At 39.6% G+C, this 288,358-nt stretch overlaps 1 protein-coding gene and 1 long non-coding RNA gene across 2 annotated transcripts; both read left to right on the plus strand.

The window, feature by feature from the left end:
• The first annotated feature begins 39,720 nt into the window (after window positions 1-39,720).
• On the plus strand, window positions 39,721-227,779 carry LOC115384152 (neural cell adhesion molecule 2). Its single transcript, XM_030086491.1, has 17 exons — window positions 39,721-39,769; window positions 160,302-160,376; window positions 173,332-173,538; window positions 175,324-175,467; window positions 177,489-177,626; window positions 182,681-182,798; window positions 191,777-191,946; window positions 197,091-197,236; window positions 202,770-202,920; window positions 204,689-204,876; window positions 205,651-205,747; window positions 210,141-210,314; window positions 213,340-213,459; window positions 213,532-213,653; window positions 215,053-215,227; window positions 225,823-226,030; window positions 227,650-227,779. The coding sequence occupies exons 1-17, from the start codon at window positions 39,721-39,723 to the stop codon at window positions 227,762-227,764; spliced, it is 2,397 nt and encodes a 798-aa protein (XP_029942351.1). The 3' UTR covers window positions 227,765-227,779.
• Window positions 187,987-188,472, plus strand: LOC115384186 (uncharacterized). The gene is made up of 3 exons (XR_003930851.1): window positions 187,987-188,032; window positions 188,176-188,181; window positions 188,416-188,472. It is a non-coding gene; the product is annotated as an uncharacterized LOC115384186 (long non-coding RNA).
• Window positions 227,780-288,358: the final 60,579 nt, after the last annotated feature.

Here is a 288,358-nt window from a genome sequence, read left to right on the forward strand (position 1 = left end):
GATCCAACAGTCCTGAATCTGATAACTGTGGCCTTCATGGATTTAACTTCTCTTAAATCTAGACACTTTTTATTTGTTCTATTGGTAGATTTTTTTTTTATTAAATTGAGATACTTTTACTTTGAAATAACTAAAAACATTGACACTTTTTTTTCCTCGAATTAAGATGCTTATACTTTGAAACAAGTAAAAACATTGACATAAACTTTTTTTTTTCTTGAAAATTAGGATAATTTTACTTTGAAATATGTAAGAACATTAACAGAAACTTTATTCTCAAATTAAGATACTTTCATTTTGGAATAATTAAAAAAAAAATCAGCAAATTGAAGCCGTGAAAATTGTCTTGATTTCAGAGAACTTTTCTTAAAGGAGCTATATCATGCAAAATCCACTTTTTTTTTTAAGGTTTTAAGCATGCTACAAAGTAGTTTTCCCGTTAAAACCACCCCCAAAATGTTATTTGCCTTCATCCACACATGTCTGAGTAATCTCTTTCAGTCTGCTGCTCTCTACAACAGCTCGTTTGAAACTCTTCAAACCAAAGTACGTCACAAAAGTTGAACTCCTCCCCACCACTCTTCTCCCACCCCACCCCCGCGCAGACAACACGCCCACTCTGCTCTGACCAGCACGCAGCTGATTCGCATTTTCCACTGAGGAGACCCCCCCCCCCCCTCCCACAGGCCCTCGGCAATCAGCGCTGCCGCTTTTTGTATCTTAGTTTGTTGGTTTATTTCGGTCTTCTTTTTACAGGAAAACACAAGTAGCATAATTCTTACACTTAAAACAATACATTTTACTGGAAGGGTATAGGCAGAAGTTTATCACTTGTATGGCCTACCCCAAGACAGCAACAAAATATATTTTCACAAAGAAAAGAACTCAAGAACTGCAACCGATCTAGTTCATCCAGGTGTTGCTTCCTCTTCTCCTTATTTATTTATTTTTTCTATTTTTTTTTAATTTCACCTCTTAGCGTTTCTTACTCTGATACATCTCGCACCTACACACTATTCTACGTTCAAGACACACCCAATTTTTCACACCCACACACAAACACACACGCTCAGCCATAATTTGATTACAGTCGTTTTTGTACTTTATAAGTTTTCCAGAGTAGCTTAGTTTAAACAGTAACTTTAGATTTATTGATAATACTGACCTTATACATTTTTTTTTTAAAAAGTATGAATATTTTTGGATCCCTTTAATGTATCATCCAGATCATTCCATAAATTGACACCTCTAAACGAAACACATTGACTTTTCTCTTCAAGCTGGTCCTCACTGAAGCCGTTTTGAAATTCATGTCTCCTCTCAAATCGTACTGTCTCTCTCTCTGGGTTTGAACAAGACTTGGATGTAGTGAGGGAGCATGTTATTATGAGCCCTATATATGAATATATCTCCGATTACGGACGTAAACTTTAACCATCGTCTGAAAGCAACAGTCAAGCAAGAGCAAGAGTCTGAAGGGTCTGAAGGGTCTGCGCTTGGTGAGTTTCTAACAGGAAAAGACGTTTTTTGCGTGTCTTTGTGTGTAGAGAAGCTAAAGCTAAAGAGCTAAAGCTAATCCTGAGAGAAGCTAACACATGACGTATTTGTTTTGAAGCGCTGATTGGCTGAAGTAGCTGTCAGTCAAAGTCCACAGGGGGGAGAGGCGGGATTTTCAGTGAAACAGAGCGTTTTCTCTTCCGGGTTTCAGAATTAGCCCCAGAAAATCTTTTATTTCACACAACATGACTTTTCCTTAGCGCCAAAAATAAACTATTACCATGTTAATGCCAATAATAGGGTTTGGACTAGCTTACAAAGCATGATACAGCCCCTTTAAATCAAGTCTTTTATGTTGCTAATTCATCTTAAATCAAGTAAAATAACAAATTTTCACCCAAAATAAGTAAAAAAAAATTTTTATATTTTAATTTTTTACAGTGTTCTCATTTTAACCTCATTTTCTGCTAATTCAAGCTTCAAACTGACGTAAATATGAGTCATATTGATGATTTCCTCCCTCAAAGTCTCCTTTTCGCCTCCTGTCAGTGAGAAAAATCCATAAAGAGATGCTTTATGAGCCTCTACATGTTTTATTCCATTATCATTTTTTATCAGACAGGAAACAAATCAAGTTTCTTTCTCGCAGGAGAAAAAGCGATTTTCACATTGAAGGTTATAAAAAAAAAAAAAAAAACTGCAGCGACGTAAAGGAGAGAGAGAAAAAAAGAAGGATTATATTGTCGTCCTTCGGAGAGACGCCAATGTCACACATGAGGAGACAAAGGATTCCATCACGACAGCGGTGGGTTTTCAAGGCAATCAGACACGTTTTATTCCCTTTTTTTGAGTTTGCTATAAAATGTTGAGGATTGACTCTGAGGTCTTAACAATAAATAAATAAATAAATACTAATACCAACCGACAGAAGAAAAAAGTACAGTTATTTTAACAAACAGCAAAGAGACAGAAATACATTATATGATAATGTTAAATGAAATAATAGTTAAACAAATTAAATTGATTGAATGAATTGAAATGTAAAAAAATATATAAATTAAATAATAATAATAATAATAATAATAATAATAATTTCAGTAGATTAAAAAAAGAAAAATAAGGAAAACAAGGGACAGAAATGCATTATTTACTACTAATAAAAAAGAATTAAAAAATTAAATTTCACTAATAAAATTAACAAAAAATATATGCAATTCAATGAGTCAAACTTTATTTATAAGGAAGTTTTTATGCTAAAAAAAAAATAACTCAAAGTCCATTTCGTAATAATAATAATACAGCAACAAAATCAGTATATGAAAAAACACAAATAACCACACAATCACCTTAATCATGCTTGTAAACACACACACACACACGCACGCACGCACGCACGCACGCACGCACGCACGCACGCACGCACGCACGCACGCACACACACACACACACACACACACACACACACACACACACCGACACAAACACACAACTATATTCACATACACTTACATTCCCAAATTTGTCGCATACAGTAAGGAGACATCAATTATGAAAATAAATTAAATGTTATAGTATATCAACAGAGATCCCTGAATGCAGAGGAAATGATAGCCTAAATTTAAAAAATAAATAAAAGAAAATGTAAATGCTGATGTTCGCCGGTTTTCCCGGTAGAAAACAATCAACTTCGCCGTTAAAAAAGCGATTCACTCTGGAATCGACTTCACGCAGAGTCAATTACCCGATTACCAAGAAAAATTGGGGTTTGGAAAGGCAGGATCGATCAATAACAAGCCATTAACGGAAAGAAAAAAAAACTCCCTGTGCAACAAAAAGGAACGGGACTCGGCCGCTGCAATTATAGATAAGCTGGGGAAGCTTAAAGCTGTTACACCCAGTTCATGAGCAGGTTTTATTTATTTATTTATTTATTTATTTTCTAATAGGGAGTCATATATTGTTGCTCAGAGACACTTCAACCAGCTCAGGGTGAAAACTGTGGAGTTAAGCTGATTTAGCAGAAAACAATACTCGTATTCTTGATTTGAATTGGGGTAAATACGAGGTTTGTGTCATTAAAGCAGGTTCGGTGGATGTAATTAGCTTCTTTGTTAAAATTAGAGTAATAACATTATTTCAAGATAGATGCACACATTCTAGATTTTGTCATATGTTATTGTTTCAGATTTACAGGTAAAAGACCAACCGAGAGTGTTAAACTTGCTCACTACCTACCTTCCTGCTCATCTGCTTACCTACCGACCTTCTACCTACTGACTGACCAACTACCCACTTACCGTCCTACCCTGAGTAAAGACCGACCACACTGCAAAAACTCCACATCTGAGGAAGTTTTTTAGACTTGTTTTGAGTGAAAATGTCTCATTTTACTTGATTTATGATAAATTTACTTAAATATTATATTTCATCCAGACAGAAAGGCTGGATTTAAGAGAAAAGTCTCTGAAATCAAGAAAATTTCTTATTCATTCTACTGGCAGGGTTTTTTTTTTTTTTTTTTTACTAATTTCAAAGTAAAAGTGTCTTAATTTAAGAAAAAAAAATCTGCCAACAGAACAAGTGAAAATTTTCTTAATTTCAGAGAATTTTCTCTTAAATCAAGCCTTTTTATCTTGATGAAATATAATATTTAAATTAATTTGTCTTAAATCAAGTAAAATGAGACATTTTCACTCAAAACAAGTTTAAAAAACATCCTCAGATTTGGAGTTTTTGCAGTGCAACCCACCTATCAACCTATTGTCCTACACTGCAAAAAAGGATAACAAGGTATCAACACTAAATTAAAGAAAAGTACTCTTTAAAGTACTGAAATTATCTGTCCATGCAGCAAGTGAATTCTACTTAAAAACAGATCTTGATATAAGAATATTAAACCAAGAAATAAGTCTCTGTATCTTACAGCTATAGTGCGTAACTTTAAATGTCTTTGAATGTCCGTTTTAGCCAAGCCACTACTAGTGGAGATGACAAAATGCAGATTAAGCCGATCGGCTCCTCTAACATGTCGCGGGATCTTTCAATATATCTAATTCTTGCTTTGCGTGTCGACCGGCGACATTCCCGCGCTGGCGCACAGGAAATAACGCAGCGTTAGCCGTTCGCAGCATTAGCAGCGACCCCCCCCCCCCCCCCCCCCCCCCCCCCCCCCCCTTCCCGGCCAAACTTTTTTCCTGCAGGAAACACTGTACTTTGTGTGTCACACTTCGTTTTTCATCAAGAAGCAGCTACTGGAGACCAACGGACAACAAATGATTTTTGCTGACGACCACTGGGTCTTTTCATCCACTAACCTGTCAGTTACAAATTAGCAGGCACCTTGTCTCCCATTTGTAATAAGCTATTTGCATTTGTGTGGCAAAAAAATAAGAAAACAATTATTACCTCTTCGGAAGAGTCCGTCTTTTTTTCACCAGCTGTCCTCATTCACACAGAATAAAAACCGTTTCCAGCGCTGATTCGTGCTGTGGAAAAGCGAATCACCGTGGCAGCGGTGGCATCTACATTTTGACCACCCTACCTACCTACTGATTTACTTACCTACCTACCTTCTACCTACTGACCGACCAACCAAACACCGGCCTACTTACTGACTTACTATCTACTTACCTATCCAGATACCTACTTACATTTGGCCCTGCTAATCTACCTACTTATCTAGCTATCTTCCTGCATTTTACTGACTTACCCACTGACCTGACTACGTATTACCTACTTACCTACTAACCTACCCAACAATCACTACCGTCTTACCTACCTATTACTTAACTCCCTACTGACTGTCTACCTACTTACTATTAACTATTGACGTGGGGAAGCTTAAAGCTGTTACACCCAGTTCATGTGCAGGTTTTTTTTTTTTTTTGTGCGTGTGTGTGTTTTCTTGTAAGAGTCATGGACACTTCAACCAGTTTGGTGTGGAAAAAAAAAAAAACTTTTGTTCACTCTTCACAATAAAAAAAACAAACAAAAAGAAACAAGATAAAAGAGAAGAGAGAGAAGTACTTGAAAAAATATTAGAGAATTGCAATATAAATAAATATAGACATTCTGAAAAGAAGTACAATTATAACAAAAAAAAAAGTCTGGCTAATTTTGATTCTGTCATTGCTGTTTTTTTTGTTTTTGTTGTTGTTGTTTTTTTGTTCTGTTTTCTGCATTTATGTCTTCAGCTTATAGTCTGGTACCATTTTTTAATATTGTTCATGTTAAAAAATTAATGTTAATAAAAAATAATGAAAGAAAATAAATGGACTCTCATTCTTTACTTGAACTGGAGTGAATTTACAATTTGTGTCATTAAAACAGGTTCGGTGAAACTAATCAGCTTCTTTGTTGAACTTATAGTACCATGACAGGATTTAAAGAGAAATGCAAACAGTATAGATTTTGTAATATGATGCTTCCCAGCAGGCTGCCTAAAACTTACCTACCTACCTACATTCTAACTACTTACTTACTACATACTTACTACCTTCTAAACTGCCTACCTGCCTACTATCTACCTACCTACAAACTACGTACCACATACTCACTACCTCCCGACCTTACTACCTACCGACTACCTCCCTACCTGCTTAACCATCTAATCTGACATTTGAAGGAACAACCTCTATAAACTTTAATCCTATTTATATATTTTGAGGTGTTTTTGTCGATTCACTACCTTGACCCTTTAGCTACAAACACACATGTAACCCACATTTGAAAAATACTGCAAATCCCAGAAAAAAATGATAAAAAAAAACTGTCATTTAAAGCAATTAATTGTTTAATTAATAATTTGATTTTACCCAGTGAATAAATGGTTAACTGTGAGTGGATGACATGTGTAATGCTCTAGACCAATGAGCTGCCTTAAAACTGCGCATTCTTTTTTTCTCTTCCGGTTGTGCCAAACTCCACTTATCGTCTGCATGGGTTGCAGATCGGTAAGGAAAGAGTTTATTTGTGATCATTCTCATCCTAATCTCAATTGTAAATAAGTTTTCTTAAGGTTTTCATTCATAAAAAGTTACTCTGAGCCTGAGAAATTCTAATTAGTTTGTGTTATCTGTGTTTTTTGCTAAAGAAAAGCGAAAGTGAAACTACACGATGCAGCACAATTTTATGCCCCTGCCGTCGAGATTGGTGGGAGAAATGAAAAACTTTTGCTCATTGTTTAAAGCTTTGATTTGCACTGTAAATAGCAATTGAGAAGAGTATTTTAAGGTGTGCTTTTTGTGTATCTATGTTAGATGATCCTGTATTTATTTTTCACAAGCTGAATGTGAGCTCTTTTTGAGATATTGAAAAAAGTGATGTATTTCACTACAACAGCAGTGGAAATAATTCAATTTTCACTATTTGCTTTCATTACACGCAGGATTTGTGCTGCAGTTTATACTTTAATGATTGAAAGACTGAATTAATTGAGATATATTGTAATTTGTGATACTTTCGTTCCTTGGTTTTGTTATTACACTGGATGGAATCAACCTCAGATGGACAATTCAACAGTCCAATCAACTGGACACTTCTTCACACACACACAGAAGTGGAATTTGAGCAACTGAGTGAAAATGACTAAACAAGGGAAACAATTTGTCAAGTTGGTTGATGAACTTTTGGTTAATGAAATGCTGAACTTGACTATAGTGATTAACTTGATTTGTAACTGATTGTATTTGATATTAATTGAAAGAAGGGTGCACCCAGGTAAGAACGAGTGATCTAAACTGAATCTTACTAAAAGAAAGTGTGGTACCACAGGGAATTTCTGTTAAACAATATTTTATTTTGTTTCATTGTATTGTGTTTATAATACTGTTTGACAATATATGCCGGCAATTCATCTTTTCAAACCGTGGTCCGAGTCTCATTCATTTTCTATCTCCTGTTAGGAGCCGAACCTACTGGTCCAGTCATTTTAAATAATGTCATTTCATATATTTGTGTGAGCATAATTTAAATTGAGAGCAAAGAGTGTTACACACATCTTACTGCTACAGATGTTCTAGATGTTAATATAGTTTCAAGCCTTTGTTCTCTTTCTGACAGGGAACCCAAGCAAAATGTTCCTTTCAAACTGATTTGAAGCAGTTTCTTCCACATCTCACCTGCTTAATTCTCCAATAAATAGCAGGAAAAACTCAAACATTTGTAGAATAAAGCACCAGCGGCAGTCGCTTCAGCCACTGTGAAGAAAATAAACGTTTCCTTCATTTCACTCTGCCTCTTTAGAATTCTGTTGTGACACTGAAGTATCTGCATGAGGCACACTCAACCCCTCTGCTTCTCTTCAAAAATACATTATTTATAATACCTAGCTACTGCCTACGACCGACCTAACGCTTACCTACATATGCCATACTTATACCTATCTATCTACTTACCTACCTACTAACTTCTTACCTTGCCTACCTGCCACCATCCTACTAGTAGCTACTTACCTACCAACCTACCTACTGACCTATCTACATACTACCTACGTACCTACTTACTACCTAAGTACTACCTAAGTACTGAGCTACCACCTACCTACCTACTAGCTACGAACTACCTACTTACCTACCTGCTATCAACCAACCTATTTACTACTTACCTACCTACCTACTTATGTACTATCTACTACCTCCCTCTCTACATACCTCCCTACCTTCCTACCTATGTATCTACCTCTCTCCCTCCCTCTTGACCTCCCTACCTCCCTCCCTCCCTAACTCCCTTCCTCCCCTACCTCCCTACCTTCTGATCTACCTACCTTCCTACCTACAACCTCCCTACCAGCCGACCTATTATCCTACTAACTCCCTCCCTAGCTACTTATTAATCTCCTCAGATATTTGAAAGAACAGCCTCTATAAACTTGATTCTTCTCCCATATCTCTCATATTCTGATCAACTCCACATTCAGTAACTTGACCCTTTAGCTATAAACCTACGTCTCACTGCTACAGCTGTTCTATCTGTTAATATCGTTTCAAGCTAAAAGCCTTTGTTCCCTTTCTGACTGGGAATCCAAACAAAATGTTCCTTTCAAGCTGATTTGAAGTAGTATCTAGTTTTTCACTACAACATCTCACCTGCTAAATTCTCTATTAAACTCATACCTTTGTGTGGAATAAAGCACCAGCGGCAGTCGCTCTTTCAGCCACTGTGAAGAAAATCAGCATTTCCTTCATTTCACTCTGCCTCTTTAGAATTCTGTTGTGATCCTGAAGTACCTGCATGAAACACACTCAACCCCTCTGCTTCTCTTCAAAAAGAAATGCATATTAGTTAAATATTAATACCTATTGACTACCTGCTTACCAACTTACTTTCTATCTACTGCATGCTTAACCTACCTATCAACCAACCAACCAACCTGCCTACCGACTGACCTATCTATCTCGGGCCTCTTTACCTACACACTAAGTACCTACTTGGTACCTACCCACCTACTGACCTGCCTACACACACCTACTGACTGATCTACCAAATTACTAGGAACTCCCTTCCTCCCTATTTGCCTTCTTCCCTCCCTACCTACCTATGTACCCACTTACCTTCCTTCTGTCCTACCTGCATACCTATCTACCTACCTACCTACTTCCTACCTCCCTATCTACCTACCTACTACCTCCCTTCCTTCATACCTACCTACTATCTCCCTACATTACTACCTACTATGTACCTACTTACCTACTACCTCCCTCCCTAACTCCCTTCCCCCATCTCCCTACCTACCTACCTACCTACCTATCTACCTGCCTACTACCTCCCTACCTGCCTACATACTACTACCTCCCTACCCTCCTACCCACCTCCCTACCTTCTACCACCATCCCTCTCTTCCTACCTACTGCCTACCTACCTACCTCCCTACCCCCCTCCCTCCCTCCCTCTCTCCCTTCCTACCAGCCTACCTACCTACCTATTCCTACTTACTTCCTCCCTGCACCGGATGGTAGAGGAACTCAGGAACTCCTTCAGTGGCCAACTGAGACACACTCAGTGCAGGAAAGAGCGCTACCGCAGGTCCTTCATCCCCACTGCTGTCAGACTGTACAATTCTACTGTGAAGAATATGTGTAATAACACTGGACATTATAAAATCCTGCAACCATGGTCACTTTAACCCCCTTAAGAAACTCAACAACACTTTAAAATTCTTTCACTGTGCTGTATCCATTCACTCTGCAATTAACATATTGTATATATTATATACTGTACTTTATAATTATATGTTGTATTATTGCATATTGTATTGTATATACTGAATATAGTATTAAGTTCCTGTTACATTTTAAGATTTATGTTGTACTTGCAGTTAGTTAGGTCTTTCTTGTTTTTAGCTTCCTATCCTGACTACGATTTGCACTATTACTTATTCGTATTGCACCTTTCGTTACTTTTTGCCCCCCTGTGTGTTCTATGAGCTTTTTGTTTCAGTAAATTTCTCCACTGTGAGATTAATAAAGTCTTCTATCTATTTTACCTACTTATTCATCTCCTCAGTTATTTGCAAGAACAGCCTCTATAAACCTGCTTCTGCTTTTTTATCTCTCTGATGTTCTGAACGGCTCCACATTCGGTAACTTGACCCTTTAGCTATAGAACCACATCTCACTGCTACAGATGTTCTCTGTGTTAATATAGTTTCAAGCTAAAACCCTTTGTTCCCTTTCTGACAGGGAACATTTGTATAGAGTAAAGCACCACCGGCAGTCGCTCTTTCAGCCTCTGTGAAGAAAAACAGCATTTCCTTCATTTCACTCTGCCTGTTTAGAATTCTGTTGTGATCCTGAAGTATCTACATGAGACACGCTCAACCCCTCTACTTCTCTTGAAGAAGAAACTCAGAATCACCTGCAAATACCTACCTACCACTGACCTACCTTTTGTCCTGTCTACATACTACCTAATGACTTTGCTATTAACTACCTAACTATCTATTGATCTACCTGCTACCAACCTTTCTACTGGATAACGACTTAAAGGAATACTCCAAAGATTTTGTTAAAATAACATTTTGATACACACAGATCTGCACAAACATAGTGCTCTACGGAAGGATATGCCGGAGCACAGCGGCTGAGTCATATGGCTTCTACTGCTGTGCTCTGGTATATCCTTCCACGGAGCACTGCGCATGCGCAGGTCTGTTTGTATCAAAACGTTATTTTAACGGATTGAAAAGAAAACACGTCTTTTAAAATCTTTTATAACCATTCGGATTTACTTCACGTGCTAATACGCCATCCACTGGACCACTGGAAGGAGTATTTTGTTCAGTTTCGTCAGTCCGGATCTGTTTCCTGTTGACTTCCAGCAATTGAGCTAAGCTAACTACGATGCTAACAGCTGGGAATCAGCCACTGGAACACAGACACAAAAAAGGTATTTATGAGCGTGTCTAACTTTGTCAGTGATAGGGAAAGGGCGTGGGTCAAAAATCTTCAGAGTATTCCTTTAACTACCTCCCTCCCTCCCTCCTGAAATACCTGCCAACCTACCACCCTACCTACCTACTGACCTGTCTACATACTACGTGCCTACCTGCTGACCGACTTGAATAAACATACCTGCTGACCTGCCTCCATACTACCTTCTTACCTATCTACCAACTATTTACCTTCCGACTATCTACCTCCATATTACCGATTAACTGCCCACTCACCTACCTTCTTGCTGACCTGCCTACTTACTACCTACTTACTTAGCTATCTGATCTACATACTTACTCATGGACTAGTACTTTCCTGCATGCCTACCCAGATACTGGCCTGCTTATTTATCACAAAATAATTAACTGCTACCTCCCTACCAACCCACTACCTACTTACTTTCCTATGTATTTACCTCCCTACCTTTCTACCTACCCACCTAACTAGCTACCTTCTTTCCTCCCTCCCTACCTCCTTACCTTACTACCGACATCCCTACCTTGCTACCTACTTTCTGATCTACCTACTTTCCTATCTCCCTACCTACCTACCTACCTACCTACCTACCAACCAACCTGCCTACCTACACTGCTTCTTACCTCCCTACCTCCCTACCTGCCTTTCTACCTACCTACCTTCCTACCTACTACCTACCTACTTACCTACCTACTACCTACCTACCAAGCAACGAGCCCACTGACCTAATTTCCTACTTACCTACCTTCCTACCTCTCTACCTACCTACCTACCTACCTACTTACCTACCTACCTACCTACCTACCTTCATACCTTCCTACCAACCTACCTACTTACCTACCTACCTACCTACCTTCATACCTACCTACCTACCTACCTACCTTCCGACCTTCATACCTTCCTACTTACCTTCCTACCTACCTACCAACCAATCAACGAACCTACCGACCTAATTTCCTATCTGCCTACCTCTCTACCTTTTTACCTTCATACCTCCCTCCCTACCTTCCTACCTACCTTCCTATCTACCTCTCTAGCTACTGATTTATCTCCTCAGATATTTGAAAGAACACCCGCTATAAACCTGCTTCTCCTGTATCTCTGTAATATTCTGATCGACTCCACATTCACTAACTTGACCCTTTAGCTACAAGCCCACATCTCACTGCTACATCTGTTCTATCTGTTAATATAGTTTCAAGCTAAAAGCCTTTGTTCCCTTTGTGACTGGGAATCCAAACAAAATGTTCCTTTCAAGCTGATTTGAAGTAGTTTCTAGTATTTCACTAACACATGTCACCTGCTAAATTCTCCATTAAACTCATACCTTTGTGTAGAATAAAGCACCAGCAGCAGTCGGTCTTTCAACCACTGTGAAGAAAATCAGCATTTCCTTCATTTCACTCTGCCTCTTTAGAATTCTGTTGTGATCCTGGAGTATCTGCATGAGACACACTCAACTCCTTTGCTTCTCTTCCAAACGCTTTATTATTTCTGGCGTTTGCCTTCAAACAGTCATCAGGAAAATAACTGCTCTCCTGCGGTTATTGCTCCTTATTTAAACCGTCCGGTCACGCTCTTATTTTGACACACTCCTATTTTCCCTAAATGCAAACATATGTTTTCTACTTTTGCTTTGATTCTACATCTACTGTTCTCTCTTTCTCTCTCTCTCTCTCTTTTTTTTTTTTTTTTTTTTTTTTTTGAGATTTCACAGCTTGTGGTCTTATCTTGTTTTGTGGAACGGGGTGCGAACAAAATAAAGAACAAAGCAACAAAGCCCTATACCATCTACATTTACTATTAGTACATTGGGGTTATGTAGGTGGCATTAAAACAAAGGAAGACACAAAAGAAAGCAAAAAAGATAAAAAAAAAAAAAAAAAACAGGGGTCCCAACTGACCCCTATATCCCTATCCCAAGGGAAAAAAAATTATAAAAAAAATTTACTTATTTATTTATTTATTTATTTATTCATTTAGTTTTGTAGGTCAAGTCCCAAGAGGATTCGATTCTCTGTGGAAGGTTCCTTGAAAACCTTCAATAAAACTTGACGACCTTTCACACTGATTACATCTTTTCACTCAGCATGACTGAAGAATGACAACTTCATAATGTCACATTTTTTTATTTAGTGTGATTTAATTTAATTTGACTTTATTTTAATTAATTTTGTTTAATCTCATGTAGTTTATTTTTTATTTCTTCTTTGATTGATTTTTTTTTGCCTTACTTCTGCAGAATCCCAATAAAATATGACCAAGAAAAAAAATATCAAAGATTTTTTAATGTATTTATTTTGATTTTTTTTTCAAGGGAAAGGGGTGGGTAGGGACCAAATTTTTTTGTGTGTTTTACTTTTGTTTTCTCTTTTCTTTCTGTAAAGACTGATACAATAGAGAGAACTGATTTGATTTCCTCTTGAGGCAAATTAAAAGTTAACAAGCATTTTGGGATTAAAAAAAGTGCAATGCTTCTTGTAGTTTAAAAAAAAAAAAAAAGTCCTCTTGCCATACTCTTATTTTGACACACCCCTATCATCCCTAAATATAAACATATGTTCTCTACTTCAGCTTTGATTCTACATCTGCTGGTTTTTATGTTGATTTGAAGCAAATTAAAAGTTAACAAGCATTTTGGGATTTAAAAATAAAATGTATGGTGCTTTGTACTTAAAAACAAAAATAAAACGTTTCCCGCCGTGTCGCCCCGAGCAGCCAATCCCCCTGCGAACACACACACACACACACACACACACACACACACACACAGTGTGTGTAATTAAACCGGAGCTTGTGCATCATTGTTCAAACTACCAATCAATTAACCGGGAGTCTTTTCATCACCAGAGACTCTTGAGAATCAAACAAGCGCCGTTGGTAAGTAAACACTTGATAAAGCTGGAAAATAAAATAATAAAAATGTTTGTTTTTCAGTGATTAATAAGAATCCGCTGCAGTAAATTAGTTCTCTGCAGTGCGTTTCTCTATTTATTTATATCTGAAGATTAGATGTACTTAAGGGGACTGTTTATAATATTAAATAGCAGTGGGGTGTGTGTGTGTGTGTGTGTGTGTGGGGGGGGGGGGGGGGGGGGGGGGGGGGGGGGCACTGCTGCTTGTTGTGTCTCACACTGTGTTTGAATTGAAAGTTTTCATTTAGCCAGAAGACCACAAGGGGGCACAGGACAGTGGAAGGAATAGTAGCAATAATGGGGACGGGAATGTGGCATCTCTCAGTATGAGGTGCAAATTGTGAGTGAACACAGCCGGCTCTGTTAAGACTTAGCTAACCAACTAACAAATCACCAAAGTAACCCTTAGTAATGTAACTAACCAACAAATGAACCCACCAACCAACCAACCAACCAACCAACCAACCAACCAATCAGCCAACAAACCAGCCAACCAACCAAACAAGCAACCAACCAACCAAGTGACCAACCAACCAAGCGACTAACCTACCCCCGGATTGTGTTGCCCGGCCCCGCCGGCGAAGAAACTCGCTCCCGGATCGTTTGGCGACCGTTTCCCCGCTTCTCCACTCCTGGATGGCCTCTGGGGAGGGAGGAGTCCTTTCCCCATCACTGTTATTGCTTTAGTGTGCAGTCCTGTTCCCGTTCCTGTTCTGTTTTACTTCAGTCCTGCTCCCGTCCCCGTCTGAATCTGGTTTCTGTCCCCTCCTGTCTGCGCCCCTCCTCTGCCCGGGATTGTTGCCTCGTTGTGTGCCAGGAGGCGCACATTAGGAGGGGGTACTGTCATGCCCTGTGCCCCTGCAGCCATGTGGGGGTGCTGGGGCCCTGTTTTGTGTTTGTTTGCCCTCATGTTCTCCTGCCTCGTTACCTCTTAATGTGCCACACCTGTGTCTGCCCCTATTTAAGTCTGATTCTCCTGGTGAGTCTTGTCGGCTCTTTTTGGGTCTGTCTGTGTTGCTCTGCTTGTGTGTCCTGGCCTGCCTCAGCTCTGCCCAGCTCTGCTCATCCCTGTATCCTGCGTTCCCGTTACCTGCAAATAAATGAGTTTTGAACCCCGCCTAGCTGCCTGTGTGTGGGTCCTCCCACCTCGCACCGTGACACAACCAGATGTAACCGATGAATCAACCAACCAACGAACCAGCCAGATATAACGGACCAGCCAACCGAAAAATTGACCACCCAACCAACAAAACATTCAGCCAAATTTACAGCCAGATGTAAGAAACCAACTGTCCGACAAACTAACCAACTAACAAACTAAAATAGTAGCCAACCCAACCAACAGAAAAAGTAACTAACTGACAAACCAACCATGAAGGCTCAAGACTACTTCCTGGTTCCTGTTTTCCATCATTACTTCCTGTTTCCTGTTTTCCATCATTACTTCCTTTTTCCTCTATCCCATCACTACCATAGACATAATAAAGAGTAGACCCCGCTTGGGGCGCTGCGCAACGAGAAATATGGCCGCCAGCAACGAGAAATACGGCCACCATCTTTGTCCGGTCGAGAGGCGCAGACGCTCCAGTCGTTCGTATGGGGATTCAGCCGGAGCAGTGTGTGTGACACCTGTGTGTGGGACGGTAGCGAGCAGGGCTCAAGGAATAACTTTTCACAAATAGGATTAAATGTTTTTTCAACATCACACCTGACTGTAGAGTCATTTGCAAACAGCTTGCTCATTAACAAGTATAGGAACTTTTAGGAACAAATTTGCATTAACTTGAAAAAAGAGAATGAGAGGTTCTAAGAAACTTTAAGGAATAAAATAGAATGAAAGAAGTAGAAAGTGAGCTCTTTTTAAGATTATTTTGTGTTGATCTCCTGTTTCATTTTGCATATTTCCAAAAGACAGAAATGTGCACACAAGAGCAGCTGGGTGCCTCTCGAAATGTGAGGAAGAAGTTGGAGATCGCTCTAAGGAGGGAGAATTTCCCAGCAAGAGACTCATCTGTGCTGTATAGTGAGACTTCAGAGAGCAGGACGTCCACAGGACAGGACAAGGTTGTCTGCCTTAAAGATGGCGTTATTCCATCCAATCTTTTTTTTTTTGCACATATAGTCAAAACAATATGAGTATGTGCATGGGAACGAAAAATAAAACATAAAAGCTTGTACAAATGTCGCTCCTGCACAAACTCAAAGTGAAAAAACAAAAAGAAATGACCATGTAAAAGGCGTACATACGAAGATGACATAAAATCCAGCACAAAAATAGAAAAAGAAAAATAAAGAGAAAAGAAAAGAAAAGAAAGAGAAATCTTACAAAAATATAAACAAACAAACAAAACACAATCAAAAGCAATTCCCATGTATCTCATGTATCTCTCATTGTGTTTGGATTAGGTCAGATATTGCAATATTAAATTGTTCTTTAAGTTGCTTTTGTAGTTGAACATAGACGAAGCAGGGACAGGCACAATAATATCTAGATTGTCCCCCATTGACGAAGAGAAATAACTGTTTCCAGCATTCACAGTGATCATGATAGAGAGAATCCGTCCAAACAGGTGACCCCCCTACCCCCAAAAAACAAAAACAAAAAGACACACAATGAGTAGAAAAAAGCAAAAACAACAACGAAACAAAAGAAAAGGGAAAAACAAGCAAAATGACAACACGGAAAACATGCTTTAAGTGTATTCTAAGTCTTTAAGTTTCCAGATCTCCCCCAAAGAGTAGGAGCATCACAATAAGGCTGTTAGCATTGTTGAAGGGAAATATTATATTGGTTACAGGGAATAAATTACTTATCATTGTGATTGTCTCTCCCTCTCTCTCTCTCTCCCTCTATCTATCTATCTATCTATCTATCTATCTATCTATCTATCTATCTATCTATCTTGTCTTCATTTGAAAACAGACAGTCTGCTTCTATATGACATTATATTATATTTTTGTTATGTGTATATAAATAGATAAATAGATATATAAAATTAAACTAAACAAAATAATTAAAAATATTAAATTAGCCTATTAAAACTGCCAGTTATTAATAATTTTTGAGACATAGTAGGAACCGAGCTCTAAACCTGGATATATCCATGATTAATTATTATACTATGGCATGCAGCTGTGCCAGCATCTTCTAAAATATTATTTTATTCATTATAAACATTTGAAAACGCCCAAAATTGTGTCCTCTATCATGCCTCTTTGAATGACGTTTGCAGATAAAAAAAAATACGTACTATTGAGCGAACTACGATTCATTTAATGCGCTGAGACTTCACTGCTCCGGTCAAACAGCGGTGCAGAGTGAGGCGGACAACCGGACCAAGATGGCGGCCGCATTTCTCGACAGCGCCCATTCTTGGTAGCGGCCGATGCAGGGTCTACTCTTTAATATGTCTATGATCACTACACCCTGGTTCCATCACTACTTCCTGGTTCCATCACTACTTCCTGGTTCCTGTCATGTTAATCTATTTCCTCCAGTCTGAGGCATGTAGAAAACTTTTCTACATGGATCTCATGGGATCATCCATCCTTGAAGGTCGTCTTGTACGCCTCGGCTCGACTCGCCTGTTTTCCCAAGACAGAAACAGAGAGAGAAAAAAAAAGAAGGAAAAACTGTGCAGATCAGAAAATGACATCTCCCTACTGGGGATTGACTGATTCCTGTCAGGAGGACGGCGAGCGGCGAGCGGCGCCTCCGCCACGCCGAGATAAGCTCCCGGTGACACGGGGGGTGGGGGGTGTTGTGAATCTATTCATAACACCGGCCGCCGTCGGTTCAGTACCTGCCGCCGCTGCGGAGCTTTTGAATAAAATCTCCATATGATTACTGCAGAACACCGGTTCAACAGCCGCTCTGGACAAACGTAGACATAAATAAATAGAGCGGAGAGGTGACGGGAGGCTAATGGAACGACCTCGAAGCAAGTGCAGGTTTTTAGAAGTGTTTTCAACAATGGGACGAGGCGGAAAATAGAGTCGTCAATCAAGCAGTTATTGTTATTTTCTTAATAGAAAAAAAACACAGCAAGTATACAAGTACATTATTGTTTCCTTTTAATTTGGAGCATTTTAAAAAGTTGCATTTTCTTGTTACCAGAGATGAAGCAGAGCTTTTTCAAAAAGTTGCTTGTCCCCCATGTTCATGGAGTGGGAGCGTTTTCAAAAAAAAATGCCTTTCCCACCATTTTCATAGAACTGGAATTGGATCATTTTTAAAAACATGTATTATCACCAAATTTCACAGAGGCACATTCTGAGCATTTTCAAATAAGTAGCTTTTTCCCCATTTTCATTTGATATCCCATTTTTCTTCCCCCCATTATTGTGGAGTCAGAGAGTTTTAAAAAGTTGCATTTTCTTGCTACCACAGAGACGGAATGAAAACGTTTTCAAGAAGTCGATTTTCCCAATTTTTTTTAAGAAACATAGAGGATTTTAAAAAGTTGCTTTTCACCCATTTTCATGGAAACAAAGTCGGACAGTTTTAAAAATGTTTCCCCCATTTTCACACGAACTCAGTCTGAAAATGTTCTTGAAAAAGTAGCTTTCTCTCCATTTTCATAGATTAGGATCATTGTTAAAAAGTTGTTTTCTCCTCCCATTTTATTAGAGATGGAGTTAGTCTGTTTTAAAAAAACATGTTTTTATCTTCCATTTTCATTTAGTCAAAGCATTTTTTTTTAAAGTTGCATTTCCTAATTTTCACTGAAATGCGAGTCTCAAAAAATTTGTGTACCCATTGTTTTTACTGAAACACATTTGGATCATTTTCAAAAAAGTTACATTTTCAAAAAAAAAAAAAAAAAAAAACAGGATTGAAATACTTCAGAAAAGTGGCATTTTCCCCATTTTCATGGCGATGGAATATTTTCAAAAAGTTTCACATTTTCGAGCCACTATCAAAAAGCTTTTTTTAAAATACTTGTAAGTTGACACCGCTGCCGTGGAAACGGGGGTGAAAACATAATTTGAAAAGGCAGACTTAAATGTTTTTCAAAAATAAACTTTCAACCAAAAGCTTTTCAAAATAAAATAAAAATAAAACAAACACCTCTCAGCTATTTCAACTGAAGTCTGTAAAATGACATAATGTGCTGTTGCTAGGCAAAAGGATGAAAGAAGTTTCCATTATAGAAAAACAGCAGTGAATCACTCGGACATAGATGTAGTAATGTAGAACACATTCAAGAAGCACTTAAAGGAAATTTCACATTAAAAGTTTCTCAAGACTTTTGTGGAACAGAAAATTAAAAAGGTTTGTCAGTTTGATGAATACTTTTAATTTGTAGTCAAACTTTCAAAGTCAATAAATAAAAAACAATGTCATTGTTCCTGCCCAATTTAAATACACATGATAGAGGTTAATGCTAGTAGCTATATAGAGGTATATGGACATCTGGCTATGTATGATGTAATGCTTAGCAGTAGATTGTTTATCTTTGAACCCTGTTTGGTGTTTAAACGATGGTTAGATGGTTCAGTTCCAGAGTCACTCAGAGTTTGAGACCTCTGAGCAAGTTTATCCAAAGAGCGGCTAGACTAGAAATCTAACCATGAACCCAACCCAAACCTGACATCAAGAACCCAATAATGACCCCAAATCCAACCCAAGACCAAAAAAAAACCACAATCCCAATGCCCAACCATGACCCTAAACTGAACCAAGGCCCCAACCCAAAATCCTGGATCGTCGCCCAATCATAACCTCAATCCATGACCTCAACCCTAAAGCCAACCCCCAACCATGACCCTAAACCAACCTAAGACCTAAACCCAACCATGACCCCAATCCATGACCCCAACCATAAACACTAAACCCAGCCATGACCCCAAATCCAAGCCAAGATGGAAACCAAACCATGTCCCCATCCCTAAAGCCTAAACCAAACATGACCTCAAACCCAACCTTGGACCTAAATCCAACCTGAGACCTAAACCCAACCGTGACCCCAACCATAAATCTTACTGTGACCCCCAAACCCAACCATACACCTAAACTAAGACCGAACCCCAACCACAACCTCAAAACCCAACAATGACCCCCAACCCAACCCACAGTCCTAAACCCAACTATGACCCCAATCCATTACCTGAACCCTAAAGCCAACCCCCAGCCATGACCCCCAACCCCAACCTTAGATTTAAACACAACCACAAACCCAGTCTGAAACCTAAAGCCAACCCCAACCATAGCTCTGTAGCTCCTCTTTCCTCCACTCTGATTGGTTGATACAGGAAACCCCTCTCACTGGTCCCACTGAAGGTTCCTCCAGTCTGGTTCTCAAATGGTTCCTCCAATCAATCAATCAATCAATCAATCAATCAATCAATCAATCAATCAATCAATCAATCAAACTTTATTGCGCACTTTTCATATTCATAAAAACAGCATAAAGTGTGCTGAACAGTAAAATCGGTCATATACAAAAAAGAACAAAATTCTGATCCCTCTAATCAAACACACACACACACACACACACACACACACACACACACACACACACACACACACACACCCTCAGTTTTCCCATCATGACATCATCAATTCTGGAGGAGAACTTAGAGAACTTAGAGATCAAAGATGTTCAATCAAATGAAGCAAGATGGAAGATTTTTAGGTTCTCGAGTCAAATTAAGAAATGAGAACAAGGAACAAGATGGTCCATCTGAAAACAAGATGCAAGAACCCGGAACAAAACGTCAGGTTTTTTTCTGTTCCACCTTCAATCAAGACAAAAGAACACAGAAGAAGATGTCAGTGTTTTGGGTTCTGTTGTGAAACAAGAAGTAAGAACCAGGAACAAGACGTTCTGCCGTGGAACAGGCAACAAAATAGGGTTTTTTTGTTATGTTATCAAACAAGACATTAGAACACGATGTGGAACGTTCCGTCTTCAAAATAAATCATAAGAACACAGAAGAAGACCTTGGTATTTTAGGTTCCATCTTCAAACAAGAAGTAAGAACAGGGAAGAACACCGTGTTTTGGTTCCGCTTTCAAACAAGATATAAGAACCTGGAAGAAGAAGTTCCATCTTCAAAGAAAACAGGAGAACACTGAACAAGACGTTCGATTTAAGTTCTAATAACATCAAACCCAGTTTTTGACTCCATTATTCTGTTTCTCCCGTTTCCTTGGAAACAGATGTTATTTTCAGTGTTTCTTCCATTTCCATGGAAACAGATGTTATTCTCAGTGTTTCTCCCGTTTCCTTGGAAACAGACTTTATTTTCAGTGTTTCTTCCATTTCCATGGAAACAGATGTTATTCTCAGTGTTTCTCCCGTTTCCTTGGAAACAGACGTTATTTTCAGTGTTTCTTCCATTTCCATGGAAACAGATGTTATTCTCAGTGTTTCTCCCGTTTCCTTGGAAACAGACGTTATTTTCAGTGTTTCTTCCATTTCCATGGAAACAGATGTTATTCTCAGTGTTTCTCCCGTTTCCTTAGAAACAGATGTTATTCTCAGTGTTTGTCCCGTTTCCATGGAAACAGATGTTATTCTTTGTTTCTCCCGTTTCTTTTGAAACAGATGTTATTTTCAGTGTTTCTCCCGTTTCCATGGAAACAGATGTTATTCTCAGTGTTTCTCCCGTTTCTTTTGAAACAGATGTTATTTTCAGTGTTTCTTCCATTTTCATGGAAACAGACGTCATTTACACAGCTTTGCCTTGTGAATACAAGACTTTACTGAAAGTAGTAAGTTATTCTTTTTTGGGGTTTTTTTTACACGTAGCTACAGTATATTCCAGACAGATGGAACATGGATCTACAACTGTTCTAGATAAGCCCTCATGAGGTTCTGCTCAGTCGCCCCGGTAACCGCAGTACAGTCACAGTGGCTGTTCCTCTGTTTCCAACCTGCAGCTTTTCCTCCAGGCTGGGAAGAAGAAGCTGCAGTTACAGCAGACATCAATCAACCGCCCTCCTGGAGTGTGAGTGTGTGTGTGTGTGTGTGTGTGTGTGTGTGTGTGTGTGTGTGTGTGTGTGTGTGTGTGTGTGTGTATGTGTGTGTGTGTGTGTGTGGAGGGGGGCTTTCACTCATGTCTGACACAAAGTGATATTATTGTGGCTGGACTGAACTCTGGAGACCTGGAGCAGTAACAGGACATGGATGGAACTGGACCCCCCCCCCCCCCCCCCAACCACCCCACCCCGCCCCTCACCACCCATTTCTCCGGCCATCAATCTCACTCAGTGTCCTAACAACCACCCCCCCCCCGACCCCCCCGCACCCCCCACGACCCTCACCCCCCTCATCCTCGCCCTCCTCCCTCCCAAGGCTGACTGAATTCCTCCTGCAGGACACATTATTGTGATGCTCCAGGGCTGTTAGAGTTAGTCATATTAATTGTGATCAATTCATGTTGCAAAATATATTCTTTTAAATTGTGATAAATTACATAACTGAGGAAAGTCAGCTTTATTTTGACAGTTTGAAAGTCAACACAGATGCGATCAGTGGTAGTTTATTTTGAAAGAAAATTCGGTCTGTCCGTTTTGACAGCGCTTAATTAATGAAGAGCTGTAGAAATATTGACTTTATTATTGGCAATTAATCATAAAGTTGGGGAATTTAGAAACACGACCAAAAGAACAAATAAATTAAATAAATCAAAGTAAAAAAAAAGGAAATTTTTGAAAATATCAAAAATGTTTTTGCAAAATAACAATGGGTATTTGGAAAAATGTAATAAAAAAAATAATTGGTCAACTAAATAAAAAAATAATATTTGGATATGTTTAAATGATAATATGAAATTAAATTAAACAATAGTTAATTAAAAAAATAAGTGTTCCCAAATAGTTCTTTAGTTTTCTTAAAAAACCAAACCAAAAAAACCCAGCAAAAAACACCTACAAATAAATAAATAAATAAATAAATAAATAAATAAATAAATAAATAAATCATTAAAAAAATAGATATAATTAAGTGACCTATAGTATTTTTCGATTTCTTCAAAATCACAAATTAAAAAAAGAAGGAAAATTTGGGACCATTGCAAAAAATGAAAACAGTGTATAGTTCATCTAGCCATAGTCGAAGCCTCCATCTTGTTCATGCCCCCCCCCCCCACCCCCCCGTCTCCTGGCTCGCAGTGTACTTGTCAGTGTGACGGCCGCCGTCCGCCCCCCTGATTTATCCCGCAGTAAAACACTTGTTATGCAGAGCGCTTATTAAAACCTCCACTGTGGAGGATCGATAAACCGCTCTCTACGGCGGCGGATCCAGAAAAAAAAAACCCCGGTCACGGCGTGATGTACAGCAGCGGCGGGTCAGAATTAATTTACTGGAGTGAGGAACGGCGGGGGGTGGGGGGGTTATGAACCAAGCTGTCTGGAAGTATAAATACTGAAAACATCATCAGACTCGGGGGAGGGGGACGTCGATTATAGCGGTTATTAGCGGCGGCAGTGGCGAGGAGAACGGACTCACGGGACGCTGATGTCCGCCAGAGGGGGAGTGGGGGTGATGGGTGTGTGTGTGACAGGTGTGTGTGTGTGTGTGTGTGTGTGTGTGTGTGTGTATTTGAGGCCGTGCTGTAAGCTGTGTGTGTTTACAGGACAATATGTTGATACAACTACAAGACATTGCATTAGGTTACATTGACCAATGTAATCTGATTACATGAAAGCATATAGACACTTCAATCTGATTAAATGTAAACTATATAAACAATTTAATTTGATTAAGGTAAATCATATAAACACTTTAGCTAGATTACACATAAATATATGAACACTTTGATCTGATTACATTTAACCACATAAATGCTTCAATTAGATAACACATAATCTAACGCTTCAGTCTGATTAAATACAACTATATAAACACTTCAATCTGGTTTAATTAAACTAAATAAACACTTCACTCTGATTAAATGTAAACTATATAAACAATTTAAAATGATTAATGTAAACCATACAACCACTTTGATCTGTTTGCATGTAACCAAATAAACACTTTAATTAGATAACACATAACCCTAAAAAACACTTCAAGCTGATTAAATGAAACTATTTATACACTTCAATATGGTTTAATTAAATTGTATAAACACTTCAATCTGATTTAATTAAACCATATAAACATTTCATTATGATTTTATTAAACTATACAAACATTCCAATCTGATTAAATTAAACTATTTCCACACTTCAATATGGTTAAATCAACCCATATAAACACTTCAATCTGATTGAATCTATTAAACGATAGAAACACTTCAAACTGATCTAGCTAAGTTATTTGAACACTTTAATCTGATTCAATTTAACAGTGTTCACAGTTATGAGTTGCAGTCAGAATGTTGGCTGGTTTTAATAAAAAGTTGCATCTGTTCCATGGTGAAGCAGTTAAAGTCTTTTCAAAAAGTGGTGTTTTTTGCATCTCCATTGCCAAGGAGATGATGGAGCTGTTTTCGAATAGTTGGGAAGTAGTGATGGACTACAGGAACTAGGAAGTCATGATGGTTACAGGAACCAGGAAATAGTGTTGGACTACAGAAGCCAGGAAGCATTGATGGACAACAGGAACCGGGAAGTCATGATGGTTACAGGAACCAGGAAGTAGTGATGGACTACAGGACAATATTGATTCAAACAGGTGAAAAATTAGAATGCTCTTAAGTACTATTAGTGTAGTTATTTTAGAAAATAAAATAAATATATCAATATTTAAATTATTAATAATTTATAAAACAATTAGATTTTTTTTTTTCATAGTTGCTTCTTGAAAGAACATACAGGTGTTTAGAGTTCTAACTTTCTGGGTTGTGCTGGTTTTTAAAATATTTAAAAAAAAAATTCAAAAACATATCAATTATCTTTTAATATATTTTTTTAATTATTCAAAAAATCCCCCCAAACAATTAACATTAAATTGTGATCTTTATGGTCTTTTTTCCCCTTTTTTGTGTTTTATTTATTTCAATTCAATTCAATTCAATTGAGCTTTATTTATGACGTGCCAATTACAACATGGTCGTTTCTAGACACTTTTACAGAGAAACCCAACAGATCCACATGAGCAGCATAAGCGACTGTGGAAAGGAAAAACTCTCTTTAAACAGGAAGAAACCTTTGCAGAACCAGGCTCAGAGGTGGGGCCTTTCTGCTGTTCCGGTTGGGGGGAGGGGACAGAAACAGAAGGAGATAGGACAGACAGTTTCTTGTATCTACATACAATTCATATACAAAACACAGGGTTTATAGGTTACAAGAGGAACAATCATCGATATGTAGTAATACAATGAAATTACATTGAAACGAGAGAAGGATCAGAACTGGGAGCCGGTTCCACATGGTAGGAACCCAAGGTTCAGTAAAACCTTACACCCACTGGGTCCAGGTTACCTCGATTAATCAGTGGAGCAGCGGTTTTGATTGATGCCCAATTAGAATTGCACCTATTGGATCCAGGCTGTCTCAATGGATCAGCTGATTGATGTTCTGTCTGCGATCCCTCAAGCATGACTCTAGTCCACCTAAGAGACAGCCTCTTGGTCCAGGGTTTTGGTGTTCTGACCTTTTGGTCTCCCACAGTGGAAAGAGAGAGAGAGGGGGAGAGATCATTTTATTTCCATTGAAGTGGACACAGGTTCACAGATTTATACAATAAATCCACGACTCATTTTCCCAACATCACCTTACAGAACAGTTACATAATAGTTGAGAGAGAGAGAGAGGACGTGACCACTAACTGTAAGCTGTACTGAATAGAAAGGTCTTAAGCCTAGTCTTAAAAGCAGAGACTGAGTCAGCCTCCCTTACAGACACTGGGAGCTGGTTCCACATAACAAGAGCCTGATAGCTAAAGGCTCTACTTCCTGTTCTACTTTTTGAGAACCTAGGAACCTCCAGCAGACCAGCACTCTGAGAACGAAGTGTTCTCCTGGGACAGTATGGGACTAATAGCTCTTTAAGATATGATGGGGCCTGGTTGTTCAGGGCTTTATAGGTTAAGAGGAGGATTTTAAATTCTGTTCTAGATTTATCAGGAAGCCAGTGAAGGTAAGCTAACGGTGTTTTTCCACCGGAAACGACGCAAATTTTTCGTGCGATGAGATTATATACAAAGTCAATGTAATGACGCGATTGTCGCTCAATCTTGAGCGGCGGACGGCGAGCGATGACATCGCAGGCGGCTGGTGGCGAGCGTTTCCAGTGAAAAATCCGCGCGCCCTTCGACTTGCACTGCCAGTCGGCCCCACCCACCGCTCGCCGCTCACCACCCGAAGCCCACCGCTTCATCACTCGTCGCTCATCGCTCGAGTTGAAATAATTGAACTTTTCTTTTTTTTTTTTTTTCCCTTGTCCTGTTCAGCAGCTGGGGCGTGCAATATTGTATGATTGTAGCCTTTTACTATCTGAACAGATTTTAATGTTAGCAGCAGGACGAGACTGAATCTCCTCCTGCTGCTGCCTTTATTTAAAGCTGGCGTCCGGCATGGCTGCCGGACAGGACCGGGACGGAAACGCTCAGAGAGCAAGAGAAAGAAAAGAGAGAAAAATAAAGAGAGGGAGAACGGGGGGGGGGGGGGGGGGGGGGGGGGCACAACCTATGTACAAATTCACAACAAATGCAAAACAGTGTTGTCAACGTATCACGCGCAACCAAAAACCATCCCAAACCCCAATCTAGACAACACCAAAACAGCCGACAACCAACACAAAAACTGACAGAACCATACATTTGTATAATTTTTTTTTCTTTTTCTTTTTCCCCCCCTGATGAACCATAGTAGTGAACAGACTAGTAACTAGTAGTAACTAGAAGTAACTAGTAGTAACTAGTAGTAAACTCGGGGCGTGCATCAAGAGAGGTCAGCTACAGATCACAATTATTCTAACCACCACAAGAAGACAAGGTAACCCAGTATGTGAAGAGTGATTAAAGATCAACGTGATCATGTGAATATGATGGTGACAGTGATGGTGATGGTGATAGTGATCATGCATATATGACCTCTGACCCCTGAGAAGGCCAGAAGCAGGCCAGAGAGGCCCTCAGAGCCCAGACAGCCGGTGGTCATCACAGAGCCCGGATCCAAGCCGCCCCCCCCAGGCAGACGTCCCCGCTCCGGTTCAGAAACGGGGCAGAGGAAAGCCCCGGCCGGGGACCCCGGCGGTCCCGGGGCCCGGGCCCCGCGGAGCCACGACCGGCAGGAGCCGGTCCACCCTGGGCGCCGGACGCCCGGGGCGGGCAGGGCCGAGAGCCCAAGGCCCAAGAGCCCAGGAGCCAACCCCCCACCCAGGCGGAGGGCCATTACCCACCCGGGAGAACTGGCCCACACGGGCGGCGACCCACCCCAGGCCAGTACCCCCCCCCCCCAGCGCTCCGGCCACTCACCACGAGATCCAGGGCCTCACCCCCCACCCCCCCACCCTCCGCGTCCACCCCCCAACCCACCCCTCCCACCCTGTCCTCTCCCACCTCACTCCCCCCCACCCCAACCCAACACTTACACCCACTCACTCACGCTGACACACACACCCGCATGCGCACACACACACACACACACACACACACACACACACACACACACACACACACACACACACACACACACACACACACACACTCTCACACACAACCACTCATCCCTAAACCAAACACAATAATTGAACTTTTCAAGCGAATTCGCGCCAGGACAGCCTATCAGCGTGGAGGTTTTCACGGAGGCGCTGACGTAGGGCAGCAGGGCAATCACCATGTAGAACCGTTGGCATGATGCCATGGCGAGTGGCTTGCGGCGAGCGGCTTGCGGTGAGCGGCGTGCTCATTTGTTCACTACTTCTGGTGGAAACACAGCGTCAGCCTGAAGTAGCAGTGGAAATGGCCATGGTCCAGGCGCAGCTCCTGCAGAAGACGGTGGAACTCACCGAGCTCAGACCGCCTCCGGAGGGCAGCAGGCAGCCAGAAGCGATGCCGGCGCCTCGGCCGCAGCCGTAGCTAACTTCCGCATGCCAAATACAGAGCAACGATGGCGCTGGGTGGATCTCAATCTCAATCTTTATTTGTAAAAGTACTTCTCACATTCACAAAAACAACGCAAAGTGCTGAACAGTAAAAACAGTCATAAAAACTAAAAAAAAGAACAAAAACCACACCATCGATCAGTATGCGTGCGTGCACGCACGCATGCATACACGCACGCGCACACACACACACACACACACACACACACACACACACACACACACACACACACACACACACACACAGCCGGGTGCACACAGGACTATGGGACAAACAGAAGAATCCTGTCCACTGCTGCTGTGCAGGAGACGGTGATGAGGAGGCTGTGATGTTTCTGCAGGATGTTTTGTGTTGTATATTTGTACCAGCGTGACGCGTCGCATGACTGAATTCACATACCAGCAACAAAACTCGGGCGTCTAGCGTGGCACGGTGTCATTTGTCGTGCGAATGCAGTCACGTTAAACGCGTTAAACGCGTTAAACGCGTCTGGTGGAAACACACCGTAATATTGTGATCTCTCCTACTGGTTCTTGTGAGAACTCTTGCTGCAGCATTTTGAATGAGCTGGAGACTTTTAGGCAAGTATTGGGGCCTTCTGATAACAAGGAATTACAGTAGTCTACTCTGGAGGTAACAAATGCATGGATTAATTTCTCAGCATCGCTTTGAGTCAGCATGTTCCTGATTTTAGAAATATTACGCAGGTGAAAGAAGGAGGTCCTGCAGACCTGTTTAATGTGGGAGTTCAAGGATCAGTCCAGGTCAAAGATCACTCCCAGGTTCCTCACAGTGTTACTGGGAGTTAAAGCAACACCATCTAGGGTCAGTATTATTATTTATTTATTGGACAGAAAGCAAAGCAGAACTCAGACCAATCAGTTAACAAGCTTGACAAAAATTAATCGTAGAAAATGAGATTCTCTGGCACTAAAATCATTTATTTTCCAGCCTGTGAGTTTGAACCACTTCAAATGCACCACTTAAAAATGATCAATCTATTTTTAATAAGCTTAGATGGAGACAGGTGAACAATGAAAATGATTTTGATTTTTTTTTTAATAAGTTTCTGGCTTATTTCTCTTTCAAATATAGAGAGTTCCAATTCTTTAGGTTTGGTCTTTTAAATATTTAAACATTAAAAAAAGCTATAAAATAACTTTTCATTAGGAAAACATGTAAAAACATTTAAAAATATTTAATTATTTATTAACAAATATATAATAAGTAATGATAAAAACAACACAGGAATTTGTGCATTTTTTAATTAATAAAAGAAATGAAGTAAATTCATAATTATCAATTAAATAAAGTAAAATAAACAAATAAAATAAAGACAGTATAAACACAGACATATAGAAATCAAACGAGAACTCAAAACAAGCATTTTGAAAAGATTCTTTTTTCACTAACTTCATATTTCTTCTCCAGCCTGTCAGCCTGAACCACTTATTAAAAATGAAGAATCCAGTTTAAACAAGCTCAGATCTCTAATTAAAACAAGTCCTGACTCCAGAAACATCTGGGCTCCCCATCTCGTCATTACATTTCTTTAATATTTTCTCCAAACACGAAGCGAAGCTGCAAACGGAGTGCGGTGATGATTGAGAAACACTTCAGAAGCAGAGAAGAAGAGGCGCTGATTGATCGATCAATACAGAAAGCTTCGAGGGAGAGAACGAGAAATCAAAGGGTGTGATTAGAGGAAAGAAGTGTGTGTGTGTGTGTGTGTGTGTGTGTGTGTGTGTGTGTGTGGGAGGTAGGAGTGTTTTGATCAGTGAGCTGGAGACACATTAAAGGAAGGCTGAGCGGTGAAACACTGGAGACCAGCAGAGGAGGGAGAGCAGTGCTAGTAATACTAGTAATACTAGTAATACTAGTATTAATGGTAGTGATAGTAGTGGTGGTGGAAGTGCAGAGTGTGGTGGAAGTACAAGTAGTAGTATTACTAGTGGTAGTAGTAATGGTAGCTTAGATCATGCTGGTAATGGTAATGATAATATTAGTATGGTAATAGTGGTGGTAACAGTAGTAGCAGTAGTACTAGCAGCAGTAGTAGGAGTAGTAGTAAAATTAGTAGTGGTAGTAGTGATGCTAGTAGTAGTAACAGTAGCAATAGTAATGGTAGTTATAGTGGTGGGAGCAGTAATTGAAGTAGTAGTAGTAGCAGTAGTAGTAGTAGTAGTAAAATTAGTGGTGGTAGTAGTAATGTAATAGTGACTGCAGGGCTTTTTGTCATTTCTTTCAAGTTATTTATTTATTTATTTATTCATTATTTATTTTCCCTTATCCTGTTGGGCCGCTGGGGCGTGCAATTTTGTATGATTGTAGCCTTTTACTGTCCGAACAGGTTTTAATGTTATCAGCAGGAAGAGACTGAATCTCCTCCTGCTGCTGCCTTTACTTGAAACTGGCATCCGACATGGCTGCCGGACAGGACCGGGACGGAAACGCTCAGAGAGCGAGAGACAGAGAAAGAGAGAGAGAGATAAAGAGAGGGGGAACGGGGTAAGGAGGGTGGTGGGGGGGTGGGGGTTGGGGGACAGCAAAACATATATCCAAATTCACAAAACACACCACATGCAACAGAAAACAATCACAAACCACGATGTAAACAGCACCAAAACAGAGCCGACAACCAACACAGAGGCCGACACCAAACCAAACCAGAACCAATTTTTTGTTTTATTATTTTTTTTCCCCCCCACAAAAAAGTGGAAGAAACAAAAAGTCGATGAAACAAGCAAGTGGACAGACAGGGCCTTAACAAGAAAAGGAGGTGTAGAGAAGGGCAACGACACCACAAGCTTTTTTTTTCTCTCGATAATATAGCTAGTAGTAAACTGGGGGCGTGCAAACTGAAAGATCGAGTACGAAATGTCACCGGGAATTACACATTTCTTTCAAGTTAAAGTAGAACCATGCAACTTCTGCTTTAGCGCTCCCCCTACTGGTCTCCTGTGAAAGCTCACTGTCGTAAACGTTTTCCGCGAAGTTTTTTTTTCCAATTTTAGTGAAAAAAACTAGTTTCTGGTATAATCTGAGTAACTTTTGCTGCAATCTGAATATATCCTGATATAATCTGAATATATCCTGATATAATATGAATATACCCTAATAAAATATGAATATATCCTGATATATTCTGAATATATCTTGACATAATCTGAATATATCCTGATATAATCTGAATATATCCCAATAAAATCTGAATATGTCCTGATATAATCGGACTGTTTTCTAATATATTCTGAATACAATCTGATATACTCTGACTGTATCCTGATACAATCTGATCTTAAAAAACAAACTCTATGTTTTTCAAACTATTTGTTTTCATTCTGTCTGCAAAAAGAAAAAAACAACAAGAAAAAAAAAAAAACACTCAGGAGGTCAAACCTAACAATAAAGGTGGATAATCTCACCAGTTTCTTAAACCAAGGATCAGATTTCTTCCTCAATCCGGAGACAAACGGCGCGAGACGCGAGCCGTCAGTGATCAGAGGGATTCAAACCGTCAATCTCTGTGACCTTCAGTGTCTTCTCACCTGTCAGTCCGGCTCCCATGACCTTTCAGGGCTTTTATTTTATAATTTTTGTTCTTACAGAAGACTGCCAGCGTCGCTCTTATCTTCCTCCAGAGCTGATAATACCCCAACAGACACACACACACACACACACACACACACACACACACACACACACACACACACACACACACACACACACACACATCTCGCTCATCTTGATGTGGAAAAGTCAGCTTTGCTCCACAGATTAGGGCTTGATGTGTGTGACAGCTGATGTGTGTGTGTGTGTGTGTGTGTGTGTGTGTGTGTGTGTGTTTGCGTTTGTGTGTAAACTGTGAAAGATCGATGGGAACAATATGAAATAAATTTGATTGATTTGATTCAAACTATTTTTTTTCAGTTTGAGCAACAAGTCAAAGATAGAATAGATGCAGATTTTTATGCTTTTATTTTGAGATACATTTAATAGTGTTGTGTAATTAGGATACAAATATAGTAACTGTAATCTGTTATAGTACATATAAAGTATATATAAATAAAATGTGCCATGTGTTTCCAGGTATATCTGATATAAGCATGCTTTACTGAGCGCTTTTGAAACACTTTTGAAAATTGGATGAAATATTCCAGACACACAACTCTATGCTAGACATATAAAGAGCAGACAACATAGACATATAAGGAGTAGATGACAAACACATCATTTACATATATACAGGGTGTTTTGCTGGATGGTTGCTTCTTTAGTTGGTTTGTTAGAGGGTTATTTCTATGGTTGGTTGGTTTGTTGTTGTTTCGATTAGTTACGGCTTTGGTTGGTTTTAGGTTGGTTGTTGCTTTGTTGTTTGTGTACTTTGTTGGTTGGTTGGTTTGTTGGTTGGTTGGTTGATTGGTTGGTTGGTTGGCGGGTTGGTTGGTTGGTTGGTTGGTTGGTTGGATGGTTGGTTGGTTGGTTGGTTGGTTGGTTGGTTGGTTGGGGGCTTGTTTGGTTGGTTGGTTGGTTGGTTGGTTAAGTTTTTGGTTGGTCCATTGTTGTGTTATGGTTTGTGTACATCGTTGGTTGGTTGTTTACTTCCTATCTTTCTTGCTTGACTGACTGAATGACAGGATGTTCTCTTCTGTTCACATCTTGGTTTCCAGCTGCTCTTCATCCTCACTCCTCCTCACATTGACACAATTTCACCACATAATTAACAAGAAAACATCTCTGAGTCACAAGTTTTTCAAAATAAAAGTTTTCCCAACATTAAAACAAAACATGCTGTACATTTTAAAAGCATTGAGAAAATCAGCTGCAGAGTCTCGTAAGTGAGGAGCGCAGGTCTTTAGTTCCTGATCATTTCCGTTAACCTTTGACCTCCAGCTGGAGCCATCAGGGATGAAATGATCTCTAGAGCCTGAACCCCCCCTGATCCCCCTCCCCCTCTTGATCCCCTAACCCCATAATCCGACAGGGAGCTAATTGACGCCCCAATTAGCATCATGTCTTCTCCATTAGGGACGGTTAATCTTTGACCCCAACACAGTGATATGACGGGCGGAGACCCCCCCCCCCCCCACACACACACACACACACACACACACACACACACACACACTTCACACTTCACCCCCCCCCCCCCCCCCCCCCCCCCCCCGTTCTAATTGAGGCGCCACAAGTATAATTACGGTGAGAATCATCCCCGGACCGACTGACGGATTAGGGAGATAATCTGTTGACCCTATGACTGCCTGTCATTGACCCCGCCCCCTCTAGCCCCTCCCCCACCCTCCCAGAGAAAAAGAGATATATGAGGGGGAATAACGAGCGAGTAGAGCGAGTAGAGGGAAGAGCCAAGAGGATCCATTTCTGAGGGATTAATATCCAGAAGATTCTTCAGTCTCTCGTCACCTTGACAACAAATAATCAACAAACAAACAAACAGCAATGACTTCATCTTTTTAGTTTTGACAACAGTTGATGTGATCTGTTTATTTGACAGTCAGGAATTGATTTCAGTCAAATTTAAAGAGGATTTCCAGGCAGATGGAATGATGATTACCCATAATTCCCTACTAGAACGAGGGGTGTGGTACAGTCTTTCCCTACAGTTCCACCTGGACCCAAACCAGGATCCAGAGTAGGGTCATTGATCCTAAACTGAAGATTCTGGTAAAGGCAAGTTGCATTGGCCAGGAATCGAACCCAGGCCTCAAACTTGGGAGGCGATAACTCTGCCACTGAACCACCAATGCTCAGTTGAAGCTCTACCTCGTTCCTTTCCCACAATTCCAATCTGGACCCAAACCCGGGCCTAGATCCTTTTCCTCTATATCTGACCCGGGCTTGATCCAGGGTCTGGATCTTTCCCTCCAGATCCACCCAGGACCCAAATCAGGATCTATATCCTTGTCTACCAATTCCAGACCAGACCAAAACCAGGGTCTAGATACTTCCCTATAATTCCTGCCCCTACCTGAACCAGGATCTGGATACTTCTCTTCAATTCCAAACCAAACCCAAACCAGGATCTGGATCTTTCCTTCCAGTTCCAACCCGGACATGATCCAGGATCTTGGTTCTTTCCTACAATCCGAAACCGGACCCAAATCAGGATCCGGATTTCTTCCCGAAGATTGCAAAATGGACCAGATCAAGGGTCTGGATCCTTCCGTACACATCTGAACTAGGGCTGTCGCGGTATACCGGTATTGACGATAATCGTGGTATTAAAAAAATTAATTTCAATATCGTGTTCAAAATGCCCATATGATAATATCGCAAAGAGGATCTAGTGCCACTTGAAAAATGTTGAATTGTATTTTCAAAATCCGCTCCTGTTCTTCCATCATGCTTCGTCTCCCTCCTGCAGCACCCCTCCCCCTCCCCCTCACATATAAACACAGCCGGAGCAGCGGTAGCCGCACAGCTCCTAGCTAGCACGGCTCCTAGGTCGGGTGGCTCCCAGTTAGCAAGCGTCACGAGTGAACTAAACATGTCGGCGGTGGCTGACAATGACAGCTAGACGCTCTATCCTAACCCAAAAAATGTGATGTCGGTGGTATGGGAGTTTTTGGGTTCCTAAAAGTGGAAGCGGACAAGTTTGACGACACGCCAATTTGCAAGAAATGCCGAGCTTCATAAAAATCTGCCATAAGCAGAGAATGGAAACAGAAAAAGAAAAATATCCCAGGGATTGTTCAGTAGACATATCACTTGTCATTCTTCAGTTACACACAAATGCTTTGTCCCTGCTATCCACAAATGATTTTCTTGTAGTTACAGCAGATTTTGCACCCATCCAGGTAGTAGTGGGGCCCCATTACGTAGGTTCCAGGCGTGTCACTGTAATGTATCCGGGGGTTTCAAGTTGTGTCGCTGATATCTGCCGTCTGTCAGGGCCCCCTTCTAGCAACTAACCGGTAAGTAATCAGAAAGGGCCCCATGCGGGGGATTTTCGACACACTGTCGTTGGGTTTTCATAACCCACCGACTCTACGTAAATTACGTAAGACTGGCTTATATGACAAACTATTCCCAAAAACCCGATTTATTTTCTGGATTTAAAGTTCTTTATGCCCAGACATTCTCTGAAGGCAGCTTAATATCCTGATACCGGTGTAAAATTACAGCCTCATAAACCCTTTAAACAAGTCACTTTTACATCCCTCAGAGTAAACAAAACTTTTCAACCTTTCAGATTAAAAGCATGGAATAATTCCTGCCTTTTAAAACATCCTCTTGACATTAGCCGAGTTAAAAAAAAAAAAAAAAATCAGTTATCTTTCATCTCCATGGAAACGGGGACAATTAAAACTGAACGGGGTAAACTGCATTTCATAAAGTTCCGTCCCCATGGAAATGGGGAAAAATACATTTACCAAAAAAGTTTAGTCTCCTTGGAATCAGGGGGAAACTACATTTCTTTAAAGTTCCATCTTGTTCTCCTTAGAAATGGAAAGAGAAGTAATTTCCTGGGGTCTATGTTGCATCCTTTTGAGGTTGATTTGAACTTTTTTTTTTTTATTTTGGTGTATTTTATTTTACATCTTTTGGAGGTTGATTTGAATGTGTGTATTTTGCATTATTTTCTTTTGCATCGCTTTGAGGTTTTGATTGTTGTCTTTGCATTAGTTTATTTGGCATCTTTTAGAGGTGGTTTAATTTTTTTTTAAATTTTTCATCTTTTTTAACATTTTGAATTTATTTTTAGCTTAATTTAATTTTGCACCTTTTTTGTAAGGTTCATTAGATTTTTTTTTTATTCTGCTTTATTTTCTTTTCCATCTTTTTGAGGTTGATTTGACGAACAGAAAACCACATGAAACACCAGTGGAATGGAAACTGTCCTGTGAGCTGCTTCTCCTCTCCTCCCCCATCAGTGAGGAGAAACACCAGTTGGAACCACGCTCCTGGTTGATGTTCCCAGTAGGATGGGTTTGGAGGAGACACCTGTATCACTCTCTGTTCTAAACTCTTCAAACTGTGGATGAACAGCTGGTAAGTTCTACTAAATACATTGTTGTTTATCGAAACATCTCCATCCATTTGCACTGAGAAATGTTTGGTGCATTCAAGAGCGCCAGGGAAATTCCAGCTTCATAGACAAACTTTAAAATTTTTTTTTTTTTTTTTCATAGAGGTGCAAAGTTTGTGTTGATTATTAGTCTGTCTCCATGAAAATGGGAAAAACTACATTTCTTAAATGTTCCAAGTCCATCTCCGTGGAAACGGAGAAAACTAAATTGTCAAAAAAGTTCTGTCTCTACGGAAATGGTGGAAAACTACATTTTTTAATCAGTCTGTGTTGATTATTAGATTTATATAATTGCTAATTATTTAAAATATTGATGAAGTTTAAGTCAAACATTTATTAAACATAAACTATGAAAAGTGCATTTCATTTCTTAAACATTCTGTTTCCGTGGAAATGGGGGAAAACTACATGTCCAAAAAGTTCCGTCTCCTTGGAAACGGGGAAAAATAAAAGTTCTAAAATGTTCCATCTGTGTGGAAACGTGGTGAAAACACTTTTATTTTCTTAAATATTGCGTCTCAACAAAATTAGGGGAAAATTAATTTCTTAAAGGTTCCAAATCCGTCTCCATGGAAACAGAGAGAACCACAGGTTAATGACCAGAAAACCATTGAAGAACCACTAGGTTAACCACTGGTGATTAACCACTGGTTAACCACATCAGTACAGTGAACATGAATCAAACCATGTCTCTGTTTATTTTATCTCTGCTTTCATTTCATTTGTAAAACAAACAAACAACCCTTGACTCCACTTCCTGTTTATTTTCTCATCACTCAACATTTTAAAACAGCTGTCAAAACATCAGCAGTGAGACCGACGCCTACTTTCTAAACAAGCATCAGCTGCGGGGGGATGCGTCTCTTTGATTTATCTTCTTTTATTTTGAAAAGCCATATGAGGACAGAGGGGAATGAGCGTATATCGAAATCAGAAGAAGGTGTCACTTCTTGTCAGGTCCGGATCCCAGAGGAAATAATGTGGCGGCAGGTTTGTAAACAAGAGGCGCCGCTTAATTTTCTCCTTCTCCCGCTCAAATGTGTCGTGTTGAGTGGATAATAGAAGAAGAAAAACACGACCTGAGTGTTTTATTTTTTCATTCGGATGCATTTTCGGGAATAACACTGCAGTTTTTTTGAGTGTGATTGAAAGTTCTTCTCAAAAGTAGAGAGATTGCATACCACACTGCTCAAGTTCTCATTGAAATTCATGATATGTACGAAATCTATATCTATGAAACGAGTTTGATAGAGCTATATCCAAACACAGAACCGTGAACAGGGTGGTGTAATCTGACACTACTTCCTGGTTCCTGTAGCCCATCACTACTTCCTGGTTCTGCAGCCCATCACTACTTCCTGGTTCCTGTATCTCATAACTACTTCCTGGTTCCTGTAGTCCACCAGTACTTTCTGGTTGCTGTCATCCATCACTACTTCCTGGTTCCTGTAGCCCATCACTACTTCCTGGTTTCTTTCATCCACCAATATGACTTCCTGTTGTTGCCAAACAAACATTATATCCTCAATGTTTGTGCTGCCACCGGGATTTGTAAAGAACAACAGCAACACATCTGGCTCAATGACAAATTGTTTGGTGCACTGAGGTGAAAAATAAACATAAATAAACATAAATAAACACCAACCCTTGTATTTTTTTCCTTTTTGACACGTTCTCCGTTCTCCGGCTGTGAATCCTCTCATGACTCCATGTTTACTGAACACCCTGAGCGGGAGGCTCGGCAGTTGTTTACACTCTGGTGATCCGCTGTGAATATGTAAACATTTCCTTATATGTGGTAAACACATCTACACAGGAAACAGATCCGATTGCTACATTTCTCTCTGAACTGATTCAAATGCTTCTTTCAGCATGCACCATGATTGGAAAAGATCAATGGATTTGTTCAGATATTCTGAATGACTATGTTTACCCATGTTAATTTTGTTTTGTTTTGATGGTCCAATGACAACAGTGGTCAGAGTTACTGACAATACAACTTTTTGAAAATGGTTCCAAAGGCGGAACTTTTTGAAAATGCTTCAACTCTGTGAGGAAAATACAAATTTTTAGAATTTCCTGACTGTTGAAACAGTTGGAAACGCTCAGAATCTGTGGAAAGCGAATATATGCAGCTTTTTGAAAATGATAGGACGCTGTCTTCATGGAAATGGGAATACTACAACTATTGGAAAAGCTCAGACTCTGTGAAGACGGGAGATATGCACCTTTTTTTAAACTGCTAAAACTCCGTCTTCATGGTAACGGGGAAAATGCAAGGTTTTCCCTGAAATGCTTTAGCATGTAGCATTTGGCAGCTAGCATCTGGCATGGAGCATGGCGCATGTAGCATCTGGCATGTAGTATCTAGCCTGTAGCATCTAGCATCTAGCATGTAGCAGAGGTGGGAGATTGGAGCCTGATCAAGTCATCTCCATGCCATGTTTTTGTCCTCACCTTATACCACAGACAAGCTGAGGAGCAGGGTGATTAGATTCACCTGGTGTGAGGCATGGTCAGAGCAAAAACATGGCATGAAGATGACTTGATCAGGCTCCACTCTCCCACCTCTAGCATGTAGCATCTAGCATGTAGCATGTAGTATATAGCATCTGGCATGTAGCATCTAGCATTTAGTATCTAGCATGTAGCATGTGACACGTGGCATGTATCATGCTCGATGCTGCATGTAGCATGTAGCATCTGCGTTTTCATGTGAATTTTGACTTTTGACATGTTTTTCTATGAAATGATACACAAGGCTTCTGTTTTGAAGTCTTCAGTGATGATTGGTCGATTTGTGAGAGATTAAAAGGACATTTCAGCTTTTTGGTTTGTAATTTTGACAGATTCCTTAACCATAAACAAAACAGAGAGAGAGAGAGAGAGAGAGAGAGAGAGAGAGAGAGAGAGAGAGAGAGAGAGAGAGAGAGAGAGACACGGAGACAAAGACATAGAAACATAGAGAGAGCGTGATAGAGACATAGAGACATGGACTTAGAGACATAGAGTCATTAAGAGACAGACACAAAGAGAGATGTAGAGACATAGAGAGAGAGACATAGACAAACACACAGAGACATACAGAGATAGATATATAGATACATAGACATGGAGACATAGCGAGAGAGACATAGAGCCATGGACATAGAGACATAGAGGGACGTGGACATAGAGGCATAAAGATAGAGACATGGGAATAGAGAGAGAGACATAGAGAAAGAGAGACACTGAGACTTAGAAAGCGATACATCGAGATATAGACGTGGAGACATAGAGCGATAGAGACATGGATACATAGACATGTAGACATATAGATAGAGAGACATAGAGATGTAGACATATAGAGACAGGGACATTGAGACCCAGAGAGAGAGAGAGAGAGAGAGAGAGAGAGAGACATGGAGACATGGACATAGAAACATAGACAGAGAGACATAGAGACACAGAAAGAGAGACAGAGACATAGACATGGGGACATAAAGAGAGAATGAGGTAGAGGAGAGAGAGAGAGAGGGATAGAGGGAGGGAGAGGTGTTGAGAGAGAGACATAGAGCAGCAGCAGCAGCGTTCTTGGGGTGTTGTGGGTAGCTCTCCTCTCTCTCTCTCTCTCTCTCTCTCTCTCTCTCTCTCTCTCTCGCTCTCTCTCTCTCTCTCCTCCAGCGGACGAGTCGTTGCTGATCATTCTCCGTTGGAGCTCCGACTCGGCGGCGGCGGCGGTTCTCGCTCGCGCTCCTGGATCTTTACAATACCGCTCTCTATATGTGTGTGTGACGTGCACACGCGCGTGCGTCTGGGTTCGCCCGTCTCGCTGTGAGATTATTACCCTTCCAAAATAAAAGCCCAGGAGGATGCTGGGACTCGTGCAGCTCCTCGCAGCGCTCGTCTGCGGCAGCCAAGGTAAGGGGGGGTGGGGGCGGGGGCGTGCATGTGACGTGCACGCCGGTGACTTTGTGGACAAGTTGATGTTGCAGCAGAGGAGGGGGGGCAGCAGGGGGGGCAGTTGTTTAACCGGACGTTGTTTTGCAGTTGAGGCACGTCGCTCAGGGTCCGGACTGAGGGGGGGTATGATGCTGCCCCCCCTTTTCTTTTCCTCCACCTCCTCCTGAATCTTTCCCCATCTTTAATTTTTTGTTTGTAGATTTTTGTTTTTTAAATATTTGAATTTTTCACACAATGTTTAGAAAAGTCCATATTTTCTTTTTTTTTTTTGTTTTTATTTTTTAAATGTATATTTAGCTCATAGGAGAAGTTCATCATCTCTAGTCTGAAAGACTTTTAAAATTTTTTTTTTTTGGATTTTTTTTTAGGACATTTCATGAAAAAAAAATCCCTCCTCTGCATTTTCTATTTATTTTATTTTATTTTTTTTGTTACATTTTTTTGTAGGTGAGGTTCATCATTTCTATCCAGAAATTATTTTTTTAATTCATTTAATTTTTCATTTTTTTTAAGGTTTGAACTTTATATTTTTAAACATATTATTTTTTTATTTTTAATTACTTTATTTAATCAATTTTTAAAATTACTTTTAATTCACTTATCTTTAGCAGAATTTTATTTGGATTTTTATTTCTTGGAAAGGTTAATCCCCTGTTTTATTTTTTAATCTTCCTTTTTTATTTTTTTTTAAATACGATATAATTTATTACATATTTTTCATTGTTTTTTTTTCTTTTTTTTTTTTAGAAATGCACCGTGTTTTCTAAAATGTCTTCCTTTTTAATTTTTTTTTTAAATTTTTTTCTGAGCTTTTCATGTCATATATTCCTTAACATCTTTTTTTCTTTTTTAGTTTTACCTCATTTATTTTTCCCGAGAGGTCCGTCCTCTCCCGTCTACAACATCATTTTTTCCAGTCTGAGATGAAAGTTTTTGCTGCTTTAATTAGCTTTCACAGGTGTGTGTGTCTCTACTCTGTGTGTGTGTATGTGTGTGTGTGTGTGTGTGTGTGTGTGTGTGTGTGTGTGTGTGTGTGTTGCTCACACACCACCTCGGCGGATGTTTGACTACAAGCCCGCTGCTCAGACACACTCGGGTCTGTGTTAGCACGCGTCAGCGCGTGCGTTCGTGTATGTGTGTGTGTGTGTGTGTGTGTGTGTGTGTTTGCACCTCGTCACGCCTGCTCGACGCGTTAAAAACAAAATCTCCCATGATCCTTCACTGTCAGCTTGATGGTGGAAGTGAGGATCCCAGAATCACAGCGGAGATGTTGGAGATGTGTGTGTGTGTGTGTGTGTGTGTGCGCGCGCGCATGGCAGCAGGTGGGGGGGAGAGCGCTGCTCTCTGCTGCAGGAGGAGTTTTCAGGCACCCCTAAAAGTAACACTCCTAACAGGAAGTGGAACAAAACGAAAATGTGACCAAATTTTTGTTTATGTTTGACTTTTTTATAATAAATAACAACAAAGTTGATCATTTTTTTTGCGATTTTTTTTATGAAAACAAATAATATTGAGGTAGTTTAATTTTGAAATAGTGTCTATTTTGGATAATATGGATCTCCTGTGGTTTAGAGTTGATGTGGATCAGGAGGCTGCGGAGTCTGGAGGTAGAGGAAGGTAAATGGAGTGTTGTGCAGTGGAGGAGTGAGGAGGGAATCAAACCTGTAGTGCAGTGGATTCACACCAGAAATGTGTCAGAAATGCATCACAAACCGTGCTGCAATCAGGCCACAATCGCACCAGAATCACACCACAACTGTCTTGCATTCGCACCAGATTTGCACCGGAATCGTACTACAAGTTCAACAAATGATTCCGGAGCTGCAAGAAAAACTGCACCACAATCGTGCCGCGAATGCTCCACTGCTGTCCCGTATTTGCACCACAACCATCGAAAAACAATACCACAATTGCACCACAACTTCCCACAATCTCACCACAATCGCACCACAATCGCACTACAATTGTGCTGCAATCGCACCGTAACCACACCAAAATTGCACCACAATCACACCGCAATTGCACCACAATCACACCACAATCGCACCATAACCGCACCACAATCGCACCACCCCCACACTACAACTGTGCTGCAATCGCACCACAATCGCACCACAATTGCACAACAATCACACCATAATCGCACCGCAATCGCACCAGAACCGCACCACGACCACACGTCAACTGTGCTGCAATCACACCATAACCACACCACAATCGCACAACAACCATAAAACAACTGTGCTGCAATCGCACCGTAACCACTCCACAATTGCACCACAATCACACCATAACCGCACCACAATCGCACCACAACTGCACCATAATCGCACCACAATTGCACTACAATTGCACCACAATCACACCCCAACCGCACCACAATCGCACCCCAATCACACCACAAACACAACACAATTGCACCACAATTGCACCACAGTCGCACCACAATTGCACCACAATAACAGCACAACTGTGTTGCGATTGCACCGTAACCACACCACAATCGCAACACAAGCACAACAAAATCGCACCACAAACACACCACAATCACACCACAATTACACAACAGTCACAGCACAACTGTGCTGCAATTGCACCGTAACCACACCACAATCGCACCATAACCGCACCACAATTGCGCCACAACTCTGCTGCAATTGCACCACAACCACACCACAATCGCACCACAACCGTGCTGCAATCGCACCGTAGCCACGCCACACCACAACCGCACCGTAATCGCACCACAACTGTGCTGCATTCGCACTATCCTCATAAGCCAGCCCCGCCCACTCCTCATCCACCCCTGGGTTGTGGAGCCGAGGAGGGTCTGGGGACGAGGCAATACAAAGAGAATGTGACTGATGAGCCAATCAGCATTGCCGCTTTCCGTTTTCAGATTTTTTTGGTGAATTCCGGTGGCAAAACAGGAGTAGCTTCTTCCAGAACAGACATGATGAACACTAACCATCGTCTGAAAGATACAATAAGTAAAGTTATCGCCAAATTACCAAGAATTACAAGCATCAAGCACGAGCAGGAGTCTAACAGAAAAGGGCATTTTCGCATGTCTTTACATGTTGAGAAGCTAATGCATTTTGATGACGTATTTGTTTTGAATTGCGGTGGCCGACGGGTGGAAACAGGAACGATAAAAAACCAAAAACTCACAAACACATAAAACACATGCAAGAACGAAATGCTGCAAGAGAAAAACGCTGCACTTCTGTTGTGGATTGAATTTGCAGCATTTTTCTCTTGCAGATGTTTAGGGGTTTTGTGTGTGTTTTTTATATATTTTCAGCATTTTTCGTTTGCATTTGTTTTAAAATTGAAATTGTCATTTGAAAGTGTTATAAATGCATTAAAAAAGCTGAAACTGTAGAATATGCCTTTTTTAAAGGTTTCTATTTTTTAAAAAAAGTTAAAAAGGCTAAAATTTTAATTCTAAATTGCTACAAATGGCTAAAATAGTTCAAAACACAAATGATTAAAACAGTATTTAAATCAAAGCTTCATCTGTAGTGAAGAACTGGTGATGTCATCGCTCTACTTCCATATATGGTCATGAGAGTCACATGACTCCACAGTGACTCAGCAGTAAAAAAGAACAAAAAAAAGTTTCTAATTTGGAGAAAACTGCTCTCAAATCTCACAATTTTTGGCAAATGTTTGAAAAAAATGATCAATTCTGACAGTAAAATTAGTTCTCCTTCAGTCTGTGAGGTTTTTATTTTTTACTTTTATTTTAGACTCTAGAGGGCTCAGTTTTTGAAAAACGCAGACATTTTTCCTTTCTCGCACTATTACAAGTGACAGCAGAAATCGGCAGAGGCCACACCATTTCTCCGTCATGAAAATGGACATTTATTTTGAAATTTCCCCCACATATGTTACATCATCTTGTTCAGAAGGATCTTGTGATTCTTCACATGTGCTCTGTTTGTCGATAGGAGTCACGATTTAGCTACACTTGCCACTTGTTTGAGGCGGTTTTTCAATTTGTGAACAGTTTTTTCCCAATATAGCGGATGGGGACAGGAGCAAGGCAGAATTTGGGAATCAAACTTTGACGGCTAATGAAATCCACACCGTGTGACTTATTACAAAGTTGTTGGTAGCTTTTGTAAGAGAAAATTCTCCTCTATCTTTTAGTGGTAATTTAATCTCTATGACAAACACTCTTGGATAAAAACATGTTTTCTTGAGGACCAAATTAGAGCAAAAATCTTATTTTGAAAGTCAATTGCAGACTTCCTGTTGGATTTAGATCAGGGGTGTCAATGAGTGATTTTTAGATTGTGATGAGACAAACAAACGGGCGAGCATTGGTTTGATCGCTCTATGAAATTCCTACGGGCCGTGGCGGCCATTTTAGTGCATCTAGGTGGCGTTTGAGAGCAGATTTTGACAGTGTTGGAATTATTTTTTTTAATAGTTTATGAAATTTACCATCAGTGATGATGTTTGTGCCAAATTTGGTGAGTTTTAGAGCATTTTTAAATGCTGAAATTCGGAATTGTTAGTGTTTATGTGAAATTCTGCAAATTGTCAAAACAGCTGAATTAAAGCTGAAAAACTACCACAGGTGGCAACAGCAACATTTCAATTCATGAATATACATTTAAAGAAACCAAAATAAGTGTTTTATTGTTGAATGAGTTTAGAATTTTATTTTGAAAGTGATAGAAGTGTCTGTTTTGATTTAAACGGTCACAGAATCCAGGTACCGTCCTTCCTGTTGACCTTTGACCTCTGATATATGACACCTGAAGACAGACTGAGACTTTTCCGAGACATTTCATTCGAGAGAAGATTGTAAAGGACTGAAGTTGATCAACAGCCTGTGTTTTAAATGGACCGATCAATAAACTGTTAGAGAACCAGAGTCAGGAAGCAGCTTCATGAGGGAAGAATACCAGGAGTAACAGTTAGCGAAGTACTGATACTGAATACCGATACCAGGAGTAGCAGGTATGTACCGATACGGGTACTGATACCAGTACTAACCTTTAGCTACTTACTGATGCCAAGTACCGATAGAAGTACAAACCCTTACCTATGTACCAATACTGAGTACCGATACCAGTGCTAACCATTAGCGATGTACAGATACCAAGTGCTGATACCAAGAGTAACAATTTACTACTTACCAATACCGAGTACTAATACCAAAATGAGAAGTTGGTACTCCAGAACGGTATATGACTGATACCAGTTCTGATACCAATACAAACCTTTAGCTACTTGACAAAACAGTACCAATACCAGTACTGATACAAGTATGAGCCTTTAGCTACTTGAAAAAAACAAGTTCCAACACCATTACTGATACCAGTACCGATACCAGTACTAACATTCAGCTGCTTGATTATACCAAGTACCGATACCAAGTACCGATATTGAGTACTGACACTTGTGCGATACTGAGTCCGAAATTAGTACCGATTTGAGTACCGATACCAAGGATTGAGACCAGTACTGACAATACTGATACAGAGTACCAATACCAAGTACCAGTACCAATATCGATATCAATTGCTGATACCATTACCAATAGTAACCTTTAGCTTTGTACAGATACTGTGTACTGATTCCAACAGTAACAATTTACTCCACACAATACCGAGTTCTGATACCAAGGTGAGAAGTTAGCCATTCACCGATACCGAGAACCAATACCAGTTCTGATACCAATACGAAGGTTTTAGCTACTTGAAAAAAACTAAGTACCAACACCAGTACCGATACCAGTACTAACATTTAGCTGCTTGATTATACCAAGTACCGATATTGAGTACTGACACCTGTGCGATACTGATTCTGAAATTAGCACCGATACCAAGTATTGAGACGAGTGTGATACAGAGTACCAATACCATGTACCGATACCAGTATCAATATCAATTGTTGGCACTATTACCTACCAGTACTAACCTACTCTCCATTGTCTTTAATAACCTCCATTCTGTCCATCTCTGCCTCTCTACCGTCTCCGACCCGACACTGGTACCGATATTAGTCTAATCCTTCCCCAGCCTTTGAGCCAGGGGTTTTGGGGTTTGGGTTTCTCACCCTCCAGGCAGTACAGGCCTGTATTCTCCAGCAGCTGCTGTTTCCAGAGGATTAATCACTGGGCTCTTGGAGTGTCTTCATTCATTACTGCAGTTAATCCCGGCCGGTCGCCGTGGTGACGCCTCGGCCTTTGTTGCAGGGGGATTACATCATCAGCGGTCGCCGGGCGGATTTCATTCTTATCGCCGCCGAGAGGAGTCAACTCAAATTGACCCATTAGAGAGAGAACCGAGCGGCGGAGTGTGTGTGTGTGTGTGTGTGTGTGTGTCTGTGTGTGTGTGTGTGTGTGTCGGGGGGACGGGGTGGCCTTGAAACAGACACTAATCCAACAGAATAAAAAAAAGTTTTAGCAGCTTTTTAATTCCCATCAGTCACCAAATGCAGGGATGAATCATATATTAGCATCTATATCAGTATTGATCTGGTATTGGTGTTGGTATCGGTCCAGTATCGGTCATTTCTTAATATGTTAGTATTGACTAATATACTGTTCTATTGGCAGATTTTTTTCTTAAATCAAGATAATTTTACTTTGAAATTAGTAAAAAAAAAAAAAAAATCTGCCCATAGAACAAGTGAAAATGTTCTTGATTTCAGAGAATTTCTCTTAAATCAAGCTTTTCTGTCTTGATCAAATAAAATATTTAATCAAGTAAAATGAGACATTTTCACTCAAAACAAGTAAAAAAAACTTGCTCAGATTTGGAGTTTTTGCAGTGCAATGTAAACGTGGTTTAAACATGACCTAAATTTTACGTAAACACGGCGTAAACACAACAAAACATTATGACAATGCGAAAACATGCCATAAACATTGTGTCAACGTTACTTAAACAAAACTTAAATATGCTGTAAAAGGCATAAATATGTAAAAATGGTGTTAAAATACTGTAAACAAAGCAGAAACATGATGTAACCATGGCGTAAATATTGTGTAAACAGTCGAATATCTACATTTTGCTTCAGTCTGTTATATATCTATATCTATATGTTATATATCTAAATCTATGACACATCTATATATAGTGTATATCTATTGTATATCTGTATTTTTTCAGTCTGTTATGTATAGCTCTATCTATTTTCTATCAAAATATTCTCCAGTGTATTATACATCTGCATCTATTATACATTTATTACATATATATATATATATATATATATATATATATATATATATATATATATATATATATATATATATATATATATATATATATATATATATGTTTCCTCACAGTGTCCAAGAACTTTTTATTTATATTTTATCAATATTTTTATGAATGTTCTCATTCATAAAAAGGTTCTTCATTGTGGGAATCAAAGAACCGGTTCTCTTGTAGAACTGATAGTTGGTTCCCACATCAAGTGTGATAAATCTTTTTAGACTGAATAAGCTTTTTATGAATAAAAACTTTGTAAAATCTGAATAAGAAGTCATCTGAGACTGTGAGGAAATATAGATATATCATAGATAGAGGTGGATGTATAATAGATAGATGTTCCAGAGTTTCGGGATTCCTGCTGGTGTGAAGTGAAGGTCACAAGGGACGACCTTGAAAAGCGATCATTTCTCACATTTCTCCACCCGCCGGCTGAGAGGAGAGAGAAGAGGAAGAGGAGGAGGAGGAAGGGGGAATCATCTCCCTTCTCCTCCTCCCCTCCCCCGCTCCAGGATATATTTAGATCATTTAAACACACTGTAGATTCTCACGACGTCAATGTCAGTGTTTTTGTCGTTTCCATGGAAACAGACATCATTTCAGAATGCAGAAGTTTCCTGAAAGTTTTTTTCTGGTTTTTCACCTGAGTGGTCGTCATGGAAATGCGATCAAAGTCGTCAAACCTGGCGGACAACGTTAGCTGTTTGTTTGACTTGTGCGTCAGGCTAGCTACATTTTTTTTTTCTGTAGTTCTGCCGTTTCCATGGGAACAGATGTCATTTCCACACCATAAACCCAAATCCTTTCTATCTTTTCAAAGGAAGTGTGTTTTATTCGGGGGGTAACAATAAGAAACAAACTCCACAGAGCCTCCCTTGTCCCCCCCCCCACCCCCCCCCCCCCACCACCACCACCACTTCCATATAAGGACATGTGTAACTGTGACGTTGATTGACAGCTGGGACGACTGACCTCCCTCTGAGGGTCAGCGTTCACTCTGGAGTCCATCAATCACCGTTCTCACTCATTAAGTCGGAAAAAGACAAGAGGAGTGGAGAGGGGGGAGGAGGAAATAAAAAAAGAACAAATAAAACAAAAAAAACCTAACAATATAACCTAATAGAACCTAAAGAAAATAAAAAAAATATTACTACTAATAATAATGATAATAATAATAATAACAAGACAGAGTTTAAATATATCATAATATAACAATAAAAAATTAAAAATAATAAGCAAATACAGCAGAAGATAATTTGACACCATGAGCATTAAATTAAAAAAAAAAAAAAAAAAAAAAAAAAAAAAAACTTGACTCCACAGCTGCAGCCTTTAAAGTGTGTTTTCAAAGTTTGAATCATCAACAATTAAAAAAATAAGGTAATTTGGCCTGAGGATAAATGCAAGAATAATCACCAGACTGGAAAAGTTTAAGAGATTCACTCGTGAACTGGAAAAGTCTGACTTATGAGAGGAAAAAGTAAAAACATCTTAAAATTAGACAAATTTCACTTGCTGTATCTGCAATTTTTGTGTACTTATTTCAAAAAGTATCTGAAATTAAGACAAATTTCAATTGTATCTTTAAATTTTTTTATTTCAAAATAAAAGTATCTTGAATTATGATACTTTTCATTTGTTCTATAGGTGAGTTTTTTGTTATTTCAACTTAAAAGTATCTCTATTTATCTTGATGAAATATGTTTAAGTGAATTTAATCCTTCTTTAAAAACTTCAGGTCAGAGTGGTTTTTTTTAAACAGTGTAGATATTTTTGGTTTTTACTGTCAGCTTGTTGGTGACGCTACGCTCTGATGGTGAAAACATTCATTCTCTAGAGATGTGTTGGTCCCGTTACCATGATGACAGATGATGTCATCCTGTTGTCATCCTTCCTGGTGAAATATGAAGCCTTGGTTTTGCCGCCATGTTTCCTGGTGAATGATGTCATCACTCAGGGGCACAATGACAACTTTATAAAAAGTTGTGTGTGTGGTTTTTTTTATAACGGGAACAGAGTTGGTGTGTTTTCAAAAAGTTGTGATTTCATTCTAACAAGACTGGAGATTTCCTCCTTGGAAAAGCAGGAAAATGCAACTTTTTGGAAACAGTGCCGGTCCATGTCTGTTGAAAAAAAAGAAATATGCAACTTTTTCTAAATACCACCAATCCATCTCCATTGAAATGAGGAGGAAACACAAATGTTGCAACTTCACTGAAATGGGAGAAAAGGTAACTTTTTGAAAATGCTGCATCTACATTAAAAAATGGCGGAAAACACAACTTTTTAAAAACATTAAAACTCTGTCAAAGTTGAAATGGGGGGGGGGCAACTTTTTGAAATTGTTGCCACTCCATCTCCTTGGAAAAGGTCAACAATTCAGCTTTTTGAAAATTCTCATTTGAAATTCTGAACAGGCAACTTTTCCAAAACAGCCACTCTGTCTCCATGGAAACAAGAGAAAACACAACTTTTAGAAAATGCTGCAAAACCTTATTCTTGTTTTTCCTCATATCCTCTGAATTTCAAAAGCACCTCGACATTTCCAACATCCGGCGCCGGCGTGAAATCCTCCTGACAGTCTGAAACGTCCCACATTAGCCACGGCACCCGAACGCCTCACAAAGCGCTGCAGCTCCGGGCGCGGATTTCAACAGTGATTCAGTCAGCGTACAAAAACATCCGCCGTCCATTCAACAAAGTCGCCTTAATTAAAAAGCAGCGCTGTGTAGGAATGACAGGCTGGGAGGAACCTGCCTTTAACACTCGGCACAGCAGAGGTTTGAGGAAGTGCTCAGATCGGTGACGCTTTTAAATGGTGGCAGTTTTTACGGTTTATTACACGGTGGTGTTATTGATTGGGAATCGACTGACTTGAAGAGATCGTGTTGTCTTTAAAGGAATATTTAGGGGAATTGTTTCATATTCAAGGGAATATTTAAGGGAATGTTTCCATAGTTAAGGTGATATTTCAGAGAATTGTTTCATCCTTAAGGGAATAGTTAAGTGAATTGTTTCATCCTAAATAGAATATTTAAGGGGTTGTTTAATCTGTAAGGGAATATTTAAGGGAATTATTTCATCCTTAATGGTGCATTCACACAGGATGCGTCGCGGGCGTCGTCGACGCTTGGGACGCCTCGAAGCTGACGCTTGTGACGCTTTAAACACGACGCTTGACACCGGGTGGTCACAAAGCTCGCGACGCTCTTGACGTGCGTCAGCTTATTGGCGTCCTGGAGGCTGATTTCTGTTTCCAGCTATGGCGGATCGCATCAGGAGAGCGGCTTGGCTTTATTTGTTAAATAAAGCTAGACCGCGTCGTCGTCGGAAAAGTGGCTATTGGCTGCTCTGCTCCTCTCTGTTCTGACTGCAGCAGGGAGCGCTGCTGAGACTGACCGCTTGTGAGCGCTTTGGGACGGGGGAGGGGCTCACGCAGCACCCGCTGCTCATTGACGACAGCAACGAGACGTCCTGTCACGTCTCCAGAGCACCAGAGAAGGTTGCTAGATTTGTCGCTAGTTGCTTTTGACAAAAAAAAAAGTCACCAAGAGGCTTTGGAAAGTCGCCAGATTTAGCGAGAAAGTCGTCAAGTTAGGAACACTGGCCGGCCCGCATCGGTGCTCGGATCACTCGTAGTGACATAGCACTCGTCTCTGATTGGTTGACGCTCAGCGGCAGCGCGTCGAAAGTTCAGTTTTCCCAACTCTCAAAAAGCGACGCTCCTGACGCCGGGGACGAGCGTCGTGGGCGTCGACGCTCGCAACGCTCGAAAAGCGACGCTCATGATGCTCCTGATGCACCGCCCCGCCGTCCGCCGCTCCACGACGCTCGTCCACCATAGACTTTGCATAGAAAAGCGCCGCTCACGACGCTTGCGACGCGTCCGGTGTGAATGCACCATAAGAGAATATTTAAGGGAATTGCTTTATCTTAATATTTAAGGAAACCATTTTTCACACCTTTAAGGGAATCATTTCTAGACTTTAAGGGAATCGTTTGTCTTTAAGGGAATTTTTTTCTAGACTTCAATTGCTTGTCTCGTATTTAAGGGAATTTTGTCAATTTTAAGGGAATTGTCTGTCTTTAAGGGAATCATCTCTAGACTTTAAGGGAATCGCTTTTCTCATTTTTAGAGGAATCATTTCATCTTCAAAGTAATCGATTCTTCGCTTTATGGGAATCATTTTGTTTCATGTTTAAGGGAATCATTTTGGGAATAGTTAATCTCATATTTAAGGGAATTGTGTCATTTTTAAGGAAACGGTTAAGATCAAGGAATCGTGAATAAACATCAATAAATCAATCAATCAATGAAGGAATCGTTGCATTAAATCAATATTGGTCAACATTTGCAGCAACTTTAGCAAGATCAGGCATTCCAATGATCCATATTGTAAATGTTTGCTCTGAAACATCATTCCTGAAAAATCTGGTGCTTTATTTTGGCGGGGCTCAGACCCGTCACTTTATTTTGGCGGGAACTCCGAGGAGACTATCTAGCTAAAAATGACTATTAATGTTAGCGCTGATATTGGTACTGGTATCAGAAGGAAATATCGGTAGTCGGTATCGGTACATTTATCATACCAGTAGTGGTATTGGTATTTTTTTGTTTGTTATCAGTACTGTGTATAGGGACATTTATCGTACCAGTAGTGGTATTGGTATTTCGTATTTCATATTGGTACTCTGTATCGGTTTTGGTATCAGCAATGGTATAGGCACTGCTATTTTGTGTTTGGTATCAGTACTTATCGGTATTGGTGTCTGTACTTGTTATTGGTACTAATATTGCTACTCAGTATTGGCACCAGTATCAGTACCCTATCGTTATTGGTACTGACATCATTAGAAAGTATAGGTACAGGTATCTGTACTCTGTATCGGTACAGGTATCAGTACTTTGTATCAGTACTCTGTATTGGTACAGGTATCGTACTGGTACTAGTATTGGTATTTTTTTGGTATCAGTACTCTTCTGGTGCTCGCCCTTTCCATCCATGGTATTTTTTTTCACTCCAGTACCTTTTCATATTCTTTTTCTATCTGAAGGTGTAGAACTCAAACTCCCGTTGCGACGAGGATAAAAACAAACCCAGTGATCCTTTTTAAAATTGACGTTCCGTCGCGGCGACGCGGTCACCGTCTCATCTCTCCCGTTGCCGTGGCGACCCCAGCCTCTCCGCCACCTCTTCAACTCCTTGAGAAATAGATTTTTCTCGCCTCCTTGAAGTTCGGTTCACGACCCGGCGGAGAACCACAGAGTCCCGATGAACTCTCTGTGGGTGGCTCTCCGGCCACACACACACACACACACACACACACACACACACACACACACACACACACACACACACACACACACACACACACACAGAATCCCAGTGAAAACATCATGAAATATTCAGGGAGCCTCGCTGTGGTTCAGCTTCCACCTGCCTCAGCTGTTTCTCCTCTCCTGCCTCCTGCATGAAGATGAGCGCACGTACATGCACGTGGGCTCAGTGCCCCCCTGAATCCCCCCGAGGAGCCGCGGATCAGAGTGTTGCCTCCTGCTTTCATCAACCGCCGCGCCTGTAAATAACCGGAGTGAGCAAGGAAAAGCAGACTCTGCAGGAAGGAAGATTCTTTATGGAAATTAGAGGAACAGAGTTTATATATAGAGGCGGACAGATACTGAGTACCGATACCAGGACTGACCTTTAACTATGTATTGATACTGAATATGGTCTTACTTATGTACTGATACTTAGTACCAGTACCAGTAATAAGCTTTAATTATGTACTAATGCCAGTGCTTTAAGGTCATGTACCAATACCAAGTACCGATACCACCACTGAACTTTAGCTATATACCAATATGAATAATGATACTAGTACTCATCCTCAATTCTGTACCGATATCGATTACCGATGCTTAGTACCAATACCAGTACTGAACTTTACCAGTATACTGGTACCGATACTGACACTGATCTTCAGTTATGTATCGATATTGGTATAAGTACTGATACCAATACTAACATTTAGTTATGTACCGATACAATACTGACTTTTAATGATGTGACGATACTGAGTTACTCAATACTGAACTTTACCTATATACTGATACCAAGTAACAATACTAGTATTGATCTTTAGTTATGTGCTGTTATGACCAGCTCGCTTAGGAGAGGGGTGAAGGAAGTAACATAAGTCGGGGCTCGTCCGGGAACCATTTCCGTTAAAGGAGACCCAGACATTAAGTTGTTTATCTATTAAAAGTCAGACTTCTTGTGTTTTGTAAAATTGCATCATTTGATTTGAAAAGTTTCTTGGCGGTTTTCTCATTTGATTTAATTATTAAGTGCAAAAAGGATGATTTAAAGGAAATAGCTGTCCACTTAAATGTCTCTTTTGATAAAAAAAAGTTTTGAAGAGAGATTTAACGGCTCTCGTCATTGGCCGCCCCTGCACAGTGCACAGGCAACTCCGATACTAAAGAAATGCTTCACAACTGTAGTGAGAACAGAGGCTGCCTTGTTAGCTGGCGCGTGTGTGCCGATAGTGGCAGACTCTGAGTGTCGTCTAGAGGACTTAGCTATGCGCCATTCTGCTTTTCAGGGCGCTCGTCCCCCAAATTCTGAAAAACTGCAGGAGTTTCCCTTGGCACTGAGCCACCTGTCATCTGACCAGCAGTGTGACGTCAGCGGCCCAATAGACAGTTTCACGTGGTTGTCCGGCGTCAGGCCCACTCGAACACATGCGGTTAAACTTGAGGTTAACCACCCACTCCTGCTTTACCAGTGTACTCCAGCATTTTTGAGAACCACAACTATTCCAAAGGTGATCCCTACTGATAATCAAACAGAACCAACACTAACCAACCGGCCACACAGAATGCGCAGGCAATTCAGCAAAACTCAGTCTAAACACATAGATCAGTTTTCTACTGCTGAGCCAGACAAGCGAGGAGCGACAGGTCACTGATTAGACCATAGATTGTATATAAATGGATAGACCTTTCGTGACGTCACCCATAGAGTTCACAACCGCCGTTCTGAAGACTTTACCGAGTCCTGCAGGACGTCTCCACATTGAATATTTGAAACCGGAGGTAAATGTGATTGGTCCAGCCCATCACGTGACCGCATCACGTGGACAGAGGAGGCGCTGTGATAGGGCGATTTATGCAAAACTTTAACTTGTAATATAAAATCAACAGATGATTTCTTTGAAAATCATAGTCTGGTGAAGCCAACACGGTTATAGAAACTAGTGATAGAGACCAAAATATGTCCTGAAACCCGGCGCTTTATATGTTTATTTGCAATCTGAAAATCGGCATTTTTGAATGTGTTCCTATGGGACCGGGGCTCTTTTTTAAACCAGCATCATCGCCCCCTGCTGGAATCTCTCCGGAATTACAGCTTTTTTGCACTTCCGCATTATCTTCATGTTTTATGAGTGGAGGTTGGCGCCTGGATTAGACACAGCTGCTCCAGAATGATCCTCCCGCCAGGCTTTTGAAGAGTGAGGCCCTCCCATGGCCACTTCTGATTGGAGGCTGCCGTATCCTCCCTGATGGTCTGGTGCCTCAGCCAATTATTCAGTTATCACCTCCAGGCCCGGAGAACCTGAAGGTGAGGCAGAGGGAGAGAAACAGCCACACAAGCACGTACACACGCACAGTAACACAACACACAACACACACCACAAGCAATACAGCAGCAGCAGCCATAACATGTACCGATACCGAGAACCAACACCAGTATTGACTTTTATTGATGTATTGATACCGAGTACCAATACCAGTACTGATTTTTTGTCATGTACCAATACCAAGTACCAATGCCGGTATTGACCTTCAGTTATGTACAGATACTGAGTAACGATACCACTAGATACCGAGTAACGATACCACTACTGAACTTTAGCTGTACACCGATACCAAATAACGATACTACTACTGATCTTCCATTATGTACTGATCCCGAGTACTGACACCAGTACAAATATATAGTTTTGTACAGATACTGAGTACTGATAGCAGAACTAAGCTTAATTATGCACCAATATCGCCACTGACTTTTAGTTGCGTATCGATACAGAGTACCGATACTGATACAAACTTTAATTTAATTGAATGCCTTGCTTGTTGAGGCTCCACTCACCTGCATCCACTGAACTTTCACAGCATGTTTTCAAAACCTCCGCCCATCATCTCACATCCTGTCTTGGAGAAAAATGCAACTTTTTAAACATGCTCTGACTCTACAGAACAAGGGAGTTGTTGAAAATGCCCTGTGTCAGTGGAAGTGCGAAAGTGCAACTTTTTGAAAATTCATTGTGTCAGTGGAAATAGAAATTAACCAAATGTTCTTTAAAAGCTCTGCCTTTGGGAGGTGTTTCCAAAAACTTGCACTTTCACTTTTTCTAGTAATGTTGTCATGGAAACAACCTCCAAAAAACAAGCTTTATCCCCTGTTCATGATGTTTAGAAAGAAAGCAAACATTTTCAGATCTTTTTCGGTCTGAATGGGAAAAGAAAAACAAACAAATCGTGATCATCTTATCTTTCTCCCCGCCAAAATAAAACACAGCTGAGCCAATCGTCCTAATCTGACAAGATGTTTCATCAGGATCCAGCAGCAGGAGGATCAGAGCTTCTCCTTCACAATAAGAGCTGAGATTAGATGAGATTATTTAAAGCTTTGAGACGGATTTATAAACGTTACTTAGTGTTTAGTCGTGTAAACAAACTGACAAAAAAGATTTTTTTTCCTCTTCATCTCCGTCGCTCAACATAAAGCTGGAGATTTCAGAGAAACCAGAGAAGAAGAAACATAGACGTTTTCAGTTGCAGATGTTAAAGTAGGAAAATAGACTGATGTTGAAGAACAAAGAGTTAGAAATGAAACTTTGTTAAAAGGAGAAGAATTATGATGGTGAATCTTATCCTTCTGGAAGTACCAACACTATTACAGATACAAGTAGGGATATCCAGTACTGATACCTGTACAGACACTAATACGGATACCAGTGATGACACTGGTATGGACACGAAGTACCGATACCAATAACAGTACTAGTGCCGATACTAAGTACCGATTCCAGTGCCGATTCCAAGTACCGATACCAGTACAGATGCCGAGTATTGATACCAGTACCAATACCAGTATTAATAACAGAACGGATACCAGAACAGATATCAAGTACAGATATCAAGTACCAATACCAGTACCGATACAACTACCGATGCTAGTACAGATACCAGGTATCAATTCCAGTGCCGATACCAGTACCAAGTACTGATACCAGTACTAATAGCAGTATGGATACCAGAAGAGATGTCAAGTACGGAGACCAGTACCAAGACCAGTACAGATACCAATATCAATACTGGTACTGATACCAGTAAAGACACCAGTATGGATACCAGTGCTGAAACCGCTACAGATACAATGTACTGACACTAGCAATCATACCAGTACCAATACCAGTGCCGATACCAGTACAGATACCAAGTAGCAACACTAGTGCCGATGCACAATTGATGCAGTACCAATAGCAGTACCGATACAGTGCTGATACCAAGTACCAAGACCAGCACCAAGAGCAGTACAGATACCAGTAGGGATACTGGTAGTACCACTAATACTGATATTGGTACTGATACCAGTACCAATACCAGTGCTAATGACAGTACGGATACCAGAACAGATGCCAAGTACGGAGACCAGTACCAACACCAGTACAGATGCCAATATAAATGCTAGTATTGATACCAGTATAGACACCAGTGCAGACACGAAGTACCGTACCCAGTAATGATACTACTACCAATAGTTAAGACATCAGATACATCACCAATAGTAAAGACACCAGTGTGGATACCAGTGCTGATACCGGTACAGATACGATGTACTGACACTAATAATGATACCAGTACCAATACCAGTGCCGAAACCTTTACAGATACCATGTAGTGATTCTAGTACTGATGCCAGAACTGACACCAAGTACCAATAGCAGTACCAATACCGTGCCGATATCAAGTACCGAGACCAGCACCAAGAGCAGTACAGATGCCAGTAGGGTAACCAATACCGATCCTGGTACTGATACCAGTACAGACACCAGTACGGATACCAGTGCGGATACTGCTAAACACACAAAGTACTGATACCAGTAACAATACCAGTACCAATACCTTTAAAGATACAAAGTACCGATTCCAGTACCGATACTATCACGATACCAGTGATACTCTCACCTTTAGAAACCCCAGATGTTTGTATTAGCATATATAGTCTACTCCCCTTTAATAAAACCCTCATTTCTTGCCCTTTAACCGATTCAGCCGAGGCCCCATTTCCATGACAACCCAGGAACAACAGCACTTCATCTGCATGTAAACAAAGAGAGATGTTACTGGAAATGAGACAAAGATCATTACACGTTCTCTCTCTCTCTCTCTCTCTCTCTCTCTCTCTCTCTCTCTCTCTCTCACACACACACACACACACACACACACACACACACACAGTGTGATTCATCAGATCCAGACTGATCAACAATCTGGAGCCAATAAACAAAAGCATCCATTAAAAACACAGCAGTTATAATGAGGAGTAGCAGGCGGGGGGTCAAAGGTCAGATCGGCCACCGCTAATTAACACTGAGTCTGAAGACAAGAACAGCCGGAGAACAGGAGGAGAAGGTAGGAGGACAGGAGGAGGACAGGAGGACAGCAGAATCACAACACAGAACAGGAGGAGGAATAATTAGAGAATCATGTTCTGAGTTTTTACTGCTGTTGATGAAAATGAGAGAAAAAAGGAGATTGAAGAAACACTGGAACTGGTATCATTACTTGGTATTGGTGCCAGTATCAGTACTGATATCAGTGCTTGGTATCAGTGCTTGGTATCTTTACTTGGTATTGGTGCTGCTATCAATACCTTGTATTGGTGCTGGTATCGATACTAGTATCAGTATTTGGAATTGGTGCTGGTATCAGTACTGGTATCAGTACCTTATGTTGTTGCTGGGATCAGTACTGGTATGAGTACCTTATGTTGTTGCTGGGATCAGTACTGGTATCAGTACTTGACATTGGTGCTGGTATCGGTACTTGGAATTGGTGCTGTATCGGTACTGGTATCATTGCTTGGTATTGTACTAGTATCGGTACTGGTATCAGTACTTGGTATTGGTACTGGTATAGGTTCTGGTATCAGTAGTTGGCCTGGGAATTAGTATCGGTACCGGTATCAGTACTAGTATCGGTATTTGCTATTGGCACGAGTATCGGTACAAGTATGGGTACTGATATCAGTGCTAGTATCGGTACTGGCATCAGTACTCAGTATCTAGTAGCTTAAGTTTAGTGCTGGTATCGGTACTCGGTATTGGTAATCTGTATGATCAAGTAGCTGAAGATTATTAGTGATATTGTTACTGATGTCTGTACTGGTATCAGTTCTTTCATCCTCATCCAGGCTCCAGTATATTGACGATTCAAAATTATTTCTAAACATTAACCTGATCTAAATGAATCGGTTCCTTAAATCTGAGTCATCAGGTGAATCGTTTCAATCTCTCAGTTGCAGCTTCGACTGTTTTCCTGATGATGCGAATAAAGAGAACAGTGGTTTAATATCTGTCACAGTCAGACTGACATTAATGGTTCAGTGAAAACTCATCTCTAAAAATAACCCAGTCTTCAGATCAAAGCAGATGGAGGAGTCTATGCATATAGCTCTACATCTTCAAAACCGTCGGACTGTGTCTCCATGGAAACAGTTTGAAAACACAACATTTTAGAACACGTTCCACGATACAACATTTTAGAAAATGTTGTTAAATGTATCATTTTAGAGGATGCTCCCACTGTGTCTCCATGGAAACGATTATAAAATGCAACATATTTTGAAAACATTCTGACTGTATCTCCATGGATACAAAGGAAAACGCAACATTTTGGAAAACATTTCAATTGTGTCTCTATGGAAACGGTTGGAAAACACAACCTTTCTGCTGTGTCTCATGGAAACAGGATAAAAATATTTAAGTTTGTCTCAGTAGACATTGTTAAAAAAATGCAAAATAATATTTTGACAGTGTGTCCATGGAAACATTTTATAAACATAAATTTGTCCAAAACCTTTCAACTGTTACTCCACAGAAACAGAGAAGAAACAAGTTGTTGAAAATGATCCCTCCTCCAGCTTCCTCCGTCCAGATGATTTTTTACCGTCGCCGCGGTAACACCGTGTCATAAACTTCCTCTCTGGACATCTGGGAGATAAACTTAACAACTGGCTTCATGACGACGGCTGTTAGAATCCAGCTGCTGTTCCTCCAGCTTCCCTCATGTTTCCTGATGACGGTTGCCGCGGCAACCATGCAGAACCCGAAGATGGTTTGCTCTGTTGCCACGGCGATCCTGATCCTGATGCCGGTTGGATTTGACAACTGAGCATTAAGGGAAGTGACAGGAATAGACTCCACCCCCTTTACCCCCAAACAACAACAAGCAAAATGAAGTTCTGACAACATTTTAGAAATTATATCTGTTTCCCTGGAAACGGGCTAAATTTTGAACATGATGAGTTGGACAACAAAGAGTGCTTTCAAGAAGTTGCATAGTGCTAATTTTTCTGTGGAGACTGTTTTTCTCAAAGTTTTCACGGATTGTTGTCACTTTAGAACTCACTAGAACTCGAGCGGTAGAGCTAGAGCTAGAAAGATAGAACGAGAGCTCGAGCTAGAAAGGTAGAGCTAAAAAGGTAGAACTGGAGCTGGAGAGGTGGAGAGGTAGAACTAGAGCTTGAACAGTAGAACTACAGCTAGAGAGGTAGAGCTAGAATGGTAGACAGGTAGAGCTGGAGAGCTACAACAGCAGAACTTGAAAGGTAGAAAGTTTGAATTGGCAAAGTAGAACTAGAAAGGTAGAACTTTAAAGGTAGGTAGACCTAGAATGGGAGAAGTAGAGCTAGAAAAGGAGAGCTAGAAAAGTAGAACTAGAGCTAGGCAGGAAGAACAAACGAGGTAGAGATAGGATGGTAGAGAGGTAGGTGTAAAGTTACACAGGTAGAAGTAGAGGTAAATATGGAAAGATAGACGGCAGAGGTAGAGCTAGATGGGTTGAGATAGATGTTTCCTCCAGAATAAGAGAGACTGGTGTCTATTCTTATTTATACAGGTCTCAGTGAGACCCAGGGTCTGCTGTTTTATATTTATATACCATATATCTATGCTCTGGTTTCTTCAACGTTCCTCCACCCAGTTCAAAACCGATCGCTGGTTCACAGGTCAGATTAAAAGTTCTGTTTTTTTGTAGGACTGGTCAGAGACTCATAGAGTGTAGTCCTGGTTCTGATCCAAATCCTAGAACTGGCCATTAACCTGATCCTGACCCCTAAACTTGACCCCTAAACTTGACCCCTAAACCTGACCCAATCAACTTGAGAGTAATCTCTTGACCTTAGCCCGTGAACCTGACCCTAACACCAAAAGTCTATGGTTCTATATCTGTAGTTCTATATTTGTGGCTCTATTTTTGTGTGTCTGTGTATTTTGTTCTATATTTGTTCTTCTATATGTATAGTTCTATAGCTATATCTCACAGTTTGTCATCCCATGATGCTTTGCTCAGCCTTGCACAGTTAATTTGTCACTGTGATGGAAAACAGATGATGACATCACAGCCAAGGCCAAATATCTCAATATGGCCAATGAGGGACCAGTGGGTGGGGCTTATTTTCAAAACTCACTTCTTCAGTGGGGGAAGACGGATGGTGGCCATCATGGTGGATGATCTTCGGGCGGAGGCTGTCTCAAGGCCTGCTGGGGGAAAAAAAATGACAGGAGCGGGTGGCAAGTGAAGATGTCAGTTGTTGATACAAATGACCTGCTGCCTGGAGGCTTCCTGCTCTCTGTTTTTAAGTCTGAATCGCCAGTTTGGTACAATTTATGAAAATTTAACAATGTTTGACAACGGTCCGTCCAACAGTTATCATAAATATTGAGCGTGTTTCTATGACAATTGATCTTCGGTTAACCCTTAGATATTGATGAAAACTAAGACTGGTTCATTGATTAGTCCATCACTACGTCCTGTTTCCTCTATTTCATCACTACTTCCTGGTTCCTGTAGTCCATCACTGTTTCCTGGTTCCTGTAGTCCGTGGCTGTGTTCGAAACCGCATACTTACCTACTACTCATACTAACTTATTGAGTATGCACTGTGTTTACACTGCCAGTATGCGATTTTGAATATGCGAGAAGTTCCCGGATGCATACTGCATTCGCCAGAAATGTTGAGTAGACACTGTGTGTTCACTACTCACACTGAAATTACCCAAGATGTAACGCGCCAGACAGAGCTTGCGCCAGACAGAGCTTGCACTGCCTGGCGGCCGGCGGGTGTGGTGGGGGTGGGGGGGTGGGGGGGGGGCGGCTCGGGTAGGGGGGCGGGTCCCTGGACCCGCGATCTGGGTCCGGCCCCGGAGGGTGTGAGAAACTCTGCGCTCGCCGGTGGGCCTGCTCCTCACCGGGGTGCCCAGGGGTCCGTCGCCAGACCTCTGGAACTGACTCGGTGTGACGCCCGGGGCGGGCCCACCCAGTAGGACCGCTGGGTGAGACCGCGCGTCTCGGTCCCGCTGCCGAGCGGGTCGGCGGGGAGCCGCTCGGAGTGGTGGGGGCGGCCGGCGGTGTGATCCGCGGTCGCCCGCCGCCAAAGCCCAACAGGGCCTGGAGGCTGGGCTGCTGGGTCGGGGGAACTGACTGGTACAGCCACGGCGCTGGGCGCCGAGCCAGGCGGGGGGCCCCCCGTGGCGGGTCCGGGGTTTGTGTGTGCTCTGCTTCTCTCCTGCTTCTCTGCTTCTCTGACTCCTCCTGCTGGAGCCGCTCACCGCGGCTGGCTCACATTTCGCCGAATTCGTCCGAACAAAATCATAAACGGCTGGTATTCGGACAAATAAACGACACACTCGGGCTCTAAACCACCACTTTGTCACCTAATTTAAAAAAAAAATCTTGATGAAGTTGTACATTTGAAGAGTTTAGAGCTAAAGTGAAATCAGCTTTAGCAGGTCGATTTCGGCTCGAGGAGGAGTACAATGCATTGTGGGTTATTATGTAGTATGCTGTAGTGTAAACACTTTGCGTACTGTCTGATGGACTGAATATGCAGGATGCAGTATCGGTAGTATGAGTATGGAAGAATGTCGTAGGCAGTATGAGGTTTTGAACACAGCTCTTCACTACTTCCTGGTTCCTGTAATGATCATTACTTCCTGGTTCCTGTAGTCCATCACTGCTTCCTGGTTCCCTGTAGTCCATCACTACTTCCTGGTTCCTCTATTCCATCAGTACTTCCTGGTTGAAAAACAGCTGAACTCAACGACTTCAACAGCTCCTTCCTTTATTTTCCTCTCTCTCCTCTCATCCCTCTGGATCCCCCCTCCCCCCTCCCCCCACCACCACATCCTGTTCTCTTTCCAAACAAGCAAACAACGAGGACATCAAAAGCATATCGACAGGCGTTCCGCCGCCGCGCCTTGCTCTATTTTACAACTCCACTAATTACCTCCACCCCCCCTCCCCCCTCCATCACCTCCCTCTCCCTCCCCCCTCCCCCCTCCTCCATCGATTGCAACTCCACAAAAGAAAACTTTCCGTCTGTTCATCCCTCCTTTCTTCCCCCCAAACGACTCCCAGCAGAGTGCTGTACAGCAAGGATGCTAATTTGTTCTCCGCTAGCAGAGTAAAAATCATTACTGAGTTCAGGGAAACGGCGAGGAAGGAGGTGGGGACACAAATTAATATCAGGAAAGAGTCTCCTGCTGTTTTCTAAAGTATTGATTGGATATAGAGTTTATAGATCTAATTGTTTTCTCTCTTTGTTTTTCATGCTCGGTTCCGGTTGCTGATTCTCCGTGAAGGTAAGAAAACTTTTCTCTTTTTGCCACCATCTGTTTTTCCGTCTTGCTAATGGATTCCGGCGCGGCCGGCTGCACGCCTCAGACGGTGGCGGTTTGTCCCGCGGCGGCGGTTGCCGTGGGGACGGCGCCGGATCTGTTGCCGACAGCTGGTTGTTGACTGGGAGGGATGTTTGATTGATGCTCCTGCATGATGTGCTTTGATTATAGTAGAAAAACCACAACAAATAAAATTAAATAACAGATCGGTGGATTGGATGAAAGTAGAAAGTGGCTCGTCGGTTGTCTAGATGATCTTTGAGGTTCCTCAGATTGGATCATCTGGTGTATAGATGATCTTTGAGGTTCTTCAGAGTGGTTTTTCTGTTCTCTAGATGATCTTTGAGGTTCTTCGAAGTGGATCCTCTGTTTTATAGATAATCTCAGAGGGGATCATCTGTTGTCTCTATGAGTTTTGTGGTTCTTTGAGTGGATCCTCTGTTGTCTAAATGATCTTAGAGGTTCTTGGAGTTTATTATCTGGTGCATAGATGATATCAGAGTGGATCATCTGTAATGTAGATGATCTCAGAGGTTCCTCGGAGTGGATTCTCTGTTGTACGGATGATCTTTGAGGTTCCTCCCTCCTGAAGTCCAGTTTTGTTCCTCGTTTGCTATATCTTCAATGTCTATCGTTCTAGATCTGTTAGTCTATTCTCTCGCTCTTCATGTTAATCAGTTCATATCTGGCTCTAGAATTTCAGCTTTATGTGGTCGTAACGTTCGCTCATCCTTCAGTTCTTAACGGTCCATTTCCCAGAAGCCCCCGCCCCACCCGATCCTACTCACAACCGGTCACTCACAGCAATGTTAATCACTGGGTAACACAGCTGGCCGATGTTCTGGAGACGACTGTAGCATCGGGACTTTAAAGAAACAAGATCTTTTCTAAAAAGAGCCGCTTTAGTAACATCTACTAAATAATTATCAGTCTGCGGTTTGATCCCTGCAGCTGCTTCCTTTCAGATGACTCTTATTTTGAAGGAGGCATTTGTAAATTGACACCACTGGTCAAATTTCTCTCCGTAGATTTACATTTTTCTAAAAAATCTCGGTTAAACATGATTTTTCATTTCCTTCTCTGGGAACCTCTGATCCTCACAGATCTCTCGTTAAAGCACTAAGTGCTTTTTTTTTTTCTTAATAGGCACATGCTGAGGTCCAAGTTTGAACTAGCAGCAGATTTACTAAAAGCTTTTTTCCCTTTTTTTTTAACAATAGATGTTGGGGGAAAGAGAGGAGACGGATGGTTGGATTTATGTATTTATGTTTTACTTCTTGGGATTTGTGCTGATCCATGATCATATGGTCGCCCAGAGGATCGCAGAAAAAAAAAATCTAAACTATTGAAAAAAATGAATAAATTAATTAATAAATACGCAAAAATAAAATAAATTAATTGACAAATAAATAAATAAATAAATACATAAATAAATAAATAAATAAATAAATAAATAAATAAATAAATAAATAAACCCTTGTTCTCAAGCACAGTTGGCAAAAAAAGGAGTTTGATGCCCAGGGAGAGGTTAATATTCAATGAGCCTCTGGAACAAGGTGAACATTGTAGGTGATTTGAAGAGGTTTTCCCCCGTTTCCATGGAGACAGTATTTTAGAAAATTGCAAAAAATTGCATTTACATTATTTTCATGCTTTTGAAACGTTTTCTGAAAGTTGTATTTCTTGCTGTTTCCGTGAAGACAGAGTCAGACTGTTTTCAAAAGTTGCACTTTCAAGCGTTTCCAGCGCTTCATAAAATTTCCCTGTTTCTATGGAGATAATGTTAAATCGTTTTTTAAAACATTGCATTGTCTCCCGTTTCCATGGAGACCAGTATCAACTTATTTTCACCCGTTCCCATGGAAACAAGGTCCAATTTTTCAAAAGGTTGCTTTTTACACCATTTCAATGGAGACAAGCATTGTAGCATTTTCACTTGTTCCCATGGAAACAGAGTCAGATTGTTTTCACATATTGCAATTTCACCCATTTCCATGGAGACGAGAATCAGAACATTTTCCCTCGTTCCTATGGAGACAGACTCAGATTGTTTTTCAAAACATTTTTTTAGCCGTTTCCATGGACACAAAATCAGATTGTTTTCAAATCGTTCCGTGTTCCGTCGTTTCCATGGAGACAAGCATCAGAGTCAGATCGTTTTTCAAAACGTTGAATTTTCTGTTGCTCCAAACACAGTCGTCATGGAAACCGAGACCCAAAACACTCAGAAAATGTTTGTTTGTATTCAGTCGTCATGGAAACAGAGCTTAAAGTCAGTCTATTTTAAAATACAGTTCAAACAATTTTCCTGAAACGCTGAACCTTCACCAGGTGAAATTCACGCTGTAGCGTCAGTGTCAGTGCATTGACCTCTAAGGGCGGGGGAGGGGCCGCCGGCATAGGAGGATGATGGGAAATCTCAAGTCCTTTCACTACCAGGAGGGAAATAAAGACCAAAGATCAACCTCCGCCATGTTTGCCGGACACCGCTCACCATTGGACGGGTGTAGAATTGATGGAGTGTAGCCCCGCCTCCCCCTCCCCCCACAGGGAAGGTCAATGGTGGCGGGGGTTGCCCTGCACGCTGTGGGACCTTGATGCTTGTTTAAAGTAGATTCCTATGGTATTCAGACAGACAGTGGCAGTTTTAGAAAATGTAATGTGTCTAGGAACCTTTATTTCAAAGTAAAAGCAACTTAATTTAAGAGAAAAAAAATCAGTCAATAGAACAAGTGAAAATTGTCTTGATCTCAAAGTAAAAGTATATTAAATTAAGGAAATGAAATCTACCAAATCTACTAATAGAAGAAGTGAAAACTGTCTTGATTTCAGGGAACTCAAAGCATTTCATATTGATGGAAAATCATTTTTAGGAGAATTTATCTTAAATCTAGTCAAATGAGACAATTTTACTCAAAACTCATTTAGAAAGCTTGCTCATATTTTGACTTTTTAAAACAAGTTTCACTTCTTCTATTGGTAGATTTTTTTAAATTAAGATGCTTTTACTTTGAAATACTTAAAAAAAAACGAAAAAAATCATAGAAGTAAAGAAATCACTTAAAATGTAGATTTAAGGACATATTATAACAAAACTTAAATGACTCTCTTGAATCAAGAGAATTTTTACTTTTTGAATTGACAGATGTTAAGGAACTTTTCCCCTAAAATTAAGTAAATCAAATTTTGACAATGAAACAAATTAAAACTGTCTTTGAGATGAATTCAACACAGACTTCAGGGCTTATTTTCAGACAATCTAACTGTAATACCAACAATTGTCATTGATTTCATTGGTAGATTCTTCCTTTATATTAAAATACTATACTTTTCTTTGAAATCAGTAAAACAAAAAAACAAAAAAAAAACCACACACACACACATATATATATATATATATATATATATATATATATATATATATATATATATATATATAAACTATTACAATTACAGTGTATTTTTTGTGCACCAACACTACACTGTAAAAACTGCAAAAAATCCAATCCTTACCAAGTTCATTAGTCTTGTTTTCAGTCAAAATGTCTCGTCCCACTTGATTTTAGATCAATTTAAGATATAGACTAATTTCTTTATTTAAAATTCTTATATCAAGATCTCTTTTCAATTAAAATTCACTTGCTGCATGGACAGATAATTTCACTAGTACTAGAGTATTTTTCTTTATTTTGTTGTTGATATCTTGAATTTGGGCTACCATTTTTTGCAGTATAGATATAAAACTTCATTTAACCTCATTTTAAAAGTTGAATAACAACTCGATTTGAAGGAAAGTCACAAAATAATGGCTGCTTTGGTCAAAGAAGGTTGTAGAGGGTTGACGTGGACAGACATCCAGGGGGACGGGGGATGAAGGGGGGACGGGAGGATGGGGGTTTGACCTGAATAAACCATCCGTCCCCCCAGAGGACAGGACGTCTCACTTTAAAACTGCTTCATCAGCAGTTTTTAAATGGTGAGTCATGTTGTTGGCAACAGTGGACTGGAGGAAGCCAGCTGAGCCACCACTTTGCTGGAAACACAGCTATGCTTTTTATTTTTTTATTTTCGAAAAGTTTTATGAATCAATATCTGTTTCTATGTAAACGGCGGGATCACTGTAAACAGTGTAGCTGGTAGGTCAGTAGTAGTAATGAAACAACAGTACTTACTGTGTATCGATATATAAGTATTTAATTAGTAAATATTTAATTATTATACATTCTATATTTTATATTTATTATGATTAAGAACAATATTAATTAAACAAAAATAAGCAATAAAACTCAAATATAAATTATTGAATGAACAATCAATTAATACATTCGAATTAATTTATAAGTATTGGATGGGAACATTTGCAAAAAGTTGCTTTTCCTGGTTTGCGCAGAACTTTTTCAAAAGTTGTTCTTCTTTACAATGAGATGGAGTCACAGTAATTTCACAAAGTTGTATTTTATACTAAGAGTAAGAGTAGTTACAAGAAGCTGAGTTATTTTTAATGTCTTTCTTTCACTCCTAAGTCATTCACTGGATCAATGAATTGATGTATTTGAACTTCTTTCATTAATTACTGGATTTCTTTTCATTTTTAATTAATTGATCTGTATGTATTCATGTATGAAAAAAGGGATTTCATTTTTAGTTGGCTCATATTTATTTATTTATTGGAAAAAAATACAAAAAAACCTCTGAGAGAATCGTAGGACACTTGAAATAAAAAAAAAAAAGAATGAATAAAAAAGAAATAAATGAAAAAAAGAATAAATTATTTTGAAATTCAGTTATTTCTAGAAGCTCTAGAAAACTGAGGGAATTCTGGGACACATGCAAATAAAAAAAACATTTTTTCTTTTTTTTCTTTTTTAAATTAAAGTTTTCTGAGACAAAAAAAATCTTACCTTGAGCCCTCCTCCTTCCTCCAGTCCTGTCTGAAAGGCTCCGCCCCCCTCTTGGCGCCGTCATCTCTCCAGGACTCTCCTCTCTCTGAATCAATCACTCGCTGTATTGACGACTTGCTGAAGTCGTCTGATCGATTCCCAGATAAGCAGCAGACGGCCAGGAGATAAGAGACACCACAAAGGACGGAGCAAAGTCACCGCCGTTGAGCAAGGCGGACTCTCTCCGCCCTGATGGCGGTGGATCAATCAGGTTAAACTACAGGGCTGTCGCGCTCTTAATGTGAAAAACGGGACGGCAGGAAATCCATTCCAGAGAAAGGCAAACTGATGGGAGCGCTTGGAATTCGAACCGACGACGTCGGGTATCGATCAGCCATGGAGTCGAAGTGTCGGGGTGGAGTAATTCAACACACCTTCACAGTTTTCACTTTCATTGCATTTCACTTCATTGAAAGGACCTCTATGTTGAAGTCCCTTCAGAATAAAAGCCTGGAGTCTTGGAGGTGATGATCTTGTTATGAAAGTCTCTCATTACAATGAGGTAGTTTTCAAAAGAGTGTTGCTGTGATGACATTTTTTTCTAATGACATCAACATCTCATAACAATGTTTTCTAATGACATCATCATCTCATAACAATGTTTTCTAATGACATCATCATGTCATTATGACATTGTTTTCTAATGACATCATCATCATCATCTCGTTACAACATTGTCTTCTAATGACATCATGACCTCGTTATGACATTTTCTGATAACACCTTGTCATGACATTATTTTGTAATGACATCATCACCTCGTTATTACTTTGTTTTCTAATGACATATTCATCTCTTTATAACAGCAGTCTCCTAAGGAAGTCATCATATCAATATAATGAGGTAGTTTTCAAAAAAGGCAGCTCGATTGTTATAACATTGTTTTCTGATGACATCATTAGCTCATTATGATGTCAGTCTTCTAACTAGGGTTATGACGATGCCATTTTTTAATGATGTAGCTGTGTTATGACGACAGTTTTACAACAAGAGAATGACGTCATTATAAAACTGCCTCATTATAACAACATTGTTTTCTAATGACATAATCATCTCTTTACAACTGAAGTTTTCTAAAAAGACAACTAACTTGTTATAAAAACATCAACATCTATATGGAAAATGGAACGTTTTGAAAATTCTGACACTGTCATTTCAAAACGTCAAAATGGAGGAAGGTGCAACTTTTTGAAAATGCCCAATTTCTGTGAATACACAATAAAAATGGGACTTAGTGACAGTTTGCTTTCTCTATGGAAATGTAGGGCAGTGAAACTTTTTGAAGATGCACTCTGTCTGGGGAAATGTAAAAATGCAACTTTATGAAAATGCTCTGTCTCTGTAAAAACTCAGAATATGCAACTTTTTGAAAATGCTCCATATATCTGTGAATAGGGAAATATGCTAATTTTTGACAATGAGCTTTATCTGTGGACACAGGGCAGTGCAACTTTTATAAAAAATGCATTCCGTAGAAACAGAAAAATGTAGCTTTTTGAAAAATATGTTCTTTTTGTAGGGCCATGGAAAAACAAGCTTTTTGAAAACACTCCATGTCTGAAAAACAGGGGAAAATGCAACTTTTTGACAACGCACTTTCTCTGTGGAAACACAAGAAAGTAACTTCTTGAAAATCTACTCTGTCTGGGGAAATGGGAAAATGAAACTTTATAAAAATGCTCTATTTCAATAAATAACAGTTGGAAATGCAACTTTATGAAAGTGCACATTTTTGAAAATAAGTTTCATAATACACTTTCTCTGTGGAACCATAGTTCAGTGCAACTTTTTGAAAATGTGTCGTCGACTCCTTGTCCTTGCACACGTCAGTTTTCTTTGTCGGCAGTTGTTGATCGCGAGTCTTTTTAAATCCATCATAACTACAGATGGTGAAATCAAAGTCTGCCAAACACACACACACACACACACACACACACACACACACACCTGGGCCGGTTGCTAGGAAATGAGGGGCCGGTTGTTGACGCGGCAGTTGCCGATTTCCCAGCAGCCTCAGCAGGTTCTTGATGACTCCCGGCGGCGACACACACACACACACACACACACACACACACACACACACACACACACACACACACACACACACACACAGATTTCTGATTAGCATTCATACAAGTCGCTCCCTCTTGCTCTTTCCTTTTCAACAAGCGCACTCCTCGCTCCACTCCAAAGGCAAATACGAACACAGATGTGGAGCTGTAGCATTTTCAACCAATTGATTGCCCCATTTTTCAAGAAGATGAGGCCATTTCAGTTTCAAAAAGTTGCATTTCTACATTTTCACAAAGACAGTCTAATAGCCTTGTCAAAAGTTGCATTTCTCCATTTTCACTGAGATGGCGTGGTAGTGATTTGAAAAAGTTCCGTTTTCCTGTTTCTCAGAAACAAGTCTTCAACAAGTCTTCCCCTCCGTCCCGATGTAAATGGAATCTTTGCATTTTCAAAAAGTTGCATTGTTTTCTCTTAGAGTTGCAGTGTTTTCATAATGTCACATTTCTACATTTTCATAGAGACAATTTCACGACATTTTTAAAAAGTTGCATTTTTCTATTTTCAATATGACAAATTTAGAGTGTTTTCAAAAAGTTGGCTTTTCCCATTTCAAGGAAGATGGAGTTGGCACATTTTCAAAAAGTTACTTCCACCGTTTCTATGTAAATGATGTTGTTGCAATTTCAAAAAGCTGCATTGTTACATTTTCAAGTATTTGGAGTTGTAGGGTTTTCAAAGATGTGTGCTTTTCTTTTTCAAGGAAAATGGAGTTGGGACATTTTCAAAAGCTGCTTCCCACCATTTTCAACTGAATGGAATTGCTGCAATTTCAAAAACTTGCATTGTTACATTTTCACTTGGACTGAGCCAAAGTGTTTTCAAAAAGATTTGCTTTCCTGTTTCTAGCAAGATAAGAGTTGAGTTGTTTTCAAAAGTTGCATTTTTCTCAGTCTCCACAGATATGGAGTTGTAGCATTTTCAAAAAATTACGTGCCTTATTTTCTAAGGAGATGGAGTGATTACGGTTTCAAAAAGCTGCATTCTTATGTTTTCACAGTGATGGAGTTGTAGTGTTTTGAAAAAGTAGTGTTTTCCTATTTCCTGGAAGATGGAGTTGGGGCATTTTCAAAAAGTTGTTGGCCGGGTTCTGTGCAAACGGAATCTTTACAATTTGAAAATTGTTACATTTGAACTGTTTTTTTTTTCTTTCAAAAAGTTGCATGTTTTTCAGTCTCCACATGTATGGAGTCATAGCATTTTCACCAATTTGATTGCTCCATTTTCAAAGATATGGACTCACTGAAGTTTCAAAAAGTTGCATGGTTATGTTTTCACAGTGATGGAGTTGTAGTGTTTTCAAAAATTTGTGCTTTCCTGTTTCTAGGACAATGAAGTTTGGCATTTTCAAAAGGTTGCATTTATCCATTTTCACTTAGACGGAGTTGTAGTGTTTTAAAAAAGTTCCGTTTCCCCAGTTTCATAGAGACAGTCACAGTGTTTTCAAAAAGTAGCATTTTGTAGTTTTGAGGAAGATGGAGTTGGGACATTTTCAAAAAGTTGAATTTTTTTTCATTTTCAATAGGAAAGAGGCCTAGTGTTTTAAAAAAAAAGTTGTTTTCCTGTTTCTAGGAAGATGGGAGTTGGGTTGTTTTCAAAAAGTTGCCTTTTTCTCAGACTCTGTAGATATGAAGTTGTAGCATTTTCATCAATTGGCTCGGCCCTTTAGCCTAAGACTACCAGCTTCTACCCCCGCCCCCTTTGTCCTATGATTGACAGCTCCTTTTCCCGCCCCGTTGTCTTGTGACTGACAACTTACAGCCCCACTCCTTCGGACTCTGATTACCAGCTTCTTGCCCCGCCCCTTCTTCATGTGACTGACAGTTTCTAGCCCCCCCCCCCCCCTTTGTCATGTGATTGACAGTTTCTAGCCCCCCCCCCCGCCCCTTCTTCATGTGACTGACAGTTTCTAGCCCCCCCGCCCCTTCGTCATGTGACTGACAGTTTCTGGCCCCCCCTTTGTTATGTGACTGACAGTTTGTAGCTCCAAACAACGCCCCCCCCCCCCCCCCCCCCCCCCAACCTTCGTCATATGATCGACAGCATCTGGCCCTTTATCCTGTAATCGACAGCATCTGGCCCTGCCCCTTTGTCCTGTGATTGACAGTGTCTAGCCCCGCCCCCTTACCTTGTGATCAACAACTTCATGTCCCGCCCCTATTAGCTTGTGATTTACAGTTCCTGGCCCCGCCTCTTTTTCCTGTGATTACCAGCTTCTAGATCCACCCCTTTGGTCTGTGACTGACAGCTTCTTGTCCCTCCAAACTTTGTCCTGTGATTGGAAGCATCTAGCCCCGCCCCCTTACCCTGTGATTGACAGCTCCTGGACCCTCCCCCTCTGTGATCTGTGGTGTCAGTGTCGGTACCTCCCCCTCTCCTCTGCTCCTCAGTGTTCGAATAAAGTCTCAGTCGCTGTTGTTTAAGTTTAATAACGTTGTAGCTTCACCCCCCGTCTGCTCATTTCTCCAGTAATTACACCGCTCCCTCCTCTATTATCTTCTATTATTGATGAGGAGCTCTGACATGTCGGTTGACAAAACAGTCGACTCGAGTCAGTTGTTGAAAAGTGGGGGTTGATCAGTGAGGTAGTGAAGTGGGTGGGGCCTCTTTCATCAGTTGTTTTATTGATTAACAGTGTAGATCAATTCACGGGGAAGTCCACATTCAGCTCAGAACAGACAGGATCAACAACAGGACAAAGCTACAGTGTTGTGTCTTCTGCTGTTGTCTTCTGACTTTTGCTTGTGTTGCAGCTTGTTGCTGTTGTTGGCTTTTCCTGTTTCACTGACAGTTTTCCTGTTGTACTGTAGGTTTATTCTGTTGCATTGTCGCATTTTACATTATAGCTTTTTCCTGTAGCTCTTTCCTCTTGTGGTGTAGGTTTCTCCTGTTGTATTTTAGTATTTTGGTGTCTCTATGTTGTATCTTTCTGTTGCATTCTAGCTTTGTCCTGTTGTAGTATTTTCCTGTTGTGTTGTAGCTTTTTCCTGTTACATTGTAGTATTTACCTGTTGTGTTGTAGCTTTCTCCTGTTACATTGTAGTATTTTCCTGTTTTGTTGTAGCTTTATCCTGTTATATTGTAGTATTTTACTGTTGTGTGTAGCTTTTTCCTGTTACTTTGCAGTATTTTCCTGTTTTGTTGTAGCTTTATCCTGTTATATTGTAGTATTTTCCTGTTGTGTTGTAGCTTTTTCCTGTTACATTGTAGTATTTTCCTGTTTTGTTGTAGCTTTTTACATTGTAGCTTCTCCCTGTAGCATTTTTCTTTTTGTGTTGTAGGTTCCTCTTGTTGTGTTGTAGCTTTTTCATGTTACGTTGCATTTTTTTTCCTGTTAGTTTGCAGAATTTTGTTGTTGTTGAATTTCACTGTTGCATTGCAGTATTTCCTTTTGCACCAGAGCTTTTTTTTTGTTTCTTTCCTGTTGCATTGTGGGGGGGTTTCCTGTTGCATTGTGGGGGGTTTTCCTGTTGCACTGTACGATTTCTACCTGTTTCAGTGTAGCTTTTTCCTATTGCATTGTGGGGTTATTTTTCCTGTTGCATTGTGGGGCTTTTTCCTGTTGCATTGTGGGTCTTTTTCCAGGTGCATTGTGGGTTTTTTCCTGTTGCATTGTGGGTTTTTTTACTGTTGGTCTGTGAGAGTTTTCCTGTTGCATTTTCGGTGTTTTTTTCCTGTTGTATTGTGGGCTTTTTCCTATTGCATTGTGGGTTTTTTCCTGTTGCCTTGTGTGTGTGTGTGTGTGTGTGGTGGTGGTGGTGGGGGGGGGGGGGGGGGTTAAAAACAAACAACTCAGGTATTAAAACAATCTTAAAAGACACTAACAGCCAACTGATTTAGCATTAACTTTAGCATTAGCATTAGCATCCAGTGAGTTTTTGCTGGGTTCCTCATTAGCATCACGGTTGCCATTGACGACGGAGTCTCTGACGGTCTTCTTCTTCTACTGAAACAAAACACAGGAGGAATATTGGAGCAGTTTCACGGCTCGGCGCTTTTTAAAAAGTCGATTTTCCCCCAAACGCTGCATCATTCACACACACACACACACACACACACACACACACACACACACACACACACACACACACACACACACACACACACACACACCACATAATCTACATAATCACTACCAGGTCAGGTTGAGTTTATGAGTGTGTGTGTGTGTGTGTGTGTGTGTGTGTGTGTGTGTGTGTGTGTGTGTGTGTTTCTCTAATTGCCTAGAAGTGGAGATAACACTGTAATTACAGGCGGACAGCTTTTTAATTTCAAATCCTCCAACATCATTCGGTTTTTAATTCCTCCAGTCGGAGCAATGACATCATCCCTGAGCAACTTTGAGCAAAAATGAGTTTTAGTTGAAGAAAAAAATGACGTTCTTTGTGCAAGTTTTTAAAAATGATGTCTGTTTCCATGGAAACGGCAGAAAGAGTATTAACCATGCCAGGACCTCCTCTTCCTCTTCACTCCGCTGCACTTCCTGGTCCAAACCATATATGCTGGCTCAGCAGGATTCCTGGGAACCAATTTCCCAGCATGCATTGCAATCAAGAAGAAGAAGAAGAGGAGGAAGAAGACAAAGAAAAAGAGGAAGAGGAAGCAAAAGAAGAAGAAGAAGAAGAAGAAGAAGAAGAAGAAGAAGAAGAAGAAGAAGAAGAAGAAGAAGAAGAAGAAGAAGAAGAAAAAGAAGAAGAGGAAGAAGAGGAAACAGAAGGAGAGGAAGAAGAAGAAAAGGAAGAGGAAGAGGAAAAAGAAAAGGATGAGGAAGAAGAAGAAGAAGACAAAGAAAAAGAGGAAGAGGAAGAAGAGGAAATAGAAGGAGAGGAAGAAGAAGAAGAGGAAGAAGAAGAGGATGAGGAAGAAGAGGAAGAAGAAGAAGACAAAGAAAAAGAGGAAGAGGAAGCTGAAGAAGAAGCAGAAGACAAAGACGACGAAAAAGAGTAAGAGGAAGAAGAGGAAATAGAAGGAGAGGAAGAAGAGGAAGAGGAAGAAGAAGACGACATAGCAGAGGAAGAGGAAGAAGAGGAAGTAGAAGAAGAAGAGGAAGAAGAAGAAGAAGAAGAAGAAGAAGAAGAAGAAGAAGAAGAAGAAGAAGAAGACATAGAAGAGGAAGAGGAAGAAGAGGATGTAGAACAGGGGTGGGGAATCCTGGTCCTGGAGGGCCGCAAACCTGCATGTTTTCCATGTCTCCCTGCTTCAACACACCTGAATCGAATCAAGATTCATGGCCAAGTCCAGCAGAAAGCCAGATAACGAGCCTCATTGCAATCAGCTGTGTTGAAGCAGGGAGACATGGAAAACATGCAGGTTTGCGGCCCTCCAGGACCAGGGTTCCCCACCCCTGATGTAGAATAAGAAGAGGAGTAAGAGGAAAAAGAACAAGAGGAAGAGGAAGAATAAGAAAAGGAAGTATAAGAAAAAGATGAAGATGAAGAAGTAGAAGAAAGCAAAGAACAAGAAGAAGAGGAAGTAGAACAAGAAGAAGAAGAAGACGTAGAGGAAGTAAGCCACATCTCAGGCCTCATGAATATTCAAATCATCGTCATGAATATTTAATTAGCTCCACTTCCTGGTCCAAGCCATGCACGTTGGCTCATCTGCACTTCTGGGAGCCAACTTCCCAGCATGCATTGCAATCAATTACCAGGGCGCTGTTTTATTTAATTGGTAACGACACTGTAATTATAACCCCAGCTCAAATGACAGCTCTGGAATGACATAAACAGAGCTATCGTCTCACTCAGCATCACAGACAGACGCTAAACGCTGTGATTGTTTCCACAACCGCCACCGTCACCATAGAGCTGTGTCATTATTTACTATGGAGCCTCCAGTAATGAGATGCTAATTAAATGCGAAGCGCCGTGGTGTTTACAGCCCGAGGTCAGCAGACGGTTTACACATCTGACTGCGAGGACGGAGGGAGAGACGATAGAAATATGATGAATAGAAGAAGAGGAAGAAGAAGAAGATGAAGAATAGAAAGTAGAAGAAGGACATCAGGAAGAAGTAGGAGAAGAACAGGAAGTAGGAGAACATCAGAAAGTAGTAGGAGAACAACAGGAAGTAGCAGAAGAACATCAGGAAGCATTGGGAGAAGAATGGGAAGCAGAAGAAGAACATCAGGAAGTAGAAGGAGAAGAATAGGAAGTAGAAGAACATGAGGAAGTAGTAAGAGGATAATAGGAAGTAGACAAAGGACATCGGGAAGTATAAGAAGAAGTTGAAGTAGAAGAATAACATCAGGAAGTAGAAAGACAAGAATATGAAGTAGAACAAGAACATCAGGAAGCATTAGGAGAACAGGAAGTAGAGGAAGAACATCGGGAAGTAGAAGGAGAAGAATAGGAAGTAGAAGAAAAACATGAGGAAGTAGTGGAAGGAGAAGAATAAGAAGTAGAAGAACATCAGGAAGCATTAGGAGAAGAATAGGAACAAGAAGAAGAACATCAGGAAGTAGGAGGAGAACAATAGGAAGTAGAAGAAGAAAAAGAGGAAGCAGAAGAGAAAGAACACAAGGATGAAGAAGAAGATGATCAAGAAGATAAAGAAGAAGAGGAAATAGAAGAACACGAGGAAGTAGAAAAAGGAATAAGAAGAAGGTGGGGAAGCAGGAGAAGAAAACAGGTTGCTGGTTCTATTTTTAGCTCCTTCCCTCACGAGGCGAGTTTAAACTCAGGTGAGCAGCAGCGCTGCAGGGGAGGGGAGTGTGTGTGTGTGTGTGTGTGTGTGTGTGTGTGTGTGTGTGTGTGTGTGTGTGTGTGTGTGCGTGTGTGTGAGCGTGCGTGCGTGTGTGCGTGTGTGTGTGCGGGCGGGTAAGAGTGTATGAGTGTGTCAGGTTGTAACCGGTTCAGTGTCTTTCTATTAGATTTAATCGCACCCCCCCCCCCCCACCCCCACCCCCACCCCACCACCACCTTGTTTGTACTCCGTTTGTCCTAATAGAGCAGAAAAGAGCAAAGCCTTGCTGAAAAATAATCAGGAAAACCTTCAGTCTGCTTCTAAAAATCACATCTATTCATGAACCTTGACAGGAGGCTTTTATTTTGAAGGAGGTATTATTTCTTCCCTCGTGGTGCTTCCAACACTCAGCTCCTTTAGAAAATCCTGACTTGGTCCAGGAAGACATAAAGACAACTTATGGAAAATACCGATTCCTTCCCATGGAAATGACATACATGCTATTTTTTTGTGAAAATTTTCAGATCTTTGTCTCCATGGAAACAGGGAAAAAACAACTTTTTTAAAAATCTATGATTTCCATTTCACTGGAATTGCAACTTTTGGAAAATGGTCAGATGAATACAACAGTAAGCTAGCAGTGTTAGCAATGGGAGGAAAAAAATGGCTGAAAATCCTTTATTATTCCAACAGTGGTAAATTTATGACACAACAAGAAAACAAGAGGAAACAACTGTAAATAAACAAAAATAAACAAACACCTCTACAAAATGAAAGCAGCCAGCTTGAAGCTGTCAGTTTGACACTCATGTGATGATCACTTCAAGTATTGGCATCAGTATTAGTATTGGTATCAGTATCGGTAACATTGTTGGCAACACTGTCATTGGTCAGTATTGGAATCAGTGTCAGTTTCTATTGATTTTGGTATCAGTATCAGTGTCAGTATCATCAGTATAAATATCAGTATCTGTATCAGTTTTGGTGTCAGTATCAGCATCAGTATCGGTATCTGCATCATTTTTGGAATCGGTTTCATTATCATCTGTATCAGCTTTGGTATTGGCATAAGTATCGATATTAGTATCAGTATTGGCATCAGAATCATTATCGACATGAGTATCAATATCAGCTTCATTATAGATATCGGTATCACTATCGTTATTGGCATCAGTGTTGATATTAGTATCAGTATTAGCATCAATATCACTATCAGTATTGGCATCAGTATCATTATGGATATCAAAATCATTCTCATTATTGACATCAATATTGATATCGGTACCAATATTGTTATCAGCATTAGTATAATTATCGGTATCGGTGTCAGTACCTGTATTGTATCAGAATCAGTATTGGTTTCAGCATTAGTATCGGTATTGGTATTAGTATTGGCATCTGTATCAATATCAGTATCAATATCTGTGTCTGTGTCAGTATCAGCATCGGTATTGGTATCAGTATCAGCATCAGCATAAGTATCTGTATCAGTATCAGCATCTTTATCACTATCAGCATCGGCACCAGTATTGGGCATCACTATCAGTATCGGCATCTGTATCAGCATCTGTGTCAGTATCAGTATCTGTATCTGCATCAACATCAATATCGGTATCACTATCCGTATCATCATCCATATCGGATTCAGTATCAGTATCAACGTCAGTAACGGTATCAATATCAGTATCAGTCCATTCTTACTTTCCTGCCAAGTCTTTTCCCTTTAATGACCTGAATTGTTGTTTATTCAGAATCTGTTTCAAACACAAAACCAAAACTCCGACTGCTTTATAAACTTCTCACTTCTCTCCACTCCACAATCCATAACCCCCCTCATCCCAGGTCAACAACAACAACAGCAACCACAACAACAAGCAGAACATTCATTCCTAATTCTGTCAAATTGAGCTGAAAATCTCCCCGGAGGCCTCGAACAGCAATGTTATGATTGGATTTTAGCAAGGCATTGCTTCCCTGGAGAGAGTGTGTATCACACACACACACACACACACACACACACACACACACACACACACACACACACACACACGCTTCCTCTCTCCCAGGGATTTGTGGCGAGCCATGAAAACATAAATCAATACGGCGTCTCGGGAACACTTTTAACCACAAAGCTTGTCTTTTTTTTCATTTTTTTTTCGAAAAGCGCCTCCAGGATTTTCGCCAAGCGCCGCAGTGGTTTCCCTAACCTCCTACTGGAAGGATTTTCTAGAAAACGCGATTGAAATGAGGAGATGGTTAATCCTGGAGGCCTCGCCAATTTAAAGAAGGAGCTGCTGGTCTATTTATAGATCAGGTTGAAGCCACAGGTTGCCATGGAAACAGTGATGTCATCCATTGTTTGTTTATTTAAAGAGAGGTCAGAGAGGTGACTTGATCTGTTTGTTAAGAGGAAATAAAACTGTGAAGGTGGAGAAGCTGAGATTTTACCAAGAAGACCGGCGTTTGAGGACCATTGGTCCTAGTCCTGGATCAGGTCCTTAACTTGGTCCTGCTCCTGGTCTTGATCATAACCCTGGTCCTCGATCAGGTTCTGGTCCTGATTCATATTCTCCTAGTCGTAGTTCTGGTCTTTGTCCTGGTTTTTAATCATAATTCTGGTCTTGATCCTGGTCTTAGTCCTGATCTTCGTCTTGATCCTCATCCTTATCATGATCCTGGTCCTGGTACTGGTCCTTGTCTTGGTTGATGTACTGATCCTGGTCCTAATTATGATACTGGTCCTGATCATGATCCAAGTCCTGGTCTTGGGCCTGATCTTGATCTTTGAACACATCCTAGTTTTGATTCTGGTCCTGATCCATATTCTCCTGGTCCTGATCATGAATCTGATCTTTGTCTTGGTCCTGGTTCTGGTCCTGTCCTGATCCTTGTCCTGGTCCTGGTCCTGACCATGAATCTGGTTCTGATCCTGGTCCTGATCCATGTTAAGCTCCTGGCCCTGGTCCTCTCTTACTATTCACCTCTAATCCTCCGCCATTATTGCCAAAACACTCCTAAACCACCACAATAAAAGCTTTTCTTCTCCGTTGTCACAGCTACAGTAACATCCACACTCTGATTACATCCATCTTCAAAATAAAAGACTGCGTTGCCGCGGTGACACGATTCAGCTTCAGCCTTGGAGGGAAGAATAGAAAAGCGGCGCTGAAAGGCGGTTTTGTAAAAAAAAAAAAAAAAAAAAAAAGACACTATGAAAGAGCGATTATCTAAACAGCGAGCCGCTATTCTTCTGCTGAGCTTTTATTCTGGCGGGAAGACAGAAAGAATTCCTACAATCATGGATAATAAGAGACATGTGTCTTATTTATTAAATGAATTAACTGTATTTTTATTGAATGAGTTTTTTTATGAAGCACGTTTGGCATCTTGTATATATTATGAATGTTTCTCAATGAATTGTTAAAAAGAGTCACGCTTATGGAAGAGGTTGTGGAATGTAATGTCGTCAATGGTGTTGTTCATTGAAGAGGGAAAAGCTGCAGTATATTATTTTATTTGTTGGAACAGGTCAGTTGATTGGATTTTCATAAAATAAAAGGAATATATAGGATTGACGAGGAGTTATCTTTTTGAAAAAAATGTGGATTCATGTTGAATAAAAATAATTATGAAGCCATATAAGCATGTTTCATTCCAAGAGATGACTACTTCCTGGGTCCTCTACTTCCTGGTTCCTGTAGCCCATCACTACTTCCTGGTTCCTCTACTTCCTGGTTCCTGTATTTTGTCACTACTTCCTGGTTCCTGTAGTCCATCGGTATTTTCTGGTTCGTGTAGTCCATCACTACTTCCTGGTTCCTCTACTTCTTGATTCCTGTAGTCCATCACTACTTCCTGATTCCTGTAGTCCATCACTACTTCCTGGTTCCTTTAGTCCATCACTACTTCCTGCTTTCTCTACTTCCTGGTTCCTATATTCTGTCAGTACCTCCTGGAGATAAGGAATTTAAGTAGATTTTTCCCCTTAAATTCACAAACTTTTACCTTAAAATTAAGTTAAAAAAAAAAACTGGCAACAGAACAAGTGAAAACTGTCCTGATTCACTATAAATTGTGTTAAAAAAGTCTTTAAGTCTACTTTTTCAGTGATTATATCTTATATCAAGACATTTTTTAATTAACTTCATTCACTGTAATAGTCCCTTAATATGAGGGAAAATATTCTACCAATGTTGCAGTTTCATCCCTAAAACGTGAGAAATCCTCTGATTTCAGGCCACAAGCTTCATTTTTCCCATAAGTCAAGATAACAATCTGCAGCAGGACTCAAGATACGACAAGCGGAAAAAAATAAATAAATAAATAATAAAAAGCTGTCCTGAGATTAATGAGACTGTAAAAGCGCCTGACCTTCTCCCAGAGTCTCCCTGCCAGCGACTGGAACATTTCAACAAGCGGCGCCGGCAGCAGTTCAGCGAACTACGCAAATGATTCATCAGGAGGCAACCGGCGGTCAAGGCTTGCCGCTTCTTAGAAACTGTGGCAAAGTGACATTTTTTTTTAAAAAAACAACCACAAGTCTTGGGAAATAATTAATGTTGTTTGAAAGGGGCAGAAACCCTGCCTTGTTCAGCAGTTCGTCAAGCAGAGGAGCAGCAGGCGGGTTGGGATTTATGGGTTTATTTTAAGATATGGAGACCAAAGGATCCAGAGGAATTGATGGTTTTCTTTTTGGAATGTTCATTTTTCTATAGACCTTGAAAAGACGTTGGGCTTTTTGATTGGGATTTTTTCCCGATGCTGCTTTAATAAGGCCAAATCTGTTGAATACGAACAAATATTGAGGAATATTAGGATTTTAGCCAGTCATTTTTCAGATATTCACCATAAAATTTTGATCATGATCAACACTATGCTCATTTTTCAACAGATCTTGAAAAGACGTTTGTCTTTTTGATCGGTAAATTTGTTTCAATTTGATGTTTTTACTCTAGAGATTGGCTTAATCAGGCTTAATCTGATTATTATTAACAAATATTGATTAAACAAAAAACTCAGATTTTTACCTATTTTAAGTTGTACTTTTTCAGATATTTGCCATCAAATTTGAGCTAATTTGCTTGTTTTCGTCTTTTGTGATGGACAGACTCAACAAAAATATTGTTTTCCCTTCTTAATTCAGTTACTAAACTGCTTTGATGTTTTTGTTGGTTAGAAGGCTACTCCAGTAGCAGTAAAAGACAGATTTCCTTGAGGGGAAGTTGCTCTTTCATCTTTCATCATGTTCGGTAATTTGGTTCTATTAGATGTTTTTGCTACAGAATTTGTTTTAACCAGGACAAATCTGAAAAATATGAACAAATATTGAAAAAAATATCATGAAGCCAAATTCGCTTGTTCTCGTCTTTACAGTATAGCCTTTTCTGATGGACAAAACCCAACAACAATGCTGTTTTCCCTTTTTAATGAAGTTATTCCACTAGTTTGATGTTTTTATTTGCTGGGACTTGACTCCAGTAGCAGGAAAACACAGATTTCCTTGAAGAAGTTTCCCTCTGTTCTTTTTTTCAATAGACCACGAAAAGACATTCATCTCTTGATTTGGTTCAATTAGGTGTTTTTGCTGTGGATTTCTATTTATTCCAGCCAAATCTGACAAATATATAAAAATAATCTGATTTTAGCCTTTTAAAGTTGTAATGTTGCAGGTGTTCACCATCAACTTTTGGCGAAATTGCTTGCTTTCATCTTTGCAGTATAGTCTTTTCTGATGGAGAGAACCCAACAACCAAGACGTTTGGTTCTTAAACAGCTAATATGTTTCTATTGGGTGTTTTTGTTAAAGAGGTTAATCAGGCAAAATCTGACAAAAATTAACATGAGAATATTCTTATGTGAGTCTTTTCAGGTATAATTTTTTTTTTAGCAATTTACCATCAAATATTGCCGGATTCACTTGTTTTCATCTTTACAGTATAGTTTTTTTTCTGATGAACAGAACCAAACAGAAACCTCATTTCCCTTCTAAATTCAGTTATTGAAGTAGTTTGATGTCTTTATTTTCTGGGAACTGACTCCAGCAGCAGGAAAAGACAGTTTTCCTTGAGAATGTTGCTCTTTGATCAACACTATGTTCATTTTTCAACAGACCTTGAAAAGACGTTTCTATCTTGTTTCTGTAATTTGGTTCCATTGGGTGTTTTTGCTGTGGATTTTGGTTTAATCAGGCCAAATCTGATGAATATTGGCACATTTTGATATAAACTCTTATTTTACACTTTTTAAGTTGTAATCTTTCCAGAATTCACCATCAACTTTTGCCAAATTTGCTTGAAATCTTATTACAGGGTAGTCTTTTCTGATGGGCAAAACCCAACAACAATGCTGTTTCCCCTTCTAGATTCAGTTATTCCACTAATGTTATGTTTTTATATTTGTAGGAAGATGACTCTAAAAGTCAGAAAACACAGATTTACTAAAAGAAGTTGCTGTTTGATCAGCACTATATTCATTTTTCTATAGACCTTGAAAAGACGTTTGTCTTGTGATTCGGTAATTTAATTCTATTAGGTGCTTTTGCTCAAGAGGTTGTTAAAATCAGGTCAAATCTGATGAATATTAACAAATATTGATAAAAGACTCTGATTTTACACTTTGCAAGTTGTAATTTTTTAAGTTATTCACCGTTGAATTTTGCTGAATTTGCTTGTTTTTGTCTTTATAGCGTAGTCTTTTCTGAGTAGAACCCAACAGAAATGTTGTTTTCCTTTGTTAATTTAGTTATTAAACTAGTTTGATGTTTTTATTTGCTGGGAACTGAGTCCAGCAGCAGGAAAGGACAAATTTCCTTGAAGACGTTGCTGTTTCATCAACAATATATATATTTTTCAATAGACCTTGAAAAGACATTCGTCTCTTGATTCAGTAATTTGGATTTCTGTTTAATCAGGACAAATCTGACAAATATTAACAAATATATAAGAATATTCTGATTTTAGCCTTTTCAAGTATTGATTTTTTCAGGAATTCACCATAAAACCTTGCCCAAATTGCTTGTTTTCCTCTTTACAGGGTAGTCTTTTCTGTAGAACCAAACCAACAAAAATGCTGTGTTCCCTTCTAAATTCTGTTATTCTACTAGTTTGATGTTTGTATTTGCTGGGAACTGACTCCAGCAGCAGGAAATTACAACTTTCCTCTAAGAAGTTGGTCTTTGGTCAACACTATGTTCATTTTTCTCTGGACCTTGAAAAGATGTTCATCTCTTGATTCGGGAAATTTGCTTCTATTAGGTGCTTTTCTTCAATCTGATCAAATTGAACACAAAAATCTCAGAGAAAACCCTCCTGGTCCCAGCCTTTCCTCCCCCCGTCCTTCCTGAGGGTGTTTGACTCCGACCTTGCCTTGCTCGGGGGGCGTGGCAGATAGGAAGACACTTTGACATTCAGAGAGGAGGAGGGAATGGAGGACAGGAGACAACTCTGCTCACTAAAACCTGCCTCTATGATTGTCTTCTCCTTCTTTTTTCTCCATTCTTTTGTTTTTTATGATTATTTTTGTGTATTTCTTTATCTCTGCACCACTCCTCTCCCCTCCTGGGTTTGTTGTCTCCGGCTCGGCCTGATTCTGTTTTTACTGCCTTCCTCCTCGCTGTTATTTTCTCCGTCTGCTGCTCCGGGCTGGGATTATTATGGCAGAACTGTGTGTGTGTGTGTGTCTTTATCAACACTCGACCGCCGCAACCTGACTGTAACCTTCATAGTGGAAATTTCAGGAAACAGGGAGACTTTAAAAGTTCCATGTGGAAAGTCAAAAAATTGAATCTTTAGGGTTTGTTTACACTGCAAAAAATTAAAGGTGCAAATTTTTTTTACAACTTGAAGTCTCTTTATTCAAGATAAATTCACTTGAAAATGATTTTCAGCAAGATTAAAGTAATAGCTCTCTTAAAACAAGAATGATTTCACTTGTTATATTTGGCAGATTTTTTTTATATTCAGATGCTTTTACTTTGAAATAAATCAAAAAATCCACTAAAAGAACAAATGAACATTGTTTTGATTTCAGAGGACTTCTCTTAAATCAAGTCTTTCTATTTTGATAAAATATAATTTTTAAGTGAATTTATGTTAAATCAAGTAAAATGAGACATTTTCACTGAAAACTAGTTTAAAAAACTTGCTGAAATTATAATTTTTTGCAGTTTTTCTATTTACACTCGACTTCTGCAGCCTGACTTTAACCTTTGGATTGCAAATTTAACGCAAGATGGAGACTTTAAAAGAAAGTTTTGTGTGAAAAGTCAAAAATAAGCATTTTTCGGGTTCGTTAACACTGCAAAATATGAAAATGTGAGCAAGTTTTTTTCAACTTGTTTTGAGTGGAAATGTCTCATTTTACTAGATTTAATTAAGATAAAATCACTAAAAAATTTCAGCAAAATACATAAAGAAGTTTTCTTTCATTAAGGCAATTTTCACTTGTTCTGTTTTTTTTTTGTTTGTTTGTTTTGCTTTGCATTAAGATACTTTTACTTTGAAATAAGTAAAAAAAAAACAAAAATCCACCAGTACAGCAAGTGAAAACTGTCTTGATTTCAGAGAAATTTTCTTAAATCTAGTCTTTTCTTATTATGAAATATATATTTTAAGTGAATTTATCTATAATGAAGGTTCCTGGCATAAACAGTAAATGAATGGGTGACTGTCAAATCTGATTTGAATTTTAATTGTTACATCAGGGTTTTTGCTTCAAGGGTGTTTACGTGTAAGATGGAAGGGCAAAAGAGATTTGAGTTTTTGTGTGACCAATGTGCATAATATGTGTGGATCTACAAAGATATGATATGTGAATGTTGTGTATCTCTACTGACCTAGGAGCGGTCTTGTATTGTTTGTTTGTTGTTATGTATTTGTTTGTGTTTTTGTTTTTGGAATTTGTATATGGATTATTTTGTAGATAATGTGGCTGCTTTGACACATTGTGAAGATGTTGTATGGACCCCAGGAAGAATAGCTTTGGCATTGCCATGCTAATGGGGATCCAAATAAATCAAATCAAATCAAAAGTCAAATGAGACATTTTGGCTCCAAACAATCTTAAAAAACTTGGTAAAGTTTTCATTTTTTGCAGTGTTCTTATGCACATTATGTTCTGAAAAACTGATGCTTTCCTGTTGTAAATATCAGGAAGGATTGGTGAGCGTAAAGGAAAAAAAATCATGTGAAAAGTAAAAAAAAAAAGCAAAAAAACATGTATTTAGGGGGTTTGTTTATACTGTAAAAAACCAAAATCTGAGCAAGTTTGTCTTTTACTTGTTTTGAGCGAAAATGTCTCATTTTACTATGATAAATTCACCTAAAATTATACTTCATCAAAATAGAAAGTCTTGATTTAAGAGAATTTCTCTGAAACCAAGACATTTTTCACTTGTTGTGTTGTTGTTGTTTTTTTTTTTAAATTAAGATACTTTAACTTTGAAATAGGCAAAAAAAAAAATCTGCCAATAGAACAAGTGAAAAAAGAGAACTTCTCTTAAATCAAGTTTTTCTGTCTTGAAGAAATATAAATTTTCTGTGAATTCATCTTAAATCAAGCATAACACACATTTTCACTCAAAACAAGTTTAAAGAATTTCCGTAGATTTATTTATTTATTTATTTATTTTTACAGAGTAGAGTTTTTTTTTTGTTTGTTTTTTTTTTCTCACTTGGGTCATGTTATCATTTCAACATAAATGAATTAAAAATAGCAGGTTAACATTTTTTTAGTGTACAGCTTGTTGGTTTTCGTTCCTCTGACAGAGGTTTGTCTTATAAAACTTGAAAGTGTGTTTTAATTTTTGGATGTACCGCTTTTTAAAGTGTATATTTTAATCAGTATGGAATGTCTATTCATGATAGATCTGAAAATTAATTTGAGGACAAATGAAACGTCATTAATCAGTTTAAAGTTTTTAATAAAGACAAAATTATTTTATTTTGTATAAAGCCGGAGGTTGTTGGAGTTCTCTTTCCTGTTTGGTGCGATCTGAACTGCGGAAATTGCGTACGGATCTGGTCGGAACGGACTGGACAGAAACGGAGGATGTGGAATTTGGGGGTGAGCCTGGAAAAATGAAATGCAGCATGCTATGCGAAATGTTGTAGTAAATGTGATAAAACCACCAGGTGCTGCTAGAAGTGGAAGCCAGCGGCAGCGGTGACAGTTTTATAAGAAGTGACAGATCCAAATAAACAGAGAAGGAAGGCAGGATAGAGTAAAAACAAATATATGGAGGAGGTTGGAGCTACAACCACAGCTGTATAAAAATAGACAGGGCTACTAGCATTAGCCCCGTTGAAATAAACAACTTTATTTCCACTGGATCTATTTTATTTGTGGTTTATTGTCGTCTCGGCACATGGCAGCCTCGGTCCACCAAAATAAAAGTCCCCCCTTGAGCTCAGGAACCCATGTTTATCTGGCAGGGATGGAAAAACTCCACGGAAATCCAGACATTAATTACAAAAACGGCTAATGTTAGCAGCTACATACAGATTTATGGCCATATATCTACATAGCAAAAAAATCAAAATATTGACATATTTTTTTTTACTTATTTCAAAGTAAAAGTATCTTAAAAGTAACAGCCACTAGAACAATTAAAATTGTCTTGATCAAAGAGAACTTCTCTTGAATCAAGTTCGCTTTTTTAACTACTATGAAAAATTATGGAAAATATAATATTTAAGTGACTTTATCTTAAATCAAGTAAAATCTGACATTTTAACTCAAAAAAAGTAAAAAAAAAAAACTGCCTCAGATTTGGATTTTAAGTGATGTCACCGACAAATTTATATATAAATATGTGTGTGTGTGTGTGTGTGTGTGTGTGTGTGTGTGTGTGTGTGTGTGTGAGTGTGTGTTGAGAATACAAAACGAATGCCAACATCCAGAAAGGCTATTTTACTCATCTCAAAGTAAACATATTTTAATTTTGAGTAAAAATAATCTACCAACAGAACAAGTGACAATTGTCTTGATCTCAGAGAACTTCTCTTAAATCACATAAAAACAGACATTTTCACTTAAAACAAGTTTTAAAAAATGCTCAGATTTTGATTTTTTACAGTGAAGTTGCCATGTTCATGTCTATATCTACATATCTATGTGTGTAGCAGATCTGTAACGCCCTCATTGCCTCTTCTCTACTGGATTGTAATCAAATCCAGAAGCACTCTGGTCTAAAGCCGCTGGATTGCCACATTAAGGGCACAGAATCTCTCCCTCGGGCCTCTTTGACTTTAAATTTGGGGAAAAACTACAGAGCAAAAATCCAAATTTGAGCCTTTTGAAAGTTTTTAAAACTTGTTTTGAATGAAAATTTCTCATTTCACTTGATTTAAGATAAATTCATGAAAAAATCTGTTGCGTATTGCCTGATTTTATATTATTAAATTATGATACTTTTAATTTGAAATAAACAAGAAAAAAACCTGCCAATAGAAGAAGTGAAAATTGTCTTGATTAAACAGAACTTCCCTTATTTTTTTTAATTACTATGAAAACATATGCAAAATGCAATATTTAAGTGAATGTATCTTAAATCAAGGAAAATTAGACATTTTTACTCAAAACAAGTTTAAGAATCTGGCTCAGATTTTAATTTTTGGCACGTAAATGAACCCTAACAATGCATTTATCTTTTTTTTATGTTCCACATGGCAGCGTGTCTTTTAAAGTCTCCATCTTTCCTGAAATGTACCGTAATGGCCTGAATAGAAGGCAATATTTTTTTCCAGAACTGTTATTCTCAAAAATGGGGTGGTGCTATAATCGAGGCCGAGAGGGAGCCAAAGTCCCAGTGACCTGTACTGCCTCTGCTTGCATGCAGTGGCTCAGCCGCCCTGTTAGGGGGAGCTATTGAGTTGGACAGAGTGTAAGCCTACAGCAGTGTGAGAAGAAGACTGAGCAGTGTGGCTGGTGTTTGTTTTTCTAAGGTTCATTTCAAACAGCGCATAGAAAATATCTGCCTGTAAGTACTCGAATATACTTAGTTGATGTTCAGGATAGAGATGAAATTGATACTTGTGAGTTTGTCCGTTTGTTTTAAAGTTTCAACGCAGACGCTAATTCCGTTAGCAAGTTAATGGCGTTTCCATTAATAGTTAGCGTTGAGCTGGAGGGTTTGATTTTAAATATTAACTTGTTTTGTTTTTAGATAGTCCCACGTCTTTTTAAGGTCATTGTTGGACGTCCCAGCAAGGTACCCACAAGGTACAGAATGTAACGCCAGATGACGTCTTTATTTTACGTAATTTCGACATTGGGGATTGACGTCGAAATTAAGTAAACATGTTATCATTTTGGGTAAAAAAATAATTATGAAAAAAAAGAAAACTACCTTGATCTCAGAGAACTTCTCTTAATTCAAGTAAAAAAAAAACAAGTTTTACAAAATTTGCTCAGATTTAAATTTTTTACAGTGTAGTTACTCTGATATTATTTATTTGTTTGTAACTTTGTAACCCCCAGACCTCCCTTGAAAAAGAGTTTTGTTTTGTTTTTTTATTTAAATCTGAATGGGACCTTCCTGGTTAAACAAGGGTTAATTAAAAATAAAATTAAACGAATAAACACGAAATAAAAATATATATGTCTCTATCTATCTATCTATGTTTGTAGCGGATCAGTAATGCCCTCATTGCCTCTTCTCTGCTGGATTGTAATCAAATCCAGAAGCACTGCAGTCTAAAGCGGCTGGCTCGCCACATTAGGAGCTCAGAATCTCCCTCTTGTGCCTCGTTTCCAGAGTGAGGAGGAACTAATGAACGTTCTCTTCAGAGGCCGTTAGATTCGGGGATTATTGCTGCTCGCCGTCGGAACGCCACTCTGAAACACGACTTTCATTACGGCTCTAACGGCAGCGGCCGCCGTCACAATATGGCGAGATTAGGAGGCTGAGAAAACGGCCAGTGGAGGATGAAGGGAATAGAACCTATGCTCTTCACTAAAGAGATGGTGGAGGTAAAGCAGTGGAATGGAGGGGGGACTAAATGAAACAAAATGTCAATAAATCCATCACACCTAAATGCCAGATCCACACTGAGGAAATGTCACCGGCTGTTTATAATGAGGAGCGGGAGGAGGAGGGGGAGGGGTGGGGGCAAATACCAAAATAAGGTGATAGAAATGCAAAATGCATATATAGCTGTGCTTGAAAATGCACAGATTTCTAAATGTTCTACATTAAATTACCAATGCATGAGGAACCAGGAAGTAGTGATGGGCTACAGGAACCAGGAAGTAGTGATGGACTACAGGAACCAGGAAATAGTGATGGGCTACAGGAACCAGGAAGTAGTGATGAACTACAGGAACCAGGAAGTAGTGATGGACTACAGGAACCAGGAAGTAGTGATGAACTACAGGAACCAGGGAGTAATGATGGGCTACAGGAACCAGGAAGTAGTGATGGACTGCAGGAACCAGGAAGTAGTGATGACATTGCTATGGCATTGAGATGAAATTCGCTGTGATGAAGTGACGGTGTAGCAACAACGTAACAGTGAAGCTGTGATGTCATACCTCATCCTCCCACAACCTCATATCTGCTCTGTGTTCCCTGAACTCTTAACAAATGCCTCATTAGATCCTGAGCAGGTGTTGAGGATGAGATGCTATAGCGATCAGGAGCAGACAGTCTCTCAGGATTGTTTCCTGATTAACAGGGAGAGCAGGAAACGCTGTTTCTACATCGCATCATCAGCAGAGAGAGACTGATTGACTCAGATCAGGTCAATATTAGAGGAACAGCAATAAAACAGTCATCAGCTGGGAGCATTTCAGTTTAATGAGCTGATGTGATAAAGTGATGACGTCACTGTGATCTGCGATTGTGATTTGCCATGACAACATTTGAGCAAGGCTGATGCAACACTGACTCAATGTTGTAACTTCATTGTAGTGATGTGACAATGTTGCAGTGATGATGTAATGACGTTCGGTTGATGCTTGAATTACATCACTGTGATGATGTAATGACGTTTCGGTGATGTCTTGATGACATCAAAGTGATGATATAATGACGTTCTGGAGATGTTTTGATGACATCACAGCGATGATGTAATGACGTTCCAGTGATGTTTCAATGACATCACACTGATGATGTAATGATGTTCCAATGATGTTTCAATGACATCACACTGATTATGTAATGACGTTCCGGAGATGTTTTGATGACATCACCGTGATGATGCAATAACGTTCCAGTGATGTTTCGATGGTATCACAGTGATGATGTAATGACGTTCCAGTGATGTTTCAATGACATCACAGTGATGATGTAATGACGTTCCAGTGATGTTTCAATGACATCACAGTGATGATGTAATGACGTTCCAGTGATGTTGTGTTGGCATGACAACCCTGAAGTGGCGCTGTGACAACATTGTGGTGATGAGATGTTACATGCTAAGTGCTAAAGAGCTTCAGGTCTCATTTGCTAGTGATGCTTAATGCTACATGTGTCATGATGAAGAATTTCACGGCATATTCACAAGCAATGCTACTTGCTAAAGGGTTTCAGTGCTTTCAGGGCTCATATGCCAGTGATGCTAAATGCTACATGCTAAAGACTTTCTGTGTTAGTATGCTAGAAATGCTACATGCTAAATACTTTTAGGGATAGTATGCTACCAATGTTACATGCTACATGCTAAAGATTTTTACTCATTCCTCATGTCATTGCCTTGGTACTCATCATTGCTCAGTTTCAACAAGTTGCTCCATTTTCACGCTTGTCACTAAGTGTGAATGTCTCTCCCTCAGTCTCTGCTCTCTCTTTTCATCTCCCTCTAAAAACCTTGGAAAACATGGTGTGTGTTAAAAAGCTCTGCTACGCTGCCGTTAATGTTCCTGTTTTGCTGTGATCTGGAGGAAAACATCACGGTTTATTTATTTTTATTCATTTATTTATTTATTTATTTACAGACGGGGATGAAATGGAGGCATGTTTTCCTTCACAGCAGGAGGCACACAACAAATAAATAAATAAATAAAAGCAGATTTCACAGTAATTTAAACAGGCTCATGTATACAGAGCCCCCTCCCCCCTCCCCCCTCCACTGCTCCCAGAGCATGCTGGGTAATGGATGGAGCAGCCTGCTTCACTTCCACAGAGGAGGAATGGCTCCAATGGCTCCATCGCCATGGCGGTGTTGATTGTTTTTAGGAAAAGTTGTCTCCCGAGAGCGCCACTTTTTTTTTCTTTTTTTTTCTTTTTTTTTTTTGCAGTGAGCAAGAAGAAAGCTGATGGAGTTTTAGAAGAAAAGAAAACACGAGAAAGTGTAGGAGCTCTGGCTAAGCCCCGCCCCCCTTGTAACTGTTGCGAAGGCTGTAGATGATGCAATGCTACCATGGACACTGACGTCCACTGAAAACAGGGTAAAAACTGATGCAACTTTTTGACAATGTTTGATATCCGTCTTTGTGGAAATGTGAGGAAGTGCAAGTTTTTGAAAATGCCCCATCTCTGTGGAAATGTGGCAAAATTAAACTTTTTGAAACTGTCAAACTCCGTCTTTGTAGAAACGTAAGTGCATCTTTTTGAAAATGCTGATTCCGTCTCTGTGAAACTGGGGGAAAACATGGAAACATGAGAGAGTGCAACTTTTTGAAAATGTTTTACATTTGTCTGTGTGGAAACGGGACACAAAGTTCTGTTTTTGAAAGCATTCCGTCTTTGAGAAAATGGAAGAAAGTGCAACTTTTTGAAAATGTTAGCAATCTGTCGTTGTGGAAATGTGAGGAAGTGCAACTCCACTGTTGATGTCGACATCGCAAGCTAATCAAGTGAGCGAGTTGAAAACAATGTAAAATGTTTATTTATTTTTTTTTATCTTTTTCAACTTACTTGAGATTTTTTCCAAACTTTTTTAGCCTTTTTTCAACTTGTCTTCTGCATTCCAGTTCAGTATTGTCAGATCACACTTGCTTTTTCTGCAAGAAATGCTCTTTTTTTTCTAGTCCTCTTGATATCATCTGCTGCTTTTCCTTTAATTTAGCGTTAAATCCCAATAAAACTGTGTTCAGATCTGCTTTAAACCAAGCGCCAACCTCCGCTCAGAAAACATGGAGATAATGCAGAGGTGCAGAACAGCTGTAATTCCTGGGAAATTCCAGCAGGGGGCGATGATGTTGGTTTTCCATTAGAACCCACTCAAGAATGTCGATTTTCAGAGTTTCAATAAACATGTAAAGCCCTCAGTTTCAGAACATGTTCTGGTCTTTATCACAAATTGAAGTTTTGCATAAATCGCCCTATCACAGCGCCCCCTCCTGGTTTTAATCCATCATCATCCCTCTATTTTTCCAAAGTTTTCCCTCCTTCCTCTGTGATATCTTCAGATTGGATCATGAGGTCCAGTGAAGTCTGTCGAGCTGCTTCCTGGGATTTCCTCTGAAGAGATAATGAGACGCCGTGACCTCGCGAGAAATCGGCCCCTGACAGATCGGGGATGAATCCGTCTGACCTCGAGGCGTTGGCGGAGTTCCCCCCCCCCCCCCCCGAGATGACAGGGTGTAATAACCGCCGTCCCTCAACAAGCGCTGCAGCCGCAGCTACAGCCGGGTTTATTAGAAAGTCATATGGAGGCGGAGGGTGATGGATGCTGGGCTGAAGATGGAGGGATGCTGGGAAAGGGAAAAAGGCAAAGCCGCATGAAGCCTTCTGGGGTGGGGGGAGGGGGAGGGGGAGAGGGGCATGGCTGGAGGAGAATGAAAGGAATAAAATAACAGCTGGAAATAATAATAAAAAAGCAAATAACTGAGAAAAACAACAAAGACAAAACAACTGAGAAATATGACAAAAAAACAAAAGCTGAGAAAAATTACCAAAACCCCCCCTAAAAAACTGACGAAATGACAAAAAAAACAGAAAAATAGAAAAAAAAAACAGAGAAAAATGACAAAAAACAAATACACTGAGAAAAATGAAAAATAAAACAAAAAAATGACAAAAATGACAAAAACAACAAAAAACACTGACAAAATGACAAAAACCCCCAAAACAGAGACATGACAAACTAGGGACAAAACAACTGAGAAATATGCCAAAAATAACAAAAACACTGAGAAAAAAAAACAAAAAACACAACACTGAGAGAAATGGAAACTAAAACAAAAAAAACAGAAAAAAATGACAAAAACAACAAAAAATATTGAGAAAAATGACCAAACCGCCCTAAAACAAACTAAAACCAAAAAAAGAGTAAAGACAAAACAACTGAGAAATATGCCAAAAATAACAAAAACACTGACAAAAATGACGAAAAATCCAAAAACTGAGAAAAATTACACATAAAAGAAAACAAAACTGAGAAATATGATAAAAAACCGGAGAAAAATTGACAAAAAAAACCCCAAAACACTGAGAGAAATTGCACAAGAAAACCCAAAAAACGGAGAAATATGACAAACAACACTGAGAAAAATGACAATAAAAAAACAAAAATAATTGAGAAAAATGACAGAAAAACAAAACAAAAAAAAAACAGCAGAAAGACACAAAATACCCATGGAAAGATTCAGAAAGAGACAAAACAACAGCAGTAGAGAGCTACAGCTACAGCCACTGCCGGGTTTATTAGAAAGTCATGAGGAGGAAGGAGGTGATGGATGCTGGGCTGAGGATGGAGGAATGGAGGGCTGGGAGACGGAGAAGGGTGGTGTGGCATGAAGCCCTCTGAGGCGGGGGGAGTGGGGGCAGGGAGAGGAGAAAGAAAGAGATAACCACTGAAAAAAACATATGATGGCAAAAATTGACTAAAAAAATCACATAAAGACATGAAAGAATTACAGGAGGACACAAAACAGGAAGAAGCAGCAACAAAATAGCAACAATAGACAAAAAAACTATTAAAAAAAGACTAAACAAGTTAAAAAGAGACAAAAAATGATAAAAAGACACAGAACAATGATGAAAAGAAACAAAACAATCATGAAAAGACAAAAAACAATGATGAAAAGAGACACGGAAATTATGAAAAGAGACAAAACAAGTCTAAAACGAGATTTAAAAAACTATGAAAAAAGACACATTAAGTATAAAAATAGACAGAACAACTATAAAAACAGACAAAACAACTAATAAAAGAGGCAAAACAACTATTAAAAGTGTCAAAACAACTATAAGAAGAGACAAAACAGCTGACAAAACGGACATAAAACAGCCAGAAGACACAAAATAACACGAAAATAACCTGAGAAACATGCAAAGCAACCGTAAGAGCTAAAAAAATCCCAAAACATGAAAAAATAACCTCAAATATATTCAAAATGACAAAAATATCACAAATAAAAATTAAAAAAATAAAAAGTGTGAAGATGGAATGATTAAAATGATGCAAAACACCCACTCAAAGATGATGCAAACAAAGTCAAGATGTTGAAACACCCAGTAATGTTCTAAAATTTCCTCACTGAGATGAAAATTGGCCAAACTGGTTTGTTCCCTCAAAAATAAAAGCTCCTCTGGTTTTGATCCCCCTGTTTACTTGTGGTCGTCATGGCGACCGTATCCGGATAAAGACTCTCTGCTGCTTCTTGTTCCATTGATGTTCTGTTTGGAAAATCCTCAACATTCTGATGTGTTTTCACACTTGCCACAGAAGCTGCTGTTTGGATTTCTCAGAATTTTTTTTTTATTATTTTTATTTGTTTATTTTTATTTATTTATTTTAAGCACACATGTACAAACAGAAAAAACATGCTTTGGATAAACAAGTTGCGTCATTATGGTGGTTCTAATAGGAATCCAACAGTGTTTTAACTTTTTTGTTTTATTTTGACAATTTTCATAGGAATGGAATTGACGAAAGTTTAAAAATAATTCATCATCTTTATTTAAAAGTTGTGCCTTACCTCATTTTTGTCATATTGGACCAATTGCAAAGTGTAATCTCTCTAATTTTTCAATGAGATATAGTAGAAATATTTTCAAAAAGTTGTATTTTTTAACATCTCAATGGAGACAGAGTCTGTCTGTTTTCAAAAAGTTGCATTTTTAACAGAGACAGACTCGGAGCAGTTATAAAAAGTTGCATTTTTTTCTGTTTTCAAAATTTTTTGGACCATTTTTATTATATTTGCAACAATCGGTTCATAGAGCATTCAGGGACATGGGTTCATGGTGCGTTCAGGAACATTGGTTCATGTTGCATTCAGAGAAATGTTGTATTCGGGGATATCGATTCATGTTGCATTCTGGGAAATGTTGCATTCAGTGACATCGGTTCATGTTTCTGTTTTAGAAATTGTTGCGTTCAGGGACACCGGTTCATATTTCTTTTTTAGAAAATGTTGCATTCAGGGACATTGGTTCATGTTTCTGTTTTGGGAAATGTTGTGTTCAGGGAAATCAGTTCTTGTTGCATTCAGTGACATCAGTTCATGTTTCTTTTTGGGAAAATGTTGTGTTTAGGAAAATTGGTTCATGTTGCATTCAGGGACATGCGTTCATGTTTCATTTTTTAAAAATGTTGCATTCAGGGACATCAGTTCATGTTTCTGTTTTCGAAAATCTTTCGTTCAGGGAAATCAGTTTATGTTGCGTTCAGGGACATCGGTTCATGTTTCTTTTTTAGAAAATGTTGCGTTCAGGGTCATCAGTTCATGATGCTTTAAAACCGGGGGCTTGTCTCTACATTGTGTAGATGTATGAAAAGTCACCTGACATTATTTCCATTGATATGATGATAAACTGTTCTATTTCCTGTTTTTTTTTAGTCAAAATGTAAACAATCCCAGTTTCTCATCATTCTTCTCTCTCTTCTCTCGTCTCTCTCCTCCTCCTCCTCCTCCGTTGGATCTCCTCTCTTCTCCTCCTCTCCAACTCTTCCATCATCACCAGGTAAGAGAAACTTTTCAACATTTCACTGCTGGATTGATAGTTGATCATGTTGCTGTTTGTGGATTTGGACCAATCAGAGTCCTGGATCTGTTTCCAATGATCCATGTTTGATCCAGATTATTCAGTTTTCATCAGAAATGTCATCCAGTGACTTTTTAGATTAAATTATTAAATGATTTTTGACATATGTGTGACATATTTCCGCTGTATAATAATGTTGTTGTTGATAAACGAGATCACACTTGAATTTGAAAGAAAAAAAAAAATATTTAAAAAAAGTTCATTAAGCTTGATCAGCTATATTGATGCCTGATCCGGGCAGGTCTGGGAAGGTAAGCAGGGTCAGGCCTGGTCAGAGCCTGGATGGGAGACCATGAGGAAACATGCCTGAGAAGAGCTGATGTTGCAGACTGGCTTCTGTGGTGACATCATTGGCTGCATACAATTGATGGGCGGAGCTAACGTGACATCACCATAGACTATAAATAAAAGATGGGCGGAGCTAATGTGATGTCACCATAGACTGAATATAAAAGGTGGGCGGAGCTAACGTGACATTATGAATACTGTCCAAAACTTGTCCTGAAACCGTCTTCTGATTGCAGTTCAGTATTTTTGACTGGGTTCCAATGGAACTGCGGCTCTTTTTAAAACCATCATCATCATCATCATCATCATCCCCTGATGGACATTTCCCTAGAATTACAGCTTTTCTACACTTTTGTATTGTTTTCTTAGCAAGCAACTCTGGCCATCTTGCTAGTTTTTTAAAAAAAATTTTTATGTATTGAGAAGACTTGACATGGACCGCAATGCATTTTGGGCAGTGAAAACAATCAGAATAAGAAGAGCTGTGTCAGTGCAGAGTGTTGAAAAAACTTAATTGGTGGTTGCTTGTGGCTAGCTGCTAGCCGGCGAAAAGGGTGGGACTTCCTGTTTCGGTCTCGACCAATCAGATGAGCCGGGTTTCTTCTTCTTAATTCGTTTTCGGACGGCGGTGCCTCCAGACTGCACGGCCATGTTTTTCCACCTTCTATCTGAAAACACACATTTTCAAAAGCATTCCTACTCCATTTCCATGGAAACAAAAGCGAGTGCAATTTTTAGAAACATTCCTACTCTGTGGAAATAGGAGTAAAAGTTCTTACTGTGTCCATGGAAACACAAAAAAAACACAACTTAAAAAAGCATTCAACATTCTTATTCTGTTGCCATGGAAACAAAGAAAAAATGCAACTTTTAAAAAAAATTCCTGACTGTGTCTCTGTGGAAATGGAGGAAAATACAATTTTAAAAAAATGTTAATCCATCCCAAGGGAAATGGAGGAAAATGCATCTTTTATAAAATGTTCTGTCACCATGGAAAGTGCGACAAATGCGACTTTTCAAAAATGTCCTGACTCTGTCTCCAACAGAGGAAAATTCAAGTTTTGAACAACATTCTCACTCTTTCCCTGAGGAAACTGAGAAAAATGCAACTTTTAGAAAAAAAATTTCTCCCGTCGCCATGGAAACAGAGGAAAATGCAACATTTCAAAAACAATCTCACTGTGGAAATGGAGGAGCACAAACATTTTTTCGAAAACTTCCTTACTGTATCTCCATGAAAATGGAAGGAAATGCAACTTTTGAAAAAGATTCTAACTTCGTCTTGAAATAGTAAAATTAGAGGAAAACACAACTTTTCAATAACTTCCTTCCTCTCTGTCCATGGAAATGGAAACAGAGACCACTTTTTGAAACTGTTCTGCCTCTCTTTCCCTGGTTTTGACATCTTTTCCGTATTCAGTTTTGAAAACTCAGCTGGCAGAGCCGGTCGGGGCTGAATTATTAACAAGTTGTTCCTGCGTCGATAAGTTGCTCGCTTAACAAAACTTGATCAGGAATAAATCAGAACCCAGGAAACATTTTAAACGTTACAAAACTGGCACCACTCAAGGGTTCTCTGTGTCTGGATCCAGGAGGAAAGTTAGAGAAGAGACACGGTGACAGTTTTTATCAGGAAATGACAGACATAGAGAGACAGACATAGAGACGTAGACATCCTTAGGAGAATGTGTTGTATTATGAGTCTGTCGCCATAGAAACGGAGGAAAATGCAACTTTTTGACAACACTGACTCTGTCTGTGAAAATGGGGGTGGGGCTTTTTGATGACCTTTTGAAACCATTCTGAATCTGTCTCAGGGCAAATGAGGGAAAACGCAACTTTTTGAAAACATTCTGACATTTCTGTTTCCATGGAAACGCAAATCTTTTTTTTTTTCACACTCAAACTCACTGACCTCATAGCAACATCATTTTCAACATTTTTGTGCTGTTTCCATGGAAACCAGCTTCCTTTACAAAACTCCTATCTTTCCATTCTTTATGCTGTTTTCAAAAACTGGCGCTCCCATGACTCCTGATCCCGTCTCTCCGTTGCCCCAGACGATGGAAATCCTTTTTCCCCACACGGTGTGAGGACTGGAGGTCGCTCAAACATGCGCGTGCACTTGAGGATCCGTGCACGTAGCGTAGCCTTAATCCTCTAACAGGATTACAAGCAGCGTTGTTCTTTATTGGCCTGTTTCCTCCCATGTTCTGTTATTTATAGCTCTATGGAGCAGAGGATGATGAGAGGGATGCATGATGGGATATGGAGGAGTTGATCAGCAATACAATGCTACATAATGCTACAAGTTGAATGCTAATGAGTTTCAGGGCTAAAACACTAGTGATGTTCCATGCTAATGGCTACATGCTATATCCTAAATGCTACATGCTCAAGATTTTCAGAGTGCATATGCCAGTGATGCTAAATGCTACATGCTACATGTTAAATGCTACATGCTAGAGAGTTTAAAAGATCATATACCAGCAATGCTATATGCTTAATACTACATGCTAAATGCTACATGCTAAAGAGTTTCAGAATTCATAAACTAGTGATGCTACATGCTAATGCTAAAGAGTGTTAGGGCTCATATGCTAGTGATGCTACATGGTAATGGGTACATGCTAAAGAGTTTCAGAGCTCCCACGCTAGTGATGCTAGTTACAAGCTACATTCTCAATAGTTTCAGGTCACATACCAGTGAAGCTACATGCTAATTGCTACATGCTACATGCTAAGGAGTTTCAGGGCTTATTCACTAGTGATGCTACATGCTAATGGTTACATGATGAAGCCTGTCAGGGCTCACAAATTACTGATGCTACATGCTAATAGCTACATGCTAAAGAACTTCCAGCCTCACACACTGCTGAATCTAAATAGCAGTTGTACTGAGGTGATTCATGAAACACAGCCTTCACTCCTCATTTGCATATCATTTGCATATCCAGTCAGAATCAGACTCAGTGAAATATGACACCAGTGGAAACGTTTACATACTGATTAAACATTTCCGCCGGTGTCATATTTCACATCCTGCTGGCTGTTAGCTCCACTGACATAAATGATCTCAGTGATTTAGAAGACGTAGATATGTCATGTAGAATCAATACTCTCTTGAATAAAGATGTATTTTGAACTATTAATCTAATGGATTTGGATGAAATAGACATACAGTATGTCATCCAGAATCAATACTGTCTTGATTGCAGATGTATTTTGCAGACTTTATTGAGCCAATTGATTTGAATGATCTAGATATATGTAATCTAGAACCAATACTTTCCTTATCAAAGATGAATTTTTGCTACTTTTTCATTTGTTTTTTTTTTTTCACAATATAAACCCACCCCCCACTCTCACACACACACACTCGCATGCCACTAAACACACCCCTGCCTGTTTAAAACAAACACTTTATTTAAACCATGTTCAATTATTCACTCCTTCATTGATTTATAAGTAGATATACGTCATGTAGAATCAAAGTTTCCTTGATTAAAGACATACTTTTTCAGAATTGATTCAAATGATGTAGACATGTGTCATGTAGAATCAATACTTCCTTAATTGAATATGTAGTTTTACAGGCTTTATTTACCTGACTTGTATACATATATATATATATATATATATATATATATATATATATATATATATATATATATATATATATATATATATATATATATATATGTACTGTATGTATGTATATATATATATATATATATATATATATATATATATATATATATATATATATAAATATGTGATCTTTTTTTCTGTATTCTTTATTTAAACTATATTGAAATATTGACCTAATGTATTTAGATGACGTAGATATACGTTATCTAGAGTCGATATTTTTTGGATTGAAGATGTAGACCTATGTCATCTAGAGTCAATACTTTCTTTATTAAATATGTATTTTTGCAACGTTTTTTAATGAATGAATGAATGATTGAAGGCATTTATTTTGAGACAAAAGAATAAGTCAAGTAGCATAAAATATATATATTGTACAATTCCAATATATTTTTGGTGAACAAAAACAAGATTGAACAAAATAGTATAAATAAAACATCTAAGAGGAAAAAAACCAAAGAACTTTTTTGTTGGTTTTTTTTTACAGTATAGATCATCCCCTCCACACACACTCACACACTCACACACACACACACACACACACACACACACACACACACTCCTGGCCATTCTGCCTCCATCAGCAGGTTGCTGCAGTATCGATCTCTCCTGACATTTCCACGCCGCTAATTGACAAATGATGGTTTGTTGTTCCGTTTGTTTGTTTGTTTGTTTGTTCTTTTTTGTTCCACTTCTCTCTCGTTTCCTGACACCAAGGAGGTTTTTTTTTTTGTTTTTTTTTTTCACTATCTGAGGCGGAAAGTAGGACGAGAACGAAGGGAGGAAGGAATCCAAACAAAGCAAATCCAGGACTGAGGATCCGGGACCATTATTTTGTTTCCTGTCCTATTTCTCATTCTGTTTCTATTTTAAAAAGCGGCGCCTTTGTTTACTTTGAGGTAGAACAGAGATCTGTGATTTTCAGCCAAGAGCCAACTCTCTTGTTTTTCCACAACCTCTGATTTCCTGATTCTGGATCAATCAGCAAAGATCCACAAGATTTTTTTTCAGTTTTTCAAGGATGATTTATTGTTATTTTTATTTAATGACTGACTCAACTTGAATCAGTTCAAGAAAAATTCTCAATATCAGGTTTGATGATCACGGTTAATTACATTATTTATCCCAATTAATATTTTATTTATTGTGAGTGATAGGACAGATTGTTGCTAATTGAAGGTAATCCGATAAATAAATCCAATTATTTCACTGTTTCTGATCATTGTTCATTAGTATTGATCACCAAAGTGTCCAAGTCCATTAATTAAAATATTACTGAAATGATAGTAGATAAAGCTGCTAATGAAATAATAATAAAACTGTAAATAAAATAACCTTAAATAAAGCTGCTATTAAAATTATAATAAAAAAGCTGCAAATACAATAATAATCAATAAAACTGTTATTAATGAAAATGAAGAATAAAATGAATACTAATTTAATTTAATTTAATTTTATTTTATTTTATTTTATTGAAAAAATTCAATGAAATGTTAGTTTTGGGCAAATTTCCCAACGAGAATCATAACGTTAAAGTAAATGTTAAAAATTAAAAGAATTTTTGAGGAAGAAACAATAAAAATTAAATTAAACACAAAACTTGAAATTTGCTGTAAAGTCTAATGGTCTAGGGTCACTGTTGTTGTCTGTGATGCCAGAGACAAAGTTTTATTTCATTAAATGTAGTTTTCGAACCATACAAGATAGAAACTTACTTTTTTTCCCCCCTTAAAACCGGCACATTTCAGGCTTTCGGAGCATAGTCCCTCCATCTTAAGACGTACCGCGTCAAAGTAGGTGGACCAATCAGAGCCTTCGTCTTTGGCACATTACCTGCGATGGTCCAATCAGAGCTGCTGATAATCCAGAAAAGACTTCCAAAGAGTGTCAGTTGCAGCAAGATAAATATCTCCCACATTTGCAAGGTCCTAAGAAAGTTCTACAAGCGATAAATCATGAAAACATCAACTTTTACGCACGTGTGCCATGTGTCATTGGTCGAAAAAATATATTTTTTTATTCAAGAAGTTTATTTCAACACAAACAATATGACGGTGAAGCGGAAATAAGGTCACAGGCCAAGGAGACGCTGTGGATATAGTCACTTCTCTTGAGATGCAGTGTTGCTTTGAGAGAGACGCACCATCTGTCCACACTGTGCATGCTGTGCACGGTGCGCTCTCTGTGCGTCCTGATCAGGACACACAGAGAGCGCACCGTGGATACTTGTTCCAAGAGTTGTTTTGCAAAACTATTTGCATAAAAATGGCAAAGAAGAGACTGGGAAAAGGGGAGAGAAGGCCTTGACACTTAAAGGAATACTCCAAAGATTTTTGACCCCCATCTTTCCCTGTCATTGACAAAGTTAGACAAGCTCATAAATACCTTTTTTGTGTCTCTTGGTCCAGTGACTTGTTCCCAGCTCTTAGCATCGTAGTTAGCTTAGCTCAATTGCTGGAAGTCAATAGGAATCAGAGCCGGACTGATGAAAGTGGACAAAATCCTCCTTCCAGTGGTCCAGGGAATGGAGTATTAGCACGTGAAGTAAATCCGAATGGTTATAAAATATTTTAAAAGACATGTTTTCTTTTCAATCCGTTAAAATAACGTTTTGTACACACAGCATAGTGCTCCGTGGAAGGATATACCGGAGCACAGCAGCAGAAGCCGCAGACTCAGCCGCTGTGCTCCGGTATATCCTTCCGCAGCGCACTACGCTTGTGCAGATCTGTGTGTATCAACAGTATTCCTTTAAGCTGAGGAGCCCAGCTGCTTGAAACCCCCATAAAGAGCTCCCCTGCCCCAGCGCCTGCCGAACACCCACCTGTAGAAATCTCGAACCAAGAAGACCCAGATAGGTAAGCCTCTTCCGGAAGGAGAAGCTGTGCCTACTGCAGGCAGACTGAGGGGTAAGAAGACGAGCTTTCCATGGAAACGCCAGAAGTGTGACGTTCCTCTACGCCTGATCCTTGACCAGAACTGCTTTTTGAAACATCACTCAGCCCCAGGCAACATGTGAGCTTTTTTCCCTCGAAAACTGGACTCAGATTTGTCCACAAATACCTAAAGGCTAATTTTCAAGTGTTATTTTTCTTATTTGGTGTCATTGAGTGTGTGTGTGTTTTTTTTTTTTTTTGTTTTTTTTTTAATAAAGTGTGGGATTCTAATTTCCGCCCAGTTTTTTTGCATTGTATATCTGGTTATAATGCTCTTACTACATGCATATGAGACTCATTCATATAAAAGCTTATGATATTTCAGCTCAAGACAAAAATACAAGGTCTATAATACTATGGGACATTGAAAGGTGGTCTATTAGCAAAATTTAAGATAAAAAAAAGTCAGGCTAGGAGTACTTCTCCAAAATGTCCAGGGACCCCAGAGGGTATAAAAGAAAGGTTTTCAGAAAGGCTTTCTCACATATAAACGAGGGGAAACACAACTTTTTGAAAATGCTCTTTCTCTGTGGAACCAGATTCTCCTCTTACATCCCACAAACTACAGCAACATGCTCTTACCCAGCATGCCAACTCCATTGTTTTCCCCCGTTTCCATGGAAACGGCCATCACTTCCAGAGCATCACTGTATCAGAAGTAAGCATTACCAAAGTAAAGCTGAGTCCTTGAACGCCTCTCCAGCTGGTCGTCCATCACACCATTTCCTGGAAGGAAAGGGAGAAAAAACAACCACAGCGACCGTCGCCATGGAAACCAATCACTGTTCGCTTAATTAACTTTTAAAAAGAAGAGAGATTCTCTGTCTCCAGGCGGCGACCTGAGGGTGACTGGATGAAGAAGAGGGGATTAATTAAGATGAATGAAAATGAGAAGGAGATGAGGTGAAGGATGGAGACAGAAGTAATCTGATTACACTGGAAACTACAGTAAATAACAACAAGGTCAGAGGGTTGTTTACATGGACCTGTTTCAATTAGAGGGAGGATTCGGGAAGGAGTGTGAAAAGAAGAAGAAAGATGGATTCAGGAAGTAGACTAATCCTGACGCTCCACCCCCAGTGGGCGGAGCTTGATCTGTCGATGATGTAATCTGTTCTGTCACATGAGTTCTGTCTGGTTCTGTTTGGTTCCACCTGACTCCATTAGAGCGATGTAGTCGGACCATTTTTGGAAAGTTCCAGTATTCCAACATTACTGACACATTTTCAAAAAGTCCATTTCCTTCCCATTTCCATGTCGACGGAGTCAGAATATTTCCTAAAAGTTACACTTCCACTGAGATAGCGTCATGTAACGAATTCCTGTTTTTATTTTTAGATATTTTCATCTGCGTGTAATCTTTTCCCCATTTCCACAAATCTTTCAAGAGATTCTTGTTTAAACATTCCAGAAGCTCCCAGCTATGCCATTTAAAATGTTCTCGCCATGCTTTAATTGTGAAAATTTCTGAAAACAAGGACGTCTCTGTTTCACAAAAGTTGCATTCTCCTGCTTTTCCAATGGCGATGGAGGAGAACCATTTAAAAAAAAAAAACAATTTTCCAAACATGTCCATGGAAGCAAAGTGGGAACACTTTCAAAAAGTTACACTTTCCCGACAGTTTCCATGAAGTTGGGCTTGTACCGTTAAAAAAGTTACATATCCCCTGTTTTCTTCATGACTTTAGTCTGTCTGTTTTCAAAAAAGTTGCATTTTTCCCTCATTTCCATGGAGAACATTTTTAACAATTTAACCCCCCATCTTTTGTTTTTCGTCCGTTTCATGATTATTATTACACAACGAACCCTAATTTGACCCTCTAAACATGCTCGAAAAATCACCAAATTTGCTGCTCTGCTCTCTAGCGCCACCGAGAAACACTAAAATAGTTGCAATGGCCGGTAGGAATGTTGCAGTGAGATCAAACCAACGCTCACAAGCTTATCTAGTTGAGATCTAAATTTCACGCACTGACACGCCTGACCTAAATCCAACAGGAAGTCCGGGATTTCCCTTTCAAAGTAAAATTTAGCTCAAAATCATTCCACACAAAAACATTACCTCCTCCGAGACCGTTTGTCGTAGAGATTTCAGAGTAGAGCGACATGATAGAGGAGAAGTTTCTCTTCAAAAAGTGTGAACAACTTTGTCAAAAGTTACTCTGTGCGGATTTTATTAGCCCTGCAAAATAAAAGTCAAATTTTCGAAAAAGTGGTCGCTATGGCCGGGAGGAATCTCATACAAAGGTTGTTGACACCCCTGACATACATCCAACAGGAAGTCAACTTTTTTCTTTTCAAAGTAAAAATCACTCAGCACGAAAACATTACCTTGTCGCAGACTGTTTGTTGAAGAATTTCAGGTTGACCAGTGTTAATGATGGCATGTACTACCTTTCCAAAACAAAAACAAAAGTCCTTCAAAATAAAAGTCCTTTGATCATCCAAAATGACGCAGAATCATGAAAGTTGATATTTAGGGAGTAGCAAAACTCCACGTGACCATTGAAAATGCTCTTACTCCATGGTGAGGAATGGAAATGCAACTTTTGAAAATCAAGTTCACTTTTTTGGCTCAAAGCAGATGCATTTTGAAGCATTGCCTTCAAATAAAATAACAAAAAGGAGAAAAAAAATTAAAAAAAATGAAATAAGAACATACATTTAAAAAAAAATAAATAAAAAAAATAAAAAAAATAAAAAAATAAATAACTGCTACTAACATGTTGACACATTAACATTATATAAAACAAATTAAAATTAATGAAACAATAACATATGAAAAAAAGAATTAAAAATGTGATAGATAAATGAATAAATAAATAAATAAATAATAACTGGTACTAACATGCTCACACATTAACATCACATAAAATTGATAGAAATAAATGAGATAATAAAATATGAAAACATGTTAAAAAATGAAATTAAAATAATAAAGTTAAAAAAATAAAAAAAACTGCTATCCTCTGATACTTTTAAAATGCTCACACATGAACATCTTTTTCATGTCAGAATATTTAACAATAAGGATAAATAATCTTACATTTGCCCATTTTTAATTAAAACATTCAATTTTCATTAAAAGAACTTTGCATTTTGTTTCTCCCAGATCAGATTTAAGTGTAGCCCTCCCTCCATGTCACCATGGCAACGCCGCCGTCCTCCCTGCTCCCAGGAGGCAGCGGCCTGCTCCACCAGCTCTGGATGGAATCATGAAAAAGAAATGAAGCAGAGAGATGGATGGAGGGAGGGATGGAGGGATGGAGGGATGAAGCAGTCAAAGATTCATGTTTCTGTGTTTCTCTTTCCATCCGTCGCCGCGGCAACGAGACGAGCCTCCAGAGTCCTGACAGGTTTATCTTTATCTGCTGTCAGTCTGACACCAGAGACACCGTGTGTGTGTTTGTGTGTGTGTGTGTGTGTGTGTGTTCAGCTTCAGTGTTTTTGAGGCGTCAGCAGATTTTCTGCAACATAAAACTCAGAAAGCAAAATGTTTCTGCTGAGAGAAGAGGAGAGGAGCTGCAGCTTGAAAAAACTGGGTTTGTTATTTTCATTTATTTATTTTTTTGTGTGTCAGATTTAAGTAAAAACTAAACAAATGTGTTTTTTTAAACTGCTTGAAAATGTCCTAGCAGCTGAAAAAGCTAAAATTTGCTATTTAAAAAAAATTAGCTACGAATTATTTTTTTTTTTTTCAAAAAAAAAAGGCTAAAAACTATCATTTAAAAGAAAAGGCTAAATGGGTAAATGGGATGGGTATTTTTTAGATATAAAAATAATGACAAAAAGGTTAAAACCAATATTAAAAAATACCAAAAAGTGCTATTTTTTATTTAAAAAAACAAAAGCTAAAGTCTGCTATTTAAAAGAAAAGGATAAAAAACTACAATTTTAAATTCCCTTTTTTTTAAGTTAAAATCTATTTTAAAGGATGAAAACAGTTTTTAAAAATCCTCAAAACTTCTACTTTTTTAAAAATGCCAAAAACTGCCAATTTTTTAAGCAAAACATGTTGTTTTTTTTTTTTTTTTTAAATAAAGGCTTAAAAAAATTAAAAGAAATCCTAAAAACTTCAAATTTTTTGAAGTGTTAAAATGCAATTTGCCTAAAACAAAGGCTTAAAAAAGTTTTTTTTTTTTTAAAGCTAAAAACTACAATTTAAAAGTAACGGCTGAAGATCTGTATTTTTTTTATCTAAATTCGAAAAGAAAAAGTTTAAAACCAATATAAAAAAATCCTAAAAACTGCTTAAAAAAAAAAACTTTTTAAAAAGGCTAAAAACAGTTTAAAAAAATCCTCAAAACTTCTACTTTTTTAAAAAGGAAAAAAACTACTTTTTTAAAGCTACAAAAAGTATTTTAAAAAAGGCTAAAAACAATCGAAACAAATCCGAAAAACTTCTAATTTTTTTAAGTGTAAAATTGGTATTTTTCCTGAAGCAAAGGCTAAATTTTTTTTTTATTTTTTTTTTTAAATAAAGGCTATAAACTACAATTTAAAAGAAAAGGCTTAAGATGGGTTAAAACCAATATAAAAAATCCCAAAAACTGCTATTTAAATAAAAAGGCTAAATTGTTCCATTTAAAAGAAAAGGATAAAAACTGCTTCTTTTTAAATGGCCTTTTTTTTAAAAGTGAAAAATCATAATAAAAAATGACTCAAAAAAAACCCTTTTAAAAAGGCTAAAACATTTTTAAAAATTCTCAAAACTTCTACTTTTTTTTAAAAAGGCTAAAAACAATCAAAACAAATCCCAAAAAATTTTTATTTTTTTAAGCGTAAAACTGCTATTTTTTCTAAACAAAGGCTACAAAAAGTAAAAAAAAGAATAAAAAAAAATGCTATTTTTTTAAGCTACAAATCTTTTTTTTAATAACAGACTAAAAACAACTTAAAAAAATCCCAAAAACTTCTATTTCTGTATGTTCTGTACATCACAAGTGAAACAGAAACACCTTCTGCTCATAAACATCCACCTTGTTGAAGTTTTTGAAGCAGAGCTGCGGAGCATTTTATCCACTACCCCTCAACGAGAGCGCATGTTGAAAATGGATCTTTCACCCCGCTGTTAATTGACTCATTTTACAACAACCTGCACTGCTGCGCTTTTTCCCTCCATTACCAGGGAGACCGACTCAGCACTTTTGGAAAATGGCTTTTCTAAACTCGCTGCTTCGGCAACTCAGAGGGGAAAGTTGTCATAATTTGTCTTCCGAGTTTCTGGTTCGCTTTTTGAAAAAAAGTAAGAGGTTGTGGAATGCTCTGTGTGTGGGGATGGGGGGAGTACAGTTTTTGAAATAAATACTGCAGATTTAGTTTTGAGGAAAACTCAGCTTTTTGAAAATCCTTTGACTCTCTGTCCTTAGAAAGTGAATGCAAGCACAACTTTTTAAGGGTTAAACTTTTCAATAATCCCAGTGGAGGAGGATTTCCATGAATGAAAGCGCCTTTTAACAAGTGGAACAGCTGGAGACGGTTGATAAGAAACATTTCCCACTTCAAAGTCCTCTTGTGTGAAACTTTTTTTTATTTTTTTAACATCAATTTGTTCCGATGGCAATGAAAAGAGCAACTTTTTATTTTTTTCAAGCGGCGCCTCGGTTTATCTTTGTTGGGAAACAAACTGGCTTCACGCCTTTAACTTGAAAAGCTGAATGTTTATTTATGAGATTGATTTGCGAAAAGCGGCGACCGGGGTCGACCCTCCCCGCTTTTTTGTTGGAGATGTCTTTTCTCTCTTTCAACATCCGCCGCCGCCCTGAAGAGAAACCAGCTCCCAGCTGTTAAAAAGCAGCTGGAAATGGATTTATTGACTCTGCTGCAGTGCAGTGGGTGGATTGCAGAGGAGACAGATTTAGAAAAATGAGGTTCTGTTTACACAACTAGCACCGAGAAAAGGCTGAGTTTTCAAAGTATTGAAAGCCAGTCTTTTCAAAAAGTGTTTATTCTAGTTGCCATGGAAACTGAGCTAGTACATTTTCAAAATGTTACGTTTTACCCCCATTTCCATTGAGATTATGGAGTCAGAGCATTTTTAAAAAGTTGCATTTTCTGCTGTTTCAAAGGTATCTAAATTGAGCTGGCATATTTTCAAAAAGTTCCACCCTCCACCCCCACATTTTCATAGAGATGATGAGGGTGTAGGGGCATTTTCAAAAAGTTGCATTGTCTTGAATTTCTTTAGTATCTAATGTAACTATCTTGGCACATTTTCAACAAGTTGCATCTCCGTAGAGACAGAGTCGGGACATTGTCAACAAGTATCATTTCCAACAATTTCCATGAAAACTGAGCATGTGCATTTTCAAAAAGTTGCATTATATCCTGCTTTCATAGAGTCCATGACACAGTTGGAGCATTTTCAAAAAGTTTTATTTTACCGCCTTTCCATGGAAATTGATGTAGGGCGTTCTCAAAAGTTGCTTTTTCACCATTGGCATGTAAACAGAGTAGACATTTTTTTTCAAAAAGTTGCGCTTTCCCCCACTCCCATTGAGAGGGAAGTAGAACATTCTCAAAAGTTGCATTTTCTGCTGTTTACAAGGGACCTGGTTTGGCACATTTTCAAAAAGTTGCATGCTGCATTACACACGTTCTGCCGCAGAACACCAGGAGAAAGGTTTGAAAAATGACATTCTGTTTCCACAACTGGCACCGAGATTTGACTGTTTTTGTTCCTGGAATTACTTGAATAGAGCTAAAGCTAATGCTTTTCAAAAGATTTCAACTTTTCAAAAACTGTTTCTTACGGGTGCCATGGAAACTCAGCTGCTACTTTTCAAAAAGTTGCATTATCTCCTGTTTCAAATGAAACTGAGTTGACACTGAGACAGTGGCAGAGTCAGTTCATTTTCAAAAAGTTGATGGTTTTCCTGTTTCAAAAAAGTTTCCCTTCAGCCATGTTCATGGACACAGTGATGGAATTTGAGTGTTTTCAAAAAGTTCAGCTTTTCCAGTTTATGTGGAGATGGCAACAGAAGTGGGACATTTTCAAAAAGTTCAAATTCTACAGGTTTCCATGGAGACAAATTTTCAAAAAGTTAAATTTCCCCATTTATATAAAGATGGCAACAGAGCTGGCACATTTTCAACAAGTTGTTTTCCCTGTTTATACAGTGATGGCAACAGAGATGGCACATTTCCAAAAAGTTCTATTTCCGTGGAATATTTTCACAAACGTGCCACTGGGAAACCTTTTGAAAAACATTGTTAATGGGAACAAATGATATCATCAGACTTGTTTTGTTTAATTTATTATGAGAACTACAAGATGATTTCCATGGAGATGGAGTTGAAATCGGAGCATTTTCAAAAAGTTGCATTGCTCTCTGTTTCCATGGAGATAAATCGGAATCAAAACATTTTCAAAAAGTTGGGTTTTCCCCCCATTGTCATAACAACAGAGTTGTAATAGGAATATTTTTTTTAAGTTGTATTTTTTTTTTAAATAGTTGGAATTGAAGCATTTCCAAAAAGTTGTTTTCCCTTGTTTCTCTGTAGACTGCGGTCAGATTCAAACATTTTCAAGAGGTACTTTGTTCTCCCATTTCCATGGACATGGGTTAAGAATTGGAACATTTGAAGAAGTTGTGCTGTCTTGTCTCTAAGTCGTGGTGGAATAAGACCATTTTTTAAAAAGTGGTGCTGTTCGCTATTTTCATGGAAGTAGACTTGAAATCAGAACATTTTCGTTCTTCCCGGTTTCCATGGAGACAAAATAGGAATCGGAACATTTTAAGAAGTTTAAGAAATTGGTCTCTATTTTCTTGGGAATTGGCTTTGAATGAGAACATTTTCAAAAAGTTGGGTTCTTCCCTTTTCTATCAGGTGTTGGAATCAGAACCTTTTCAAAAAGTTGTTTTCCCTTGTTTCTTTTCAGAGGGTGTTGGATTCAGAACATTTTGTAAAAGTTGCATTTCCCCCATTCTCATGGAAGCAAGCATCATTATTGGAATTTTTTTTTAAAGTTGCATTTTTCCCATTTTCATTGAAATGGAGTTGGAATCAAAACATTTTCAAAAAGCTGCGTTGTTCCCAGTTTCCCTGGAGACACAATCAGAACCAACCTTTTTCAAAAGTTGCATGTTACCCCGGTTTTAATAGAAATGTCTGTATCGGAACATTTTCAAAAGTTGTTTTTCCTTGTGTCTGTCTAGATTGTGTTAAGATGAAAACATTTCAAAAAGTTGCATTCTCCCCCATCTGCAAGGGGACAGAATCAGAATCACAACATTTTCAAAATGTTGGATTTTTTTCCCTTTTGTCATGGAAACAGTAGTTTTAGGAATATTTTCCAAAAGTTTCATGTTTTTTTCCGGTTTCATGGAAACGGAGGTGGAATTGGAACATTTTCAAAAGTTGTTGACCTCATTTTTCTTTAGACTGTGTTGGAATCAAAACTATTTCAAAAACTTGCATTTTTCCATGTTCCATGGAAATTGCACTAGAGTCAGATGATTTTCAAAAAGTTCAGTTCTTCACTGTCTCTATGTAGAAGGTTTTGGAATCAAAACCTTTTCAACAAGTTGTGTTTTTCACCATTGTCATGGAAACAATCATCACAGGAATATTTTTAAAAAGTTGAATTTTTTCCAATTTCCATGGAAATTGAGTTGCTTCTCTTCATTTCTCCATTAACTGTCAAAATCAGAATATTTTCTAAAACTTCTATATTACCCCATTTCCATGGAAATGAATTGGATTTGGAACATTTTCAAAAAGTTGGGTTCTTCACTGTTTATATCAAGAAGATGTTGGAAACAGAACCTTTTTAAAAAGTTGTGTTTTTTCCCATTTTTATGGAGACAACTGGAATCGTAACATTTTCAAAAGTTGCATTTTACCCCATTGTCGTGGAAGCAGTTGTTTTAGGAATGCTTTTAAAAATTGCATATATATTTTTCTCCTTTTCTTTGGAATGGAGGTGGAATTGAAACATTTTCAAAAAGAGTTTTTCCTTGATTCTCTCTAAATTGTTGCAATCAAAAAACTTTCAGAAAGTTGCACTGTTCTCCCGTTTCCATGGCAATGTAGTAGGAATTGCAACATTTTCAAAAAGTTGCATTTTTCCCGATGGTCATGGAAACATAATTGTTGTCAAATATTTTCAAAAAGTTGCATTTTTCCCATTTTCATGGAAATGAAGTTGAAAATTGAAACATTTTTAAAAACTCGTTTGCCTCATTTCTCTTGACTGTATAGGAGTCAAACCATTTTTTTTTTTAAAAAAGTTACGCTGTTCCCCTGTTTCCAAGGAGATGGAGTTGGAATTGAAGCATTTTCAAAAAGTTACATTTCTTCCCATTGTTATGGGAACAGAGCCAGTATGGGAACTTTATTTTAAAAAGTTGCATTTTTTGCATTTCCAAGGAAATGGAGTTGTAATCAAAAAAATTTCAAAAAGTTGTTTTCTTCTTTTCTTACTAGAAGGTGTCAAAATCAGAGCATTTCTAAAAAGTTATTTTCCCTCGTTTCTCTCGAGTGTCGGAATAAGAACATTTTCAAAAAGTTGAATTTTTCCCCTTTTGCAAGTACATCGAGTTGGTATCGGAACATTTTCAAAAAGTTGCAATTTCTGCTATTTACAAGGAAATACAGTTTGAATGACAATATTTTCAACAAGTTGTTTTTCCTGGTTTCTGTTAAGACTGTTGGAATCAAAACGTTGCATTTTCCTCCTGTTTCCATGTAGATGGAGTGGCAATCAGAACATTTTCAAAAAGTTGTATTTTTTTTATGTATTTTTAAAATGGAGTTGGAATCTGAAATTTTTCAAAAATTAGTTTTTCCTCGCTTCTTACTGGACTGTGTTGGAGTCGAGACATTTTGAAAAACTTGTATTTTTTTGCCCCCGTTTCCATGGAGATGGAGGCGACGCCATCTTGAGCTCTAGAAAAATTTTAAAAAACAGATTCAAAGTTTTTTTCAAAACCTGTTTTCCCCCCATTTCTACACAGATGGAGTCAAAGCATCTTCGAAAAGTTCCACCTTGGCTTTCATTTTCAAAAAGTTTGTGCTTTCAGAGTACCGTTGTTGTATAAACAGGCATTAGAACATAAAAGTTCACCGTAGCCATGGAAACGGTTCCTCTTATGCTTTTAATTGGACTCTAACGACCTGCAAATCCATGCGGATGTTTTTGAAAAAGAGTAAATAGGTGAGCTGAATGAATCAAAATCCACTCCACATGGAAGCTCGCTTCTCTCCGACTCATCTTTTTTCTAAACCGACACAAAGCCTGAGCCGCCTCTGCTCGGCGCCGCTTTTCGAAAAGCTGAATGTGACGAATCGGACCGTCACTTACACAAAGCTCCGCCAGATGAATTTACCATGGAACCACGGAGCAGTGCGGGTGTTTCTTTGTGTGTGTGTGTGTGTGTGTGTGTGTGTGTGTGTGTGTGTGTGTGTGTCGACGCACACACACCACTTCATCACATGACAAAAATGTGACAAACACACCGGGAGGTGATGTAAAGCTGAGTGGGTGTTTCGGCAAAGAATGACACCGAGGAATGTTCTTCCAGACAAAGAGAGCTCAGTGATTTAATTCTTTCAATGTTTAGTTCAAGGATCCTGGGAATTTTAGGAATCCATTTAAAAAAAAAGAGGCAGAGATTGTTGAAATTAAGAAGTTTTTTCTTAAAATTAAGAAAGATTTATTTGTGACTTTCAAGAAATGCATCAAATAGTCTTTTCTTCATGTGAACAACTGATGGCATCGCCAAGTTTGAGATTTCCACCTCAGGATACAGTCGCCTGAATGCAGCAGGAGGAGTGACTGCTGTTTTGGACTAACTGGTTCCCTTGTTAACTGGTGATCCAGTTCCTTTCACATCCCCTGTTGCTGCTGGATGTTGGAAAAAACCAACAGAAAAGTTGAGTTGTTGAGTCTGACTTCAACGGCTGCAGAGACAGGAAGTTGACCCCAGTTAACAAGGAAACCAGATAATTTGTAACACCACATTTACTGTTTTATCAAAGAGGAGATTTTATCAATGGAAATACAAACAAAACACACAAAATATTCAGTAAAAGGACATTTAGATATTTGGAGACGACGCACAACTTTTGAAAACGGTCTGACAATCCATAAACCCAGTTTTCAAAAACACAACTCAACAACACATCTAAGTCAAGGACCACATTTAAAAGAGTAATTAAAGTCAGTATGTTAAAGAAATATAATGAAATATACCAGTGGTATTTGATTTTCTTTTTTTGTTGTTGTTGTTGTTGTTGTTGTGATAATAAGACTTGTCTTCATCAGGTTGTTGTTGTGATAATAAGACTTGTCTTCTTTCTGCACCCTTTCATTCTTGGTTGGCGACTGTATTTACATGGAACCTTTTTATTTTACAACTGAATGAAATAAAAACAAACAAACAAACAAACAAAACTCTCTTGAAATAATGATGTCATTATTGTAACTAGCCTCTCTGAACTAACCAATCTATTTCTAATTGAGCTTTGGTATTTATTTCATGACCCGTTAAAAAACAGACATTAATTAGATTTAATTTGGATCAATTTTGATCTTTTGGAAACTTTAAAAAGTCACACCGGTCTTTATTTGGGTTGTTTTAGTCATTTTCTTCAATTGGCGAGCCATGAAATGCAGACAGCTCAGTCTGACTGTTTGAGAAGCGAGCACCGCTACAGGAACAGGAGCTGATCTGTGTGCAGGGTCAGGACTCAGTGGGGGGTCAATGGGGGAGGGGGGAGGGGGGGGTGGGGGGGGGGGGGGGGGGGGTGGGGGGGGCTTCTCCTCCTCCTCCACCCGTCTCTTTCAACCTGATGATGAAGGACAGGAGACGAAATAGGACACAAGGAGGAGCCGCCCTGCTGTCAGAAGAGTCTGGAGTCTGGATCTGTGGTTATGAGGGCGATCAGGTGATCTGATGAATCTGATTGGATCAGCAGCGTCATGTAAACACTGAATCTGATCTGAAAGGAGCTCTGATTGGATCAGAGGGAGAAGCTCCGGTCTGGGTTCATCCAATCATAGGCCTTTATTATTTATTTATTTATTTATTTATTTATTTATTTATTTATTTATTTATTTATTTATTTATTCATTTATTCATTTATTCATTTTTCACTAATTAATTCAGTCAGTCAGTCAGTCAGTCAGTCAGTCATTAAATGATCAATCATTCATTAATTCACTCATTCATTCATTCATTCATCCATTTGTCTATTCATGTATTCATTCATTCATTCATCAATTCATTCATCCATTTGTCCATTCATTTATTTCATTATTTTCCTTCTAGCTCTCTCTCTCTCTCTCCTTCCTTCCGTCTTCTTGTCTCTGTCATCAGAAGCTTCTGCCTGATCCAATTTGTTTACAGTATTTCTAAAAAACTGACTGCTTCTGTTTGAGCAAGAGGAGGAGGAGGAAGAGGAGGAAGAGGAAGAGGAGGAGGAAGAGTAAGAGGAGGAGGAGGAAGAGGAGGAGGAGGAAGATGATGATGGTCATCATCAAAGCCTCCGTCTGTCCATCTCTCCTCTAATGAGTCTGCAGCTTTTTGAAAAAACAGAGGGGCTGATGGGAGACGGAGCCCATTAAACTGGACTAAATGAAGAGCTCTGATTGGTCCAAAAGACTTTAAAGAATGGAGAGAGACGAGTCAAGGAGTGGAACTCTGAAAAGAACAGGACCTGGACCAGGACCAGGACCAGGACATGGTCCCAGAACATTTTCAAAAACAGTCACACTTTTTTTTTTTTTTCTATGGACCTACTGACTGATAATTGGCCAGCAACACAAGGGGCAAAAAAACATGAAGAAAAGACATCAACGGAGGCGGATTTACGAAAAGTAGTCTATATTAAAACAGCAATTAAACCAGGCCCGCCGACAGGGGGGGACAAATGGGTCTGTTGTCCTGGGCCCAGGGTTGGTGGGGGCCCATCCAGCACCCCACTCACGGCTCCCGACGCAGCATGCCGCTTCACGCCGCTCCACGCCGCTTCACGCCGCTCCACGCCGCTTCACGCCTCCCCACCGCCCAGGCCTACACTGCATGTAAGCACCGTGCCGCACCCCTCCGCGCACGTCGCACGCCGCAATGTTCCCCGCCACACTGCTCCGATAACACTGCCCCGCCCCCGTTCGCCCCCCCCCCGTCCCCCCTTAGCTGTTAGCATTAGCATTAGTGCAGTCAGAACGTCATTTGTTATTCTATCTATCTATTTGTGTCCATCCATCCATCCCTTCATCCCTCCATCCTGATCAATCCTCTCTCTCTCTCTCTCAGCCTCTCCTCCTGTTTCCAGTCACATCTTCATACTCTCATCCTCATTTCTCACAACTGTCACTTTGTTTTTGTTTATTTATTCCAAACAAAACATGGACTGCACAGCTTCCTCTCTTCTTCCTGTTTGATCAGGAATCAATCAGAGTCTTGATTCTGGATCAACAACGTGAAATCACCTCGATCTTCTCAAACCGGCTGGCTCGCCAATTGCCAGAACATTTGAAAAGTGGCACAGAATGATTGTACGTTTTCTAAACTGTCTCCAGGAGTGAAAATGACAACAAAACTGCTCTTATTGTTGTGTTCCTCAAGATGTGGGACAAAGAAACTCTTCAGAATGGAATCTGTCAGACGCTGCTGTCTGCGGAGGTTTTTGAAAGTGGCTTTATTTCTTCTGCTATTATCAGAAATGAGTCTTTCTTTATCTGAGTTCTGGCAGAAGATTCAGCCTGCTGATCTCAGATCAGGTTTTACTCCTCCAGGTTTTCTTTTCATCCTTTATCTTCACTGTAGAAACTGAAAAGTAAAAATGTCTCCTTCTACAGGATTTTAGATACTTTCACTGAAAAAAGTATGTAAATTTAAGGGAAAAAGTATGATAATTTAAGGGAAACGTACATTAATTAAATGGAGAAAGTATGTTAAGTTAAAGGAAAAACTATTCATTTAAGGAAAAAGTATGTTAATTCAAGGGAGGAAGCATCTTAATTTAATGGAGAAATTATGTTAATTTAAAGTAAAAACTATATTAATTTAATTTAAAAAGTATGTAAATTTAAGAGAGACAATATTTTAATGTAAGAGAAAAAACTACAGTAATTTAAGGAAAAAGTATGTTAATTTAAGGAAAAAGTACCTTAATTTAACAAAGATATTATGTTAATATAAGGGAAAAACTATATTAATTTAAGGAAGAAATTATGTTAATTTAAAGGAAAAACTCTATTAATTTTATGGGAAAAAGTATATAAATTCAAGGGAAGAAGCTCCTTAATTTAATGGAGAAATTATGTTAATTTAGGGGAAATACAATATTTATATTTATAAAAATATGATGTATATTCATTTTCCAGTACCTTAATTTAAGGGAGAAAGTATGTTAATGTAAGGGAAAAAAATATGTTAATTAAAGAAACAAGTAGGTTAATTAAAGCCAAAAATATGTAAATTAAAGGGTAAAAGTACATAAATCATAACAAAGAAAAGCATTTGTAAAATAAAGCTCCAAGCGGGACTCACGTCAGCCTGATGCAAGCAAATTGCATGCAAATTTTGGAAAATGCTGGATCCATGTGGAACTGGAGAACACAGTGCAAGTTTTTGAAAATGTCATGACTCCCAGTCCAGATTCTCTCTTTGTTCATGTTTACAATTTATTCTTCTCTGCTTTTTTTACTAAAACAAACATCAATAAAGTTGACCAACATCAAAACTGGCGTCATTTGCAGTATTTCTCCTGTTTCCATGGAAACAAGCATTGTTTTGTTTGCATGTTCTCCCTGTGCAGACCTGACTTCTCTCCTTTTTGAAAACTAACAGTGCAACACTTCCCTAGCCATATTTTAATGAGATGCTAATGAGATGCTAATACAAATCACCTAATTAGAGGAACAAATCAGAGCATTTTCAGGGATCAGCTCATCGTTTTTGAAACCAGCAAACAAAAACAACCCTCTCTGCCTCCTCCTCCTCCTCCTCCTCCTTCCTCCCCCTCTTCTCTCTCTCTCTCTCCCTCTCTCTCTCTCTCTCTCTCACCATTCCCTCGCTCGCCCGACCGGCAGCCTGCCGTCTGCTGACAGGTTTGATACCGATGTGACGGCACCGCCGTTGCCCTAGGACACAAAGTCGGGGGAATGAAACCCTCCCTCCTCTTCCTCCTCCTCTTCCTCCCTCCTTCCTCTCCGTCTCAAATTCACGTCTTCACTTTATTCCTTCCCATCATCCACTGCTCATTATCGTCCTTCTATGCTAATTAGAGGCCAAAGATATGCAAATGAGCTCCTGATTGCCCCGCCCCCTCACGAAACCGCCAAATCCATCAACATCAAATGCGAGACTGAGCACCGACGCGGTTACGTGGTTTCTTGACACCAACAGATCACGGCTCTGCTAACGAGTGATTTAATTAAGGCTGAAGAAGCTGTGATTAGTCCTGGAACGTTTCTCCTCGTTACACTGCCTCATGACTGATGAGTTTATATCGACAATCGGACACCGGAGTGTCGACAAGGTCGAAGAAAGTGACAAGTCTTTTATAATGAAGAGATTCTGAGTTCTGTTTGGGAAAAACAAGGATCAGTTGTTGGTTCTGAACGGAGCTTGTTTACATTGTTAAATGGGTTAGGGTTGAAAGTGGTGTTTCGAATTAACAGGTTTCCTTGTTTCCTGGTGACCAATGTCTTTTATCAGACTCATAAAAGTTCTGATTCACTTTCTGTTGGGTTTTAACATCTGGCAGCAACAAGGGATGACAAGGAAGTGGGGCATCATTTAGCAGGGGAACTAGTTAGTTTAAAACACTGGATCCACTGTCTCCAGTCACTCCTCCTCCTGCTGCTTTCAGGTGACTGTATCCTGCGGCGGAAAACTTGAACTTGTCAGTCCCAAACACCAAAATCTACACTGGTCAGCTGTTACCGGGGTAACCAGTTCTTCTGATACACCAGATCCTCTCCGGTCACCAGTTAACAGGGTAACCAGTTAATCCGAAACACTGGATCTGATCCAGTCCCCAGTTAACATGGGAACCAGTTTGTCCAAAACACCAGATCTGCTACCGGTCCCCAGTTAACAGGGTAATCAAGTAATCCTACAAACCCGATCCACTATGGTCACCAGTTAACAGGACAACTACGTAATCTGAAACACCAGATCCACTCCAGTCCCCAGTTAGCAGGGGAACCAGTTAATCTGAAACACCAAATTCGCAATCGTCACCAGTGAGCTGGAACACGTCAGTCCAAAATCACCGGTTCCACTCTGGTCCTCAGTTAACCGGGGAACCAGTTAGTACGAAACACCCAATCCATTCCGGTCTCCAGTCACTCCTAATGCTGCGTTCAGGTGCCTGTTTCCAGCAGAGGATATCTGACACCTGTTCAGTCTGTTCCCTTTAAAGAACGTCTGATCTGCAGCAGAAGATCAAAAACATCCGCTTGTCGTCTCGTCTGCTTCCAGCGGAATGATTCAACTTCAAACTGCAGTCAGAGGAAAGAAAAATACACTTTTGAAAAGCGTTCAAAGTGTGGAAGAGAAGGAAGCCGCTCCAGCTGCTGCCTCTGCTCTTTGAGCCTAGCAGAATCTTCACACTACCCCCCAGAAGGGCTTCTTTGGTCTGTTGTTAAAGAGCATCTAAGGAAGATAAGAAGTTATAAGCGGACGGTGCAACTTTTTGAAAAGGGTTCCAGGATGGAATGGTCTAAGAATGTTCCAATTCTATTCTTGGAATTCTTGGAAACCAACATTATGATAGCACTCAGTCATCATGGAAATGGATAACTTTTTGAGAACAGTTGTAAAATATTTACAAAAAAAAAATAAATAATAAAAATAAACCATCAAATAATCAACTACTTAACTTGATGCTAATGCATATGGGAAATTACATTAGTGTGCTAGCAGTTAGCATGAATTGACTCAAAACATTTGTACTTGAAAACTGAAAACTAAAGTTGCTTTAAATCACCAGATCAATAATCAGCACTGATATAAGAAGCAGTACCCTGAACAGTAGCAAGCTATGTTAACAAATGGCTTCTATTTTAAAAGGGCATCCCAAAATCTAGGCTTTTTGCATTGATGAATGTTTCCACCTCTACATTGGTGAGTCTTTTTTTTTTTAATTAAAGGGGGCAGGGTTTTCTTTTTTGATGCCTCCACATAGACATGCAAACTCCTGGATTAAGCTGACATAACGGCAGTTTTGTGCTCGTATTCCTCATTAAAGGCCGTCTCCAGTCAGAGCAGGGAGAATTGACGGCCTGCCGTTGTTGCCTAGCAACAAACCCCGCCCCCTCACTGATAAGGACCCTGGATGATGGCTGCTTGTACCGACTGACATGTTACACAATTAAAAGCTCAACCTCAGCTGGAGTCAATTAAACCGCGTTGAGTCTGTAATTAGTCCGACATTTATCAAACTGTTTCGAAAACCTCCGTGAATAAAGGACATGTTTTACTGCCGTGTGATGACAGGTTTGAAAAGTGAAAATTAGAACCAATTAGAAACAAACTGAAAGATTATTTTCATCTGCAATTATGAAGTTTTATTTCACTGGTTAATTATATTGAATGTTTATTACACTGTTATTACAATGTTATTAAATTTTTATTGCAAGATTACAATTGTTTTTACAAGGAGGAAGACTGAGGTCTGGTTCTGCAGATTCGCTGAGTCTGCCTGCAAAAATATCCTCTCCTTCCTTATATGGAACTATTTGGATTTTCACAATTAAAGCGCTTCTAGATCAGTGGTTCCCAACCACTGGACCGTGGACCGGTAGCAGTCTGTGGATCATTTCGTACTGGGGCCGCAAATATAAAATAAATAGGTTTACTTTGAAAGTGCGCATTTTAAATTTCCTCGTGTCTGAGTTTTATTTTGAAAAAAAACGCTTCACCTTTGATATGTAAAATAAAAACAAAAGAAACTAAAATGAACTTGTAAATAAATGTTAAGTTTATCTGAAACAACAACAACCACATTATCTTGAAGCGTTGCCATGGAAACAGGGAGAGACAGATTCCCTCTCATGTTAACAACACACTAAAGGACGACTTCTACTCAGTGACCACCGAGGCATTTCGGCGCAGTCGGAGTCGAACCCCCGACCTGTCTCGTGAGACAGCACTGCTCCGTTCTGCTCTGCAGGGGGCGCCTTACTGGATATAACACCCCCCTCTGCTCTGCTGGGGTCGATTTAGTGGCTGTTACACTCTCTTTCCTTCAGGCGGTGTAATGAACAGTATTGATAGCACAGTAATCTGGTGCCATTGAGGACTCAACGCCTCATCTCCTCTTTAAATCAATAACAACAAAACATAATTTATTTTAAACAACTAAATCAGCCTGAAATGTCTATTATAGACATATTTAACCACATCCGGTGCATTTTAATCCCAAAACATCTGATCACAGCTTAGCTAAGCTACTGACATCAGTCGTCTCTTACCTGGAGTCCAGAAAGATATGTTGTAGTCTAGGATCAAGACCTTGTAGGCCAGGATCTATACATATCGGTCTAGGTTTGACACATTGTAGTGTAAGATCAATACATTCCTGTCTAGCATCTATACATTGGAGTCTATGATTTATTCTTTTTAGTCAATCAGTCAATCAAAACTTTATTAGTATAGCACTTTTCATGATAATAAAAAAAAACGCAAAGTGCTGAACAGTAAAAAAGAGTCATAAAAACAAAAGAATAAAAACCGCACCATCAATAAGTATACACCACACGCACACACACACACACACGCACGCACACACGCACACACACAAACAGACATACACCCAATTTTTGCCCATAGCAAGGCAGAGGAAACATGGCATGGCACTAAGCATCATGGGAAAACACTACTAGTGGGGCCGTCCACGCCAGGAGAAGGCGAAGGTCGTTAATACTGGATCCCCAGCGCTTGACCCCCGACCCCATCAGACCAAGGGGACCCCACACACCAAGGTGTGGAGCCCCCCAGGCCAGCCAGGACCAGAGGACTCGAGCGCAGTGACCCCAGCAGAGGACCGGGACCAACTCCCGGTGTGAAGAACCCCCCTGAAGGAAACACTGGAGTTAAGCAGCTAAAAACATAAAAAGACATGAAACAAAGCTAATAAAAACTAAGTAAGATAAGATTATAAAATAGAAAAGTAAAATAATTTAAAAGTACATAGTAAAAATAGAACAAATAAATGCGATAAGTATATTAAAAATTAAAATGACCAAAAATAAAAATGATGGAGATAAGAACTATAAAAGGTCAATTAAAAGCCAGATTAAAAAGGTGTGTTTTTAACCTCCCTTTAAAAATATCAACAGTCTCTGCGGTCCTGAGGTTCTCTGGCAGGCTGTTCCACAGGTGGGGGCCGTAATGGCTGAAAGCCGCCTCACCATAGGTCTTGGTTCTAGCTTTGGGGAACATAGAATAGGCCGCTGCCAGAGGACCTCAGGGCCGCTGAGGGTCGATAGGGTAAAAACAGATCAGCTAAATAGAAGGTGCAAGGCCGTTAAGACATTTAAAAACTAGTAAGAGAACTTTAAAATCGAATCCTGAAGCGGACAGGGAGCCAATGCAGCGACTGTAAAACCAGCTGTAATGTGGGCTCCGCCCCCTGGTCCTCGTCAGCACGCATGCGGCTGAGTTTTGTAACAGTTGTAGGTTAGAAGTGTTCTTTTTGGGAAGACCAGAGAGCAAGGCATTACAGTAGTCTAATCTACAGGAGATAAAAGCTGCATTAGCACCTCTGTACTGGCCTGAGAGAGAAACGGGCGGACTCTGGCTATATTCTTGAAGATGATAAAATTCCATCTTAGTTATGTTTTAATGTGGGGAATGAAACTTAGCTCAGAGTCGAAAATTACGCCCAGGTTCTTAACTGATTGTGCTGGTTTAAAATCTGATAATTTAGGTAAAATTTTCTCTCTCTGACCTTCGGGACCGATAACTAAAACCTCAGTCTTGTCCTGGTTGAGCTGTAGGAAATTCACTGCATCCATGACTTGATGTCTGAAATACAGTTAAAAAGGGTTTCTATTGGCCCTGAGTCACCAGGAGACACGGCGATGTACAGCTGAGTGTCGTCAGCGTAACTATGGAAGCTGATGCTGTGTCTCCTGATGACGTCCCCAAGTGGAAGCATATAGAGATTAAAAAGTATGGGACCTAAAATTGAACCTTGGGGAACCCCACACCTAATTTCATAGTGTAGGATCTATACATAATAGTCCAGAATCTATACATTGTAGTTTAGGATGTATACATATAAGTCTAGGATCTATTCATATGTGTCTATAATCTATACGGTGTAGTTTAGGATCTATACAGGATAGTCTAGAATCTATACGTTGCAGTCTGGAATCTATATGTTGTAGTCTAGAATCTATACATATCAATCTCCAATCTTTATGTTGAAGTCTAGAATCTACATATATAAGTCTACAATCTATGTTGTAGTTTGGAATCAACACATATTTGTCTATAATATATATGATGTAATCTACAATCTTTACATTGTAGTTTAGAATCTACATGGTGTAGTCTAGAATCTATACATAGCAGTCTACCATCTGTATGGTGTAGTCTACAATCTATAAATTGTAGTCTTGAATCTATGTATTGTAGTCTAAGATCTATGCTTGTAGTCCAGGATCTATATGTTGTTGTCTATAGTCTATGTAACTGCTGCATTATCATTTTCCTCTGTTTTTGCATTTTTGTTGCTGTTGCAAGGAAGTTTCACCAGGGGGCACTGTGATGCATAATTAGACTTTGAAGAGCACATTATCTGGGGCACAGAAGAAGCGATCACAGATGAGAAGGCAGCATGACAAGAGGGGAAAGAAGCGGATGTTTGAGACAAAACAGGATCATTTAAGTAGAAAAGAAGAAACCACAAGCCAATTCCTCTCTGTGCTCAGCCAACCAGGTGCTGTTTTTGTCTGTTTATTTCTTTAAAGCAGTTATATTTATCCATTGTTTATGTTATTCTTGAAGTCGATTGTTTTCTATGCCTTTGAGTTTTTATGGTGTGTTTAAACGGTCTGTTGTAGTCGAGAATCTATATGTCGCTGTCTGGAATTTATACATATTAGTCTAGAAGCTATATGTTGTCGTCTAGGATAAACACATTGTCTAGTATCATCTGTCCAGCATGCATTGTTTACCATGCTAGGGCGTTACCATGGAAACATACATCGTTTTCATAACATTGCCATGAAAATGCCAAAACATTGCGTTTTTATTTGAAATGTGGAGCTCTGGTTATATAACACCCCCCTCTGATTGGCTGGGCTGCATTACTGGACATAACACCCCCCTCTGATTGGCTGGGCTACATTACTGGACATAACACCCCCCTCTGATTGGCTGGGCTGCATTACTGGACATAACACCCCCCTTTGGTCTGCTGGGGTCCAATACTGGACATAACACCCGCCTTTGGTCTGCAGTGCATATTTCACCTCTCTCCTCCCAGGGGTGTAATGAACAGAATTGATAGGGCGTTAATCTGGTGCCACTAAGGACTGAACGCCTCATATCTTTTTTCAATCATTGAAATAAACCTCAAAAACATCATTTTGAGCAGCTAAATCAGCCTGAAATGTCTGTTTCAGACATGTTTTACCACATTTGATGCTTTTATTCCCAAAACATCAGATCATATATTTTATAATCAGCTTTAAATCCTCCTGACTGAAGCCGTTTGTTTCCTGGAAGCTGAACAACGCTGTCCTGCTGGGAAACGGTTCAGCTTTCATTCCTCTGCTGGATTCTTCTTAATAGCATCTAAACTCAATGAAAAGGACATTTTCCCGGGTGTTTTTATTGTTTCAGGGGCTTTTTGGAAAGCAGATTGTTTTCAGTGTTGGAAATTAAAAAGCAGAACTCAGATCCCAGAGCACAAACACTGATTGAATTCATTTAAGTCCAGCAGCTTTTAGAAAAGGAGACACTTTATTATTGTGTTTCTACACAAAAGCTCTAATGTTGTTTTTCTTCTTTTGTTTGTCTGTTTTGCCAGCAGTTGGGTGAAAAAAGGAAAAATAAAATGTATGGGAAACTAGGGATGTAATGTGAGTTTAAGTAATGCGTCAGTGAATGATCTCCCCCTCCAAAAAAATAAATAAATAAATAAATAATAAATAAATAAATAAGTTAATGCATATGACTGTCATAAAAAAACAAATATTCGAACACATTTTTGGACCATAAATATGTAGTATTTCAGTCATTGTTTTTTTCTAAGAGTTATCTAAAAAAACATGTCAAGCGAAAAAATAAGTTTTATTTTCTATCTTTTGTCATGCATGTGCAGTGTGTATGAGACTATATCTTTCCAAATAATGTTCATTTGTTTTCTACTTTTTGAAACAAATTTAGGGAGCTGAGAAGACGTTTTTTTATGTTTGTGTTTTTTTTTGTTGTTGTTGTTGTTTTTCTTTTTGTTCTCTGGTATAAAGCAAGTGTGCTAATGTTTTTGGAGTATACTGTGGTGTGTTATGGTGTGTTTGTTATATATGGATAGAAATGTGTACTTCATTGTAATGCAATTCATTTTTCTTTGTATTCAATAAAAACATTAAAAAAAGAAAAAAGTATCCTATTCACAGCCAATGGGAGTTGGGTGAAAAAAAATGTACAGAAAATTATCTAATAGTGTGCTGTGACTTTTGATAGCATTTTGACAAACCGTTTTACAAAAAAAGAAAAAAAGCAAACTAAAAATATTGGAATCATTTTCCAAAAATGTACCATTCAAAATGGAAAACAAATAAACAAACAAACAAAAAAACAACAAAAAAAACAATGAAAATTTAGGAATAACATGACTTTAGTTAATACTTTGGTGAGCTTTTTTCTGAAAGAAAAAAATGTACAAACTTGGAACAAAACCCCCAATTCAAAGATAATGGGAGTCGTTTGAAAAAACACTATATAATATATAAAAAAAAAAAAAAAAAAAAAAAAAAAAGAGTAAAGAAAAATGGTTTGAAAAATTTTGCATTACTCTGCAGTGGAAATCTATTTCTGAAAAACAATTGGAAAGAAAAATATGAAGAATTTCATACTCCAGGCAAATTAAGATTATTAGATCAAACACACAGATCAGCAACAAGGTACATAAAACTGAAGCATAGCAGGCTGTGACTTTCGTTAAAAAATTTGACGAACCAATAAGAAAAATTGCAAAAAAAAAACTGCAGATCTAAAAATATTCCTGATCAAAGTGGGGAAAAAAACGACAAAAAAAAACATGCAGTGGCACCTTTGAAACATTATTTAACATTTAAAATGTTTTTTGTTGTTGGAAGTTAAATGCAAGAACAGAAATTATATGTTTTTCTTGAGCTTTTTTACCAATGTGTAAATAAAAAAAAGGTTTTTATTTTGTTAGCTGTTTCTCTGTGAATCTCATTGTTTGGAGTCGGCAGAAAATCGAACCAGGAGAGGATCTGTTGAATAAAACATTTATTCTCAGGATTCTGTGGATGAAAACAGCCAGAGCTCCACTGAGGATGGGAAATCTATCAATAGTGATGTGGATCGACCCCTTCCTGTGACCTCTGACCCTGTGGCGCTCACGTCTTGTCAAGAAAACGACATCTTGCATTGTGGGGGATTTGCAGCTCCTGCTGCTGTCAAGTTTTCAAAAAACAAGAGCAGCTTTGCAACAAAATATAAAGTTTTCTTGCCTAACAGGAAGTGGATTTAAAAACAGGGAATGGGTGCGAAAATAACAGGAAGTGGGTGTTCAAAACCAGGAAGTGGGTGTTCAAAACAGGAAGCGGGTGTTCAAAACCAGGAAGTGAGTGTAAAAAAACAAGAAGTGGGTGGAAAAAACAGGAAGTAGGTGGTAAAACCAGGAAGTGGGTGTTCCAAACCAGGGTGTTGCAAACAGGAAGTGTGTGGTCAAAACAGGAAGTGGGTGTTCCATACCAGGAATTGGGGATGAAAATAACAGGAAGTAGTTGTCAAAACCAGGAAGTGGGAGTAAAAAAACAAAAAGTGGGTGGTAAAAACAGGAAGTGGGTGTAAAAGAAACGGACGTGGGCATTAAAAAACAGGAAGCATGTTCAAAACAGGAAGTCAATGTTTAAACCAGCAAGTTGGTGGATTATTACCAGAAGGTAGAAACAAAAAACTTCTCTCATTTGACATGAGACACAAAACTGTCTGAGTTCTACATTTTCCCTCCAAATCCTTCAATCTAATTCAAATTCTTCAATAATTTCCATCTAACAGGGTTTTTTAATGCAAACTTTACATAAACAAATATATGGTTGAAAATGATTCCATTCAATTTAACTTTATTTATAAGTCTCAGTGTACAAAACAGGCATTTTCAGCACTTTCATCTATAAAGATTTAATTTCCTGGTTACAAGCTGAAAACAACTTCTTAGCTGGAGGAGGAGGAGGAAGAGGAGGAGGAAGAGGAGAAAGATTCCTTCCCTCGGAGGAATAAATAAATCAGCAGACAATGGACTGACTCTGGCTGGACTCCAGATGGAAATGAGGAGCCTTCACTCCTCCGATCGATGGAGAGATTGGGGTGAAGAGGGCCGAGCGCCACGTTTGTCCTCATCAGAGATACCGACTCTGTTGCCACAGCAACGCCTCCCTCCTCTCCTCCGACCACCATCACTTCCATTTTCCAAATTAAAAGCCTCGTAATGAAGGAGTCAGGAGTGACTGACCTGTTGTTAACGAGCACTTCAAATGTCCGTAGGGGGTTCCGTGCGGGTGTGCACGTGACGAAACATGCGCTGCAAAATTCATAGTGACAGTTTAAAACTAGAAAATTCCAGAAGAAATTTTTGACTTTGTGCCTGCCAGCTGCTGCCCAGACGCACCTGTGTGTGTGTGTGCAGTGTTTGTGTTTATAACCCCTCCACATTCATTGTGAGCTCTGACCTGAGAGCAGCCATGACAGAGTCTGCAGCTGCTCTGTTGCCATGGAAACGAGCTGCACTCAGTAGCCATGACAGTGAATCAGCGGTTTTCCATGCAGTGTGCAGGGTTGAAGAAGCATGGACTGTCGAGAACCGAGAATGGAAATTTCAAAAATTTCTTTCACTTTCAGAATCACAAGCCTTTCATGGATTTATGGTGAAGATTTCATGTCTGTAGAATCTTCCATTCAGCCACAGCGAGTGTGTAAAGATGAGTGAAGCTTTGGATTTGAGTGAGAAAGTCTCTCCAAAATGCATTGGAGCGGATGGGAGAAAATTCTGCACTCTCCTCAAACAAATGCAGCTGGAGAGCGAACTGTTTGAGGTAGAGAGAAAATGACTTGATTGTGAGTGTCACAACAAATATTCCAATGTTTTTAGGTATAATTGTGAAGATTGAGCCAGAAATGTGGCCGTGGGGACGAGAGAGAGAAGTTGTTTTTTTTTGTTGTTTAAATCAAAGTCAGTCCAGAGTGAGTGTTCTATAGACAGTAGCTCGCTGTCCGGAATTCTCTCCGTACTTGAAGGCTCATAGCTTGAATTCAGTAAAAGATATTGAAATGAGTTTCTCACATCTATGCAGAGGACAAAAATGCCTATGTTTTGATATAAAAAATGACGTCTCTATGTGAAAGTATGGCGACTCACCGTGGAGTTGTTCAGGGATGAATTTTCTGTGATTTGTGGGCGACTCTCATCCGGAATGAATGGGGAAAAAAATAGCAGATTTTTGGCAAATTTCTTGGTTATTTTTCACCAGAATGCCAAGAAAAGCTATAGCACACCATTCCCTGAAATTACCAGGAACAACATCTGAGATCTCTGTCCAGTAAAATACTATTATTACATATCATTGTGTGAAAATAAATATATGTTGAAGACATAAGGTTACTCATAAAACAACTTTTTATTATACAATTATTCTAAACTGAAAAACTCACAGCAGAGATGACATTTCATGTGATTTTTTCCCGGTTGTTTCGTTTTCAATGTCTTTTTTTTTTTTGGAAGAATTTGACTTTTATTTTGAAGGGGTTCGAGACTCTTATTTTCATAAACAGGTCTCCTCCACTGCAGCAACCACAGAAATATCTTTTTTTTTTTAGTTTTTACCGTATTTTTCCAAAGTAACAATTGCCTTCATTTTGAAGGAGTTCTTGCATTTTATTTTGAAAGGTGTGACTTTCTAATTGCTAAAAATCTATGTCAAAGCTTGTAAGAGTCACTGAATGAAGGAACTGACTGTCAGAGTTTGATTGACAGCTGCTCTCAGCTGAATGATGTCATCACTCTACGCCCATATATGGTCATGCTGGGGACAGGCAGCCAGAGTGGGAGAGAGCAGAAAATATTTTTTTCTCTTTGGGAAACAACTACTCACTGATCCATTCCTGTTCAGCAAAACTGAGCAAAAATGATCACATTTGATAGGAACATTTGTTGTCTTTCAGTTGGTGAGGCTTTCAGAGCAGTCAGACTTTTAGTTTAGGCCATAGAGGCCTCAGTTTGTGAGAAGTGTGAGATTTTCCCCATCCGGCTCCATTATAACTGAGAGTAAAAAAAAAGCAGAACGCACACCTTTTCATTCTCGCGAAAACAGATATATGTCATGAAATTTTCCCCACATATGTTACATCATCTTGTTCAGAAGGACCTTGTGATGCTTCACATGTGCTCGGTTTGTTAATAGGAGTCACGGTTTAGCCACAGTCGTCACTTGTTCGAGGTGCTTGAAAAAGGCAACTTTTTTCTTCTTTTCCCCATTATAACAGATGAGGGCAGGAGCAAGGCAGGATTTCAGACTTCAAACTTTTAGGATTAATAAAATCCACACCGTGAGACTTTTGACAAAGTTGTTCACAACTTCTGTAGAGAAATTTGTCCTTTATCATGTCGCGTTACTCTGACATCTCCACGACAGTCTCGGCCATGAGTATGTTCACATGAGGAGTGATTTTGATCAAAATTTTACTTTGAAAGGGAAATCGCAGATTTCCTGTTGGATTTACATCAGGGGTGTCAGTGCGTGAATTTTAGATCTCGATGAGACGAACGCGTCAGTGTTGGTTTGATCTCTCTACATTCCTATGGGCCGTGGCGACAATTTTACTGTTTTTAGGTGACGCTAGAGAGAAGATGGGGTTAATTTTTCCATTTTATAAAATTTTTTACCAGTTATGAATAACTACTTATTAAAGGTACAAAAAGTAATATATTTACAGGAAAACTGGTTAAAATGATTCCCATTTTTCAGCTGTCATATAAGAAAACATTCCCTTTAAACAACTGCATCAGCATATGGTGTCGAGGTGCCACTTGTTGAAACCCAGGCTATGTTCTCTCCATGTCTCCCTTCCTTTAAGAATCTTATGCTGTCGGCCATGATAGATCTTCGTCCCCATCATTCATGCAAATTATCGAGATGTTGGGTTTTCGGGCAAATGTGCAATTAGGGCTGAGCAGATGATTCGAAAAGTGGTTCTCTGTATTCTACGGTTTCCATGGAGACAGACTCGGGGGAGTTTGATAAAGTTGTATTTCCCTGCCATTAGTGTGGAGACGGACTCGGGCTGGTTTTTAAAAAGTTGCATTTCCCCGTTTCCATAAAGATGGACTTATTTCAGGCATTTTCAAAAAAGTCCACTTTCCACAACTTTTTTTCTATCTGTTTTCAAAGGCTTCAATCTCCGTCGTAATGGGAACAGACCCCAACACCCAACATCTTCCCCTAAATATCACTGCTGTGTAACAAGCAACTTATTAAAAATGATAAAATCTGGAGGACTGGGATCAATAACAATATTTTAGGACTTTTTCTTGTCTGACTTTTTCAAAAACATGACATGAAATCGCCATCTTCGGATGGAGAAAAGTTGTTTTTCCCATGTCCATGGACATTGACTTGGGACATTTTGAAAAACTTGTGTTTTTCCCCATTCTTCTTCTTCTTCTTCTACTTCTTCTTCTTCTTCTTCTTCTTCTTCTTCTTCTTCTTCTTCTTCTTCTTCTTCTTCTTCTTCTTCCTTTTCTTCTCCTTTTCTCCCTGTTTTTCTTTGCCTTCTTCTTCTTCCTATTCTTTTCCTCCTCTAATTCCACAGCAGCTCACCTTGTAGTAGGAACTGATCCTGCAGAACTTCACACACACACACACACACACACACACACACACACACACACACACACCTCTCCTTCCTCCCATCACATCTATCAGATCATCACTCCTCTCCTCTGTATTCTCTCCATCCTTCCTCCCTCCATGATAACCTTCTCTGGCTGGGCGCTGTGTTTACACCGTCTCCTCTCCTCCGGGATTTTCGAAAAGCGGCACCGGCGGGCTCTAATGAAATCCACCGGTGATAACGAGGTCTTGTGGGGCAATGCCTTGCTCAGTAACGAGGGAGGAGAACCTGCTGGGGTAATGAGAGGAGAGAAGAGAAGGCTAGGGTCACTGGGGGGGTCACTGGGGTCACTCGGGCTCACAAGGGGTGGAGTTACACTTCAAAAACACAGAGGAAGGAGATTGATTCTAACAGGACTGGAGAGAAAACATGAGGGGAGTCCGAATCGGTTTCCATGGCAATGGCAGAAACACTGAAGATGACGGCATTAATCACTGTATGCTGATGACGGCTGATCTTATATACATTAAAAATTTACTGTTTCCATGGCAACGTTTCAAGTGGAAACACATTGTTTTAAGGCTACAAGACAATGTTTCAAAAAGGATGTCTGGTTGCATGGAAACAGCAGAATCAGAAAATTATGTAATTGATCACTGTATGCTGATGACTACTGATCTTATATCCATCCATCCATCCATCCATTTTCTACCGCTTATCCGGGGCCGGGTCGCGGGGGCAGCAGTCTCAGCAGGGATGCCCAGACTTCCCTGTCCCCAGACACTTCCTCCAGCTCCTCTGGGAGGATCCCAAGGCGTTCCCAGGCCAGCCGAGAGACATAGTCTCTCCAGCGTGTCCTGGGTCTTCCCCGGGGTCTCCTCCCAGTGGGACATGCCTGGAACACCTCCCTGGGGAGGCGTCCAGGAGGCATCCTAAACAGATGTCCGAGCCACCTCAGCTGGTTCCTCTCGATGTGGAGGAGTAGCGGCTCTACTCCGAGCTCCTCCCTGGTGACTGAGCTCCTCACCCTATCTCTAAGGGAGCGCCCAGCCACCCTACGGAGGAAGCTCATTTCGGCCGCTTGTATCCGGGATCTTGTCCTTTCGGTCATGACCCAAAGCTCATGACCATAGGTGAGGGTGGGAACGTAGATTGACCGGTAAATCGAGAGCTTCGCCTTTCGGCTCAGCTCCTTTTTCACCACGACGGACCGATACAACGACTGCATCACTGCAGCCGCTGCACCGATCCGCCTGTCAATCTCACGCTCCATCCGTCCCCCACTCGTGAACAAGACCCCAAGATACTTGAACTCCTCCACTTGGGCTAGGGTCTCTCCACCAACCTGGAGGGGGCAAGCCACCTTCCTCCGGTCGAGGACCATGGCCTCGGATTTGGAGGTGCTGATCCTCATCCCTGCCGCTTCACACTCGGCTGCGAACCGCCCCAGTGCATGCTGTAGGTCCGGGTTCGATGAAGCCAACAGGACAACATCATCTGCAAAAAGCAGAGATGAAATCCTGTGGTTCCCGAACCGGACCCCCTCCGGCCCCTGGCTGCACCTAGAAATTCTGTCCATGAAGATTATGAACAGAACCGGTGACAAAGGGCAGCCCTGCCGGAGTCCAACATGCACCGGGAACAGGTCCGACTTACTGCCGGCAATGCGGACCAGACTCCTACTCTGGTCATACAAAGACCGGACGGCCCTTAACAAGGGGCCCCGGACTCCGTATTCCCGGAGCACCCCCCACAAGACACCACGAGGGACACGGTCGAATGCCTTCTCCAAATCCACAAAACACATGTGGACTGGTTGGGCAAACTCCCACGAACCCTCGAGCACCCTATGGAGGGTATAGAGCTGGTCCACTGTTCCACGACCAGGACGAAAACCGCATTGTTCCTCCTGGATCCGAGGTTCGACTATCGGTCAGATCCTCCTCTCCAGTACCCTGGAATAGACTTTCCCGGGGAGGCTGAGGAGTGTAATCCCCCTATAGTTGGAGCACACCCTCCGGTCCCCCTTTTAAACAGGGGACCACCACCCCGGTCTGCCAATCCAGAGGCACCGTCCCCGACCGCCACGCGATGTTGCAGAGACGTGTCAACCAAGACAGTCCCTGCACATCCAGAGACTTAAGGTACTCAGGCCGAATCTCGTCCCCCCCCGGTGCCTTGCCACCGAGGAGCTTGCCAACCACCTCAGTGACTTCAGCTTGGGTGATGGACGAGTCCACCTCTGAGACCTCAGCCTCTGCTTCCTCCACGGATGACGTGGCGATGGGATCCAACAATATCCCAGTTGAGGTCAGCAGCTCCCCACCTCCACTGTAAACAGTGTTGGCGGAGACCTGCTTTCCCCTCCTGAGGCGCCGGACGGTTTGCCAGAATTCTTCGAGGCCGACCGATAATCCTCCTCCATGGCCTCCCCGAACTCCTCCCAGACCCGAGTTTTTGCCTCCACAACTGCTTGGGCTGCAGTTCGCTTGGCCTGCCGGTACCCGTCAGCTGCTTCGGGAGTCCCATGAGCCAGCAAGGCTCGATTGGACTCCTTCTTCAGCTTGACAGCAGCCCTTACTTCCGGTGTCCACCACCGGGTTCGGGGGTTGCCGCCACGACAGGCACCGGAGACCTTACGACCACAGCTCCGAGCAGCTGCTTCGACAATGGAGGTGGAGAACATGGTCCCACTCGGACTCAATGTCCCCCAGCCTCCCCCTCGGGACATGAGAGAAGCTCTCCCGGAGGTGGGAGTTGAAGCCATGCTGACAGAGGGTTCCGCCAGACGTTCCCAGCAGACCCTCACAACACGTTTGGGGTCTGCCAAGTCTGTCCGGTTTCCTCTCCGCCAGCGAATCCAACTCACCACCAGGTGGTGATCGGTCGACAGCTCTGCCCCTCTCTTCACCCGAGTGGTCCAAAACACGCGGCCGGAGGTCAGATGACACGACAACAAAGTCGATCATCGACCTCCGACCTAGGGTGTCCTGGTGCCAAGTGCACTTATGGACACCCCTGTGCTCGAACATGGTGTTCGTTATGGCAAACTGTGACTAGCACAGAAGTCCAATAACAGAACACCACTCGGGTTCAGATCGGGGAGGCGTGCGATCCAATCACCCCCTTCCAGGTCTCACTGTCGCTGCCCACGTGGGCGTTGAAGTCCCCCAGTAGAACAATGGAGTCCCCAGTCGAGCACTGTCCAGACCCCCTCCCAGGGACTCCAAGAAGGCCGGGTACTCTGCACTGCTGTTCGGCCCGTAAGCCGAAACAACAGTGAGGCACTATCCCGACCCGAAGGCGCAGGGATACAACCCTCTCGTTCACTGGGGTGAACTCCAACACATGGCGGCTGAGCTGTGGGGCTATAAGCAAACCCACACCAGCCCGCCGCCTCTCACCGCGGGCAACGCCAGAAAAGTGTGAGAGGTCCAGCCCTTCTCGCGAGAGGGTGGGTTCCAGAGCCCAGGCTATGTGTGGAGGTGAGCCCGACTATATCTAGCCGGTACCCTCTCAACCTCCCTCACAAGCTCAGGCTCCTTCCCCGCCAACGAGGTGACATTCCATGTCCCTAGAGCCAGTCTCTGTGTCCGGGGATCGGTCGCTGGGCACCCGGCCGTCGGCTGCCACCCAATCCACACTGCACCCGGCCCCTACGGTTCCCTCGGTGGGTGGTGAGCCCACCGGAGGTCAGGCCCACGTCGTCCGTTCGGGCTGAGCCCGGCCGGGCCCCCGTGGCAAAGACCCGGCCACCAGGCGCTCGCTTACGAGCCCCAACCGCCAGGCCCTGCTCCAGGGTGGGGCCCCGGCCTGCGCCATACCGGCGACGTAACGACCTTTGTTCTTTTTCTAATCATAGGGGGTTTTGAACTACTCTCAGTCTGGCCCGTCACCCAGGACCTGTTTGCCATGGGAGACCCTACTAGGGGGCATAAAGCCCCCCGGCAACATAGCTCCTGGGATCATGCGGGCTCTCAAACTCCCCCACCACGTTAAGGTGGCAGTTCTGGGGGGAGTGATCTTATATACAATAACAAATAACTGTTTCCATGGCAACATTTCAAGTTGAAAAAACATTGTTTTTTTTTTTAAAGTTTAACCTATACACAACATTTGGAAAATGATGTCTGTTTTAATGGAAATGCCAGAAAGTTGAAGATGATGTCATTAATCACTGTACGCTGACGGCGACTGATATTATACACAACACATTACTGTTTCCATGGCAACGTTTCAAGTGAAAATGCATCGATTTTGTGTCAGAAAAATTACAATTTAGATGATAGTTTTGAAAAAGTAGTCTGTTTCCATGGAAACAGCAGAATCAAAAAATGACGTCATTAATTGATGTATGCTTATGACAGTTGATCTTATACACAGCAATAGTTTACTGATTCCATGCCAACATTTCAAGTGAAAATGCATCAATTTTCTGAGAAAAGTGTCATTTTTAGATGATGAAGGAAGCCTGTTTCTGTGGGAATGGGAGAAACCCAGAAATTGCATGTCCTCTTTTTCTATGACAACAAAGTCAGAAGGGAAGAGTCAACATTTTTGCAAAGTTCAATTTCATATAGTTAAATGCAACTGTTCACATATTTAATCACCAAAACTGCACCATTTGTGCAGTTGATTGCAGAATTTCTATGGTTTATCATAATTAATTTCAATTAATCAAATTTTGATTATTAATTACAGAATTTTCATGATTAATCATGACTAGTAGCATAGTTTAGAAATTGTAAATAGTGATTAATCACAGACATCCCATACTTAATTGCATAATTTAAATGACTAATTGTGATTAATCAGTTTTTCTTAGTTGAATACATTCCCCAATTAATCATGATAAATCACATAACAGTTTTAAGCAAACAATAAAGCACCATGCAATTCAAAATGTGATTAATCACAGTAATACAATAATTGATGGCATACCTTTAAAGATTAATCGTGATTCATCAGTTTTGTGTTTTTTTGAACAAATTCCCTAATTAATCATAAATAATCACAATAGTCTTTAGGAACAAATTAATGCAACATTTAATTCAAAATGTGATTAATCATAGAAATTCCATAATTAATTGAATATTTTTAATAATTAATTTTTTTTCTTCTTGATTGAATACATTTCCTAATTACCTAATTAACAGTTTTAAGCAATACATGTTTGCAACATGTAGCTCTAAATATGATTAATCACAGAAACTCAGTAACAATTACATGATTTAAATACAAAATGCAATTAATCACAGAAATTCCACTATCATTTGCATGATTGTAATGATTAATCATGATTAATCAGTTGTTTTCCTGGATTAATATATTACCATATTAATTGTTATTCCTCACAACAGTTTTAAGCAACAAATGAATGCAACATTTAATTGAAAATATCACCAAAATGCCATGTTAAATTGAATAATTTAAACAATTAATCATCATTAATCACTGTTTTCTTAATTGAATAGATTCCCCAATCAATCATGATGAATTGTGATTACTCGTGCAAATTTTATTCTTGACTGCATAATTGGAAGAATTAATCATGATTAATCACAGTATTTTCTTAATTAACAGAATCCATAATTATGTTTGATTAGTCACATCAGTTGTCAACAACAAATTATGCAACTTGCAATCCAAATGTGATTAATCACACAAAATTCATTCTTAATTGCATAATTTAAAGCTCGTGTCCGGAGTTTGAAAGAGAGAGGGGTTTTTTTAATCCAATGTCTACAGGTTCCGCCCTCCCTCTGCTTTCATGAGCGACCAAGCCACGCCCCTTTAATTGTGCACGCTATTATCCGTCAGGTGAAAATGAGAGCCTCCGAGTCCTACAGCATCCTCCATGTTTAGCTGTTTACGGTGGATGTTCAGCAGACAGTGGATATATCCGAGGTAAGCGGGGCGGCTGCTGCGTAGCTAACTCACCTCTGCCTGGGCAAGCGGCCGTGCTCTCTGGCTGCGTGAAAACTTTGATTGATGGCACGACAAGGCGGAAGCTCGAAATCTATTGGCTGACGCTGACCGGCGCTTTTTCGGATAACATGGGGGTCTATGAGACGAAGGTGGAGCTCATAAATATTTTTTTTTATATTGCTTTATGCTAATATTATATTACAGTATCGAACCAGACTAACACATTTAAGCTCTGTTGAAAAATGATACATACATTGGACACGAACGGAAACTCCGGACATGAGCTTTAAGCAATTAATCACGATTAATCACAACATTTCTCCTTCCATCATATAAATTCTCTAATTAATCATGAATAATCACACAACATTTTAAAGCTCATAAAGTAAACCACTGATGTAACAGCTAATTCAAAATGTGATCAATCACAGAAATTCCATAATTAATTACATACTACAAATAATTAATCACAATTGATTATCATTTTTCTTAGTTGAATACTTTCTCTAATTAACTGTGATTAATCACAACAGTTTTAATCAACAAATTAATGCAACTTGCACTCCAAAATATGATTAATCCCAATTAATAGAGTTAATCTCTTTACAGTCCTCCTGGAGTTTGAACCCTGTCATTCAGCTGAATGTAAACAGCTTTTTATTAAACCACAGAAGAAGAAAGAGGAGGAAGAACAATGGCAGCGGCAGCAGGAAGAGTCTGGATATGAATAATTAATCACACGTTTTCCGTCCAAAGCGCAGCTCATTAACGGCGGGAAGAAAGAAAAAAGCAAGGCATTGTTCCCCTCCTCTTTCTTCTTCTTCTCTATTTTTTGTACTTCTTCTTCATTGATAGTGGAAGTTATTTGGGCTCCCGCCGTGTCAACAACAACCGCAGGGAGGGAGTTCAAAGACAGCGGTTAGCTTGCGCTGCGCGTGTTTATCAACAAAGAAGAGAGATAACGGTGTTCCAAGGATGGAGGGAGCCAGGTTTTAACAATAACCGAGGAGGATTGTGGGTAGTAAGGAAGAATTGGACTGACGGCAGGATGGAGGAAAAAGGAAATTAGGAGAATCTGTGGAAGTTAGAGTGAGGAAATGAATACAGAGATCAAATGCTACTTCCTGGTTCCTGTAGGAAGTCACTATTTCCTGGTTCCTGGAGAAAGTCACTATTTCCTGGTTCCTGGAGGAAGTCACTACTTCCTGGTTCTTGTAGACTCTGTCACTACTTCCTGGTTCCTGTAGTCCATCACTACTTCCTGGTTCTCATAGAGTTTGTCAGTGTTTCTGGGTTTTCGTATAGTCTGTCACTACTTCCTGATTTCCGGAGCCCATCACTAGTTCCTGGTTCTTGTCATTACTTCCTGGTTCCATCACTACTTTCCTGTTCTGTCTCTACTACCTGGTTCCATCGCAATTTCCTGGTTCCTTTAGCCCCTCTCTACTTCCTGAATCTTGTAGAGTCCATCACTACTTCCTCGTTCTCGTAGAGTCCGTCACTACTTATTGGTTCCTGAGGTCCATCACTACTTCCTGATTTTTGCAGAGGTCGTCAGTCCTTCCTGGTTCTCGTAGAGTCCGTCACTACTTCCTGGTTCTTGTGGAGTTTGTCAGTCCTTCGTGGTTCTCGTAGAGTCTGTCACTACTTCCTGGTGTCTGGAGCCCATCACTACTTCCTGGTTCTTGCATTCCATCACTACTTCCTGGTTCCTCTCATCATGTCCTGGTTCCATCACTACTTCCTGGTTCCTCTCATCACTTCCTGGATCCATCACTACTTCCTGGTTCCTCTCATCACTTCCTGGTTCCATCACTGATTCCTGGTTCCTCTCATCACTTCCTGGTTCCATCACTACTTACTGGTTCCTGTATCTAATCGCACTCTTAAAAAGCTATCAGCTGAGTCATCCTCCATCCTTTACCCCCCCCCTCCTTGCTGTTCTCCCCACTCACCCACTGTTCCTCTCAGTTTAACATCCTCCCGATCGGGGATCAAACAGACGCTGATGTACGGCCTCAGAGCTTGTGTCATTAACTCCAAATAGCGGAGACAAGAGTCGCTGGGGGAGCTTTTTACAACCCCTGCCCCCTCCCCCCATCCCTTTCTCCCGTCCTGATTTAGAAAGCTGACAGTTCGCTGTTTCAGTCCATTAAAGCACCAGAGGAGCAGTGAGATCCATGATGATAGACCTTCTTTTTTTGTTTGAGATTGTGATAATGGCCACCGTGTTGGGAAGGGGATCAAAAACTATGTAGATGGATCAGCTATTAGCTTGTTAGCTTAGCCACTCATATTAATCAGCTGTTAGCTTATTAGATTATCCAGTGGTGCTAATCAACTGTTAGTTTATTAGCTTAGCTTCCTGTCGCCTGGCACTACTTCCTGGTTCCTGTCGTCCATCACTACTTCCTGTAGTCCATGGCTGTGTCCAAATGTCCACACTATTTCCTTTATAGGGCACTACATAGTGAAGTCGCCACTGTCCAGATAGCAAAAAAGAAGGGCACTAGAAATTTCCCACAATGCATCTTGGAAAGTAGTGAGCATCGATGGTCCAAGATGGCTCATAATTACCCACTGTGCGTTGCGAATCTATGTATGTATGATAGAGGTGTAAAAATAAAAAGATGGACGAAATAAATTCATAGACGCACAAAATAATTGCACGAAATAAAAAATGCAACAGGGCGCTGTGCACCACTGAACTGATCATTTTTTACCCTTTTCGCCTACCGTAGCAAAATGGAGGAAGACGAAGTTGAATTCGCTGGTGCTCCTTCGGTTATGTGGACCTATTTTGGCTTCCCAAGTAAACGACAAGAGGACGGCGAGAAGACTGTGGATAAAACAAGAACTGTGTGCAAAATATGCCGCTACAGTTCGCCGACTATTGTGAGGAGGAATGAGGACTGTTCCGTCCTAATTGTTCATCACAGCAAGCACTTTTGCAATTTTGTTTGTATTTGTATTGTAGAGTGAGGGGTTTGGACACAGTGTGGACATTCCAGCACAGCCTATCACTACTTCCTGGTTCCTGTAGCCCCTCACTACTTCCTGGTTCCTGTAGCCCATCACTACTTCCTGGTTCACATCAATCAGCTGTTACTTTGCTAGCTTAGTCACTCAATGCACTTTGCTGGTATTACATCATACTTCACTCTTTCCCTAAAGTTTTTTTTTTTTTTAATTTTTATCCTCATTTATATTCACATTTCATCACATTCTCCCCAGATCCCCTGTAATCCCGCTCTCCTCCTCGTCTGAACCTCAGACAGCGCTTCATTCTCCCATCATCCAGCTGCTCCCTGCCTCAGTCACCACTATGCTAATTCCAGAGCTGCAGGGAAGCCTTGTCTTCTGGGTTGCCGCGGCGACAGTGATACCCAAGTCAGGAGGGGGAGGGGGAGGGGCCGTGACACGCCTGGTCGTCGACGGCAACGGAATGTAAACGTAAAGGCTTTCTCCAGTGCATATTGATTTATTTGGGAGTCTTCAGTGTGTGTGTGTGTGTGTGTGTGTGTGTGTGTGTGTGTGTGTGTGTGTGTGTGTGTGTGTGTGTGTGTGTGTGTGTGTGTAAGTGTGGAGGGGGTGTAACGGCTCATGTGGTCGGCTGACAGATTGGTGTTTAATATGCTGACTGCGGCGGCCGAGCTCAGTGGTGTACAGTAGAGCAGCGACGCACAACCTGACAGAGTGAGTTACACCACTGTTAGGACACACAATGTGACAGAATGAGATACACAACTCTAGATACACAATGCCACAAGCCTGAGACACACAACTCGAGGCACACAATGTTACAAGCCTGAGACACACAACTCTAGATACACAATGCTACAAGCTTTAGACACACAACACTACACCCCTGAGACACACAACACTACAACCATTAGATACACAACACTATAAAATGTGCAACACTAACTACAACCAAACGCACAACTATACAACCTTGAGATAGACTGACTGAGGAGAATCCATCCATGCATCCATCCTTCATCCACCATTTCATCATCCATCCATCCATCCATCCATCCATCCATCCATCCATCCATCCATCTATTATCATCTATCTATATGTCATCCATCCATACATACATCCATCCATCCAGCATTTCATCATCCATCCATCCATCCATCCATCCATCCATCCATCCATCTATTGTCCTCCATCATCCATCCACAGAGATATAGACAGAGAGAAAGAGAGACATAGAGACACAGTGAGAGAGAGACAGACATAGAGACCTAGAGAGAGACAGAGAAAAAGAGAGAGAGAGACACACACACAGACATAGAGAGAGAGACACATATATAAAACATAGAGAGAGATATAGAGAGGGAGAGACATAGAGACATAGAGAGAGAGAGAGACGCAGATATAGAGAGAGAGACACAGACATAGTGACATAGAGAGAGACATAGAGACATAGAGAGAGAGAGACGCAGAGACATCGAGAGAGAGAAATATCGAGATATAGAGGCAGAGACATAGAGAGATGCTGTCCTCCAGAAGCAGGTGAAGGAGGCGGACTGATCGTCCCGCTGAAGCAAGAATGAGATGAAGCAACTCAGACTGGAGTCAAATTACCGTCGACGTGTCTGAAAAGAGACAGAAATACTAAAGAGAATCACTCAACCCGAGTCTTTATTCACTGAAATTCACATCAGAGCAGAAAAGGACTTTTTTAATCCTTTATCCTTGAAAAGACTCATATTTAAATATTTCGTCTCTTTATCAGGAGATATAATACCTGTCATTTTGGTTTAATTGAGATTTCACAAGATTCTAAGTGATGATTCAGTGAGTGGTGTCGGGTTTCATCGCCATGACGACCACTATGATGATGTAATCACGAGAATGTAAACATTCTCAGCTAACTGAGCCTCTTTGTAATCAGTGTTTAGTGCTTTTTAACTCACAGAAAAAAAGGTCCCCGGTTCAATTCCCTGCCACTGCCCTTAGGCATGGGATTTGCATGTTCTCCCTACGTTTGCACAGAACAAAAACGTGCAGGTGAGGTTGATTGAATACCCTTAAATTGGTACTGTTCACACCTGGTATGAATGTATTGTTAAGGTGATGGGATCAGAGTTGGCGAGCCGTAAAAACAAGTTTTTGAAAAAATAAAAAAGTTGTTAAAGGTGGTTCCAGGGTTCCCTAAAGTGGTGTTGGTAGTAGAGATGGTTGATTAAAAAAAAAAACCTGGATTGATATAATCAATCAAAGTGATTGGTTTGAAATGAATGATGTGTACAGGTGTAAGTATGGCTCGCCAATTCTGGTCTGATTACCTAGAATGCACTATGATGACCTGGAGAGAGCTGGATCTCTCCAAGACCTGGTCCCAAGGTGGAATTTTTTGAAAATACCTCAAGTCCATCTACATGGAAATGGAGGTGAAAGACAACTCTTTCAAAAATGCTACAAGAGTGGAATCCATAACTTTTGAAAACAGCTACTGAGGTGGAACTTTTGAAAATGCTCTATGTCCAGCTCCATGGAATTGGGGTGGGGGTTTTTTTTGTGTTTTTTTTTTTTTTTTTTCCAAAACATACAAGCGTGTCTTTCTGGAAACAGTAGAACCCATAAGTTTTGGATAACAGAAATTGGCCCAGGTCCATCTGGGAATGGGGAAAAGTCACCTTTCTGATCACTGTTGTCAAGGTGGAACTTTTTGAAAAGGCCTGAAGTCTGCCTTCATGGAAATGGGGGTGAATATTGATTATTATAATTATTTTATTATTACTATTGTTATTATTATTATTTTGTTTTTTTAATGATACAAGTCTGGCTACTTGGAAACAGTATAATTCACGACTTTTTCACAATGACTGCCATGTAGAACTTTTTGAAAATGCCCGAAGTGGGTCTCCATGGAAATGGGGGGGGGGGGGGCTATTATTATTATTATTATTATTATTATTATTATTATTATTATTATTATTATTATTATTATATTTTAAAAAAATTGAAGTCTGAGAACAGTACAATTCACATTTTTTCATAACGACTGTCGAGGTGGAAATTTTTGAAAATGATTCCAACTTTTTCCTGAAACACTGCAACTGCTAATTTGCACCATGTCTTAGTAAACCGTCCTTCTGCACATGGACAACCATAACATTTCACTCCATAGTATCATGACTGGGATTCTGCAGCCCTTTATTTTGAAAAGCTTGAATCAACTTCCTGTTTAAAAGCTGTTCTCCCATTGAGAAAACATCTCTAATCCCTCTGACTCCGGCGGTCAGTCAGGAGGAGAATCACAGGATGGACTCTTTCCAATTATCGAGCCCGTTGACCTTCAGCCTCTGAAGGATCCACTACCCACAATCCCCTGGGGCGTCTCCTGACCCTGTCCTCATCTGAGATAATGGACGTGTCACCGGCCTGGCAGGAGGCCTGCCCTCCAGGCAAGGGGGACGCTTTTATTCTGAAAAAAATAAAAAGAAAGAAACATAATGGAGTTCTGCTGCAGCGAGGAAGGGACAGAGAGAGAGAGAGAGAGAGAGAGAGAGAGAGAGAGAGAGAGAGAGAGAGAGAGATGGACAGAAAATGTTTCAAAATATAAAGCTTCATTTAGGTTGAACATGAGGTTATAAATGTTCTGCTAGATGCAGAGGAGAACCTGCAGGAAGAGGAGTAGAAGAAACAAGGATGGATGGATGAATAGATGGAGGATGGATGGATGAATAATTGGATTTTAAACTTACAGATACACAGATGGATGTTTGGTGAATGATGGATGGATGAACTCACAGATGGACAGAGGGGTGCATGGATGGATGGAGGGATGGATGAATAGTTGGATGTGGGATGGATGTTGAATGGATGGATGGATGAATGGACAGATGGATGCATGGATAGATGGATGGATGGATGTTGAATGGATGAATAGTTGGATGATGGATGGATGGAAGGATGGCAGATGAATGGATAGATGAATAGTTGAATATTGGATAGATGGATGGATGGATGAACAGAGATGTTGGATAGATGGATGGATGAATGAACACATACATTATGGGACATGGTTGAAATGTGATTTGTAACAGTTGAGTTCATGCAGTTAACTGTCTCTAAAAGATAGGCGGAGCTAACATGACATCATCCATAGCCTGTATATAAAAGATGGGCGGAGCTAACATGGCATCATCCATAGCCTGTATATAAAAGATGGGCGGAGCTAACATGGCATCATCCATAGCCTGTATATAAAAGATGGGCAGAGCTAAGGTGACAGTTTTTTCTAAAAACATCTTCAGGTTAAAAGAAAAGTAACACACTGTGGCGGTTTTATAACATCCTCACATTAACTCATCTGTATTCAGATAAAAACTTGTTCTCATTAATGTGGTCATCTGACGGAACCTTTAGATTCTGATGAATGACCTTATTAATCTAGACAGGGAATCGAACCAGGGTTTTTACCGCCGAGCCGCCGCCGCCTCGTTAAATTCTGAACTGTCACCTAATGGGAGAAAAATTCTAATGAGACAGTCTGGATGGGTCTACCAGGGTGGATCAGGTCTAGGTCTTAGTGGTATATAGTCTTGTTAGGGGTCTTAGCAGTCCAGGGTCTGGTAGGGGTCTAGATTTAGGGACATGGTCTTGTTGGGGTTTGGGATTTTCGTGGGACAGGATTTTGTTGGAGATCTAGATTTTCCATTCAGTGTCCGGATCTAGGTCTCTGGTACAGGGTTTTATTGGGGTCTAGGTTTCCAGTGGTACAGGATCTGGATCAGGTTTAGGTTTTCAGTGGTCCCAAGTCTGGTTCTGGTCCAGATCTTCATTGGTACTGGGCCTTGCTGGGGTCTAGGGTTTTACTACAGGGTCTTGTTGGGGTCTAGATTTCAGTGGTACAGGATGTGGATCGGGTCTAGGTACAGGATTTTGTTCTGAGTCTAGGCTTTCATTGGTACAGGGTCTTGTTGGGGGTCTCGCTCTTCAGTGGAACTGGTTCTTGGTGTGGTTCTAGATGTTTAGTGGTACAGGTCTGTTTGGGGTCTAGATTTAGATACATGGTCTTTTTGGGGTTCTGGATTTTTAGTAACAATGGGTCTGGATCGGGTCTAGGCTTTCAGGGGTACAGGCTCTTGTTGAAGGTCTAGATTTTCAGTAAAGGGTCTTGTTTTGGGTCTAGTTTTTTAATACTACTGGGTCTGGATCAGGTCTAACTTTTTAGTTTTTTTAGGATCTGGTCTAGTTTTTCAGGGGTACAGGGTCTTATTTTGGGGTCTAGATTTTTAGTACAGCGTCTTGTTTGTTTTTAGATTTTCAGTGGTACATGGTCTTGTTTTAGGTCTAGGTTTTAAGGGGTACAGGGTCTTGTTGGGGTCTAGATTTTCAGGTGTACCGAGTCTTGTTTTGGTTCTAGATTTTTAATGGTACTGCATCTGGATACAGTTTGTGCAGGATCTAGATCAGGTCTAGATTTTCAGCGGTACAGGGTCTTGTTTTGGGTGTAGATTTTTTTGTACAGGGTCTGATTGGGTTCTAGCTTTTCAGTGATCTGGTTCAGGTCTAGGATCTAGTGGTTCAAGGTCTGGTTCAGGTCTTGATTTGGAGGATTTAGATTTTCAGCACTACTTTTCTTGAGTCCTCCAGCAGAGAAGAAGAAATGTTCAAAACCTGAATAAACAGGAACAATGATGAAACCCTCCACAGATTAAACTGCTCTATCTCTGGAGCACGAGGCAGTTTTTGAAAAAAAAAAAAAAGGAGGAGGTTTAGATAAGAGCTTTATCTCTCCTCTGTTTACTGGACCCTTATTTTTATGTATTGTTTATTTATTTCTTATGTTTCCATAAATATGAACCTGAACCTCCAGGAAAATGGGATTTTCTTTTATCTTAGCTGAGAAATCATTTCCACCACGGAGGATAAAGAGGATTTTCTTTTTTTTGTTCAATATGTTGCACATTACGACTGTCGCCACTGGTTTTCTTCGAGGCATTTTTTTGAAAGATCAAATCCCCCGGTGGGCTTTCTACTTCCTGTTTCTCCTTCAAGAGAGTTATTTTAGGGTTCCTTTTTAAAATTTTCTCCATCTGAGGGTGTGGATGTGCATGTTTTTGAAAAACGTCAACAACAAATAGTCAAAATACTGTTATTGTTCTTCAGTTTTTATCAATTTTTTTGTAAGTTGCTTGTTTGAAAAGCAATGCTTTAAGGAAAGATGTTGAGTTTTGGGGTCTGTTGCCATGACGACGGAGCTTGAAGCCATTGAAAACACAAATTGTTGATAAGAAGTCCCAATGTGTAATTTTTTTAAATTGCTCTGAGTCCATCTCCATGGAAACGGTTGACATGGGGGGGGATAGGCAACTTTTTGAAAATGCCCTGAATCTGTCTCCATGGAAACGGGGAAAAAAAAAAATATTTCAAAAAGCTCCTCATCAGTTGCCATGGAAATGGGTGGAATATGCAACTTTTTGCAAAATGGAAAATGGGCGGAAAGGAAACTTTTTGAAAATGCCCCAAGTCTGTCTCCATGGAAACCTGTGAAATATGCAACTTTTTAAAATTGCCCTGAGTCCATCTCCAGAAAAATACTGTTATTGTGACCAGTTCTCCAGTTTTTCTTGATTTTTAATAAGTTGCTTGTTCACAAAGGAGTGATTTTAAGGGAAAATGTTGAGTTTTGGGGTCTGTTTCCATGATGACGGAGCTTGAAGCCACAGAAATGACAAGTTGTTGTTAACAAGTCCGAGTGTGCACATTTTTGAAAATGCCGTTCATGGAAATCGGAGAAAATCAACTTTTTTCAAAAACACCCCGAGTCTGTCTCCATGGAAACAGGGGTGAAACAAAACTTTATCAAAATACCCTGAGTCCATCTCCATGGCAATGGCGGGAAACAAAAAGTTTTTCAAAATGCTCAAAGACCGTCTCCATGGAAATGGGAAAACTTAGGAGGAAGAGGCAACTTTATCAAAATGCCCTGAGTCTATCTCCATGGAAACAGGGGGAAAGGGAACTGTTTTAAAAACAGCCTGAGCCCGTCTCCATGGAAATGGGAGAAAAATTTTATAATTTTTTTTTTCTTTTCAAAATTCACCAAATCCATCTGTGGAAACAGTGGGAACTCACCTTTTTAAGGCTTTTCAAGACTTTATAAAAGTCAGTCTACAAGTAAACGGGCGAAAGACAACTTTTTCAAAATGTCCTGAGTCTGTCTCCATGGAAACCATAGAAGACTGACGACCAATTTCCAAATCACCTTTTCAGCCCAAATTACACATCTGCCTGAAAACCCAACATCTGGATACTCTGCATGTACACTTTGCAAAAACTGCAAAAACTCTAAATATCCATCCATTTTCTACCGCTTATCTGGGGCCGGGTCGCGGGGGCAGCAGTCTCAGCAGAGATGCCCAGACTTCCCTGTCCCCAGACACTTCCTCCAGCTATTCCGGGAGGATCCCAAGGCGTTCCCAGGCCAGCCGAGAAACATAGTCTCTCCAGCGTGTCCTGGGTCTTCCCCGGGGTCTCCTCCCGGTGGGACATGCCCGGAACACCTCCCCAGGGAGGCGTCCAGGAGGCATCCTACAAAGGTGCCTGAGCCACCTCAGCTGGCCCCTCCTGATGTGGAGGAGTAACGGCTCTACTCTGAGCTCCTCCCTGGTGACTGAGCTCCTCACCCTATCTCTAAGGGAGCGCCCAGCCCCCCTACGGAGGAATCTCATTTCAGCCGCTTGTATCCGGGATCTTGTCGTTTTGGTCATAACTCAAAGCTCATGACCATAGGTGAGGGTGGGAACGTAGATTGACCTGTAAATCGAGAGCTTTGCCTTTCGGCTCAGCTCCTTCTTCACCACAACGGACCGATACAACGACCGCATCACTGCAGCCGCTCCACCGGGGGGTCGGCCCACGTCGTCCCTTCGGGCTGAGCCCGGCCGGGCCCCGTGGGCAAAGGCCCGGCCGCTTGCGAGCCCCAACCCCAGGCCTGGCTCCAGGGTGGGGCCTTGGCTGCGCCATACCGGGCGACATCACGGACCTCGATTTTTCTGTATTCATAGGGGTTGTTGACCTGCCCTTGGTCTGTCCCATCACCCAGGACCTGTTTGTCATGGGAGACCCTACCAGGGGCATAAAGCCCCGGACAACATAGCTCCTGGGATCATGTGGGCACTCAAACTCCCCCACCACTTTAAGGCGGCAGGTCAGGGGGGAGAACTCTAAATATTACCAAGTTAATTCATCTTGTTTTCAAAAAGTCTCACTTCACTTGATATCAGATCAATTTAAAACAGATAGAGTTATTTTTGGATTTAGAATTCTTCGATCAAGATCTCTGTTTTGGTAAAATTCATCATTTCACTAGTTTTAACAGTTGATATTTTGTATTTGGGAAACACTTCTTTACAGTTTATGTTGCTTTTCTTGTGTTTAATCAACAATTATTGAAAGTTTTGTAACATTTCTGCACCAAAACCTTTATTTTAAAGCTCATTTTCCCCATTTTTCCTTCCAAATGTCTAATTTTTTTTAGCCATAAATCCACTTTTTATCCTCCAAAAGTCTGACTTCATTAAATAAACTCACACATTTACAGTTTACACTGTAAAACTTCATATCTCAACGAGTTGATCCATGTTGTTTTCAGTCAAAAAATCTCACCTCACTTGAATTCAGATCAATTTAAGACAGAGATACTTATTTCTGGATTTAAAATTAATCTATCAGGATCTGTTTTTGAGTCAAATTTACTGTACTGGAGTCATTTTCTTTACCTTAGTGATGATATCTTGAACTTTTTTACAGTGTAGATATTTTGCATGTAGAGATCGATCATGGCTGACAGCATAAGGTTCTTAAAGGGAGATCTCCTGAAGCTGTGTAAGATAATTAAAGCTGCAAGCTGCATTGGTCTAAATATTAATTTTCATGATTTTGCATCATTTTGGATGAGAAAAGGACTTTCACTTTGAAGGAATTTTGTGCATTTATTTTGGAAAGGCAGTACATGCTATCATTAACACAGATCTACCAGAAATGTTCCATTTGTTTGTTTAAAATGATTTTTTTGTTTTTTTTTTACAAAAATTTTACTTTTATTTTGAAGGGGTTTGAGGCTCTTATTTTCACAGTCAGCTCTCCCCCACTCGAGAAATCACAAAAATATCCATTTTTTAGGCTTTTAGTGTAATTTTTCTGAGTGAGCAATGCCTCTTATTTTGAAGGAGTTTTTCGAGCCTTTTATTTTGAAAGGTATGATTTGCTAATTGCTAAAAATCTATGTTAAAGCTTTTAAGAGTCTCTGAATGAAGAAGTGACTGTCAGAGTTTGATTGACAGCTGCTGTCAGCTGCATGATGTCATCACTCTACGCCCATATATGGTCATGCAGCTTAGAGTGGAAGAGAGCAGAAAATAAACCTTTCTCTTTGGGAAAGAGCTGCTCCCCAATCCATTCCCTTTGGGCAAAAGTGAACCAAAATTATCACGTTTGATAGGAAAATTAGTTGTCTTTCAGTTGGTGAGGCTTTCAGAGCAGTCAGACTTTTAGTTTAGACTATAGAGGCCTCATTTTGTGAGAAGCACGGGATTTTTCACCTTCCGGCTGCATTATAACTGAGAAACAAAAAAATGCAGAACACACACCTTTTCTCTCTCGCAAAAACAGATGTATATCATGAAATTGTCCCCACTTATGTTACGTCATCTTGTTCGGAAGGACCTTGTGATGCTTCACGTGTGCTCGGTTTGTTGATAGGAGTCACGGTTTAGCCACAGTCAACACTTGTTCTGGTGCTGGAAAAAGGCGACTTTTTTCTTTGTGTTACGTGTTTTCCCAATTATAGCGGATGAGGGCAGGAGCAAGGCAGGGTTTCAGACTTCCAACTTTGATGGCTAATAAAATCCACACCGTGTGACTTTTGACAAAGTTCTTCACAGCTTTTGTAGAGAAACTTGTCCTCTATCAGGTCACATTACTCTGACGTGTCTACAACAAACGGTTTTGGACAAAGTTCTTTTTTCATGAGGAGTGATTTTGATCAAAATTTTACTTTGAAAGGGAAATAGCGGACTTCCTGTTGGATTTAGGTCAAGGGTGTCAGTGTGTGGATTTTAGATCTTGATGAGACGAACGCGTGGGCGTTGGTTTGATCTTTCCACGACAATCCCGTGGCCTCTGGCGTCCATTTTTGTGTTTCTCGGTGGCACTAGAGAGAAGATGGAGTTATTTTTTTTTATTTCTGAAAATTTTTCGCTGGTCCTGTCAAGGGTTTGTGGGTTAGAGATGTCTGGGGAGCAGGATTTCATTATATAAGATGGAACAAGCAGGCAAATCAGTCTGGCTTAGCCTGAGTCCATCTGCACAACAGAACAGCTCCTGTTGCCATGGCAACCAGCCTGTGGTGATGATGTCACAAAGCTTTCAGGTTGAGCGTGTGAGGTCGTCACAACAGACTCAGTTCATTCAGTTGCCTGCAGATTGACAGGACAGCAGAGAACATGGAGAGCCCTCTCTACCGTATAGAACTCTCTGACTCTGAGGACCGTTCATGGGATGAGGCAGTTTTAGTGCCGGTAGTATTGATACTTATAGTGGGGATGGTTGTTGTGTTTGCTATGGCAGGAATTCTGGTGGGATTTGTTGTGCTCAATAGTATAGGATTATTGACAGGGATAACACTTGTGGCAGTATTTCTGACCAAAGACCTTCTAAAACAGACAGTAAAAGAGAAACTAAAAGAAAGATTCAAGGGAATGTGTAAGCGAGTGAAGAAGTTTTGGTTTTGGTTGAGGAAGAAGGAGGAGTCAGAGCAGTCTGGGCAGGAGGCTTCAGACAGTCCATGACTCCAGAAGAGAAACTGAGAAAGAGAGGAGAACTAAAAAGATGTGAGCAGCGAACGGCAAGCGGTGAGCAGTTAGTGGCGAGCAGCGAACGGCAAGCAGTTAGCGGCGAACGGCAAATGGCGAGCGGTTAACGATTAACGGCGAGCGGTTAGCGGCAAGCAGTGAGCAGTTAGTGGTGAGCGACGAACGGCAAACGTTTAGCAGCGAGCGGTAAGCGGTTAGCGGCGAGCGGTTAGTGGCAAGCGGCAAGCAACGAACGGCAAGTGGTTTGTGGTTAGCGGCAAGCGGCGAACGGCGGCGAGCACTGAATGACAAGCGGTAAGCAGCGAGCGGCGAACGGCAAGCAGTTAGTGGTTATCGGCGAACGGCAAGCAGTTAGCGGTCAGTGGCCAACGGAAAGCGGTTAGCGGCGAACAGCAAGCGGTTAGCGGTGAGCGACAAACGGCAAGCAGTTAGCAGCGAGCGGCAAGTGGTTAGTGACGAGCAGCGAGCGGTTAGCGGAGAACGGCAAGTGGTTAGCGGTGAGTCGCGAACGGCAAGCAGTTAGCGGCAAGCAGTGAACGGCAAGCGGTTAGCGGTGAGCGGTTAGCGGTTAGCGGCAAATGGCAAGTGGTTAGCGGTGAGCCGCGAACAGCAAGCAGTTAGCGGCGAGCAGCGAACAGCAAGTGGTTAGCGGTGAGTGGTTAGCGGTTAGCGGCGAGCGGCGAACAGCACACGGTTAGTGGTTAGCAGCAAGCAGGGAACGGCAAGCAGTTCGTGGTTATCAGCGAACGGCAAGCAGTTAGCAGTCAGCGGCCAATGGAAAGCGGTTAGCGGTGAACAGCAAGCGGTTAACGGTGAGCAGTTAATGGTGAGCGGCAAACGGCAAGAAGTTAGCACCGAGTGGTTAGCGGCGAACGGTTAGCGGTGAACGGCAAGTGGTTAGCGACGAGCGGTTAGCGGTGAACGGCAAGCGGTTAGCGGCAAGCGGTTCGCGGCGAGCAGTTAGCAGCGACCGGCAAGTGGTTAGTGGTGAGCGGTTAGCGGCGAGCGGCAAGCGGTTAGCGGCGAGCAGTTAGCAGTGACCGGCAAGTGGTTAGCAGTGAGCGGTTAGCGGCGAACGGCAAGTGGTTAGGGGTGAGCCGCGAACGGCAAGCAGTTAGCGGTTAGTGGCGAGCAGCGAACGGCAAGTGGTTAGCGGCGAGCGGTTAGTGGCGAGCGGTTAGTGGCGAGCGGTTAGCAGCGAGCAGCTAGCAACGAACGGCAAGTGGTTAGCGGCGAACGGCAAGTGGTTAGCGGCGAGCGGTTAGCGGCGAACGGCACACGGTTAGTGGTTAGTGGTTAGCGGCGAGCAGCGAACGGCAAGCAGTTAGTGGTCAGTGGGCAACGGAAAGCGGTTAGCGGCGAACAGTGAGCGGTTAACGGTGAGCGGCAAACGGCAAGCAGTTAGCGGCGAGCGGCGAACGGCAAGCAGTTAGCAGCGAGCGGCAAGTGGTTAGCGGCGAGCGGCGAACGGTAAGCGGTTAGCGGTTAGCGGCGAACGGCAAGTGGTTAGCGGTGAGCCGCGAACAGCAAGCAGTTAGCGGTGAGCAGTGAACGGCAAGCGGTTAGCGGTTAGCGGTAAACGGTTAGCGGTTAGCGGTGAGCAGTGAACGGCAAGCGGTTAGCGGTTAGCGGTAAACGGTTAGCGGTTAGCAGCGAGCAGCGAACAGCAAGCAGTTAATGGTTATCAGCGAACGGCAAGCAGTTAGCGGTCAGCGGCCAACGGAAAACGGTTAGCGGCGAACAGCGAGCGGTTAACGGTGAGCGGCAAACGGCAAGCAGTTAGTGGCGAGCGGCGAACGGCAAGCAGTTAGCGGTGAGCGGCGAACGGCAAGCAGTTAGTGGCGATCGGTGAACGGCAAGCGGTTAGTGGGTAGCGGCGAGCGGTTAGCGGTGGGCCGTTAGTGGCAAACGGCAAGTAGTTAGTGGCAAGCGACGAACGGTAAGCGGTTAGCGGTGAGCAGTTAGCGGCGAACGGCAAGTGGTGAGCGGCGAGCGGTTAGCGGCGAGCAGCAAGTGATGAACGGCAAGTGGTTAGCAGTGAACGGCAAGTGGTTAGCAGCGAGCGGTTAGCGGCGAGCAGCAAGTGATGAACGGCAAGTGGTTAGCGGCGAACGGCAAGTGGTTAGTGGCGAGCAGTTAGCGGAGAGCAGTTAGCAGTCACCGGCAAGTGGTTAGCGGCGAGCGGCAAGTGGTTAGCGGCGAGCAGTTAACAGCGACCGGCAAGTGGTTTGCGGCGAGCAGTTAGCGGCGAGCGGCAAGCGGTTCGCGGCAAGCGGTTCGCGGCAAGCGGTTAGCGGCAAGCGGTTCGCGGCGAGCAGTTAGCAGCAACCGGCAAGTGGTTTGCGGTGAGCAGTTAGCGGCGAGCGGCAAGCGGTTAGCGGCAAGCGGTTCGCGGCGAGCAGTTAGCAGCGACCGGCAAGTGGTTAGCGGCGAGCGGCAAGCGGTTAGCGGCGAGCAGTTAGCAGCGACTGGCAAGTGGTTTGCGGCGAGCGGTTAGCGGTGAGCTGCAAGCGGTTAGCGGCGAGCAGTTAGCAGCGATCGGCAAGTGGTTAGCGGTTAGCGGTTTGCTGCGAGCGGTTAGCGGCGAGCAGTTAGCGGCGAACGGGCAGTGGTTAGCTGTGAGTGGCGAGCAGCAACCGGTTAGTGGTTAGCGGCGAATTGTTAGTGATGAGTGGTTTCTTTGGCTCCCTCTACCGGCACGAATGTGAAACGACAATCTCGTCCTCGAATATTAGACGACCCCATTTTAGGTCTCTTTTGTTTTTTGTACGTTTGTTTCTACATTATTATTATTCCTACGTGGAAACAAACTATAATTTGCTCCCCTAATACTGACAGCAGTTGGATGCAGCACCACTTTTGAAAATCCATGCAGGTTTTTTTGATGGTCGTGAGACGATTATTCTATTTTCAGGAAACTCAATGAGTGAGGAGAGGGTTTTGATGTTTGGAGACAGGAAGTGATGGAGAAAGAGAGAGAGAGAGAGAGAGAGAGAGAGAGAGAGAGAGAGAGAACTACTAATGGATGGATTTACTGTTCTGTCTTTTCATTTGATTTTGTTTTCTGATATTTTCCTCAAACCTGTTCCCTGACCTTTTTCTGACCTCTTCCCCAACCGATTCCTGACTTGTTCCCCGACCCTTTGCCTGTTTGTTTCCTGACACATAAGCTCCCCTGTTCCCTGACCCATCCCTGACCTGTTTGATGACCTTTTACACACCTATTCCTGACCCATCCCTGACCAGTTCCCTAACCCATACCTCACCTATACCTGACCTGTTCCCTAACCCTTACCTCACCTATACCTGACCTGTTCCCTAACCCATACCTCACCTATACCTGACCTGTTCTTGACCTTGTACTGATCGGTTTTCGACCCGTTCCCCGACCCGTTCCCTGACCTGTTGTGATCCATTTCTTGACCTGTTCCTGACTCAATTCTTGACCTGTTCCTGACCTGTCTCTGACCTGTTCCCTGACCTTTTTCTTCCCGGTTCAAGTCCTGTTTCGTGTCCTATTCATGACCTGTCCCTGACCTTGTACTGACCTTCACATGTTTCCTGACCTGTTCCCTGACTGGTTCCTGACCTTTTCCAGACCTTTTTCTGACCCGTTACCTGAATGATCTGTCTCCTGACCTTTTACTGACCTGTTCCTTTACCTGTTTCTTAAACCATTCCCTGACCTGTTCTTGACCTTTTACTGACCTGTTCCTCACCAGTTTGCTGACCTTTATCTGACCAGTTCTCCAATCCATTCTGGACTCATTTCCTGATCTTTGTCTGACCCATTCCTGACCCGTTCCCTGACCTTTTTCTGACCTCTTCCTGACCTCTTTCTTGTCCAATTCTTGACCTTTTCCTGACCTTTTGCTGTGACCTGTTCCCTAACCTGTTTATGACCTGTTCCCCGACCTCTTCCTGACCTTTCTCCTCTTCCTCTCCCTCATCTTTCCCTCCTCTTCTCTATTCCTGACTCCATTTTTTCTCACCAACCTCACCCAGAACCCCTCCTACCCATAATCCCTCAGTCCCCAATCCCTCCCTGTGATCTCTGCTCATGTTCTCTTCTTCTTCTCCTCTATTTACACATCATTTTCTCTTCTAATCACTTTCAAAACCATAAATGTTCTCTGTTTGCTTTAATCAAACTGAAGCCAATCGTTTCCACATCGTATAAAAACTCGTCTCACTTTTCCAATCATCTTGACTCATTGCTCTCCTTGCTGTGAAATATCAGCTCACCGTCACTCTGGCACTTTTCCATTTGCTAGAAAAACACATAAAGAAGAAATACTGGCCGTTTATTCAGATAATGAATCAATTACAAGGCATTATGGGAAATGAGGACTCTCCTAATAAAGTGGAATTTAAAGTCTTTTTCAGCTCCACTGATATAAATGTGATGTGAATTTTTAGAAGATTTTGGCCGGTTTGATTTTCTGGAAGAGTTTTTTTCTTTCATTTTCATTTGAAGGTGGGTTGGTGTTTTTTTTTTTTAAATCCTCAAATAAAGACCGGATCTCAAAGGTTCTCCATAGAACCAGGAGAATCCAAACTGTTGGCTATAAAGAGGTGAAAGCAGATTACACTTCTTCAACAAAACATTCAATAACTTTTTACCCGAACGTCATAGAAAGCTGTGGTTTATTTTGATAGAAAGCTGAGGAATGTGTGGTTCCAACGATCTCTCTGGTGTGATCGTAGCTCTTTCACAGGCTGAGGTATGCCTCTTGTAACATCGTCAAAAAACACTATCATTTTGATATAGTTGATTGACTATTTCCTGTTTTCTCACCAAAATAAAATTAATGTGTCTTTTTTTTAAATCTATAAGTAAATAGTTAATTGAGTGTGTGATAGACTGTTTCTTTGCTCTAATTTGTAAAGAAGATATCATTATATTGTCAAATCTTACTCCAAACTCAACTTCTGACTGATTCAATTTCCAATGTATTTTTTTCTAATTTCTCTTGAAGGGCAATTTACTATTTAAAGGTTTAAGCGACACTCATAATAAAGTGGAGTTTATAGCCTTTTCCAGGTCAACTGATAATAAATGTGATGTGAATTTTTAGAGTTTGATTTCCTAGAAAAGTTTTTTTTTTTTGTTCTTTAAATTTCCCAAACCATAGATTATCAAGCGTTAAAAACAGAACGCACTCCTTGGACAAAACATTCAGTATCTTTTCAACCATATGTCACAGAATGTTGCGGTTTATTTTGATAGAAAGCTGAGGAATGTGTGGTTCCAACGAGCCCCCCGGTGTGATCGTAGCTCTTTCACAGGCTGAGATATGCTTCTTTGAACATAGTCAAACAAAACGTTAGCTTTACTGATTGTCATCATTTGGATGCAGCTCCTCTGCTACTTCCTGTGTTTTCTTACCAAAATAAAATTAAAATACTTTTACTTTGAAAATACAAGAAGTGAAAAAATTGCACCTTTTGCTTGTATTTTGGTGTTTTTTGCCCGAAAATTGAAATTACTTTGGACATATTTGCTCATTTAATATAAATTATACAACAGTCTGGATTTTTTTACAGTGTGGAACCAGCTGAAGGTGGCTTCTGATGGATGATTGAGCTTTAAAAAAAGTTGTTTGTTTTTTTTACTCCATCTTTAACTCCTTTGAAGAAAAAAAAAACAGAAACACTGAATCCAAGACATAATTAGTGTTTTTATCTGGTATTCCCCCCCTCCCTCTCTCTCTCTGTCTCTCTGTCTCTCTCTCTCTCTCTCTCTCTCTCTCTCTCTCTCTCTCTCTCTCTCTCTCTCTCTCTCTCTCTCTCTCTCTCTCTCTCTGTTTCGGCTTCAAGGGAACACATTTCCTTTAATTCCTTTCATGGAATCACACACAATTAAAGAGAAGCAGCTTTTTTATATATAACGCCTCGGGGATGGGATTAACACACACACACACACACACACACACACACACACACACACACACACACACATACACACACACACACACACACACACATATAAAGGCATTGTAGCTGTTTCATTGATTTCATGCTTGTTTTTACATGAATGGATGAAAATAAATACACTGTGGCTGAATCTCTGTGGAGGAAATGATAGAGAAGACATTCATCCATTCATTCATCATCCATCTATCATCCATGCATCCATCATCTGTCCATCCATCCATCTATCTATCCATCCATCCAACATCCATCATCCATCTATCCATTCATCCATGCATCCATCCATCCACCCATCCATCCATCTATCTATCCATCCATCCAACATCCATCATCCATCTATCCATTCATCCATGCATCCATCCACCCATCCATCCATCCACCCATCCATCCATCCATCATTCCATCCATCCATCTATCCAGCCATCCATTCATCCATCCATCCCTCCATCAAGATGTTGATCATTCAATCCTTTTTCAATCAAACCTAAATCTCAGAAAACTCTTCAAATCCTTCTAAATCCGGAATTTTTTTTTAACTCACACAGTAAAGTCAAAGCTCCGCCTCTATAGAAGATTCACTTTTCACAAATACGCTCACAGACTTGCAATTTAATAAGAAAACTTGAGTATAAATCTTTGTTTTTCGCATCTCTTTTCTCTGTGTCTTTAAATGTTTAAACTCTTTGCTGCATTGATCTAGATCCAGTCCATGCTTTTATTTTGTTATCTGTCTCCTTCCTCTGGTCTCCACAGATCCATGCTTTTATTTTGTAATGTGTTATCGACCCGGAGGCGTCCCGCCCTTGCAGACAGAGATGATTATCACGTCTCTCTGTGTTGAATAAACAAATCCAGCAGCTTGATTACAAATTCAATATGTAATCACTGCTCAGCAGAACAGCACCTTCAACAGAGCCTCCCAGTTTCCAGGCTGTGCTTTAACTGGACTGGTTAGTCCAAAAATACAGATTTATTCTGTTTAGTTTGTGTTTAGAATCAAGTCATACATTGATGGATGGATTCATGGATGGATGGATGGATGGATGGATGGATGGATGGATGGATGGATAGATGGCCTGGTGATGGATGGATGATGAATTGATAGATGGGTGGATGGACGGATTGATGGATGGATGGATGGACAAACAGATGGATGGATGATGGATGGATGAACTTCTTGGAATCTACCTGGCAAAACAAACACAGAGCTGATTAATCAAGAATGGGAGGCTGGATCTTTCCCAGAATGCATTGCAGGCAGTGAGCTGCAGATGTTGAGTTAATGAGATAAGAAGCAGCCTTTACAAAGAGAAGCGGTTGTGCTTGTTTTAATTAGCAGCACTGTTCACAATCGAAGCCATTGTTCTGAGAACAGATGGTTCAGTCAGTGTGTGTGTGTGTGTGTGTGTGTGTGTGTGTGTGTGTGTGTGTGTATGTGTGTGTGTGCATGCGATCACTGATGAGCTTCCTGCTCATGATGTAAATGTGATGTGTTAGGCAGTGATCTCTGCTGGAGATGCTGAAGAATGATCCTTGATTTACTGAGATGTCGGTCACTGCTCGCCATTTTAGGATCCAGTCATTACTCATCAATTTTAGGATCTATTGACTGCTCATCAATTTTTGTATCCAGTAACTGCTTGCTATTTTTGGGCTCCACTTGCTCATCACTATTGAGATCCAGTCACTGCTCAACCAGTTTTGGAATCAAGTCATTGCTCACCATTTTTAGGATCCAGTCATTACTCATCAGCTTTCGTATCTGGTAATTACTCAACTTTTGGGATCCAGTCATCACTCATCAACTTTTTGATCCTATACTTGCTCAGCAAGTATAGGATCCATTCATTACCTGCAAACTTTTGGATCCAGTCACGGCTCGCCATTTGTGGACTCCACGAATTGCTCATCACTTTTAGGATCCAGCCATTACTTATTAATTTTAGGATCTAGTCATTACTCATCAATTTTGGGGTCCAGTCATTGCTTGCAAATTTTGGATTTAAATAATTTCTTGCTACATTTTGGGATCCAGTAATGGTTTGTCAATGTTAAGTTCCAGTATTCGCTTGCCATCTTTGGTATGAGGTCATCTGTCACCAAGTTAGTCACCCATTAGTTTCGGGATCCAGTCACTACTCGCCAATTTTAGGATCCAGTCTTTACTCTGCAATCTTGGGATCCAGTTGTTCCTCTTCAATTTTAGGATCCAGTCGTGACTAACCAATTTTTGGATCCACTTGTCACTCGTCCATTTGGGATACAGTCATTGCTTGTGATTTTTAGGATCCAGTCATTGCTTGCCAACTGTAGGACCCAGTGGATCCCAAGTTGATCCCCGTTTGATACTAGTTTGACTCTATACATATGTTTACTGTTGAGTAAGTTTTCGTGTTTCTGGTCCATATTTTCATGGTCCTGGTTCTGATCCTGGTCCCAGTCTATATTCACCTGATCCTGGTATATATTGTGTTGTTTCTGGTCCATTTTCTCCTGGTGCTGGTCCTAGACCATAGTGTCCTGGTCCTGGTTCTGTTCTCTATTCTCAAGGTCCTGGTTCCAGTCCTGGTCCTGGTCATTGTTTTGTTCCTGGTCCATATTCTCCTGGTACTTATTCTTATCCTGGTCCATATTGTCCTGGTCCTAGGTCAGGTTCTGGTCCATATTCTCCAGGTCTTGCTTCTGGTCCTGGTCCATATTCTCCTGTTCCTGATCCTGGTCCTGGTTCTGGTTCTGGTTCATAGTTATGTCCCCAGTCTGTTTCTCAAAGACCTCTGAGTTTAACTGAAGGCTTTGAACCAGAAAAAAAAATTGATTTTCTTTATTTTGACATTTATTTTGAAAATCTGGATCATTAGAGCTCTTAGAAGCATTTGTACACAACGTTGCTCACTGGTAAAATTTGCAATCAACTTTTTTCAAACCGTAATTTTCTGCAATTGTAATTTTTTTTAAGTATTTAAACAAGTAAAAGTATTTATTTAAGTATATACTAATCATTTTCTTCTTCTCTCCTGTCTTCCAGCCGTCCTCCAGGTCTCCATCTCCCTGAACAAAGTGGAGCTGAGCGTTGGAGAGTCTAAGTTCTTCATCTGTACAGGTAGGCTCCAGAGCTCGACCCTCTGACCCCCCCACAGGGGGGTACCGGGGGGGATCTGGTCTCTCTAAACCTTCCATCAGCACACTGAGAACACCCCCTGCTGAGATGCCGGTTCAATTCTCTCCTCTCCTGCCAAACGCCTCTCCACAGGAGGTGGACAGGCGCCCAGGGGGGCGGGGCTAAAGGTTAAACGTTAAACGAATCAAGGGGTTGCCAGTTGCTGTTTTGTGTTACTTTTCCAGACTCTGACGCTTCTTGTTTCCGTGGCGACTGTTAGTCAAACCTGATCTTAGGTGTCTGAAACCTGCCTGATAAGAAAGATCAGGATTTTACTTTTTTTTATCCCCCGCAAGAATAAAAGTGTCACTCAGGATTTCCAACACTTTGTCCTTCAACGACCTTGATCGCACCTCTGTTCATTGTAGAACAACACTACTTAAATACATATTTATTATGGATATATATGATGTAATTATTACTATGTAATAACTTTATTAATGTTAAATTACTTAGTAATAACATTAATCTATACTTTTTACTGTACAATCACTTGAATTTTTCTTAATTACATTTTGATAACATTAATATTTTACTAGTATGCAAGAAATTATGCATTTCTATATGACAACAATATTAATGTTTATTTACAAATATGTTACAACATCCTTTACTATGTAATAACACTAATATTTAACAATATGTAATAACTAAAACTGAACTACTATTATGTAATAACACTAACATTTAACAACATGTGTTATCTAAAACTATACTACTATGTAATAACATTAATATTTCTCAATACTATGTAATAACGTAAGACTAAACTATTAAAATGTAATAACACTAATATTTAATAACTACGTAACAACCTAATACTAAACTACTACTATGAAATAACACTAATATTCAATAACTAAGTCATAACCTAACGTTGATGTAACAACACTGACAAGTATTAACTAAGTAATAACAATAATAGCTGTTTACTACTATGTAACTACACTTTTTTTAGTGCTTTATGTTTAGGTTTACTTTAGATTTGTCTTGGAGCTTTGTGTCCGGGTAGACTGAAGGGTTCTGTGCAGTGTCAAGTCCTCTCACCTCACTGGGTGGAAATCCCCGGTTTGAGTCTTTTTCTAGGCTCTTAACGATGTGGAGTTTGCATGTTCTTCTAAGTTTAGGGTTCGGTTTAACAAGAGTTTTATTGTTCGACTATTTCAACGTAGTGTGTAGTGGCAAGTCCTCCCACCTCACTCGGAGAAATCCCTGGTATGAGTCCAGTTGTGCGATATTTATAAAGAGAGTTTGCATGTTCTTCTATGGTTAGGTTGAACATGTTTGTTTTTTTGTTTTTTTTTTGTTTTTTTGTTTTGGGGCTTAAATGCATGCAGCATCTAGATTCCAGGTTTCTGTACAGTGGCAAGTCCCTCATCTCACTTGGATAAAATCCCTGGTTTGAATCCAGTTCTGGAATCTTGCCATCTAGAGTTTGTATGTTCTTCTAGAAATTTGTCAGGTTGACTTTTTTGTTTTTTTTGTGGGAATGTTTATAACTGGTGTATAGTGTAAAGCCTTCTCACCTCACTTTGAGAAAATCCCCAGTGTGAGCCCGATTCTACGATCTTGACATGTACAGTTACTTCTGGGGTTTGGATAGTTTAAACCATTTTTTTGTTTGTTTGTTTTTTTGTGTATGTGACTTGAATGCTTGTTGCCAGGTAGATTTCAAGCTCTCTCTCACCTGATTGGCCGAAAACTCCCGGTTTGAGTCCACATTTTGAAACCTGTTCCTCTTCTATTTACTCATGAAACAAATTGAACCCGTTCCACTCTCATCTGCTGAATTCACCAAACAAAGATTCTTTTTGATCGCATAATCTGGAAGCGATTCATCGTTCCAGCTCGATGGTTCTGCCGGTCGTTCCGCCGGGTCCTTGGGGAACTGGAGTCCCGCTCCACCGTCTGTCGTCTGATAACTAACGGCATTTTTAATCCTCTGAAACAGAAGGTCGACTTGATACAAATCAGAGAACGCCACCTCATTGGTTCTGATGGGTTCCACAGCTGGGAGGATCCAGAACGACGGCCCAGTTCTAATATGTCTCATGTCAGATTCACACACATCTTTAATAAAGACACAAATCAGCAGAACAAGACAAATCTTATCAGAAAGGTGTGAAAACGTTTAAATTCTGTTGTCGGTTCTGCTTTGAGAACTGCATGAAAGGAACCAGGAAGTTCTAAGATGTTCTAGAGAACCATACTCAGAGGGGACTTTCTAGAACCAGACAATCCAGAACCAGACTATCCAAAATCAGACTTTCCAGAACCAGAATTTGATACTTTCTAGAGCCAGACTTTCTAGAACCAGACTAAGATACTTTCTGGGGCCAGACTTTCTAGAGCCAGATTTTCTAGAACCAGACTAAGATACTTTCTAGGGCCAGACTTTCTAGAACCAGAGTCAGACTTTCTAGAACCAGACACAGACTTTCTAAAACCAGAGTTTCTAGGACCAGATTTAAAAACTTTCTGGAGCCAGACTTTCTTGAACCAGAGTAAGAGGCTTTCTAGGACCAGAGTTTCTAGTAAGCCTCTTAGTCTGGTTCCAGAAAGTCTGAGCATGGTTTCAGAACCAGAGTTTCTACAACCATGTTCAGACTTTCTGGAACCAGATTCAGACTTTCTACAACCAGAACCAGACTCAGATTTTCTGTAACCAGACCCAGACTCAGACTTTCTAGAACCAGACTCAGAGGATGACACTTTGTAAAACCAGACTTCAATTTTCTAAAACCAGACTTTTCTAGAACCAGACTCTGAGAGTGCTTTCACACCTACTAGTCCGCTAGAGTGGTTCGGTTCGGACATAAATTATTCATAAACGTTGCAGCTGTCAACTGGTTCGGTTCGCATTGGCACCACTTGTTTTTGCAGATGAACTATCTACTATAAATCTCCAGCCCCTTGGTGGCGCTGTTCACACAATAGTGTAGGGTGACGGAAGTGAACCCTGATTGACCAGCATGTGTGACGTAATGCGCCGCGCGGCTTGCTACGGAAGCCTCCACTGACCGAAAAGCCTTCTCCACAACAGAGCGGACAGGACCGAGGCCGGTCAACGTTCACACCAGCAGCGGACCGCACCGAGACCGCACCGAGACCGCCTTCTCGAGGAGGTCTCGGTACGGTTCTTTGTCCCGGACCAAAACTAACTGGTCCGCTTTCACATCAGCGCATAACCGAACCTGCAGGAGTTGGGGACTCTAGTCCGCTTCAAGTGGACCAAATGTGAAAGCACCCTGACACTCTCTAGAACCAGGATTTTGTTTCTTCCTGGAACATTCCGTCCTGAACGGTCTTGTCCATCCTGTCCTCCCACTCCACGCTCAGACGGTTCCTCCTGCCAAGAACGCTTTTTTAAAACAAACAAACAAACAAACAAACAACCCTCCACAGCTTCATGCAGATTAGCACTGAGGTTCTGACAGAGCCGCTTTTCAGAACGTCTGAGGAAAGCAGAGCGGAACGTCGCCGACTGTCAACACACCGGTAAACACAATATAAAGACACCTGAACACACACACACACACACACACACACACACACACACACACACACACACACACACACACACACACACACACACACACCGTCTCCACTGGCTCGGTGAATCTGTTCCCCGCTACACAATCTGTACTGTCAGCTGAGCGTGTTCCCAGCATGCCGTGCTCCGGTTCAATTATTCCAGCTGTCTGTGAGAACCTGCAGGCGAGAGGAACATTTGGCTCAAGGGCATCTAGTCAGGATGATTATTAGATGAACTAATTTGGGAAAGCTCTCTGATTTTGGAAAGATCTCACCTTACTCAGACATGATTTTACGGATTCAGGGTTATGAAAAAACGTGTGTTTATATGAAGTTTACAGAAAAATGTTTATAAAAAATTTCCGATGTTTTATTTCAACATCGTAATATTTATGACAACCAAATAATTTATTTTCAAATCATACAAAAATCTAAAGTATAAAATGATTTTTTTAAATCAATATATTATTTAGAGAAAATATCACTTATAATGATTATTATTATCATTATTTAAAATTATCGATATGAGAAACTAAAACTAATAAAAAATAATCACATTTTATTTATACTTAAACTTGATTTTAGGGATTCATGTATATTAAAAAATATATGGAAAATTAAAAGGAAAATATTAAAAAAGGTAAATACTGCTATTTTAGTTCAATATAGTGAACTGCAATCAAATTAAATATTGCAAAATTATTTTAAAAAATGCTGAAATAAAAAAGGATTTTATTAATGTCAATGTATTATCAAAATAAAATATTTCCTAAAATAATATTATATTATTTCTTTAATCATTGATGTAAGAGACAAATATAGATATTATGTTCTTTATAATTTTTCTATTTTTTAAAAATAATATTAAAATGTGTAGTAATGTTTTAGCATAATAAAATTAAACATGTCTTATAATAATCAATATTATTTTTTTCTTTTTTTTAATTAATATCAACATACTGACATAATCCACTCTTATAAATATCAATTTTTTTATTGAATAATTTTAAAATGTTTATCACAAAAATTTTAAAAGAAGTGTATAAAACAAGGATTTTCTTTTATTTTTATTAATATCAATATTTTTCAGATTAAAAAAATTAATCAACAAGTAATACAATTGTAAATAATAGTGATTATGATAAGTTTCTTCATGTCTATATCCACTGCATGATCGTGAACGTCAGCCGAGCGTGTTCCCAGCATGCAGTGCTTCTGTTGAATTATTCTAGCTGTCTGCTTAGCTGCTGAGAACCTGCAGGCGAAAACAACGTTTGGCTCAAGGGCATCTGGTCGGGAAGATTATGAGATGAACTAATTACTGCTAGTTTTATTTCTCTCTGGGACGAACAGTACGGTTCTGTTCAGGGTTTTATTTTTATTTTTTGGACGGATCTCTGAACCTCAACTTACTTGATTTTAGTGATTTATGTGTATGAAAAAAATAGAGGAAAATGTTAAATAAAAGGAATACAACTTTAAATATGTATTTTACTATTTTAGAATAATGAACATCAATTTTTTTTTGAAAAAGCTAATGCTAATGCTAACACAGACTACAGATAGTTGACCCGCCTCTGTCCATCATTTTGATAATAACTATATGTAGGTATTATCATTTTATTGATATCAACATGGTAGTTTTAATCAAATTGAATTAATAATATCATGTTTTTATATTTTATTTAAAAATCATTTTCTTAATTTAAGAAAATAAAATCTGCCAATCAAGAAAAATGAGACATTTTCACTCAAAAAAAGTTAATAAAACTTGCTCTGATTTAGATTATTTGCAGTGTAGCTCTCAATCATTTGGAGGTAGGAAATAAAACTCAATCAAATGGAAGTGTGACTTCTACTCTGATGCTTTTATTTTGTAGGGGTGTATGTATATGGGAAACCTGGCTGTTCACAACTCCATGTTTTCCGCGTCAGTCCTCGAACAAACCGTCATAATCTGTGGAACTGAGCGAGGAATTTAAATCCTACATATGTCCCTCGGTTCCTTTACAGACTTATTAACTATGTAAATCCCAGATTATGACATAATCGTGTGATTTTAGGACGTCTGTTTCCACGGCGCCGGGCTGAGCCGAGTCGCTGGATGATCCTCGGCTCAGAGGAACAAACGGCGGCGGACGAGTTCTGAAACGAGGAAATCTGCAGGAACGAGCAGAAGATTCTAGTGGGGATTATTTTAAAACCCGTGTTTGGAAAAAGTGGGGAAGTGGAGAATTTGAGAGAGTTGAATCTGAAAGGGAAATGAACTAGGAAGTACTGATGAAATGCAGCAAAAAGGAAGTAGTGATGGACTACAGCAGCCAGGAAGTAGTGATGGACTACAGGAACCAGGATGTAGTGACGGGTTAGAGGAACCAGGAAATACTGACGAGTTACAGGAACCAGGAAGTAGTGATGGACTACTGGAACCAGGAAGTAGTGACAAATGATGTGAACCAGGAAGTAGTGATGGACTACAGGAGCCAGGAAGTAGTGATGGACTACAGGAACCAGGAAGTAGTGATGGACTACAGGAACCAGGAAGTAGTGATGAGCTACAGGAAGTAGTGATGGACTACTGGAAACAGGAAGTAGTGACGGACTACAGGAACGAGGAAATAGTGATGGACTACAGGAAACAGAAAGTCCCGATGAGCTACAGGAACCAGGAAGTAGTGATGAGCTACAGGAATCAGTGATGGACTACAGGAACCAGGAAGTACTGAAAAACTACAGGAACCAGGAAGTACTGAGAAACTACAGGAACCAGGAAGTATTGACGGACGACAGGAACCACTAAGTAGTGATGGACTACTGGAACCAGGAAGTAGTGACAAATGATGGAAATCAGGAAGTAGTGTTGAACTTAAGGAACTGGGAAGTACTGAGAGACTACAGGAACCAGGAAGTAGTGATGAGCTATAGGAAGTAGTGATAGACTACTGGAACCAGGAAGTACTGATGGGCTACAGGACCTAGGAAGTAATAATGGACTAACAGAACCAGGAAAAAGGAGTACGGCCCAGCTGCAGACTGCAGGCCCTACAAAACACGCCCCTTCAAAACACGCCTATGGCGGCAAATATAACGGAAGTGAAGACGTGAAGTAATCATGTAATCATCCCGAACCGTAACCCTAACGGTCACCTTGGGCGTGTTTTGTAGGGGCATGTTTTGTCATGTTTTGTAGGGTCTGCAGCTGGATGTACTTCAGAAATTGTGACAAAGTACAGGAACCAGGAAGTAGTAATGGGCTACAGGAACCAGGAAGTAGTGATGGGCTACAGGAACCAGGAAGTAGTGATGGACTACAGGATCCAGGAAGTAGTGATGGACTACAGGAACCAGGAAGTAGTGATGGGCTACAGGAACCAGGAAGTATTGATGGGCTACAGGAACCAGGAAGTAGTGATGGACTACAGGAACCAGGAAGTAGTGATGGACTACAGGAACCAGGAAGTAGTGATGGGCTACAGGAACCAGGAAGTATTGATGGGCTACAGGAACCAGGAAGTAGTGATGGACTACAGGAACCAGGAAGTAGTGATGGGCTACAGGAACCAGGAAGTAGTGATGGACTACAGGAAGCAGGAAGTAGTGATGGACTACAGGAACAAGGAAGTAGTGATGGACTACAGGAACCAGGAAGTAGTAATGGGCTACAGGAACCAGGAAGTAGTGATGGGCTACAGGAACCAGGAAGTATTGATGGACTACAGGAACCAGGAAGTAGTGATGGACTACAGGAACCAGGAAGTAATGACATGACAGAAGACATTCACACTATTTGACGTTTAACAAAAGTTAACATTTTCAACTATTTTTTTTGTTTTGTTATTTAATCTCTTATTTACAACATTCTTCACTTGAATCCTACCTGCCTGATAGAAAGTACATAAAAACACAGAGAAACAACTGTAAATCATAAAGACTCTATGTATATTAGAGGTTAATGACTGTTTTCCAGTGTTTCACTAATTATTCTGTTATAATTAAACCACTGGGTGGTGGTGCGTTCAGGGTCACCACGGAGGATTATCTCCCTTCATCTCCTCTCCAACATTAATCAGAAATATTAATAGAGCCGTTTCTGTTAATTAGATTTCCCACCGTTTCAGTTCCTGGTAGGTTTAGAGGAGGAATCTGGAGCATGTTTTGTTTTTAATCTGCTAAAAAAAGGTTTATTTTGGTCTGATGTGTTTAAATAAATATGTTGCAGCGTAATTAAACAATCAGTTAGAGGAGGAGAGATGAGAGAAGAAAATGGTTGATTTGTGGATGGAAAAATATGTAGATGATTACAGATACTGAGTACCGATACCAGTACTAACCTTTAGTTACTTGATACCAGTACCGATATCAGTACCGATACCAGTACTAACCTTTAATTACTTGATGATACCACAACAGATACCAGCACCAATACCGAATTAACCTTCAGTTACTTGATGATACCAGTACTGATACCAGCACCTATACCAATACTAACCTTTAATTACTTGAGGATACCAGTACAGATACCAGTACTAACCTTTAGTTACTTGATTACTTGATGATACCAGTACCGATACCAGTATTAACCTTTAGTTACTTGATGATACCAGTACCAATATCAGTACTGATACCAGTCCAAACCTTTAGTTACTTGATGATACCAGTACAGATACCAGTATTAACCTTTAGTTACTTGATGATACCAGTACCAATATCAGTACCGATACCAGTCCAAACCTTTAGTTACTTGATGATACCAGTACCAATATCAGTACTGATACCAGTCCAAACATTTAGTTACTTGATGATACCAGTACAGATACCAGTATTAACCTTTAGTTACTTGATGATACCAGTACCAATATCAGTACCGATACCAGTCCAAACCTTTAGTTACTTGATGATACCAGTACCAATATCAGTACTGATACCAGTCCTAACCTTTAGTTACTTGATGATACCAGTACAGATACCAGTACCGATACCAGTACTAACCTTTAGTTACTTGAGGATACCAGTACGATACTAGTACCAATACCAGTAATATTTTACACTTTTTAAAGTTCCACCTTTGGAACTCCCCCTCCCATCTATTTCTGTTGATATGGACCATTTTCAAAAACTTCCACCTTGAGACCATTTCAAACGGTCACATTTTACCTCCATTTCCATGGAATCAGATCATTTCTGAAAAGCGCCACCTTGGCAACATTTCCATGAACTTGCTCCTGCCCCCATTTCCACAGAGATGGAACCATTTGATAAACATTCCACCTTGGGAAACTTTTCCAAAAAGTTTAAATTCCATGGATCAGTACTCAATACCAATATCGGTAAATATCGGCTGGTGGCCATATTGATATCAGATATTGGTACCGGTATCGGTACAAATTTTCATATATTGAGTGAGTGACGCCAGGTCACCATGGTAACAAGGAAGGTGTGTCTGTGTATGTTTTTTTTGCATTTTTTTTATTGAGTTGTATGCATCATATGTTTTTTTGGTATTTTTATATTTTCAAGTTAATTTTTTTATTTTTTATTTTTTTTTAGCTGACCTCAACATATATAGCTCAGGAACTCCTAAAGCATGTAATTTATTTATATCTAAAAGCTCTGCAGATAAGTTCAAATTTTTTGGCTAAACAACTTCTCACATTATCTGCTCAAATTAAATGAAATAGGCTTAATTGCACTCTGTCGGTCCGTTTCGCAGCGCAACATCCATGCAAAAACAAACACTAAATGAAATAGAATTAGCCTTTCAGATAAATAAAAATAATAATATAATAATAACCTAAAATATTACAATTAAACGAAATAAAAGTCAGCGTTAAAAATGAGAAATGAGTAACAGAACCGTCTTTTATTAGCCCAATTATCTGGCTACTGACCCGTTTCAGGTGGAAAGCCATGTTGTTGATATGAAAGGACACAACTTGTATTTGACTTTTTTTGGATCATCTTTGACTTGGTCTGAAGTTCTGTTTTTTTTCTGATATTTTGAACCTTTTAAAGTTAAGCTAAATCACCACCGAGATGCTGCTCTGTGACGGAGCTCTGTGCAAAATCGGATTGTGCCACTTACCATGGTGGGTCATTCTAAATAGATAGAATATTGAATAAAAGTGCAAGTACATTTATCCACAGTGTATTTGATAGGCTAACATGTATATCAAATAGGATTTATATCATGTGTATTTGGAAAAAAACAAGCAATTCTATGTAAAATCAGTCATTCAGGACCCCCATACAGCTGTAATGGAATCGTCCTCGTTTAATAACCAAATTTTGCGATGCTTCGACTGTATGATTGGCAGTTGAATCAGGCCCCTTTGAACGAATCATCGAATCATTGAATATTTGAGGACACCCCTAGAATAAACAACAAATAAAAAAAAGGGTCCAGTAAACAGCGAACAGATAAAGCTCTTATCCAAACCTCCGCCTATTTTTTTTTTTTTCCAAAAACTGCCTCGTGCTCCAGAGATAGAGCAGTTTAATCTGTGGAGGGTTTCATCATTGTTCCTGTTTATTCAGGTTTTGAATATTTCTTCTTCTCTGCTGGAGGACTGAAGAATATTAGTACTCAAGATCTAGACCTCCCCAAATCTAGACCTGAACCAGACTTTGGACCACTAGGACCTAGAGACCATCGACAAGCTAGAACCCAATAAGACCATGTACCCCTGAAAATATAGAACCCAAACAAGACTCTGTACTACTAGAACTCTGGACCTGATCCAGATTCAGCAAAACAGAAAAGTTAGACTCGATCCAGACCCAGTACTATTAAAATGCTTGACCCCCAACAAGACCAAGCACCACTGAAAGCTAGACCTTAATCTACACCTGTGTACCCCAAACAGTTAGAGCCCAAGACCCTGTCCTATCATAAAAAGTGTAGACCCATAACAAGATCGTGCTCTTCTAAAAATCTAGACCCCAACAAGACCCTGTACCATTGAAAACCTAGACCCAATCCAGAGCCTGTAGTATTAAAAACCTTGATCCAATCCAGATCATGCAAAACTGAAAAGTTAGACCTCTAGAAATCTAGACCCTAACAAGACCCTAAACCACTGAAAAATTGGACCCCAATAAGACCCTGCCCCAGTGAAAATCTAGACCTCCAAGACCCTGAATGACTGAAAGTATAGACCTAAAACCAGACCCTGTACCACTAAAGATCTAAATCTGATACAGATCCTGTACCACTGAAAAGTCAGACCCCAGTAGGACTCAGTTTCTTTAAAAACCTAAACCCCCAACAAGACCCTGTCTTGGAAATCTAGAACTCAAACAAGACCCTATCTCACTGAAAACTAGACCTCCAACAACATTGTCTACCAATAAAAATCTAGACCCAATTCAGACCCTGTACCCCTGAAATTTAAACCCCCAAGACCCACTACCATTTAAAATGCAAATGAATTCAACTACCTGGATGATAGTTTGATTTCTGATCCCAGTGAATAGCAAAATGTTTCTACTGGAAACATAAAACACTTTATCTCCCGAGAAAAAAAATAGTAATAAAAAATTCAACTTGCATAGTGCTCACGTGCAGCTTTTGTATGTAAAAATCAATGTAAAAGCTTTTAAGAGTCACTGAATGAAGGAACTGCGTGTCAGAGTTTGATTGACAGCTGCTGTCAGCTGCATGATGTCATCACTCTACGCCCATATATGGTCATCCTGCAGGCAGGCAGCCAGAGTGGGAGAGAGCAGAAAAAAAAGGTGTCTTTTTTGGAAACAACTGCTCCACATTCCATTCCTGTTGGGCAACAGGGAGTCAAAATTAACACGTTTGATAGGAAAGTTAGTTGTCTTTCAGTTGGTGAGGCTTTCAGAGCAGTCAGACTTTTAGTTTGGACTGTAGAGGCCTAAGTTTGTGAGAAGCACAAGATTTTTCCCCATCCGGCTCCATTATAACTGAGAGTTGAAAACAAAAATGCAGAGCGCACACCTTTTCTCTCTCGTGAAAACTGCCATATATCAAGATATTTTGAACACATATGTTACACCATCTTGTTTAGAAGGACCTTGTGATGCTTCACGTTGGCTCGGTTCCATAAAACTGATGAGGGCAGGAGCAAGGCAGGATTTCAGACTTCCAACTTTGAGGGCTAATAAAATCCACACCCTGAGACTTTTGACAAAGTTGTGCACAGTTTGTCCTCTATCATGTCACTTTACTCTGATGTCTCTATGACAAATGGTCTCAGACAAAATAATTTTTCTGTGAAGAGTGATTTTGTTCAAAATTTTATAATTAAAGGGAAATCGCAGACTTCCTGTTGGATTTAGTTCAGGGGTGTCAGCATGCAGTTTTTATATCTCAATGAGGCGAACGCGTGAGTGTTGGTTTGATGTCTCTACAATATTCCTACGGGCTGCAGTGGCCATTTTAGTATATCTAGGTGGTGATAGAGAGCACATTCCAGCAGATATGGAGTTATTTTTCCATTTAATTAAATTGTTTGCAGCTTATAATGTTTGTGCCAAATTTGGTAACATTTTTAGCATGCTTACGGGTCAAATTTGAGGTCAAAGACACTGTTGCATAAAAAATTTGAACAAACTACAACAGTAGTTAATCAGCTGTTTAAGACCAAATTTGAGCCAGTTTTATACTGAAAGACAAACTGCAGACTTCTTGTTGGATTTAGACCAGAGGTGTCAATGAGAGATTTCTAGAGCTTAATGAGACCAACGCTTAAGCATTGGTTTCATCTCTCTACGACATTCCTACAGTCTGTAGTGTCCATTTTAGTATTTATAAGTGGTGCTAGAGAGCACAGTTTGCCAGTTATAAGGTTATTTTTTTTATATTTTTTTAAGGATATTTGCCACTCGAGATGTTTGTGCCAAATTTGGTAAAATTTTAAGCATGTGCATTGAGTCAAATTTGAGGGTCAAAGTTATTGTGGAATAATAAAAAACAAACTACATACGTAGTTGACGACCAAATTTGAACAAAAATCTTACTTTTAAAGTCAAATTGGTCACTTCCTGTAGGATTTAGAAAAATGCTTTAAATGAGTGATTTTTAGATTTGGAAGAGATGAACGAGTGAGCATTGTTTGGATCTCTCTGCAACATTCCTACGGGCCATAGCGGTCATTTCTGTGTATCTAGGTGGCACTAGAGAGCACATTTTACCAGTTATAGGGTTAATTTTTCACTGTTTTAAAAATGTTGTACCATTCGTGATGCTTGTACAAAATTTGGCGAAATTTCAAGCATATTTAGGGGATGAAATCTGATAACAAATATGTGAAATATCCTAACTTTCCGCCGGGTCTTCGGCGTCCGGCGCCCGATTCCTAATAAAAAATAATACATTTTGTTTTTGGTCTGATTCCAGCCATCGGGGAGCCGGTGAGGCTGGACTGGTTCAACCCGCAGGGCGAGCGCATCGCGCCGTCGCGCCGCTTCGCGCTGCACAGCGAGCCGTCGCGCTCCCGGCTCATCATCTACAACGCCGTGGTCCAGGACGCCGGCATCTACCGCTGCGAGGCGGCCGACGCCGCCGGCAACACCGGGGAGGCGTCCGTGGTGCTGGAGATATACCGTACGTGCGCACACACACACACACACACACACACACACACACACACACACACACACACACACACACATGCACACTCATAAACAGGATGCTAGATTAACCTTTAGCGGTGGTCAGAGTTGAAATCAGCTAACCGTCAATTTCCAGACGGTAAAATTGGTGATTATAAGATGATTAAATGTGTTTTATTGGAGGAATGTCCTGCAGAGATGAGCAGCTTTTTGAAAAAATAGTTTAAGTTAATTGATTTGTTGAAAGATTCACTGGATGATGGTTTGAGATGGAAATGAAAGCGTTGTAGGGATGAACTAATATTGGTTCTCTAAAGGATGAGTAATGTTATGAGTGCTGATACCAATACCAACCTTAAGTTATGTACTGATACTGAGTACCGATATCAATACTAATCTTTAGCGATGTTCCACCACTGAGTACCGATACGATACCAGTGCTAACCTGTAGCGACATTCCCATAGTGAGTCCCAATATCAGTGCTAACCTTTAGCTACATTCCACCATTGGGTACCAATACCAGTGCTAACCTTTAGCTCCTTGATGATACTGAGTACAGATACTAGTAGTAACCTTCAGTTACTCACTGACACCGAGTCCCGATATCTGCAGTGACCTTTAGCTACTTGAAATATCAATACTGGTATCTGTATTATTGAGTCCTCCACTCCAATAAATGTTATATTTGTTCTATTTTTTGTTGTTGTTCTTCTTCTTCTCTGCTTTATCCTTTTTTTCAACCTTCTCTACTTCATAAACCCCATAGATCTAGACTTAATAGAATCATCTTATTCCTCTGATAATATATTCATAAAAGTGAAACTTCTGGACAAACTTGTTAAACTTGTTAAACTTCATGAATAATTTCCACATTAAGAGTCTGGAACTCTGTTTATTAAATCCGTGTTTCTGGGGACATAAATCAGAGCCGGACTCAGCAGATTGCTACTGCCAGAGCAGTTAAAGCTCCTCCAAGGGTCGTAAAAACACTGAGCAGTTTAATGATGTCATCCAGGAAGTGAACTCTGCCAAAAGATTATTTAACAAAATAAAAGCCTGAACTTCCTGTTGTTAGGAAATGAGGTCATTAAATGATGCTTTTTAGTTTTTATAGAGCGTTGATATTTGACACCGTGGGAAAATTAGTGTTTCATTAGGAGGGAACATACACACATGCACGCACGCACACACACACACACACACACACACACACACACACACACACACACACACACACACACACACACACACATACCTTCCCTGTTGCCATGGCGACCAGGTGTCATTCATTCAAAATATGAAATTGTGTACAGATACTGGTACCAATATCTGATGTCAATATGGCCGCCAGCTTATCTTTACTAATATCCATATTGAGTATTGTGACTCCCAGGTCCATGAAAATGAAACTTTTTGGGAATTTTCCTATGGTGGAACTTTTAGAAAATGCCATTTCTCTGTGGAACTTGGGCAAAATTAAAGTATTTCAAAATGTAACAAAATTGAACTTTTTGAAAAATGCTCCAACTCTAGAAATTAGGTAAAACCTAACTTTTGGGATATTTTCCTGAAAGTGCTCACAATTTGAAACTTTTCGAAAACTTCTATCTTGGCCAAAATAAGAAAGAAAACATGTTTTGGGAAATGTTCTGAGAGTGGAACTTTTCAAAAACGCTCTGTCTCTGTGAAAAAGAAGGGGAAATTGAATTTGTTGTAAATGTTCCCTAGCCTAAGGTGGAGCTTTTTAAAAGTGCTTCTTTGACCCTGTTCTTCCAGAGAGGTTGACGTTCCGGGACGTCCAGTCTCCTCAGGAGTTCCGGCACGGTGAGACGGCGGAGGTGGTCTGTGATGTCATCAGCTCGCCGGTTCCCACCGTGGTTTGGTACTACCAGGACCGGGAGATCACTCTGGAGCAAGGCAGTGAGTGCACAGTGCCGGATTTTCAAAATAAAAGTGGATAAGCTAACTAAATTTATATCAGCTACAATTAGTGCACTGACAGTTAGCTTAGCCACAGATAGTTAGCTTAGCTTCCAACTGTTAACTTAGCTAATATCTTACCTTCCAACTGCTAGCTTAGCTTCCAGCTATTAGCTTAGCCGCTGATCCTTAGTTTAACCATGACTGTTAGCTTAGCCGCCAATCATTAGCTTTGCCACCAACTGTTAACTTAGCAACTGATGGCGAGCTTAGTCAGAAAGTTAGCTTAGCCACTGAATGTTAGCTTAGCCAATGACTGTTAGCTTAGCCAACGACTGTTAGCTTAGCCACTGCTGTTATCTTAGCCTCCAATCATTAGCTTAGCCACCACCTGTTAGCTTAGCAACTGACTGTTAGCTTTGTCACACTTTTAGCTTAGCCACCAACCATTAGGTTAGACACTGACTTTTAGCTTAGTTGCCAACTACTAGCTTAGCTGCCGATTGCTAGCTTAGCCACCAATCATTAGCTTAGCCACTGACCGCGAGCTTAGTCCACTACTGTTAGCTTAGCTAGCAACTGTTAGCCTAGCAAGAGTTTTGGCAAGCATTGTTTTTAACTGATTTGATTGGCTGTCACTTATCACCCTGTGGCCCCTCCCCCGACATGCTCACATGATATACCCTCTGTTAAGCCCCGCCCCCAAATCCAAAAGAGTCAATCATATTCAAACTAACAGTGGTCGACAAAAGAGGAAGTAATTCCTTACAAAGCGGGAAAAGAAGAACCAGCTTCTCTGATTGGTCCACACAGGAACAGGAAGTCCAGCCCCGTTAGCAGGCTAGCAGCTACCCAAAAGCAACCACTGCCTGCACGTCTTCTCCTCTTTCTTTGGGCCTCTTTTACTACCCATCATGTATTGCACTTGTCAGATCAGAGATTAAGCAGGTGAAGGAAGCTCCGGGCAGGATCCAACATGGCTGCCGTGAAAAGAAACGTAAGATATAGGGAAAAACAGTTTTTTTGTTTTGACAGAGAAAAGAATGGCTGAAGACTGTGTGATACAGCAGTTAGATCTGTGAAGGTAAGCAGGGCCAGCCCCAGTCACTACAGGGATGGCAGACAACAAAACTCACAAGGCAATGCATTGTTATAATTAAATCAGGAAAATATGTTTTTGAATTTGTTTGTTAGCTTAGCATTAGCTGTCGCACTAGAATTAGCATTATCAATAGTGCTAGAAATAGTATTAGCATTGCAATTGGCATCAGCATTACAATTAGTAATAACAGTAGAATTAGCATTTGCACTACAGATAGCATTAGCACAAGAAACAGCATTGGCATTACAATTAGCATTAGCATTCAAAATAAAATTAGCAGTAGAATTAGCATTGGAATTAAAATTAGCATTATAACACTATAAATACCATTGGCACTAGAAACTGACAATAGTACAGGTACTAGCACCAGCAATAACATTAACATTAGAATTGAAATTAGCTCTAGCACTAGAATTACCATTAGAAATAGAATCGGCACGAGAAAAAACACTGGCATTAGATTTAGCTTTAGCACTTGAATTAGCATTAGCATTGAAGTTAGCAGATACACATTGACACAACAGGCTCCTGCTACTTTTGCGATTTCTCTTCTCGCTTCATTTGGCCGCATTCCTTCACTTGAGAGGATTGAATCCGTCCTGATAGAAGACAGGCGCCATCGTTAAAGTGGAATCATTATTTCTCCGTCCTGATTTACAACTCGCCACCGCCACCGCCACCGCCGCCGCCGTCCTCCCAGACAAACCGATTAGACGCTGACCTCCTTCAATCTGTCACTTTCTTAATTAAATTCCAAATATCTGCGGAGGTTGCCACGGCAACCATGATGAAACATGGAGATGTTTTCTCTCTCTAATTATGATTTTAAACATGGCGTCCAGAGACTGACAGATGGGATGTTTTCTTCTCTTTCTTCTCTCTCTCTCCTCTCGCCGCGGCCGTGGCGGCCGTGGTGAAGGCCGGCTCCAGATGTTGGCCAACAACAACCTGCAGATCCAGCAGGTGAGCAAGGCGGACGAGGGCGTGTACCGCTGCGAGGCCAGCGTGGAGGCCCGGGGCGAGATCGACTTCGTGGACATTGCCGTGGTCGTCAACGGTTAGTGGGGGCGGGGCAAGGGGGGAAGAGGGCGGGGCTTGCCTCTGGTGTTTTCCATCACCTTAACCCACATCTGGAGCTGAGGTCGAACTCAAAATCACTGGATGAATTTGTGAATTGCTGTAGTGGAGAGGTAGAAATTAACTCATGAAATAAATAATTAATTTTTTTTTTTGCTTATTCATTCATTCATTCATTCATTCATTCATTCATTCATTCATTCATTCATTCGTTCATTCAGTGTTTTATTAATCTGTCTGTCTTTTCTTTGACATTTTTGGGTCTTTGATGTATGTTTTATTTAAAATTTAAGTGATTTTTTATTTTTTAAATCTATTTATTTTTTTAAATCTATTTATTTGTTTGCTTAATTTTTTTGATTAAATATTCCTTTTTTATTTAATTTAGTTGTTATTTATGTGTTTATGACATTTTTGGGTCTTTGATGTATGTTTTATTTAAAATTTAAGTGATTTTTTATTTTTTTAAATCTATTTATTTGTTTGCTTAATTTTTTTGATTAAATATTCCTTTTTTATTTAATTTAGTTGTTATTTATGTGTTTTTTTACATATTTTTTTATTCTTTTTTAATTATTTTCATTTTCATTTAATTATTTTATTCATTCATTTATTTTTTGTCATCCATCTTTCGATCAGCTCACATTTTGTCATTTATTTTTATTATTTATAATTAAACTAATAAATTCATGTATTTAATCACTTTTGAAATCTAATTGGTTACTCATTTTGTTATAAAATGTTTTAGTCTTTTAATGCAGTTTTCTTTCTTTCTTTCTTTTTTCTTTCTTTCTTTCTTTCTTTCTTTCTTTCTTTCTTTTTTTTTTTTGCATAGTTTATTTTAGATTTATCATTACAAAATACAATTCGGTTCATAACCAATACAGAAAAATTATCCTGAATGAAAGGAAGCAGAAGGAAGAATGATTGTGTGATTAGTCTTGAAGAAAACAAATTATTCTTTTCACATCCCCACATTAATTAATTACGAGTAACCTGATCAACTCCAACAGCCCTGTTAGAAATCTCTAATTTATAACTTACTACATTTGTGAACAATTTATTCTCCAGCTGTTTTTTTTTTATTAATTTTTAAATGCTTTAATTTTCTTCATGTCTATATATTTTCTCTCCTTGCTTTAGCTTATAACCCCAGATTTCACACATCCTAATGAATTTTAATGAACTACCATCCCAACCAGTGTAACCCGACACCGGCGGCCATCAGGAGTCGTTCTCCTGGTCTCTGGGTTGCGGTCGACAGCGATCTCATCACTCTCCATTATTAAAAGTCCATAAATGATTGACGACGTCTAGACGTGTTGGAACGATCTGTTCAATTATGAAGACTGACGGTCTGCTCTGTTCGAGAAAAGAACCTGGAGACCAGGAGAGAGAACAATTCCCTCACATCACCGCAGAAAATGTGTTTATTAAATATATTATATTATATTATATTATATTATATTATATTATATTATATTATATTATATTATATTATTCATTCATTAATTTTCTGCCGCTTCTCCCTTTCGGGGTCACGGGTGGCTGGAGCCGATCCCAGCTACTGTGGGCGAAGGCGGGGTGCACCCTGGACAGGTCGCCAGCCTGTCGCAGGGCTGACATATGGAGACAGACAACCATTCACTCACGCATTCACACCCAGGGGCAATTTAGGGTGACCAATTAACCTGACATGCATGTTTTTGGACCGAGGGAGGAAGCCGGAGTACCCGGAGGGAACCCACACACACACGGAGAGAACATGCAAACTCCACACAGAAATCGGTGGATATTATATTATATTATATTCAAATATGTTTTTTGACCATTGACAATTTATGACCAAAAGAATGAAATTCAAACACATACAAGGTGTTATATGGTTACATTTAATCACACTGAAGTATTTATATAGTCACATTGAATCTGATTGTAGTGTAATATGCTTAAATTGAATCAGATTGAAATGTTTATATTGTTTAATTTCATCACATTAAAGTGTTTATATAGAAAAATGTCTATGACTGAAGTGCTTATGTCGTTAAATTGAATCACATTTAAGTGTTCATATAGTTTGAAATAACCATATTGAAGTGTTTATATGGTTAAATTGAATCAGATTGAAGTGTTTATATAGAAAAGTTAATCAGATTGAAGTGTTTATGTGGTAGAATTAAATCATATTTAAGTGTTCATTTAGTTTAAAATAATCAGATGGAAGTCTTTATATGGTTTAATGTAATCAGATTGAAGTGTTTATATTGTTAAATTTAATCAGAATGAAGCGGTTATATTGTGAAATTGAATTAGATTGAAGCGGCTATATGGTGAAACTGAATCAGATTGGAGTGCTTATATAGAGAAATTTAATCAGATTAAAGCGTTTATATAGTTTATTTAATCAGATTGAAGCATTTATATAGTTAAATTTTATCAGAATGAAGTGGTTATATAGTGAAATTGAATCAGATTAAAGCATTTGTATGGTTAAATTGAATCAGATTGAAGTGTTTATATAGATAAATTTAATCAGATTGAAGTGTTTGTATGGTTACTTTTAATCAGATTAAAGTATTTATATATTGAATCAGACTGAAGTGTTTATATAGTTACATTTAATCAGATTAAAGTGGTTGTGTGGTTACTTTCAGTCAGATCGAATTGTTTATATAGTTAAATGGTTAAGTGTTTATATGGTCAATAAAAGAGCCTGATTAACATTGCTCCATATAAACACTCCAGTCTGATTCAATGGTGCATGCTACATGCTGCATGCTAAAGAGTTTCAGGGCTCACACACTGGTGATGCTATATGCTAATTGCTACATGCTAATGAGTTTCAGATATCGCACATTTGCGATGCTAAGCTAAAAGCTAATCATGATTAAATTCTGATCTTTCAAAAGCTTCAACTCAGCTTTAATGGAAGCAGAAACACAGAATGTCCATGTCTCCATGGAAACAGACGTCATCACTACAGAATCAATGCTTTCCTGACACAGAAGCACAAAAATGCTGCTTTATCCACTTGAAACATTGTCGTTTCACTCAATTTTCAATCAATTCAGCTTTATTTATAAAGCATCGATTACAACACAGTCATTTCTTAACATTTTGACAGAGAAAGCCAACCTGTTTAATCAGATCCTACATGGATCACAGACCACAGACCTCGACTTTCTATCCTTTGATGATGCTGCTGAAAGAAATATAAAAAAAAAATCTGTGATTGTAATACTTTCAAGAGACCTTTTAAAGTGGTAATGTAGGAAAAATACCAGAGTGTGGAGTGTCTCAAACTCAATCTGATTGAAATAAATGAAAAAATAAATAAAACTGTCTTCCGTTTCAGTTGTTACAGCCCCAAAGAGACTATTGAAAATGAGTTTGATAAGACCCCCTCCTGCCTTTAAAGGTCCTCCCATCAGCTGTTCCTCCCTATGTGACAATATTTTGAACATCTGTTTCCATGGAAACAAGAGAAATACTAGCATGTAGGGCAATGCTGCTGAAATTCAGATCCATTTTTATTGGAATCATGATTTTTTTTTTGTTTTCATTTTTATATGGTTATATTATATTCAAGTGGAAATGCATCATTTTTGTGTTTTCATTCCAGAAAGTGTTTCGCTTCAGAAAGGTTTCCTATTTCCATGGCAACTAACTAACTAACTAACTAACTAACTAACTAACTAACTAACTAACTAACTAAATTATATTTAAAAAAAAGTAAAAAACTTAAAATATGAGAATAAAAAAATAATAATTTGGGCAGAAAGTGAAGCAGCTGTCAGAGTCCACTGATCGCTCTTCCCTCAGAGGGTTTCCCCCCGCCCCCCTCCCCGGGTCTCCCCCTCCCCGGGTCTCCCCCTCCCTGGGACTCCCGGCCAGCGGTCGAAAAGCGGCGCCGAAAGCGTCCGCGGCTCATTGAGCAGCTTTATTGGATCCACTTTAGAAGCGAGAAGCTGAACTGAAGGAGATTCAGTCTTTTATTAGGTGGAGTTCGACGCCTCGCTGTTACATTAGTAGGGGCGGGGGTGGGGAGGGTTACAGGCGGAGTTACAGGCGGAGGGACGGTGTGGCGGCCGGTCAAGCGTCACAGAGTGAGATGGCTCTTTGATCGCATTTCGATCGTATTTAAATCACTACCAGGTTTACGTGCAACTAAATAGAAATTGGCGGTTTTAGAATCATGTGGCAACAGTTTCCATGGAAACGTGTAAAATGTTAATAAATGGACAGAACATAACGAAATACTTGCTTTTTTAATTGAATATCGTCATGGTAACAGGGGCTTGAATGGTAAAATACAGCCGTATCCATATTAAATGTACAAAACTTCCAGAACAATTGGCTTTTGATTGACAGTTGTCACGGTAACGGGGGACAAACTTGTGAAATCAACCCACTGGTCTTCTTTCCAGAAACTTCTGCTGTCGTTTCATTATTAACTCAGCCATATTTAGCCATTCTTTATCCTACCATAAATAGAAAAATTAAATATAATTTAAATATGAATTAAAGACAGATCTAATTTAATAACAGATATAAACTAACAGAAATTAATTGTAATTTACAATATAAATCTAAGCCAGATATAATTAAATAAATAACAGATATAAACTAACAGATATAAATGAAATGTAATTTAAATTTGCCTTTTAGACAGACACTTACATACAACAGAAATATAAATAACAGATATGAACACAGTGTTGTTTCCAGGTTGCTGCTTGTTGGAGAAAAATTCCATAAAAATCACACATGTCTGGATTTAAACAACTTTTAACTGTAGAACCAAGGAGACATCCCGAAATCCCACCTTTCCTGCAGACCCTGAACGCATCGGCAGCTGTCTTTGTGTTGGTCCCCAGACGCCTCGTCGACCTTGTTCAACAAATCCTCGTTTTACAATCTGATTTGAATGCTGACTCATCGATTTTTCATTCTCAAAGTCAAGGCAGGTTGATTTGTATATGGATTACCTCTGACCTTTGACCTTTGACCTGTGACCTCCTGTGTCTCCTGCAGTGCCCCCGGTGCTGACCATCTCCCAGCAGTCCTTCAATGCCACGGCAGACTATCAGGAGTCTGTGACCTTCACCTGCATGACCTCAGGGTCACCGGAGCCCCGGGTCACCTGGCATAGGTAGAGCTATGATACTAGAGCCCTGGGTCACCTGGTACAGTTAGAGCTATGATACTAGAACCCTGGGTCACCTGGCACAGGTAGAGCTATGATACTAGAACACCCACACCTAGCGTAGACATATAATACAAGAACAGCCATACATACATATTATAGATCTAGCTTTATAGAGTCGAAAAAGACTCAGAGGATTTTGCCTGGGATAGATAAACACACACTAGAACAATATATCAACAAGAATGAGGATGAACTAGGATACTGTAAGTGTCATATATTATACAGTAGATCTATGATGTGTAGAATAATAAATGTAATAAATGTGATGCAACTTGATGAATTGGGATACCAGAAATGATATATGTTATAGGTCTATGCTTTATAAAGTAGAACCAGACTCAGACTTTTTGAGAATCAGACTCAAAGGAGACATTCTAGAACCAGAATTTCGAGACCCAGAGATGTTCTAGAACCACACTGATCAGTTTTCCAGATGGATTTAAAATACTTTAATGCTTCTTCAAACAGCAGCGTAGAAATATGAACCTAGAGCGTCTGACTCTTCCTCCACGGTTCCTCATGTAATTATCCTTCCTCCCACTCGGCGGATATTTTTGAAAACCTCTCTGCTCCTCCGAAGATAAACTTTATCACTTCATACTTTTTTTTTAATAATCATCTCCCGAGGACCGCAGCTGTTGGAAAAGCAGATTTTTTTTGTTTGTTTGTTTGTTTTTGTACAAATGTAGCCACAGCAGGATGAGGATTTCAAGTATTTCTCTTTTTTTATGAGAAGTTTGTGACAATGTTCTGGTTCTGTTGGAATCTGGAGAAAGTGACACTTTTTGGAAACACTTGGGCTCTGTTGTCATCAGGGCCGGCCTTGTACATCTGGGGGCCCTAAGCAGGATAAAATTGGGGGCCCCGCCTCACAGTATATATATGCAACCCTTGAGTATTTTATTGTACCTTTTGAAATAAAAAAAAAAATGAATACAAAATAAAATAAATTAAATACATAGATAGAATAAAAAGTTATAGCAGTGCATCGGCAATAAGATTAGACTACATCAGATCAAACTACAAGACTGGGCCTACTGAAGCAGAGAATATACTAAAACAGATCTGCTATTTGTTAATTGTTCAGTATGACTTTCATTATTCCTACAGTATTAGTGCAGTGAAGGCAGCACAAAAGGAGGGTGTGTGTGTGTGTGTGTGTGTGTGTGTGTGTGTGTGTGTGTGTGTGTGTGTGTGTGTGTGTGTGTGTGTGTGTGTGTGTGTGTGTGTGTGTGTGTGTGTGTGTGTGTGCATGTTGTGGGAGGAGAGAGATAGGTCTGCACAGGTTTAGCTGTGTGTCAAAGGGGCCCGCACGTTTGGCATGCCGCACTGCACACAAGAATAGAGGACAGAAAAAAAGCCAAAAAAGTGCAGTAAACAATAATAATAACAATATTGCGCATGTTCTATCCGCAAGGAATCTGGTCTTTTGAGTACAGGAACTACTTGTAATACAGCGTAGTTGCTACTAAGTAAATAAAATGTGCAGAAACGATCGTTCAGTTCTTCTCTTTTACTGAAAAAAACGGTGCATCACATCATTGAACATATCACCACGTCCTGCCAGCTTTTTCTCATAACATGCAGAGACAGCCTGCACTTCAGGGGCCCTTCTTCTTCTGTGGCGTCTGTGTAAAATAAGGTTGAACATGCAAACAGCACACCTCGTGGCATGAAGTGCAAATGCAGTCATGGCCCCATTAGGTAGGTTCCCGTCGTGTCATTGTAAATTATACGGGGGATTTCAAGTCACTGATATCTGCCATCTGTCGGGATTTTCGACACGCTGTCGTTGCAGCGTCTAGTGTAGCGCCTTTAATATGTCATTGAAACTGACTGATGTCAGTCGTCCCTCGGGGCCCCTCCAGCTCGGGCCCTATGTGTAGCGGCGCCTCTGGCCGGAGAGAATGCAGCTGCTGCTGCGCTCATTCCACCTCGGATTTAAACAAACAAACAAACAAAAATCCTCGGCAGTGGATTTCACCACAATATTGGTTGGTGGGTTTTCATAACCCACCAACCCTACGTAAATTACGCCTCTGCCTGGGTTACACGTTACACGTTTGGGGGCCCCCTCGTGACTGCGGGGCCCTAGGCAGCTGCTTAGTTCGCCTATAGAGAGGGCCGGCTCTGGTTGTCATGGAAACACTTGACGTTTATTGTAATATAAACAAGCAAAAATAGCACTTTCCTGGAAGCAGTCAGTCTCTGTCGCCATGGAAACAAATGAGAACAACAATTTTTGGAGAAATCCCTTGTAAGTTGTCATGGAAACAGGCGAAAACGACACTTTTTGGAAACAGTCGGTGTCTGTTGTCATGGAAATGGGTGAAAACAAGACTTTCTAGTAAACAGGCGGAAACAACTCTTTCTGGAAACACTCAACATCTGTCATCATGGAAACTGTTGAAATTGTCACTTTCCAGAAATGCACGACATCTGTTGTCATGGAAACAGACGAAAACAACACTTTCTGGAGAAATCCAACGTAAGTTGTCATGGAAACCGGTTGAAAACGACACTTTTTGGAAAACTAAACATCTGTTGTCATGGAAACTGTTGAAATTGTCATGTTCCAGAAGTGCACAACATCTGTTGTCATGGAAACAAACAAAAATCTCTTGAAACATGTTCTGTTGTCATGGAAACAGGCGAAAATGACACTTTCTGGATACAGTCGGTCTCTGTTGTAAGTAAATGGTTGAAAACAACACTTTTTTGGAAACACTCAGACTTTTGTCATGGAAACAATACATTTTCTTGAAACAATCAACATCAGTCGTCATGGAAAGAGGCGACAACAACAATTTCTGGAAAAACTGTCAGTTGTCTTGGAAACAGTCGAAAGCAGCACTTTTTTGGAACACTCGACTTGGATTGTCGCATAAACAAGCAAAAACAGGACTTTCTGGAAAAATTCCAAGTCAATCGTCATGGAAACAGACGTAAATGATACTTTTTGAAAACAGTCAAGTCCTATTGTAATGTAAACAGGCAACAACCACACTTTCAACAACAGTCGACAATAGTCGTCATGGAAACAAGCAACGGTTTTCTGAAACAATCGAGTTCTGTTGACATGTAAACACGCAAAAACAACACCTTTTGGAAACAGTCAATATCAGTCGTCATGTAAACAGATGGAAACACTACTTTCTGGAAACAATTGTCTCTGTTGTCATGGAAACAGGCAAAAGCAACATTTTCTCGAAACACTCAATATCTGTTGTTATGGAAACAGCCGAAAATGTCACTTTCCAGAAATGTACCACATCTGTCGATATGGAAACAAAACAATTTCTTGAAACAATCGAGTTATGTTGACATAGAAACAGGTGATAATGCTGGTTTTTGAAACAGTCAAGTTGTATTGTAATGTAAACAGGCAACAACCACACTTCCTGGAAACACTCGACATCAGTCATCATTGAAACAGGTGAAAACCTTTTGTAGAACTGCTCAAAATCTGTCGTCATCGAAACAAACAATATTTTCTTGAATCAATCAATAGCATTTGTCGTGTAAACAGGCAAAAAAAAACACTTTAAACAGTCAACATCTGTTGTTATGGAAACAAATGAAAACAACACTTTCTGAAAAAAAATTCATGTCAGTCGTCATGTAAACAGGCAAAAAATACATGTTTTTGAAGCAAATGGTCTCTGTCGTCATAGAAATGGGCAAACACAGCACTTTTGAAAACATCTTAATGTAAACAGGCTGAAAAACACAAACATTTTTTGGAAACAGTTGACATTGGTTGTCATGTGAACAGTCGAAAACAGGACTTTTTAAAAACACTCAGTCTTCATCATGATTTACAGTCGTTCTCCTGTTTCCATGGAGATGGGATTCCTCCTTTAATTCCCTCAACTGTCGCATCCCTACAGCGTTTCTTCCTCTTCACTCCTCTTCCCGCTGCTATTTATCTTTGTGACGGTGACACCACCCCCCTCCTCTCCATCCCTCTCACGTTCTTTTTCATGCTGTTCTCAATTACGGTGTTGATCAATGGCTGCCTGGAGGGAACTGTCCCTTTAAATCACACTAAAGTGTCCCTGGAGAGAAAATAAAACAACCCAAACAGGCGAGAAACGGTTGAAATTGTCACTTTCCAGAAGCACACAGCATCTGCTGTCATGGAAACAACATGGAAAAAAAATTAATGTCAGTTGTCATGTAAACAGGGGAAAATGAAACTGAAACTTTTTGGAAACAATCAGTCTCTGTCGTCATGGAAACGGGCGAGCACGGCACTTTTGAAAACAGTCACATTTCATCATAATGTAAGCAGGCCGAAAAACAAAAACATTTTCTGGAAACAGTCGATGCTGGTTGTCATGTGAACAGTCAAAAACAGGACTTTTTAAAAACACTCGGTCTTCTTCATGATTTACAGTCGTTCTCCTGTTTCCATAGAGACAGGATTCCTCCTCTATTTTCCTCAACTGTCACAACAGGATTCCTCCTACAGCGTGCATCCCTACAGTGCTTCTTCCTCTTCACTCCTCTTCCCGCTGTTGTTTATCTTTGTGATGGTGACACCCCCCCCCCCCCCCCCCCCCCCCCCCCCCATCCCTCTCACGTTGTTTTTCTCTCTGTTCTCAATTACGGTGTTGATCAATGGCCGCCTGGAGGGAACAGTCCCTTTAAATCACGCTAAAGTGTCCCTGGAGAGAAAATAAACAACCGAAACAGATGAGAAACGCTGTTTTCCTCCTAGACGGAGGAACGTGGTTCTGTTGTATTGCTGTCCTGTTGCCATGACGACGTAATGATACATAATAGCCTGACATCTTAAAGACCCGCAGTTTAATTCTCAAGCAATTCCAAAGCTTTTATTGTGGAGGGATGAGCGATCGATGGCTGCTTTTAGAAAGATGTTCTGCTTCAGGGAGGATTAAATGTTAGAGTCTGTGGGAGAAGAGTTTCAGGGGAGCGACTTTTAGAAAGTGGTTGTTTTATGAGTTTATTTAGTTAAATTGGGATTTACTGGTGTTTCTGTGAGTTATGAAAGGGATTGAACAGATGAGGAGAGGCCGATTCTGCATGGAGGAGGTGAACATTTGTACCTGTATTGGTATTTAGTATCTGTCCATAGGTAAAGGTTAGTTCTGCTATTGGTACTGACATCGGTGATCGGTATCAGTAAGTAACTAAAGGTTAGTACTGGTATCGTTAATTAGTCAGTAATAGTATCGGTCCTCAGTATTGCTACTCTGTATAAGCACGTAGCTAACGGTTAGTACTGGTAGTGGTACTTAGTATCTGCACGTAGTTAAGCTTGGTACTGGTATCGGTAGTTGGTATCACTAAGTAGCTCAAGGTTATGACTGGTATTGGTACTCAATCAGTACTGTATCGGTACTCTGTATTGGTACTTTGTATCAGTACATGGCTAAAGGTTGGTACTGGAATCGATTCTGATATCTGTACTGCCATAGGTACTGGTATCAGTACACTGTATCAGTAAGTAACTAAAGGTTAGTACTGGTATTGATGCTCAGTATCAGTACGTAGCTGAGGGATAGTAATGGTATCGGTATTCAGTATCAGTAAGTAGCTCAAGGTTAGTACTGGTATTGGTACTCAGTATCAGTACATAGCTAAAGGTTAGTGCAAGTATGGGTAGTTAGTCAGTACTGGTATCGGTACTCGGTATCAGTAAGTAGCTAAAGGTTAGTACCAATATCGGTGGTTAATCAGTAATGGTATCGGTACTCGATATAGTTACTCTGTATCAGTACATAGCTAAAGGTGAGTTGTGGTATCGGTACTCGGTATCAGTAACTAAAGCTTAGTACTGGTGTTGGTACTTGGTATCTGTACTTAGGTAAAGGTTAGCACTGGTATTGGTACTTAGTATCTGTACAAAGTCAAGGTTTATATTCTTTTAAAAGAATAAATTTCATGCCATTTATTCATTTATTTTTTATCCTCTCTTCCTGTGAGTCCTATACCCCCCCGGCCCATTCCCTCCACCCCGCTCCCCCCTCCCCCCTCCCCCCTCATCCCTCCATCCATCCTCTCCCTCTTCCCTCCGTCCTTCGTCCTCTCGGGCCTGAACGATTAAAACATTGTCCATCACACCGCCAGGAGACACGGGGAGGTGTAAACAATCACAACCCAATTTACTCCCCTCCCCCCCTCCTGTGCCTCCTGTTCCCCTCCTCAGCCCAGTGCATGTTGGGTAATGGCCCTGCTGTCAGCAGTCAGTCACTGGTAATGACATTCCACTGAAGATGCCGCCTCCCTTCATTCCCTCCAGGAGTCGTTATGTTGAGTCTAAATTATCTTTCCTCTGGTTTTCTTGGATGGGTACAGTGATCTGGTTAAAGTCAAGGCATTGTCAACAAATTTAATGTTTGGGGTGTGATTGATGTTTAATTGTGATGAAGTGGATTCAGCTTCATCTGTTTTGTGATGATCAACTGAACAACCAATGAATCAACCAACCACATCCATCTATCCAACCATCCACTTAACCAATCATCAAACCAACAAACCAACTGTCCATCCATTCTTTGAATAAACCAACCAACCAACCAACCAACCAACCAACCAACCGACCGACCAATAAATCATCCAAGCATCCAACCAACCTATCAATCAACTGTCCAACCAAACAATCAACCAATCATTTAGTCAACAAATCATCCAAACAACCAACTGTTCATCCATCCAGCTACTAAACCAACCACTCATCCAACCAATCAACCAAGCAACCGACTGACCAACTGCTCATCCAATCAGCTAATAATCCAACCAATCAACCATCCAATTAGCATCCAACTAACCACCCAATCATCCAAACAACCAACTAACCGAGCAACTAACCGAGCAACAAATTATCTAACCATGCATTCTTCCAACGAACCAGCCAACCATTCATCCAATCATCCAACCAACTGCCCATCCACCAGTGCACCCATCCAGCAACCCAGTTATTCAATGAACCAAATACCTAAACTAAACTAAACTAAAATACCTAAACTATCAACCATCCATTCAACCAACCAACAAAACTATCAACAATCCAATCAACCATCCAACCATCCAATCACCCATCCATTCAACCAACCAATCAGCCATCCAGCCAACCATCCCAACCAATCAGCCATCCAGCCAACCATCCCAACCAACCAACCAACCAACCAACACACCAACCAACCAACCAACCAACACACCAACCAACCAACCAACCAATCAACCAACCAACCAACCAACCAACAAACCAACAAACCAACAAACCTTCCATCCATCTAGCTAATAAACCATTCAATCAACCAACCAACCATCCTTCATCTTAACTTCCTGTTTTCCATCAAATTTCCTGGAGAAACCATTGAAACTCTTTAAAGACTGAATCCTGAATCTCAACCTTGAACTCCTTTACTCTTATTTCGAAAAGTTCTAATCAATGCTATTCTTTAATCCCTTGACGTTTTGATTCTTGAAACAATTTTTGGTTGCATTACTTCAGAAAAAAAGTAAAATACTTGTTGTTGTGTTTGAAAAAGCTGCACAAACTCTATCGAAGACCCTAAAACTGTGTCTCCTTGATCTCTTTGACATTTTAATCTCATTTCTCTAACCTGCATGCAGATGGTACGAAACTTCCCCCATGGGGTTGTTTAAATTTATTTAAGGAGTGGGATAGACTTCCAAAAAAAACCAAACTAGCGTCCCTTGATCCCTGCAGGTTTCACAGCTAGTTAAGAGGCTGTAAATAAAGACATGAGGAGGCGGAGAACCTGCTTCACGCCGCTCTGCTCCTGCTATGAAGCTTAAATATAGACGTACATCAATTTAGCTGCTGCTTTTATTTTGGCGGGTAATTTTCCCTCGGAGGTCAATGAGGAGAGATGTGATTGGTTCACGCCACAATGCACTGTAGAAATTTCAAGGTTATAACGTTTATGGATAAGAATGGCTTTGAAGTTGTTTTCTTGTTTGTTGATTTTATCTTTTCATTTTGTAAATCAACAAAATAAAAGTATTGGATTCTGTAAATCTACCACCATGAATGGATCTACTGGCCAGAAATCTGACTTTTTTAGAATGATTTATTATTTTCGTTTTTGTGAGGAAATTTCTCAAAAATGCAACTTTTGCTTTTTGAACTTTGGCTAAGCACCGCCCTCAAACACAGACAAACCAGTAGTTAGCTACTAACTTCCTGTAAATGCCCACTTAGATGTTTTCTATTTATGTAATGATGGACTACAGGAAACAGAAAGTAGTGATGGACTACAGGAACCAAGAAGTAGTGATGTACCACAGCAACCAGGAAATAGTGATGGACTACAGGAACCAGGAAATAGTGATGGAAGACAAGAACCAGGAAGTAGTTATGGAATACAGGAACCAGAAAGTAGTGATGGACTACAGAAACCAGGACATAGTGATGGACTACAAGAACCAGGAAGTAGTGATGGACTACAGGAACCAGGAAGTTTTGATGGTCACAGGAACCAGGAAGTAGTGATGGACTACAGCAGGGATGGGCAACTGGCCCCCTCTGGAGAGTTGACAAAAAGAATGTGGCCCTCTCTATCACTTAAGTTCTCCCATCGGTAGATTACAGGAACCAGGAAGTAGTGATGGACTACAGGAACCAGGAAGTAGTGGTGGACTACAGGAACCGGGAAGTAGTGATGGACTACAGGAACCAGGAAGTAGTGATGGACTACAGGGACCAGGAAGTAGTGATGGACAACAGGAACCAGGAAGTAGTGATGGACTACAGGGACCAGGAAGTAGTGATGGACTACAGGGACCAGGAAGTAGTGATGAGTTAAAGGAACCATGAAGTCGTAACCTCTAAAGGAAGGAGGAAGCAGTGACATTTACAGGAACCAACCAACAGTAATCTGTGGCCTCGCCACCGTTCTGAACCAGATGTTCCTGTGTCTCCTCAGGAAGGGGCAGCAGCTGGAGCCGTCGGAGCAGCACGTCTTAACCCGTCTGGACGGGGGGCGGAGCTCCCTGACCATCCGCAACATCCGGCAGGGCGACGGGGGGAGCTACACCTGCAGGGCCGCCAACAAGGCGGGGGCCCAGGAGAGGGAGCTCTTTCTAAAAGTCTTCGGTAAGAGCCTGTTTTATTTAAGAAAAATAAATAAATAAATCAATTAAAAAATATATATATATCTTCAGCCTGCAAGTCTGCACCAGGGGTAAAATAAACCCACCATGCAGAATCCATTCCTCTAGAGCTAGTTGTTAGGAACCATCCACAAATTAATTCTGACTCATTCAAATCTAATTACACACCTGAAAATATCATGTTTTTTAAAACTACCTTCAGCCTGTAAGTCTGCACCAGGGGAAAAATAAACCCACCAGGTACAAAAGTCTCCCAGGAGTAAATAAATCTGATTACAGAGTCAGAAAATCAAGAAACACGTGTTTATTTTCAGAGCTACTAGGCTAATTTGCATGTTGACTTAATGCGTTGTGTCTGCCGGGAAAACTTGTTGAGTAGACTGGATCTGGGTCATTCATGAACTGGAAGATCTTCTGCATGAAATTAGATTCAACAATCAAAATACAAACGTTCAAGCCCCTGCTGACCGGCATTCCTCTGCACGCCTGCAAGTTTTCAAAGTGATGTCCGTTTCCATGGAAACGGCAGAAATGATGTTATCTTAAGTGCAAGTTTTGGAATATGTGTCCATCCGTATTCGTGTGAAGAGAGGACATACTCCCATTCCAGTTCCATGGTCACTGCTAAAAAGACAACATTTTGAAAACACTGTCTCCATTTTCAAAATGTTGCATTTTGCCCAGTTTCTGTGGAGAGGGAGTCTCAGTATTTTCAAAAAGTTGTGTTTTCACACATTTGCATTAAGACAGTTTCCACTGAGTTGGAGGCTGAGCATTTTTGAAAAGTCGTTTTGAATTGTTTACTTTTTAAAATGAAACCACTTCTTTTTTTTTCTTTTTTTAAAATCATCAGCATTCACCACCTCATCTGGGTGTGTTTGTTTCGTGCACAGGCAGCTACCAAACTCCCTCCAACGTCACTCTGTCCTCTGGAACCAAACATTTACAAACCAAAACAAAAAAAATAAACAAACAAACAACCGTCCGGCTGAATACACATCAACAAAACCTCTGTGTTTCCAATACATTCCCATTTCTATGCTGATAGAGCTGCCGGCTGGTCCCTCTCCTCCATGCGGCTCCGTCGCCACGGCGATGAGAGGAGCGCTTGTTCTTCAAAAAAAAAAAAAAATCCCATTTAAATAAATGAGAGTGGCTGTAAGTTAGTTTTATTGCTGCTGACAGCGCAGGCGGGAGGAGACTGACTGGAAAAGGCAAGATAAGGGGCTTATTTTTATGGTTTCTTTCAAAATAAAGTGTCAGTGCGAGCATTCCGAGGTGGATTTGGGAGTCCAGAGGGGTGGGGATTCGGTCCATTAGCCAGAGATGCTTAACCCCACCCGGGTGGAGGGACATAAAGAGTCAACAGCTTTAGAACACCATCAGCACCAGAAAATGTGATGAGAAAAGAAATATATATCATCACAATAAAAGTGGAGAAATGAGAAAAATAATGATATCGTCTTGGTTTATCTCTGGATTTTCTGTGTTCTTCCTGAATAGATGTAAAATATTTTTTTATTCTTCAGTAATATTAGTGGACCCTTTGTTGCACTACTGCACTAATTAATGTTGCACAAATGAACTATTGTTGAACTACTGCACTAATTAATATTGCACCACTCGACAAATATTCCACTACTGCACTAATTAATGTTGCACAAGTGGACTATTGTTGCACTACTGCACTATTTTTTGTTGTCCAAATTGACTAATGTTGCGCCACTCGACTAATGTTACACTCCTGCACTAATTAATGTTGCAGAGTTGGACTAACGTTGCACTACTGCACTAAGTAATGTTGCACAAATGGATTAATGTTGCAGTACTGCACTACTTAATGTTGCACAAATTGACTAATGTTGCACTACTAATGTTGCGCCACATGACTGATGCTGCACCAGTGGACCAGTGTGACACTACTGTTTTTCAATAATTTGATAAGCTCATCAAGAATCAACCATAATAACTTTGTAGCCAATTATTCAGAACTTTTTTATTCAATTGAATTCAATTAAATTTAACCTTATTTATAAAATGCCCCAACAACACAGTCGTCTCTCAAGTCCAGTCAACTACAGATAGACTCGATTTAAATTTCTTGTAAAACAACTGTGAGTATCCACTTTTTAGACTTGTAAGAGACACATAGAACCTTCCTCTTTAACGCTGAGTTGAAAGAACAGAGTTTTCCCTTTTTTAAACCTGGAGGTTTAGCATCATCCAGCTGTTTCTCCAGTATTGTTTTCCTCCTTCCACTTGTTCGAAATGTCACTGTAAACAATATTTCTCTTCCTGGAGCGGCTCACACTGTTCGACGTGTCACTTCCAACACATTAATGGATTTTCTGACATTCACAAGTATAATTATCACAATTACTATCATTTACATAATAAATGGTAATTTTAGGTTTTAATCGAAGTGGATTATGTCGGTTTCAGATTTTTTTAGATATATCCAGCAGCTTTCTAACATTCACAAGTATAATTATCATATTAACTAATTTACATAATAAATCTGAATTATAGGTTTTCATCTAAGAAGAATGTGATTTTTTTGTTTCTTTTAATATCCACCTTTTTTAACATTGACAAGTTTGATTATCATGATAGCTATAATTTGTATAATAAATTAAAATGATAGGTATTAAGTATATCTAAGTGGAATACAGTTTTTTAAATATATCCAACAGTTTTTTTTTTAACATTGACAAGTATACCTATAACTATAATTAATATAATAAATCAAAATTTAAGCTGTTTTTAGATATATCAAGCAGCTTTTTAACATTCACAAGAATAATTATCATTTGTCTATTTCATATAATACATTTTAGGTTTTAAAATGATTGTTTTTTATATGCAACAGATGTAACATATAATTGTCATTCTAACTATATTTTATAAAATAAATCTAAGTAATTTTTTATCTTTTTTGGGGGGGTGGGGTCATCAGAAAGTTTTCTTTTTAGCATTCATAAGTATAATTATCATGACAACATTAATGTTTATATGATAAATCAGAAATATAGGTTGTAATCTAAGTGAAATATAATTTTTATTTTCTTTATTTATTAATAATAGATTTTATTCTAAGTGAAATATATTTGTTATTATCATTATTATTATTATTTTTATTAATTCTAGGTTTTAATCTAAGTGGAATATTATTGAGGTTTTTTTTTTTAACTTAAAGGACTTAATTTAAATTTATCAGCTGAACTGAAAAATAGCTAACTAAAGGAATGAGCAGCGTGACCCTGGAAGGTTGAATTAATTCCAGATTGTAATCTCTCCCCTCCGCCTCTGGCTTCTCCCTCATTTGCAGACAAACTCTTTCAGATAATAACTTATTATTAATAATATTCCCCGCGGAGTTCTGTTCTGATAATTCATCTTTTTCCATTTCGTATTTTTCTGTGGTGAAGGGCGCCGGGGCCGAGGAGGCCGGCTTATCGCTCCCTCTCTCTGAATGAATAATTATTAGATGATGGAGAAATAATAATAATAATCATCTGGAAGTTTTTATATTCCCTGCATTCAGCTGCCTCATGACCATATAAGGGCGTTGGTATTGGTATTAGCCGATATTGGGTATTTTTTAACATCCATATTTGTCATTTTTAAACATAAATTGGGCATTTTTAAAAATATATTCATATGCATTTTGGTTGGTTTATTTTCATGCGATTTAGTCATTAATCACTGATTGGTGGAATTGCTACTAAGTCCCGCCTCCTCGATGTGATGTTTATTCATGCTTAAGCTTTTTTATCCATTCTGTTTTGCAGTGTCTTTATAGAGCAAAAAAAAAAAAAAAAAATCTGAATTGAATGACTTTTGTTTGCAGTGTGAAGCTAAAATGCAACTTTTTGAAAATGCTCCATCTCCATGGCGATGCAGAAATAAACAACTTGACATTTTTGACATTATCCTAATCCCAATATTGGTCCATCTTGAAGTAGATATTCTAGGAAACTATCCATAGAATCCTAAATCAAAGCTAAATCAGGAGCAGGATGACATTCTATTGATTTTGACTCTACAATCTTATCGTCTACAAATTGGAAAACTTTTCCTATTTTTGCATAAGTTTGTTGAAAGTCCATTTCATGGAGGTAAAATTGGGTTCTGGCTCTCTGGACAGAAGAGGAAATCTGATTCTATGGTGAAGCTTCACCTGGGTTGTTGGTTTGAATCCCAGTCTTTACAGAAAGGTCACCAGATGTTGAAGGTTTGGGTTCACATGGCAACGTTTAGGAGATGATGTTGGTTTCCATGGAAATGGGAGAAAAACTGAAAACGATAACAAGGAAAGAAGAGAGACCAGGACCAGGAGGATTTCACCGAGACACAGTTGGGGTATTTTCATGAAGTTGTGTTGTCCCGTTTTCACAAAAACATCAGAACACTTTCAAAAGTTGCGTCTGAGTCTGTTTCTATGGAGACAAAGTTGCATTTTCCCCTGTTTCCATGGAAACAGAGTCAGAACAGTCTCAAAAAGTTGTGTTTTTTCCCCGTTTCTCTGGAGAAAAAGTTGCGTTTTCCCCAGTTTCCATGGAAACAGAGTCAGAACGCTTTCAAAAAGTAGCATTTTTCCCCTGTATCTATGGAGACAGATTCAGAGTGCTTTCAAAATGTTGCATTTTTGTCTGTTTCCGTGCCTCCGTTTCCTTGGGGACAGCGTAAACACTTTCAGAAAGTTGCATTACAAGCGTTTCCATGGAAACGGACTGAGAAAACTTTCAAAAACGTGCCCCAGTTCCATGATGACAATATTACGTTTCATCCCCTTTCCATGGAAACCGACTAATAAACCCGTTATCCTCACTCTGAACTGCCTCTCCACATAAACACTTTCCTAAACTGTCACCACTGTTTCCACATCCACCTGAAACTGGTCGAGTAAACACACTCCGACACACACACACACACACACACACACACACACACACACACACACACACACACACACACACACTTTAAACAACTGCTCTCTTTAAACAGCCGGCTTTTAAAATCCCACTGCAGCCGCTCGACAAGTGCTCTATTCTCACAGCATCGATCTGTTTACCAGCGTGTGTGTATATGTGTGTGTGTGTGTGTGTGTGTGTGTGTCCTCTCCAGTCCAGCCTCACATCACTGTGCTGCAGAACGTGACGGCAGTAGAGGGCGCCGCAGCCGTCGTCTCCTGCCAGGCGGAGGGGGAGCCGCTGCCCGACATCTCCTGGAGGACGGGGCAGGACGGGCGGAGCTACGGGGACGGAGACAAGGTGGGGGGGAGGGGCTACTGGGACGGAGACAACGTGGGGGGAGGGGCTACGAGGATGGAGACAACGTGGGGGAGGGGCTTAAGTAATATAGACAAGGTGGGGGGAGGCGCTAAAGTGATGGAGACAAGGTGGAGGAGGGGCTAAAGTGATGAAGATAAGGTGGAGGAGGGGCTAAAGTGATGAAGATAAGGTGGGGGAGGGGCTAAAGTGATGAAGACAAGGTGGGGGGAGGAGAGAAGGTTGGTGGAGGGTGGAGGGGGTTGGTTAGAAAAGCTTCAAGGTGGTTCTAACAGGGCGGCTCATCTGAAGAGAATCCAGACTCCAGCTTAACTGTTGAATTCAAGGTAGAAAAACAGAAATATGGTTACTAGAACATTTATACCCTGTCATCTATACTTATATGTCTATCTTTTGATCCTGACCCGAACCCTCTCTATAGATGTGTGTCCATCTATTGATCTATCTATATATATGTCAGTCTATCTATTGTCTTAAAATACATGGCTCTGTCCCTTGATTGATAGATCTATAGGTCTATAGATACAGATCCACAGATTTACACAAAACTATATAATTTTCAAACTCAGTATTTATATATCAATCTGATATTTATTTTTCTCTATATAAAAAAGAACATATCTTTCAAAAACACAAAAAAGTGCCTTTATTCATATTTTAAAATACAGTCTCTTCATCTTCTGCTGGAGTTTTGTTGTTTTTTTTGTTTTTTTTTACTGACTGTTCTGCTTTTATATGGTGTATTTTTACCAAGTGGCTCACACACACACACACACACACACACACACACACACACACACACACACACACACACACACACACACAGGTCCCACAGTTTGTTTATAGATCCGTCCTCGTCGTCCGCTTCGCCACTTCAATTAAAGCCTCCGCTTTGAAGCACTGTCCATTTTTCTTTTCTGTATTTATTTATTTATTTTACTTTTTTTACCAAATGTCAGCCTTGAATGAAACCCTCTAATGCATCCCCCCCCCCCCCCCCCCCCCCCCTCCCCTCCTCCCTCGTTTTTCATCTGGACGTCAGCGGGCTCCACTAATGACTTTTTGAAAAGGCCTGAGCAAACTAAAGGTGTCGTCAAGAGGAAGCAGGGATATTACTGTTTGCCCTAGTCGTATGAAAAACATTGTGTGATTACCATTTAGTTACATAGTAATTGCATGGTAATTACATGACAATAAAAGATAGTTGCATGTAATCACCATTTAATTACTATGTAATTACAATTTCATGAACTCTCCACCAATTGATTGGAAATCATTCACCATATATGTATATGTGTGTGTGTGTGTGTGTGTGTGTGTGTGTGCATATATATATATATATATATATATATATATATATATATATATATATATATATATATATTTATATATATATATATATATATATATATATATATATATATATATATATATATATGTGTGTGTGTGTATATATATATATAATTTCTTGTTCTCCCTCGTCTTTACAAAAAAATGAAATGGAACATGTCTCATTTGTCTCTTTTCTTCCTCATTATGTACCTCATTCTCTACCAATCACTGCGTGATGCTTTCAAGGGAAATCCGTCATTTCAAAAATAACTTTGTTTCTTTTTTATATTTAGACGTCACCTTCAACTGACTCTCTCCACAACATAAACAAAGACAACTAAAAGCATCTATTTTTTGGGTTATTTTGTTGTTGTCTTTCCCTCCTCCCTGAAGCAATTATTCACCTCGCCCATAATCAAAAACTGCATCGAGCCGTGGCGCTTTTAGAAAGAAAGAAAAAAAAAAGTAATTATTCTTGAATGACAAACCATCAATGTCAAATCTCCCACAGAAGCTGGAGGAGTGGGACAAATCAATAAATAAATTTAGAAAAATAAATAAAAACAAATATGGCAGCTGTTATTTTTCTTGTGGTGAAGAAAATAAATAAATAAATAAAACCAAATAATTAAATAAAGGTCACGGTGGAGATAAATGAACGTTCTCGTCGGGTTGATCGATCAGAGCGTCTCTTCCAAACGCAATTACGGAGACGTGCAGGCACGGAGAACGAGCGCACCTCTACACGCAGGAGGCGGCGTGATGGATGGCAGCCGGTGCAGCTTTTAGAGGCGGGACGCTCTTCTCTCAATTTGCTCGCCAATCTGTGGATCCGGTCCAACCTCAGAGGAGGAGAGAGAGGGACTGATCTGGTCTGACTTTGGGGGCATTTGATTCACTCTGTAGTGTGTCCAGGTCGAGTAGTTTGTTTTACAGGAAGGCTCGCCAATCAGATGATCAGGCTCGCCAATCAGGTGTAGGTCCCTGAGTCTCAGTTTGAAGGAGAGTTTTGGAGTCTTTGAGTCCAGTTTGGCTGTTAATCAGGAACAGGACTTTAAGGTCATAGGTCTTGGGATGTTCTGGTCTTGATCTGGGCCTGGACTGGGTCCGTTAAAGTCCTGGTCTTTGGACATTCTAGTCTGGGTCTTGAATCAATGTTGGTCCCTGGAAGTTTTGATCTTGGCCTGATCTGAGCCCCTAAAAAAACTTGATCTTGACCCCGTCTGAGATCCTGAAAGTCTTGGTTTTGCTTGGTCTTGGCCCCTTAAGGTGTTGGTCTTGTCTTGAACTTGGGATGTCTTGGTCTTGACTTGTCTCTTGTCTCAGTCCCTGAAAGTCTTGGTCTTTGGATACTCTTGTCTTGGTCTCGTCCTGATTTCAACCCCTTAAAGTCTTGGTCTTGACTTGTTCTGGGTCCATTGATGTCTTGGTTTTGTCTTAAACAATTGGAGTGTCTCACTCTTAGGATTTTCTGATCCTGATCTACTCAGTCTCAGACTCGGTCTCAGTTGGTGGAAGTCTTGGTTTTTGGAAATTCTAATCTTGGTCTTGTCTCAGTCTTGATCTCTGGAAGTCTTGGTCTAGTCCTGATCTCAGCCCCTTAATAAGATCTTGGTCTTAATTTGGTCTGGGTCCGCTACAGTCTTGATATTTGGTCTTGATCTTGACTCAGTCTCAGGCACTAAAATTCTTAGTCTTGGTCTTTAACTTGGAATGTTCTAGTTTTAGTCTTGTCTTAGTCTTGACTAGGTCCCAGGCTCTGAAAGTCATAGTCTTGTCTTGGTCTCAACCCCTTAAGGTCCCAGTCTTTTCTTGGTCTTGGGATGTTCTGGTCATGATATTGACTCAGTCTCAGGCCTTGAAAGTCTTGGTCTTTTTTTAAACACCTGGTTCAGTCTTGGTCTTAAATTTGTAATGTTCCGGCCTAGAAAGACTGGGTCTTGTCTTGGTCTCGGCCCCTTAAGGTCTTGTTCTTGACTTGGACTTGGGATGTCTTGGCATTGACTCAGTCTGTCCCTGAATGTATTGGTCTTTGGAATCTCTAGTATTGGTCTTGAATCAATCTTGGTCCCTGGAAGTCTTGGTCTTGGCCTGATGTCAGACCCTTAAGGTCTTGGTCTTGACTTGGTCTGGGCCCCTTAAAATCCTTATCTTAACTCTGTGTCAGTCCCTGAAAATCTTGGTCTTTGGATACTTTTGCTTTAGTCTTGTCCTAATCTCAGTCTTGGTCTTGGCTTGTACTGGGTCCATTAAAGTCTTGATCTTCGACCCTTAACATTTCAGTCTTGTCTTATACACTTAGTTTAGTCTTAGTTTTGGGAGGGTCTAGTCTTGGTCTTCACATAGTCTTGGTCCCTGGAAGTCTTGGTCTTGGGAAGCTCTAGTCTTGATCATAATTCAGCCTTAGTCCATTTAAGTCTTGATCTTGACTGAGTTTTAGGCCCTGAAAATCTTACTCTTGGTTTTGGAATGCCCTAGTTTTACTCTTGACTTGGTCTCAGACCCTGAAGGTCTCAGTCTTGTCTTGGTCTTGGGATCTTCTGGTCTTGATCTTGGCCTGGTTTGGGTGTCTTAGAGTCTTGGGCTTGACTTGGTCTCAAGCTTGTCTTGGGCTTGAGATAATCTAGTCCTAGTGTTGACTTGGTCTTACTCCTGAGTCTTAGTCTTAGGATGTGGATCTGGATCTTAGCTTGGACTGGGTCCTTTGAAGTCTTGGCACTAAAATTAACTTTTTTTCTTTATTCATTATTAGTTTTTAACATAGAAAACAACAATCAGAGTTTTATTCCTTGATTATTTACTTCATTCGTCACTAAATAGTTTCTTTAACTGATTGAACAGAATCAATGAACTAGTTTCTCTCTTCTGATGTTCCTGCAGACCCTCCAGTCGGCTTTTATCTCTGCCAGGAACACGAGTGTGAGAGAGTGTGTGTGTGTGTGTATAAGTGTGTATCAGTGTTTGAGCTGCTGAGCTGCATAACAAACAGGCTGGATTCTCCAGACAGAGAGACTGAAAGAGGAGGGGGGAGGAGGGGGAGTTTGGTTAGAGAGTAATTTCCTGACTCAGAATCTCTGCCTGAAGACTCTGCTGCTCCTCCTCCACACATTCCCATTAAACACTCTGCTCTGCTTCCTGGAGAACATAAAGAGAACCACAAACCCAGGAGCAAAAGCCCCGAAACCTGAAAAATCAAGAACCGAGTCATGGAAACTGAAAATCAAGTATAGAAAACCCAAAAAGCAAAAACAGAAAACCAAGAACCAGGTACCCCAACCAAGAAGAAAAAACTGAAAACCAAAAAACAAGAACTGAAAACTAAGTACTCAAAACTCACAATCCAAAACCAAGAACCCAAAGCTGAGAACCAAGACTGAGAACCCAAAACCCCAAAACCAATAATTGGTTACCCAAAACCCAAAATTAAGAACCTAAAACTTAAAACCAAGAACCAAAATCCAAAAATTCAGAACAGAGAACAAAGAACCAAAACCCCAATGCTAATAACCGAGAATCCAAAACCCACAATCCTAAAATAAGAAACTAAAACCAAGAACCGAAAACCCAACAAACAAAAACCAAGAATCAAGTACCCAAAACCAAGAAGAAAAAACTGAGAACCAAAAACTGAGAACCCAAAACCAAGCACTCAAAACCCACAATCCAAAACCAAGAACCCAAAACCAGAAAACCAATAACTGAGTACCCAAAACCCAAAATTAAGAACCCAAAACTTAAACCCGAGAACCCAAAACCAAGAACCGAAACCCTAAAATCAATAACCCAAAACTGAGAAATGAAAACCAAGAACCCAAAATCAAAAACTGAGAACCAAGAATCAAGAACAAAGAGCGAAGAATCAAGAAGCCAAAACCCAAAACCAAGAATCCATAGCTGAGAACTGAAAGCCAAGAACCCAAAACCGAGAATTGCGAACTGAGAACAAAGAACCAAAAACTGAGAGCCCAAAACTCAAAAACTGAGACTGAAAGCTGAGAACCACAAACCTAGAACCTAGAACCAAAAACACAGAGCCGTCATAAAGAGTCAGATTGTATGAAGGGATTCAAACCGTGGTTCCTTTGCAGGATCAACTCTCTCTAACTATCGTTCTCTCTTCCCTCCCTCTGTTCCCTGACCTCTGTCCCGTGACCCTGACCCTGACCCTGACCCCTGACCCCAGAGTCCAGATGGACGGCTGCAGGTCCGTGGGCGTCACGGCCGCTCGGTGCTGACTCTGAGCTCCGTCCGGCTGTCGGACCGTGGACGTTTTGACTGCGAGGCTCAGAGCCGCATAGGAGGCCATCAGAAGAGCATGTTCCTGGACGTGGAGTGTGAGGAACCGCACACACACACACACACACACACACACACACACACACACACACACACACACACACACACACACACACACACACACACACACACACACACACACGAGTTTTCTGGTTCCACCCTCTGAAGTGATTAGATTCATTATGAGAACAATGTGGAATCAGTCAGTGGAACCTTCATTTTTTTTAAAGGAGGGAAGAGATGAAGAAGAGATGCACCAATACCGGTTTGATAAAGGATGATAATGAGAACTAAGCTTTAGTTCTGTACAGATACTGAGTACCGACACCACGTAGCAATCCCAGTTAATGTAGGATGAGTATGACGACTTATGTTTTGTCATGTACCGATACTAGTTTGAAAAAGGATGAGAGCAACGACTGAGATATATGTACCGATACTGGACACAGATACCAACTAGCGATAACAATTTAATACAGGATGAGAATGGTACTAAAGGTAAGGTAAGGTATTTTATTTGTCATTATACAGTGAATGTACAACGAAATTCTTCCTCTGCATTTGACTCATCCTTCAATGGCGCTGAAGCATTCCGTAGGGAGCAGTGGGCGGCTGTGGAGAGCGGCCGGGGACCATCTCCAGCTGTAGAGCCAGGCTAATGGTCAGAATCACCTGACTGGAGGATTGACCTATCATACATGAGGACTGATCCTTTGTTATGTACCGATACTAAGTACTGGTACCAGTCATGACCTTCAGTTATGTACCGATACCAGTACAGATACCAGTGGTAACCTTTAATGATGTACCAATACCAGTCCTCATCTTCAATTGTGTACTGATACCAGTATTGATACCAGTCCTAACCTTTAGTTATGAACCGGCACCAGTACTAGCCTTTATTTTTGTGCTGATACCAGTAATAACCTTCAGTTTTTACTGAAGCCAGTATCGATACTAATCCTCACCTTGATTTACGTACCGATACCAGTACTGATACCGGTCCTAACCTTGAGTTACATGTCGATACCAGTACCAGTAAGTCATAACCTTCACCTTGTTACCAGTGCCAGTAAGTCATAACCTTCACCTAGTTACCAGTGCCAGTAGTAACCTTCAGTCATGTACCAAATACAGTACCGATACTGGTCCTAACCTTCAGTGTTTTACCGATACAAGTACCAATACCAGTCCTAACCTGTATTTAACTACCGATACCATTACGGATACCTGTCTTTGCCTTCAGTCATGTTCCGATACTGTGTACCGATACTGGTTTGACACTTCAGTTATGTACCAATACCAGTCCTAACCTTTATCTATGTACCGATATCGAGTACCGATGATACCTGACCTTCGGTACCGATAGTACCCTGACCTTCAGCTATGTGCCGATACCAAGTATCGATACCAGTACTAACATTTATTGTTGTACTGATACCAGTACCGATACCAGTCCTAACCTTTAGTGTTGTACTTATAGCAGTACCGATACAGTCCTAACCTTTAGTGTTGTACTTATAGCAGTACTGATACAGTCCTAACCTTTAGTGCTGTACTGATAGCAGTACCGATACCAGTCCTAACCTGTATTTACATAGCGATACCAGTCCTGAAAACAGTCCCAACCTTTACCTAGTTACTGATGTTAGTCCGAACCTGTATTTATGTATTGATAACAGTTGTAACCTTTAGTGTATCTTTAGATACCAGTGTTCACCTTCAGTCCTTTACCAATACTGTGTACTGATACTGGTCCTCACCTTCAGTCCTGTACCGATACCGTGTTCCGATACCGTTTCCCAGTCATGCCACGCTTCCTGACCAACCACACCATCCTGTACTCGTGGGAGGGAAATCCCGTCAACATCAGCTGTGATGTCATCGCCAACCCGCCGGCCACCCTGCTGTGGAGGAGGGAGCGAATCAGCATCGCCGCTGAGGCCACGCCCACCACCCGGGTCCACGGCACCGCCGGCAAGTCGGTGCTGGAGGTGAGCAGATCAGACACACTTCTGTTACCATGGAATTGCTGGAAGTGATGTAATCAGCCTCTTAGGTTACAAGTTGCTGTTGTTTGTTTATGAAATAAAAAGGAAAACAAAAGTTTTGTTTTATATTTTAAGTTGCGAGTTGCACTGTTTCAGTGGAAAAAAAGTGGTTTTCAAAAAGTTGCCTTTTTGCATTTGTATGGTGACAAATCATTTTGAATGTGAGGATTTCTTTTTATCTATATTTAAATAATATTTTCTTCTATAAGATGAGCTGGGAAATTTTTTAAAAACTTGCATTTTCCCTCAGTTCCATGAAAACAGAGTGATTTAACTGGGATCAAAACTTGGCACATTTTCAAAAAGTTGTGTTTTTCCCAGTTTCCATGGAGATGACGCAATTTTTTAAAAATCCCTCTTCCCCATATCTCTGGAGACGAATGAGCACATTTTTCAAAAACTGTTACCCCAGTTTCCATGAAGATGAAGGAATTAAATTACAGGTAATTTTTACAAGACTGAATTTTACAAGTTTCCATGAAGACGAAATTGGCATCTTTTCAAAAAGTTGCATTTCACCCATCTTCACAGTAATGGACTATTTTCAAAAAGATTCACCATGGGGAGCTGTTTTCTAAAAGTTGCATTTTCAGTTGCCTTAATGGAAAACCAACAGAGTGAATGAATGAACCAACAATCGTAGAATCTATTTCCTATTTTTTTTTTTTTTTTTAATGTTGCACTGTTTGACCTTTGACCTCTGGTTGACCTTGTCAGGTGACCCCCATGTCTGACCGGGACTTCGGTCGCTACAACTGTACGGCGAGGAACAACATCGGGGTTCGATTCCAGGAGTTCATCCTGGCTCAGGCGGGTGAGTCCAGAGGACAGGAGAACAGACTGACAAGAGGTGGACAGACCTCACCACAAATCAACAGTTGCTGCACCATCACCGCATCATGACCTCAGCGTCACCACATCTATGCATCGTTTTTGTAACATCACAACGTCAGTGTATCGTCCCCAAAATACTACAATGTCACATTGCTTTATTGTCACCGCAATGTCACTGTGTCACTGAATCATAGTGGCAATGTCACTGTGTCACTGAATCATAGTGGCGATGTCACTGTGTCACTGTACTGTCACCATGATACAACATGGTCATCATAACTTTAATGTATCCTCACAACATCATTATAACATCACCGCTTTGTCACTATATCACTGGAACATCATTGCAATATCACCAGGTCACTATACTGCCACCACAACGTCACGATCATCATCACCATGTCACTATATTGTCATTACAGTGTCAAAAAAATGCCATTATCATCACCACATCAATGTTGTCACCATGTCACCACGTCACTATCATCACCACGTCACAGTATTTTTACCACAAGGTCACTAGCGTCACATCACTATATTGTCACCACAATGTCACTATCATCACTACGTCATTATATTATCACCCCGTCACTATCACCACAACATGACTATCACCATAACATGACTATTATCACCACAATGTCACTATCACCACAACGTCACTATCATCACCACATCACTGTATTATCACCACAACATCACTATCATCACCACGTCACTATATTATCACCAAAACATCACTCGCATCACCATATTATCACCACAACATCACTATCATCACCACATCACTGTATTATCATCACATTACTGTATTATCACTACAACGTCACTATCATCACTACGTCACTATCATCACCTTAATGCCAGTATCATCACAACATCACTATCATCACATCACTATCATCACCACATCACTATCATCACAATGTCACTATATTGCCACCACAACATCACTGTCATCACGTCCCTATCATCACCACGTTACTATCATCACGTCACTATGTTATCACCACGTGACTATCATCACAACGTTACTATAATCACAACCACAAGGTCACTGTCATCACCAAATCGCTGTATTATCACCACGTCACTATCATCACCACAACATCACTCTCATAACCTTAGCATCACTATCATCACAACAACATCACTATCATCACAACGTCACTATATTTTCACCACAAGGTCACTATCATCACCACGTCGCCAAAATGTCACTGGAGCATCATTGCAACGTAACCCGGTCACTATACTGTCACCACAGTGTCACGATCATCACCAAGTCACTATTTTGTCACCATCAGGGGCGGGGTGGCCATCGGGAGGTTCGGGAGGTTTCCCGAACGGCCGGTGTATTCCGGGCCGGCGGGGTCTATTCCAATTTAAGCTCCCGGGCTGAATTTCAACCCCACCCCACCCCTGGTCACCATGTCACCACAACGTCACCACTATATTTTCACTACATCACCACAACATTGCTGCACCACCGCCGCATCATGACTTCAGCGTCACCACATCTATAACATTGTTGTAACATCACAACAACATCACTGTATTAGTACCTTAATACTATCACTGTATCATCACAACGTCACCATGTTGTCACGGCAACGTAACAATGTTGTCACTACAATTCACTGTGTCATCACTATGTTACTATATCCGTTGCCACAACACCGTACCACTGTCACCACAACATCTCTGCATTCTTGTTTTATCAGCACTACGTCACTGTATTGTTGCTTCTACAATGTCACAACATCACTATTATCATCACTTTGTCTTGACCTCCCCGTGACCCCTCCCAACCCCTCCTGCTCTCCAGGCTCTTTAACCGTGGTCTCCACCAGCACACAGCCACATCCTCTCCTCCTTTATTTTTGCCTCCTTCACAATAAAACGTTGCATCCCTTTACAGTCCTGCACCTCTCCACTAATGCTGATTGCCTTATTTTGAAACCCCCCCCCACCCCCGCCAATTTACTGGAACTACCCTCTAATTTACTGTAACGCCGACTATTGCACAAAAACGCCGTCCAATTATCTTTAGTGCAGATTGAATGACTCTGAATGGGGAATGATAATGGCGAGCCAAAAAAAAATTAAGAAAATAAAAGCAGGTGCGTAAAGGAACAGATGGGATAGTAAAGATCGATGCTTCTAAATTTACTTTATTAAAAAAAAAGATGTATAAATATTTTTCACTAATTATCTTTTCTTGTATTTTCCAGGGAAAAAAAGGAGATTTGGAGAATTGGAGAGTCAAACAAAATTTAAGAAAATAAAAGTAGGTGTTCAAAAAAACAGAATGCAGAATAACTGGATAGCAAAGACGGGCACTTCTGCATTTATTTGATTAAGAAAATGTGAAAATTGGGAAATAATTAGATGCTTATGTATTGTGTAAAAAAAAAATGAATTGATGAGCCAAATAACATTAAGAAAATAAAAGCATGAGCTTCAAAAACAAAATAAAGAATGACTGGATAGTAAAGAGGGAAACTTGTACTTTTATTTTATAACAAATAAAGTCAAAATTGGGCAACAATTAACTGTTTTTGTATTTTCCCAGAAAAATTTAATCAGCGAGCCAAAGAATTTTAAGAAAATAAAAGCCTAAGCTAAAAAAAAAAAACAGATCGTGAAGATGGAGGCTTCTGCTTTTATTTTATTAAAAAAAATGAAGAAAAATTAGAAAGAAATATTTTTATATTTTCCTCAAAAAAAAAATGAAGAACTACAGAAGATTTAAAGAAAAGCAGGTGCATATAAAAACAGAAAAAAATGACTGGATAGTAAAGATGGACACTGCTACTTTTATTTTATAACAAATAAAGTACAAATTGGTAAATAATTAACCGTTTCTGTATTTTGTAAGAACAATTTAATTGTTCAAAAAAATAAAAGTATGAGCTTAAAAAACAAAATGGATAGTAAAGACGGAGTCTTCTGCTTTTATTTTATTTAACATAACAAACGAATAAAATAAAAAATAAGTTTTCTTGTGTTTTACATGAAAAATCTAAATGGTGAGCCAATAAATAAATAAATAAAAGTAGACCGTTATAAAAAACAATGGAGAAAGACTGGATATTAAAGATGAATCTTTCTACTTTTATTTTATTAAAGGTGCATTAAGGAGTTTTTCAACTTTAAAAATACTTATTTTCCACCATAAATATGTTACACATTTTTAACGATGTGTACAATGTGCCCTGACATATTCATTACAAGTACCTCTAACAGCACTAATTGTCACTTGAAAGTTGCAGTGCCGGTCCGGCACCAGCATTTTTTTGGAGAGAATTTGAAAGGGATGACGTAATGCGCGCTCCGGCTGGCCTGATGGAGTTAAGTTTCGTTTTGTCCGCCATTACTCCGCCAGATGCTTAGTGAGCAACAACTGAGCAGGATCTTCCAGAATGTAAGAAAAGACTGGCTTCTAGCACTGCCACAGCTCCACACAGACTCCACCAGGGAAAAGAAACTTAAATCTTACTCGAGCGCTACTAAACGAGCGAGGAAGGAGTTCCTCTCTTCCGTGCACGCAAGCCACAGGGACGTTTTTCACTAAGCTGCATTACGCCCAAGGCCTGCAGGGTGCGCTGTTTCACATAAAACGTACAAACTCCTTTATGCACTTTTAAAGAAAAGAAAATACAAATTATGAAATAATTAATTGTTTTTGTAGTTTCCATGAAAAACCTGGAATGGTGAGCCAAAGAGAAATACAAAATAAGAGCAGGTGCTTCAAAAACAGAAAGCAGAATGACTGGATAGTAAAGATGGACACTCCTGCTTTTATTTTAATAAAATTATTTCATTAAAATTCATACAAACTCTGATTTATTTTTGCTGCTGATGTAAAGAGAAAAGCTGTTTGTTTCATGATGCTGGTGTCAAATGACAGACACATCTTCCAGCAGCTTAACATCCATCCATCCATCCATTGACTCTACTTAAATAAAGCGAACATGCAAACTTCTCCCAACCTCAACTGGAATCTGTATCCAGTACTAATGCTTAATCAGTGACTACAATATTGATGCTGGTGTCAAATTACAGATGGTTCCACATACATGTTAGCATTTTCTGGATGTTATAAGGGAGAACATGCAAACTCTGCAATAACCTTGACTCCAATTGTAGACAGTTCCAGTGCTAACCAGCTGATTTACATACTGATGCTGGTGTCAAATTACAGCTGGTGTCAAATTACAGATACTTCTTTGTACATGTTAGCAACCATCCATCTTCTATACATGCAAAGGGACATCATGCAAACTTCCACTCGAACCACAGTGCTCACCATCTGATTTGCATACTGTTGCTGGTGTCAAATGACGATCAGCCGCTGCCCCTCCCCCCAGACGTCCCGTCCAATCCGTACTCGCTGCGGCTGTCGGCAGTCTCGCAGCGCCTGGCCACCGTCAGCTTCATGAAACCCGACTCCCACGGCGGCGTTCCCATCAGCCACTACCTGCTGCAGTACCGGGAGGCGGGGCCTCAGGACTGGAGGGAGCTGCGCTCCCACAGCGTGCACAGTGAGTACTGTCAACAAGCTGCTCCACGCACCTGAACAAAAAACAAATGAAAAAAATGGTCCAACTTTTTGAAAATTTCTCCAAATTGAAAAAGAATTTCCAACTTAAAAACAAAAAACAAAATAGGGCTAACGTTTTGAAAATTGCTAAAAAAAAAAAAAAATTGTAAAAAGTAAAGCTCCAACTTAAAAAAAAATGCTCCAATTTTTTTTTTAATAAAATGGTCAAATGTTTTTTTAAATCTACAAAAAAATTCAATGTTTTTTAAAAAAAAAATCTTCTATTAAAAATAAATTTATCCAAATTATAAAAGTTCAACTTTTTAAAAAATTGCTCCAACTTTTTTTCAAAAAAGAGGATCAGCTTTTTGAAAAGTGCTTCAAAAATTTACAGGAAAGAAATAAAATTTTCCAACAGTTTTTAAATGGTTCAAATTTTTTAAAATTTCCCCAAATTTACAAAAAAATAAAAAATAATTCTTCAACCCTAAAAGAAATATAAATAAAAAAAAAAAAAAAAAAAAAAAAAGATGCTACAACTGTTTGAAAAAAAATACAGGGCTGGGAGTGAGCTGCAAATGCTCTAAGTTCAAGCAAAGACATTTTTGGAAACGGGAATATGCAAATTTTTTAAAAATTGATCCAACTTCTTTTTTTTAAAAAAAGCTGCAGCCTTTTTAGAATTGCTTCACCTATCAAAAAAATTCTCCTACTTAAAAAAAAACAACTAATTCAACAACTTTTTTTTTTTTTTTCAAAAAAATGCTTATTTGAATTCTTTCGGTCCCTGAACGCCTCTTCAGAATCAGTGATTTCAGGATCAGTACAGTCAAACAGAGACTGGCTGTAATTCGACTCTTTATTCTAAATTAACTCTGAAATGTTGAAATTACAACGTGATGAGAGGAATGCTGTGATCACTGGAAACACACACTCACACACACACACACACACACACACACACACACACACACACACACACACACACACACACACACACACACACACACACACACTCCAGCATAATGAGCCTCCTGGACGGTTTCATTTCCCAAATTGAAAAGTGTTTATGAACCTCTGCGAGCTGCAGCATCACTTTAGTTTGATTCAGAGAATTAAATCACTGCTTTCTGCTCTGCAGTTTATGCAAATGAGCTCTGAGGACGCTGAGGATTCAAACAGAGAGTTACATTAAAGACGTAATAAAAAATAATAGTACTATAATTAAGCTGCAATAAAGCTGTAATCAAGCTACGATGCTATAACAAAGCTGTCATAACGCTATAATACCACGACACTAATAATGCAATTAAGCTGTAATAATGCTTCAATAATGTTATAATTGAGCTGCAATAAAGCTATAATAATATTACAATAAAGCTTTAATAATTCTATGATTATGCTATGACTCTAATACAAAACAAAGCTGCAACAAATTAAAATAAAGCTGTAATGAAGCTTTGATAATGCTGTAATAACACTAATAATGCAATCATGCTGCAGTAAAGCTGTAATAAAGCTTCATTAAATCTGTAATAATGCTGCGACGTTCCCTCCACACACACACACACACACACACACACACACACACACACACACACACACACACACACACACACACACACACACACAAACTCCAGCATAATGAGCCTCCTGGATGGTTTCATTTATGAACCTCCGTGAGCTGCAGCATCAGTTTGGTTTGAAACAGAAACAGAATTAAATGACTACAGTCACTGCACCTTATTATGGATTTATGCAAATGAGCTCCGAAGATGGTCAGGATTTAAATACAGATCTGGAACAATGCTGTAACAATGAAATAACACTGCAATAAAGCCGCAATTAAGCTATAATATAACTTGTTATGCCATAATAAAGATGTAGTCATGCTGCAATCATGCTAGAGTTAAGCTGTAATAAAGCAAAATAAAGCCAATAAAGCTATAATAAAGCTATAAAAATGCTATAATAATTATAAAATAAATCTGCAACACAGATGTAATAATTCTATAATAAATCTATAATATTGCCACAATGAAGTTATACAAAGAATGAAATAATGCTGCAATAAAGATGCAACGATATCTGATAGTGGTTTAATAACACAAAAAATGCATTGGTGCTGCAAGAAAGCCAAACTGTGGCTGTAAAATGCAAAATTAAATCTGTACTAATGCTGTATTACAGCTATGATAAATCTGATAATGTCGCATTAAAGGTGTATAAATGCTGTAATAACACTGTAATAATGCTGCAATCAAGATAGTGCTGTAATAAAAATGTATATTGCTGCAATGAAACTGTAATAACTCAGTAATAACCCTGTAACAATGCTGCAATAACATTGTAATACCACCACATTTTCTGTGATGTTGTCTTCCTTCTTCCTGCCACCGTGGTGCTGTAATAACACTATAAGAACATTGTAACCACCCTGTAATAATGAGTGTAATAACCTTATAATTATGCTGTAACACCACTACTTTCTAGTATTCTACAATATTCTACAATTCCACTTAGCAGACACTTTTGTCCAAAGCGACGTACAACACACACACACACACATTCACACACCAGTAGAGATGGCTTCCATGCAAGGCACTCAGTCCATCCACTCGGGTCAATTCAGGGAGTGTCTTGCCCAAGGACACTTCGACATGCAGACAGGGGGAGACCGGAATTGAAATCACATCCTCCCGATTGTGGGATGACTGATCTCCCCACTGAACCATCGCCACCCCAGAAAGTGACTGGTTCTCCTCCCTCCAGCCACCATGGTTCAAATAATCCTGTAATAATACAGTAATATCAGAGTCAAGTGTAATAACACTGTAATATCAGTGTAATACCACTGTATTAACACCGTAATAACACAGTAATAACACTGTTCTCATAAAGTTCTCCTGCCCCCTCCAGCCACCATGGTTCAAGTAGTCCTGTAATAACACAGTAATACCAGAGTAAACTGTAATAACACTGTAATAACACTTTGTTCTCCATAACGGTTTTCCTCCTCCCTCCAGCCACCGTGGTCCTCACGGGACTTGAACCGAACACCACGTACGAGGTGCGGGTGGCGGCTGTCAACGGGAAGGGCCAGGGCGAGTTCAGCCACACGGAGAGCTTCCAGACGCTGCCCATCCGTAAGTCCCCTCCCCCCCTCCTCCTGTAATGGAATGCTCCGCCCGCTCAGCACCGGTTCTCCGGGTTCTCAGGGGAGCCCAGTCCGCCGGCGGTGCACGGCCAGCGGGGGATGGGCACGGCGTACCGGCTGGGCCTGGTGAAGCAGGACGACGGCGGGATGCCCATCGTGGAGTACATCGTCAAGTACAAGACTGTGAGTCAGGTCTCCATGGCGACGAACAATCGTCTCCATGGAGACAGAAGAGATGATAAAACAATGTAAACAATGTAGTACGCAGGTTTTGTATTCATATATTTTTTAAAAAATGATCGCTATTGGTCGATACTGATCCGATATCAGACCGAGATGTTGAAATCTTTTTTCCGATACCAACTTTTCTTTTTTTTAAGGCCAACATAAGAGCAACATATTAGAAATGTGTCCGATGCTGACATGTTTAAAAAATGGTCGATGTCGAATCGATACCAATATGCCACCAAGATGTTAAAACATTTGTCTGAGACCAAAATATTTTTTTTTTAAATGACCAAAATTTGACCGATTCTGATATGTTAAAACGTTGTCTAATGCCGACATATTAAAGAAAATTACTGATATCTGACCAATGCTTTATTTTTTTTTAAATGACTGATATTGGACTGATAGAACTGTTAAAAAAGGCTCATTTTGATTCATACCGATAAACTTTTTAAAAATGACCGATATCGGACTGATACCATTAAAAAAAAAGCTGATACCAGTCAATAATGACATCAGTGTCAAAAACAAGCACTTTAATTCTTTTGTATATGAGGAATTTTTAACACTAAAGGGATAAATTTCTCTTCCATGTTGAGTTATTAATTTGAAACTAATATGGCCGCCTGTAATACAGGCCCAGGGCATTATGGGTAATATGCTGAAACCAAATTAAATATGGGCTCTGGCAAAGGGGTCCTGTTTTGAAACCAGTATGGCTGTATATCTGTTACATGGGCCTGGGACATTATGGTTAATGTATTTAGACCAATATGGCTGCCTGTAACACAGCCCCAAAGCATTATGGGTAATGTATGTAAACCAATATGACTTCCTGTAACATGGCTGCAGGGAATTATGGGTCCTGTATTTAAACCAATATGGCCACCTTTAAATATAAGTAATGTTTTGACGCCAATATGGCTGCCTGTAAACACGGCACAAGGCCTTATGGGTAATATTCTGAAACCAATATGGCCACCTCTAAATATGACCCCAAGGCATTATGGGTAATGCATTTAAACCAAAATGGCTTCCTTTAAATATGGGTCCTGTTCTTTTAAGTCAATATGGGCACCTGTAAACATGGCACAGGGCATTATGGGCAAAATTCTGAAACCAATTTGGCCACCTGTAAACATGGGTACAGGGCATTATGGGTCCTGTTTTGACATCAATATGGTTGCCTGTAACATGTCCCCAGGGCATTGTGGGTAATGCATTTAAACCAATATGGCCACCTGTAAACATGGGCTCTGGTTATGGGTCCTGTTTTGAATCCAATATGGCCGCCTGTGAGCACACAGCCCCAGTGCATAACGGGCACTGACCCTCTGCTGCCCCCTGGCTGCAGGATAAGGAGGAGCAGTGGATGACCAAGCTAGTCCCGGGCTCCCAGGACTCGGCGCTGCTGCAGCCGCTGCAGTGGAACACCCGCTACGAGGTGGAAATCACCGCCCGCAACGTCAAGGGCCTGTCGGAGCCCACCTTCTACCAGTTCTTCATGCCGCAGAAGCCGGACATCACAGGTACACACAAGCAAACAAACAAATAAACAAACAAACAAACAAAACAATAAACTAACTAACTAACAAAGAGACAAACAGGGTCTGGTTCAGTGACCCTGTACCAGTTCCTCATGCCGTAGAAGCCTGACATCACAGGTACACACACACAAACAAAGAAACAAACAAAACAATAAACAAGCAAACAAGGTCTGTTTCCATGACGACCGAGCTCACAGGAATGGCTCACAGTGTGGGAAGCTTTTTGAAAATGATCTGATTGTGTCATAATGGAAAAGACGGGGAGAGTAAGTTTTTGGAAAGCACATTTTTGAAAATGTGACTTGTTGAAAATGTGACTTCTTGAAGATGTTTTCAAAATGTAACATTCTGAAAATGCTGTTTTGAAGACCGTCCCCATCTTCATGTAAACTGGGTATAATACAACTTACTGAAAATGTGACTTCTTGACAGTGTGACTTTTACAAGCAACATGTGACTATTTAAAGCCACGACTTTATTTAAATGGTCTTGTTCTCATCTCAGGTTGTGGGTTCTACTCCTCTTTCTTCCTCCAGCTTCCCTCCATCCATCTGCTCCACTTTTTGAAACCGCTGCTGTTTTCCCTCTAATACAAACTGAGAAGTTATTAAAGAAGCTTTTATCAGTAGAAAACACTGAGTCACCTAATTACAACACCGCAGCCTGGAATTACAGCCGTCTCCATGGCAACCGGCCGCCTCCTTCATACTAATGGAGCTCCAGGCTCACTCTCCACTTCATCTAACTCAAAGCTTCTTCTTTTTTTTTTTTAAATCGGGTCTGCTGCAACTTGAAGAGTAATTGAATGTTCTAAAAAATTAAATAAATAGATGAATGGAGAAATATTTATCTTTGCTAACATCTCTTTCATTTATTTTTTAATTAGTTGCTGTTTGATAATTTCTCCAGATGCCTTTTCAGCCCATTTAGAAAGGCATTGCTTTGAGTGTGGAGCATTTTCTCGGATCAGACGGGCGCCGTTTCTACAAACAAGCAGATTAGAGAAGCAGATCTGTCTGTAAACATGAATCTCGTCTGGTTGAAGAGTAAAACACGCCGTACTACCCATGATTCTTATTCCTCTGACATCGTCCAAATATTTAGAGAAACTGGGCGAGTCAACTCAAAGTGAAACGTGTCGGTTTAGTGCGGATATTTTTGAAAATTCCCCTGATTGCAGTGAAAGGCATGAAATGTTGAAACTGATTAGTCTGGTTGTTGCTTTTGGAGACGGTGGTCTTTTCCCCTAAAGTCTTGGTCTTGTACCTTTAAAGTCTTGGGGCGAATCCCAATTCTCTGCTTAATCCTCAATCTTACTCCTCATTCCTCAAAATGCGCGCTCCCGTGAAGTTAAGTGTTGTCCCATTCCTAAACAAGTTGAGGAAAGGAGCGAGACTACGGGACGTTATCTCCCTTAATTTTGAGATTCTACCAGACCTACCTTGGAGGTAAGGATAATCCAGAATTCTTGTTAAATAGTTCGTTTTGCTGTTATTTTATTAATAAAAAAAAATTGTATATTACTTTGGGAGTAATTGTATTAAGTTTCTATCACAGATAATATTTATAAAGGCTATTAGAAAGAAATCAAGACAATTAATTTGAATGCATTTATTAACAAGGTCACACATGCAAAATGTTAAACATTTCTAATGCAGGGCGCATTACTGACAATTATAAAGGGTGTTGTTATTGATCATTGACCAAAATTATTACAAAATTATTACGGAGAGGAAAAAATAAACAGCGCTCCACGCGTGTGCGCTGTCTGTCTCCTTCGACGGTCCAAAGAAGCGTCGCGCAAGCCCCTAGCACCCTCCCGACGGTCCAAACACCCCCCCCCCCCCCCCCCCCCCCCCCCGCCAAACTTTTTTCCTGCAGGAAACACTGGACTTCCAGCTTTCGTTGACCCTCTTGCGCAGTGCTGCCCCCTGTGGTCCAAGGACGTAACTGTCTTTAAGGGTTGTCCCATTTCCAAGTGACTTTACATTCCTTAACACTTGTTTTTAGGAGGCACTTAATTTGAGATTGAGGATCAAGGTTGAGGAGTGAGGATTAAGCAGAGAATTGGGATTTGTCTTGTCTTGGTCTTGGCCCTTTAAAGTCTTGGTCTTGACTCAGGCCCAATCCCATTTCTCTTTCCAGCCTTCCCCCTTAGCCCTACCCCTTCGACTCTACCCCTTTGAAACAGAGTGCTAAGGAGTAGGGCCGAAAGTAAACCCCTCCGAATTGGGACACCCCTCAGACAATCGCGTACGTCATCAGTAGTCACCGCTGCCGATGACGTCGGCAGATGCGACAATTGTTTGCTGAAGAAGAATGTTTTTCTTACATTTTAAAACTTTATTAATTCACAAAATACTGACATTTATGAACTTCTTTCGTTGCGGCCGCCATCTTGCTGATCATGGAAGGCTTTCTGGGAAGTCTGTCATTCAGTGGCGACCGGTGGCGAGGGTCGCTTATTTTGTCCGCCTACACCGTGACTGGTGGGCGGGGTTAGTTCACTTCCGCATTGGCGGGAGCGCTCATTTCCCATTTCCCCGCGCATTCCAGGCGGGCAGTGTTGAAGAAACCAGTTTATTGTAAATAATCATCTATCTGTTGTGTTTGGAATGCACCAGGAATGCGCGGGTGTAGAAACGATCGCTCCCGCCAATGCAGAAGTGAACTAACCCCGCCCACCAGTCACGGTGTAGGCCCACCACTGGATCATGCCCCTCCGATTGATGTGTGCCTCAGGAGAATCTCCTTTTGGAGAGGTGACTGGCCCTCCTTCTTGGCCCTACCCCTACGTCATCATGACAATTGGGACACTCCTACCCCTCCACATGAACGCGCAAAACAAGGGGAAGGGCCAAGGGGGAGGGCTAAGGGGTGAAATGGGATTCAGCGTTAGTCTCAACTTTCTCAGTATAATCAGGTTTTTTCTTTACCTATTTTATTTTTCACACAGAAATTTGAATTTCTTTGGAAGACCTGATAAATGAATCAGAATCAATGAATTTCCTTTTTTTTTTTTTTTTTTCCATAGAGGAATCCAATAGTCAGACTGCAGCTCATTAGAGTGGAGTCTATGTGTTTCGTGTCTATGCTGAGTCACTGCAGGGCTTGAAGGACAGGCTGAGGTCCGGATCATAAATAATTCAACCTGAACATGAATTTAATATCACTGCTCTGCTGCTGCCTGCTTCAAACTCCAGTCAGAGAAAGAAAAAAAGGTTCTTTTACTCATCAATCAACCAATCAGGTTGAGTTTTCCTCAGTGACTTGATTTAACTGGATACTAGAGAGCTGCAAGCATAGATGTATGAACATAGATCTGTAGATGGATGCTGGTATTAGGCTTCATTAGAATAAATGGGTGTACTGGTGTTTTAACACATCTGTCCATCCATCTGGTACATCCATCCATATATCTGCCGAGCATCCATCCATCCATCTATCCATCCATCCATCCATCTATCCTTCCATTCATCTATCATCCATCATCATCCATCCATCTATCCTTCCATCCATCCATCTATCCTTCCATTCATCTATCATCTATCATCATCCATCCATCTATCCTTCCATCCATCCATCCATCCATCAGTCCATCCATCCATCCATCCATCCATCCATCCATCAGTCCAACCATCCTTCAATCCATCCATCCATCCATCCATCCATCCATCCATCCATCCATCCATCCATTAACCCATCCATCCATCCATCCTGTATCATAGCTCTATGATCAGACTCTTGACCATTGCTTTCCTTCACTGAGGTCTGAAGCCAGCAGCCATTTGTCTCTCCTTTAATTAGAACCTAATGACTGTGGTTACCATGGCGATGGATGACCTCACTGTCAGGGATGTGAATGATAATGTCATCTGAAACTGGATGATGGAACTCATGGTGTTTATATTGATGGGATATGGAGAAAAGCATTAATAGAGCAGAGGAGTGATGATTCATGATGAATAATGAGGAAGAAGTTTGGAATAAAGACGTTCATCTGAGGGTCGGATGAGAGAAAATAGAGAATCAATGAATTAGTGACAAAAGATTAGAGAAGAATAAGAGATGATGGAAAAGAGTGGAGTTTGACCAGGAAGAGACCTGGAGGAGCCGTTCATCCCTCTGTCCCTTTGTCTATCCATCTGTTATCCATCCAACCAACATCCATCCAACCGTACGTCCATCTGTCGATCCATCCATCCATCCATCATCCATCCGTCCATCTAACAAACATTCATCCATCCATTCCTCCGTCCAACCAACATCCATCATCCATCCATCTGTCCAACATACATCCGTCCATTACCAAACATTCATCCATCCATTCCTTCGTCCAACCAACATCCATGCATCCATCCATCCATCCATCCATGCATCTGTCCATACATACATCCATTCATGCATTCGCCCATCCATCCATCCATCCATCCACAGGTCCAGGTCCCTCTTGAAAATGAGAGCCTGTGTCTCAAAAAGACCCACTTGTATACATAAAGGTTACATTTAAAAAAATGCATCCATGCAAACATCTGCCTACTGAACACCCATCCAACATCCATCCATCCATCCATCCATCCATCCATCCATCCATCCATCCATCCATCTGTCCGTCCATCAGTTTAAAATCCATCCATCCATCCATCCTGTATCGTTGCTCACTTGATTTGTTTCTTGACTGTTGGTATTGATCTTTTCTCCACCGATCTGTTTTCCTCTCAGTCCGTCTCTCCTCCTCCTCGTCTCTCTAATCTTCCCGTTCTGACAGCATCTCCCATTCATTCAATCACAGTCAGTAGTGGTCATTATGTTTCCTTCACTGCCTTTGAAAGCGTCTCTCTTTAAGTCATGAAGCACAGAGTGAGGGAACCTCGGTGTGTTAAATTACATCCGAATCCGAGGCTCCGGCGGCCGAAACCGACCGGGATCAACTTTCTGAAAGGTTCAAATCCAACAAGAAGCGAGAGGAAGATCGATCCAGCGGAGCCGCTTTTAAAAACCCCACATCCCAGAGACCCAGCCAGAAAAGGAAGAGAGAAGAAGAAGAAGCATTTTAATGAGCTTCTTCTGGCCCTCTGAGAGCTAAAGCTGGAGACTTGACAGTCGTCTGGGCTGAGACTCCACTGGAGGATTTCCCAGAATTCAATGGGTTTTGAAATAGAAAACCTTGAAGTTCTGACTCCTGGGCTTTTATCAAAAAAAAAAAAAACCTTCACCAGCATTCCAGGATAACCCAGACCTAAACATATGCTTATGTATATATTGTATATTTTCGAAGATGAACTCTGATTATCTTTTGATTTTTAATTTTAATTTTTGATTGTGCATGTGGAAGTGCTTGCTTTCTTTCTTTCTTTCTTTCTTTCTTTCTTTCTTTCTTTCTTACTTTCTACCTAAAAACAAATTGGATTTTTTTAGTGGCATAATAGTATTATTATTATTATTATTATTATTATTATTATTATTATTATTATTATTATTATTATTATATTATTATTATTTGTTTACTTGTAAACCAGATAAAAACCAGTATGAATGAATGTTCATCCAAAGAGTCTATCAAAGATGTTCTTTTTGCCGAAAATAAAATAAAATAAAACAAAAAAAGATAAAATTATTACTTCAAGCAGCCTTGGTCAACTGGAATTTTTCCCAGAATGCAATGGGTTTTGAAGTAGAAAACCTTGAAGTTGTGACTCCCAGGCTTTTATCATTATTATTTATTTATTTTATCTGTATTTTTTAAAACAGTTCCTCTCAGATGAGAAACCAATGTTCCCGGATCACCCAGGCCTGAAAACATGCTTGTTTATATTTTGTATATTTTAGTAGACGACCTCTTCAAGAGGCGCTTGGATTAATGTTGCATGTGAAAAACTGCTGCCGTGCAGATTTTGACCTTTTACTTTTAATCTTCTTCTAACTTTCCAAGAACGGCTGGAGCGTCCTTCATAACCAGCCTGAAGATGAAGAACATCAGCAACCAAGTTCATAAAGCTAGTTTTATATCCTTAGCTTCACAGTGAGACAATTAGTTTGAAAAATGTATGTTGTTATTGCCCAAATCATGAGCGTCAGAGTTGAGTATTAAAAAAATCTTTATTTATTTACTAACATACTTCCTAATTCCACAAAAAAATGATAATTTATTCATTTATTCATTCATTTATTCTTCAAGACAAATTTAATTTATTTTTTTTTATTCACATTGTCATTATTATTACCGTATAGGCCCAAATATAGTACGACTCTGATTATAAAACGACCCCTATTTTTCAAATGTCATTTTGTGAAAATAAAAATATGTTGAAGACAATAAGGTAATAAGGTAAGGTAAGCATAAAATACATTTTTATTGTACAGTTATTCTAAACTCAAAAACTCACAACAGAGAGAACATTCCATGTGATTTAAGATTAAAAAAAATACTGCAGTAATAAACAAAAAAATATTTTGTCAAAATAAGCAACAATTAAGTACCTCAAAGGTTCAATAACTGCATTAACGATGTAAATAACTTTATAACCATCAAATTCAAGTTAGATTCAACTTCATGAACATCAACAATTCAGCCCTCCGTGAATGTTGGATTCCGTTTGGCATGTAACAGTTCTTCAGAAAGAAAGTAGGAGATTTCAGCTGGTCTGAGCTTTTACTGCTTTCTCCTGAAGGCTGTAAAACAGAAACAAACCAGATACACATATAAGTGACCATATGCACTAGATGTATCACAACATACATCACTGTCTAAAAACAAAACAAGTCAGTATTTAAAATCAAAGCCGCTCGCTCAATGCTAACTATTAATGGAAACACCATTGACATGCTAACGGAATTAGCATCTGCGTTGAAACTTCAAAACAAACTGACAAACTCACAAGTATCAATTTCACCTCTATCTTGAACATCAACTAAATATATTTGAGTACTTACAGGCATATATTCTCTATGCGCTGTTTGAAATGAACCTTAGAAAAAAACATCAGCCACACTGCTCAGTCTTCTTCTCTTACTGCTGCAGGCTGACACTCTGTCCAGCTCACTAGCTCCCCCTAACGGGACGGCTGAGCCACTGCATGAAGCAGAGGCAGTACAGGTCACCGGGACATTGGCTCCCTCTAGTCCTCGACTATAGCATGACCCCATTTTTGAGAATACCTTTTTTGGAAAAAATGCTGTCTTATATTCAGGCCAATACGGTATTATTATTATTATTGTTATTATTATTATTATTATTATTATTATTATTGTTATTTAATTTTTTTCATTTTTTTATTTAACTTAATGGAAGTGCTCACAATTGAGATCATCAGCGATATTGGCAAAAATATACTTGTTAGTTGTGTTTATAGACCACCTGGGCCTGGTATAGAGCTGTTCACAGACAAAATTCTTGAATTGTTTGCAGATGTTAAAAATAAAACAATTATAGTCTGTGGTGACTTCAACATTGATCTGGGTAATAATGCAGCGTCAAATGACTTTAAAAATTATATGCAAATGGCAGGACTATGTCCTATGATTACAAAGCCAACTAGAATTACTACCCATAGCGCAACCATCATTGATAACATATACACAACTTTACATGGAGACATAATTAGTGGCATTCTTATGACCGATGTGAGTGATCACCTACCTGTATTTACTATTTTTAAAAAATTGTGCATTACCCCTGAGCGAGAAAAAACTTCAATTTTTATACGAGACAAATCCAATAAAGCCATTGAGGCATTCAGAGAGGATTTAAAGAAACAAAATTGGGATCAAGTTTATACAGGAGATTTAAATAATGCCTACAACACTTTCATGGAGATACTTATTAATTTATACAACAAAAATTGCAAAATAACCAAAGTTGCTTGTGTCGAGAAAAATACTATTAATAACCCATGGATGACAAGTGGTCTGAAAAACGCCTGTAAGAAAAAAAATTATCTCTACAGAATGTTTCTCAAACTAAGAACAAAAGAAGCCGAGGTTCGGTATAAAAAATATAAAAATAAACTGATATCAATTCTAAGACAACAGAAAAAGGATTACTACACAAAATTAATAGAGAAAAGCAAAAATAGTACAAAAAACACATGGAGTGTAATTAACACAGTCTTGCACAAAGGCAAGGTTAAACCCATAATTCCAAACCATATAACCAAAAACAAAATAGACATTTTTGAAAAACAGGACATTGTAGAGGAATTTAATAATTACTTTGTGAATATAGGGAAAAATCTATCTCAAAATATCCCAGACGAAAACATAAATAGTGGAATAATACAAAATAATGAACGTAGCATCTTTCTTGAGCCTGTACAAGCAAATGAAATATTCAGTATTGTTCGTAAATTTCCAAATAAAAATTCCAATGACTATACAGACATGAACATGTCACTGATAAAACAAATAATAGATGTCGTGATTGAACCCTTTAAATACATCTGTAACTTGTCATTTACCACAGGAACATTTCCAGAGAGTATGAAAATAGCCAAAGTAATTCCACTTTTCAAAAAAGGAAATAAAAATGATGTCTCCAATTACAGACCTATATCGTTACTTCCTCAGCTCTCAAAAATTTTAGAAAAATTATTTGTGATCAGATTAAATAAATTTATTGTTAAACACAACATTTTAAGTAACAATCAATATGGATTTCGGACTAATCACTCAACCGCCACAGCAATTATGGAACTGGCAGAAGAAATTACAAATGCAATGGACAAGAAACGTTTCTTAGTAAGTGTCTTCGTAGATCTTCAAAAAGCATTTGATACTCTAGATCATGACATATTGCTGTATAAATTATATAAGTACGGTATAAGAGGTGTTGCTCACGAATGGGTCAAAAGCTATTTAAAAGACAGAAAACAATTTGTTCAAATCAACGATATCAAATCTAAAAATGGAAACGTAACTTGTGGGGTTCCTCAAGGATCCGTCCTTGGACCAGTGCTCTTTCTTCTTTATATCAATGACATTGACACTGCTTCCAGCTTATTGAAATGCATCTTGTTTGCAGATGATACTACTTTGTATTATGCTGGAGACAATATAAATGAAGTATTAGAAATTGTAGAAAAAGAGTTTCAGAATGTTATAAAATGGTTCAACGCTAACAAACTATCTTTGAACATCAGTAAGACCAAATATATGATTTTCAGTTACAGAAGGACAGACGTTGACACAACACTGACAGTGGAAGGTATAGAGATTGAGAGAACAAATGAAATTAAGTTTTTAGGTGTATTGAACAACTAACATGGAAATCCCATATAGAGTACGTTAAAACTAAGATTTCTCAAACCATTGCTGTTCTGTACAAATTGAAAGAGTCACTTCACAATAATTCTTTGTTTCTGTTGTACAATTCATTGATTATACCATATCTGACCTACTGCGTTGAAGTCTGGGGAAATGCTTGTAAGACCTACATTGAACCACTCTTCCTCTTACAGAAACGAGCGATTCGTGTGGTGAATGGAAGTGGTTACAGAGACCACACTAACCCAATATTTATAAAATTGAAATCCTTAAAAATGAAAGAATTGGTAGAACTCAACCTTCTTAAAACAATGTATAAAGCTCACCGGAAAAAATTACCATTTAAATTACAGAATAGATTTGCAAAGCGAGACAGTCAATATAGATTAAGAGGCACTGAAGTTTTCAAACGACCAGAATCAAGAACCAAATTGAAAGAAAGATGCATCACAACAAAAGGAATCAATTTATGGAATAAACTTGACAGTGAAATTAAGAGGTCTCAGTCCATTCACATCTTCAAGAAATGTTTAAAAGCACAGTTATTGGGAGGGTACGACTCTGTTTCAAAGAATGGTCAAACTTAGAATGATTGTTTCTTTTGAACATATTTCATTAAGGTTTTTTTTTGTTTTTTTTTTTTTTGTATTTACACTTGGGAAATGGTTGTATTTGATCTGCAATTATTTGTGAAATGGTCATATTTGTATTTGATTTAGTGAAATTGTTGTATTGAATTTTGCATTTTTTTTTTTGTGATATGTTAAATCTTGACAAATTGTCATTTATTTTATGTTAATAGGGGCAGACATCATAAGTCTCACTTCTTTCTGTTCCTTTTCATTTCTTTCTTTTAAAAAAGAATGAAACAAATAAAATCAATCAATCAATCAATCAATTTATTTATTTATTCTTGTTAAGATCAAAAACAGCATGAATGAACCTTCTGTCAAAGAATCGATCATCCCTGTCATTGCTGTACGCCCATACATGGTCATGAGAGTCACATGACCCCAGACTGACTCAGCAGAAAAAAAAGTATGTCTCTTTTTTGTAGAAAATGCCTCATAAATCTCACAAATTTGTGAAAATGTGAGAAAAGAGACATCAATTGTGACTGAAAATGTAGTTCACTTTCACTCTGTTTTGTTTTCAAAGCAGTCCGACTTTTATTTTAGACACTAGAAGCTTCAGTTTGTTAGAAATGTGAGATTTTCTCCCATCCGGCTCCATTATAACTGACGGTGTCTTTGCAGTGAGCCTGTTAAGCCCTGCCCCTCCTAACAGCGCCCCCTGTCTGTTTCCCCCTGCCTCAGCAGAATCCCTGTTCAGCGGGCTGGGCCTGGGCGCGGTGCTGGGCCTGGGCCTGGCCGCTCTGCTCCTGGTCGCCGCCCTGCTGGACGTGTCCTGCTTCTTCCTGCGCCGCGCCGGCCTCCTCATGTGCCTGACGCGCTCGCTGTGCGGCAACAAGACGGCCACCGGCGCCAAGGGCAAGGAGCCCGAGGAGGGCAAGGCCGCCTACCTGTGAGTTGCCATGACGACGGCGTCGCCACGGCGACAGCAATAAAACACTGTAATATCAGGACATCCATCAAAATCTGAAATGAGAAATTCTGTTTGTTTGTATATTTTTCCAGATTGAGGGCAATTCTAAATGATAAATGATTAACAACAATAACAACAACAACAGCAACAATAAAGATATATATATATATATATATATATATATATATATATATATATATATATATATATATATATATATATATTATGAAAATAGTAGTAATAATAATAATGCATTTAATATTTACATACTGTAAATCCTCTTATAGTAGCCGGGGCTTGTATTTTTCTCAAGTGTAGCTGGCACAAGGCTTTTAATGGAAGGAGGCATGTAAAAGAGAGAGCGTTATATTTGAAAATTTTCAAAAAAGAGCAGAAAGATCTGTTGGGTCAGTTTGAACCCAGTAAAATGTCCTGAGCTCATTTATTGAAAACAAGCATCAAACAGTACTAAAACAGTAAGAAACAGTAGTGCAGTCTAGAGCTGGGGGATATATCTAATTAATTTGAATAATTTGATTTTATGTTTTCAATCGATGTGAAAAAAATTCAATTTCAACATCGAATTTAATACCAGGGGGACTGGCACTGTAGCAGAGACTACTGTCAGTACAGTGTCATAGCGCTTCACACAAAAAACCAAAAGACAAAAAAAAAAGAAAAGAAAGAAAAAAAAAAGAAAAAACAGGCTGATATTGGGAGGCGGCTTTTATGAGCTTTCTTCAAAGACGCACCCGGTCATTAAAGGAGACGAAACAGGTCATTATTAGAGGATTTACGGTATTTGTATTAGTAAATAATGTACAGCATATTTGGATAATATATAGAGCCATATAATGATATAATATATCAGAACATTTTTTATTATATTAATTAAAGGTGCTGTAGGCAGGTTTTCGCATCTCCGCCATCTTGCTTAGGTTTACCTAAGCAAGATGGCGATTTGACCCATCTAAGATGGCGATTTAAAACCCAGCACAGACAATCCGGTCCTGTTTTCTCTGACATCACGCCCTCACGCAAGTTAAGCCCCTCCCACAAGAACATGCGACGAACGCCCCTCGACCAATCACGGTTAGAGCCTCATGGGCTCTTCTGATTGGTCAAAGATACCTGGAGCTGTCGAGATTCCTTTTCAGCTAAGAACAGAGACAGATGGAAATGCTGCGCCCTTCCGATACACTCCTAAAGGATTATCAATGGATACTCTAATATTTAATCCAAAGAAAACACAGAAAAATTAGCATTGACTAGCAAAATCCTGCCTACAGCACCTTTAATATATTAATTGAATATATATATCTTTAATATATTAATTATTTATCAATTAATCGTGCAACTTTTTAAAGATATTTCAATTTGATTTCAATGCAAACTGGAAATTATGACCCTTTTTAAAAATACTCACATTACTCACATCTCCATGGAAACGGGGGATTACCACAACTTTTTGCAAATACAGTCTCCATGGAAATGGAGGAAACTCAAAGCTTTGTGAAAAGTACTCGGGTCAAATCTCAATTGAAATGCAGCTTTTTGAAAATTTCTCACACTGTTTCTCTGCTTTTTGTCTCCTTTAGAAAACTTCCGCTGAAGGAGGAAAACGGCAAAGAGTCGCTGAAACCCGACACCATCGAGATCAAGGTCCATGGCGACGGCAGCCTCCACACAAAGGCCGACGACAGCAGGGCGTAGACAGGAAGTGGGAGGCCAATAACTGAAGGGAGGGGGCGGGGTCACCCACCAGCAAGCCCCGCTCCCCTGAGGACGGAACATTCACGATTATGAGACCAAAACAAGAAGGACAACAAAAAAAAAACAAACTGAAACACTTGTTCTGTTTATAAATGCTGCCCCCCGGTGGACGGCAGCTGTAAATACAAATACAAAATACAGATGAAAAATTTAAAAAAGGGTCAACTTTTTAAAAAAAATACACCCTGAATGATCTCATGTCGGCATCAGTGGATGATTGTTTGTTGATCAATGATTGTACGTTGTTGTTTTTGTTTGTTTGTTTTCGCCATGTTTTCAGTCCTGGAGATGTTGCCTTCGGACGCCGTGGGAAACGAGAGTTCTGAACTCTCCAGCTTCTTCAACAGGAAAAAAAAAATCGATTAGTGTTGCCATGGCAACAAAGGATGAACAACAACAATAACAACACACAAACGGAATGTGTGGTGGTGTGATTCCGCACATGTGCAGTGATGTCATTGTTGACGATTGTTGACGCTCAAACGGTGGAAGTTTGATTCAGATACGTGAATCAAGAGCCCGTTTCTATGGCAACGTTTCAAGTGAAAACAAGATAAAAAAAAATTCCCGTTTCCATGGAAACAAAGTTTAATGTTTTAAAGAAGTTTAGTTTTTACCCATTACTACATGTCGTTTTTTGGTTTTTTTTCAAAAATGTGCATGATTACAGCGATGGAGTTCCACTTTTATCTGTTTCTATGAAGATGGAGTGTTTTAAAAAAGTTGCACTTTCCCGTCGTTTCTGCTGAGACAGAGTGAAAGCACTTTAAAAAAGTTGTGTTTTTATGCAGTTGAAGCGTTTTCAAAAGTTTTTTCCCTTGTTTCCAGGGAGATGGAGCATTTTCAAAAATTTGCTGTCATCCCTTGTTTCCATGGAGACGTAGTCAGAATGTTTTCCTTATATTCCATGGAGATAGTCATTTTGAAAAATAAAGAAAAAAACCTTGTTTGTTTCTAAGGAAAGAGAACATTTTAAGAGTTTTCCATTGTCTCGTGCTTTTTTTGGACATGAAGTTGGACTGTTTTGAAACATTTCAGTTTTCTCTCGTTTCCATGGAGACGAAGCATTCCCCCCCCCCAAAAAAAAAAAATGTGTTCCACTTTTTCATGTAGTTGATGAATTTTCAAAATTTTGTGAGATGAAAAGTTTTCAGAAAATCGATTTCCCATATTTCCATGGAGATGGAACATTGAAAAAATATTGTGGTGTCAATGATTTCCATGGAAACCGAGCAGTTTAAAAAGTTTTTTCCCTCATTTCCATAGAGATGGAGAGTTTTCAAAAGTATGTTTTTCGTCATTCCCATAGAGATAGAAAACTAAAAAGTTTTTGTGTTTTTCCTCGTTTCCATGGAGACAGAGTCAAGTCATTTTCAGAAAATGCCGCCCTGGTAAACATTCTCAATAAGTGTATCTGATCACAGTCGACCTGGAAACAAGCTACAAACAAAACCTTAGCATTTTCACTTGAAGTCGTTGCCATTGATACATGAATGTGTTAGCAGGCAATTTCATCATAGCTGGTTTTTTTTTTTTTTTTTTTTTTTTTTACTGAATCCTCTTTTTTAATTTTTAATTTTTTCTCTTCAGTGTGATTGTCGGATCTCTCTGATGTTGTCATGTTTTGTAAATACGTTGAAAACAAAAAAACAAAAAACAAAGAAATATTTTACAAAGATTTTATGTATAAATATGTCCTGAAAGATGCTTCTGTTTTCAAAAAAAAAAAAAAAACTTTTTTTGTCAACATTCTTTCTGATTTTCTGTTTCTTTCTTTCTTTTTCTTTCTTTTAGTCTTTCTCTTTCTTCTCTTCCTTCCTCTCCCTTCAGTCCAAAGCTGACGTCTGGTCTGTAGTTGAACTCATTTGCTCGTGAGCCCTCAGGCTATTTGACGGCACATCCCAAAAGGAGACAGCAGTGATGTTCCTTTTTTTTCCTTTTGTTTTCCTCAAAAGAAAAGATCATTTTCATCCAAAAAAGCATTTTTTTTCTATTTTTTTATTGTGACACTTTGAATTGTGGGAAATGTAGTCTTCAGTATGCAGGACGCTGACAGAGGTGTTAAACTACCTGGAGCAGCTGGATGGCATGTGAAACTTTGAGGGTGATGGCCCGCGGGAGTTTTTAAAAGCATCATCCAGTGTGTGTGTGTGTGTGTGTGTGTGTTTGTGTGTGTGTGTGTGTGTCAAATGTTGAATGTATTTTTGCACGTCTTGTAAAACCTGTTGCAGGTTTGATTATTCACACTCGGGTCCCTGAATGCTTTTGTTGATTTTTTTTTTCGTCAAAACATTATTATTGTTATTGTTTATTTTGGATCGAGGTTCCGTTTATGCAGTAATGATTCAGTAAAAATGCACCACTTTTTTGTCAGAAATGTTTTGAAAATGACCGTTGTTTCCATGGAAACAGCAGAAAACGCTGAGTCGGTTGTTCTTGAAAGAAACTTTGTTATTGTCCATCTACTGATTATGTGTACAATAATCTGTCTTACTGTTGATTTTCACACAGACAATTGGAGCACTTTTGAAAGTTGTGTTTTCCTTTATTTCCATGGAGATGGCTTTTTCAGCAAAGTTGCATTTTCCTCTTGTTTCCACAGAAACAAGAACAGAAAGAAACAGAAAGTTTTCCAAAATACGCATTTGTCTTAGAGTTGGAAAGTTTGTTTGTAAAGATTTCCCATATTTCCGTGTAAACAATGCGAAATATTTTTGAAAATTGACATTTCATAGATTTTCATGGAGAAAGGCTTGCAGTGTTTTCATGAAACTGCAATTTCCTGTTTTCATGGGGGCGGACTAAGAGCATTTTTAAAAAGTTGCATTTCCCCTAATTCCTTGGAGATGAAGTGTTTTCAAAAAGTTTTCTTACCCTCCATTTCCATGGAGACAGTTTGAACATTTTTAAAAAGTTTCATCTTTTCCATTTTCAAGGTGACTAAATATTTATGAAAATTTACGTTTCCCTCCATTTTCATGGAAATAGAGTTACTCATCTTTCAAAAATTGTTTTCTTCCCAGTTTCCTTGGAGACGGAACATTTTCAAAAAGTTACGCATTCTCCCCGTATCACCAGCATTGGAGCAGTTTCAAAAAAAGTCACCCTTCCCTCTGTTGCCATGGAGATGAAGTCAGTTTAGTATTGAAAAAAAAAAAAACAAAGTTGTATTTTCCCCTTCTTCCCCGAAGTTTGAACATTTCTCAAAAAGTTCCTCAGTGGGAGCCATTTTCAAAAAGTTGCACTGTCACTATCTCTGAGCAGCATCATTGTGTGTTTTCACTTGAAACCATTGTGTAAACAGGACCCTTGAATTCTGATTGTCTTGACTCTGATGATGATGTCATCCTTTCCCCCCCACACCTTGCATTTCCTTGATGGGCGGGGCTTCATCGAGGCTCCGCCCACTACGATCACTGTAAATAAGAGCGCACAGCTGCCTGGAGGCTCTTCTTTTTCTATTTGAATGTGAGTCCGACCCCCCTATAGCCCCTCCCCCATAGCCCCTCCTCCTCCCCATAACCACCCATAGCCACTCCCCTATAACCCCTCCCCCATAGCCCCTCCCCTTCCCCAAATAACCCCTCCCCCATAGCCCCTCCCCTTCCCCAAATAACCCCTCCCCCATAGCTCCTCCCCTTCCCCAAATAACCCCTCCCCCATAGCCCCTCCCCTTCCTCACATAACCCCTCTCCGAAGCCCCTCCCCTCCCTCTATAACTCCTCCCCAAATACCCCTCTCCCATTGTCACGCCCCCTCCCTTCTCGGTTGGAGGCGGAGCTTATAAAAAAACAAACAGGTGTGTTTGAGCTCAGTGTACAGTGTGTGTCCTCTCTGTCCCTTGACCCCTCCCCCCTCTGGTCAAGGGGGCGGGGCTTATCGATGTCTCTCTGTTTGTGGAAAGCACTTTGTGAGTCGGATCATTTTGCCGCTGTAAATAAAAAAGAAAACAACAACAAAACATGTCCTCGTAAACAACAGAGTCTGGATGGTTTTTCGGACACACACGCACACACACACACACACACACAAGGAGGTTGAGCTTCACTTCAAAATCCATGTTTACATGTTTTCAAAATGTTCTCCACACCGGATGGCATCCGAACATTTTCATAAAGTTTCATTTTCACTGGTTTTCACACTAACAGGCATTTATTTTTTTGTTTCACCCCAAAAACTTGCATTTCTTATATTTTAGTTAGACTATTTTCAAAAAGTTGCACTTTTCACAATTTAAGACATGTTTCAACAAGTTGTTTTTTTTTTTGTTGTGGTTTTTTTTTTTGCTGTTGTCGTGGACACAAAGCATTTAAGATTAAAAAAATGTGCTTCAACTTTTCCACACGAATGTAGTTTTATTTTACATTTTCCATTTTCCAATTTCCGCATAGATGGACTTCAAACATTTACAAAAAGTTGCATTTTAGCACATTCATACAGTCAGAGATATTTCAACAAGTTTTGGGTTTTTTTTCTTCCCATTGCCATGGACACAGACCTTTTTTTTTGGTCTTGTCTTTGAGCAATTTGTCTTATGAAAAGGTAAATTCACTCTCATTCAGAAATCAGAGTATTTCTTAAAGTTTGCATTTTTCTCCCCATTTCCATGGAGACATATTTTCTCCAAAAAGTGGCATATTACTCTATTTAGATGATGTCAGAGTTATGAAAAAGTTGCATTTTTTTCCTGATAAATTCCACACAAACAGTATTTTCATTTTTATGTTTTTTACTAACATATGCTTTTACAAAAACTTGTACATTTTCACATTTCTATTCTTTTTTTTTCAGTTAATCTGATTTATTTTTCAAATTCTGTTGCCTTTACATAATTTCTTCACACTAGCGTAATTTTTCTTATTTCAGTGAATCACTCCAATGATGCTTTGCAGTCCTTTCCAATCACATTAAACTGTTTACATGGTACAGATTAAATCAGGTTATTTTAGATCCATGTGATCACAACTAAATACATTTCCCACAAACAGCATCTTTTATTTTAGAGTTTTTTTAATAAAAGATTCACCAAAACTTGTACATTCTCATGTTCATATTTATTTATTTATTTATTTATTTATTTATTTATTTATTTATTTATTTATTTATTTATTTATTTATTTATTTGTTCGTTTGTTTGTTTGTTTGTCTATTTTAATTTATCTATTTATTTTCAATCAATGTGGTTGATTTTTTTTTTTTCAAATTCTGTCCCATTTACACAATATCTATTGCACTAAAGTGATTCGACTCATTTCAGTGGATCAGTCCCATGACTCTTTGCGGTCCTTTCCATTCCGATCAAGCGGTTTACACGGTACACATTAAATCAGGTTATTTTAGATCCATGTGATCACAGCTAAATACATTCCTCACAAACAGCGTGTTTTAGTTTGGATTTTTTTTTTTCTTAAAAATTTTCCAAACCTTGTACATTCTCATCTTTATATTTATTTATTTGTTTATTTATTTATTTTCAATTTATCTATTTATTTTTAATCAATGTGGTTGATTTTTTTTTTTTTTTCAAATTCTGTCCCATTTGATTCGACTCATTTTAGGTCCATGTGATCACAGCTAAATACATTTCCCACAAACAGCATCTTCTAGTTTGGATTTTTTATTAAAAGATTTACCAAAACTTCTACATTCTCATGTTTTCATTCATTCATTCATTTATTTATTTATTTATTTATTTATTTATGTATTTATTTATTTATTTATTTATTTATTTATTTATTTATTTATTTATTTTTAATCAATGTGGTTTATTTTTTTTTAATTTTTTTTTTCAAATTCTGTCCCATTTACACGATATCTATTGCACTAACGTGATTCGACTCATTTCAGTGTATCAGTCCCATGCAATTCCCAGTCCTTTCCAATAAGATTAAACTCTTACCCCCGATGCACACTGGATGCGGTCCGGCTGCGGAACGGCTCCGGTCTGGACACCGCAGCTATTCGGTAGTCATTAAAATCAATGCTGTGGTGCACACCAGCCGCGGTCTGGCTGCGGTCCGGCTCCGGTCCGGCTCCGGAGCCTCTGCGGAGCTCCGGTCTCTTTAAGCAAAGATCCTATTTTTCCGCATGCCAGAGCCCTACCCCGTCAATTCAGACAGAAGCAAGTCGGGCGCCGGAAGGAAACGCGATACGTGTTCCAAAATAAGTCACTTCAAAATAAATTCTGTCGTGTTTTTGCCTTAATATTCTATTTTTTAACTTCTTCTGGTAGAATACAGAACAAACAACGTCATGAAGTCATTACACGCTTTAGAAGGATGAACGCTTTCGTACTTCGTCGCAGCTATAAAGCCAAATGACTCCAAAATGGCTCAAAACAGCTCTGTGACCGGACCAGCTCCGTGTTGCCAGATTGGGCGGGTTTGTTCCAAATCAAGCTTCTTTTTTGAACACGTCGGACGGGTCGATGAAATGATTATGTGTTCATGGCGTGTTTGTTATTATAAAAATACAGATTTTCCTTGTATTTTCAACCGAGACGGCGGTTCGGGCTGCTTTCTATTGAGTGAAACGGGTTTCAAATTGTTTAAGGTGGATAACGACGGATCTGACAATCTGCTTCAGCGGACTGCGGAGACACCGCAGGCGGTGTGAATCACAGTGCTGCGGTGTACCGGATCGGAGCCGTTCCGGAGCCGGACCGCATCCAATGTGCATGAGGGGTGAACATGGTGCTAATTTAATTGGGATATTTTAAATACCAGATCACAGCTAAATTTCACCAAACAAAAAGGAATAAATCCTGTTGGCTGCCAACATCGGTCCTTCCCTATGATTGGACGGCTCCCCTCCTGAATCATCCTGATTGGCTGCAGCTCTTTCCTGTTTGGGAGCAGGGCTCAGTTCTGTTTAAATGAAGGAAGAATTCAGAAAACCTTCTGCTGTGGACAAATCATGGATGAAGAACAGATTTAAAGGTGAGAGCAGATTTTAAAACTGACTTTTATATTAATTATTAACTTTTTGAAGTCCATAGTATTGATTTATTAGCGTTTACTCCATTTGAAGAGAGTCTTTTCCTCCATAACTTCCATTAAGCATCACTGCAGAGGATTCAAGGGGCGTGGCTTAAGAGCGAAATGGGCGTGGCTTATCCCCCATCTGATTATATGTTTCATTTTATTTTTAAAAAAATGCTGTTTACATTAAATGTATCCTTTCATTTTTCATTTAAATGATGGTGAAATGTAGATTTGAAAATGTCACACATCTCTACACAGATTAAATCACCGTGTGACCTTTCCGCTCAGCTCATGGGCACTGAGGCAGGACGTCCATATGTGTTGTTTATTATTGTTTCTTTGTGGCAGTTATTAATGATCGGAAAGGCAAATACTAAAGATGCAAAAACTGGAGGTATAAAGGCAGATTTTTTTTTACGTCAGTAGTCTTTCATTTGTGTGGATGTAAAACATGTAATTCTATTGTTAAACAAATAAATTATTATTATTATTATTATTATTATTATTATTATTATTATTATTATTATTATTAGTATATATTTTTAATGCAATGTGTTTGATTTAGTTTTTGTTTAGCACTTAAATTGTACCTCAGAATGAGACGAGTGAAATTATATATTTAGATTTTTAAAAAATGACCACACACACCCCAACACAAATGTTTTCAATTATTTGATTGATTCCAAAAAAATTTAAAAAAATAAAATCAATGTAGAATTGATGTAAATATGTAAACTGTCATTGAAATAATAAATAAATACATTTATTATTTGATGAATAAATTAATCAATTTAGATTATATATTTTTATCTAAATTGTAAACTGTCACTGATATAATTAGGGACGTACTAAAGTAAAACTTTTGACTGACATTGATATGAAAATTGTAGTAATGGCTGATTGATATCAATGTTGGCATAAAAATATGTTTCTATGATGATTTTTTTTTCTTTTTTTTTTGTAGAAATCCATAAAGAACACAGAATATAAAAAGCTTTATTTTTGAAAACTACCTATATTATTTTAACTTTTACTATATTTCATGCATATTTTGAACTCCCAGCTCAAAGTGCAGACAGACACAAGGCATTGTGGTTATTTCCTCTCAAAATCAGCCCTCAATTGTCTTTCTTTTCATAGAATCAAACCACTTCCCATCAGTTTCAGGCTCAGTGTCAGCATCACTTATTTCACCTTTGACCTTTGTGATCATCCCTATTTTCCCGATATGGACTTTAATTCTAAATCAAACTGGAATATAAAAGTGTTTTTTTTTTTCTCTCATTTTCATTCTACTGACCTCTACTGAGATAAAAGAGACTCTAATTCAGTCAAGGTCATTCCTGAAGAATCTGGACGTCCTTTAATGATCAGAGAGAGAGAGAAAAAAAAAAGATGGCGGCTCAGAGGAGGAATTAAAACAATGGAGGAGGAGAGGAAGCATTTGAAGTCTGCAGATCAGATTCCCTCTAATGACGCCGAGTCGCCGCCGTCCGCCGGGTCTCAACATCAAACGGCGAAGAGAGGAGAGGAGAGCTCCTCCACTGAGGGACACATTTATTACATTCAATAGGTCTATGTTTCACATTTCTATGTTAAATATTTAAAGTTCCTCCATTATTATTATATCTTTTTTTTATTTATTTCTGTTAGATGAATAGAACTCCTCCACTCATTAGAAATATGTTTAATTTAATAGTTCTATGTTTCTTATTTTTATGTTCGATGTGTGTGTGGTGCTCCTCCACTCATATAGATTTTTAGAAAAAATATTTATATTTTTACGTATTTATGTTGGAGGTGCAGAGCCGAAATGTCTTATTTCTATATATTTATTTCTACGTTAAATGTATACAGCTCCCCCACTCAGAAATATATAAAATTTAATAGTTCTATGCTTCATAGTTCTATGTCAGATGTCTGATCTCCTTTATCCATGTAGAAATTTATTAAACAAAGTTCTATGTTTCTTATTTCTATATCAGTTGCTCTATAGCTCCTCCACTCATGTAGAAATGTATTAAACTAATAGTTCTATGCTTTATACCTCTACGTATAGCCGTGCTCCACTCTTCCATTTAAACACTGTTTCCTTCTCCTCTCTTAATCTGTCGTCTGCAGGATTTCCCATGATGCCGCGGGGCCAGCGGGAGCTTAATCCTGACTTGCCAGGAAAGTTTGGAAACTTCTGGTCTATTGTTGACTTTCGAAAAGCGTCCACCTTCGCTAATCTGCCGCGGCGCAGACGCTCCCAGCAGACTCCGTCGTGATTGGCCGAGAGACAGGAAGTGGAGCGAGAGCCGGAGGAACCAGGTAGAACACTATGGTTCTCCTTCACAGGGTGGAGATTTAATAATTCTGGATTGATTAATTCAGAATTAAACAAATCTCCTTCATGTTTACATAACATTCTCTACAAGTCTAACATAGAGCTAGAAACGTAGAAACAAGGAATGCAATTAATTTCTACATAACCAGAGCAGACCACGGACATAGAAATAGAAAATATAGAAATGATATATTTCTACATGAGTAGAGGATTTTGACAAATTGAACATAGAACTGAGAAAAATAGAACTATTACATTTTAAAATTTTCTCAATGAGTAAAGAGCTCTATACAGCTAACATAGAACAAAGAAACAGAACTAATAAATTTAATACATTTCTACATGAGTGGAGGAGCTGTATGCATCTAACATAGAACACATAGAAGTGTTCCAATTTTATGAATTTCGAAATAAACCATCACATATAGAAATAAAAAAAACATAGCAAAACACATTTGTGCGTGTGGAGGAGTGGTACACTTGTAACATAGAAATAACAAACATAGAACTATGAACTATAATAGATTTCAACTTGAGTGGAGGAACTCCACAGCACATCGAACATAGAAATATGAAACAGATCTATAAATATAATGAATTTCGACACAACTGGAGGAGATCTATACATCTAATATAGAAGTAAGACACATAGAACTATTAAATTTAATGAATTCCTACATGAGTGGAGGAGCTTTACTCATCCAACAAAGAAATATGAAACATAGAGAGTAAATTTCTACATGAGTGGAGGAAGCGCTTCGCTGCCTAACTTCATAAACAACCAGTGATTATTTTCTAGAGACACTTTTTAACTCCACGTTTCTAAATCAGACACGACTCGTGTTTCATCTTCTTTCCTCCATGTTTTTATCAGAAATATTTATTATTCTTCTCCTCTCCTGAGCTCAGACTCTCCCGTTCCCCTCCTCATTTTAAAAAGATTTCCAACCCGGTGCACTTTAGTAAAATCCTCCGTTGTGTCCTTGAACGCAGCGTCAGACGCCATAAAGCTTCTCATTTTTCTCCCAGACGGCGAGACGGAGACACTGGATCACCGAGTGTTCAGTTATTTTATTTCAAAAAGTATAAAAATAAGTCTGAATTAGATTTTTCTTGATTTCTCAGCAAATTGATGTGGATTTAAAAAGTTTAAAAGTGGAATATCTGACTCATAAATCATCCTGCGGTTCCCGAGTGGTTCAGGACTGATGGCCGCCGCCGTCACTCGGGTATTGAGGTCATGTTGAGAGTGACGGATGTGAACAGGAGAAACAGTTTTTTTTTTTTTCAAAAGCGACGTCCGAATGGAGCCTTTTGAATCGCCCAAATGTGAGCGGCGGTTTAGAGATAAGACGTCTTTTGAAATGTCCAGCTGCTCTCAGAGGAGGAATGGATGTTTCCTCAGCAGCCGCTGCTTCTGTTCTGTTCTGCTTTTTAACATGATTCTCTTGAGGCTTAAAGCTTGAGAGAGTGAGGAATGCTGGGTAATGGTTAACCAGAACCCTAACTAAGTGTCTAACCCACCAACTCCTACATTAAACCCTAACCCAATATCAGAAGTCATAATCTAACCTGTTAACATGAACCTGTTAACCTGTTAACTCCTAAATCATTAACCCTAACCCAGTATACCCAGACATGTTAACCTGAACCTGTTAGCCCCTAAACCATTCGGCCTACAACCCGAAACCCAACATCACAACTTTTTAAAACTAGTCCTCTGTGGAAACGGTAGAAAAGGTCACTTTTGGAAAACATTTCAACTCTGTCTCCATGGAAACAAGAAACCCAAAATAACCACTACTTTTGGAAAACACTTCAACTCCATATCAGTGAAAATGGGGAAAACGTTTGTTAAAACACCAACCCTCAAATAATCAACCTGAAGCACCTTCAACAACATCGCTTGTATCCTTTCTGCCGTTTCCATGGAAACAGACATCATTTTCACAGCGTTTTTATTAAATGTCCCACTTGCTTGGATTTGTTTCTTTCTGATCCCCCGAGCTAAGACACTTTTGAGCAGCGAGCTGCTTTATGATTGACGTTGCCATGGAAACCTGAAAGGCGGAGTCGGTTCGTTGTTTAGGTTAGGTTAGAGGAGCGAAGGAACCTGTGATGAATTGAGACACAACTGGAGAGGATGGTTACCATGGCAACAAGAAGTGACTGAAGGATGGAAAGAAGAGGTTTACAACTGGAGAGGTTGGTTACCATGGCAACAAGGTCTGACTGAAGGATGTGTGATGTGAGAAGAAATAAACCCGAAGGACCCATGGTTTCACGTCCACTGTTTAATCATTAGACGTGGATCAATATGAAAATTCAGATCAATACTGATATTGATAATATTGTGAAGCCTGATTTTTACCAATATTTATGGTGTTATAACCAGCATTTACCAATATTGATCTTGTTATAACAAATATTTACCAATGTTGATCTTATTGTTGTAACCAATATTTACCAATATTGATCTTGTTATAACCAATATTTACCAATATTGATGCTGTTACAGCCAACATTTACCAGTATTGATTTTGTTGTAATAACTAAACACTATCAATATTGTACTTAAAGCCAATATGTCCAATTACCAATATTTCTTAAGCCAATATTTTCGATTGAGCACACTGATACAAATACATCTCCACGTGATTTTTTAAAATTGATGTCTTTATTTTCCAAAGCTATATTACAAACTACAAATGGCCGATATCGGTTGATACCAACATCAATGCTAATTAATGCTGCAAATGAATAAAAACATTTAAGATTTCACAAAACCAAAAACCACTCACTTAGCTTAGCATCAATTGCAGCTACCATGTTTTTCATTTATTTAGACCATATTTAGCAATATATGTTTAGAGAAAGAGAAAATATTATATTTGTTTGTAAAAAAACAAAACAAAGGAGACATACTCTCATATAAAAAAAAATTGAATTCTTGTTTAGTTTAGTTTTTTTCTTTTTTTTTTTTCTGTAATTTCTGGTCTAAACTGCTGTTTTTCCACCATAAACATGAAGCTGCAGCGTCCCGGCAGAGTGACGGCCGGCTGTAACTCTGCCAGAGAAGAGAAAGTCAGTAAAGTCAGGAAAGTATTTCCAGGGTTGTTTGAGAGAGAATTAAGCTCAAAGCTTCTATTTAAGGATAATGACTGAGATTCTCTGCTGTTAGGATTACCCAGGGAGTCTGAGAACACTTTGATACGTTTTATTAAGTCCTGATGACTTTAAACATAACACGATGCTTTCAAGGACACGAAAGGTGATCGTAAAAACCGCTTTCTTTTTCTTTATTAAAGTCTCAATGATAGTGTTTTTTTTTTCAGATAATCCTTCATCCACCAATTTAAAAATAATAAAATCCTACAAGAGTCAAAATAAAGTTCAAGCTGTCCTTGAACACAACATGATGCATTCACAGACATGAAAGTTGACTGTATAAACCACTTTATTTTTTTAAAGGCTCTATGACAGTGTTTTCATCTTTTGGCAGATAATCCTGTAAACACCAATTAAAAATAAACAAGAGAATCTTACAGGAGTCACAAAGTTTAAGTGGTCCATGAATGCAACGTGACGCATTCAAGGACATAAAAGGTGATCATAAAAACCGTTCTCTTTGTCATTTTTTCTTGCTGATGTTGGGGTTGTTTTTCCATTGATCCTGCAACCACTAATTAAAAAAAAAAATAAAAAATTTCCTGCAGGAGTCAATATAAAGTTCAAGCTGTCCTTGAACACAACAGGATGCATTCATGGTCATGAAAGATGATTGTATGAACCACTTTTAAAAAAAAAAAAAAATCTTGATGACCTTGTTTAATAGCCTCACATAGTCATGAATTACTAATTAAAAAAAAAAAAAAAAAAAAAAAAAAAAAAAACATCAGGTTGTCCATGAAGGCAACATGATGCATTCAAAGATAGGAAAAGTAATAATAAAAACCAATTATTTTCTTAAAGTCTTGATAAATGTGTATTTTTTTCCAGATAATCCTGCAACCATTAATTGAAAGATAAATAAATAAAAAGAAGAATCCTGCAGAAGTCAAAACAAAGTTCAAGCTGTCCTTGAACGCAACAAACTTACGTTGATTTATTGCAGTGCAACTTGTGTAAAACCTATATAATTGTAGAAAAAAATCTCAGTTGGTTAAAATATGGAAATTCAGCATCTACACTGTAAAAAATCAAAATATGTCAAAGTTTTTTTTTTTTTTACCTTTTCGAGTGAATATCTCTCACGATGCTTGATTTAAGATGAATTCACTTAAAAAATTCCAATTATGTATTTTTTCACTTGTTCTGTTGGCATATTTTTTTCATTAACATACTTTTACGTTGAAATCAGTAAAATAACTACCAATAAGAACAAGTGAAAATTGCAGATTTTTCAAAAAAAATTTCAAGGTAAAAGCATCTTAATTTAAAACATTATACTACTACGAGAACAAATGAAAATTTCAGGGTTTTTTTTTTATTTTACAAAGTAAAAGTATTGTAATTGAAAAAAAAAATCTACCAAATAGAAGAAGTGAACACTTTCTTAAATCCAGAGAACTTCTCTTTAAGCAAGTCTTTTATTTTGCTTAAATGTAATTTTTAAGTTACTTTATCTCAAATCAAGTAAAATGAGATATTTTCAGTTTAAAAAACGTGCTCAGTTTTTCTTTTTCTACAGTGTCTGAGCTTCCAATTACCACACTATCTCTTCGCCTGCTGCTTCTGTTCTCCGGTTCGTGTGGATTTTATTTCCGCCACGCTCAGCCGAGCGGCGGCGGCCCGGGGATGAAATCCTCACCCGGTAATTGAGCGCTTGGCTCGTCGGGCTAAATGTCAGAACGCCGTTTCTCCTCCATTAGCTTCACTCCTCTCGGCTTCTTCTGCAAATTCATATTGGATTTTTATTCAAACCCAAACTGACGGTTTTAATGGCTGCGCCTCTGGGAGCAGCTTTTTAGAAAATCAATTTGCTAAACAGCCACAAAATTACCCCCCTAATTGTCTCCTTGGACTCCGGCGAGAAGGTGATTCCAGGGTGTGGGTAAACTTCAGGACGGTTTCGCTCGTTACACCGCGGCTGGAGAGGATTCCCCCCAACATCCCCTCCTTCGCCCCCCCCCCCCCCCCCCCCCCCCCCCCCCCCCCGCCCCAGCGACTTCCTCTTAATGAAGTGAAACATCCAGAAATAGAGACATACTTTAAGAATGAAGCAAACTGGAATAAGAATGAAGGTAAAAAAAAAAAATAAAAGAAAAAAATATGTAAAATCTATATTGATGATAATAATAATAATAATAACACTAATAACAATAATAATAATAATAATAATAATAATAATAATATTATTATTGTTATTATTATTATTATTATTATTATTATTATTATTGTATAACAAATTGAAATATAAATGTATAAAAATATGGAAAACACTTAAAAATTAAAGTAAAAAATGGAACATAATTAGTAAAATATATATACATCAAATAATGTTTAAAATGTATAGTAATGACAAAAATAATTACAACAATAATATTAATATATAACAAACTGGAATACAAATAGTATGAAAAAAACAATATGGGAAACAAAGTGGGGTATAAATTATACAAAAAAAAATTGAAAATTATCTAAAATAAGAAATGGGACATAAATAGTATAATATGTATACATCAAAAAAATCTTAAAAATGTACAGTAATTATAATAATTGCAACAATAACATAATTATATAACAAACTGGAATTTAAATAATATATAAAGAAATTGAAAAAAATATGTAAAATATACAAACTGGAATATAAAAGAATATTAAAAAGTGTAAAAAAATAGAAAATATTTAAGAACAATTATTATTATTGTTATAATTACAATAATAATATGAATATATAACAACCACAATATAAATAGTATAAAAAAATGTAAATTTATGTATCATAAACAATCTGGTATATAAATAGTTTAAAAAAACACCTAAAAACAACTGTAAAATGTAAGATAATGTTATGTCATACATGTACCTACAAATATAAATACAACAAAGTGGAATCCAGCTGTTAATGAGGCGCAGTCAGACGGTTTAATTAATTCCAGAGTGACATTTCTGGATAATAACCTTCTGCTGGAAGCCGCCGCTCATGAATATTCATAAGGCAATCAGAGGAGGAAGGAGGGGAGGGGCGGCCAGTCAGGATGAGCGATCTATATTCAGATCACTGGCCGGGACGGCGGGGTCGACGCCCACTTCCTGTTTTTGACTGAGATGGTGGGCGGTCGTCATGGAAACAGTGATTTGTAAACATGGGGAGTGATCAGAGGAACGTCTGGGTTCTACAGTTCTGCGGGATGATGGGTAATGAGGAGGAGGAGGAGGAGGAGGATGAAGGTGTCCAGGGAAACTACTGTTCTTCTGTCTGAATTTCTGTGTTCCATTTGAAGAACAGACGGAGTTTAATGGAGGATTTAAAGATGAGAAGAAGAGAGGAAGAATTAGGAGAAAAGAAGGGTCTGATACTAGAAAGTCTGATTCTACAAAGTCTCCTCTGGTTCAGGTTCTAGAAAGTCTGATTCTAGAAAGTCTGATTCTGTAAAGTCCTGAGCTTCGTTATAGAGAGCCTGGCTCTAGAAAGTCTGGTTATAGAAAGTCTCGTCCTCTGAGTCTGGTTATAGAAAGTCTGGTTCAACAAAGTCTCCTCTGAGTCTGGTTCTAGAAAGTTTGAATCTAGAAAGTCTAGTTCTACAACGTCTCCTCTGGTTCAGGTTCTAGAAAGTCCGATTCTAGAAAGTCTGGTTCTAGAAAGTTGTGAGCATCATTCTAGAAAGCTGGCTCTAGAATGTGTGGTTCTGTCAAGTCTGGTTCTAGAAAGTCTCCTCCTCTGAGTCTGGTTCTAGAAATCTGGTTTTGGTTGTAGAAAGTCTCCTTTTAGAGATTATCCTCTGGTTCTGGTTGTAGAAACTCTGGTTCTAGAAGTCTGGTTCTAGAAAGTTCTCCTCAGAGTCTGGTTCTAGAATGTCTCCTCCTGTGGTTCTGGTTCTAGAAAATCTGTTTCTGTTTCTAGATGTTTTATAAAAAAAAAAAAAAAAACCATCAAATGCAGACAAACCGAGGCTCCGCTGATTGTTTCTTTCCTGAAAAGCTTCTCGTCTGTCCTCGCTGATGGAACATGAGGTCAAAGGTCACCAGTCTGCCTCCATCTACAACTCTGGTTCTGTGTAGAAAGTGTTTCTAGAATGAGTCCTGCTGACTGAGGAACAGCCAGAGAGAGAAAATGAGGGACACTTAGAAGGCACGATGAGACAGAAGAGGAGGGAGAGACGGAGACACCTTCCTCCTCTTCCTCCTCCTCTTCCTCGAGAAGGATGAAGGAGCTGGAAGGAAGAAGAAGAAACAGATCCCTTCAGTTCAGCTTCTCTCAGTATAGAGATATATTCATAGAACTGGAAGAATATTTTCAAAATCTTAGTTTTTTCCCTGTTTCTACGTTTCTATAGAGACAGTATCGGGTGTTTTCAAAAAAGTTGCACCCTGACTCCACCCCTTTTTTTTTTAAATGTTGAAGTTTTTGTCGGAACGGAATGTGGGCTTTTTCAACAGATTGTGTTTTTCCGTTTGCCATGGCATTAGAATCACGAGTTTTTCAAAAGTTGCTTTTTTCCCCCCTGTTGCCATAGAAACGGAACCATGGGGTTTTCAAAAAGTTTTTCAGAATCAGTTTTTTTATTGGTTTTTCCAAAAAGTTCACACTGAATCTACGTAGTTTCTGCAACTAAACTTCACCCAGAGCAACTAAAGGAACATTTTTCCATAGTGAATGGAGTTTGGTCAAATCAAAGATGGGGTTAAAGTGCGACCTCTCACTCCGCAAAGAGAAACAAAAACAAGAGATGCTCCTCTGTCCCTGCAGATAAAAGCCATGCATTAAGCTGATGTATTTTTCATGCACTGCCCCCCATCTCACCTCCACACACACACACACACACACACACACACACACACACACACACACACACACACACACACACACACACACACACACACACACCCCTCTGGGAGCTTGTTACTCAGCCTGGAAGATGGAGGTCAACAAGCGGCGGCGCCCTGCCGTGAGCTCATTTCACCAACTTCATTTCCTCCGGACTTGTGTTTTTTTTTCTCCTCCTCCGGTTTGTTCTAAAATAGACGAGCGGATGAAAAGAGAAGAAGCGAATCACCAGGAGCAGTCGGCATTCTGAGTGTTTAATTATATGATTAATTCTGCGGGAGCATCAGCAAAGACGTCATTTAACATCCGATTAACTTCTTACTGCAGGGAGAAGGAAAGATGAGGAGCCTGTGGAAGTTTCGAGAATGATTTGGGTCTAATTTAGGTCTGTTTAAGGTCTGTTTTGGGTCTATTTTAAGACTGTTTTGAGTCTATTTGGGTCTGTTTTGGGTCTCATTTAGGTCTGTTATAGGTCTACTTTGGGTCTGTTTTGGATCAATATGTGCGTCTGTATTGGGTCTATTTGAAGTCTGTTTTGGATCTGTCTTGGGTCTATATTGGGTCTGTTTTGGGCCTACTTTGAGTCTGTTTTGGATCTATATGTGCGTCTATTTTGGGTCTACTTTGAGTCTGTTTTGGGTCTATTTTTGGTCTGTTTTAGATCTTTTTTTAGACTATTTTCGGTCTATTTTGAGTCTGTTGTAGGTCTGTTTTGAGTCTCATTTAGGTCTGTTTTAGGTCTACTTTGGGTCTGTTTAAGGTCCATATTGGGTCTATATTGGGTCAATTTTGAGGCTGTTTTGGGTGTGTTTTGGATCTATATTGGGTCTTTTTTAGGTTCTTTTTTTAGTCTACTTTGGGTCTGTTCTGTGTCTCATTTAGGTCTGTTTTAGGTCTGTTTTGGGTCTGTTTTGGGTCTGTGTGGAATCTGTCTTGGGTCTATATTGGGTCCCTTTTGAGACATTGAGTCTGTTTTGGATCTATATGTGGGTCTATTTTGAGTCTACTTTGAGTCTGTTTTTGGTCTATTTTTGGTCTGTTGTGGATCTATTTTGAGTCTGTTGTGGGTCTGTTTTGGGTCTATAATTGGCCCGAATATAAGACGACTCTGATTATAAGACGACCCCTATTTTTCAAATATCATTTTGTGAAAATAAAAATATGTTGAAGACAATAAAGTTACTCATAAAATAACTTTTTATTGTACAATTATTTAAACTCAAAAACTCACAACAGAGATAATACTTCAAGTGATTTAAGAAAAAAAAATACTGCAGTATTAAATAAAAATATATTCTCTTTCTCAAAATAAGCAACAATAAGCTACAATTAAGAACCTCAAAGATAATGATGTAAATTACTTTATAACCATCAAATTCTAGTTCTATTCAGCTTCATGAACATTAATAATTCAGCCCTCCGTGAATGTTGGGTTCAGTTTGGCCTGTAGAGAACAGTTCTTCAGAAAGAAAGCAGGAGATTTCAGCTGGTCTGAGCTTTTATTACTTTCTCCTGAAGGCACTGTAAAACTGAGACAAACCAGATATACAAATAGGTGAACAAATACACAAGACGTATCACAACATACATCACTGTTTAAAAACAGAACAAGTCAGTATTTAAAACCAAAGCTGCTAGCTCAATGCTAACTATTAATGGAAATGCCATTAACATGCTAACGGAGTTAGCATCTGCGTTGAAACTTCAAAACAAACTGACAAACTCACAAGTTTCACCTCCATCCTGAACATCAACTAAGTATATTCGAGTACTTACAGGCAGATATCTTCGATGCACTGTTTGAAATGAACCTTAGAAAAACAAACACCAGCCACACTGCTCAGTCTTCTTCTCTCACTGCTGCAGGCTGACACTCTGTCCAGCTCACGAGCTCCCCCTCACGGGGCAGCTGAGCCACTGCATGCAAGTAGAGGCAGTACAGGTCACCGGTACTTGGGCTCCATCTAGTCCTCGATTATAGCACAACCCCATTTTTGAGAATACCGTTCCTGGAAAAAAATATCATCTTATATTCGGGCCAATATGGTATATTGGGTCTGTCTTGTGTCTATATTTAGTCTGTTTTAGGTCTACATTGAGTTTTGAGTCCATTTCAGGTCTTTGGTCTTTATTGAGTTAATATTGTTTGTACATTGGGTCTGTTTTAAACCAGTGTTAGGTCTGTTTTGAGCCTGTTTTGGACCTGTGTTAGGTCTGTTTTGGACCTGTGTTAAGTGTATTTTGGGTCTGTTTTGGGTTGTTTTGGACCTGTGTTAGGCCTGTTTTGGGTCTGTTTTGGGTTGTTTTGGACCTGTGTTAGGCCTGTTTTGGGTCTGTTTTGGGTTGTTTTGGACCTGTGTTAGGCCTGTTTTGGACCTGTGTTAGGCCTGTTTTGGGTCTGTTTTGGGTTGTTTTGGACCTGTGTTAGGCCTGTTTTGGACCTGTGTTAGGCCTGTTTTGGGCTTGTTTTGGACCTGTGTTAGGCCTGTTTTGGACCTGTGTTAGGCCTGTTTTGGGCTTGTTTTGGACCTGTGTTAGGCCTGTTTTGGGCTTGTTTTGGACCTGTTAGGCCTGTTTTGGGCTTGTTTTGGACCTGTGTTAGGCCTGTTTTGGACCTGTGTTAGGTCTGTTTTGGGTCTGCTTTGGACCTGCGTTAGGTCCGTTTTGGACCTGTTTTGGGTCTGTTTTGGACCTGTGTTAGGTCTGTTTTGGACCTGTGTTAGGTCTGTTTTGGACCTGTTTTGGGTCTGTTTTGGGTCTGTTTTGGGTCTGTTTTGAGTTTGTTTTGGACCTGTGTTAGGCCTATTTTGGACCTGTGTTAAGTCTGTTTTGGACCTGTTTTGAGTTTGTTTTGGAGCTGTGTTAGGTCTATTTTGGACCTGTGTTAGGTCTGCTTTGGACCTGTGTTAGGTCTGTTTTGGGTCTGTTTTGGGTTGTTTTGGACCTGTGTTAGGCCTGTTTTGGACCTGTGTTAGGCCTGTTTTGGGCTTGTTTTGGACCTGTGTTAGGCCTGTTTTGGACCTGTGTTAGGCCTGTTTTGGGCTTGTTTTGGACCTGTGTTAGGCCTGTTTTGGGCTTGTTTTGGACCTGTGTTAGGCCTGTTTTGGGCTTGTTTTGGACCTGTGTTAGGCCTGTTTTGGACCTGTGTTAGGTCTGTTTTGGGTCTGCTTTGGACCTGCGTTAGGTCCGTTTTGGACCTGTTTTGGGTCTGTTTTGGACCTGTGTTAGGTCTGTTTTGGACCTGTGTTAGGTCTGTTTTGGACCTGTTTTGGGTCTGTTTTGGACCTGTTTTGGGTCTGTTTTGGACCTGTGTTAGATCTGTTTTGGGTCTGTTTTGAGTTTGTTTTGGACCTGTGTTAGGCCTATTTTGGACCTGCGTTAGGTCCGTTTTGGACCTGTTTTGGGTCTGTTTTGGACCTGTGTTAGGTCTGTTTTGGACCTGTGTTAGGTCTGTTTTGGACCTGTTTTGGGTCTGTTTTGGACCTGTGTTAGGTCTGTTTTGGGTCTGTTTTGAGTTTGTTTTGGACCTGTGTTAGGTCTGTTTTGGACCTGTTTTGAGTTTGTTTTGGAGCTGTGTTAGGTTTATTTTGGACCTGTGTTAGGTCTGCTTTGGACCTGTGTTAGGTCTGTTTTGGACCTGTGTTAGGTCTGTTTTAGATCTGTTTTGAGTTTGTTTTGGACCTGTGTTAGGCCTATTTTGGACCTGTGTTAGGTCTGTTTTGGACCTGTGTTAGGTGTGTTTTGGGTTTGTTTATGGGTCTGTTTTGAATCCATTGAGTCTGTTTTTGGATGACTTTGGGTCTATTTTGTTAATGTTTTTTTTTTTTTTTTTTTTTTTTTTTTTTTTCCACTCTCTGGAACCTCTAGCTTTTTCAGAGGAGCCTCTTTGGAGTCACTTTGGAAACCTGTCCCTATTTAAAAAACCTTGGAAGTGCATTTTTTAAAATCTTTCTGATCTTGTTTTGTAGCCATTTAAGGGCAGTTTTGATGCCTAAACAACTATTTTCTCATGTGTTTCAACCCTGTGTTGAATCTGTCTTCAGTTTTTTTGAAAACTTTTTTTTAAAACCTGCTTTTTGTGAACCATTTTTCACAATTTGAGTCCGGATTTGACGGATGTTGTTTGATTAATATTCCTGAAACTCTGGATCCTCGTCACTCTGTTCACTAATTAGCTCATTTTTATTCACATTGAAACTTTATGGCTGTTTTCTTGTTGAAGCGCCGCATGAGGAGGGCGAGTAAATTTAATCACCACACATTAAAAGTTACAATCGCACTGACGGAGGTTTTAATAATTTAAATATTTTAAATATGCTTGAAAAATGCTGTTTTTTACCAGAGGGTGTATGGGTGGTGCTTACTGTTTAATCTATTTGTTTTTCATGCAGTGTGTCTATTTCCCATTGTCCCTGAATGCAGCACACTGGATTAACCAATGAGTAACAGGTGTGACTGGAGAGAAGGAGGAAGGTGATGTGAAAACAGGTGAAAATGAACTTTTTTTTCTGACATTTTGAAAACTAGCAAAAACAACTTTTGGAAAATGCACAAACTCCATCTTCATGTAAATCCAAAAAAGTGCAACTTTTTGTAAGTGCAACTTTCTGAAAATGCTCTGACTGTTCTCATGGAATTGGGGGGAAAATGCAGCTTTATTTTAACCTGACACGCCAGATGGACAGTTTCATATGTCCGCCACGGAAATATTTCACAAGTCCATCTGGGTAGCTGCTCTGCCGATTTGATTTCAGAGGCGGGACCTTAAAAAACATCAGTAGCTGGCGATTGGACGACCGTTCGAACCAAAGAAGAAGATTGGATGACCGTTCTGATTGACACGCGACACACTCACCACAGACCAATCCACATCAAGCCACGGTGTGACGGAGCTTACGTGTGCTGCTGCTGAGAAGCAGTAGACGTTGTTTCCTGACAAAAAGACTTGAAGTGATGTTCTGTGCTCCTGTTTCAAAGAAGAAACTGAGTCGCTTTCTTGTAAAACTGCAGATATTGTAGTGTCCACGGAGATCACTCCGCATGCCGCCATTGTTTTCAAACTTTCAGGCACTTCCTGCTGTCGTCACGTCTTCTCGTCACTTCCGCTCTTCCTGCAGCTCCCGCCTCTTTCCCCTGATTGGGCCGGTGAAATTTTAACAGAGGGAAATCATTGGTCAACGAAGCGCTACAAGATGGGATCTGCAGGATTTAGGAACTGAATCAGGCAGGCCCATCTGCTATGTAAGGTTAGCTTTATTTAGGGTAAATCCTAAAATAAATGTAATTAAAATAAGAATATAACTTTTTTTTAATAAAGTAAATGTGATAAAGACATTTAGAATAAAACAAAATCACATTTAAGAAATTGGGAAGTGTTTTTTTTTTTTTAGAAAATATACAAACTTACAAAAACAAGATTCCGAAAACATGAAATATTAAAAAAAATAATAAAAATGTAACATTATTAAATGTTTTAAACAAAGACAAAACAAAAAACATGTATGATAGAAACTTAAAACCATCAGAAAAACATATTTTATTAACAACATTTACAAATATTTCATTAGAAATATTTTTAAACCAAAAAAATAACTTTAATTGAATTTTTTTTCAATCAAAACAAAAAATGCAAAAAAAAAAGAGGAAAAATGGGGAAAAAATGTGACATCTGCAATGAAAACTATTTCTTGAGGGTTTAGCTTTTTGAAAAAAAACTCTGAATGACTTTTTTTTTATCCTGCCTGGCTTTGAACTGACTGATGTAGTAAATTCTCCTCTGTCTGGAGGCAGATGGCACAAAATCACGTCATAAAATCAAATGTGATGTTTGAAATCACCGAACCAGGAACTAAAAAAAGTCTCAACAGCAGCTCCAACTGAAACTTTTATCTTTGTTCTTCTCTCATAAACTGGAGAACGGCGTCTCATCTTTACTCTGAGTAGCAAATTAGATGTGATTCAAATAACTAGAGGCTTTTATTTTGAAGAGGTGAGGATTTAGAGGATCGTTAATCAAACATTAAAGATCTGAAAGTCTCTCATGAGGAGAAAAAGAAAATAAACAAGCCTTGTTTATTCAGATGTAATCTCCGGGAGCAGATTTATAAATAATAGATAGAAGCTGCTTCGGTGTTTAGATTGAATTCATGTTTTGTCTTGTAATGGAGCAGAAACGCTGTCATCCTTTAATCGACTGTGTTTATTGAAGTCATTTATTATTCATTCTGTGGTTCCTGAACGCCTCATCGAGACGTCGGAAACATACAAATGAAGAAACAAATAGAAATAAAATAAAAAAATAAGCGGATTAATACATAAATACAAATAATTGTATTTAAAAAATAGAAAAAACATGTAAAATTAAAATAAAAAAAGATCAATTAAAAAAAATAATAATAAAATATATAAATAGTAAAAAGGACCATCCTGCTCGGGAGGAATCTCCATAAATGTCTATTTTCTTATTGCCTGGACGGCAAAAAAGAGCCAAAAGTAACGATCAGTGAGGAGCGTATCTGGGTTACTGTACGGTCCTTCAACACAGACGGCCATGTTTACAAATAAACAAATAAATAAACAACCTGTCTCTTTCCCAATGGCGTCCATCCATCAGCACAGCCCGGTTTTTAAAACTCCGGCAACTGAAACATCTGTCTGGATGACTGAACGTCGATATGGACGGGGAAGGGGGGGAATCCAGCTTCAGACCGATTTAGAAATGAGTGACAGAAAGAGGGAAGGACAAGAAAGAACTTCACACTAGATTCAAGTAGACTATTGCTTTTTTTTCTTTTTGACTGATTTTGACAAAGCGATCGTTGCTGATTGGCCTGATTCTCCCGGGTTCTAGTATCCATACATCTACACTGTAAAAAATCCAAATCTGAGCAAGTTTTTTAAACTTGTTTTGAGTGAAAATGTCTATTTTTTTCTTGATGTAAGATAAATTCACTATTTTTTTTTCATCAAGAGAGAAAGACTTCATTTTATTCTTAAATTAAGATACTTTTACTTTGTAATAAATAAAACATTCTCCTAATAGAACAGAAATTGTCTTTATTTAAGATAAATTCACAAAAAAGTAGATAACAGCAACATAAAATGAGTTTTTTAAGACATACTGATTTAAAACTGGCTTCGCTTGTTTGTTTGGTAGAATTTTATTCCCTGAATTTAAGGTAAAAAAAAATCCTTAATTTAAGAGGAAAAACAATCTGTCAATGCTAAAAGTGAAATTGATCTTAATTTAGGATAAATCCACTAAAAATATATTTCATCAAGGTAAAGGAGCTTCTTTTGAGGGAAGTTTTCTCATCATAAAACAACATTCAGATTTTTTTTTCCCCCTTAATTTCAGGTAAAAGTTAAATTTTAGGGGAAAAAAATAAATTTATTTTGATTTATCAAAAATCCATTTAAAAAGTGTATTTCAGCGGGATAAAGGGACTGGTTGTGAGACAATTTGTCTTCAATTAAGATATATATTGGTTGATTGTTTTCCCGTTTAATTAATGAACTTTTAAATTAAAATGAAAAAAAAAAAACAACAAGTGAGAATTTTAATTTTATCATAAATGAAGTAAAATGAGAACTTTTCAGTCCAAAACTTTCTCAGATTTACATTTTTTTTGCAGTGTGGAAAGACTGCTTGATGGGAAAACCTAAAGCAGGATAGAGAGCACGATTTTGTTCTTTTTTCAACATCTGCTCCTCCCGGATGTTTGTGATGAAGATCCAGACGCCTGCTGATGAGAACTGACGCCTCTGATGACCCAAACTGAAGCGTTCTCCTCAAATTAAAGCCACTTCCAGTCATTTAGCCTCTAATCAGATCATCCAGAGTCTGTCTGCTTTCATTTATGTCAGGATTTAGAAAGATTTAAAGCTTGTATTGAACACGAGGGAGATTAAAACCTCGTTTCACCTCAATGGAAGAAAATCTGAGCAAGTTTTAAAAACTTGTTTGGAGTGAAAACATCTAATTTTGCTAGATTTAGCAGACATTCACTTAAAAATTCTATTTCATCAGGATAGAAAGACTTAATTTCTGAGAAGTTCTCTGAGTTCAGGACATTTTTCACCTCTTCTGTTGGTGGATTTTTTTCCCTTAAAGGTGCATTAAAGGGACAGTTCTGTGTGGCATCCCAGTCAGCAGTGTTGTTCATTCACACAGACTGACCCCTGACCCCTGACAGCGTCCAGTGAGCGGAGATCCTGTCCGGTTTACGTCCAGAGGAAAGTAGTCCGGCAAGTTTGCTGGGGGCACGAAAATAAAGCGTTTTTCTTCTCAAACCAATATGTGTTCGAAAGAGTGATATATTTGCATCACAAACTGTTGTCCACGAAAAAGTCAGACCTCGTAAACGCTTGGCACTATTTTCTCTCCCTTCATATGACTGGATACCGCTGGAGCTAACTTTACTCGCGGTAAACGAAGTGAAACCAGTGCGGCTGGAGGCGGCGCGGAGTGATATGAAGGGAGAGAAAATAGCGCCACTTACAGGACTTACAGGACCCTCTGGACTCAGCTGGACGACCTGGACTTTGCTGATGATCTTGCTCTGCTCTCCCACAATCAACAACAGATGCAGAACAAGACCACAAGACTGGCCTCCCACGCCTCACAAGTCGGCCTCCACATCCACCCCAACAAGACCAAGATCCTGAAAATCAACGCCTCCAGCAGAGAAGCGGTGAAGTTGGGAGATAACAACCTGGATGAGGTCGAGACTTTCACCTGCCTTGGAAGGTTATTAACCAGCAGGGAGGAACAGATGCAGATGTTAAGACCCGCATCGGGAAGGCAAGAACAACGTTCGTAGCGCTAAAGAACATCTGGCAATCCAACCTTATAACATCTCACACCAAAATCTGCCTGCTCAACTCCAACGTCAAATCAGTCCTTCTATATGGAGCAGAGACGTGGAGAACAACAAAGACCTCCATTAAAAGAGTCCAGACCTTCATCAATTTATGCCTGCGAAGAATTCTAAAGATCCACTGGCCAAATACCATCAGTCATGCAGATCTCTGGGAAAGAACCAACCAAGTGCCAGCAGAAGAAGAGATCAGGAGGAGAAGATGGCAATGGATAGGGCATACCCTGAGGAAACCATCAACAAACATTACACGACAGGCCTTGACCTGGAATCCTCAGGGGAAGAGAAAGAGAGGCCGACCAAAGAACACCTGGAGAAGAGACCTGGAGGCAGACGCCAAGCAGACCGGCTACACCTGGAGGGAGTTGGAGCGAATCGCCCAGGACCGTGGACGCTGGCGGACTGTTGTGGATGGCCTATGGCCCTCCAGGGGTTCAAGGGCTTAGAAGAAGAAGAAGACTCTGCCAGATGCTTAGCAGCAACAACTGAGCAATATGAGGATGGATCTTCCAGAAAGTAAGAACAGACCGGCTTCTAGCACTGCCACAACTCCAGCACAGACCCACCAGGCAAAAGAAACTTAGGGCCAATCCCAATTCTACCCCTTACCCCTACCCCTTAGCCCTTAGCCCTACCCCTATCACTCTCCTACCCCTTTTAGAATAGGGCTGAGGGCTAGGGCTATCTTTGCAGCACTATGAATTGGGATACCCCTTGGCCCTTTAAGCCCCGCCGCACTCCTATAACAACAAAAAATTATGGATATTAGAAATGATAGAAATTACATTAGAAATTACTTTTATTTTTTTAAAAATGGTATTATATTTCTTTTTGAGGTTCTCCCACTTTTTTGAAGCTTGCTGGGCTGTAACTTCCCCTTCCAAGCCATTTTCTTTTATGAATTTCCTAAAGTAATACAGATATATTTATATAAACACGTTTTATTACTGACATATTATAGCTTAGACGAATAATATAATTTACTCCCAATGTGTTTTGGCGCTGTATTTTGATTTCAAAAACTTTTCTTCCTTTTTAACCTCTAAACCAGGGGTCCTCAAATACAAATCTTGAAGGTCCACATTTGCTTTTTATATACAAGCATGGGTCCGGACTTCAGCGCCCTGTGGGGGGGGGGGGGGGGTGCGATACCGAGGACTGCCGAGCAGTGCGGTGCGACGGAGTGCGCTGGACACGCGCAGAGCGGCACGGTGCAGAACGGTGCTCACACGGAACATGGAGCGTTTAAAGAAAGATTTTTTTTCTTTTTCTTTTCCATACATTTGCCCTGGGTCCGCAGCGAGGTGTGCCGCGGTCCGGTCGTGGACCGCGGTCCGCTAATTGAGGAACCCGGCTCTAAACTGAATCAGCAGTCGGGTTTCATCGGGGGTCCCTGTGTCTAACATATTACGTTAAAAACATGATAAAGGATGACGTTAATTCAGTGATTAGTGCTCTAAAGAAGTTACAAATTCACGATTGGAAACGGTGCTGCGCAGCGCTAAAACGTTAATCCATGACTGGGACACTGTCACGCTAGTTTATCTATAAATTCAGTGAAGCAAATGCACTTTTTATAGCTTTTTAAATAGTATACAGAAAGCAATCTTACATTTGTGCGACTCCGTGGTGGGCGCCATGTTGTTTTTTTCTGGCCAATGTGAAACTCCGCCTACCCCTATTGAGAATAGGGAGCATCGATGCAGACTTCGCTGAAAGGGGTGAAATAGCCCTTCCCCTTACCCCTTCCCCTATTCAAAAAGGAGAATTGGGATAGCCCTTAAGCCTCGTGAACGCGCATATCATAGGGGTAGGGGTAAGGGGTAGGGGTAAGGGGTAGAATTGGGATTGGCCCTTAAACTTTACTCGAGCGCTACTAAAAGAGCGAGGAAGGAGTTCCCCTCTTCCGTGCACGTACATGGACGCAAGCCACAGACACGTGTTTCACTAAGCTGCGTTACGCCCAAGGCCTGCAGGGGGAACTGTTTCGCATAAAACGTGCAAACTCCTTAATGCACCTTTAAATTAAGGGGAAAAAAAATATCTAAAAATGGTACTTGGTAAATGTGTCTATTTGAGAGAACTTCTCTTAAATGAAAGTCCCCTTTTCTTGCAGGAATATATTTTTGAAGTTTACTTTTAATAATTTAAGATCATTTTCACTTGTCAATTCCCCCCCCCCCCCCCCCCCCCCCCCCCAATTCCTTAATTTAAGGGACAATTTCTGGAATTTGTGCAAACAAAACTGAACTTGATTTATGATAAATGCACTCAAGTATGTTTCAACAAGATACAGTAGGGGTGTGCCATCTAAGGCACCTCACGATTCGATTCGATTACGATTCAGGGTGCTACGATTCGATTATTCAACGATTATCACGATATTAATGATAAAAACTATTATCATGATTTTTTGTGCATTTTTTTCCCCCTCACTTCGTGCCCACTTCATACTTTGAAACAATGTACAGCTGTTTCTCGGTATACATAAATCTTTTTTTTTTTCCCCCTTGTCCTGTTCGGCAGCTGGGGCATGCAATATTGTATGATTGTAGCCTTTTACTATCCGAACAGATTTTAATGTTAGCTGTACATTGTTTCATACTTTGAAACAATGTACAGCTGTTTCTCGGTATACATAAATCAAAGTAATCAAACAAATTCAAAAAAAGTATTTTTTATTGATGTCAAGTGGTCCATCAGCAACCATGGCATAAACTTTGTGCCTGCAGCTGTGGCCTAAAGAGCCAATACAACAAAAGGCTGCCCCTGTTGACAAAAGATCAACAGTTACCTCCCTTAAGTGCAAACAATAGCAGATATGTCATATATGCAGATATATGTTCAATTTGAATTTACTACTTGGCGTGCAGCATATCTAGACACCTACATCTAGATATCTATGTCTATATGTCGAGGCGGTAGTGTGACGTCAGCGGGAGCTACGGATGCTGCAGTGTTGTTGTGTGTGTGTTTTTTCGACTGCCGATGCTAACGCATGTTTCTGATACCTGCTCTTGGAATAAACATCCTCACGCTGCCAAACGCCTCTGGACTTCTTTCAGGCATATTACAGAGATAAATGTTTTGGTTGTTTTGTTGACCTCTGAACTGAAAGCTTTGTTTACGGCGCCGCGCCATGCGCAGTACGGCTCATTGTTTCCGGGGCGACATGAGGCTACACGGTGCTGTTTGTTCCAGTGTAGCGTAAAATGGACGAATATCTATTGGATGAATATGTTGTGGACGAGAACTTTGAATGATTTTCTCTTTAGCAAAAGCAGCGTTGGCATTTAGCACTAGCTTTTAATCCAGAAGAATGAATCTCACACTCTGTTACTGTAGCTAAAGGGCTAGCTGTCGCCATATTAACCGGTCCGTCACTACAGATGTCCGGGTGGTGCGTAGGAACAATACTTTGGTTCCGCAAGTGGCGTCCGTGCTCCTGGTGTCTAGTTATTATGAAAAATAATCGATTTTAAATATTTATGAATCGTAATCGAATCATTATGTGTCGCATCACGATTAATCTAATAATCGATGTATCAGCACACCTCTAAGATAAAGGCTCTTATTCTAAGGCAAATTATCTTATATTTAAACAATTTGCACATGTTCTGCTGTTGGATTTTTTTTCCTCTTAATTTAAGGGAAACTTTTTTTTAATTTAACGGAAACAACCTACCAAATAGAAGAAAATTATCTCAATTATTTTAAAACAAGTCCTTTAAATTTCTTGAAATCTGCATTTTGAGTAAATTTATCTTTAACAGGAAAAGACGTTTTTGCGTGTCTGCGCGTGTACAGAAGCTAGAGCTAAAGAGCTAAAGCTAACCCGTAGAGATGCTACCGTTGCTCCGATTGGTTGAAGTTCGCTGTCAGTCAAAGTCCACCGGGGGGAGAGGCGGGATTTGCAGTGAAACACAGCGTTTCCTCTTCCGAGTTTCAGAATTAACTTCCGAAAATCCTTTATTTAACACAAAATGACTTTTCCTTAGCGCCAAAAATAAACTATTATCATGTTATTGCCAATAATAGGGTTTGGATGAGCTAAAAAAGCATGATATAGATGCTTTAAATTAAGTGAAAAGAATCAACCAAGAACAAGTGAAAATTATCTTTAAAAATAAGGTAAAAGTGCCTCAAATTAAAGGTAAAATATCCCAGATTTCCCCTTAAATGAAGACACTTTTACTTTGAAATAAGTGAAACAATCTGCCAAAAACAAGAGAAAGTTTTCTTGCCTTTAAATAAAAAGCATATTAAAAAAGAAAATTTGTAATGCTATTTCACCTTGCTAAATTATACATTTTGTTTTTGCCATATATTCTTTTTTAATTTCAAAGTAAAAGTTCCTTAATTTTAGTGAAAAAAAATAAAAATCTGTCAACCTTGTCGTCGTTTAAGATGCATTGCCTTTTAAAAAAAAATCCCTTTTAATTTACTCAAACTTTTTTTACGTGATTTGACATAAATTAAGTGAAACAAGATATTTTTACTACAAACAAGTTTCCAAAAAAAATGTCAGATTTAACTTTTTTTTTTTGCAGTGTATTGATTTTTTTCCCTTTAAACAAGCAGCAGAGTATTTTTTTTTTCCATCTTTTATTTTCTTAAACATAAAACAGTGAAGTTGGTGCAAGTTTTATATTAAGCTCTTTCTGGATCTGCACCAGCTGAGTGGAAGAAATGTAAAATTCGTCCATTGCTTGACTTCTCGTCGTGATTTGGCGTCTCGTCCTGGACCTGGCTGAAGCATCCGTCTGGTTGCCGCGGCGACACATCTGTTGTCGATGACCACCGCTCCCATAATCCATCTGGGCTCTGTGGAGACGGCCCGCTGCCAACTGGATCTCTGCTGGAAAGCCTGTTGGAGGAGCTGAACGAACTGTAGCTACTGCCAACTCGTTTCTGTCTCCACCAGTTCATTCAAATACTGATTTTTTTTACTATTTTCTTTTTTTTTTTTAGGAATTAGATTTGAGTGTTTGTTTTTGTTATTTTACAGCATCTTTGACCTTGAATTTCACCCCTAAACATGCTCCAAAACCAGTGGCGGCCAGTGGTGAGGGGCGGCCGCGGGAGCGCTTGTTTTATCCGCCTACACCACGAGTGGTGGGCGGGGTTAGTTCAGTTCTGCATTGGCCAGAGCGCTCGTTTCCACACCCGTAAAAATCACTCATTACCACCTCTGATCTAAATCCAGCAGGAAATCCACAATTTGCCTTTCAAAGTAAGATTTTTGTTCTAATTTGGTTATACCAAACAGAATAACTACAGTAGTAAATTACTATTCCACAGTGTCCTTGATCAAAAATTCCACCCCCTTACCATGCTCCAAAATTCACCAAATTTGGCAAAAACATCATGATGGTGAAAAATTTTATGAAATTGAAAAATCAACCCCATAACTGTAAAATGTGCTCTCTAGCGCCACCTAGACACACTAGAATGGCCGCCACAGCCCGTAGGAATATCGTCCAGAGATCAGACCAATGCTTTCTAGTCCTTCTCATCAAGATCTAAAAATCATTCTTTGACATCTCTGAGCTAAAGCCAACAGGAAGTCTGCAATTTGACTTTCAAAATAAGCTTTTTACTCTAATTTGGTCCTCAAACAACTACAGTTGTTGTTTATTATTCCACAACATCTTTGACATCAAATTTCACCTCCTAAACATTCTCCAAAACACGCCAAATTTGCCGTAAACATCATGACCTGTAAAATATTTATAAAAATTTTAAAATTAACCCCTTCACTGCCAAAATATGCTCTCTAGCACCACCTAGATACACAAAAATGGTGGCCACGACTCGTAGGTATGTCATAGAGAGCTCAAACCAATGCTCACTCGTTCGTCTCGTCAAGATCTAGAGATCACTCATTACCACCTCTGATCTAAATCCAACAGGAAGTCCAAAATTTGCCTTTCAAATTCAAATTTTTGTTCAAAATTGGTCCTCAAACAAATTTTCTCCGAAGTCGATTGTCATAGAGACTATTAAACAACACTAAATTAAAGAGTGGAACCTGCTGAACAACATATCTGAAACAACCTTTTAATGAGTCACATGGTGTGGATTTTATTAGCCTTCAAAATTTGAGTCCCAAAATCCTGCCTTGCTCCTGCCTCCATCCGCTATAATGGGAAAAGAGTCATACAATGAAAACAATCACTTTTCAAATCACCTCAAACAAGTAGCGACTGTGTCTAAACCGTGACTACTATCAGCAAACCGAGCACTCGTGAAGCGTCAGGAGATCGTTCTGAACAAGATGATATAGCATATGTAGGGAAAACTCATTGAAATGTGTCCATTTTCTTGAGAAAGAAAACATGTGTCCTCTGTTTCTTCCAAAGATTCTTGCCCGTCATTTAAAATGGAGCCAGATGTGAGAAAATGTCACGTTTTTCAAAAACTGAGCCCTCTAGTGTCAAAACTAAAACTCTAAATGTTTTGAAAATGACACAGACAGAAAGAGAACTAATTTTTCTATCGGAAATTATACTTTTTTTCTCACATTTGCCCAAAATTTAGATATTTGAGGCATTTTATGCAAAGAGGAGATTGTTTTTTTTATCTGTCGAGTTGCTCTGGGGTCATGTGACTCTCATGACCATATATGGGTGTAGAGTGATGACATCATTCAGCTGACAGCAGCTGTCAATCAAACTCTGACAGTCAGTTCCTTCATTCAGTGACTTTTAAAATCTTTTAAAGCAGTTAGCATTTTATGCTTTTCAAAATAAGACAAAAAAACTCCTTAAAAATAAATACCTGTCCACAAATAAAAAATAGCGAATGTTTGCTGCCCCAAACCCTTCAGAATATTTTATTTTTGCTTCCAATGAAATTCGAAACAGATGTACAAAAATATACAAAAAAGCATTTAATAAGCGGTTGATCTAAGTTGTGCTAAATTACCCAAACTCCTTCAAAATAAAAGTCCTTCTGTATTCGAAAATGACTGAAAGTAACGAAAATGGATATTTAAGGATTAGCAAGGCTAGTGGCAATGTGAGTTTCAAAATAAAATCCCCAAACTCCTTCAAACTAAAAGGCCTTCTATATTCAAAGATGAATTAAAGTAATAGAAACTAATATTTAGGAATTATTAAGGCTAGGGGTGGTGATCTGGATTTCAAACTGAAACACTGAATCTCCTTCAAATTAAAAGTTTTTCTGTTCAAACAGACCAATGAACCCTTAAAATCAACATTTCAGTCACATTTATGTAGTTCAAAATTCATGATTTTTTGACATAACAAGATCCAGACCTGCTTGCCATTTTAATTAGATTTTTTTAGTGATTGAACAGCGAGTTCCTTTTATTTTCTTTTGTATTATTTATTTTTTTAATTATTCCTATTTTATGTATTTATTTTTGATTATTCTTTTGTCAATTCTTTTTTTCTTTTTCTTTATGTATTTATTTTAGATCTTTTTAATTTGTCATTTCTTTTTTATGTTTTTGTTTATTTTAAATTATTATTTTCTATTTATTATTTTTTCACTATTATGTATTTATTTTTTGTCATTTATTTTTTCTTTTTTTATTTATTTTGGAATTTTTTAAATTTATATATTATATGTATATTTTTTATTTATTTATTTTTTATTTTTTGTCATGCATATTACGTATTTATTTTTGATCACTGTTTTATTTGTCATTGTTTTAATGTTTCCTTGTCGTTTCTTGTCTGGACAGATGTTCCCTCGGCTGAATCGCTCGCCGGCTCGCTCCTCTTTGAAGTCGTCCGGCCCACGAGGAGTCCGTGGAGAACCGGGGTGACTCTAATCCCTGGAGGCAGAATCCGACCCAGACTTTGATCTTCCTCATGCTCAAGAAAAAAACAGAAATGTTCCCGTCGCCACGGTGATGCTGGATTTCAAAACCTGCTTCCTTTCTTCTGCCGTCCGGTCGTTTAGAGAAATGTTTTCATCACCTTCGCAATGAGGTCATTTAGCAGGTGGAATGATGGGATGAGAACCTTAAAGAGTGGACTGACTGACTTGAGCAGGTTGATTCTTTAAAGGTGCAGTGTTATAAAAGATGGGCGGAGCTAACGTGACGTCACCTTAGACTGTATATAAAAGATGGGCGGAGCAAACGTTACGTCACTATAGACTGTATATAGAAGATGGGCGGAGCTAACGTTACGTCACTATAGACTGTATATAAAAGATGGGCGGAGCTAAGGTGACGCCATATAAAAAGATGAGCTAACGTGACATCAGCCTAACTCTTATTTTGAAAGAAGAAAGTTGAATTTATCAGTGAATTTATTGCAAATTAAGGAAATAAGACATTTTCACCCAGAAGAATTTTAAAAAACTTGCTCAGATTTTCATTTTTTGCAGTGTGTAAAAGTTCTTCCCAGCAAATAGAGTCTGTGATCACCTCTGACCCCAGGAATCTCTCTTTGTTTACCAGCTTGAATAAAAGATAAAGACAGAGCTGGAGGAGGAAGAGGAGGTCAGGACGGTGTCGGGTTTCATCAACGTGCGGACGGAGGGGAGGGGGAGGAGTCAAGAGGTGGCAGCGAGGAAACCACTGTACAAAATAAGAGTCTCTGGAGCGACGTCAACTCTGAAAATATGATCAAACATTTTGGCTTCACACTGTAACAAATTTTACCCGAATATAAGATATCACTAAATTAGAGAAAGAGACTCTTACAACTGGAGAAATTATACATTTTACTTGATTACAGATCAATTAAAGACAGAGAGACTTATTTCTTGATTTAAAATTCTTCTATCCAGATCTCTGTTTTTGTAAAATTGATCATTTCAGTAGTTTTAACTCACTTTTACATCTTGGATTGTGAACACACTTTTTTTTACAGTATATAGAAATCCGTCCAATCAGGAGGAGAAACTGTCTCCAACTGAGTTTTGGAACCTTCACCTACCAGCAAGAGGCCGGTTTAATTGCCATCTCAGGCGGTTGGAGGGAACCTGACCTCTGACCTCTCAGTGGCAGAGTGCTGGAGTCTACACTGTAAAAAATGAAAATCTGTTTTTAACCTTGTGCGGAGTGAAAATGTCTCTTGGGTTCGTCAGCGAGAAAAGTTGATGTTCTCCTCCGTTGCCAAGGAGACGGGCTTACATTGTTTATAAAAGTTTGTTTTGAATTTTTTTTTAATTTATTCATTTATTTTTCAAACTTATTTATTCATTAGTTTTTTAAACAATTTTTTATTCATTTATTTTTCAAACAATTAATTCTTTTTTAATCAATTTATTCATTTGCTTATCTTTTTTAATCTAATTATTTATTTTCTTATCAATTTATTTATTCTTTTCAAATCAATTTATTTATCCATTTACTGATCTGTTTTATAATCAATTTATTTAATTATGTTTATTGTTTTTGTTCATTGTGGTTAATTTATTAGCAACAATTCAAAAGTTAATAAAAATGACAAATTTCACCAGATTGATTTGTAAATGTAAATTAAAAAATATTCATTTCATCTAATTATTTTTTTTTTTTAATGAAAAAAAATTGTAATCCCAGTTTTCAAATAAAATTTCATAAAATTTTCAAGGCCCAACATTGTTGCTCGGTCGTTTTCAGTGTTCCAGCCGTTGCCGTGGAAACGGACCTGATTTTCAAGGCGAATTTATTCTGAAAGGAAAACTACATAAAAAAACAAGTTAAGTTGTAAATGTGGAGCAAAGGCTTCTGGGTAAATCTCTGCTCTGGAACTCCAGAGAGACGAGTAGCTTTCAGCTCACGGCGTCAGAGAAGACAATCTACCCCGAGGCGCCACAGGAGAAGAAGAAGAAGAGTCTCGTTGAAATTCACTGAGTTACTGGAAGTTTAAGAAGAATGGGTTAGAAGAGTTCATCCATAGATGAGATCACTTAAGGAGAAATTTCTGGTTTTTCTTATGAATTCCACTTTAAATTATCCTTCTTAAAGATAATTTCCACCTTAATTAATCTTATTTTAACAGAAAGTCTACCTTAAATGATCTTATTTCCTCTCAACTGCACCTTAAATGATCTTTTCTCAATTTATTTCACATAAAATACACTGAAACTGATCTTATTTCACCAAAATTATACCTTAAATTATCTTATTTAACATAAATTCCACCATAAATGGTCTTTTCTCACATGAATTCCACCTTAACTGATCTTATTTCACATAAATTCCCCCTGAAAACATCTTTTTTTCTTAGAAATTCAACCCTCAATGATATTTTTTCAAATAAATTCCACCTTAAATGACCTTAAATCTCTTTTTTAACAAAATTTCAAGCTTAGTTAATATTATTTGAACAGAAATTTTTGATTTGTAATTCCACCTTAAATCATCCTACTTTACCAGAAAGTCCACCTTAAATGATCTTATTTCATATAATTTCCACTTTAAATGATTTTAAAATAAGATCGTTTAAGGTAGAATTTCTTTTTTCCCATTTAAATTCCACCTGAAATGATCTTTTTAAAACAGACTTTCCACCTTAATTATTATTATTTTAACAGAAATTTCAACTTAATCTTATTTTTTTAATTCCACCTTAAATCATCTTATTTTAGCAGAAAGTCCACCTTGACTGATCTTATTTCCTATAATTTCCACTTTAACTCATGGTGAAATCAGGTCATTTAAGGTGGAATTTAGGTGAAATACCATTTACAGTGGATTTTCTGTTATTTTATATAAATTCCACCTTAAATTGATCTTTTTTTGGTAGGAATTCCAACTAAAAATAATATTATTTAAATAAATTCCACCTTGGATTTTCCTATTTTAACAGAAATTCCACCTCAGATGATCTCATTTCAAATCAATTCTACCTTAAATTATCTTTTTTCATATATTCCACTTTAAATGATCATTTCTCATATGAACTCCACCTTCAATGATCTTTTTCACATAAATCCCACCTTAAATGATCTATTTCACCAAAACGCCACCCTTAAATTATGTTTTTTTCTCATAAATTTCACTTGAAATGATCTTTTTTTAAGATAAATTCTACTTCAAATGCTCTTTTTTCACATAACTCAAACCATATATGATATTTCTTCACACAAATTCCACCTTAAATGCTATCCAATAGTGTGTTTTAAAAAGCGACCCCTGGATCACTGCGAGCTCGTCAGAACGGCTGCAGAGATTTAAAGCGCCGCTGCAGACGGAGATAAAGACGATGAAACTCCATTTACCGCTGAGCGCAGCGTCGTTTCTTTTCTTTATTTCTTTTCACATTAAAGCTCCTGACTTCCTGTTAAAAGCCTCATTTGATCTTATCTCCGCTAAAAATGGCTTTTCCTGCAGTTTGAGAGTTTCTGCTGAGAGAAACACGAACGGAATTCAGCCAGTCTGTGAAATAAGATCATTTAAGGTGTAAGTTATATGAAGTAAGATCATTTAAACTTCACATTTATGTTAAAATGAAATAATTTAAGGTTTAATTCATATGAAAAAAGATCGTTCAATGAGGAATTTATATTGAGTAACATCATTTAATTTATGTGAAGTAGGATCCCAGTAGGAGCTGGAATTTCTGTAAAAATCACATCATTTAAGGTGGAATTTAGCTGAAAAAGATGACTTAATGTTTAAACTTATGTTAAAGACAATTTAAGGTGGAATTTATGTGAAATCAGATCATGCACGGTGGAAGTTATGTGAGAAGAGGTCATTTAAGGTGGAATTTATGTAAAATGAGAAAAAAATAAGGCTTAGATTTCATAATATTAGATAATTTAAGGTGGAATTTGCATGAAAAAAGATCATTTGTTTCCATTTATGTCACAATAAGCTAATTTAAGGTGGAAATTGTGTGAAATCAGATAATTTGAGTTGGAATTTATGTGAAAAAGATCATTTGTTTCCATCTGTGTTGCAATAAATTAATTTAAGGTGGAGTTGCTGTTAAAATCTTGATAACTTTAGAGACTTCAATGAGAAGATGAATCTGAGATGATGTATTAATAGAAGCACAGCTTGTTTTTTACTGCTTTTATTTTGGAGGGATATTCAGGTATCTACTATAGGAAGTAGGTAAATATGGAGGACATTTTTGCTACAAATCAATCAGCCTTGATCAATAACTCAAGGCATCTGGGAAACATTGATCAGTGTTGAAACAGTGAAGGATGAACAGATAAAGATACCGATATTGTGCAGGGGCACACAGTGATTCACATGCTAATGATGCTACGTGCTCGGTATTGATGCTCGGTATTGGTATTCAGCATCTGTACTCAGTATTGATACTTGGTATCAGTACTCAGTATCTGTACTCTGTAGTGATGCTTGATATCGGTACTCAGTATCTGAACTTGATATTGACAATTGGTATCGGTACTCAGTATCTGTATGCCATGTTGGTATTTGGTATCGGTATTCAGTATCGACACTTGGTATTGGTTCTCAGCATCTGTACTCTAGTGATACTTGGTATCGGTACTCAGTATCTGTACTTGGTATTTCTACTTGGTATTGGTAATCAGCATCTGTATTCTACATTGATACTTGGTATTGGTATCGGTATCGGTACTTAGTATCTGTACTTGGTATTGATACTTGGTATTGACAGTCAGTATCTGTACTCTGTATTAATTCTTGGTATCGGTACTCGATCTGTACTTGATATTTACACTTGGTATCAGTACTCAGGATCTGTACTCCGTATTGATACTTGGTATCGGTATTCAGTATCTGTACTTGGTATTTCTACTTGGTATCAGTATTCAGTATCTGTACTTGATTTTGAACCTTGTGTCGGTACTCAGTATCTGTATTCTGTATTGATACTTGGCATTGGTCCTCAGTATCTATACTCTGTAGTGATACTTGGTATCGGTACTCAGTTTCTATACTTAGTATTTCTACTTAGTATCAGCATTCCGTATCTGCATTTGATTTTGAAACTTGGCATCAATACTCAGTATCTCTGCTCCATATTGATTCTTGGTTTCAGTACTAAGTCTGTACTTGATATTGACACTTGGTATCGGTACTCAGCATCTGATTTCGGTCTTGATACTTGGTATCGGTATTCAGTATCTGTACTCCAAGGTGATACATGGTATCTGTACTCTAGTGATACTTTGTATCAGCACTCAGTATCTGTACTCTACATTGATTCTTGGTAAAGGACTCAGTTTCTGTACTCTGTATAGATACTTGGTATCGGTATGCAGTATCTGTACTTGGTATTGATGCTTGGTATCTGTATTCAGTATCTGTATTCTACATTTATTGATACTTTGTATTGGTACTCAGTATCGGTACTCAGTATGTGTACTCCATATAGATACTTGGTATTGATACTTGGTATCTGTACTCAGTATCTGTATTCTACATTGATACTTGGTATTGATGCTTGATATCGGTACTCAGTATCTGTATTCTACATTGATACTTGGTATTGATACTTGGTATCGGTACTCAGGATCTGTACTCAGTATTGATACTTGGTATTAGTACTCAGCATTTGTACTCCATATTGATACTTGGTATCGGTACTCAGTATCTCTACTCGGTATTGAAAATTGGTATTGGTATGCAGTATCTGTACTCGGTGTTTATACTTGGTATCTGTTCTCAGTATCTTTACTCGGTATTGATACTCAGTATTGGTATTCAGTGTTTGTACTCAGTGTTGATGCCTGGTATTGGTATTCAATATCTCTACCCATTAATCATATTTGGTATCTGTACTCGGTGTCAGTGCTTGTATCGGTGCCCAGTGTCAAGAACTAGTCAGAGTACTTGTGTTGATCTGCTGTAATGCTACTTGTATAAGTACTTGGTATTGATACTTGTATCGGTACTTGAAATATGTACTTGCTATGGAATTTCAGTAGCAGTACTTGGTATCTGGACTTTTATTGATAGTCATATTGGTATTCAGTATCGGTAATTGTTTTAATGCCCAGTGACATTAACTAATCACTGTACTTGTATGGGTCCATGGTACCAGTACTTGGTAGCAGTACCTGTATCGTATTCGGTTTTGGTATTTTTATCAGTATTAGTACAAAGTACCTCTTTCAAGTGTTGTGAACTACTTACAGTATTCGTATTGGTCCATGGTATTGTTACTTGCATTAGTACTTGTATTGGTACTTACTATCAATAATTTTGTTGGTACTCGTATCACCAATTATATTGGTTTCAGTACTTGCATCAGTGCTTACTGTCATGAAATAGTAACAGTGCTTGTATCAGTTCTCACTATCGGTACTTAGTATCAGTACTCGGTATCACTACTTATATTGGTTGTCGTATCGGTTCTCAGTATCTCTACTTGTTTTGGTCCTGAGTGTCATGAAGTAGTCACAATACTCATGCTGTTCTCAATATTGGTGCTTGGTGCCAGTCCTGAGTATCGGTACTCAGTACTCGGTACTCTCCTCCTCCTTTAATAAACTCCTCTTTTTCCTCCTGAGCTCTTCCTGCTCTTCCCTGATGAATCCTCCTCCAGCTCGCCAAAATAAAAGCCTCCTCTCTCACCCTCAGTCACGGACCGTCTCAGTAAATCACCTTTAATCACCCGCTCCTCCTGAAACATGAAAGCTGTGATCACACTCACTCCGCCGCCCACACACACTTCTAATCCCCCTCACGTGCACACGTCGTGCACGAGTCCCAGAAAGAGTGTTAATATAGTGTTTGAAGCTCCGATCGATGGTAAGGAGTTTGATTCCTGGAGGAGCTGCAGGTGATGGATGGATGGAGAGAGGAGAAGAAGAAAATAATCAGATCAGAGAAAAGAAAGGATTTAAACTGGCTACTGTTGGTTTTTAATTTTGTGAGGGTGAAAAAAAAATCTAGAAAAAATATAAATCTAGAATGAAAGAGTATAATCTGTTAAAAAAATACTACAATAATACTAAAAATAAAATAAAAAAAATGTATAATGAAAAATCTAGTATAATATAAAAAATATAAAGATAGAACGAAATAAATCTTTATAAAAAGTAGAAAAAAATCAAGAATTAATTAAAAAAATCTAAAATAAATGTAAAAAAATCTAGAGCAAAATATACAATTGAAAAATCTATAATAAAATAAATAAAAAAATGCAGGATAACATAAAAAAAATCTAAATTAAAACAAAAAATGTAGATTAAAATAAAGTAGCTTGTTGATATTGTTTTACATCTTTTTGTCAGATTTGGGAAAATTCTTGGGATGTTTTGAATGCTTTTCCGGTCTTTTTGAGGGGTTTTTTTGTTTTGTTTTGTTTTGTTTTTTTTTTTTTTTGTATTGTTTTGACTTAATTTGCATGTTTTTGAGGTCATTTTGCATCTTCATTGATGTAATTCACACCAATGTGCTGTTTGGAATTTTTTCTAATAATTCGGCAGAGGATATTTTAGCATCTTTTCTTTTCTTTGCATTGTTTTGAGGTTGTGTAGCATCATCTTCTCCTCTCAGACTGGATGTTATAAAAGCTTCTCTCATGATTAAATATCTAGAATCGTCATAATAAAACACATTTGAATAAAAATCATCAGCTCACACCTCTATTCAGAAACAGGCTTTTAGTTTGGACAAAAGCAGAAACAGACATAATTATCAGGCTGAAGGAGAAAACCATGTTTTAATAACTCAGCAAACCGCTGCCTGACGGTCAGCTAATTACTGCATGGTGGTCGTCTTTTTGTCCACAGTTAATGAAGATTAATCAGATCATCTCTGCCAATGCGGGAAAAACGAATGAACGTACAATAAAGTGACCTCGGTGTCGGCAACCTCCAACAACTGCAGCAACAACAACAACAGGCATTTAGATGAGAGTTCCAGGAACTGTTTACAGTCAAACTGGTCAGTTTCCATGGTAACCTGGACGAGATAAGCCCCACCCCTTTAGCCAGCTGGCGGCTAGGCAGCTAGCAAATACAAATGGTCTCCATCTGTCAAAAAGCATCTCCATATTTAAAAACTGTATCTCAGGGGGACTACTTCTTTGGATGATTACTTTCAAGGTTTTTATTCATCTGAGGTTATTCAGTATTTTTTTTTAATTGTATCTTGCATATTTTCAAGATTGTTTTAATATTTTTTTTTATTTTATCTTGCAATTTATTGAGGTTTTCATTAAAAAACTCCAGAAAACTTTGTTAAAACCTTAAAAGATAGAGAAATAAATATTATACATTTTTAAAATATGCCTGCAAATATATTTTTAAAATATACTATACATAATTATTCCTTAAAAGTAATCATAAAAAAAATCTTACAAATATATGTAGAAATTGCACAAAACGCGTACATGAAAATTCTTTAAAAATATACCAAAAATGTTTTCAAACATATATCACACTTATTTAAAATATATTTTTTAAAAAAACAATACAAAAGAAAAAATATTAAAAAATACATTTAAAAAACCTGTTACATTAAAAAAATGGAAAACATTCTTTAAAATTGAAAAAACTATACTAAAATACATTTTTGTAATTAATATATAGCAAAATGTTTTCAAAGCATTTTAGAAACTTGTTAAAAATACATGTGAATACATATTTTAAAATATACGTGATAATTCTTTAAGAGTAATCGGTAAAGAAAATTCTTGCAAATACATGGAAAAATTGCAAAGCAAACATAAATAAAAATTATTTTAATATACACCAAAAATGTTGTCAAACATATATCACACCTGTTGAAAATATATGTTTAAAAAACTACATCAGAAAAAAAATCAAAATACATTTAAAATGCTCTGGCATAACAAAAAATGTTGAAAAATTCTTTAAATTTAAAAAGAAAAAATATTGACAGAATGCTTTTAAAACATGTTAGAAACTTGTTAAAAAATACATCTGGATATATATTTTAAAAGATAAGAAAAAGAATAAGTAAAGTACAATTGAATTCCTCAAAATCTCTCGAAATATACAGAAATAAATTATTTAAAATACATATGACTGCTTAAAATATTCATGAGTAAGTCTTTAAAGCAACACTAAGGAACTTTCAGTTTTCGTTGATTTTGGTGGTGCCAGTGGACAAAAGCGGTAGTGTTTTGCCTGAAGGAATACTACAGTTCCCATGAGGAGTAGCGCACGGCGTGGTAAAATGCTGCTCCTGGTGGCATGCTGTTGGACTGAACTCACCTACATTTGTTTCCAGTGGCTGTGTGAAGGATGGATCGCGACGAGGTAATGAGTCTAAATGAATCTAATGGTGGCTAAACAATGTTATATCATGATGTGACGCATGCCGTAAAGCAGTCCGCACATTTGGAGCTTTTTAGTGTGCAGGGTTCCTACCACCCTCCTCACAGCTGCTCAGTCCAAGTGAAGCAATACTGACGCCCTCAGGCCGTGACAGAGGGGTCATTCAGCTAGCTGTAAGTCGATGTATTATCACAAAAAATATTAAAATGTTTTATTAAGGTTGAAAAGTTCCTTAGTGTAGGTTTAAATATCTACATAAAATACAAAAAAAAAAAATGCAAAAAAAAGAAAAAATAGCAAAAATGTTTTTAAAAATATGTTATGTTTTTGTGTAAAATGAGTGTGAATACATTTTTTAGAAAAAAAAGTTTTAAAATACAATAAAAAAATCCTTAAAATATTACATATACAGAAATAAATGGTTCAAAATTAATATTATAAACTTATTTAAAATAATGAAAACATAAAATACACTCCTTAGAGAAGTTGTTTAAAAAGCAGCAGCTGGTCTGCTTCCTCTTCCTCCTGGTTGAGGTTAAAAAATGTCTCTGTTCTGCGTCGGCGCTCGTTTTTATAGCCGCCATCATGGCCGCCGACCGTTAGCACCGTTGCCCAGCGGCGAGTCATGAACACCTGTCAGGAAAAACTGCCACAGACAGACTGCAGCATTTGTTCCCTGAATGATGCTTGAGAACAGAGCATTCTGACTCCGTCTCTATGGAAACAGGCAGGGATGGAAGTTTGGAAAATTTAAAAAAAATGCTCCTTGAACACTTTCAAAGAATTTGTTAAAATAAAAAAAATATACAAAAATGCATGAGGGAAAAAATACATTTAAAATAAGCAAAATAAATCTACATGAAACTCTCTTTTTGTCCTGAAAAACATCAAATAATTGGAAAACATAAAAATGATTTTTTTTTTCACAAAAATACATAAAAAAAAATCTTTCAAAACTTTTAATAATTTCTAAATTACTTTAGCTTTTTTGGTTTATTTTACAGTTTTTGAAACTTTATTACTTCATTATTATTGTTATAATAATAATTGTATTGTTTTGTTTTACTCTTTAATATTTATTTATTTTTTCAATCCAATAATGTTTTTTGAAAGGGACTCTGCTGTGTAAATTAAATTATTATTATTATTTAATATTTTATGTTTTAAGTTTCTATCTGTATTAGTGAAGCCAAAGAACCATAACTGGTTCCAGAGCCGCGGCTTGGTGTAGATTCACTCTTCCAGTCTGATTGTACTATATCGGATTAGCTGTTTACATGAGACAGTTACAATCTGATTAACCTAAACTGATTGAATAACAGGGTGTGAGTGCTGGAGATGGGGCGGGGTTAACCTCATCTCCATATTGAGCATTTATTTTCTCCATCTTGTTGAATTTTGTTGATAGCTTGTTTTATGTCTTCTGTTTGAAATAAAGGAAATAATTAAATTAAAAAAATTCAATAAATAATGAAATAATGAAATAAATGAATGCTGGAAAAATATTTGAATAATTAAATAAATAAAATAAGAAAATTAACAAATAAATAAATAAATGATTGAATGACGAATGAGAAAAATAATGAAATAAATTAATGTAATAATAATAAACAAATTAACAAATGCTGATGGGACAATCAAGAAGCAACAGAAGGATCTACAACATCAGGACAGGACTCGTTTCTCTGGCCTGATGTTCACCGTTTGTTTTCAAACACTCCAGGATTAGATGAATTTCCCATCATGCCTTGTCCTCTGGCAGTGTTTTAGTCCTTAACGATGCAGGAAGTAGAAGAAGAAGGAGTCATTAAGAACGGCCGTTTAGCGTTAGCTTGAAGGCGTCGTAGCGCCCGGGTTTCCCTCGAACATTGGGCAGTGCTTCACTGTGACAAACAGCTGTCGTGGAGGGGGGGAGGGGGGTGGAAATGGGGGGGGGGGGGGGGGGGGGGGTGCAGGAGAAACTAATGTCCACACTGCAGGGAAATGTTCCTCTCAGACGCGTTTTTCAAAAGCATCGCTCAGGTCGGCGCCGCGGGGAGACGGAGAACGGCGTGTTGCTAACGGTCGTCGGCCATGTTGGGCGGCTATAAAAATAGAGGCTGAACGAGCGGCGAAGAACAGGAGACATTTTTTAACCTGAACCGGGAGGAAGAGGAGACCAGATGCTGCTTCAATACACAGCAGATTTATTTATTTATTTATTTTTTAAATTCTAAACTAGTTAAAAATATGTATTTTAATATTCATTTTTTAATGAATTTTTTTTTATATCTTTCTGTATAGTTTTTAAGATTTTAAGGATTTCTTCCCTACAGTTTATTATAGTTTTTTCAAAATATTTTTCAATTAAATTTTAAAAGATTTTGAGAGGGTTTTCTTTTATTTCCAAATATGTTTTAGAATATATGGTTTTTGGATTTTTCTTTTTCAAAAGAGATTTTACATTTCTTTATTAATATTTTAACATGTACTTTGAAAGAGTGTTAAAAACTAATGCTGAAATTGTTTATTTTATGAATATTGATGAATTTTTCTGATTTTTTAAAAAAAATTTTCTGAAGTTTTTTCACATTTTAGATATTTTATGTGTATATCTGGAGAGCTTGCATTACAAATATATGTAACGTTTTGTTTTACAAATATTTAGAAGTTTTTCTTTTTGAAATATTATTTTTTTTAAATATTTTAAAGTTTTTTCTCAATAATAATGCTAAAGTGAACGAACTTTTCGACATTTAGATTCTCTGTTGTCTTATTTTTTTCAGATTTAAAGCTAGGGTCGACGATCTTGGAAAACTAGCATGTAGCACAAATGTAGCATCTCCCCAAGGCTCCGCCCAGCTCCCACCCCATTGGAGGAGCTCCCGTCGGGAGCGAACGCACTGGACGCGGAAGCGCCACGCGCAGGGAGTTTGTGATTGCCTCCTATGTTATTAACCTTTCTGACTGCCGCACACAACGCGCACAGGAGCGCAGCGCTGCTCCGCTTCCTTCTATTTTTCACGCGAGCCGAGAGCGCCTTGGCAATGCGCGCGCGCACTGAACCAGGGCCAGTGCACGCCATTGAAGTGTACGCGCAGGAGGCTGGTAGAACGGCGAAGGGATTTGATTGGTTTCTTAAGAGCGGTCCGCGCCTTCCGATTGGTCGGAGTTTTTACTGTCCTTTGGCCGCTACAGTGGTCAGATTTTTTCCGCACCTTTTTCCGTCCACTTAATGAATTGACTTCTCCCAGGGGGCAAGGAGCATTTCACTCAGTATGACAAAAAGTGCTTTTGGACAACATCGTCTACCCTAGCTTTAAAGAAATTTTGTCTATATTTTAAGAAATGTAAAAAATTCTGAATAATTAGTTCCAATCAAATAATGTTGGTATATTTTTAACAGAATGTACAGCCTTTTAAAAAATATATATTTAGAAACAAAAGTTTGTGCTTTTAATTTGAAATAAATTAGCTGATTATTTTTGTTTCACTGAGTTATGACATCATTACTATTATTTATTATCGTTTCATGTTCTCACCTTCCAGATGGCATGGAGCTTGTCTGAAGATCCATGTCACAGATCATTTGGAGTAATCTCAACAAGTTTCCCAACATAAAACAATAACGAGACATCACACACACACACACACACACACACACACACACACACACACACACACACACACACACACACACAGAGAGAGAGAGAGAGAGAGAGAGAGAGAGAGAGAGAGAGAGCAGCTGTTTCAGAAACGTGTAGCAACACTGACACCTACAGGCGACTGGTAAAACTGAAAATTGAATTATTACATTCAAAATTAAATAAGGAATTTTAATTAAATGACCTTATCATATTACATTACATCACATTTCTTTTTTGTTTTAAAATGTTTTTATTGAATATTTATTATGTTTTAATATTTTTATCCTAAAATGTAAAACTATTTTTATTTATTTTTGATGTTGTCCTTCAGTTTATTTCTTTAACTTTTACCTAAACCTTACCTAAACCTGATTCTAACCCTAAACCAAAAACCAAGTCTTAACCCTCAAAAAGTTCTAAAAAGGTCTGTTGAAAAGTGAGGACCGGCAAAAATGTGCTCTAAGGTTAAAAACCCATGATAGTCCTCACAACTATAGCTGCACAAGTACACACACACACACACACACACACACACACACACACACACACACACACACACACACACACACACACACACACACACACACACACACACACACACACACACACACACACACAGCAGCTGCCTCAGAAACGTGGAGCAACACTGACACCTACTGGGGACTTGTAACAGTGAAAGCTGAGTTTCCAGACAAGTTTGTTTATTTACTGTGATTATTAGAACATTCAATTAATTGCGAATAATTTAGTATGATTAATTAATGCCTTCATATTGGGATTATAATCTGAACATATTTTTAAAACACTAACAAATGTAGACAGTTAATTTTTATTCTTTTTTAATGTTTTTTTTTAATTATTATTATTTTTTTTATAATTTCTAATTGTCTAACTTGTTTTTGTTATTTATGGAGTACAATTCCAAAAATGTTTGTATCTGTAATTTATAAAGTAGAAAAAATTGCAATTTGTAAATTTAATTTATGAAAAGTTTGATTCAAAAAAAGTGTTTAAAATGTTGCTTTTAATTTTTATTCTTATTTTGATTTATTTTGAGGCACACACAGAAAGAAAATGTAAAATTCTAAAAAAAAAAAAAATTTTTTTATTTTAAAACAATCTTTTGTGTAATGATTTTTTTAGAATTTTTTTTAAATTTTTTAAACTTTTTTTAATTTATGAAGTGTTGCTCGTGAAAATTCCCAATATTTCATTTTAAAAATAATCAAGAAATTTCAAAGTATATTTTAATGTGTTTGTATATGGTTTGGGGTTGATATTAACACATTTTTTTAATTTGAAAATTTTGGGTGTTTGGCAGTGATTACTATAAAAATCTATTAGTGTTATGGGAGTAAGGCGGAGGCTCAGGTGCAGAAAAGCAAACCAACACAGGGAGTCTGCGTTTAACAGGTTTATTAACTGGTCAGGTCCGAGGGCCGAGTCTGAGGGCAGTGAGCCGGGGTGCTGCTCCAGCCGGCAGCGATGGACGGATCTGACCCCCAAATTCCACATAATCCGTCTGCGCTGCGCTTCGGTCCGACCCCCGTAGCAAATACGTTGCTATTTTAATGACTGTACCTGATTCACAGCCTCCGTTCGGCTCCGTCTGGGTCCGCTCCGCTCCGTCAGTCCAAAATAGAGCCAAGGTCTACTTTTCTCTCCGGTCCGGTCCGTCCAGGTCTCCGTTCACATAACTTTCCACAGTTCAGATGCACCAAACACGAAAGAGAACTCCAACAACCTCTGGCTTTATACAAAAAAAAAAAAAAAAAAAAAAATCATTTTTTCTTTATTAAAAACCTTGAACTGTTTAAAGACATTTTATTTGTCCTCAATTTTTAGATATATCATGAATAAACATACCATATTGATTAAAATATACACTTCAAAAAGCGGTACAAACAAAAGTTAAAACACACTACCAAGTTTTATATGACAAACTTCTATTTTGCCTGTAATCAAGCTATAGTCAAACGTTTCTGAATGTTTACACAGCTGCATATACATGGCCCATTTGTAGGCTATTGTCCAGAAATTTAGTGTTTTCTACAAAATACATATTCAGGACCATGTAGGCATTTTATTCTGAAAGGCCTGAATGTGCTCCTCGCGCATGCGCTTCTCTGCTTCTCCGGCCAGGCCGAACAGAGGTGCAGTGGAGCAATGTGGGCGCTGTGGGGTTTGAGAAAACAGAGCGGAGCACAGCGGACCAGACCGGACTGGACCGCAGACGGAGGATGTGGAATTTGGGGGTGAGGTGATTGCTGCCACCAGCAGCTGTGGACGGGTCTGAGGTTCTGGCAGCCTGGAGGGACACAATTCAGGAGGCGAGTCCGGGGGGGTACTGAGCTCCAGGGCCGCCAGGTGAGCAGGTGGGGAGATAAACAAGGGTGGTCCAGACTGCAGCAGAGATGGTACGGGGTCAGAAACCACAAGAACAGAAGGCTTAGATGTGCAGAAGCACTGGAGCTAACTGACTCAGGGAGTGCAACGATCCAGCATTAGAGGGAGACTGCAGCCAGCTTAAGTAGGCAGCAGCACAGGTGAAACAGATGAGGCCACTCTCCTGACAGGTGACTCCAATTCGCTGATGAGCCGCCCACACAGCCAGCTCACCCACAGGTAGAAGGGGGAGAGTGGCAGAGGAGCGGGCATGACAATTAGTTCTACATACCTTTACTCACTCCATTGTATATAAGTAACTTTCTTGAACTTGTTGATCAATGATCAGTATTTCCACGAAAACATTGCCTGTATGCCTCGGGAACCAGTTCATAAGCTTTTAGAACTGCAGCTTTAACCACCGAGTACCGGGCGCCGTCAACACCACTCAAAACAGAGCATGCCTGCTGTGCTTTCCCAACCAGCACACACTGCAACAACAGTACACCAGTCGAATCCGGCCAATCCCTAGCCTCTGTGACAGGCTCAAATAGAGAAAAAAACTCTGAGGGTCCTCCTCATTAAACCTTGAAACAAGCCTCAAATCACTCAGTTCATCCAACTGACCTCCACGCTGGACGCATTTCACCCTCCAATCTTCCGTCACAAATCAGCTCCATTCGTTGCCTCTCGTTTTCAAGCCTCATTCTTTCAATCTTCAAACGACCTCTCTGCTCTTCAGCTTGTGCTCGTAACAACAACAGCTCCCTCTGCTGTTCAAAAGTTAACATGGCACTCGCTGATGCCCCAGGTCAACCAGGTCTATCATCAACACTCCTTTCTCCATCAAAGCAGTTCCTCTAACCTGATCCACACCTCTTCTTAAATCCCCAACATCCACCTGATAATGCTTCCCAAAGGCAGAAATCTGCTTCTTATCACAAAACTCCAATCTACCAAAACTCAACAAAACTTTCCACAACGTCATCCATGGCCCAACAAACCTACCTGGAGACAATGATATCAACAACGATATCAACCTGATGTACAGCCAAAAAAACAAAGCCGAGGATATCCGCTATCTGCACAACCAAACCAAAAAAAAAACCTAGGCTAACTCCTCCCTAGTCTTCTGGAGACGTGGCGGTGGGAATTACGTGTTGCTCACAGCGGCGAAAACGTCCTGTACACACCCCGAGCCGATGTAAGGGGAAAGGGAATGGGATCTACAACCCGCAGCTCGTCTCCGTCCCTAAAACCACCCACTGCACACGATCTCCTTGCGAGAACGGAACCTTAAAGGGGCTGTATCATGCAAAATTCACTTTTTGTATGTTTTAACCTTGTGATATAGTTATGTACTCACCTAAAACACCCCCAAAGTGTTTTTTTCCTTCGTGCCTGCGTGTTTGAGCTTTCCTCCTGTTTGTGCTGCTCAGAGAGGCAGCCCCTCCCTCACCCGTGAAAACGCTCTGTTTTCCCACGTTCACGTCACACCCCTGAGCCCCCCTCCCGCAGGCCCTCGGCAATCAGCGTTGCTGCTTTTTGTAACTCCGATTTCAAGATTAAACTTTAACCATCGTCTGAAAGCAACAGTCAAGCAAGAGCAAGAGTCTGAAGGGTCTGAAGGGTCTGCGCTTGGTGAGTTTCTCCCAGGAAAAGACGTTTTTGCGTGTGGAGAAGCTAGAGCTAAAGAGCTAAAGAGCTAAAGCTAGCGTATTTGTTTTGAAACGCTGATTGGTTGAAGTAGCTGTCAGTCAAAGTCCACAGGGGGAGAGGCGGGATTTTCAGTGAAACAGAGCGTTTTCTCTTCCGGGTTTCAGAATTAGCCCCAGAAAATGTTTTATTTCACACAAAATGACTTTTCCTTAGCGCTGAAAATAAACTATGACCATGTTAATGCCATTTCTAGGGTTTGGACGAGCTAAAAAAGCATGATACAGCCCCTTTAAGCCTCCAAGGAAAATCCTCGTCTTTTACAACCAAAAACACATGAGCTATACATCAGAAGTCATACACTTACCATAATGTCTCCCAAACAGACTAGACTAGAAACCACGGAAGACAATTCCTTTACTGCTCCACACGCCAAACCTGTAAGCGGGACGCACTCCCAGGAGTGTCTCCCCAAGAGCGCAAACACATCCAAATAAGGGCAATGATGTCACGAGACACTCCCCGAACGCTACCAGACACACAGACACAATCCTGACTAAAGACCACTAAAAAAAAAAAAAAAAAAAAAAACAGGATTGCCAGACGGCCGCGCTCAAAACTCCAAATTAACTCAAAAACCAAACCAAGCCAAAGCACAACAGAAACGAAACGTGTCTGCCACACATGATCAAACACCCCGCAGTCTGATTGGATGAGCCCCCACGTTTGTTCCAGCCGGCTCAAAGCCGCAACAAAACGAGGGAGACAGGGACCGGGTAATGTGCGTAAAAGGAAAAGTTTAATGAAAAAAAGAAAACAAAAGAGATCCAGAAACATAACCCAGAAGTGTACGGTGGAGGAGAGAAACGACCACGAGCAACGGTGACAACGACCACCCAGAGCACGTGCACGCTCTGGCTTTTATACCGGTCCACGGAGCAATCACCTTAACCTGGAGCACCTGCGCAGAGGGGAGAGGCGGGAGCAGCGGCAGAGCACAACAGACCACTCCCCGTAACCTCCCACCAACCCTGGGTCGTAACACTGACAAAGCGGAAGCTCGAAATCTATTGGCTGAAGCTGACCGGCGCTTTTTCGAATAACATGAGGGTCTATGAGACGAAGGCGGGGCTCATAAATAAATTTTTATATTGCTTTATGCTAATATTATATTATAGTATCGAACCAGACTGACACATTTAAGCTCTGTTGAAAAATGATACATACATTGGAAACGAACGGAAACTCCGGACACAAGCTTTAAAAACCGACAGGAATCAATCCGGAGCTTCCTGGAAAACTCACTTTAACCGCACTGAACACAAAGTTTAAAGAGTTGGACCTTTACTGAGTCTGGATCCTTGTTGGACCAGCACGTGTCAGACCAGGACTGGCATCAACTGCAGCTGCAGCTTCTTCTTCTACTGACTTCCGGCAGGCTGGACGCTGGATCAGCGGAATGCTGCCCCCACCTGGTCACTGTTCATACTGAGAGGTTGGGGGAAGAAGAAACTTTACAACTGCCTGATCTAATGGCGAGTTCAGCCCAGCCCAGGCCCGGCCTTAACCAATCCGGCGCCCTCGGCAAGATTTTAGGTGGTGCCCCCTTGCATTGCCAGCGTATACTATACTAACAAGAAACTTGATAGATTTGTCTTTGACAATTGTTTTATTTAAAGGAAAATAATTCCCAACCAGCATAGTCAACAAGATAATAAATTATAGATAAATATATGCTAAATTAAATGAATATATGAAATACAATATGAATATCTAACATGAAGTATAAATGGTACAGAAAATCAAACATCAAGCTTCTTTCAGCAGAAGCCACTGGAACAGGAGGAGTGTCAGAGATTCTCAGTGCAGCCCACATGTTGGGGTTAAGTTCTGCCAGCTTCTTCTCATGAAGGTGTAGCTGAGGTGGAGGCACCAGGAGGAGCACATTCTGAGATGTAAGCACCTAATGAAGCTTTGATTCTGCTGCATCCCAGGTGGACTATGTCGCTTAGGTGGAGGCAGCAGCAGTAGATGTGGTAGATGGTCCAGGGGGGATTTAGAAACTTCAGAAGCACTTCTGAAAAGAGTATGTGACTCCACTGAGTATCTAATTATAAAAACACATGATTCCAAGAATAAAATGACATGATATAATAAAAAAGCCCATATACATGTATGATGTTCACTATGGAGTGCATGTATAATATACAATGCACTTGTTTCTGATTTGCAAATTAGATGTTCAGTTTATTGTCAATACAGTGGAATGCTGAATAGTACAATGTAAAGCAGAAGTAAACTGCAGTACTGATGTTATAATACAAATCTGACTGAATCACAGCAGTGCTGATACTCACAGCAGCATTCCCTCTCCTGTGACGCTCTTAATTAACATTAACGATGAGCCCACAGCTGTAACATCTGGGTGGAAAAGTGACTATTACCAGCAGGGCCAACGTTAGCTACCCAGATGGCAAAAAAACCTTTAAAAAAAGAATGAAAGAAAATGTAAACACCGTCTGAAATGATCCAGTATAAATTTCCCTAAGGAATGTAAGCTGAGAATACCAGTAATTATCGACATGATATACGCCTGTCCTGGCGTATCCATCTCCAAACGAGCCGTTCATTGTGGACACTGACGCCAGCAATGTCGGTGTGGGAGCGGTGCTGTCCAAGGGCAAGGGGGAGGCCGAGAAAGTTGTGGCCTACTTCAGCAGAGTGCTGAGCCGGACTGAGCGGAACTACTGCATCACCCGAAGAGAGCTGCTAGCAGTGGTGCTGGCTCTGTGGCAGTTCCGGCCATACCTCCTGGGCCGGTGGTTTCTCCTCTGCACCGACCATGCTTTGCTGACATGGCTGCTGAGCTTCAAGAACCCGGAGGGCCAGGTGGCTCGCTGGATTGAAATCCTCCAGGAGTTTGACTTTGAGATCCGGCACCGGGCGGGGCGTCAGCACAGCAACACTGACGCGCTATCCCGGCGGCCCTGTGCAGCAGCTGAGTGCCGTTACTGTCAGTGGCAGGAGGAGCGGGGACCCAAAGTCCAGAGTGCGGACGTAGTGAGTATCACCCACGATCTCTCACTCTCCACTGCTGAGTTACAGGCGTCCCAGGCGGCGGATGAAATGCTGAAATTCCTCCAGAGGTGGCTGGAGGTGGGCCAGCAACCGGAGCGGGCCGAGGGGACTGGCTGTGCACTCGAGGTGAAGGCGTACTACTCGCAGTGGGGCTGCCTCGAAAGCCATGATGGACTGCTGTACCGCCGCTGGAAGGCGTCGGGTCGAGGGCACGACCTACTCCAGCTGCTGGTTCCAAGAGCGCTCCGTTCCACGGTCCTGGGTGTCATTCACGGTGCGGTGGGGACTGGACACTACGGCATCGCCAAGACCCTGCACCGTCTGCGGGCTCGATTCTACTGGCCGGGCTGCCGGTGGGACGTCGAGCTCCACGTCCACTGCTGTGACACCTGCACTGCTCAGAAAGGACCAAGTCAACGCTCTCAAGCGCCGCTGCAGCGTCATCTGGTGGGTGGTGCCCCCATGGAGCGCGTCGGGGTGGACATCCTGGGTCCATTCCCCATCACCGACTCCGGAAACCGGTATGTGTTGGTCGCCATGGACTACTTCACAAAGTGGCCCGAGGCGTACGCAGTTCCTGACCAGAGTGCCTCCACAACTGCCAAGCGGCTGGTGGAGGAGATGTTTTGCAGGTTTGGCATGCCAGAGGAGCTCCACAGTGACCAGGGGCGGAACTGCGAGAGCCAGGTGATGGCGGAGGTCTGCAGGCGGCTGGGAGTGAAGAAAACTCGGACAACACCACTCCACCCCCAGAGCGACGGGTTAGTGGAGCGCTTCAATCGCACCTTGGCCACACAACTCGTCATGCTCACCAGCCGCCACCAACGAGACTGGGACCGCCATCTGCCCCTGGTCCTGTGGTCGTACCGATCCGCGGTACAGGACTCCTCCAAGTGCACGCCGGCCGCCCTGCTTTTCGGTCGGGAACTGCGGACCCCTGTGGACTTAGCCTTTGGGCCACCACCGGAACCAGAGCTTGCTGCAGGTCCCCAGCTGGACTACTTCCAGCGCCTGAGATAGCACCTGCGTGTGTCGCACACTTTTGCCCGGCAAGCCCAGGAGGACGCGGGGCTCCGGCAGAAGCGTGCGTACAACAATCAATGTCGGGGGCAACCCCTCACCCAGGGACAGCGGGTGTGGGTGTAATGCCCCACTCAGAAAAAAGGACTCTCCCCAAAGCTCTCCACCCACTGGCGTGGACCAGCCGTGGTGTTGGAGAGGCTGTCGGACGTTGTTTATCGGGTCAGGATGCCCGACCGCAGACACCCAGTGGTGCTACACCGGGACCAGCTCTCCCCGTACTGGCCTTTGGAGCCGCTCGGTAGGGGGAGAAGCCAGCACCACAAGCCCCGAGACTCTTGACGCAGACTCCCGGCCAGGACCTGCGCTGGAGGGTCTGCGTCGCTCCACTCGCCGCCGGCAGCGGCCCGGCCACCTGGACATTTACTGTTCTTGGCTCAGCGGGTTTGAGGACGTTTAACCCCCTGGGGAGGGGGCTATGTGGCGACCGTGGGGGGTTGCTAGGGGGTGCCGGAGGGCCGCTGCCCTTCTGACTGTTGCCTGCTGCCGCAAGGCATCATGGGACTGGGGTTTGGGCCGTTTCGGGCCAGTTTATGTGTTCTGTGGGGTTTGTTTACGTTTCATTTAGTGTGCATGTGTTTTGTTCATTGTTGTTGTGTGTTGCCACCCGTTCGTGTTCCTTTATGTTCATGCTTTGTGTGCACAGTGGGTCAAGGGAGACCTTTGTGGGAGAGACCTGGCCTGCGCGCCTCCGGGGAGGGTGCATTTGCGCAGGTTGGTTGTTTTAACAATAAACTCTGCTGCCTGTTGAAACTAAAGAGCATACTGAGCCTCCTTCCTTGCTCCCGCCACCGCTCGCCACAATATGTTAGTACAAGTGTTCTCAAGTGTACTCAAAGTGTACTCAACTGTTTGTCAACATTGCTGGTTCAATCTAATAGCTTTTGTGAAAATAGTGGTTGTGTGTTTTTTTGTAGTCCAACTTTGGTTGTAATTCAAGGTGATGCTCGGATGGACAGCCAGGATTTTCTGCGCAGTACTGCACATACACAACAATGGATAACGACAGCAAAGAGATCATCTCTGTCATCAACTTGGACAAGAGGGAGACAGGAAAGAATTCTGTCATCATGGAGAAGGATACATTCATGCAGAGCTTTGACAGCCTGGCAGCCAAAATTCCTCTAAAGGAGTTTTGTACAGACGCACATGGGCAGATTTCAGCACTTTTCAGTAAGTACTTCTTGGTTCATGCTGTCAAGAGGAAAAATCAGAAAATTCAAATTTTTACTCCTTTTTGCTTTTTTGTTCTGACTCACTGTGACACTGTGTCCCATACTGAGTTTTCTATGTCTTCCGTTCATGCAGACCCTGCTACAGGAAAGTACAAGGACAGTGGAGTGAAACATACACTGGATATCTGGCATGGCTCAAAGAGTTTGGGAAAGAAACTCCTTGCTGTAAGTTCCTCGCCTTCATGCAAAGACGATATTTGCAAAAAAAAAAAAAGCTTTTTGTGAAACTTTTTTGTGTCACAGACACTACTCTTGTACTAGACGGTAAACACTATGTTATAAACCATGTGTACAAAGTATTGTGTTCCAACCTAATTCTAACCACAGCTATTTAGTCAAGAACATTCATCAAAACTTCAGATGAGTGGGTCGCTGAGTAATCCTCTTGTAATATTGTTTATTTTGTGTAATGTCATTGTGCAGGTGGGGCAGAGAAGAGGTTGTTCAATTCTTCTGAGCTGGCACAAAGATATCTGCAACTACTTTTGGTACTGCTGCAAGACTGCAGAAACAATAGATGAGTTCACTGTGAGTCTGATGTATCTCCTGACATATTTACCTGCAAAGTCATGTACTACGTGTTCATGTGTTATTTATGTATACTTCACAAAAAATGTCTTCCTGTTCCCACTTCATGTTTTGCAAATCTGCCATTCAGCATGTGCTTAACACTTTTTGAAACCTTAAAAATCTTTTTTTCCTAATTCAGGACAAGTGGACTGGTCTTCTACATCATGTGACTGGAGTGCATGAATGGGCCCTGGGGCCTTACCTATAAAGCTTGCGGCGCACAAAACGAGCCCCAAACCTTGCGGTGCCGCCCCTCTGCGCCAAAGCAGGTACCTATATACATTTTGCGAAGGGAAAAAATGCGCGTGACTTTGCGGTCCTCACCGCCAACAAAATAGGTGCCGTACGGGACCGCACGATTCAGAAAAACTACGTGGAGACGACTAAGCAGAAGGAAACGGAATTGAAAAGCCTTTATTTGTCTCGCACGGGGAAACTGCAGGGCTGCAGCGGCAAGAAACGTAGAAAGAAAAGTAGAAAAATACAAAGCCCAACCATACAAGGAAAAGTTAAATATAGTTTGTATGTAAAATTAGATATAATTGCATAACAGGAATATACTGACCGACACAACTAATTATTTAAGTTGAATTAAATATAACGGAAATAAATCGGAAGACACATTTAATTAAATAATAGATAGAAGCCGACAGATATAAATCAAACATAATTTACACCAAGATCCAAGACAGATATAACGAAATAAATAACAGACATAAGTTCGATATAATTTAAATATACATTTAAGACAGACAGTGAGTGGTGATGAGCACATGAGGGGAGACACTTTGAGGAAGTCATGTTCAGTGGCTTTGGAATGTTTCCATCCTGAACCATCTCCTTTCTGCATCTTCTAAAATAAACACAAAATAAATAGTTCACAGGGAGCAATCAGACACATCACATATAAACATGTACAATGTCTTTGTCTCTGCACTTACAAATACCGACTGTCCCTTGTATGACAATTTTTCTCATGATACACACTTCAAATTGTTCACAATTAAATGGCAAATTGACACAAAAAATGTTTGCTATGTAGCCATGGCCATATCTGACGTCCGAACCCCGAATCATCCCGGGTTCACAGCCTCTGTGCTGCAGCGCATTAAATCCTGCTGACTCCAGAGGCAAAACAATTTTGATAATGCCTGGACGCACAATCATATTGTGCAACCATTTCCACTACATTTTTATGTTAAGTTTTTTTTTTCCTTTTTTTTTTAAAGGTGTTTCCGCAATGTTGAGACTCTATGAATTATGACAACTCACCTTCAAGTCGGACCACTTTTTTCACTTCAGCAGTAGTGGCCCGATGGCTCTGACCACGTTGTGGTCACCTGCTCCCACTCAATATTTTTCCGTCTGTCCCTCCACTGCTGTGTCCTCCAGAGAGGGCAGCAGACCGGCTCTCCACCTCACCAATAACGGCAGCAGCATCACCTCAGCCCTCCACAGCAGCAGATCCACCGCCTGCATGCGGCGCGTCTCACCTGCCGGCCACACTTGTGTTCTGCAGCGAGACGCTGATCGCCTTGAAAAGGAAAAGCTGCGTTGTTTTCTGCTGAATGTGCGATTAAATTGTAAATGCCATGATTATGCACACTTTTGCTCATTTGGCTGATCATAAAGTGTTTTCTATCGTTTTCGTTCGTTTCTTTATGTTTGGAATAAGATTTAAAATGTTGCTTTTTTTTTATTTGAATGCTTCAACACAACCCGCCCGAATGTCATTAAAATCTTAATTTTTCGACACTTCATCCGCCTGATCCGCGGTTATCTGCAGGCTCCGCGCGTGCGCCTCACCGTCTAATATACCCAAATTTCATTCATGAGTTCATTTGCATACCCATATATGGTGCCAAGGGGTGGAGTTGGGGCGGGATTGTGGGTGTGATCGGCCACCGACACGTTCTCCGCAGGATTTGAAACCGTGACTTGGAAATTGCGAACAGCTGTGCGGCGCACTTTTTTTTGGCTCCCGAATTTTTTTTGCGGACAGAAGTTTGCGTTGCGTTCCCACGCACCATTATTGTCAGATTTTCCCGCAGGGTTTTATAGGTGAGGCCCCTGGACTGCTGCGACCATGGCCCTTTAGCAGACCAGGAGAAGCAGTGGATCGATTGCGACTCTGAGGCCTTTCAGGCACTTTCAGAAGTTGTGCATGATGAGCGTTTCCTCAAGAAGGTTGAGAAATACCTCAGTTTCAGGTATTCATAAAAAGATTAATCAAAAAGTGCATATCAAAACAATGCTCATAGAAAAACATTGGGAAAATTATGTTCATCTACTGTGTTTTTTTTAGGTCAACTGCTGAGCTGGAGTCATTCCACAATCACATCTTGATGTATGCTAGCAAGCGGTTCAGTTTTAGTCCTCCAGTTTATGAAGCCCGTACACTTCTTGCTGCTCTGGACTACAATCACCATATCAACAGGCCAACACCTCGAAAGAAGGATGGATCTTTGATGTAGGTTTAACAAATTAATCCTTGACTAGATGAGGGAATAATGTATAATAACTACAGTGTATGTCGATGTTGACGTTCTTCACAATGTGATCACTTACTCATATTTGCCTCCATTTAAAGGTACAAGAAGCTGTACAACAAGAAATCAAGAACGTGGAGGTTGTACACAGAAAAGGTGGCAAGGACTATGGCTACATTCCTGATTTGCAAACCGTCATCTTACAAAAGAGACTGGATGCTGACCAGGCCCTGCCTAAGAAGTCTTCGATGCGGCCGAATGATCCGAGGCTGCTTGGTGTGCTTGCGAGCGTTCCTTCCCCTACAACCCAGGATCTGCTCAGAACCCAAGTCAGCCGAGGAATAGTTTGGAGCATTTCTCTTGTCAGTACACCTTTCAATGTTTTTATTATATCAGTATCACACCATACAATAACTAGGACTTTGTCTCAACAGGACAAGATCAACAGAAACAATGACATCTTCCACTTCGAGGTCGCACTGGAGGGCAAAAACAGCAAACCTTTCTCCTGGTTGTAATGTGCCTTCTCCGCTGCACTCCCAGTCATAGGGTCAAATGTGATGTTGTAAGACTCTGCCTATTGTTAATATTCTCTAATGTTCTTTTCATTTTTTATTCACTTGCACTAAATTAAACTATATTTGTTACACTTTGTTGATTCCCTTTATTGTAATTTTTCCATCTGATACTTTCAAATTCTACACTCTGAAGAGACCAAATGAGCCTGTACCTAATTTCCCCCAGGGGATTAACAGTGATGCTGATGGACCTGTCCCTATTGTGTAAAAAGAAAACGTACGTAATGGCTCCATTTTTTTTTAATAAAAATCTGGTTTATAATAAAGCGTTGAATTTTACTTTGTTTATAAAATATGATCTTGATGTTGGATAAGAATATATTTATAGAACTTTTAACTGTTATTACAGTGTGTCACAAGTATTAAAATGTCTGTCATGTTAAGTTTTTAAATTTAAATAGATTGGGAGCAATATAGAAATTGATGGCACCGCTGTTTTTCAGCAAATCCTAAGATGTTATGTTTATAGTAATTCCTAACAGAGTGTATC

Source organism: Salarias fasciatus (assembly GCF_902148845.1).
Source record: "Salarias fasciatus chromosome 23 unlocalized genomic scaffold, fSalaFa1.1 super_scaffold_20, whole genome shotgun sequence".
Classification (NCBI taxonomy): Eukaryota; Metazoa; Chordata; class Actinopteri; order Blenniiformes; family Blenniidae; genus Salarias; species Salarias fasciatus.

What these genes read in the sequence shown, in the direction of transcription:
- LOC115384152 (XM_030086491.1), top strand. Translation starts at nt 39,721, where the DNA reads ATGCTGGGACTCGTGCAGCTCCTCGCAGCGCTCGTCTGCGGCAGCCAA. An exon ending in GCTCTTTCTAAAAGTCTTCG is followed by an intron (nt 191,947 to 197,090) that starts GTAAGAGCCTGT and finishes TGTCCTCTCCAG; the next exon opens with TCCAGCCTCACATCACTGTG. An exon ending in CTTCCAGACGCTGCCCATCC is followed by an intron (nt 213,460 to 213,531) that starts GTAAGTCCCCTC and finishes CCGGGTTCTCAG; the next exon opens with GGGAGCCCAGTCCGCCGGCG.